This window comes from Glycine soja, chromosome 14 (assembly GCF_004193775.1).
Source record: "Glycine soja cultivar W05 chromosome 14, ASM419377v2, whole genome shotgun sequence".
In the NCBI taxonomy this organism is placed as follows: domain Eukaryota; kingdom Viridiplantae; phylum Streptophyta; class Magnoliopsida; order Fabales; family Fabaceae; genus Glycine; species Glycine soja.
In genome coordinates, this window is record NC_041015.1 from 2,274,973 (window position 1) to 2,545,964 (window position 270,992).

Here is a 270,992-nt window from a genome sequence, read left to right on the forward strand (position 1 = left end):
TTTTCCCTAAAAAATTATGTTAAATAGCATGAAACCGACCTATTATTACTAGTTATAATCATCATATACTCATTATCATTTTCATTTTTTTATTTCTTTTTATTTTCCATTATATTATTTATTACATCTGTCATTTTCTTTCTCTGTATCTTTTCCTTTCACTCATACACTCAAAAAAGTTCATCCTCTTCATATTATTATGCTGTTATCTGATATGATGTTGCAAAAAGTGGGATGCTGTGGAACAGGGAGATTCAAGATGAGTTACTCATGGAATCCCCCAAAGTGCACTTCACAAGCAGAGAGGCAGATAAAGTTGTACTTGGGGACGCCTCGTATCCGTCAGAGGAAACAAATCAAGTAATCTCTCAAAGTATTTAATAGAAAAATACTATCCATAAAAGTTTCTGTGATTTCATTTTCATACAAGGGAGGACACTATCATTGTAATTCTACTATGTATTATAGAGTATAAACACCCTATGCCACATTGATTCCTCATTAATCATTTCAACAAAGGAGTATTTGTGTTCTTCCAATGTGCTTACGCGGTTCTTTTAGCTTCCAAAGTCTTCTCATATTCTTCAATGGATTTGAAAAGCTCAGAAAAATTGCCTTTCCCAAAACCCCCACATGCACCCTTCTGGTACACCTTCCCTTCCTCATCCTCCACCATGCACCCGATCCTCTGAATTATCTCTATGAATATCGTTGGCCTGTCAATTCAACACAAAACACATTTAACTAATCACCACCCTCCAACACACAAACACTGTCAAATTGTTAATCTAACTTTTACCACTTTCAATCAGTTCAAAGCGGAAGATAAATAAATTGCACTTTTATCTATCAATTTTTTCAATGTCGTAAACTTTATGTCAGGAAAGGGACAAAAGTACAATTTGTAGAGGGAAACACTCTGATGAACTGCTACATCAAGTACATCCATTCTGACATAACACTATACTGTACATCATTTGTTAATTATTGAAAGTTATAATTGAAAAATTAAAATTTTATATAAAAAAAAACTAACAAAGTAGGAGAATAAAAAGCACAGTTTAACGTAAATTAATAGTCATCAAGGCTAGGCTAATAGAATGTGAGAGTTATAATAAAGTTGTTTAGCAGGGATTAAAAAAACAAAAAAAAAAAGAAGCAGAAAATGAAGAACCTGTCCCCAACAGGCTTAGTGAAAATCTGAAGCAGAGTGCCCTGATCATCTCTGTCAACAAGAATCCCAAGCTCCTCACACTGCTTAATCTGGTCAACGGTCAACACATCAGCGGCACGGTTGTGGAGGTTGGCGTAATAGGTGGGAGGAGGAGAAGGCATGAACTCAAATCCACCAAGGAAACTTCGCTTTCTCATCTCTCTCAGTGTGGTGAAGATGTCGTGAGTAACAAGCGCAAGGTGCTGCACACCAGCACCTTCGTTGTGTTCCAAATACGTCTCAATCTGGCTCTTCCTCTTCGTTCCGTAAACCGGCTCGTTCAGCGGCAGCAACACCGTCTCCGAGTTGTTCGCCAGAACCACCGAGTTCAACCCGCTCTCGCTCGTTCCCACGTCCTCCGCGGTGAACTCCGCGAACTCGTGGAATCCGCTGAAGCCTTTCAGGTACCTCACCGCCGGCGCCAGCTCCGGAACGTTCCCGACGGCGTGGTCCAGCCGCCGGATCCCGTAGTCCAGCTCCGGAAACGAAGACGACGACGCCGCGGCCTCGAATCCCGGCAGGAACCACCGCGACGAATCTGCGTGTGGCGCCTGCGGCGCGGCGTCCTTGTAGCTGACGTAGCGGAGCACCACGTCGCCGTAGAGGCGCACCTCCGCGAAGCCGGTGCGATCGTCGACGAGAACCGGCGGCGACGCCGGCTCGGCTCCTTTCGCGACGCTGGCGCTGAAAGCGGCTTCCGCGTCGGCGACTTCCAAGGCGATGGCGCGGACGCCGAAGCCGTGTTTGGCAGCGAAGGCAAGGCAGGTGGCGGCGTCGAAACTGGGAATGGAGGCGGAGGAGGCAGCGGAGGAGCCGGCGGAGAGAGAGGGAGAGTAAGGAGCGGAGAAGAGGAAGGAGAGGTCGCCGGAGCGGAGGAGGTAGGAGGCGTGGATTTGGTTTCCGGTGGAGAGATCAGATTTTGCCACAATAGGCATTCCAAGTCCCCAAGAGAATCGGCGGGAGGCGTTGGTGGCATCGGTGCACCAGAACTCGATGTGGTGGAAGCGGTTGACTTGAAAGCGGTCCGACTTAGGATTGGTTCGGACGAAGTTTTTGAAACCGACGAGCTTAAACCCAGGTTGGGCTTGGGCTTGGGCTTGGGCTTGAATTTCGTTGCACATGGGTATTGGCATTGGTGTGGTGTGATGCTGCTGCTTGAGATTGAGCTTGGTGGTTGTGATATATAAGGGGAGTGTGACACTTGGTTGAATGTGATTGGAGGAGGGTGCGGAGAGTGATGGAGTGTACATGGGCATTGCGTCTGGTTTTAGAATAGGTGGATGAGGATGAGGACGAGGAAGTGAAGATAGATGAGAAATGGAAATGGATTACGACGCTCTTTTAACGTCCATATATTGGATGATGTTGATGCGGCTTCTCTCTTTTTTTATTACCCACACCTACAGCCTCAGCGTTATTACTTATATTCAACATTCATTCAACGTACGTCAAATCCACCTAGATTCGTCTCTCTCTTGTTCACACGCTTCTCTTGCCTTTATCACATCCTTTTCTTCTATATTTATCTTCTTTTTTTTTTTAAAAAAAAAATTATTATATATTTGGTTCCTAAAGTTAAGAACTCAAATAAATCCCAACCATGTTTATTGGGATTCATTTGTGTGTAAAAAAGATAAGACAATTTAAGAGAACGGTTAAATGAAATAAGATAAGAAAATTTAAGAGGATTGTTGTGTAAAAAATATTATCAAAAATACGTTATTTATACACTAAAATTTCAAACATTGATGCACTATATAACGTTAAAATTGTGTCTTGAACTTTAAGCTACGCATCGTTATTCGTTAAAATATTTTGACATTGTAATTCCATATTTCCAAGGCAATACTGCAATCTAATTTTTTTTTTAAGAGATGCAATCTACTACTGTTAATGATGCATAATTAAAGGAATGTAAAAATGAAATGTACAAGAGAGTCAGTTGCTAGCTGAAATAATCTAATAAACAAATGAGTCCCACAGTTTTTCTCTAATGGTACAAATGTCTAATTTTAAATTTTCTGTCAAGAATTTTAAAGCACAGGAATAATTTAAGAAAAAATATTTAATCTTTTAAAATGATAAATAATTTAATTGTCGTTAGTATGTCCATTACATGAAGGTTGTCCTCTATGAAGGGAAGAGAGAACAAAATATCTCCAAGGTTTATGCCACCGTACATCTTGGCTACGGTTACAATTGGAAACAAAATGACTACAGCTATTGAATGATAATTACAGAAGATCAGGGGTCACTATTGCACATAAATTTAATTTAATAAGCTTATATAGATAAAATTAGGTATAAACTATAAAGAACAATCAAAACACACTAACAAGAGGATCATCCTCATCTTGAGGATTGCGGAGAGCCAAAATATGTTTCTGAAATGAAGCTGCAGCTTCTTCCCTTTCTTCTAATTGCCCCAGTTTGTCATATACCATGGCCATCAGATAGAAAGCTTCAGCTGCCAGTTCATGAAACTGCAAGAAAATCAAATCTTAAATAAAAAGCAATAGAAGGGGATTTGGGTGTATTAAGACTAGTGAGCTTTCACCATCACAACATAAATCTTGCAAGTATTAAGACCCCATAAAATCAATTTGATAAACATTTATCCAGTATCTATATGCCCGAATATAATGTATGCCTCTGCTTTTGGTTTGCACTGGTTTTTCATTGCGACAGTCATCCCTACTTCATTTTACGCTTTACACAACTCTAGCATCTATCACAAGCATGCAATCATGTATCCAAGTGAACTTTGGCGGGAAGCAGAGATGCAGCAAAAAGGCTTACAAATGAAAAAGGACCAATGAAAACTGTTCGGAAGCTTGTAATTATGTAATATATTGTGTAAAAGAAGTATTGTAAATTAGGGATATTATGAGTTGTATAATTATATGACAATTATCTACTGTATTTGCAGTTCTAATTATAAATAAGAGTCTCCACTGTGTAGTCAAGACACAGATTCGTTCACATGAACTCTCATTTTTCTTCCTCTCACAAGGGATTACACAAAAGATTAAAAGGCAGAAAGTTTGCTTACCTCCAAAAGTTGGAGTTCTTCAGATGCTTGTCTCAATGAATCTATCACAATCTCATAATTTTCAAAGACTGAAAAAGAAATTCAAATCAGTCAAGTAAGATTCAGTTAAAGCCCCAACAAGGGGAGAGAAAAAGGATCAACACCCTCAGAAAACTATTGATGAAAATGTGGGGAAACTATTTTCCCCCTATTTGATTATTATCTTTTACAGAATCAGAAATTTGGCTATTGTATTGAAATACTTGCAAAAACAGCATATGTTTAAATATATGTAGATAGACAACAAATTTGAAGAGCATAGTTTAACATCAACTATTTACAGTGACATACCATTGAAGTTTGAATCACACAGATAGCATTTTGCTTCAACAATAAAGGCACGGGAGCGGAGTTCCAAACCACCATGACCAAGAATCATTGGGAAAGCTCCATGGATAAGGTTTAGAGCCCTTGTTGCATGGCTTGATCCAAGAGAGAGCCACAACTCAGCTAGAGTAAGTGTGGCTGAAGCTTTTAGAAGGTCCAAGTTAAATGAGAGGCAAAATGAGAGGCTTGCTAAAGCATATGGAAGACCAAGAACTGCATTGCCTGATTTCTGATAAAAACAAATGAAAGAAGGCTTTAAAGTAAAAAAAAAAGTAGAGAACACAACAATGTGAAAGCTAGGGTTGGGACAATGTAGTAGATTGCCAGTAATTTAGGATGATACATAGATCAAGCATTAAAAAGAAAAGAAAAAAAAATGATCATACAGATAAAGCAAAATGAAATAAAAAAGAATTTCATTCAAGATGGCTTGATCCATATTTTTTATTATCAAAACAAAAAAGTGTTTGATAGTTGATCCACACCACATGAAACTAACAAGTATGTCAGACTATGATAATTTACCTTGTGAATCTCAGCAAGTAAAAGAAGAACTGAAGCATTCTCAACTTGAAGATTGTATTTGTAGCACATACAGAAGAGGGAGTGTGCCACAGCAGCTGCCTGAAAGAATCATCATATGAAAATTAAAAACAATCTATACAGATTTTAAACAGTAAATTTTTTAATTGTTCAACTGTTAGGTAACAGTGGTTGATTTCACCCTTTTGTCTCCTTATGGGGCAAGGAAGCTAAGTCACATACTGTACTTTAATACATAACAATAACAGCATTGCATACAGCATGCTTGAAATCTACAAATCCTATGCTTTTGCCAAATGATACAATACAAGGACACTTAACAGAATATACTCAAAGGGTATGATCCCTTGTTCAAACCCTAAGGCTTTTTTTTCAAATGATATAGTACAAGGACTCTTGGTAAAACAGAATATATTTAAAGAGTATGATCCCATGTTTCCAACAAAAGAACAATAGTAACATATGCAGTATAAATTCAAGAATCAAATTGTGAATAGTGTGTGAATGATTTTCTGTATATAGTTTAATATTTAGTACATAGAAGAAGACTAAAAAAAACCTCTCGGAATTGATTTGCTGCAAGCAATGTACGAGCATGGCGAAGGCTTGCTTCTGTCTTTAGTTCCATATCTACACCAGTTACTCGTGATGCCAAAACACCAAGTTCATCACACAGTTTCTGGGCTAGCTTTAATTGTCCACTACATGGTGCTCAATTAAGTGAGCTGAAATTGCAGATGCTAACACAATTCAAGATTCTTAATACAACAAATGAACTAGGCAACTTACCGATGTAAAGCATGCTCATGAAGCAGCTGCAACTTTAGCAGTAAGATTTGAGATTTTGAGACAGATAGAAACTTCTCTTCTGCTATTTTAAGGGCGAAAAAGGCCTCTAGAAACAGAGAAAAAGGAATAAGTCAGAACAATAAGAGGGATAAAAGGTAAGGAACTCGAATGGGTGATAGTGGACATTTCTATCCACTATCAACAATCTTAATGAAGAAAAAGATAACTCTGTATTAATGAAATGCAATTTGCACAGCAAATAATTGCCATTAAGTTGAATTTATCATATTATTTTTTTATAAAAAGTTACTCTGGCAACTTACAAACTATTAGCAAAAGTACAGAAACAAGATAAAACAAATGCAAATGTGAAAACAATCACATACAATATTCAATTTTATGCAACCAATCTGACCTTTGTATCCTTTAGATACTGCTAAATGTTGAATGAGCTTTACATATGCTAATGCTGCATCTGATGAGCTGGGGAAACCAAAAGATAATTCAACAGAAAAATTTAACAAAACGGTGGTGATACAGTTATTTTTCATAATAAACAAAGGTGATAATAGCAGCTTAGAATGTGATCTCTGTAATATATTCAGCTCAGAAACTACCTTGATGCATCAGCAAAGCGAGTTGCATGCACCAGCGCATTTATGCGAGACAGTGGTGAGCTAATAACAATTGGAAAAAAAAAATCAGATTGTGAAATACATACAGCAAACTTTCAAGATATTAAAAAAAACACAAAAATTAGAAACAAGAACTATATCTTTAATCACCCCAAATGATGAAAAATAATTAAAACAAAACGAATATGTAAAAACTGCAAAGACAAAGCATGCAATCTGCCTTTTTATTTATAACCATAACTTTCGCAAAAATAAAACAAAACCAGGGCTTAAGGAATTTTGTCAAGATGGTGTCTAGTCTACCCTTATGATTTATCTATCTGTGTTTGAAAACCATAGTTCACCTGATTAAACCCTAAAATAGAAAAAATTGGGTGAAAATTTGCTTCTGAATGTTTGGTAAGCAAGACCTTAATAGCAACTAAAATGTTTTACTTTTACTAATGAATTATAAATAGAAATAACTGCTAATTTATTTTAAGAATATAATATTACAGAGATGTGTGTAAGTATGTGTATGAATCTCTCTCTCTCTCTCTCTAATTTTGTCTTTAATTAAAGTGGATAATTTTCCTCTTTTGAACTTTGGTTCCATAAAAAGGAAAAATAGTCACTTCTCAGAAGCTTGACATGAAGAACTACACAGAATGGCACAATACTATTAAAATGTTTTTGATGGGTACTGAGAAAGAAAATCATCTGACTGAAAATCAATCCAAGATTAAGAAAATAGTTGCAATAGAAGAGAGACTGAAAGGATAATGTCTTTCCAAAAATTCATTCAGGCCATGAGTGTTCATCTTTTGCATTCATTACCACACTTGTACTCACCCATACATAAATGCTCCAATAAAACCAACTATCTCATCTCTTAGCAGAGGGTGTGCTTGTGTGTAACATCTTTCCAATTTATTAGTTCCTTTACTATATATTTATTCCAAGTTTTGGCCCTATTTTTACATCCCCACTTCCATTTTTTACATTCAAGCATTCTGACCCATGAATAATCTTTCCCACCTTTCCCAACAATTGATATGGCTAACACAGCCAATAAGTCTCGACCTATAATTATATTGCAAAGGGAAGGAGTAGTTGTTGGTGCCAAATAAATAACAGCTACATTCAAGATTTTAACATAATAGAACATTGATATATGGATTAAAATTCAGTAAAAGTTAGACTCTCATTTTAAAAACAGAAAAAAATAAAATACAAGAAAAGCAATGGCAGCTTGTTACAGCAATTTTTTTTTTCTTTTATTAATAGATTAGCCTTAAAGCAATGAAATTTTAATCAATTATACCATGTTAGTTGGCAATTTCCAAAAAAAAAGATAGAACAATAATTAGTGTAACCTTAATTCATAATTTCATATAAACATATATCAACACAAATAGCAACTTTACCTTCCATATAACTCCCATGCAGTTGCACGAAGTATATAAGACAAACCCAATACTTGCAACACAGATCCAGGAATTGAGGTTGGTTGTGCAATGAATTGGGAAGCATTAGAACTGTTGCCAGATCCATTCTCTTGACACAAAACAAGAGAACCCGTCGGCTTTTGTAAATTCCTAAGCCAAGCTGTACTAAAGGCACCATCAATTGTCATTGCAGAACTCTCATAGCTAAAATCACTAATAAGATGAGAACTCAACCGAATTTCCTGCCAGCCATATAAGAAGAAATAGATTAAGTACAGAATTTAATTCTTGTGTTCTGAAACTGTCACCATAGAATAATCACAAAGATTTCTACAACCTTGCAAACATTAACGGGGCAAGTACTGAGCTTCATGGAAGTTTTTGGACCAAATGATAGCAAGGGCCGCTGTACATGCTGCAATCAAGATATTACCATGATGTAAAATGGCATAAGACAAATTTCAAGTTTCAGTACTCACTAACAGGACTTAAAATCTAATTTAAGTTGGTAGGGCTTGAAATAACTTATATAAGAAAAATAATGATGATATGTAAGATACATGGGCTATGGATTCAACTTTAACAAATGAGGTACTAAAATTTATTAGAATTATGGTCATATTTCAAGACACCTAAACCGTGCGACATCGAGTATGATCTATCCGATCCCTAATTTTCATCGTCAAGAAATTGTTCACTCAAGTTGAGTCTCATTGAACTTGTATTTCACACATTGTGTCTCTCTCTGTCACTCCTACTTACCCAAAAATCTTTTCATTTCAAAGCTACTCTCCATGACTCAAGTTTAGAATTCATTCTTTCTCTCAACTCATCAACTACAACCATGTCTGTCATGTACTGCATAAAGCATACACTAAGGCACTAGCTATTCAATGTGCCCAATAACTACATCCAATACCAAGGTAAACTGATGGAATAATGGAAAGTGCAACCTATTATGCTTATATCCCTTTTATGTTTTATCCCACATTTGGGAATGTTCAATCTCAAAAAAGTGATTGTTTGTTTGCAACCCGAAATGCTCAAAGCAGCGCTCTGATTCAACATGGTAGCAATAGAAACAAGAACAGTAGCATGTGCTGAGACTTGAGAGAATAAAATACGGAGTTTGTACCTAAGATATAGATCAAATGACAGATTTAGGGACCCGATCCTTTCAGGGACAGCAACATTTTTCCCACCCCAAAAAATGATTTCTTGCTTGGTAGGGTACTAGGGTTCAAACTTAATGATAGATTGAAGTAAATGTATCATGATCAAATTTCAATCCTAAATAGCTAACCAATCAGATATCAAGGAAAGTCCAGTACCACATACAAAACTGTATTACAATCCATTTAACATTAATATGGATTCAAAGTCAATCCTCTGCTAAAGCCTTCCATGAGACTTCTAGTGCCATCCTAGCATATACTCTATCTATCTCAATGATGACTATGCAAGGATCTTTTTGTTTCCTTCAGTATAGATACATCACACCCTGCTGTAGACATAACCTCCCTGGCATAAACCCAAACACTCTCAAATGCAGGTCTCATCTTAATCAACTCACGATAACTCTTTCTCATGTTCCACAGTGTGACTCATGAACTTGATTATCTGGAATTTGCACAATTCCATGTCTCTCCTATATTCTTATATTAACAGGTCAATATATTTGAGGCTTGAATATTTTAAGAAGCTAAAGCCACAACAAAGATTTTACATTATTGCTTAGGATTCATAAAGTACTGGCAGTATAAAGAGAGTGTTTAGTTTAAAGTAGTCAGCAAATTTCATTACCGTTAGATCAAATTTGGCCATTGCCAGATGATTGGAAGCCACCAACCGTTTTAACTTTAAACTTTCTGCTCTCTTTAAAGAACCTCTCAAGAGAACAAACAATTGTTGCTGAACAGAGAGCGAAATACCTATACTTGTAAAAGGTGAGTATGACGATCCTAGTGTCGCAGCTGTACTTGAGATGCCATTTTCAAACAGCAAGTTTGAAATAGCTGCTAAAGTATATGCAAGACAGGTATCATTACTTTGCTGCACAAATGAAAATTGTCAGTTTTTACAGCACAACATCTGGAAATATTTGCCAACAACATTTATGTTGCCATGTACCCCTTGTAGCATAGCATGCACAGGCAACATTTGTCAGCTTAGGTTTTGCAAATAATTGGTGAATACATGTTCACAATTTTATTTAATAAATAAAGCTTATTTTTATATGATTACCTGCTGAGAAACACGAACTGCCTCCGACAAAACCTAAACATAACAAACCAATATAAGTGACACCAAAAAAGTGTATAGTATTATATTAGCTTAATGACTAGTGGAGTATAAAATAATACAAATTATAGAAGCCTTGAGGATTAGAAAAGGTAGAATGCTGAGCACGTATCAAAATCAAAATGCTAAATTTTTTTACCTCTAAAGCCAGCTTTGGATGCCCAAAGTGAAAATGCATCATCCCCAAACATAATAAACCAATTTCATATCTTCCAAAGCCATTACCACTAACTGAAGGAATATAATCAAATCCTTCAGTCCCTGCACTTTTGTCCAACAAATAACAGACCAGTTCAGTTGCAGAACATAATGTTCCTCTATCCTTTTTATTGGCTATTAAGTCACTCAACCCTTAAGGGTATGAGCACAGGACAAATATAGTTATGAGATCTATAATTCAAAGCAAAAGACAAAATCTATGGATGAAGGAAAAGGTTTACAATTGCATATGTAGGGAAACTTTAATGTCAAATTGAAGATGAAGAGAATAAGGTTATTAGAAAAAAGTAGAATGCAGGCAAGGTAATAGTTGCCTTCAGTAGCATGCAAACAGACTAGCAATGTTAACAATTTTGTTGGATGAGAGTCAACTGTGTTTATTGAGGTAGCAATGAATATCCATTGATAATGAACTGCCACAAATGAATGATGAATTATTTCTGCTTGCTTTATATGTAATTAGTCATCAAATGAACCCAAACATTGGCAATGCCGTCAAAGAGATTGAATAAAGAAATAACCGCTGAATTACCTGTAATCAAAATAGCAATGAAGATTCTCCAAAGCAGAAATATAATCATCATGAGAAAGACCATTCAAGTAGCTTAAAAAGTGAACCTGGATTGAGGTGAAAGTCAAACTCTCAGCAAAGAATTTAATGAAAAAATCTAATATATTGAAGGAATGGTATTAAAAAAATCTAATAAACTTACCCGATGCAGTTCAGGTGCCAACTTTTGTAGTTGCCGTAGAATGATTTCAAGCCCATTGAAAGATACAGCACTACCATTCCTGCAATATATGAATAAAACTTGAAATTTAATATAATTGCATGCACTGTTACAGTTAATTTTTATAAAAAAAATCAGCAAAGTTCTAAGTTTACAAGTTGTTACTTTTCAATGGTATGAGCTTGCTCCTGTAAGTACCCTTGTACCTGCCAGTTTGTCCGCAGAAATACCGGGCTGCTGTGATCAACATCTCGCAGCATGTTACTTGAAGGGTCCCCATATGGACTAGCTACTCTAACTTTCTCACTCTGTTTGGATACTGAATCAGCAGGCACATCAATATCTGTGCATGTGAGTTCCAACATTATCAGTGAAGTTTTGTCATTGTGTCAAACAGTGTTTCCAAATGCAAGGCATAAAAAGAGAAACCCAAAAGAGAAGTGCAGGATAAACTGTAGAAACAGAAAACAGGGATTTGGAAAATTGGTTAAATATCCTGGTCTAGATTTTTTGAGTGCTTTCAAAACTACAGAAAACACTAAAAGAGCAGCCCAATTAAATTAGATGCTTATACCATCAACTAAACTCAGAAGAGTGTTGTGTGTATGAAGATGGAATGGAACAATTTCACTAGCCTCCTTTCTTGCTTCAATTTCTTCTGAAACCTTTTCATAGACAAAGTTCTCCAGGTCCATATTCTCATATTCTGAATATGTCTCCAGATTACTACTAGAATCATCTAAACCGTGTTCCTCATAGGAAGGACAATTTGAGAATTCTTCTTTACAATAGATCCCGAGGTTTGTCAAGAGATGAGATACACCCTGGACACCCAAATTAGAGGTTATGAGGAGGATAAGATTTGATTCTAAAGAAGAAAAGTGAAAATTACACATATAAACTAAGCATATGAGAAAAGAGTAAGAAAAAAAAATTAACCAGAGACTCAAAATTGTATATTAAATTCCTACTAGCAACATGCTCATCATGAAAACAAAGGATAACAGGTGCTGAGCCCCACTCCACGAATTTTAGTAATATCAATGCAAACTCATTCAAAGGTATCATTTAGAGTTTACTTCAGACAACAATACTTTCTTAGAAGCACCTAGCAATATTATGGAGCTTCAAAGAAGACAACTTCACCTTCTTTCCCCCATTTTTTTTTGACATGGATAATGATCATATAAACATTCAAACAATGATCAATTTAAACCATCTTAAGAATGTGCAAAACATCATACCTCAAACGATAGCAAGTTAAAAGCAAGAACACAACGCCGAAGAAATATCCCCAGGTTACTGTTCATGTCCAAAATAACCTGGTCATCTTCCACAGCACCTGAATCAGGACCCCCAAGTATTCCTGAACCACATTTTACTATCAGTAAATATGAAAATTTGATCTATCGTTATAAGCAATAACCAAAAGCGATGCAACTTGCAAGTAAAATAAAAGGATAAAAGAGGGAATCAAACAAGACATAACATATAAAAAAAAGGTCAAAGGCTAGCAAATATTAAAGCTGTTAAACTCACCTCGTATATCGCTAAAAAAATTAAACAAATCATCAGGTGATGACAGAGATGATAGTCTGCTCATCAACTGATCAATAACCCAGGAAGCCTCCCAGTTTTGGCTCATCATTCTCAATTGATGGATGAGTTCATCCAATTTTGGCTCCATGATATCATCGCAGGACTGCATTATTAACAACATTTTCAACACAACAGCATGAAGAAAATGTGTGATCCAACACTGAATTAGAAAAAAATCCCAAAGAATATGGGAATGCTAAAAAATAATTAAAATAACATGCCCATTCCACTGGCACTACGCCCTAAGATAACTAAGATCCTGTTTGAATAGATTCTTCAATAAGAGAAAGTAAGAAGGTAAGATGAATTAAGCTTCTCCCATAAGTTAAGGTTAGCTTATGTGTAAGTTAAAATTATTAGCTTTTGGACTTTGGAGAAGCTAAATGAGAGAGCTTTTATAACTTAGCCAATGCATAATAATTTTAACTTATGCGAAAAGTTTAATTCATTCTACCTTCTTAATTTCTTCTGCTACAAGTATTTACTGAGAACCCAGTAAGAGAAAACAGACAAGGCGTGAAGCTAAGAAAAAAAAAACGAGCACTATTTAGCACAAGCTGCCTGCGATACAACTGAGCCAAAAATTCCTCCTTCCAGAGTGTGATAAGTTTAAATTCAAATTCAAATTCAAAATGGTAGAATTGATTGAAATGCAATTTCATTTGTCCAGAATGAAAGAAAAAAAAGTGGTGACCTTGGTGAGGGCTAATAAGAACAAGCCAAGGCGATTGTGCTGAGCAACGGAAGCGAAAGGGAAGGGGACCGATATCTGAGCGGGTGGAGCGTAGATCTTAAGAAGTATGCAGAGTGATACTTTGTGCGGTGTGATTGCAAACGCGCCGGGTTGCTTCAATATCCCACCCATCAGTTATCTTCGCCTGCTTTCTGTTTGACAAAATGCTGAGCTGATTGTGCAGCTTGAGTACAGTGATGTTCACTTCGATTCGATGCCTGATCAGTGAAGTGAAGGATGAAGGAGCAGGCCTTGGACCAGTATTGCTGTCAATGAATTTGAGACTGTAAGTGGGCGTTTGTCTAGGGTTTGGTTTTTGTTTTGCACAATGAAAAAGCGCCAACTGAAAAATGATATTCTGTATTTAAATTCAAAAGTACACATGATACCCAGACATCCACTCCCTATATTATGGCACAACAGAAAAAAAAATGAAAGACGGAGAAGAAATAGGAAAAAGAGAAAGGTGGGAAAAATAATTGATTTTGATAAAAAAAATACGTTTTTTGCTAAAATATATTTTTACTCATTCGTCATTTGCTGGAACAATAATATTGACTTAAATTTGAGAGATAAAAGATTTTTAAAAATAAACGACCAAAACAAATTTTAATAAAAAGATAAGAAATTAAAAATATATTTTAACCTAGATTTTTTTATAAATTTGATTTTATATATATATATATATATACACACTAATAATCTATTGTGAATTGTAACCTAAAAAGGTTGGTATAATGGTATAAACTACACTACATTCATATGACATGAGTAAGACAATCTATTTAACGGAATAATACATGTTTGATCTTTATAATATATAAAAAATATTTATTCCAAAAAATAACAATTATGCATTGCGAACAAGATTACTGTTTTTGAGAGACACTCCTGATTTTTGACTCAAGATCAAAGCAAATTTATTGTGAATTGTAAACAAAAGTAAAGCAATTATATCGAGAATAAGATATTTATATTGTTGAAAATCTCACTCATTAAATAAGAAAATTAGAAACAAAATAAACCATTAACTTTGTTTTTGAAGCATCATCCTCTCTCTTAAATAGTGTTTAAACTATTGAAATTATACAAGTACTTTTTTGTTTTTACAATAGCAAATTTAAGAACTTCCATTGATGATCAACTATTGAATACAAAAAGGTAACTGAGAGACTGGCAAAATCGGTTGCCACCCTTGCAATGGAATGAGTGACAAAGTTTGTTTGCCTCTTGATAAACTAGATCAAATAGTTTGGATTGAGGGAGAATATGTATGCACACTCTTGAATGATGACACTAAGCTCAAAAAAATCTTGGGTCATACTATAGACCTTATCTACAACTAGCTTACTATCCATTTCAAAAATCACTCTGCAAAAGTGATTCTCCAATAACCAATTGAGGGCTCTCAACGAGCCCAAGGCCTCCCTTTCGGCAATAGGAAAGAACTGACCTTCACTGTAAAAAATGGCAACTTTGAAATTGCCTTGGTTGGCTCTACAACAAATGCCCCAACTAGTGCTATTAATATCTACATGGAAGGTGGCATTAATGTTGTTGCATTTGACGAATCCTTGAGGGAGAGGAGAACATGAAATCCGAGTAGAAATCTCCTAATCAGTATTAGCATAATTATGGAAACCTTTTGCTTGAGTCCAATCACACAAATATTGTTTAGCATTAAAAAATAATCTGAAAAGCTGTTGGACGCTTGTTTTCCCAAATGAGCTTGTTCCTACCGTGTCATATACCAGATAAGAGTAGCATTGAAAATCATGCTATATAGTATTGAACATTTCTTCAAATTAGTTTCCTTAATGTTAGTAATATTTTTTTAACTAAAACTTTTTGTGTCTTGTACCAAAACATCATTTTCCTTCTCCTAAAATTTAATTTTACCAAAACAAAAATACACTTTGTTTGGTTGGTGGAAAGTGAAGGGGATGGGTGGGTGGAAGATCTATTCTTCAAATTTTTCGAAAGTGTTTATAGGAGTTTTTCTTCAATAAAAACGTTTTTTAAGAATTATTTTTAACATCTTATTTGTTTCAAAATATTTTTTTTGTCTTTATATCAATAATTCAAAATATTTCTATATCACAATATAAATTATTTATTATAAATTTAACATATACTCTATATGTTTAAAACTATTAATTAATTGTGAATTTTAACTATAACATATAACATAACATAATTTATACATTTAAAAGTTATTGTTTATTATAAACTAGTAATATGAAATAATATATTTTCAGCACATCTTAAAATACTGGTTTATTGATAACATAAATTTTTTTATATTTTTTTTATAAGCCAAGTGATGTATTATTAATAGAAAGCCAAACTGAGAATAAGAAGTGTCAAGTAAAATTATTGATATTATCACTGCAAACTCTTACTTTAATTGATAGTGTAAAAATATATACATTGGAAATGTTTAAAAAACTTAAAATCATGTTTTTAATATAAAATTAGTGTTTAATTTTGATACACTCTTAGTTAAAGGCTTTTTACATTATAAACTTTTTATTCATTTTTTTTTAGTTTTTACATTATAAACTGAATATAAATCATTTTAAGTAAAATTTTAAAATAATTACTATAAAAATGAATAATTAAATCCATAAAATAGATTTAAATATGCAATCTTAATTGTATTTCATTATTCAAAATTAATTTCATTAAAATTATTAATCCTGGCCAACACAGAAAAAAGTGAAGCTAACTGCACAACTGCAAGTCAGTATGCCAAATAACCTACCGGTCTTTCCCATTAAATAATTTAATTTCCTAAACTTTTTATTCTTCTTTCAATATTTTCTTCTAAAAAGTAAAAAACAAACACTCGAAAACGCAAATCTGGGGGAATATCATTATCACCAAAAACCCTTTGTGTTTGAGCTTCCGAGAAAGTCTTGATCTCCGCTCATGGCTTCTCCGGTAACTGATCAATCGACACCTTCTCTTTCTCACTCTCGTTGTGTGTTGTGTGTTTTTGAATCGCTGTTAATGACACTGAGCTGAATTTGCAATGACACAGCGAGCTGCAGAAAACACCGAGAATAGCTTGGAGAAGATCAAGCGCCAGCTCGCTTCCGCTTCCGGTAGAAACCTGTTGCAAGGACCACTTCTCAAGAGATCTGAAACCGTAATTCATTCACTCCCTTTATCTCAATACCTATTTTCTATTTCTCACTTCAATTTCACTTTATTTTCGCCTTTACTATTTTTCTTTTTCCGAATTCCAATTGTTAATTTCCTATTCGATGTTCTGATCGTCTTATAGTTCCAACGCGTTCTGTTTTGTTATGTGTTTTATAATCGTTTGAATAGCCAAATATTATTGATTGATGCTTTTAGAAAAAAAAAAAAAAAAAGCCAGTTCATGTAAGAATCGCTTTTGTGTTCACAGCTGAGAAAATGGAACGAGCGTTGGGTCATCTTGGACCCGACTACGGGGAGAATGGAATACAAGTATGTGTTTGCATATTGGTTTCTGTTTGTGTGGGGAAACGGAAAATCACTTTGATTACTGATCTTCTGTATTGTTTTGAATGTTTTCCTTTCCTTAGGATAAGACGAAATGAACCTTCTGTTAAAGGAACAATTATATTTGACGCCAATAGCACCATCACCATATCTCCCGTGAATTTCCAGTAAGAATGGTGTTTTTAACATAAGCCTATTTTTCCTAGTTTCCAGATATGTTTTTATGAAATTTTGTTGCATGAATTTTCTTATACTGACATGGTTTTTTATTTACTTCTGTGTATTACAGCGGGCTTCCAAAGTACGATGGGTGCTGCTTTTGTATCCTTTTTGTCGCATTTACTACTTATGAATCATCAGGTTGTAGCAAATTGATGGAAGTCACTCTGCTTGTTACCTTAATTGCCTTCTTTAGATATTGGGACACCACAGAAAAAGGATTACTTCCTCTGTGCAGAGACTCCTGGTGCAGCTAGAGCATGGGTGTCAACTTTACAGTAAGTTTTATAATCTTAGAATGCATGTTTAAGCCTAACTCAACCTAAAAAGTTAGCTCATGGTGTGAGGGTTGCCCCTCACTTATATGTTATATTTTGGCATTATCTTTGACCGATGTTATATGTTATATTTTGGCACTAACATGGTGGATAATCCTTTTAATGGATCTAGGACATCTTAGAATGTGGGTTTGAGCTTAACTCAACCCTAAAAGTTAGCTCATGGGATGAGGGTTGCCCCTCACTTATATATTATATTTTGGCACTATCTCTGACCGATGTAGGACTTGGATTTTTTTCAATATAATCCCACACTTTTATCTCCCATTTCCCTCTGGGCCAAGTTCCAAGGAATATAATCTTATCCTTTTTATTTTATGTTGTCGAATGTATTAGTATAAATGTTATAATCCCTTTGTATTTCAAAAGTGTATAAAGAGGTGTAGCTTACAAATGAAATACTGCATGCTTGAACCTAAATGTACTAGTGCATTTGTTTTGAGTTTTATCATTTATTTTCTAGTTCCTTACAAAACTTTGTTTACTTTGTCATGCTTCAAATTATTGAGGATTCACAAGTCATAACTGCAGTTCTTCACAATTTTCTAACTCTTTTGAACAGTGTGTTTTTATATTCATTGGAATAGGCATTTGCTTGGAAAGGGAGACCTGCAGAATACTAATGTCATGTCATAGTTCAGCCTTTATATTTATGTTCCTTTTATTATTATTTATTATAATTATTATTTGTCTGGTGTTCTTGCTTTCCTGTCTAATAGCTGTAATTATTTTGTTGTCTGATTTATTTTATCATCTGACATTAGTGCAACTCAGTTGGTTCTAAAAGCCCATAAAGAAGCTGTGAATTCCTTAAGTGGGAATGGTTCTACAAAATTAGGAACTGTTGCAACAGTTGTTGCTGCAGCCAATTCAACAGCCTTGGAATGTTCAAAAGAAATTGAAGCAGCAATGCAGATTTCTTTGCGAAATGCTCTGGGAATGATGAATAATAGGACTACTGATGGTCCTATGGATGATTTAACAATCATGAAGGTACAATCTAGTTCTGGTTTATTCTGTCTTTCTTGTGCTCAAATGTATAGTTCAGCATTTATGATGGTGCTGCAGAGAACTGCATAGTTATAGCTATTAATTTTTTTTTGGTAGCCTTTTATATACAAGGACTGATTTGGAAACCTTTTCTTTTTGTGCAAGGACTAGATTAAACATGTGTGTCATGTACAGTGATAAAAAGTTTAATTAAACTTTTTAATAATAAGCTAAAACTCTGAGGAAATTTTTTTTAGTACTATTCTTAGAAGGTAAAAAGAAAAGTGATATCATAAAAGTGTTTTTTTTGTCAAAGCTTAACCAAATGCACCCTTAACTAGATAGTTACTAGCTAGAACATTTTAATTTTTTTTTTTTTTATGAATTTTGATTGTGTGATGCTTGGAACTAATTGTTGTACTTTTGTATAAATAATGGTTGTGGCAAGATACACAATATGGTTGAAATTGAATTATGATAAGGCTTCTTTGTATGCCTTTGTCATGTATTAAACAAAGAAATGTGTCTTTCCTTGTCATGGTATTGTTTGAAAATGCATGAATTACTCCTTCGATTTTGGGGTTAAGGGAGGTCTACCCTTTTCATCACTGTTTACTTGGCTAACTGACGTTTGCAGACTTATGATTTATGTTCACTTGCTTAGAAAAAGAAATGTAAGCAAAAAAAAGGAAGAAAGTATATTGTGGAATATCACTTTTTCTCTTATAGTATCTATTAAAGGGGGAGGGGGCGTAGTGGCCAAGATTTTGAAGAGGAAATGAGGATGGTGGATATAAATAGAGAATGTATTTGTTTTTTAATGTTTTTATGTTGGTATTTATTGTCTTCTTGGGTCTTTCGGTTCTGAAGATGCTACTCCACTCTACAGGAAACACTTAGAGTGAAGGATGAGGAGCTACAGAATTTGTCTCGAGACCTTCGGGCACGTGATTCAACTATAAAAGATATAGCAGATAAACTCTCTGAGACTGCTGAAGCTGCTGAGGCTGCAGCATCTGCTGCATATACTATGGATGAGCATCGGAGAATTGCTTGTGCAGAAATTGAGCGTTTGAATAATGATTCTGAGAAGCAGCAAGAGCTGTTTACACAGAAGGTATGCCATTTGGCTGGTTCATTTGAAAATATTTTTTGGCTGATGATTCAAGTGATTCTTGTTAAACTGCTTTTACAATTGACCCTAAGCTATTACTATGTACGGGTATTACTTGCAATGATATTGTCTTGAATGTTCATCTTGTCTTAAATTGTTTTTTTTGGGTAGCTGAAAGAGTCTGCAGAAAAGATTGTGGGCTTAAGCAAAGAAAGAGAGCAATTAATCAGGCAGAGAGATGCTGCTATTCAGGAAGCAAATATGTGGCGTTCTGAACTGGCAAAAGCTAGAGAGCATGATGTGATCTTAGAAGCAGCTGTAGTAAGAGCAGAAGAAAAGGTTAGGGTTGCAGAAGCAAATGCTGAAACTAGGATAAGGGAGGCTGTTCAGAGAGAATCCGCAGCATTAAAAGAGAAGGAAGAGCTTCTTGCATATGTGAATGTACTAAAAGCCCAACTTCAAAGGTCTAACACCTTATTTTCTTTTGCCCCTGCTTTTTATTTTGTTAAATTAGATTTGTTGGCTACTTCTGTTTTCCCACCTAAACATAAAGATGGAAATAGTATATATCAATACTTAGTGAAACAGGGAAATGGAAGGAGACTTTTGATGGTTTATTTGCCTTTTCGTGAGTTCATTGAGTTTGAATATCAGTATGAAATGTGGAGCATCATAAAACCAAAGTTCACATAGCAGATATTTTTCTTTTCAACAGGCAACACATTGATACAACTCAAGTTTTTGAGAAGACAGAGTCATGCTCAGATACAAAGCATGTTGACCCCACAGAAGAGAATGTGGATAAAGCATGCCTGAGTGTTTCTAGAGCCATCCCCGTCCCTGCAGAGAATGTAGTCCACATGGCAACAGATCAGGTGAACATTCAACCAGTTGGAGATAATGAATGGAGTGATATTCAGGCTACAGAGGCGAGGATAGCTGATGTAAGGGAAGTAGCTCCTGAAACTGATGGAAGCAGCTTGGATATTCCTGTGGTTAGCCAGCCTGGAACCAATCACCACCATGAACAAGGAGCTAACTCTTTCCATCAACCCTGATATGTTATTCACAAGTATACAACATAGAGCAAATTTCAACTTTAGGCATTGTATACCATTTTGTTGGATGATCGTGTAAACCATATTGTTTTCATTTTATCATTGCCTAATCAAGCTGCGTTATGACCTACCCTGAAAGTGAATACCTTTTTTCTTATGTAAATGTAATGTAATACAACACGAGCTGACCGATAAATCATCTGTGATATGTAACATTTGATCAACGAATAGAGCCCTTTTTTTATCCACAATGAATTGAGGACCTTCAACAACAATTAAACTCAACTGAGCTTTTTCGAGTCCCATGGGATGGAGTATCATAAATATTGAAGAATTGACTAGTAAAAAGCCCACAAATGTTTTACGAATAACTTGAAGTAGGACTTTAGTGCGTGACTTTCTTTAGAATCGTTGCAACCTGACACTCCCTCTTTTCACCTCCTCCTAAGTTATGCCCTTTACTGGGATACCTATTGTATTAACAACTATTTTGTTTCCACCAAAAAAAAAAACAAAAACACAGACAGCATTGATGGGATTGCTAAGTGTTCACATCACTTCCCATTTCCAACCCGAATTTATCGGAGCGTTGTTAAAAGTGTTGACTTCGAAGTTATGTATGCGTCTAGATGAAAATGAAATATAAGGATACCGTTTGAATTGGCAAAATGTGGAAGAAATATTATGAAAGTGAGTGAATTTTATTACATATTTATTTATTTAATTAATTCGAGTGAAATGAAATATAATGAAAATTTTGTTTTGTTCTATCATAATATATCCAAAAAAGTTAAATTAGACCCAATGAATTTTGAGGACAAGTTTGTGTTATTTCAACCCAATTTTATGTGGTATATTCAATCCAGGAAGGGCGACTAATGGTGGTGTTTTTAGGAACTCCCTTGGTATGTTCATTGGTGCTTTTGTTGAGTCCTATGGGGTGTCCTCCTCCCATCATTCTGAGTTGCTGGCAGCCATGAGAGCCATTGAGCTTGCGCATGATAAAGGGTGGCATTTCCTTTGGTTAGAATGTGATTCGACTTTGGTAACTCTTGCTTGCAAGTCTCTTAACTTGGTCCTTTGGAACCTCCGTAATAAGATGAATTTTCGCATCTCCCATATTTTTAGAGAAGACAGCACTTAAGCAGATAAGTTAACGGCCTTAGAAGTGTATAGTTCTAATTTTTGTTGGTGGGACTTTTCCCCTTCTTTTATTTTAGATTATCTCTATAGAAACAACTCTTGTAAACCTTCCTATAGGTTTCATCGAGGGATTTAATTTTTGGTAATCTCTGTCATGGGTTGGTTTAGTCCCCCTTGTTTTTTGGTATAAGCTGTTTATTTTCCCCTGATTTAATTTTTGGTAATCTCTGTCATGGGTTGGTAATCTCTGTAAATGTAATGTCTACGGTCAGTTGTTATTATACACGACGGGTAAAGTTAATTAAATCAAATAATCAATACTTTGTTAATTATATTTAGACACACAAATAAAAAGGAACAAGAATTTTCCCCTAATGAGATTGATAAAAAAGAATAGAGGGTATCATATGTATGACAAATAATATCAAAACTATAACCCGTTCATACAATAATATATTTTGTCAAATGGGCCAAAGAAAAAATAACAAAATACTCCTATTTGGTCAAACTGAGAGATATTAAAAGTTTAAAACTATGTTACTGTTATTAGTGTAGTTTAAGCATCAAAATGCTCTTAAAATCTATTGAATTCTTTACTATGATCAGAAACCCTGGATGGATCAATAGCAAACTGAACCACAGATGTGAGATCATCCCAATTCTCATTAGCAAATTCCACATTATTATTCTGATGATGATTCCAAAAACTTGGAGCCTGAGCTACATTGCCTAATTGACCTAGAAATAAGTGGTTACGTTCAACGTCAACATGTCCATTAATAATTGGTTTCCTTTCATTTTGTAGAATGAGTTGTGGTGATGATGAGTTTGTGAAAGTCAAGTATGGCTTGCAGTTGTCAGATTCTAAGCTGCATGTTTTGGAACTTGAAGAGTTTGTGGGGTGATTTGGCTCAGTGATTGGTGCTGCCGAGTCTTTCAAATTTGGTGTGTACTTCTTGTAAGTTGGGACTCGTTTGAATATTCGGCATAGCGTCCACACTTCCTGCGAACCCCATAAATAAAAAGACATTCAAAAAAATTAAGACACATAAAAACTTGCAAACAAAAGAGACAGAATACTAGAGTTGACTAGGTCGATATCACATTAACTGAGTGCCACAAAATGAAATAAATGCAATTTATGTAACGCTAAGAAGAGAGCCACACAAAATTTTCGAGGTGTATACAATTAATTGCGAGATTTCTTTTTACGTAAACCATCGTTAAGTAAATTAATAGCACAATTTTTGGTACTACTACTTTTATTTTTTCGTATGGTTGAGTGGGAAACCAACAATGCAAATTACTAATTTGATATGTAGTACTTCTACAAATAACTAATTTGATATGTAGTTCACTAGTTCATAATAAAGGTTTTTACCCTGTCAAAAAATAAATAAAGGGTTTTACACGATCATTAATTTTTCTATAAAAAGTTTTTTTGATAATTACATTTTTTTATTAATTTAAGTTAATTATATGGTTTAATGATAGTGTACTACTAACTTCATTGTTTTCTCTTTTCTTTAATTACTATTAAATCCCATTCGTTCAATTCAAAAGAGCTTGACGAGCCAATGACCTAAGAAACGTGTCACAAACACAAATTAGACTAGACTGAACATATTGAAAGCAACCAATATAGAGAGAGAGAGAGAGAGGAACCAACATGTATGTTATGAATTTTAATATGTTAATTGTATTTATTTAATTCTATAAATTAAAGTTTAGGGATTTTAGTTTAATTAAAACTCCATTATAATATATTATAAAACAAGATATTCCAAGCATATATTTTAATTTTTTTTAGCTAATAGGCAAATAGTATAAACTTAACTTGTTGTGCAAGAAAGTGCAACACCCGTATCCTGACATATAGGCAGTGGAGCCAAAATTTATGGGTTTTTCATGCATTGTACATGCCAAGTGTGCTAGAAGTTTGAGACCCAAGATTATATATAAACATTTTTTAATAACAAAATATTAAGTGTATATAGTAACTACCTTAATTTTAAGTTTAGGTCTACAAATCATAAGGAAGGCTAATTAACTACTAGGAAGTATAGATACAATTCGGGATATGCATAAAATACATATGATAACACATACATAACAAAATTTGAAAATTACAGAAAACGTTGAAGCTATAATATAGTATGTAAATTAATATAAAGTTAATATAAAATAATGTTTAAATCACCAGAAAAAAATCATGTTTTAAAAATGAATACAAAGCATTATGAACATAATAAAATATAATAGAAAAAATCATCTAATTGTTGTGATGAGTATACACAAGTTTGAAAAAATTATAAAAAATACAATATTACAATTAAAAAATTTATACAATATTCGACATGGTTACGTATACAGCTACGGCACAACACAATTCTTATTTGAAAGTGTCATGTCCTTCTTTGCTAAATTATTTCAGCCTAGAAGAGTTTATGTGATTATTTAATAAATAAATTGGTTCATGTGTCTTTATCTATATACATTTCTCCCTTTTGGGGTCTAATAAACGTGCTTCTGACTTTAGAATATAATTTATAAGTACAATTGTTTGTTTGTGGTCTTCTTGAGTATGAACAAGATTCTAACCCCGAATCTCAGAAACTGTTGTGGTCGTTTGACTATGTTATCTCAGATTTGTCTTTACATGCGGTTCTAGATGGTTTATTTCCCATTATATATTTTATACTTCTTTTAAATACATGCAACATAAAAAAGAAATTTAAAACACTGTCTTCTTAGATTATAAAAAATATATAGTGTATGCACTTATGTACAGATTTTTTATACTGTATGATTCAATTATAAATTGTTATTAATTTTTATAATAACTATTTAGTATTGTAAAAGTTATTTATTAGTTATGATTTCTGATTCGTTAATTATGTAAAATTTTGTAGGCTAACATCCATAGATATTAAGGAAACAAAGAGTAACATTTGTATAATTGACTTACAGCTTCTTGAACATCATTGGCATCATTAGCTTGTGGATTATTGCTAGTTTTTCCATTGGGTGGGAGGCGAAACTCGTGCATCATCCAATCAGTTTTGGTACCTTTACCAGCACTTCCACGATAGTAGACCAATGATTTCTTTAGACCAATGCATTCTTGGGGTTCTCTAACACAGTATATAGGCTTGTCAATCCCTGTGGCTTTCCAAAATCCAGAACCTGTCACTCTATTAGGCCTTATGCTGTTCCTGTATTTTCTCCCTCTTATGCAAAAGAAGTACCATTCCTTCTCCCCAACTGAACTCACTTCTTCATGCATTAATTAATTAGTTATCAGCATACAAAAAAAAGGACTTGAGATTATAAATCATGAATTAATCCATACAATAAATGTATAAAATCAAAATGGGGTGGCTAGCTAGTTGCACACCTAACTAGCTAGCCTAGAATCGAAAGCCAGCTACATGTACATATCATGCCTATATACACCAAATCTGTCTTCTTTTTCAATTTATATTTTATCCAATAACATATTATTGAAGCCTGAGTTTCTACATCTTCACATGAAAACTTCGCAAATTAAGTTTATCCATATAATTAATAATTAAGATGTGCTAATTAAGTTTATATATATATATATATATGCTTTCTTTGGTTAAGCTTAATTAATTATCCTAGCTTGTTTCATTCAATTTATATATATCAAACACTCTAGTCCTTAATTATTGAATTATATATATCAAGAATCATAACCAAACTCATGAAATTTATCTGCTGCAGCAGAAACAAAAGGATTCACTTTCAGTAACTAATACTATATATTAAAGAGGAAGCTGATCTTACTTGGAAGATCCCATGGATCATATTTGTAGATGTCAATCTGTTTGATGAGTTCAATTCTCAGAGGCTTCTTCTCCACCTTTCGTCTCAGATAAAACCCCACAAGTTCTTCATCTGTTGGATGGAATCTAAACCCAGGAAGCACAACTTCTTCTTCTTTCTTGTCATCATCATCATCAGAGTTATGTAACTTGGCCACATCCATTATTAGTCTGTGTGCAACACTTGAAAACTTGGGAACCTTCATATAACGTGTAAATTATTATTTTCCTCCTTTCCACGTATTTATATTAATTTTTGTCACCTCATTGTGTAAATTGAAAGTTTTTGACCTGATGATACATATCAATTTATTTAGGTGCCTCCAAAAGACAAAGGTTAATTAATCGAGAAAGGTGAAATGCCAATGACAAGAATTTTGAATCGATGTTAGCTTTGAGGGCAACAACGGAGTAAAGTCTACAAGAGTGGGCGCAACTTTGACTATTACATACATATATGGATCGGAATGGAACAGATATTTGCAATTAAGAAGGGAAAAGTCGGAATGGAACAGATATTTGCAATTAAGAAGGGAAAAAGTCAAAAGAGATTTCAAAGGCATAATTTATTTTTAGAGAATTTTCCAAAAGCTAACTTTAACAAAAAAAATTAATCAGAATTACTTTGTAGTTCTAAATATTTTCAAAATTATTAACTTTTTTCAAATAGGTTTAAATATATTTTTCGTTCTTATAATTTAATTTTTTTATTTTTATCTTTATAATTTTTTTTCGTTTTAATTCTTATAAGATGTATTTGTTTTGTTTCTCATTTTTAAAGAGCTTTAAACAATACTAATAACAATGACAAAAAAAAATATTATGTAAAATACTTTAAGGACAATTTATTTTATAAGAACATTTTATATAAAAAAAATGTCATTGTTGCAAATGTATTTAAACCTTCCAAATATTGACTTCTACCTTTCTAAAAGACATTTTGCCATAGTTGCATATTTGTCCTGAACCAATTAATTCTAATATGAAGTATTCTGCTTTTTATACATACGATAACAAGAAATTAGAAATACAAGCATGAATTTTCTTCGTCCCTTCTCGCTTTAAGTATTTGCTTTGATCCTCAATAATTCATACGTGACAATATGAGGTGACTCAAAACTTTTATCTGGAGTGACTCCTGGGTGATGTCACTTTTAAGTTTAGGTCTTTATCATAAAGCAACAGGTTTTGTCTATTTTTAGATTCTCATTAATGATAAGGACTAGTGACAACAATAAGAAGCAAAAACCCAAATCACGAGCCTTCAGATTAACAATCTATCTTCAATTAAGTTTCTGCAATTCATTGAGACGAGACTTAAGAGCCACTCTTATCTAATTCTCCAACATTTGAATTGATTAACTGAGAATTGAGAACACATATTAGATCTGTTTGTTCTCCTTTTTATCTTCTTTGGTACAATAACAATAGAAAAGTTTTTAACCTATTCGCTAAACTCCTTTACCACTAGGCTTCAATTTAGTGGCTTATGCTCTTATTTTTTATGTTATGCATGTTAGGAAGGAAATTGTGGTGTTACATAGTAATCAAGAAATCTATACGGCAAGAATTGTTGTCTATTTTATGTAATAATGCATCATATCATACGCAGGCAAACATCTTTGTGCTACTTGAAGCAGAGTTTAAGTCATTACTACAAATCAAGGTCGTGATGCTTTCTTTGATATAAACTCATCAGATTGAGTGTTGAATTTCTCAATCAATTCCATCACATTGATTTTTCCAAGAGCTGGTTGTGTCACGTACACTATCTTTACCGGAGAAACATTTTCATTTTCATTTTCAAGTAGTATAAATTTGTAGCCCATAGCTTTGTCTTCCTCCTTGAACTTCCAGAAGAGTTTACTCTTGGCTTTGGACTCCAGTCTTTCTTGGTTCATCATCATGAATGAATGCTAGAAGAGCAGAAAGCGCACTTAATCTAAGAACAAAGAAAAAATGTTACACAAACATCACTTAAGTTTCTAATGTTGTACTTATTAATAGAGCCAAAGTGTACTAGAATAATGATTGCTTCCGTTCTTGTAATTGGCACATTCTAGGATCTAACAAGCTCAAGACACCTTGTGGAAGATGCATATTTCGAGAAAACACAATGATTAAAATCTTTGATTCTCCAATGGCATTGGATAGAGCAGTGGAAGAGGATCCCCTATCCTCAGGTCCCTATCATCAAGGAAAATGTTTCATCTATGACGTTTTCCTCAGTTTCAGACGCCAATTTTAAAATTTTGAAATTAATGTTACTAATTTGAAAATTCTTAAATGAAAAAGAAATAAGGAAGACCAAATAAAATTCTTTTATGACAAATGGATTGGTTTATTTAAATTATTATTATTTAACAAAACTCTAATGATATTTTTTTCTTAAATTGTTTCATATATGATTTTGTTAACACTATAGCAAAATAATAAAAATTATGTATTTATATATCAATGGTAAAAAAATTTACCAATTCAATATATGTCAGAGGTAGAAAAAAAAATACTAATTTAATATTTGTATAATTTAGTTTTCAAAAGTTCAAAGTTACTCCCCTATTAGTCCTAAGTTATTCACTTTTTTGTCATTTCATTAAATTTAGGATTAAATTAAAAAAAAATACATTTAGAAATTAAAAAGAGAGTGACTTTAGACTTTCGTGGACTAAATTGTAGAAAGACACATATCTAGTAACAAGTTAAATCAGAACACGTGAACTACAACAAATGAGCATGGAAGGAGGATATTTTTGGCTGTAATCTTGTTATGGATCAGGGAATATGGTCAAAATTGTTATTTTATAATTTAATGCATAGAGCATTTAAATAGGCCTTTGCCATTTAATGTTATGTGAAATCTTATATATTTGTACTGGGTGCCACAACTTATGATAACTCTCACGGATTTAATAAATATTTTGTTGTTAAAGAAAAAACAACTTCTCACTTTCACAAGCCAAATTACGAGTTTGATTTTAATGACAAATATTTATTTCATATAGTAAATTTATAATAAATATTTTTTTCCTAAAGATTAGGGGTGTTCATGAATAATTAATTTGAATTGAGTATGAGTGTATGACTAAATTCGTGACTTGAACTTGTCAAAATAGTTTAGATTGGATTAAATTTTAACCTTTTTTTTCCATCATTTAGATTGGATCGATGAAGAAGGGTTGAGGCTGGGAAAGATGAGAAAGAGACGTCAAGGGTGTTAGATGATGGTTCTTTTTTCTTTTTATCTTTTACTAGTGGCACCCTTACTTCTAATACTTGCATCTCTTTTTTGTTGTGGTTTAAATTTTTGAACTAAAATAAAGATTGGAGTAATTTTTAGTTGTCATTATATTAAATCATTTCAAAATTTAAAGGTTAATAAAATACTAGCATTTTTGGTAGAAATTAAAAGAAATGATTAAAATGAGACACTTTAGAAATTTAAAGGATCAAAGTGAATGTTTCAAAATTTAATGTATTAGAATGAAATAACTGTAAAATATATAATGGGTCAAAAATGATATTAAACTCATAATATATAATTCATTAAGTTTGTATGGGAAAAAACTTGTATTATAAAATTGTGTAAAATTAGTTGTATGTTTGATGTTATTATAATAATAATTAATGTTATTATCATTTAATAGTCAATTTTAATTTTTTGAGTAACAATAATCATTTAATACGTGTATGAATTAATCTACGTCCTATTACGTTGCAAGATTAATATATATTTATCCTATTAATAATTCTAATTTAATTTCCCTCGCTGGGACCACTTCAAAATTCAAATTCGACTCTCAGGGACGGAGGCACCTCACTGCGCCAGACACTTCTCTCTCTCTCTCTCTCTCGATTCTCAACTGAATTCCAAGTTAAGGTTTCTGAATTCCCTGATATGCTGAGGAGCGTGTTAGGGTTCATGATCCGTTTCTTCTTCCGATCCTTCACCAAAGCGATGGGCTGCTTCTTCGCGTGCTTCAGGATCAGAGACAATCGCCGCACAAACACATCGCAATTGATTACCTCCTCCACTCAATCCACCGTAACATTTCGCATTTCGCATTTGTCTTTGCTGTTTTCACGAATTACTTTATTTTTTTAATAGTAATTAGAATTTTCGCTGTGTGGAAAGCCAGGGTGTTGTGGTATCTCGAAATCGCTCGTCTTCTTTATTATCTGAAGGTACTTTTCTTTTTTTTTTCCTTCATTTTCTTTCTTTTCGCTTTTACGTTTTCTTTTTTATTTTTCCCGCTAATTTTGTGATATAACCTTTTTAGAAGAGAGAGATGATTCTGCGAGGATTGATGGTGTTGGGTTTGAGGGAGATTTCCAGGGGCTTAAGGATGAGGTATTTTCATATTGTTATTGATATTGGTATTGCACTATTACTGCAGCTGAAATGATTTTTTTAATGGTTTTTCTCAGGTGTTTGGTTGTTTTAATTTTTGTATTTTTTTGTTTGAACTAGTTAGGGCATCGAGTAAAATAATGTTCAATTTTTATCTTGTGAATTCGCATTAAGCTGGGCAAAATGGAATCTGCAAACTGACATAGTATAGGTTTCTTAGTTGTTCTTGGACAGTTGTGAATTTGTAAATTTTACGAACCTTCATGAATCTAGTATAAAGAAAAAATATGGAAAGCAATAGAGTGATTTCATAAACCTTTTCTGTTAAACATACTGGAAACAATTGAATAATGACAACAATTAAGACCATTAGTTAGCTTTTTTCAATTTTGGCTTGTGAAAAGTCAGTCATGTCATCTATCACTCTTTCTATGATCTGCTGTGTCCTCATGTTATACCTGTTTTGTATCCAATGCCTAGAGGATTATACGTGCACCATGGTATATATCAAATTTCAAATACTTTCAAGTTACTCTTAGAATTTGTTTATTTTTTTTTCTTCTTGCATTTTTTATGGGTTGTATTCATTTTGTTATTGTCAATTGAATTTTGATGATCTCACTATATAAACTCTTTCTACAGGCTAAGTTTCTTAAAGCTTGTGGGACCTTAGCAGGAACACCTGCTGAAATTCGTAAAGCATCTGAGAAGTTGAAATCACTTGCTCCTGATAAAGATTCAGACCCTTCAAGATTTCATTCTTGGCTTCCTAACACGTCTGTGGAGAAACTGCAGCTGGATGTCCAACCATTTGATCCACCAACTCCCATAAATCTTTGCCAAAAATTGGGAAATAGCATGGATTCATTTGAGCACACACCAAGCAGGTTATTCATGACTTTTTTTTTTTCTGTTAATGCTGATATTGAATGATGATGAATTTGAACAAGTTATATTTTAGTCAATTTGCATGGTAGGTGAATCTTCAATTATTACTCTCAATTTTTATAGTAAGCTTTAGATACATTCCTAATAGTTAGAGCTCCTGGTATAGCAACTGCATTTTAACTATAATATAGAATCAGACAATTCGTTTTGCTTTTAAAAAAAAGTGCATTCATTCTGCTTTTAAAAAAAAAGTGCCCTTCAAATGGTTCCTGCATCCTTTCTTTCATATTTTGGATTTTAGATAATTACTTAATTGTATGATTGTTGGTTGGAACTTAGAATTGTCCATTGATAATTATATTGGAGGGAGGACTAGAACCTGATCAGATGTTAATTTCATTTCTTTTGCAGCCGTATCTCCAAAGCACAAGATACTGAAGATGACTCTGTTGACTATATGGAAAAAAATTGGTCAGGGAACCTTCATACGGCGGATAGGTCTGAAAGGAATGCAGCTTTGGTTTCACCTTTGCTAGCCACATATACTCAGAGAAAGAACAAGTCTGTTCGTTTTGAAAGTGAAACTGACTTGGCAACCTATGGAAGCTCATCAGATGATTGGCATATGAAGGAAAACAAGTCACCAAATAGCCAAAGTGCATATAAACCATCTCCTTATCCTACCCCGTTGAAGTTATTTGACGAGATGCAAACACCAGGAACTGTGTACCCTGCATCATTAGAAGAGTTACGTACGGGTAAGGCTCAAGTTCGGTCCCAGTTTGTCTATCCAACTAACAAACCAGGTGATAATGTCTTCTGGTGCAAAATACTCGAGGAGAGAGATTTTAACCTTGAAGAAGATTCAAGTGACCTGAGTGATTTGGTTGAGAAAGCTCAAAATGAAACTCCTACCCCAGAAAAAGGGTCCAAGAAATTTTCAAAAGAAAATGACGATGAGGTCAAATCAAATTTGTCTGCTAGAATAAGTCCTGTGTCAACCATCAAGGAGCATTCGCCTATGCCATTTAAGTGGTGGTATGACAATGGCATCCCGAATTCAACAACTAAGTACAAGGAGGTATGGCTTGTAATCATTATCATTATTTGTTATAAGGTTTCTAAATCTATATACAGCATCTGATTAGTGCTCATTGTCCCTAGGACCAGAAAGTAAAATGGCATGCAACCCCATTTGAAGAGAGGCTGGATAAGGCACTGTCTGAGAATTTTATATCTCAAAGGTATCTCTAGTTAATAATTGATTGTAATCTGTTTACCTGATAAGAAGGATTAACGGAGCAAAAAGAAGAAAAAAATCTTTAACCTTGTAGAATTTCTGTTAACCATGACAAGTGACAATTTCAGTTGGTGCATGTTATGCTTGCCATATATATAATGTGCTGGATGTTAGTAATGGTTGATTTTTGTTGACACTAGAAATTTCACTTGAGTTTAGCACATTTGAAGGATAAAAAATCATTCCAAATGGTTGAAGAATACCCATTTGTTCGGCATGTCTAGTGTTAACTCATTGCCAAGTGTACCAATTTATCCAGGTAGTATTTTAAAATGGTAAGATCGAGTATCGTTTCCACAGGAATTTTGTTTGTGCTCAAGCTAGCGCGTATTCAATTTGTGTGCAATCAATGAATAAATTGGAGAAAGGCTAAGTAAATCATTTTTGTTTGCAAAGTAGACGATGAAGGGCTCAAATATACAAAAGGATGTAAAAGGTGAAGGGATAAGGAATGGATATGAATCCATGGATGAGAATGAGCTCCTAATGATTGCCTTCCTCCTCTAGCTCAAGCTTTTGGGTTCTCTATCTTTTGAACGAGCTCTCTTTCTTCTCTCCGTTTTTCACATAAAAACCCTTCCTGAGTTTGAGATTTTGCGACGACGCGTTGAGTGCGAGTAAGTGGTTGGGCGCTAAGCGCGCCATCTACCCTAAGCGCGCCATGTGCGCTAAGCGCCCCTTTGCCTGACTGCAGGTTCTCTATGCTGCTTCTTCGCGCTGAACGGAAACCTTACCGCTAAGCGACAATAGCTCGCTAAGCGAGCTTAGCGCGTTGAGCGTGAACCATCAGACTTCAACTTTTCTCTCTATCCCTTGCTAATATATCTGCAAAATAAAAACCATCAAAACATATAAATTAGCAGTTTAAGGCACCTACTGCACAAAAACTTAGAGGATGCCGAAATTCCAATGATTCACACAAAAAAGAAGCAATAGAAATGGAAGAATATTACTAATTCTTGTATGTTTTAATTAGATAATCTACTTATGCACATCAGTTATCATCTAGTTGCATCTAATCCATTGTTTTTATAAATTATTTGTTTTATTTTGTTGGAGAATTTGCTGTTTTTATTTTGAAATAGCTGTATTGTATTGTTTTATTTCTAAGTTGTTGATTCTTAATATATGAATGTATAAATGTCCTTATAATTTGATATTTGATTTACAGGAAGCTTGTTTGTGGGAAACCAGTGGAATTTGATGAGATTGAAGAAAGTGATACTACATTATCTCAGCTATAGTCGGAGACTCATTTGCTGCCTGTGGTGGCTTTTTGATATCTGTATATGTCCATCCCATCCCGTTGTAGTCACTTATATGGGAAGTAATTCAATATTCTGGAAACTAAGTACGAATAAACATCATTCAGCATGCTGGTTGCTTTGTATCAGCAGTTGATTATACAAATTTTGCAGTACCATAGAACTATATATATGCGTAAGAAGTGAGGAAAATTTTCATTCACAGGAGGAAAGTGATAGAACTGAATGGTTTTGGATAAGAACGGTAGGAAGCTTAGATCTGTACAGTCAGATTTCTTTCATGATTTCTTCTCATGAGAAGCTTCTGATCATTCTGTGAATAAATTGATATTTGTTAGTCGTGGATATAAAAAGGTGACATTATTTTTTTTTGTGAAAAAGTGTCTATTTTTTAAAAAAATTAAGTTGAAAGACTTAAAAGAACAATTGGCCAATCTTTTGAGGGGTCTTTCTATGATGTTTCCCATTTTAATAAAGAGAAGATCATTATTCTTTCCTAGTGCATTTACAATTACAAGATTTCTTTCACAAACAAATAGTGGTGCTGCAAGAGATCTTTACCTAATTTCAGATTACTTTATATTTTGATTTATATATATATATATATATATATATATATATATATATATATATATATGTGTGTGTGTGTGTGTGTGTTAAAAATTGATTCAAGAGACACATCTGATTTTCTTTAATCAAAGACTTGGTTGAAGTTCTTTATATTATATATAAAAAATGTTTCCCGTGAATGAGTTAATTCAGCGTACTAAACAATAGTGACCCAAATAATATGAATTATTTCTTGACATGTAAATTTATATAACCAAAAGAGATAGTGCTTGAGTTGGAGAGGATAAATTCAATTATTGTCCTAAAATAAGATCCAAGAACAAGAATTAAAAGCTGAAATGAAGACATTGCTATTATCAAACTGAATTTCTCTTCGTTCCCTATTTTGTCATCTGGGCACGTTCCACCTTTTCAATGGTTTTAAAAGTAGTAGCGCGTTTGTAAACAAAATGATAAAGTGTTTCGAATACATTTTGATCAATTTCCTGTCAATTTAGTAGTAGTCGATTACTACCACTTTTATTTAAGACCACATGTGAGTTATAAAGACTAACACGCAGGAAAACTTCCCAATAGATGAAAAGTATAGTTACGTGCGTATTCTGAATGCATGCATGCCCTATCAATTAAACATTGATCCCCCTCCTCTTTCTCATGTGGTGTCCCCACATCTCAACCATCAACCTCAGTTTTGTTTGTGTTGATGTAGACTTTGTTTGACTATTTCACATGTAGAGGCACTTTAACAAGTGTAACTAAGCACAATAAGTGGCTCTTCCAATTCACTCTTCTTGAAGGATTTTTCAAGAGAAACAAATTAACCATGGTAGTGAAGGTGTACGGACCTAGCTGTGCTTCCACAAAACGGGTGCTAGTTTGCTTGGAAGAGAAGGAAATCGAATTTGAGGTTATCCCTTTTAATATCTTTAAGGGGAAACAGAAGATGTTAGGGATAATTCAAAAAATAGTTACTAGTTTGTTAGTAGTTGATGGTGGTTAATTAGTTGAGTTAGTCTATATATAGACATATGGTTACGTGTAACAAATACACAATAGAATAACATAAATTTCCCTCCAATCTTTCTCTCTCACGAGTTCATGTGTTTAGATTGATTTCTATGTTTCTTGTTTCTCCTATTTTTGCTCCAACAAATTGGTATCAAGAGCATTGGTTTATGATCTAGGGATCATTCATTTCTTTCATCTGTTTTGTTTTGATTGTCGCTGTGTTCATGGGGCCAACTGGAGGAGCAAACTTTTCGGCGAACTTTCCAATGTTAGACGACAAGAACTGGGATCGATGGCGAGTTCAGATGAAGGCATTGTTGGGATCACAAGATGTAAACGACATTGTGGAACAAGGATTCCCTGATCTTGCTGAAAGGGCAACTGAAGAACAACGCGCCACGTTCAAGGACAACAAGAAGAAAGACTGTAGAGCTTTGGTTCTCTTACACCAGTGCATAGATGATGCACATTTTGAAAAGATCTCCAATGCAAAGAATGCGAAACACGCATGGACAATTCTTGAAACTTGTAACAAAGGAGGGGAGCAACTGAAAAAGGTCCGGCTACAAACTCTTCGCCGCCAATAAGAATTGATGCAAATGGAGTCAAATGAAAAGATAGCTCAGTTCTTTAATCGGATTATCTCTCATACCAATGCCATGAAGGCATGTGGTGAGATAGTTTCTGATCAATCTATTGTTGAAAAGATATTGAGAATGCTAACCCCAAATTTCGACCATATTGTTGTGGCGATCGAAGAATCCAGGAAGCTAGATGAGTTGAAGGTAGAAGACCTTCAAGACTCACTTGAAGCTCATGAGCAGCGACTCATGGAGAGATCCACAGGAAGGTCTGGTGATCAGGCTTTGTTTGCTCAAACTTCTAAGAAAAGGAGCAATGGTGGAAGAAATGGATCTCGAGGAAGAGGAAGGGGCAAAGGTTCCAGAGGTGAAAATTACAAGAACTCTCAATATCAAGATCAAGAAAGATCTGATCAAGATAAGTCAAGAAAATCAGAAAGAAAAAGTGGCAACAGTCAATGGAAAGGTGGAAGAAAGATAGTGGATAGAAAGAAATTGAAGTGCTTCAACTGTGGAAAGCTTGGGCATTTCTCTACTGAATGCAAAGCCCCTCCCACTCAGAATGAAAGCAAAGGCAAGCAACATGATGAAGCATATTTGGATAAAGAGGATACCGAGGTAAAGTCTGATGACCAACCTCTCTTGCTTATGATGACTACAAATTCTGATATGAGTAGCTGTGAGAATAATTGGTATATAGATTCAGGCTGCTCTAATCATATGACTGAAAATAGAAACTGGTTAATTAACTTTGATGAGAATAGAAAGAACACAGTCAGATTTGCTGATAATAGATCAATTCAAGCTGAAGGAGTAGGTGATGTGTTGTTAAAAAGAAGAGATGGTAAGGATGCTATGATAACTAATGTGCTGTTTGTACCAAAGATGAATACTAACTTGATCAGTCTAAGGCAACTCCTAGAGAAAGGCTTCACCATAGGATTTCCAAAAGGCTTTCTGGAAATCTATGATCAGAATGAAAGGCTGGTCATGAGGGCAGCTATGGCTTCAAACAGAACCTTTTAAGTTAGTCTAACAGCAATGGAAACTCAGTGCCTGAATGCTACTTCTTTAAATAAGGAATCTTGGTTGTGGCATCAAAGACTAGGGCATCTTAATTTCAGAGATTTAGGAACCCTGAAATCAAAGAATATAGTTATGGGATTACCATCAATTCAGACACCAAAAAAGATCTGTGACAATTGTTTGATCAGCAAGCAATCAAGAAATTCTTTCAGCTCATATACTGCTTCCAAGGCCAGTGATTTGTTGCATGTTGTATATTCCGACGTGTGTGGTCCTTTTGGTGCTGTTTCACTTGGAGGCAATAAATACTTTGTCTCTTTTATTGATGACCTGAGCAGGAAAGTTTGGATTTATCTCATTAAACTAAAAAGTGAAGTCTTTATTGTGTTTAAACAATTTAAAGCACTGGTAGAAAAGTAATCAGGGAGGAAACTGAAGATCCTCAAAACAGATGGAGGTGGAGAATTCAACTCAAGTGAGTTTGACATGTATTGTACCGATTAAGGTATAGTGCATGAAGTCACTGCACCTTATACACCCCAACATAATGGGGTTGCTGAGAGAAGAAACAGAACTATACTCAATATGGTGAGAAGTATGTTGAAAACAAAGAATCTACCACACAATTTTCTAGATTCAATGGTACCTGAAGAAGCCTGGTCTGGATTGAAACCTTCAGTCAAACACTTTAAGGTATTTGGCTCTTTATGCTATAAACATATTCCTGATCAGAAAAGGAAGAAGCTAGACAGCAAGAGTGAAGCAATGATCTTTATTGGCTACAACCCCACTGGTTCATACAAACTGTATAATCCAGTGACTAAACAAGTGGTGTATAGTAGAGATGTTCATCATATGGAAACAGAAGCTTGGAACTGGTCTAAGGACAGTATTACTCCTATGACTAGTTTGAACCTGGATTGGGAAAATGACATTTTTGATGATTTAGTGAGGGAAGAGGTTGCTGCTGAGGTAAATCCCAATGCCTTAATTTCTAATGATGATCATTCACCTCCACGTCACTTACATGTAGAAAGACCACAAAGACAAAGGAATCTGCCATCCAGACTTAAAGATTTTCAATTATATCAGGCAAGTTCAAGTATTGTGACTGCAGAAAATGACTTAGCACAACACTTGGTGCTGTTAGCTGATGCCGAACCCTTGAGTTTTAAGGAAGCAATATCAGATGGTAAATGGAGAGAAGCAATGAATGAAGAGATTAAGTCCATAGAGAGGAATGGTACTTAGGAATTGGTAAATTTACCAATTAACAAGACACCAATAGCTGTTAAATGGGTTTTTAAAGTCAAGCTGAAACCTGATGGCACAGTGGCAAAATACAAAGCTAGGTTAGTGGAAAAAGGCTTCATGCAGAGGGAAGGACTTGATTACTCAGAGGTCTTTGCACCAGTGGCTAGGTTGGAAACAGTAAGACTATTGGTAGCTATAGCTAGTTAGAAAAGTTGGAAATTATGGCAATTGGATGTAAAATCAGCTTTTCTAAATGGTCCTTTAGAAGAGGAAGTATATGTACACCAACCCCCCGGTTTCATCAGTAAAGGTAATGAGGAAAAGGTGTTGAGATTAAGAAAGGTACTCTATGGGTTGAAACAGGCACCTAGGGCCTGGAACAAGAGAATTGATAAATTTCTCTCTGATTCTGGTTTTGAGAAATGTTCAGTTGAGCATGGTGTGTATGTCAAGCTTATTGACCAGGATTAGGAGGCATTGTTCATTTGCCTATATATAGACGATCTACTCATAACTGACAGCAGCTCCAAGAGAATTGAAGAGTTGAATCAGAATCTGAAATGACTGATTTAGGAACCTTATCCTATTTTCTAGGCTTAGAATTTCAGCATTCTGAGAAAGGTCTATTCATGCATCAGAGAAAGTACTTACTTGAGGTACTGTAGAAGTTTAATATGATGGACTGTAATGTTTCACTTACACCAGCTGAGGTGAATTTGAAGTTGGATAAGTGTGAGAATGAGGCTGTGGTGGATGGAACTATATTCAGACAAATTGTGGGAAGTCTGAGGTATATTTGTCATACAAGACCTGAGTTAGCATTCAGTGTTGGGATGATTAGCAAATTCATGAGTGATCCTAGGCACTCTCACATGGTTGCAGCCAAAAGAATTTTGAGATATCTTAGAGGTACACTGAATATGGGCATTTTATTCCCACATCAAGATGAGAAGGTTAGACCACATCATGTGGCTTATTCAGACTCTGATTGGTGTGGAGATGTTTTGGATAGAAGAAGTACCATGGGATATATATTCATGATTGTTGGTGCACCTATGTCCTGGAGCTCAAAGAAGTAAAGTGTTGTAGCTCTATCAACCTGTGAAGCTGAGTATATTGCAGCATGTTCAACTGCTTGTCAAGCTTCATGGTTGTCTTCTCTGCTTCAAGAACTTGGAATCATTACTGGAATGGCTATTGAATTATTAGTAGACAGTAAATCTGCTATTGATCTAGCAAGGAATCCAGTCTCTCATGACCGAAGCAAGCACATTGAGACTAAATTTCATTTTCTGAGAGATCAAGTGGCTAAAGGAAAGGTTAAGCTAGTGCATTGCAGAACTGAGGTTCAGCTACCTGACATAATGACTAAGGCTTTGAAGGCTGACAGATTCAAGGAGCTAAGAAGGAAAGTAGGAGTTCAAAGTTTGGAGGATTAAGAAGTTTTGTTCAATAAATGTTGCTGTAATGTTCTTGTTGTTGATTCACTGTTTTTGAATCAAAGGGGAGAGTTAGGGATAATTCATGTTTTTGAATCAAAGGGGGATGTTAGGGATAATTCAAAAAAACAGTTACTAGTTTGTTAGTAGTTGATGGTGGTTAGTTAGTTGAGTTAGTCTATATATAAACATATGGTTACGTGTAACAGATACACAATAGAATAACAGAAATTTCCCTCCAATCTTTCTCTCTCACGAGTTCATGTGTTTAGATTGATTTATGTGTTTCTTGTTTCTCCTATTTTTGCTCCAACAGAAGAATCCTGAGTTCCTCAAATTACAGCTGGTTCAGCTCTTCCATCTATCTATTTTCCTTCCGTTCTTGTTGAATATGATAGAGCCTTCAAGATTATTATTTGATTAATTCTGTATTTTCTGATTATAATGTTCTTTATTCGTAATATCTGCAGCCCTCTGGATGCGTTCCTGTCATTAAAGATGGAGATTACACCTTATAAGGTTACACTTTGAACTCATATTTTCATGCTTCATGATTAATATTGTTTCTCCAATTTAACTAATTTTGTTTCTACTCTTACATGGTTCCTGCTAATTTGAGTGCTTTCGTGTGTTTCTGCAGAATCTCGTGCTATAATGAGGTTTTATGCAGAAAAATACAGGTCTCAAGGGGAAGAGTTGATGGGGAGGACAGTAGAAGAGAGGGGTGTTGTGGAACAGTGGCTAGAAGTTGAAGCACACAACTTTCACCCACCAGCCTATAACTTGGCTCTTCATGTTTTGTTTGCTACAATGCTTGGAGTGACTTCAGATCCCAACAAGGTGATTGAGGAAGAGTGAAGCAAAGCTGGGTCAGGTGTTGAACATTTATGATGAGAGGCAGTCAAATACTAAATATTTGGCTGGAGATTTCTTCAGCCTTGCTGACATTAGCCACCTTCCTTTTCTAGAGTATGTTGTGAACAAAATAGAGAAAGGGTATTTGATAAAGGAGAGGAAGCATGTGAGTGCATGGTGGGATGACATTAGCAATAGACCATCATGGAAGAAGGTTCTCCAGCTCTACAAGGCTCCAATCTAATGTTGAATGGACTTCATGGAAACTGAATTATTAGTGTCTGTTGTTATATCATCATTGAATATATATGTTAGTGAAGAATAAATGAACTTTTACCAAATTCCAAAGAAAGTTAGGAATTGAGGAAGAAAGTGGGTAATGTTTAACCTAATGGAATGGAATGTGTTGAATTTGTACTTGATCTTTTTTTTTTTTTATACGGTAAAGTTGTGCCTTGGTGATTTGTTGGTCATGGGTTCGAATCCGGAAACAACCTCTTTGCATATGCAAGGGTAAGGCTGCGTACAACATTTCTCCCCCATACCTTCGCATAGCGAAGAGCCTCTGGGCAATGGGGTACGAAGTTTTATTTTTTTTATATATATTTTCAGTTATGTACTTGTGTGGAATTTGGATATTCCTTGTGGTCATTCTCTTATCATTCGACCTGTTTACCCTCTATTTTTCTTACTCAATAAGAATATATATGATGAATGTTTTTCCAAATGGCTCACACATGTGAGACATTGATCACTTTGATTCTCTGCCGAGTAAAAAAAAAGTTTAATGTAGTATTATATAAATAAGCCATGAGACTCTCCCAATTAATTAATAAATGTAGTATTAGTTTTTTGGTTGGAGTCTCGTCTTATACTTTAGTTATAACAATGGCTATTTCCATTAGAGTTGAACTATGTATAAGAGGTTAACATGTTATGAGTCTCAAGTAAAATAAAAACCTAAAAAAAGAAGAGGCTGTTTATTTTAAACATGTTATCTTGTTTGATAACAAAATATAAATATTTAAATATAAACACTTAAGACAATAATTTTAAAAAATATAGCAAATAATAATAATAATAATAATAAACCACTGAAAAGCTCTATAATAGCAATTTTGTTAGGTATTACTTTTAAAGTAAAATTTAATTATATTTTTTATTTCTTAGATATTAGGATCGTGTAAGTTTAATACCTGAGGTTTTAATTATATTAATTGAGTCTCTAAATTATCTTCAATTTTACAATCAAATTCCTCCATCAATTTTACATGTTTGACAGACTTTTCTAACATGACATTGATATGCTAAGTTAGCATGATGTCACATTGATAGATGTTGACACACATATTGACATGCTACAATTTAATGGCGTGATAGTTCGAATCTCATCTCCATCACTAAATTTGTTTCTCACTTTTGCATGTAACATAAGCATTACGTCATCGTGTCAATGTAAAATCAATATAGTAAAAATATTATATTTAACAGATTAATGATAGAGAGACTTGATTGCGGAATTAAAAATAGTTGAGGGACTTAATTAGGGCAATTAGAACATTAAAAAAATTAAAATCATATAGTTGTGATACTTGAAAAATAAGAAATGAAACTAGGCTTGATAATAACCATTTGTTAGGTTCTTTACATAATTTTTCCTTTTTGTACGTCACGGGGTTTACACATAATTTTATTAAGTCTGTCCCGCCTCCAAATTTCTCATCCACTTCTCACACCTCCATGTGTTTGCCACGTGCTGATCTGCTGAACCTTTCACCGTTCAATTTTTTTTTTTTCCTTTTTACTTCTATCTTTCACTCTTTCTGCTTTTGATTTTAAAATAACCGTGCAATTGCACGGGTCCCAGCCTTAGTTTTCTTTGGGCGGCTAATGTTTTCTTTGTCACATTTTTATAAAGAGAATATCATCATTGTTTCTTAGTACATTTACAATGACAAGATTTCTACTAATTAATAATTTAGCATACAAATAAAACGATTGTGACTCATAAAATTAATGAATTATATATCATTGTACCACAATGGCGAATGGAGCTCTTGTAACATAATTTCGTGTGCATAGGAATCTGTTTCATCACAAGGACATAGTTATCAAAGTAAACCAAGTGTCACTACAAGGAGTAAGATCTTGCGTGTCATACCTTGGAAAAATCAAGGTGGCATATCCTTTTCGACCGTGTGTTAATTGGCTGGTGAAGAGGCAAAAGAATTAAGAAGAAAAAATTAACATCTAATATTGCTCGGAAGCAAATTAAATAGAGATTGTACAGGCCGGTAAATTTAATTAACGCCAAACTTTAATTTTTCCAACTGCATCATTCTCTGTTATGTTGCAAGAGAAACAGAAAAGAAGGGAGAAAGAAGATCGAGGGTGGAGCTGTTCGGTTTGACCATGGTTTTTATGTTTGTGGTGGTAAAATGTAAAAATCCACCAATAAAATATTGTTTTAAACAAACTTTGAATGCATGTTTTTGAGTTTTAAACGGTCAGCAAATGTATTTTAGATTCTCACAACATGAAAAATTTATGGATGCCTTATCCAAACGAGTTAAAAAAAACTACTACTAGTTTCTTTTTCTAGTGTATTTTAGATGACACAAAATGAAGAATTTGTAGATGTTGTATCCAATAAGTTAAAAAATTTAATATTAATTTTTCAAGACTTATTTTTTTTACAATTTTATATATATATATATATATATATATATATATAAGACTCTTTTTATTTGAACGCCAGTTATATATATATGTTCCATAATTTTTTTTAAGTGAATTTAATAAAAAAAAAAAATTCAAATTCGTGTTCAAAAGGATCAACTTAACTCCTTAGCGTGAACCGGTGGAAACCAGAGTTAGTTCCATTGTTATTTAAGACCACATATGTAAGTTAGCAAAGACTAACACGTAGGGCAACTTCCCAAATGAAAAAGACAATAGCATATATACTTATGACCAGACAACCAAATATTTTGAAAAAATAAGCGCACCTGAGTTATTGACCCAAGGGAGGAGATAAGGATCACCACGTATGACCTCACAATCTAATATCCCAAAAAAAATCAGAGTCTCCTCCAGAAGCATCCTATGAGTTTCTTTCTCCACTTAATAATTATTAACTAATGAAAAGTAATTCTCCCATGCTGCATTTCTGATATATATCATTTACTTACACAAAGGTCTTATTAACAAGTATTCTTAAAATATTAGTTAAGAAATTTTTAAAAATATTTATCATATAAATTATAAATTCTTTTATAAATAACATATTTTTTTAATAAAAATACAACTTATTATCATTTATCTTTAATTAATCTATTAACTAAAGTTAAAGTTGTCCACGCATAACATTAATTAATTGATTAAAATTATTCAATAAATATTAAATATCAATCTGCTGTCTCACGTGGTGTCCACATTAGATCTCACCCATCAACTTGATATTTGGTAATTTGCTTGCTGCTTTCAGTGACTAATTCACATGTAGAGGCAAGCACTATATATAAGTGTTGTGTTGCCACTAACTAAGCAATAATATAACTATATAAGCGGTTCTTCCATTTGACTCTTGTTCTGAACGACTTTTCAAGAGAATCAAACCATGGCAGTGAAAGTATACGGTCCCCACTGTGCTTCCACCAAGCGGGTGCTGGTTTGTCTGGTTGAGAAGGAAGTCGAATTTGAGGTTGTCCCTGTTGATGTCACTAAGGGGGAGCAGAAGGATCCTGAGTACCTCAAACTACAGGTTCAACTCTTGTATTTTCCTTTCTTTTTTGTTGAATATGTTTTGTCTTCGATTCTTTATCTTCTGATTCATGTTCTTTATTCATAATATCTGCAGCCATTTGGAGTTGTTCCTGTCATCAAAGATGGAGATTATACCTTATATGGTTACACTTTGTGCTTCTTTGTTCTGTTTTTCTACTTATAGTTTGTTTGTTGGTTAAACGTACTATTCACTTGCTTTTTATATCTCTTTAAGTCTTAGCGTCTTTGTAAGAAAACTATCCGTTTTAGCGTTAGAAATTCTTTTATGGTGTTAGCATGATTTTGAATTGCGATTGCGGTCGTGGCGGTGGTTGCGTTACGGTAAGTCAGAAAACCTTTATAGTTCAGGTAATCGCGGGAAAATGTGGATTGCAATTGCGGCATTACAGGAGTCAAAATACTTTGATATTGCGGTTGCAATTGTGGTTGCAAAACGCTATTTAAAACCATGGGTGTTAGCATTAGAATCAAAACTTAACTTGTATGTATGTGTAGGGACTAAAACTCAACAGTTTTCTGAACTAAAATTAAAAAAGATCAAATGATTAATAGCTTAACCTATTTTGTTGATCTATGATTGTTCCTTCAGTTTTTGTTACTGGTACCCTCTAATTTGAGTGTTTTCATGTTTTTCTGCAGAATCTCGTGCTATAATGAGGTATTATGCAGAAAAATACAGATCTCAAGGGGTTGAGTTGCTGGGAAAAACAATAGAAGAGAGGGGTCTAGTGGAGCAATGGCTAGAAGTTGAAGCACACAACTTTCATCCACAAGCCTACAACTTGTGTCTTCATGGTTTGTTTGGTTCACTATTTGGTGTGACTCCAGATCCCAAGGTGATTGAGGAGAGTGAAGCAAAGCTGGTACAAGTGTTGAACATCTATGAGGAGAGGCTCTCAAAGACTAAGTATTTGGCTGGGGATTTCTTCAGCATTGCTGATATTAGCCACCTTCCATTTCTTGATTATGTTGTGAACAATATGGGGAAAAAGTATTTGTTAGAGGAGAGGAAGCATGTGGGTGCCTGGTGGGATGACATTAGCAGTAGACCATCATGGAACAAGGTTCTCCAGCTCTACAGAGCTCCAATCTAGTTGCTAAATGAGTTTCAGGGAAACTGCTATTAGTGTATCATCTTTGAATATGTTAGTCAAGAATAAATGTACTTTTAGCAGATTCCAATGAAAGGAAGAAAGTGGGTAGTGTTCAACTTAATGGAATGTGTTGAATTTCTGCTTTCTTTCATTTTCAGTTGTTTGCTTGTGTTTAATTTGGATATTCCTTGTGGTCATGCTCTTAACTTTCCCGTTGTTTACCCTCTATTTTTCTTTTGCTACTGAATAAAAGTTATATATATATATATATATATATATATATATATATATATATATATATATATATATATTGTACTTCTATTTTTCTTAGTGAAAAATTAGAACTCACAATTTTTTCTCTTTCTTATTTCTTCACTACCTGTTTTGGTATTATACGTGAACAGAAAAATAAAATCTCAACGCAAAATATTTACAGGAACACGACACATGATCAAAATATATCATGTATGCAAATTCAACATTGCTTCCCATTTTTAGTAACTGATCCACAAAGAGATTGAAACTCTCTCTCTCACTCTGCCTTGGGTACACTGTATCTTACACCCTAACGCTACCAAACAAACGTTATCAACTCTTCAATAAAAGTTATATTAGATGAAAGTTATAAATAGTTAAGAAATGATTTTTTAAAACTATAAAAATTACTTGATTCATTAAAATTTTATATTAATCGTAATTTACATTAATATTATATAATTGAAAAAGTGGAACTAACTAAAAAGAAATGCTTTATAATACTCAAAAATAGCAAAAACCATCATGTCTTTGTTCTAAATGAAATTGAATTATTTAAGGGATGGTTTGGTAGGGCAGAGAAGAGTGGAAGGAGTGAGGAGAGGCGACAAATTGTGTTCATCTGAGTAAGTGTGAGTAATTTGGTAAGACAAAGGAAATATTCATAAAAAAGAATGGGTCTCACTACTAAAATTTTTCACTCTAATATGAGCATATTTGTGAGAAAATGAGGTGTAGATCCCTCTCTCGTACTATGTTACCAGAAATGTGTGTACATGTAGAGCCTATGTTATCATTATAATATTACATTAAAAAATAAGTAAATAAAATAATAATACTGGATAACTTTAATTTAAATATTTCTGACACTTTATCTCTTCTACCATACCACTCTTATTTCTCATCTTTTTTCTTCTCATCTACCTATTTCTCTTCCTTCTATTTCATCCAGTTTAATAATATGTAACATTTTTAAAGCTCCACCTTCTATATGTGGATGGAAGATTACTAGTTTCCTCATTCGCACAATATTAGATAATTTGAAGTTATATTCTAAATTCATGTTTCGACAGCAACTTAAGCCCAACTAAAATGTTTTTCTAATCAAAATTCACCGCTTTCGTGAGTGAGTTTTTATTGTATTCATCTCGTTTGATTATTTGTTTTTGTGCTCCTACTAGTTATTTCAGTGCTTTTGCTATAACGATATTGTTATCAAAGCAGGGCCGGTCCTAACAGTTACTGAGACCTAAATTTGTTTTTTTTTTTAAGAGGAACATTTTATTTTATATGAAATAATTATATAGTAATTTTTTTTTTGTCAAACATCAGATCCATCTCTTTTTACATTTTATTTTATATGAAATAATTACTTTTTTCTTATACCAGTCCTGTATCAAAGAAATAATGTGTTGTGCTCCTGCAGGTATGAAACCAAATTTATTGAAGAGATTGTCGAGAAGGTCTATAAAAAGATACCTCCTAAAGCATTATACACCAATCAAAACCCTGTTGAACTTGGCGCCCGCATAAAAGAAGTAATGTCACTTCTAGACATGAAATACTGGTGATAATGTACTCATGTTGGGCATATATGGACTTGGTGGTATCGGAAATACAGAACTTGCCAAAGCTTTGTAGGACAACATTGTGCAAGACTTTGATGCTGCAAGTTTTCTTGCCGATGTTAGAGAGAAATCACTACTAGAATAAGCCTTTTCTAAGTCGGTCGATTAGACCCTTCTAATCGATGTTAATCAAACAAAATCAATGGCCTGGAAGATCTACAGAAGACCCTTCTTTTAGAGATGCAAGAGGAGTTAGAAACTGAATTGGGGGGCAGTAAAAGTAAAAGAATGTATGAAATAAAACGCAAGCTTCGCCGAAAGAAAGTTCCTTTGGTTCTTGATGATGTTGATGACAAAGACAAGTTAGAAAAGCTGGCAGGAGGGTGTGATTGCTTTGGTTCAGGTAGTAAGATCATTATAACAACAAGAGACAGATGTACTAATTGCTTATCAAGTTGAAAAAATTTATCAAATGAAGAGCTTGATGAGGAGCATTTTCTTGAGCTCTTTTGTTGGAATGCCTTCAAACAAAGCCATCCTAAAACAGGCTTGCTGTAGATGTTTCCAAGCATCTTCCATTGGCTTTAAAAGTAATAGGCTCTGATTTGGCTACTCTTGATGAAGAAAGTTTAGATGATTGGGAATGTGCATTGGAAGAATACGAGAGGACTCCTCCCGAAAGGATTCAAGATGTGCTAAAAAAAAGCTATGATAGACTGGGAGACAATGTCAAACAAGTTTAATTTCCAAGACATATAGCTTGCTTCTTCAAAGGGGAGAGAATAGAATATGTGAAAAAGATACTTCAGGAATTTGGTTCAACATCCAACATTAATGTACTTGTTAATAAATCTCTTCTCACAATTGAGTATGGCTGCTTGAAGATGCATGATCTAATACAAGATATGGGTAGAGAGATTGTTAGGAAGGAGGCACCAAAAAATCCCGGCCAACTTAGCAGACTATGGTATTATGTTGATGTTATTGAAATACTAACTGATGATTTGGTAAGAATCATGTATCTTTTGTTTTATAATTTATACATTATAGTCTATTATAATAATGACAACATGCATTTGACTTACTTGTTTGTACTTGTTTTAAAGGGAAGTGACAAGATTGAGGGGATAATGCCTGATCCTCCCCAGCGAGCAGTAGTAGATTGGAGTGGTTTTGCTTTTGAGAAAATGGAATGGCTCAGAATTCTCATTGTTCGAAACACATCTTTTTCATATGAGCCTAAACATCTGCCAAATCATTTGAGGGTGCTTGACTGGGAAGAGTATGATGGAAATAAATTTGTATGTCCATGATTCAAATTATCATATAATCAATTCTAATTTTAATAATAAAGTATTATTTTATTTTTATTGTCATATTTCATTATTTGATCAAATAGTCTATTTGATAATGTCCTTGATTAAAATTAAAGACTTGTTATTATAATAGATATTATGATAATGAGAAACAAATTTATTCTAATTTTAATTTAAACCGTTCTTGATCATAAGATTATTGTAAATAGGATATCAATAATTCGGATAGATTAATATATATGTGATAGTATTTATTGGATAAATATTAATATATCTCATTTATTAATTTGCATATATAAATGAGTCACATGTTGATGTGATTATTGAATTGACTCAATTGAAATTTTTTAATGGTTAAAATTTACCATAAACTGTCAATAGAAAATTCTCAAGAAAAGGTATAATAACTTTCTTTGACCTGAGATTGTCATAGTAATTAACAGGTTATTTGTTGTATTTTGATTCCAGACACCTAATGCTTTAGAGTGTGATAACTGCTAAATAATTGTATTTTGATAGTAGAAAATTAGTCAAATATTGGCCTGAAATTAATTATTTAGCAGTTATTTGTGATTAAAAGTTAGAAAATTAATTAAATTGAATTTTTGGTTGCAGATACAAAAATTGGAGGTGTAACAAGCAAAAATGGCAGAAAAATTGAAGAAAAGAAAAAAATTTGAAGAAGGTCTAGCTCAATACGCGCGCTCAGAAAGGCCTAGCCCAATATATAATTAATTGTCATTTAAATTTTGTTATGTTATTGAAAGGCATGGTCAAAGAAGATCCATCAATAAAAATTTCTTTGATTCAAGAGAGGATTAACAGTGAATTTGCGTACAAGGTATCGTACAAAAAAGCGTGGTTGGCGAAACAGAAAGTCATTACAATTGAATATGACGATTGGGACAAGTCATATGCGAAACTTTCGTCGTGGCTAACACACATGCAAAATCATTCTCCTGGATCATATTTTCAAGTATTACATGACGATTTTATCGTTGGGAATACGGTTAGTCGCGAACACCATCAGTTTCATAGATTTTTTTGGACTTTTGGACAATGTAAAGAGGCTTTCAAGTATTGTAAGTCAATCATACAAGTTGACGGCACACATTTGTACGGCAAATATCGTGGGACCCTCTTAATGGCCACATCACAAGATGGAAATGGTGGTGTGCTTCCTCTAGCATTCGCAGTGGTTGAAGGTGAGACATTGACAACATGGTCATGGTTTTTGGCACACTTGCGTGAACACGTCACAGATAAAAATGGTATTTGTCTGATATCTGATCGACACGCGAGTATTAAGTCCGTTGTCGCTAACGAAGCACTTGGTTGGCAACCTCCCCACGGTTATCATGTCTATTGCGTGCGACACATAGCAAGCAACTTCAATCGGAAATTCAATAATACAAAACAAAAAGAAATGTTGAAGAAATTGGGTAAGATTTCATATTTGATGGTCACGTTAATTTAACTTTCATATATACTTAAAATTGTTATTCATAACTAATTTTATGCAGCCTACACTCCTTGCAAGCACATTTTTTTATCAAAATTTAGAAAAATTTCGTGAACTGAGTCCAGCCATAGCAACATGGATTGATCGCATTTCAAAGGAAAAATGGACGATGGATTATGATAGAGAAGGACGTCGATATGGCCACATGACAACCAACCTCTCAGAATGTATCAATAAGGTTGTAAAGGATTGTCGCACCATTCCCATAACAGCATTGGTCAAATCAACGTACAGTAGGTGTCGAAAGTACTTTGTTGAGTGTGGCCGCCAAGCCCAGAGACAATTAAATGAAGGGCAAGTATATTGTTCAAAGCTTGTTAAAGAACTTAGAAAAAATCAAGAACAAGCTTGTTCGCACATCGTTCGCGTGTATGACATCCACTCCACAAGGTTTGAAGTAGAGGAGACCTTCAATCCTATTACGCAACGTGACGGACAAAAGTGGGCAGTTAACTTGAATGGTCATTATTGTCAATGCAGAAGGTATTCTGCGCTTCACTATCCATGTTCACATATTATTGCAGCTTGTGGTTACGTGAACCTGAACTACTACCAATATATAGATGTTGTTTATACAAATGAGCACATCTTAAAAGCTTACTCCCCACAATGGTGGCCTCTTGGGAATGAAGCGGCTATTCCTCCTTCTAATGACGCATGGACACTTATCCCTAACCCAACTACAATTCGTGCGAAAGGTCAGCCAAAATCAACAAGGATAAGGAATGAGATGAATTGGGTAGAACCATCTGAGCACCGACAAAAATGCAGTAGATGTGGAGCCGAAGGGCATAACAGGCGTTGCTGTCCAATGCAATCTGAGCGTGAGAGTTGTTCAAATCATTGATTTATGTATGTTAGTCGAGTGAATTGTATTTGTTTAAGTTCTCTTGAATGTATTGAATTTCTGGGGTTGAATCAATTTGTTAGTTAAAAACATTACTTATTTTGGTTTGTGTACATTAACTATTTGTGGGGTTCCATGAATTCATTAGTTAAAAACATAACCATAAACCCTACTCATAACCCCTAATCCAAAACCCTAAGCCTTAAACTCCTAAGCCATAACCCTAACCCTAAACCCTAAGCCCTAATCCTAATCCTAACACTAACCCCTAATCCCTAAACCCCTAAGCTCTAACCCTAACCCTAACCCTAAAGCCTAATCCTAATCCTAACACTAACCCCTAATCTCAACCCCTAAGCTCTAACCCAAACCCTAATCCCTAATCCTAATCCCAATTTCAACCCCTAATCCCTAAACCCCTAAGCTCTAACCCTAACCCTAAACCCTAATCCTAATCCTAACACTAACCCCTAATCCCTACACCCCTAACCCTAATCCTAATCCTAACACTAACCCCTAATCTCAACCCCTAAGCTCTAACCCTAACCCTAACCCTCAAACCTAACCCTACTCCATAAAACCTAACCCTAATCCATAAACCTAACCTTATTCCCAAAAACCTAACCCTAATCCATAAAACCTAACCCCTAAATCTAACCCTATTCCATAAAACCTAACCCCTAAACCTAACCCTATTCCATAAAACCTAACCCTAATCCATAACACCTAACCCCTAAACCTAACCCTATTACATAAAACCTAACCTTAAACCATAAAACCTAACCCTAATCCATAAAACCTAACCCTTAAAACCTAACCCTAATCCATAAAACCTAACCCCTAAGCTCTAACCCTAACCCAAACACCTACACCCTAACCCCAAGCCCTAAGCCACATCCCTAATCCCTAAACTGTAACCCCTAAGCCTAATCCCTAATTCCTAAACCCCTAACCGTAAAGAGAACATATCACGTTGGTGTTCGGCTTTAGTTACTGAAACTACTTATTTTTCGTTTGTCAACTTTAGTTTTATTTGTCAACTTTAGTTTTATTTGTAAACTTAGTTTATTATTATAGTTTGATGTGCAACATAAACTCTATACATTAGTAAGGCATAATAAATGAGATGCGATAGATTAATTGTGAAAATCAAATGTCTTACAAACAACAACAAAATTACACAGATACATGAAAATCAGTCATTATGGTGTCCGTGATGTCGTGAGGATGTGCCACATGGTCGATCCCATCTTCGCGCTTGATGATCAGGATTTCTTCTGCCGCCGCGTTGTCTCCCCGCTTCTGCTTGCTCAGCCTCTGCAGAAAAATCCTGACGCAAATCAACACCTAATAAGTCGTCCATATCAGACATTGCTCCGGGTACATTCCATTGCGGAGCAAATGGGGCGTTAGGTGTTGCCATGGGGGCATCGTGCTGCTGTGAAGGAGTCATAGTGGGCCATGAAAAAATGAGGTTGTGTTTCCGCAACACCACCGAACGAATGTGAGGTCTCAAAAGTATCAGTATGATGACCTGCAAAAGGATACTGATACATCTGTGAAGGATATTCGGAAAATGTTGTTGGCGTGTAATACATTCCATGACCACGCTCCATCATTTGTTGGGAATATTGTTTCGCTTCAACAGGCTCCCTTCGTCTGCCTATGCCCCGAGTTTCAACACTTGATTGAAGAATGTGAAACTCTTGTGCTGGGAATTCACGCTCTGATGTTGGACCATGTGACACTGGCTCAGTGATTCTCTCTTGCTCTTCAGATATAATCGCTAACTTATCCACGTAAGGCACAAGATCATCAACTGTACATATGTTCCTCCCTTGTGGTGACACCATATATTATAAAGTCTCCACAACTTCACCCTAATGCTCATGCTTAAGAACCACGTACTCAATCGAAAAGACCTTTCGTGGATATATATAGAACCACGTACTCAATCGAAAAGTAAGTAGCATGCGGGTGGTCACCAACAACTACCATACTTAATTTGTTAGATGACATTTAATGTTATTCTTATGAGAAATACAGTAATATTTACACACAATAAACGTTATGATGTTGTTCGGGAAGTATGAGATACTACTTGGAAATAGTGTTTTTCAGTCAATTATTTGTATCAACGTGATTTGAATTAATGATACAAATTTTGTGTTATATGAGATCCAGCTTAAAATTGACATTAATATCAAACATTGGACATTCAATTCGCATGTCTCTCTAGGCCACTGCCAATAAATTCATGCGACCCTTTCAGCTTGTGCATCAATAAGCCAACCAAGTAGTACTCGTGAATTAACAAGCCTAGCTAGCTACGTACAGTTTTAATATTCCTGAAAAATGGATGGTAAGGTTGGAGAAGGAGAATTCATTGTGAGTGTGACCAAGGAGGAGATAGTGGTACCAGAGCTTCCAATGAAAGAGCAATGGCTGCCACTATCAAACCTTGATCTACTCATTCCCCCAGTGGACGTGAGTGTATTCTTCTGCTACAAAAAACCTTTGCCTGAAAAATATTATTGCTTTGGAACCATGGTGGGGTCACTGAAAAATGCACTGGCTCAGGCTCTGGTATACTATTACCCTTTTGCTGGTGAAATGGTGGCCAACACCATGGGTGAGCCTGAGCTGTTTTGCAGTAACCGTGGGGTAGATTTTGTTGAAGCTGTAGCTGATGTTGAACTACAGTGCCTCAACTTGTACAACCCTGATGACACTGTTGAAGGGAAGCTTGTACCAAGGAAGAAGCATGGCGTGCTTGCTGTTCAGGTCATACACTATAAAACAACTTCATAAACAAACCTATATTTTGAAAATGTTTACAAGCATATGTAAACTAGTATAATAGAAGACAGGTTAGAAAACTAAAAGAATTAGTTTTCTCTTTTTATTGAGATGTCAAAAATTATGTTAGTCATGATTTTTTTTTTTATATTCTCTAACAATTTTACATTAAAATCTTTTTTCTTTGAGTTTTTTAGTAAGTATTACAAGAGTACTGGTTAGTCAAATTTAATTTAATTTAATTTTTTTATAAGATTTAAATTTAAAATGATGGTTATTCCTCAATAAAAAAGAGAAAAAATATATTAAAAATAATTAAAAGAGAATGGAATATTAATGATAATAATAGTTTTATAAAATATTAAAAATTTAAGATAAAATTATTAATATTAATTAATCTTACTAAATTAAATAATTGAATCTATAATATATAGGATTAAAGGAAGGAAGTATTATAAACTTTTGTCTTGGTTCTTAAAGGCACGTCTCATAAGACATGTGAGTTTTGCAGGCAACTGGGCTTAAGTGTGGGGGTTTAGTAGTTGCATGTACTTTCGACCATCGCATAGCTGATGCCTACTCTGCGAACATGTTCCTCGTATCATGGGCCGAAGCAGCCCGGCCCAACAAGCCCATAATCTCAGCCCAGCCATGTTTCCGACGCTCCCTTCTCACCCCACGTCGCCCACCTTCCATCCACCCTTTACTCCACCACATGTACGTTCCCGTCTCGGCGCTACCTCCACCGTCAGATCCTAATAAGAAACTCGTGTTCGAATCTGAGCCACTCATCAGCCGCATATACTACGTCACAAGCGAATCCCTGAACCGCATGCAAGCACTAGCTAGCTCAAACGGTACCGTGAAGCGCACAAAGCTCGAGTCTTTCTCTGCATTCTTGTGGAAGATGGTTGCTGAAGCTACTGCTAGTGTTGATGGTAAGAAAAACGTTGCTGCGAAGATGGGTGTTGTGGTTGATGGAAGGAAGATGTTATGCAACGATGAAAAGAACATGGGTTCGTATTTTGGCAATGTTCTTTCGATTCCCTATGGTGGGAATGCGGTTGATGAGCTTGTGGAAAAGCCATTGAGTTGGGTGGCGGAGAAAGTTCATGAGTTTTTGAAGATGGGTGTGACAGAAGACCATTTTTTAGGGCTTGTTGATTGGGTTGAAGAACATCGACCTGTGCCTGGTTTGTCAAGGATTTATTGTGGGCATGGAAAAGAAAAAGGACCTAGTTTTGTGGTTTCTTCAGGGCAAAGGTTTCCGGAGTCAAAGGTTGACTTTGGGTGGGGGAAGCCCGTGTTTGCATCGTACCATTTTCCTTGGGGTGGAGATTCTGGCTATGTCATGCCAATGCCTTGTGCTAATGGGAATGGTGATTGGTTGGTTTACATGCACCTTCTCAAGGCTCATTTGAATTTCATGGAAGTTAGGGCTCCTCAAATTCTTAGGCCTTTCTCTTGGGATTACATCCTCAATTAATCTTCATTGACTTTGCTTGTTCTTCATCAATCACGCAACTTGTTGATTTGCAACAAGGGAAAATAATTTCTAGTGTGAATTTTATCCATACAAATAGTATCAAGTGGTGTGACGCAAGTATTTATTTTTACATGTTATTCTGGCCATTGCAGTATTTATTTTTACATGTTATTCGTTACCCAAAAGCGTATACTCGATCCGAAGCTGGTAGAGTTGTGTTAACTTTTCTCTCTGAAACTTGAAAGCAACCAATTACAATCATCTCTGCGGGTAGCTAGAATAAGGGATCGTTGAATGGCTTATTCGGATGGCAATCGCTGTTAATTAGCAACTCAGCCCACATTTCACGACCCAAGAGGACTATTAAGAAACCCAGCAAGCTGCAAGGATACGTGTGAAGATAATAATTAATAGCTCCTTTAGTCCATTACTTAATTAAATAGATGCTTCTAGATGGAAATTCTATTATAACCATCATAGTGCTTATTACAGTTTGGCAATATTTCTTTTCTGATTTTTGGTACTTGTAATCACTATATTTTCCACTGCTGAATGAGAAAAAGGGCAGCGAAGCATCATTATCCATTACTATAGCATATAGCATAGAGTTAGTTATTTTTCTCCTCTGCAATATATCAGACCCGTAACAATCGCGACATAACTAACCTAAATCAATGTTTGTCAATTAATGAGATATAAAAGAAATTCATAATTATAGGTGTGAAAATTGACTTGTATAACGACATAGAAAGCGATCGACTACGTATTCTTAAATTTGAGTGTCAACAAGTTGCAAAATTAACAAAACCACCAAGAACACATACAACTATTCAATATTGATTGATGAAAGTTCAAAAACATTTAAAAGTTTATTAACATTGGTTCGATTCATTAGAAAGGGAAGATAAATGATCTAAATATCTAGGTTAATATTTCATGCATGATCCTTCAAAGTGACAAGGTACAACGTACAACGAGAAAACTAATTACTAATCATATACATAATAAAATGGACGAAAAAATTTCAAATAAACCTAAGAAAAAATCATTGTGTAAATCTGAAAAATATAATCATAATAACTGTTCATATAAATAAGTTGACAGTTGATATTATTTTTACTCTTCAATTTTATGTTTGTGTTTAATTTTTATTATTCATTTTATATTAATGTATTATATTTTTTTAACAACTATTTCATTATTAAATTATTTTATGTTGTTAATATTAAAATATTTTTATCAAATAAAATTAATTAATAATGTTGTAAGAAATTATTAATTTACTTAATGATAAATGTAAAAACAAATCAAAAAATATTTTAAAAGAATTTTCTATTATTTGATAAATTTTAAATTAATATTATTTGTTAATATTCATGATTTAAAAATAAAAAATAGAATGAGTTTGAAGTTATAAAAGATTTTACGACTTCATATAAAAATTAAATAAAAAATTAAAATTGTTTCGTTTTTACAACTTCAATAAAATAAAACAAAATCATCAATTTTTACGGCTTCAAAATTTGAAGTGGTATAAAATTCTACGACTTACGGTGTTAATTCAAAATTTACTCTTATTTGATAAATTTCAAAGGAAATTATCTTTTTTTGGTCATTCGATCTACTTTTCTTTTTAATTGTCTCATCATTTGATGACTTGTTAATCTCGTAAACTTATTTATTTAAACTTTTTATGATAGTTTTTAACTCTCAAAAATGAACCGAATCGACACTTAGTACAGTAAAATAAATAATAAAATCAATATCATTCAACAACAAAAGTTCAAGAACTAAGATTGATTAAATTTTGTTCAAGAAATAAAAGTGAAAATTTAAAAAATATTAGGAAGTAAAAATATAATTAAAAAAAGTGTACAGAATTATAAAATTATTTTTGTTATTTCAAAAGAAAATTGTGATAACCATTTTGTGATTTAAAAAAGCAAAATACGTTCACCCTTGTCCGATCCTTTGCCGAAATTCATGTGGTCTACTTAGGGTTTTCTCAACCTATAGGGTATTATTGTTTGGACACCTCGAAACAATGCAAGTACGATTTCTCATTTTTTCTTGTTTTCTTTTTGTTACATACTACTACTATCGCATCTTTCTGTTCTATTGCTTTCTTTCTTTCTTCGGATGTAAAATAGCATTGGGTTCTCTATGAAACATTTAAAAAGAAAATTCTGACCAAGTTCCTTATTGTTTATTGCTTGACAATATTAACAGCTCACCATTAATTTGGTTCTGATTGGTTAGCGTGGCCTTTCCTTGATCACCCAGCTAGCTAGTTGTCCATACATTCACCATAAAAATGGAGAGAAAAAGACAAAAGTCCTTTCGGGATTCTAAAAGTTCATGAAAGCATATCCCTTTGTTTAATTTGTTGACAAGGTGACGCCAACGTTCAAAATCTTAAACTACGCTAAATTCCGTCCCTCATAAATGCTTAGAAAGAGTTATTTAACACTCAAAAATTTTTGAAGGAAACGTATGAAACCATCTCCAAGAATCTAGACGCTCCTAAGGACACCAAGTTAAAAACTTGAAAGTGCCCACTTGCGATTTGATTTCTTATCTACTACTGCAATTAGCTATAGCTAGCAGCATGGTTGAGTTATATATGCTGAATCTTATATTCTGTTGATTATTTATTATTATAGCATGCAGTTGCATTGCTTTGCTTGTTATATAAAGGGCATTTCAAGTCTTGGCATATTTGAATTTTGACTACAATCCTTACGTGAATTTGTTATTTATCTTTCACAAGGAACATATTTCAAGATGTATTATAAAATGACTTGGGTGATATTTGACAAAAAAAAAAAAAACTGAAGTGGAATTTTTTTATAGATGTAATTACAGAATAATTAATTATTCGTGTGATAGAGAAAAAGAAATGTTTAATGAAATGTTTTATACAAAATTAATTTTATTACGAGTTTCCGCGGGTTGTAATGAAATGTTTAATCTAATGTTTAATTAAGGTGCAATTAATATAGTCAGCATTTATGTTTGGTTTTACTTGAAGAGTTGATGTTATTAAAAGAAGAAACCAACCGTGTGAACTTCCAAACTTGTCGTATTCGTGGTAGAGTATTTGATGCGCATCTGAATTGGCATCAAGGTGAATTGTGGTAGGAAACAAATATTCGTCTTAATGCTCTAATTAATATTTTATAAAAACAAATATTAAATAAAAATGAATATATTTGATGTCTTTAAAATACAAAATATATATTTTTTTCTTTATTTAATAAGTAAGAAAATGTTTATATAAAAAATATATGGTATGAGAATTAAGAAATATTCTACATTTGATAGCCTGTTAGATAGTTTAAGGTTTGGTTCAATTTCTGCCACGATAGAGAATGGAAAACGTTCACACGTTATTTGGAGATCAGCTCCATCAAGTTGACACGAAGTGCACGTGGTGGTGTGCTTCAATTTGTTTTTGCATACACATGAGGCTGAGACCCCAAGGAAGAAACTTGAGGCTCGAAAGTCGAATATTCCTGTGGCATCTCGTGTTTCATGACAAAAAAGAATTTACAGCTTTTGGTTATTTTAGTTTATCATTATTTTCAGCAATTAATGAGGCAAATATTCAGATTATGTTTAGATAAATTTCTTCCTAAAATAAATTTCTTCCATATGTTAAAATTAACTTTTATAAAAGTTCAAATCAATTAAGATATATTCTTAACCATTTGACTTGCATAGTGCCTTTAGTCTAAATAGTTAACGGGGTGGACTATAAACGTAAAAGATCGAATAAAATAATCTACAAGTAGCGTTGCTTCTATCAAGTCAGATTTCCCTTTATCCCAAAATGAATCGATTTAGTAGAAAAAAAATTAATTAAATATCAAATAAAAAATCGTAGGACAAAAAAAAAGAGAGCTAGGTTTCAATTCTCGGAGGAATTGATAATGAACCATAACATTAATTACATGCATATGTTGCTGTCTCTTTACCCTGATAATAATATATATAGATCTAACATGGTATCTAGTTTGTGGATCAAATCTTCTTAGTGTTGGATGCATTGATTCCCTTTTCTACTTTCTAACTCGTACTTAAGTGAGTGTGCCAATTAATTAAAAAATAACGAGTAAAATTACTTAATGTAATATTGCAAAATACAATTATTTTTTTCCTTTCGTGAAAAATAATATATATCAAATAAAATTAATTCTGCCTACTAAGACATTATTTAAATGTGTGATGCAGCCTCAACAGAAAAATTATGATTCTAAATATTTTTTTATATCTATAAAAATAAAAAAACATCAAAATATTTATAATAACTCAAATACACTTTCAAAGGCATTTAAGCCATCCATTCTACAGCTACACAAGCAAAACAAAAGATAGGACCACATACACACGTAAAATGTAATGTAAGGTTGCCCCTTTTTTCTGGGGATACAATGAAATAAAAGAAAGAAAACAAAACAAAATTATGCCCAAAATAGAGAGGCTGAGAGTGAAGAGGGTCGTACACTAAAGACAAACAAGTTGATCCCAAGTTGATCACGTTAAGGATTACACGGCCACTGTCCATACATTTTGACATGTGTTAAGGCTATAGGATTACATTCACAATTTCCTCTATATCTTTGGGAAGGTTCTAATGTGACAGCCACACAAACAAAAACAAACCTCATCATAGTTTTGCTAACACAAGTATACACTCATTCTCAAAAGGTTTTCATCCAATTTCTTTCCCTCTCTTTTCATTGGTGTGCACTTTCACTTGTGGAGCTGCATCAACAGCAGTGGAAATTGTGCTTTGTTCTTGAGATGTCTGGTGTTCTTCTTTGGGTGAGTTGTGGACCCAAAGAGAACATCAACTCCTTGGTGAGTTTTTCATGCAGGAGTAGTAGTGGTGGTGAAAGAACACAAAAGAGATTTTCTGGAATCAGTTTTGCTAGTGGTACTTCTGCTTTTTCAAGTGCAGTGGCAGCTACTGAGACTTCAAGATCTTCAGAGGAGAGGGTCTATGAAGTGGTTCTGAAGCAAGCAGCTTTGGTAAAAGAACACAAAAGGGGTACAAAAATAGCTTTGGATTTGGACAAAGATGTTGAGGCTGATTTCAACAATGTGGATCTGTTGAATGCGGCTTATGATCGGTGTGGTGAAGTTTGTGCTGAGTATGCCAAGACATTTTACTTAGGTACTTGCTGCTCTTTTGTTTTGAGCCTTTTCTCATTCATTATTTCTAATTCAAATGAATTTCAGCCCTCTTATTTTTTTTCCCCATCATATCTAAATAATGTCTTTCTGTCTCCAGAAAATTATTTCATGGTTCAAAGTTATTATGTGTTCATGATCTCAGTTAATCTTTGCACGATGACACATAATGAAGTTTTTTAATTTACGACAAATATTTCATAAAATTCAATTATGTGTCATGTGGAGATTGTTGGAGACAAGAAACAATGATGATCTCGACCAAGTAGTAATTTCTCCTCTTCCACCACAACGTTAATATAATTGAAATGTTTGTTTTGTTCCTAAACCTTAAGTCTAATTACAAAGTTCAATTCATATGATATATGCCTTTTGTTTTGTTGTGCTACAGAAAAGTACTTGGCAGCTAGATTAAAATATTTTAACTATTTTTAAATTTTATTTGTTAATAATATATTTTGTTGTTGAATTGACTCATCTTGAAAACTGTACTCTAGGCACACAATTGATGACTGCAGAGCGCCGAAAAGCAATTTGGGCAATTTATGGTATGTGATTAGATTATATTACACACTCACTGCTACTTCAGCTTCTCCAGTGAGAGTTATTTTGGAATTGACAATTATTCGTTGTGCATTGCAGTGTGGTGCAGAAGAACTGATGAGCTAGTGGATGGCCCAAATGCTTCACACATCACCCCTGGGGCCTTGGACAGGTGGGAGCAACGATTGAGTGATGTTTTTGAAGGTCGACCCTATGATATGTATGATGCTGCCCTCTCACATACTGTCTCAAAGTACCCGGTTGATATTCAGGTACTTTACATGCCCAAATCTAAGCATTACCCCATTTTAGGACAAACCTTACATAAAAAGTTCTTTAGTTGATTTTGATGCTGTTCTCTGATCAAAATTGGAGTTTCACCTTTGATAATCCATGTTGACTTACTTGACATTTATGTAATCCTTTATTACGCATATTATCAAAGTGAAACTCCAATTTGGGATAAAGAATAATGCCAAAAGCACCTATGCAAATTGGTCATCTTATACAGAATAGATTTCACCTTCTTTTTTATGTGCTAAAACTGATCCAAATGACATTGCATTGTCTTTTTGAAACAGCCCTTCAAGGACATGATCGAAGGGATGAGGGTGGACCTGAGAAAGTCAAGATACAATAACTTTGATGAGCTCTACCTTTACTGCTACTATGTTGCTGGGACAGTAGGCCTTATGAGTGTCCCAGTAATGGGGATAGCACCAGAATCAAATGCTTCATCAGAGAGCATTTATAATGCTGCATTGGCTCTAGGCATTGCAAATCAACTTACCAACATACTTAGAGATGTTGGAGAAGAGTAAGGTTCTTTGAACACTTCAATGCATTGCAATTAAACCAAAAACAATAAACAAATGGCATTTAACATCTTGTCACTCAAGGGTATCTCACATCACACCATAAGATTCCAAGAAATGAATAAAAATAACAACATTAACAACAAAATAGTACTTGTTTCATACAATCAATTAAGTCAATGCCACTCAACATTTAATTTTAGAATTTAATTATATCGACTATCATATATGAAAAGATTGTTGATTTTATAAGAATTACTTTTCTAATATAAAAATCTTTAATGTACATACATGAAAGTTAAACTCTTAATTTTAATTGTCCACATCATTCAAATTATGTTTTGTCTAACTTGGTCTAGTTCTTGATCATTATAGTGCTAGAAGAGGAAGAGTATATCTCCCACAAGATGAATTGGCACAAGCTGGCCTTTCAGATGATGACATTTTCCGCGGAAGAGTTACAGACAAATGGCGGAAATTCATGAAGGGACAAATAAAGAGGGCGAGGATGTTTTTTGATGAGGCAGAGAGAGGGGTTGCAGAGCTCAACTCAGCTAGCAGGTGGCCTGTGTGGGCATCGTTGTTGTTGTATAGGCAAATATTAGATTCCATTGAAGCCAATGATTATAATAACTTCACAAAAAGGGCATATGTAGGAAAAGTAAAGAAACTCTTGTCACTACCTACTGCCTATGGTTTTTCACTTCTAGGCCCTCAGAAGTTTACCAAAATGGTTAGGAGGTAACTGTTATACAATGTGTGATACTATTGAGTTACAACTGTATACATCTCAAGTTACCAGCATGTGTTGAAGAGCAACCCATTCATTTAATGAGTTTGCAAGCATGGTAATCAGTTTTAAAATGTGTAAAAAAAGAAGGAAAAATGTGTTAATCCATTTGTATATTATAAATTTCAGAGGTCATTCTTCAAAGGGAAACAACATTTTACTTTTGAGTTACACTTCTTTTTTAATTTTCTGCTATATGACTTGGAGCTTTCTTATCAAATCAAAATTTAATCATCCTTAATTAATTAATTACTCAAAAAACAAGATATTAATTTCTTTAACTTTTTAATCAATCTTTAAATCAAATTAATTGCCATTAGATATTTACAAGTTACCTCGAAAACAATCTTCTACAATTTACTTTTGAGACTTTTCTAAACTAAAAGTTTTAAACAAAATGTTTTTTTTCTCAATAAGAAAAACTCTTCTATTATTGAATTAGTATTTTTCTCCTATTTATATTTTATTTTTATGTAAAAGGTCCCATGCAATGGGGGAAACAAAAAAGCTTGGTAATTTGATGAACATTGCAAACTTGCAAGGATTATTTGGTGATTAATTAATCAATGTTAAAAGTGGCAATTCTATTATCTAGTTAATGTGCGTGGCGTGCTTAAGAGGACACCCTTTTTCGGGCTTTCTACTACTCCTGCTTTGTTGGGCTTTCTACCAACAAGTTTCTTGATTCATCTCAGTAGCTGTCCATATCCTCTCTAATACCAATTGTTGGAATGTCCAGGATGTAAATGCCCGTCAAATTTTCATTAATGAGATATAAGCAATCATGATGAACTTCATATTATATTTTAACCCAAAATTTTAATACTTAAGTTTATGAATTTTTTCAATTATATAATATTTAATTTTTTCATTTATATGTGACTTGAGATTCTACTTCAAATTTATACTTTAACAAATACGAACAAAAGATTAAGAAAAGGAAGAAAAAAATGAAGTAATTTGGCTTTTCAAATTTAGATCCTCTGACTCCCAGGATTAAAATAAGGAAAAAAAATTAAAAATCTTGAGACACCCTCCATGAGTTGTGCTGGAATCCATTAATCCTTTAATATATAAATAGTTTATGGCTTGATGTCTGATAGTGACAACATAATCTCACGTGTTATTGTTGAAAACAAAATCTAATTTCACCTTTTAAGTTGGTTGGTTCGTGTAACATCACAATTATCATTTCATTACAACTAAAGACTTCAACAGTAAAGGTGATATTCATCCCACTAGTCCTTTTGGATGCCCGATTATATATTATTTTATTTTATATTAATATATCAATTCTAAAAAAAATAATTTTCTAAACAACACTCAACCAGCTTGACTATAGCAATAAGTCCACATTAAACCTTCCATTACTTTGTTGAAGACAAGGGTTACTCCTTGTTGCAACTGAAACAAGAGTTTAGTTTTTATATGTTTTCAATCTATATACAATTATTTTGGTGTACAATGGATATATATATATATATATATATATATATATATATATATATATAATTTAGCAAGGATAATCAATTAAAAATGACTTTTAAAGAGTGATGCATATGATCTTTAAAGTAATTATTACAGGAGGTAAAATTTTCAATTATATAACAATCTATAATCAGATAACAATGAAAAAAATACACACTTTTGGGTCTTCGAAAAGGAACAAAGATATTACTATAAGCCAATTCGTCTTCTTTTATTTTTCTTCTTCTCTTGGTCCAACAACTATAAGAAACTAAATCAGGCTAGTAAAAATCTCCCAAGTTCATTAGCAAAACCCCCTAATTTAACATTCCATCTTATTTTTTCTAAATATTCCACGGCTTCTACTTGCAAGTTGCAACACTCTACATAGAAGAACATGGACTTCATTTTCTCCTTACTCTATGGTTAAGACCTTCCCTACGAGTTGAGGAAGAAGAGGAAGACACCGTAGATGAAAAACCAGAATGGTTATTTTCAGCCATATCCTTGTGAAATGCCTTTTGCACATCATCTTTAAGCTCCATGAAGCGTGCTTTTTTGATTCTCTGCTCTTCTTCACTGCCCTTCTCTAGGAAGAAAACATCTGGCATTTCGTCGTCTTCCAGAAACTTATCAAGCACTTCAGAGCAATGGGGAAAGAAGCGCCTACCATTCTCAACTGTACATAATTCAAAAAGCATTCTCAGAGTTTTAGTAACAACATTAGACCACCATCATTCTTTTCCTCTACAATTGCAGGTTGCATTAAATTCATTTCGATTTCTGTTAAGCTGTAAAGTATTACAAATGTAGCTCTATCATAAGAAGGAAAATTTGAGTTCCATTTGGTACGCTATGATATGGTCTACTTAGATTATAAGAAACAATATTTTGTTTCAGGGTGTTCATTTTAACTTCACTAGCACGCTAGAAATCTAGAATTGATTAAGGTTAGATCATAGACATGCTTTAAGGAAAAAATAAGTAGTGTTCAATGCTCCTTTTCTGATTGGTGTATAATCCTATAACTTGTCTCTTATCCCTCTCATTTGGTCTTACAAGACTCTTTTACATGAGTTAGAGTATCGCTTGTACTGTGTTTTTAAATAAACTTTGCATATATAAAATAAAATAAGAGAGTACTACAAGTGATAAAAAGTTTCTTTATTAATTAGTAGTTACTACACTCCATCTGTTTAAGAGGAAACTTTTATTTTTACTTTTTTGTTGGCATCATGTAATTCTGATATTTTCACAATTGTGGCATGTTCCAACTAAGGCAACATACAAGCAAGCTAGATTTGGTGTTAATAGAATATATCATATCCACATTCCACAGATGCATAACCTCTATAAGGATGCTATTTCAAAATTGTCTTGGACATACCTGTTTTCATAAGGGCATGCAATCTTAACTGGAGTTTTCTGGTTCGAGCCGAGGGAGATTCATTTAGATCTACTTCTTTCGGGTTGCCATTTGTGACCTTCAAAGCCGATGAATTTGCATACAGTGATGATGAATCTGCTTCAGCATTCTCAATGGCTACCCTAGCCTCAGCAGGAAACAACAGTCGAGCAAATGCAACTGCAACATATGGAGCATGTTAATTTCATGTCCATAGGCCTCCAAATTTAAAAGCATCATGCAAATATAGTTTTGTTGTGATTATGATGCATGCATATTCCTAAAGTAAAATAACAGCTTACTGGCATTATCTATGCATTTGTAATTAATAAGTTACCATTACTACTGTAATTAGGAGGATTTGATTGTGCACAGATTTATTCTCGATTTGGAATAGTCTCATTAGAGTTTATATATTTGTATCAATCGATGTATTTTTCTGAACAATGGAAAATAATTTTCTGATTTTTACCTTTTCAACATTCCAACTCAGCTAAAAGGTCCGAAACCCAATATTCATAGAAACAAAGTGACCTAGACAAGAGAAAGCCCTACCTCTATCCTCAAGGTAATCCAGTCTCATGTGCAAATCATCAGCTGTTAACTGTGATGAAACAGACATATTCACAGTCATAGAATTTCTTCTCATCTCCCTCTCCAGGACATCAACACAAAGCCTGTCCTTGTTAGATTCCTTACACTGCACTGTTTTCTCATGATAATCCTTGCATCTTGTCAACCTCTGACAAATTGCAAGAGCGGTTTGTCCATCTGGAGTGGTATCTGATGCACGTGCCCCTTTATTCAGTAGTGCTACCAAAATGGATGGATCCTTTCGCCTTGCAGCCACATGGAGAACTGTGTATCCTCGGGAATTTCTACGAAGAATATCAGCCATGCCTAGACTAAGAACTTCTTGAATAACCTTAGAATCGCTATAGGCACAAGCATAGTGCAGGGCATATGCATCATCTAGAGTGACACTAGACTCATTTAGAAGAAGCTTCAGTAGCTCAACATCATCAGAGTCCAATGCCTTGTGGATTCTCCTGATACTCTTTTCATTCAAGGACTCCGCTTCCATTGCATTAGGTGTGGATTCTGGCTGAAATGGGAGTCGGAGTGATTTGATTTCAGTCAAAACTTCATGAGGGAGCTCTTTTTCCAAAGATGTGTTGTCAAAGTCAGACCTTGCTACTCTCTGAATGCACCGAGAGAGAAGCTGGTCTAGTTGGCAGTTGAAAGCAGCCATAAGAATAGGAATGACATCTTCCACAAGAGCCTTCTCAACAAAATTTAGGAGATGCCGCTGCATCAGTAAAGAGATATTTACAGTAGATTTGTTAAGCAAAAGATGTCTGTCTTTTTTTTTTTTTGTAATAATAGAGAAACATAGAAGTAGAGAGAATGTAATATAGGATCTAAATATCATCCTCAAGATATATGTTAGAAGCTAAAAGCAGCCGTCTAAAATCAGACCGAGCAGGCACATCACCCGCGAACTTGAGTTGACCCAAACCAATCCAAACAGTTTGAGTTGGATCATTTATGTATTTGGATCAAAATTGAACCAAACTCAACCGATCAAAACCATTCATATCTAGGTTAGATCATTGGTTTAGATTTATAGATCTGATTAAAACCAAACCGAACTGATCAAAACCGATCAAAATTTCTAGAGTTGTTTGATTTGACTTTAAATACGGCTAATATTGGAAACTCCAACTCCAAGTGTGTTGGAACTACAAGTATTGAGACTACTAATGTTGAAACTTCTTAAGATATTACTTTTAGGTACATTGTTATTTGTTTCACATCTTTTCATATTAATTTTTTCAGTCATATTTATATTATTAATGTATCATATTTTATTCATTTATTTTAACAAATCTAGTTACAAGAAACTAGTTTGTAGGAAACAACTATAATTTAGACTATTATAATAAACCTCGTTGAAAAATACTTTGTTTTAATTTGTATTAGTATATTTTAGAATATTATGTTGATGACATTAAATGAATCAATTTTACTACTTTCAGACCTTTGATAATATTGTGTTAATTATATTGGATATTTGAAAAAATCATGATATAAATTAGTAGTTCTAAGAAAGAAAGATTAAATTTAAATGAGTAATTTGTGGACTCAAATCGAACCAAACCGTTAATGAATAGGTTGGGTTGGATTTAAAAAAAATTATGAAAACCGAACCAAACCAATCAAATTTGATTGTGTTGATTCCTAAATTTGATCAAAATTAACCTAAACCGGCCCGCAAACACCCGTACATAATGTAGTCACAAGTGTGCATATGTGTGTGCAGGCTAGGTGTACATCTATTTCAAAATTTGTTAACTATGCACATAGAAAAGTGTTGAACACATTCCAAAAAACACACATGTAAGTCGGAAACAATTTCCAAAACTTCCCAAATGTACAATGTTTATATGTTTTTAGTCTTAGGTAAACATTAGGAATACTTTAACATGTAGTATGGAGATATAAGGTGGGTTGAATGATTAAGAGTATCTTTAGTGATAGATCCCAAATTGAGATTTTAGATAATTTTTTGGTAGAATTGAAGATTTCTCAAAATCTCTATCATTTTTTCCTTTAGTGGTAAATCTCATTTTGAGATCTTAGATAATTTTTAGTAGATCCCACATGGACCTCATTTTTAAATATTTAATAAATTAAATATAAGTTTTTTAGTATAATTTTTAGTAGTGTCTCCCAATGACTAATTTTTTATCCTTCGTTGACATTTCCGCAAATCAGTCTTTCTTTCTTCTTTTTTGGATTTTTTTTCTCCTCCCTCTTTCTTGCCATCCGCTTCTTCCTTCTTCTTTTCTTCTTCTTCTTCTCCCTTTCCCCTTTCCCTTTCGTGGTTCGAGGTATGTGTATTTTGTTTTGATTTTTATGATCTACCTGTTTTTTTTCTTGTTTTTGGTTTTTTTGGTTTTTTTCTTGTTGATCATTCTCCTCTTCTATTGGTGCTTCACGCATGTTGTAGTTGATCATTTCTAGTTTTTGAGTAAAAAAATTTATTTTTGAACCATGTGCTGAGATCTTCAGGGTTCTTGTACAATAACTCATTCTCCACTTTGTAGATCTCTACTAATCCTTTATTGGAAGATCAAGATCTTGAGCTCAAAATCCTTGCTCGAGATCTGATACTAAAGTTGCTCTGAGAGCATCTGTAGTGGTAGATCCTAAATTGAGATCTTAGATCACTTTTTGATATACCTTATAGTGACATGTGGGATTGAAGATCTCTCAAGATCTGTATCATTTTTTTTCTTTAGTGTAGATCTCATTTTGAGATCTTAGATAATTTTTAGTAGATCCTATATGGATCCCACTTTTAAATATTTAATAAATTAAATATAAGTATTTTTAGTATAACTTTTAGTAGTGTCTGCCAATGACTAATTTTTTTCCTTTGTTGTCATTTCCGCAAATCAATCTTTCTTTCTTCTTTTTTTGATCTTTTCTCCTCCCTCTCTCTTGTCATTCACCTCTTCCTTCTTCCTTTCTTCTTCTTCCTTCTTCCTTCTTCTCCCTCCCCCTTCCCTTTTGCGGTTCTAGGTATGTGTATTTTGTTTTGGTTTTTATGGTCTATTTGTTTTTTTTTTCTTCTCCTTTTTTTTGTTTTTTCTTTTTATTATTCTCCTCTTCTATTGGTGCTTCCCGCATGTTGTTGTTGATATTTTTGAGTAAAAATATTTATTTTTTAATCATGTGTAGGAATCTTCAGGGTTCTTATACCATAACTCATCCTCCACCTTCGAGATCTCTAATACTCCTTTATTGGAAGATCCAATAAAGATCAGATCTTGAGATCTGGCACCAAAGTTATTCTAAGGAAGAAAGAAAGTGGGAAAACTTTATGGGTTCGATCTCCTCTGACAACAAAACTAACATTCTAACAACTAACATTTGCCGAAAAATTTAACGGGTAGTATTTCTGTTATTCAGCACAGAATGATTTTGTAGAATTGCTCCAAATTTGTCACATTTCTTTTCTTTCACGCAAAAATTAGTAATAAGATAAAGGAAGAAGAATTAAAAATGACAACCAAAATACCTGAAAAAGTAAAACTAGCTCTTTCATCTGAAAAGTCACAGAAGCATACATCAGCTCTAGGGCATGATTGATAGCAGGGCGGCATGCTACATGGATACATGTTTCATCAACACATGTTGTCTCTTCTGTTGGTGAAGCCTTTAGCCTTCCAGTATACAGATAGTACAAGAACACTTGGAAAGCTTGATATCCAACTGTGCCATAAGGCATCAAATCTGACATGAGATACCTTGGCTTTCCTTCCTTCCCTGATCCATCAGTCCCTTTCTTAAAAAGCTCATGAAAAAACGGACTACGCGATGCCAATATACAGCGATGAATACCCACAGGGATGTCCTCAATAAGAATCTCAGCATCACTATAATCATACTCAACCTCAATCAATAGCTTCTCAAGGCTTCCACTGAGCTTATTCAGACTCAAAATTTCAATATTTTCCCCATGCTCATTGCTGGTGGTGGAAGACACGTTGTGATTACTAGAACCATGTGACAGGTGAGATGATACGAAACTCAAGGATGAGGATGAATCATATGAGTTATCCATGATTCCAAATATACGAGATTCCAATTGAGTCAAAGCACTGTTTGACTAAATTTAGAAGCAAAAGAAGAAATTAAACCCCTTTAAGTACCCATCTAAACTGAAAAGCTAGCTAACATAATCTATAACTAAACAAACTAAGCTCAAATTAAATAAGCAAAATTGAGAAAGGTCACTGTTTCCCCTACCACAAGACCAAAGTCACTTGCAAGTCAAGCAACAAAACTCAGATTCCCAGAAGCAAAAACTGAGATGATTTTTCATCTGGGGATGATCCATCAAATAAATTGAGGCGTGAGAACAAAAAATTTGAACTTTCAGAACTTAACTGACATGGGAAAGACGTTAAGAGCAAAAGAAGAATAAATATTACATACAGGGTGTTACCCGTTAAGACTTAAGAGGGAAGATGAACTCGACAGCAGATCTTAAGTAAGAGACTCTTGGAAGAGGCTTCAAAACGCTGCAGAAAAAGAAGAAGAAGAAACTGAAGAAGATGGCTAGTTTAACATCAAGAATGCTCAAGTCCTTTGAACCAAAGAAGCGAAGACTTGAAATGGAAAGAGAAAGAGAACCAATGAACAAAGGTTGACCAACGACGGGAAACAGAAGATATGGGAAAACAGAGAGAGAGAGATGATGCTCGGGAACCGAGACCTGTGTTCTTGAAAGGGAAAGAAAACGCAAACTACACGTTGATTGTTCTGTCTTTTTTCTCTTTCTATTATTCTCTCTCAAATTTCTCGTCTTGTGAGGATGACCCAAAGTTTAATATATAAATATTGTGACCATGTACTACTAGTTTTCATGTTTATCAGTACAATTATAAATGCATATACAAAACATGTGATTGGAGGAGGAAAAAGTGGTTAGGAAATTTAAGCATAAAAAGTTAGTACATCAGTGAATGACTTAATCTCTCGCACATCTTTGTTTGTTCATTTAATTCATATTCAAAACAACAAATTTATATGTCAAGTGTATTTTTGTGTTATTTTTTTATATTAGAATTGGAGTTTTATTTTAATCATTTATTTTTGGATGTGTTAATTTTTTTTTCAAATTGAAGTTTTATATCAATAATTTATAATCATATTTAATGAAATTTTTTATTTATAGTAAAATTCTAATTGAAAACAACACTTAAATATTTTATTTTACATAAAAATTTAAATAAGTTGGATTTCATCAAATGTTCACCGATAACATGTCTAACTATTTACTAACTATTTATTAAGCTGCATTAAAATTTTGTCATGTTCAAGGTGCTGTTCTTAATAAGATGAAAATTGTGTGATAGTTCTTTTTTTTTTACCAATTTCCTAATGCAGTGCACCTGTAACTTATACAAAACGCAAAGGACTAGGATGCACATTAAGGCAAATTTCCCCAAAGGGGGTGCTTTTACAAAATATTTCCCTAAAGGGGGTCCTTTCCAAAAATATTACATGAGGGGGCTCTTTTCTACGTACTTTGCATGGATAATATAGCAAACCGCCACTCCTAGTGGCGAGTTTGCTGGGAAAATGCCACGTGGCACGGAAAACGCCACTACGAGTGGCGAGTTACCCAGCTGCAGGCCTAAAGGGGAGTTGCAACTGCAACTTTCGATTTGAGTGCAAGTTGCAACTCCCATTGGCAACTCCCATTTGTTTTATAATTAAATTAGTTTTATATTTTATTTTGTAGTTTTCAGTAAAATAATTTGTATGATAATTTTTTTTAAGTAATTATTAATTAAAACTAAATGTCAGCTTTCAAGTAATTTTTTTAAATACATACATAAATTTAAATAAATTATCAATTTATTTTCCGATAAACAAAGTTCAAAGCTAAAACAAATGTCACAAATCTTATTGATTAATTTTAATATAAAAAATAAAACTCTATTCAAACTTCTGTTTTCTTCGTTGAGTTATATTTGAAAGGAGAAAAAGATTTTAAACTTTTCGTGCAAAATTAGAATAACTCTATGAAAAGTTTAAAATCCTTTTCTCCTTTCAAATATAACTCAACGAAGAAAACAGAAGTTTGAATAGAGTTTTATTTTTTATATTAAAATTAATCAAGAAGATTTGTGACATTTGTTTTAGCTTTGAACTTTGTTTATCGGAAAATAAATTGGTAATTTATTTAAATTTATGTATGTATTTAAAAAAATTACTTGAAAGCTGACATTTAGTTTTAATTAATAATTACTTAAAAAAAATTATCATACAAATTATTTTACTGGAAACTACAAATAAAATATAAAACTAATTTAATTATAAAACAAATGGGAGTTGCCAATGGGAGTTGCAACTTGCACTCAAATCGAAAGTTGCAGTTGCAACTCCCCTTTAGGCCTGCAGCTGGGTAACTCGCCACTCGTAGTGGCGTTTTTCGTGCCACGTGGCGTTTTCCCAGCAAACTCGCCACTAGGAGTGACGATTTGCTATATTATCCATGCAAAGTACGTAGAAAAGAGCCCCCTCATGTAATATTTTTGGAAAGGACCCCCTTTAGGGAAATATTTTGTAAAAGCACCCCCTTTGGGGAAATTTGCCGCACATTAACCGCATTTATCTTTTTCTGTTTTGGGCAAATGGTGATGTATTCCGAGTTCTGAGAGTGTGAAATTATAGAAACAAAGTTTGGAAAGAAAGATCCGATAGAATATTGAAATATTGTATTGGCCAAAATAGGAAATCGCTCTGCTAAAGTGATAGTAAAAATTTTAGTTACTGCTGCAGACTACATTCTTGTAGGTATCATCAGCTTTCTGAAAGCACGCAAGTGGGTCAAACGTAAATTTGTTTGTTTTGGATAAGGATTTCATCAGATTTTCAGTGCAGTTTTACGTTCCAGATCATCCTAAAATGAACGTGCTAAATTGCTGATAACAATTTCAAAAAGGAATATTGAAAATTGCAGATTCTCCAACACAAGGAACACATTTAATTCCGTGCAGATAGCATCGTTTGTTCGATTGGAATTTAGGAGTATCAAATTCTAGGAGGGGGTGGCTTCAGTTTTCACACATTAGCTTCTTTTTTTACAATATTTAATCATTATTGATCGTACAAAATCTAAACATATGTCAAACATATATATATACATATATATATACGTATGTTGGAGAATCCTTGAAGGCTTGAACTAAACTCGAATCTTGGTTCTTAAAATTGAGATGATTTCTAAATTTTGATTTTTATGTATATTGTTTTATTCTTTTTTTATACTTCTCCAACGTTTATAACCATTTATGTAATGCATAAAGTACTTATTATTTGTTTTTCATTAAATTTCCCTTTCGCTGCTGTCACATTTCATGCCACTAAGGTGGTTGGTATAGATTTTTCTGAAGAATAAAAAAGAAATGGCGCATCATCCTGAAGCTTTCTTAATTATCATTTGAAACAAATAAAAGCACATTTAATATTTTGATAACTTAAAAATCTTAGTACTTTATTCCTCGAATACGTGGTATATATATGAGTTCTTATAAATTCATCAAATATAAATAAACAGTTAAGTGTTAATGGTAGAAATTGGAATAGAGGCGGGTGAGGTTATCAGCAAGGGTAGGGTGCAGTCTTTGTCTAAAAGAGTGATTCGAAGAGATGAGGAAATGGACTTTGCCAACGTGCTTTTTCCGCTGCCTGGGTGTCCCTTCATCGCTATTATCACTGCTCACTCTAATTTTGCCATTTTCTTCCTTCAAAGAGACACACCACACACCAATTCCATATTTGGATGCTTATCCTTCTATTCTCATTAGTGCTGCTAATCTTCTAGAATTCCTGATTTTTCCGTGATTCAAAATTGACTAATCAAAATCACAAGTGATTCACTTGGTATGTCTACTTCTAAATTCTAATCATTATTGTCCATAAGAAATTCGTCAAAAGAACTAAAAAAAATAAAATATTTACCGTAAAGATGGTATGAAAGTGTTAAAAAAATTATGATCAATATAACTTTACGGATGTTAATAAATTTTTTTCTTTAACTATTATCTTGATAATGCTGATTAGCATTTCCCTTTAATATGACTATTATTTAACCTCCTAATTCCTAAACTGAACATCGATCTCTCTTAAATATTTATAAAATAAATCTAGTTTTTTCTTTTAAAATTAATTTATGCATTCCATCTTTGAAAGAAACTAAGTAAAATATTTGTTTTATAAAAAATAAATGTATAATTTGGTTTTATATTATGCAAAAAATTCAACTTATTTCACTTTCTTATTTTCTTACTGCTTCAGTCTTTATTATAAAGTTCAAATAACCAATTTATCAGATTAAGTAATTTGATTAAATTACCTAAGAGCGTTGAATTTGTCTTAAAATATTATTTTTTTCCCTCATAATATTATCCTTATGAACAAAACTAACCCACATTTATGAATTGTGTTTCTCTTCATGCCACGAACTTTAGTAGAAGATATTTTTGTAAAAAAATAATTAATTCACAGAAAATTTCAAATTGCACCTTATAAAAAAATTAATCTATATTTTTAATTTGAACCTTCTAATAACGACTAGATGAAGTATGTGATAGGTGTTTAAAACAGAATTTTATATTAAACTTAATAGTTTTTTCAAGCAAATGTAAATTTAATAGTTAAATTGCACGATATTATTTTGATGAAAATACATTAAATTTTAAAAAATGAAACACTTATATAAATATAATTTCATATGTAATATTTATTTTCAAAATATTATACAAGTAAAATTAATTATTAAAATGTTGACCAGTTTTTAATTTTCATGATTCTTATAAACTTCATATGTTTGAATAAAAATGATGGATTCAACGGTTTTGTTAGTAAAACTTTATGTTTATAAACACAATGATTACACAAAATAAGTTCATTAATGATAAATTGTAATTGGAATTTAATAAATGTTTATTTTATTGTTTGGTACACTTTTTGTGTGTAATATACTAGTCATTACTTTTATGAGTAATATTTACACACTCAACTAATCAATTAGTTGTAGCATGTCTGTTTCAAAAAAAAAGAAAAACAGTTCTAGTATGTAGGCTTGTAGCGACACATCGTTTTTGGTATATATGAAACTTATTCCTATAGCATTCTTCCTATTTTATTATTCATGTAGTGAGCCTTCGATTAAGTGTATGTTGGATATATTTGTGTTGAAGCTACATCGATTATTTTTTCACCGTTATAATTTGTTGCTTCTAATATTTCAATTATCCACCTCCACTTTTGCTTAGACATGGCAATGGGACGGAGCGGACACGGGTATTGTTTTCTCAATCCTCAATTCCAACTTCCCAACATGTCTCCTACTCAGCATCGGGTACGGGAATGGGATAATAATAAATTTTAATGCGTCGGGTATTGGGTATCTCCAACCCCATCTCGTACCCGATTCAAATTAGAAAAACATTTTTTTTGTAAAGAAAATATTAAAAATTTGATTTTAGAAAAAATAAATTAATTGTTAAACATTTATTTTTAACTACTTATATGTCAATAAATTTATTATAGCGCATGTGTCTACAAAAATCGTTAAGAAAAGAATATTAAATTATGTAAAAATTCTAAAATAAAATTAACAAATAATAAAAAATTTAGACCTTTTGATTAAATTATGCAAAAAGTCTAAAATTTTTAAGTGGTGGGACGGGCCTGAGTTCGGGGTCGGGACGGATGTAGTAATTACATACCCAACTTTTGGTTATCGGGAAAAACCCGACTCGAACTCATACTTGGTCAATCCGAGTATTACCCGTTAAAGTCGGGACAGATTCAGACAGATACCCATGAGTACAGATTTTTTTGTCATGTCTACTTTTGCTGTTGAGTGTCTTTCAAATGTTCATAGCAACAAACATGACATGTGTTAAAGCACGTGTACTATACTAGAGTAGGTTGATATAATACAGTTCATTTTTTGTGCTATAGCACAATGTTTTATCTGATGCCATAAATAAATCAGTTTTTTTTTGTTGGTATAAGGCAGCCAGCTAATAAAATGCAGAGTGATGAATACCTACTTGTGCTGTTTAGTCTGTTGTTGGGGGAAGTATTTGTATTCTAAAGTTTAAACTTCGAAATATGCCATTGTCTCTTACTTTGTTAAAGTCAAAATTGTTAATGTAATGTTATGGTAATGTTAAAGATAATTCGGTCCCTAACATTAATGTTTTGAGAGACTTTGGTGTGCCTCAAGCTTCCATCTGGGTTCCCATTTAAGAAACATTCAAAATTTGAGGAAAATGTCAAATTGGCTAAGGAGATGGGGCTTGATCATGTGAAAGCATCTTTTGTCTTTGTTATCCATGTGCTTATCAATTTGAAAAGGGAGCAAAGTGGGGAATCCAGATTAGATGGCTGCAAGAAGTGGGAGTGATCTCACGAAATCTCTTTTTCAGTGTTCGAAGTTGTTGTTTGCAAGCATACTCTGTTGCATGCTAAAGCATGAGGAGGGGACCAATAACTGGAATCAAATCAAATTTCATTGCATTGTGTTATCATTTAATTAAGCACTTCTGGTATGTAATTATGATGTTCAAGTTTACCTTCTTTGTTCTCTGTGTCTTGACTAATGAAGAATCATTGCATAAGTTATTGTTTCAATTTAGGTTTAGACGTTTTATTTCTAAGGACTATGTGCCTTGTGTCAGTTTTATCTTTATTATTATTAGTTATTAATTATTAATGGGAATGTTATCTATATTAGATTTGTTGTTATATAACAAATAAAAATATTTTATTGATACTCATTATAATATAAAACACTTGAATAAGACACATGAAGAGAGAAAAACAAATATAAATATTATAAGATTTATGACGTGACAGAAAGAGACAAATAAAAATAAAAATAAATGAATAATTTAACATAAATATCTTAGGCTATATGCTCCTCAAGCTTCAAATAGGAGAAAATTTTGATTAATTAATGTTGCTTATGTACACTAATGACTTGGATGCTAGTATCGCAGGCTCTTGTTTATAACACCAATTTTTTCCACTAAGTCTAAGTGCATATTTGAAACTTTCATTTATATCACATATATATAGAATGATGACTTTACAATTTGGACGTGGAATTAACTTGATTCATGAAAACATTGTGTACGTGACATGAGCGGTTTTTTTATTACGTGGTGTAGGCTTAATTACCATGAGCATCATTATTCATTGGTTCACATGATAAGGTAATCGATTTATATTGTATATAGCACATACCTTGCTTGAGCAAGACGTTTTGGGACCTAGGAAGCATGAAATTAACTCTTGTCCCCTCGTTTTCTTCCAACAACAGATTTCCCCATTTTCCGCAACTTTCAAGAGTTTTCTTCACTCAAACAATCAACACCCCGTTGCATCCGTTTTCATAACGTTAACCAATGCAGCATAACTCTCGTCTTTTAGTTTCAGTCACACATATCTCACTTTCAACAACAACTGTTACTGAATAGTGATATATCTTTGTGTGTAAATAAATGCTTCAAATTTTAAATGGATTTTATATTTATGAAAAGGAATAGATTTGAAATTTTACTTGCTAAGTCACTACAAGTAAAATAATAAATATTTTTTCAATAAAATGTTTTATGCTTTTGTTTATTTAATAACCAATTTTTTTTATTAACGTATGACATATGGTTAAGAATTTGATCTACATGTTTGGGTGTATAAAAGACATCTATCAAGCAATAAAAAAAATCTATTGAAAGAAGATATTTTAAATAAATTCAATTATCTTAAATTATTAGTTATTAACTTTTGGCTGGAACTGGAAATACCCTGAATTCACCCAACCAATGCTTTACTTGGGCATGTTAGCATTTGTTAGTTCATGATACAATGCCATATAAACAACGTTTTATAAATGCCAAAAAAAAATGTGCAAAATGAATTTTTTTAGGAGTACATTAACTGAAATTGAATTAAGTAGTTAGCCTTATTAAATTGAAATTTTTCGTCCATAAATAATTCTTATAGTGCCTGAAAACATATCAATAGTTGTCTGTTAATTCAATTAATCAAAGAACCTAACCTCGCAAAATTGAGAACTGACTTCTTAATTTAAGTTGATACTAAACTTGAAAAATCTTTAAAACCGAATCTGTCATTTTTAGTTTTAATTTTAAATTGAAAATATCTCCAAACCAACCCTATTATAAAATAAGACTTATGCTGGACACAATATCTTCTTGTTAATTATCTTTTTTTTCTATCTTTTTGTTAATTATCCCAACATTTCATTAAAAAATAAATGCACTTAACACCTCAAAAATATAAAAATATTTAACATTTTCTTCATTAAATAAATAATCAGTCAATGATCGAATTTTCAGAATTTCAAAAAACATTTTATTTATTAAAAACTACTAGAAGAAAAAATAAATTATACACTAACATAAAGTATATTCATCATCATTATTTTGATGAACTTTTATTCAAAAAACATACTAATAATGACTTATAATTTTTTTATAGATATGAATAATAAGTAATAATCAGAAATTTATAATATAACTCATACATCTTATTTTAGTAAGTTAATTAAATCCTGATAACTGACTTAGTTTTATACATCAGCCTTAAACACAAACTAAAAACATGGGATTGGAAGGCAAGTACCCAAGACAATAAATGATATAGATTTAATTAAAAAAATCTATTCCATTTGACACGTAATAATTGAAATGATTGATGAGAGCGATTGAATACTGAGTTAGCTACGAGTTGGAGTGGAACTATTTTTCTTTATCATTTTATATTTATTTAAAATATAAAAAAAGGAAGAAGAATTGAAAAAGTGTATAAAAGACGCGGGGTGCCAACCATATTTCTTCCTATCATCTTCCTCCTTAGCCTCACCTCTCCCATTCCCAATCCCAATCCCAATCCCAATCCAAACATGTTAGGGTTTTCAGTGTTCAAATTTCCCCTTCCCATTTCTTCAATTAACATAACTCATGCAGCATGATTCCGCCACCTTCAACTCCAAATTTCTTTACAAACGCACTCACCAACCAACCGATCGCATTTCTTCCCTTCGCCAAACTCTCGCCTATTCGCCCTTCCTCGGTACTTCATTTCGTTCCTTTTTGTCTCGAGTGCTGCTAAAGCTTAAACGATTCGTTTTTTTTTTTTTTTTAGTTCGTGAAGAGATTTTACTCTCTGAAGTTTGGTGTAATTTTTTTGTTTGTTTGTTTGTTTGTTGCTGTCGCTGAACTTACGCCAATGAGTTCTCTGTGTGGGAGAAGTACAAATAGTTGGTGCTTTGAAGATCCCGCAAGGATTTCAAATCCCACTTGATCAAGTCAAGTGGTTGCAATTATATGAACTTGGTTGGGTGCTGGTTTGGTGTGGAAATTAGAACCCTATTTGAATTGCATTTGGTGAACTTCAATTCTTAAATAATTTTAGATTTCCCCCCCTTTTTTTATTTTTGACTGTCTTTTGTCAGCTTCACATTAATTTTAGTAGTAACTAATTTGATTTTCTGCAGTTGTAACTGGTTAGGCTTGATATTAATGAATAAATTTTTTATTACTCATATTTATGTCTAAAGCGAATTGTTATATCATTTTTCTCTTACCCTCTCCGGATTGATAATTTATTTCCTGTAAGTATTAATAATTGAATTTAGCATATGTTGGTTTGGTTGGTGGATCTGCGGTAATGATGTTAGTTGTTATTATCATTGCTGGATAGCGACATTTGGAAATTGGAATCGACCTTTGGGTGAAACTTGGGTATGTATGTGCACAGGATATGAAGCATTTCTTGTCTTGTTGATTGATTTCAGAGGTTTTGGATGGAGTAAAGAGGAAGAGTGTTATGGCAATTCGATTTGTATGCAAACAAACTTTTTGGTGTCTTTGTTGGATGCTGAATGTTTGAATTTTCTGTTGGATGTTCTTACCTTTTTAGAGTTGATTTGGCATAAGATTGCTTTGAATGAGAGATATTAGCATAGTTTTATTTAATTTTGGATGTGGACTATCCTTTTCTGCAAGGAGGATACCCTATCCTTCAAATTCCTCATATTTCTTCTTTCCTTATATATGAACATTCTGGCTTCTCCATAAGAAAGTTTTGATTAATTATCTGATGTCCTTGTCTCTTTGGCACACAATAGACTTAATATGTTAAGTCTCTTTCCCTCAATTAATGTAACTTCTTTGATAATTATTGTTATCCTTAACTCATAAGTCATTCTCATAGAGAAACCAAATTAGGATTCATCTTTGGCTTTTAGTTTTTGAACATCTTGTCTTCAAACTTGTATTTATTCATATTACAGGAGACAAGTGTAAAGGCAGAAAGGTTGTAAAATCTTCAAAGGATTTCTCAATCAAGGGGTGGTGTTGCAATGTTAGCTTCTAAAGAAATGATGAAATTCAAATCTTACCAGAACCGGGCTAATTTGTTTGTGAAGGAATATTTGTTAGCAGACCCTCTGATTCCATATACTTCTATTATTGGTGGTATTTTTGCTTGCAAGATGGTATGTTGTATTAAATTTTATCCTCATTCTATTTTCTAAAGTATTTCACCTGACTTAAGAGCTTTTAAGATTACTGCTATTTATTATTTTTATTCTACATTTATCTCTAAATATTTACTGTTTTTCCAGGTCTATGATCTTACTCAGCTATTTAGCACTGTTCACTTTAAGAGCTATTCCAGCCTCACTAGAATCCAACGTGTTGAGTGGAATAATCGGTGAGTGGATGTTTTTATTTGGTGGAATGTTTCTTAATTTGTTTCTGACAAGATAATATGTTTACATTTTTTTCCTATTATTTGTGCAGTTCTATGTCAACAATTCATGCTATTTTCATAACAACTATGTCGTTGTACTTGGTGTTTTGCTCAAATCTATATTCTGACAACCAATCGTCCGAACTTATTACATTTCGAAGCTCTTCATCATCTACCTTTGCTCTGGGGGTAAGAATGAAGTGGACTCTTTTCAATTTGTTTCCCTTTTTTCTTCCTCTTTGTGATTTGTAGATTTTGGTGGGCTTTTCATGTTTTGACATTTTTATGATGGAGATATTGTAAGTTGAGTCTGAATCCCTAGATATACTGGAAGTTAAATTTGGAGAACACCCATGCCTTGTTATGAAGGCAAGACAGACCTAGATGAAATCATAGGCTGCTAGGGTTAAAGAAAAATAATATTTTAAGAAAATTGTTGATGAGTAAGTATATACGATAAGCAAGTAGGTAATGTTAACTTCCATGAAGTAGAGAATTGTCTTTTTGTAGTTCATGAAGTGATAATGGAATCCAGCATGGAGATTTAAGGTGTTAAGAATGTTTCTTAGAAGAAGCCACTACTAGGAAGGTTTTTTGTATAATGATCAATGCAAACACCCAAGACTTGATCAGTAGGATACTAGTGATGAAATGCTATTTTCCTTCAGCTGCATTTAACTTGCTGCTTGATTTTCGTAATTTGTTTTTTCTTCTGAAAGATTTGCTGAAGAAAGAAAAGCAAGATAAATAGATTCCCATATGTTTTACATTGTCCACCTTTTTTTAACTTTAAAGCATTCTGCAATTGCACTTCAGACCTGCATACTTCATAGAGTAATGTAATCTATTTGATAATTAAAATACATAAATGACAATTTTTTATTAGCATGAACCATATGTTGATCCAGAATGTGTAATTAATGCAATTGGCATAATGGTTGGATCCTAGATTGAATAAGTTAGACTGAAATGTTATCAATTTATCATCATTTCTTTATGTGTATGTAGCCATATCTGAGCATGTTAACAAATAATATTGACATAATATATTGACTAAATCACTCTTCTCATTTTTCTTAGTATCTACATCTTCTGCTAATTTCCTTTTCATAATTCTTCTATATGTTGCTAGTCATGATTTACATCAAATTTGGACTTGCTACTCCCTTGATTTTCCTGATACATCCAATGATAACAAAAAGTATATATCTTACGTTTATAGATCATCATATTATGAGCTGCAACACATTTTTGTTTTTATCTGGTCATGAAATTTGTATTATATTTTAGTTTTTAATGTGACAGGTGTCTGTCGGTTACTTCATTGCTGACCTTGGGATGATATTTTGGTTTTTTCCTTCTCTTGGTGGATATGAGTATGTAAGGATCATATCTTTTGACTTGCATAGTTTAAACCAATCTAACCTTGATCATCTGAACTCTCTTATTCAATTTTAAGATATTCCACTTGATTATGGCAAGAGTTTGGTTTCCTTCCTTTTTCACCCTATTTGGTTGTAAATATGAATTTAACATGACTTCATATTAACATTGATTCAGGTGATTCATCATTTGCTTTCTTTAGTAGCAGTAGCATTTTCAATGCTGAGCGGGGAGGGTCAGCTATACACATACATGGTCCTGATCTCTGAGACAACAACTCCTGGGATCAACTTGAGATGGTAATCTTGCACCTAAATATGCACTCTATATGTCATGTTATTTATTTACTAATGCACATACTGTGTTTGTGAAGGTATCTTGATGCAGCTGGAATGAAGAAGTCAAAAGCTTATCTCATCAATGGGGTTGTGATATTCATTGCTTGGCTGGTGGGTCAAGTCATTGCAGTTTGAAATATATTGTCACTCATTTATTGTGTTATTTGTGGAATCATTGTGAATTGCATATCATGTTTAAGTATATAGAAATCTCATCCGTGCCATCTTGGGCATGCTAACTGAAATGGTCTTTCTGCAGGTTGCCAGAATACTTTTGTTCGTTTACATGTTTTACCATGTCTACCTGCACTTTGACCAGGTAATAACTACTGACTGAATTTAAGAATTGTCTGGTATGTGGTGCTTTGCAGCAAGCAGATCTTAATATTGAATTTTTGGCCTTTTAAGATGGCTAATAATGTTTTGTTGCCCATCTGTTGGATGTATTTGTTGCCAACAAGATCACTTTTTGAACTTGCATGTATGTGTGTTTGGGTGCATGGATCAGCGATTCCCTTGGTTTGGTTGTGTTCAAATTGTGAAGAAATTTTTAAAATTGTGGGTCCCACACCTTTTCTATAATTTAAATATTTCTTCTCAATTCTCTTCCCTTTCCTTCCATTCCACACAACCAAACTCATCCTTAGTGTGGTATAGTCTGTGTCCATTTATGCTTGTATATACTTACATACCATTACCTCTACATAATAAGACTGAATTGGTAGAACTTTTTCCAATAAATTTACAATTTGACTCCTTGTTTGCTAAGCCAAATGTTGTCATAGTAGATCCATCATGTCAACTACTTAGTCATGAAATGTTCATCCCAGAAGATTGTTAAAAATACACCTATATGTGATAGGGATAGGGAGTGGTTTATTGTGAGGTATGAGAGTTGTGAATAATGACTGTTGCATTTTACGTGCATAATCAAGGGGAATGTGTAATGTCTTCATTTTTGTAATAAATGTTTTAGACTTTAGTCTTGTATGGGAATCTTAAAAATGGTTTATTTCTTTCTAATTTCTGGTCAAGCAAAGTCTACTTTATAAAGCTTAGGACCTCACGTCATTGTTCAATTATTCATTCAACAGATTGAGCAGATGCACGCGTTTGGACAAGTGTTAGTTATTGTTGTGCCACTGGCACTATCAGTTATGAACTTGATTTGGTTTTCAAAAATTATCAAAGGGTTGAGGAAGACGTTGGCGAAGAGGCAGTGAAAATTCTGCTTAGTGATGTTATTTTAGAAAACTGATATACAGGTCAATGATGTGTAGTGAAAGATGTAACAGAACAGAAACAATTGAAAGTGTTTGGATCCCCTGTGGATTCGAACTTGTACAAAGATGTTCATTCTGCCTTTTTTCTTCTATTAATGTACATTTATTAGTTTAATTTTAATATATTGTTCGATGCAAAGTATTTCGTTCCATTTGTTTGGCAGGAGAAATTATTATATGATTCGGGAATTTGTGGTCAATCTTCATGTGATAGATATATAACAAGATCATGGACACCACGGTATTTAATTTCTGGTTTGCCGAGGAAATCCAGTATTATATGTGGTAGCAACTAGCAAGTGTACCATGCAATGACGGATAATAAATATCCAAATAAGTACACTTGGCCTCTTTCTCCCTCTTAAGGAAAAAAATTTAATCCTAATCAATCGACTTTATCTTTATCGAGAAAGATTACTTTTTTTAGGTGAGTGAAATTTAGCCTATAGGGGACGAATGGATAACTATAATATCTAGCATAATTTGGATTTAGGAGCAGGAAGACGTTCGATTGTTTTTCTACGGAGCAATAATTTTATTTCTTTTTTTGTAAAATGAAGTTTACACCTTATTTTTTGAAATGTATCTTGATATATGAAATTTTATTTTAAGGAATGGCTTTCGGAGTTAATACACCTGATTTAAACAATTATTTTCAATTATGAATTACATACTTTATACGTTTTATTTTATATCTTCATGGATCAGTTATTTTTCACTAAAAAATTGCTTTTAATTTGAAAAGAAATTACTTATATAAATTTTTAGTATGTTTGTCAAAGTTTTTCTATTCAAAAAATTATAATCAATAAAATATATTTTATATTTTTTTTAAAAAAATGTTAGATAAGATTTTAAAAATAAACTACTTTATACAGAATTTTAAAATTACTATTTATTTTTTAAGTTTCAACATACGGGCCTTATTGTTTAGATAGTTATTATTATAACGTTGTGACTTGCATAGTTTACTTTTATATTATAAATTAAAATGCACAATTTAAAAAGTAAAATTCTTATTTTCTTCACTTTTCAATTTTTTTAAAATATTTGTTCCTTTCGATCCTTTTAATGTGTATTTCACTTATTATCTCTATAATTAGTCAAAAAAATTTCTCCATTATCTTAAACTTTCTTTCTTTTATTTTTATTTGCATACTTAATTTTTTAACTATTTATCATTTTCAATCTATTTTCTTTTATTTTCATTCCTAAACTTATTTTTTTTTAGAAATTATGAATAATGAAATATAATTTTATATTTTAAGTTCAATTTAAATCATTTATTGTAAATTTAAAATATAATTTATATATTAAAAAATATTTATTTAGTATGAATTTTGATTATTATCTTGTACCATTCACACACTGAAATTACTAGTTAAATGTGATGGGTTGAATCATGTTATAAATGTATGGTTAAACAATTTAACATTGATTCAATGGAGACAAAGGTCAAACAGTATGCAATTCAAAGGATCGTTATACCCTCTCTTTTTTTCCTGCACGTGTCCAACATATATACAAGCTAGAATATTTTTGAAATGTTAGACATAGAAATAACCACTTTGCCTTTCAACTGGTTTCATTAGTATGGGAGGTATCATCAAAGATCACTCTGATAATTAACCGAGTTTTTGGTTGCTATGTCTCTACAAAGATATAAGATCAAATTTGGGTTGAAAAGAGGCTACAAAGACCATGTGTAGGCTTTTAAAATTTCTGATATTTTATAAAATAAAAATAACATTATCATGTGTACGTGGGTTATTGTAGCTAGATCGATCGATGGAAGTTTATCTTGATTCTATTTAGGAAATTATTGAACAAGAGAATACAACGTTCCACTTTATCAACTAATCTAACCCCATAGCACAACAAAAAAGAAGATCCTTTGCCTGTGGAATTGGTTGTTCTATAGCTAGCCAATAATAAGCTCGGAGTTATAATTGATGGTACGTGATTATATTCATCACATGACCTTCAATGAAAGCATACAATTAATTTAGAGAGCTGGATAATTAGTTAAAAGAAATTATAATTAAAATTGCAAACGGAGACTTTATTGATAAGGTATAAAGGTAAAGGAGTTGCTACAATTGATACTTGGTCAAAGTATCATTAATTTCGAATGTACTGTGTTGTCTAGGATTGAAATTGACCACAATCTGCGTGTGATAACTCCTAGAAAAGAATTATGCTGTTTTCTTTAAGAATAAGACATGCGTGAATGGTGATTCATATGATCATGATGGTGCTGAGTTTTTTTTAGATGCATAATGTGATTGAATCTGAAAAGATGCATAATTAAATTGATATTTTCATTAAACATATATGCAAGTGATCAATCATAAGAAGAAAGTTTCTCCAACTCAACTTGATCAATCATCATCATTAGATTTTAATTTCCATTAATTAATAAGCATGGTTTAAATTCTTGTATCATTATTGTTACAGAAAAAGAAAGAGAACCTTTTATTACGCCTAACAAGCCTAACACTGTAATAAAGAATACAATAATTAACTAACTACTAATTGTAAGTCCTTGCCTAAAAAGCTAACATGTAATTAAAACTAGTGTTACGCACGTGTAAGTAAATAAAAAGAATTAATACACATATTCAGATTGTTAGGTCTAAGTTTATGTAATTGTTTGCAAAAGACGGCGTAGAACTAGAATCAACGGAATGATTAGCAGCTGCAGTGGATGACGAAAAACGCATTATCTCTTTGCTATTCTCACGTTGAATAATGGACATTAGAGGCGTGCTAAAGGAGAAAGATAGATCAGCAAAATTTTCTTCTTCATTTGACACATCATCACTAAGCAAGAGTGCACTTGACTGTGGTTCCTGCAAGGTTCCAGAATATATATTTTGAACAAAAAATATATCTGAGAATAATCATATGTAATGAACATTTATATTCTTCTGGATTTTTTTTGTTTTAATAAAAATGTTAAATTTAATACGCTGTATTCAAATTCGTTTATTTAATCAAGAATATAGAATGTAATTAGTTAGATCATGCAATATTTGTATACAAAACGTATTTTCCACTTTGATATGTTAAATTTAAAACGCTGTATTCAACATTTACTTTCTTATGTCTGAAATAAACTTACAAAAAAGCATTTTGTTGGGAAAAAAAACATATAAATTAAAGTTAGTCTTTATTTTCTACCTTAATTGGGACTAAAATTTTATGTGCCAAGCAAAAATCATTCCACCTGGCCTATCTAACAATTTGAAGTAAGCCAAGTTTTTAATTTGAAATTTTGTATGTGCAACGCATGGAATATAAACTACATGGACATTTTCTTCTTTCCGAGAGCACGTATGCTAAAAAAAGGTGTAGTTTAATTATAAAACCATTAATAATAGAAGTCTAATTAATACAGAAATAGACTTGTGAGGAAGTGTTTATGTGTGCGGGAATGTTTAATATTCAACTTTTAATACCGATAAAAAAAAGTTTAAAGTATGTATATTTTTGCAGAGATATTTCAACGACTAGAAGCATCTATTCAATTACTAAATCGTCATCAAGACAAGAACATAGTTTTTAATTTGAAACACTGCGTTTGATGCTTTTACAACATAAGATGATCAATGAAAAGTCGCAAAAAAATTGGGGAGACGCCAAGTGATATCAATATTAGTTTAAAATAGTACCTGGTTTAGATCATAATCAGTTTCTTCTCGCTTCAGAATCCTGTTTACATATTTTCATAGTCATAAAGCAGTTCTTATATATATATATATATATATATATATATATATATATATATATAATCTTAAAAGTTGTTCCCAGCTTCCTATCGATTTGATGAGCATATTTAAAGGGTATGCAAAAGGTAAGTTAAATAAAAATGTGATAAAATAACTGATTCATAAAGTGATAATAGTAAAATGTAGTACTCATGATGAGTTGATTCATATCGAAGCCATGTAACATATTCAAATGACATTTTTTTGTAATGGCTGAAGTTAAAAAAAAAAATAGTATATATAGAACACCATGCCATTTTTTTTCAAAGTCTAATCAATTTTACCTATGATATAATATATATATATATATATATCTTTAGAAATGAACCAAACCTAATTCATTTCCAAAAGCTAGTTAGGAAGGATCATTTGCTTAAGTTTTATGAGAACTATATTAACCACTTTTTTAGTTACTGTGAGATATCTAACTATAGTTCCCTCATGCCTAAAACAATTATTATAACGTAACCGGTATATATATAACAAAAGAAAAGGAATTAATAAAATTTGAATAGTACCAGACCATATACATAATCATTAACGAAGCTTGTTGAAATAGATAGTGATCCAACCATGAGACTTGAAAACCATATTAGACAAAAAATTTGAAAAGCTAGTTCAGAACAAGAAAATTGTCCAAATCCTACAAAAAATATTTTGACTATATCCATAGCTAATCAAAGACATCTTAACAGAAAATCCTTTGAAAAATCAGTAATGGGTTACCTTTCGGTTGGAGAAATGGAGCATATTTTGAAATCTTCCAGCAACTGACCCACTGGTGCAATAATGGCATGTCCTTTCCTGTTTCTGTACATCTAACAAAACCCAAAATTTCTCTTGGATCGATGTAGGAAAACTCAATCATGAATTATATATATTAATTCAAAAATTAATTAATAGAAGAAAGGAAATAAATAATATATATATATATATATAAACACATAAATAACATTAATTATAATTCTCCAACAGTAGTCTTGTGTTTGATCTCAATATTTGGGTACAAAAAAAATATTCTTAAAACAGATTTCTGCTTTAATTTCTGACTTTACTCAGGATCTAGCTAATTTCTCGCTTCTAAAATAATTAACAAGATACTGTATAGAAACCACAAAATATGAGTAGCCAGTCTAATGGCTCTGAGCTGATCTCTAGATAACAAAATTAATTTGAGAGCTGTATAGAGCTGCATATTTGGCTGCTTTGATATTGTTACCCAATGAAACAAAAGTCTTCTTTTACTATAATTTACAAGAGACATACGGGAATTAATGAGAAGAGAGGAATTCATTCTTTTTCTTTAAATCTTCCCTCTTCGTGGAGCATGTGTACCTAATTCTTGGTTAATTAAACGATGCACAAATTATTATAAATTTTTTACTGTTTTTAATTTATACGAATAAAAAAATATGTAACTAACCTAGATAGTTAATTGTATATAGATGTTTGTATTGTTATATACTACTATATAGTTCACTTTGCAGTGACTTATTATCATGTTCTCCATCAATTATGGTCTTTTTGAAAGAAGGCTCTATCTGCTTTGTTGTTTTGCTTTTCAGCAATAATTACTAATTACCAATGTATTAGCTAGGTCTACGTTATTTATTGTTCCATTTAATATAGAACAAGGAAGAGAGATGTGACCTTAGGACTAATTAAAAATGGAGAATTAATAAATCTATCGGACGTTCTATCCATATCAGAAATATTTTAAGACTTAAATATTTTTTAATCTTTATAATTGAGTATTTTTATTTTATTTTAAGTCTTTATAAAATTATTTTTAATTTTTACTGATTATGTTTGATTTATTTTTTACGCTTTAAATAACACTTTTTTAATTTAAGAATTAAAAACAAAACAAATATAATTTATAAGAATTAAAAATATAAAAATAATTTTACAAGAACAAAAAAAAAACCATTAAATTGGAAAGATCAAAAATATATTTAAATCATATTTTAATTACATAATAATCTCTGCAAGTTTTAGAACTATTTTACTACTACTGTTAAGTGATGAAGAAAGAAAATGGTGCTAAATTAGCTACTATACGTATATTAATTGGATCTTCCTCCTCAGATGATCATGCTGAGTTTCCATTCACAAAAAATAATAATAAGATTTGGACCTATGCATACATACATACCTGAAGATGGCTTTTGATGTGAGCGATTCTCAGTCCTTTCACACGCATCTGCTGCAAAATTCGCTTTGGAGTTGCCTCTGCAAAACCATTTTGCTGGATTTATATATTTGCAGCTTAATTAAGCATCGCAATTCTCAAACAGTTCCTTTCCTTCCCACCTTAATTTGATTTGATATTTCATACACACACACAAGCTAGAGAAGAAAGAGAGGAAACGAACGTATGCTTCATCTATGGATATATATTATGAACCAATAATTTTCTGCTATATACATATCATATATATGTGCTATTATAAATTATATTGCAAACACAAATTATCTTTTCTCTTCTCAGATATTGTGGTATGCAATAAGAATTAGAAGATAAACAAGAAAACTCAAAGAAATCTAGAAATGAAACTAGACATGCAAAAAATTGTAAGTCAACAAAGCATCAAGTTAAGGAATCAAGGACAATTCTAAGGTTGGATCAAAATACATCAAAATGAAAGAATTTGATCGAAATCATCAACATTACTGGCCTCCTTCGATCAAACGGACTTTTGTATCCAATAAAACATATGCTTTTATTAACTGATTTTGGGATATGCTTAATATACTATACATATAATTTGCTATAAACCCTAGCTAGAATTAGAAATATCATATATATTTGTTTACATGAAGGAAATTAAACTTACTGTGTTTTCCACCTAGACTTTCAATAGCTTCAACAAAGTGTTGATGAAGTTCAGGTGTCCACCGCAGGCGTGGAAGTTCAGATTTGTTGTACTTTCTTACACTGCTCTCAGAGTTTTTGATCATTTTTCTGTGCTTCAATTCACACTTTCACATATGTGATATATATCTATAGCTATAGTGAACCTCAACGCGAATAATAGGACTTGTCTCACCTATATACAATATGAATGCTGAAGCAACGTACCTCCAAAAGTCCAAGGCCAATGACTTTTCAAGAAATTGAATTAAATAATGGATTCTTAAATGCTGAAGCGTATATTGCACATAAATTCTTTTTGTCTATTTTTCAAAGAAGAAAAAAATTGCTTTTGTTCTCCAATTGATCATTACATTTAAAATTGACAGTACAAAAGATGGACCATGTGTTTTAAAAAGATGATATTTGTTAGATTCGACCAATGGCTCTTTCACACAGTTCCTATTTAATAGAGGAAAAGTACTAACTAAATATTCTCAAAGCATTGGTTAAAAAGTTAAAAGTAATTTTTTTATATAAAAAAATATAAATTTAAATATAATATATAACAATCTAATTATGAATTATCATATAATTAAAAATTATTAATTTTGTAACAATTAAATCAAAATTTATATAATATTTGAAATCATTTTTAAATAGTTGATTGTATAAAAAAAATGTACATGCATTAATAACAATGTGTTAAAATTAAACTAAAAACGTCTCAACTACATATCCTAGTGGTCATTTTTAATGTAACTCTATCATAATTTTGAATAAAATTTATTTATTTATAAATTTTAGTATCTTTTAAATATTCGTTAATATTTTTTGGTGGGTAAAAACTCGTTAATATGTTCCTTTGCATAGCATTATTGATTCGAAAATACTGGCATTCACCGACAGCAATTGTTCCTTTCGCGTTTCTTTATTGTAGTTTTCAAAACATGACTTGAAAAACAAAAATCAATTATGTAAAATAAGAAAGTTAAGCATATGTAGATCTTATTATCTGAATTAAGACACAGTTAATTATGATAAAATGAGATTTAAAAATAAGCCGCCCCTATATTATAAATCTAATTAAGTACTGTATTTATTTTTCAACACAAATTAATTATAGGATATTCATATTAATTTTCTTTTATGCTAAGATTTCTTTCTCAAATTTAAACCTTGATAAAATTCTTTTTAACTTTTATATATATAGTATCGACTCATCTATTTACATTCTTTTAATTTTCAGTTTTGAAAAAACTTAAAATCTATTTTAATTAATACAATATTATTTTAATAACAATTTGTAAATATGTTATTCTACTTAATGTTGTTTAAAAAAATTAAGTGACAATTATAAAATGATAAAAAAAGAACTTTTATTTGATTGAATAGTTAATTAAAAGCAAAAAACATTGATTTGATTTAATATAGATCAATTTTTTAAAACAAGTGCCACAGAATTTAAAAAAACACACATCATTGTATAATTTTTAATAAAGACACAAATTCATGTTATAAGAGTTTATTATTACCCTCCTTTGATTTTATTAAAAGCAATGAAAAGGCGAGAAGAGTTATATTATTTGAGCATCTAAAAATTGACATATATGTCATATATACCACGTACATTAATTATATTTATTTTTCTATTACCTTTTTATGTTTTTTGCATCCACTTATAATACACAAACAAATCTCAAATCAAAAGGTACATCATTTTATTCCCCAAATGGAAATATGTGATGCTGCTTGGTGTGGGAATTACGTACCATGCTTTCCTCAACTTGTCTCTCTATCAAAATAACCAAAAGGGGGTAATAACCTTTTGTATCTTCACAAGTTTTTCAATATATTACTTAAGTGCTGCCAAACATGGATGAATTTCGTCTTCCTTTTATTTTCTTTCTACTTTTATAACAAACATACCAAAAAAAGTATGCACAAGAAGAAAAACAATCACAATATTAATTCATGCATTAAGCATTAATTTATAGTGTTAAAACAAACACAAAGCTATGGCTGTTGTTCACGGCTTACGCTGTCACAATGTTGGGTGGTCTATATGATTAGCCAAGTCGTTTCAATGTCATGTTTCATTATCCACCGACATAACATATGGTTAATTAAGATATTTAATAATACAATATGTTCGTAAAAATAGTTTAATTTATACTTAATAGTGTTGATTACCATCCGCCCCAAAACAAATAAAAAAAACATTTACACTAATTATGTATTATGCTATAATGTACAGTACACATTGTCAATCAATTTTTAAATGATTTTGCCAAAAAAGAAGTTATAAATAACTTATAGTTGTTAATAGAGGGAGGAAAAGTGTCTTTAAATCTTCAATTCTCTGTGGCCAATCAATTTTATGTCAATAATAGACGGTGCCTACTTTTGGATCCATCAGTCTGTCTTCTTTATGCCGTGCTCAACACTACTCTTTCCTCAAAATTCAAACATCATGAAAAGAGGATCTATAACTACAATTAAGAATTTCCTTAAGGTTTGCGATATATATGGGACCACACGTTCCTCTGAATCTCCGTCCATGGCATAATATGGACCGTCATAGATCACCATCCACGTCGTTTTATTATATTCCCATGATGCTTTGAACAGCCCTTTTGATTAAACTCAGGTGGTCCCAGTTCAACAATTCCATGCACGTAAATCTTAGAAATAGTTCATGCAACAATACGCTTTCTTCATTCACACCACTTATGTTCCTCAGGTTCGCTCGATTCCAAAGAAAGAGAATGAAGAAGTGAAATAAATAATAAAATATGATGAAACCTATATTTATATACTATACTTTAATTCAAAAAATTTATCTTAATTATATTTTATTTATTTTTTTCCACTTACGGAACAGACTCTTAATGTTCTAGCTGGGAATATATATTATTATGGCTTTGATAAGTTCATATCCAAACGAAAATCAGCTAATTAAACAATCAACACGAACGGACCAATAGAATAATGATGTCGCTCCTTTCGTTTTCGGTTGATAAAGTAAGAAAGATAGTCTATGAATTTTGTTAAACGACAATGTTGATAATTGATATGTACTACCACGGACTTTTAATTCATTGCTGCTCAGTCAAATGGAATTTTAATTCTTAAATCTGATAGCCATTATTTGATTTTGCATGTGTTTCTTATGGCTCCATTTCCCCAAATGCATGATATCGATCGGTCCCTAGCTACCATTAGCTACCATTTTTCAACTTCCTCATCAAACTACTTCAGTTCCATGAATATTTCGTTTAATTTGTACTGTCATGAATAAATTGCAGAACCATTAATATTACAATTAATTGCTAGCTAGTCAAAATTTGAAAATCATGTTTGGACATAAAATAAAAGTTGTAAATCATGCTATATTTTCAAGTTCACATTCCTGAAAATAATTTTGCAAAACTTAAAATAAATATAAAAACTTTTTCTTATATTTTCAATTTCACTACAACTAATCACAATTTTACAAGAAAAATTATGCCGAGTATACTGGTATCGGTGATGCAGCATTTCTTCTTCTTTTTTTAACCAAACTATGCAATATTATATTCTTTCGAGTTTCTAATTAAATCTATAGTCATCTACATGAGGTTTCTACAGTTTCAATTTCAGGGATATCCACATTAAGTTTTGCAGAGGAATCATCCTCATCTAAAATTTTGTTTTCTTGTCCAAAAGATTAAGAGCCGCATCCAACTTCTCATTAATTGGACTTTAATATAATCAATTAATATGCTTAAATTGGTGATTAAGTAATCTTCTTATTTATTGAAAGGATTTCGGGGTAGAAATTTTATTCTCCTAATTATGAGAAAGATTTTATCTCAACTTCTGATTTATCAGAAAAATGACTTCATTGATTCGGAGTTTGATTGAAAAGTAAGTAAAACAATCAAAAATTATTTTCGTTAACAATCAAACTCAGGTATTATTTAAATAATTCGATCTTAATTTTAACAAATTAATAACTTATGTTAAATCATCAGACTAATATTTATATATATATATATATATATATAAAACACAATTACATCTTTTGGTATACATATTTCTTATTCCTAGCTAAATTACCATTTAATATATATAATTATTTTTATTTTCTTCATAAACCTTGAAGATGAAACCGTTGCAATTTCTCTACTTTCTTTAACTATTTTTTTCTTTTTTAAAAAAATAAAGATAGAAGAACGAAGTGTCTTTTTTTCAACTAGTAAACAATAAAAAAAAGCAACTTAAAAAGTGATTTACAATATTTTATAAACTAGTACTTTAATGAGTGTATTATGTACATGATATATATATATATATATATATATATATATATATATTGATATAATTAAAAATTATATAATGAAGAAATAATTTTAATATATAAATTATATTATAATTAAATTTAATAAACAAATATCTTTAAATATATAAATTATATTTTCATTTATAATATACCATTTAAATTCTCATATAAGATTATTTATAACTATTGACCATTTTTAAAATATTGAAATATTTAATTTAGAGAATAGAGATGATGATAAAAAGAGAATAAATTGAAAGTAAAGGACTACTAAGAAGATCAAGTATAGAGTAGTTTAATATGGGGCAGAGAATAATTTTTAACTAATCATCAGAGTAATATGAAATGTATGTCCAAATAAAAGAAAAATGAAGTTATTAAAAATATTTAATTAAAAGAATGAAAATGTTACTCTTTAAATTAAAGATTTAGTTTATAATGTAAGCATATATTTTAGATGAATATTTATGGTAAGATTGATTACATCCAGCGGATGATTTTTTTAGTGAAAACAAAAAAAAATAAACAATAATTTTTCAAAAAATATTATAATTTTTACAAAATACATAATTTCGTGACAAAAGAATTTAAAATGACTAAGTAAAATAATCACAACTATTTTTTACAGATACCAATGTATTTTTTTCTTTTATTTGTTATAACTTTTTACCTTCATTTTAAAAACAATTGCCTTATGTTTTTTTATGGGAGCAAGTTGTTTTTTAATTAAGGATGTTTAAGTAAAATAAAAGTTACTTGTGGGGGCAATTGTCCCCGTACAACCATGAGTGCATCCGTCACTAAATACATCAAGAAACTATAGTTTAATTAGTGCAGGATATATAAGTTATTGTAAATGTATAATATTTGTTTTTTACTCTTGCATACGAATCTAGGAAAAATATTGTAAAATTGAATAAATAATCACAGGGGAAAGTCATTTCATACCTATTCCCATCTTCTCTGACATATAGCGTGTGAATGTTGGAATGGAAACTAGGTAACATGTGGTTTGAGATCTAACACAGATGGGTCATCATAAACAATTAATGTTTTGACTAATACATGTACTTCGGCATTGCATAGATTTCTACCATCGCTTTCAATCCAGCAATGTTAACTTTTAATTCAAGGCCCTTAGTTTAGGGAACAGGGATAACTCCACAAGCCATGGTTCCATATATATTAGAGTAGTTTACCAAAACAATATAAAGAAGTCGTCATGCATGTGTAGTGATCCTAAATGATATTATTAAAATTGCACTCTTCACTCTTATCTTATCAAGTATTTTTCACAACAACTGATATGGTAAAGTTGAATCCAATATTCAATTAAAAATGTAGATTCAGGAATGATTAGGTGGAGTATTAGGTCCTTATGAATAGTTTCAAACTATCCGGGTCTTCTATTCTTGTTTGGGGTAAGAAGGTTTCATTTTATGTAAAGCTTCTTGTTGACTCGTGTTTTGATATTCATGGCAATAAACTATTTTTGTTTATATCTATTTAAAACCCTAAACTAGACAATAACATCTTGCACCGATATCAATCACGTCGTTGATTTGTGTTCTGGAACTTTCTTCAGCTCCAAGAACACTGCATGCCAATGGGGGAGTTGGTGTTGGTTTGATCCTTCATCTTTGTTTGTTCTATGTTGCTTGTTTGTCTTATGTTCTTTTAAATACGACTGCGCATGCATCTATTATTTTTCAATTAATTGGTTTTACTTTTACTAATCCTTGACCAATAATTAAAAAATAAAAGTTAATTCTTTTAATAGCTAGGCAGGTATCATGTAAAAGTTTTTATGTTATCAATCCAACAAAGGTTAATTTTAATTTAATTTTTAATATAGTAATTATAAAAGTTAATAAAATTATAATTTATAAAAGTTTATGATTTAAAAAACTAAACTATTAAATAATATAATTTATCATTCATTATAAAAAAATAACAATTGATATTGATAATTAATTATTCCAGATTTCAACTTAATTTGTTGTATTATTAGGATTATTGCATTGATATATTGCTTGGATACTTTATGAACCTTGTGGTCTTGTCTTCAAAAAGTGTTCCAATGAGAAAAGAAATAAAATATTTATAATTTTTTTTAATTAACATTTTTTTACACGGTGCTATAAAAATCATTTTTTTACAAGGGTAGAATAATGTGGGCAGAAAAGCTTGCCCCAATTCAGTGCAATTAAACTCATTGAATATGATATGTAATGTGAATGTTTGGTAGCAAGATTGAGATGCAGTTGCTGTTTGTGTCATTCATTTGTTTTAGTTGCTAGGATATTAAGCTTGTGATGCTTTTTGTTGAGCAGAAAAGTGGAACAGATAGCTGAAGAGGCTGAATCGTTGAGAAAGTTTGGATAAACATAACTTGAGGAATCAGAAGCTGATGATGGAAGCGAAAGAAAGAGCGGAACTTCTGGGAGAGCTGTGTGTAATTGCTGACTGTCACATTCTGGTTTAGTGATTCACTGTTTCTTTGGCTTTGCTGCATATCTGACTTTGCTAATTTGCATGTTGCTGAATGGGGATTCAAGTCATGTTTTGAGAATTTATGATGAAGAGGCACAAGCAATGTCCATCCGCGCGAGCTGGAAAATGCTAATGCAGTTGGGGAAGCCATCCTCTCTACAATACATGGACAAAGAGATCGCTTGAAGGTATATCTTAACTGCTGCCTTCACTCATCAACACTTTAGGTTTTGCTATGATTTCATCACCTTTCTGTTGTGAATGGTGGTAGGTCATATATTTTATGTTGGGGGTTGGGGGGTTAATGGTTTCTTTTTCCTGAAAATTTATATGGTAATTGCCTAAATAGTTAGGTTTCAGCATCTGGGCATTTATAAAATGACAATGTAATGGTGCTGGTGTGATATCTCTCAGCTTCCTGTCTCTCTGATGTTCTTTTTATTCTATTTTGGTCTGTTTCATTATAGACATCTTAACTCACTCCGGTTTTGTTTTAACTGAAATAATTCTTGCCACTATTCTGTCATAAAATTCTCAGTTCAGTGCATTCCACATATAACAGATAATTTTTTTAAATAATAATTCTAGTAATAATTAGCAGTGTACTGATATCACTTTCTGTGTAGTTGCTGATATAACCTTTTTGTTTGATTTATAATCTTGGTGCAGAGTGCTCATAGGAAAGCATTGGATGTCCTCAACACAGTTGGGATATCAAACTCTGTTTTGAGGCTAATTGAAAGACGTAACAGCGGTGATCAATGGATCAAATATGAAGGGATGCTATTGACATCATTTTCATATTTGCTTATGTTTTGTGGAGACATTAACACGATCAGTTGTTCAAAAACTGACATATTTCCAAAGTTCCACTGTGGAAAGTATATAAATTTAGATTTTAGGTCTATCAGGCTGACTAGCAGAGCAATTTTTCCAGAATAAAAATCTTGACTTGTGACATGAAGAAAGATGCTCATAAATCTCACGTTTACCGCTGACGCTCTAAATATTATATCATGATCAACTCAAAGCCCACAGCACATAGATTTCATTCCTTTTTTGATTTTATAATATAAAAGATTTCATTAACTATTCTACATTCTACTCTTCATATTAAACGTTCACACTAGAATTTACAAAGATTTTACTATGTGGTTGTACAAGCGAGGGAACTAGTGTCCAGAATCCATCATCTCATTTCACTGCGCACACACCTGAAAGTTGTGGCACAAACGCATCTGCCGACCAAGAACAAGAAGGCATTGTTTGCACAAGGAACAAAAAGGCAATCTTCTGACTGAATTTTTCACTGTCAGGATTTGTTCTCTATATAAGCTGAACGCAAGTTTAACTTTCACTGTTAGGATTTGTATTCAATATAAGCTTCTTTCAAAACTGAACATACAATCATCAACCTTCCGTTTGGACCATTATCGTGAGAAAGCAGGATCAGGTTTGGGGTGATCCAACTTGATGAACTTCCTATGCTTTAAAATAAGGCCCAGAGGTCTGGCGCCCATCGTAATTTAAAAGCTCTGCAAGGGATCCTTTTGGTCTCTTACCAAAACGCCTAGTACCTGTTGCTGGCTTGCCTAAAGTTGTTGCATTTACCATAGTGGTTAGTGTTTCCACACCTTCTAACATTGCTGGCACACCAATGCACCCATCACAAGACAGAATACAAGCTATAGCATGCACAGATGCCGCCATGATGGGAGGAAGTGTATTCCTTGGATTTGTTACCTAAAAATGTAAACCAATGTGTCAAGAATATCATAACAGGAATGACATGGATAAATCACAAAAGTGAAAAGTACAAGAAAAACTAAACAAGTAAAATTTGGTTATTTACTTTGTATAAAATTGCTGCTGATAATCTCTCTCTCAAGCAGTATAGCTGAGCAACATCAATTGCTGTTGAACAAAAATAAAGCCAACGGTCCATGATTACTTTAACCATATTATCAGGAGAAGACATCAACTTATCCTCACGGCCTCCACTGGACTCAGCATCAAACTCCATCACATCTTCACTTCCAGCTTCATCTTCACTGCCTCCTACATCATCCTCATCCCCTTCATCATTTTCTTCTGCTGGGGCAACAGCAATCTCTGTTGAAAGCAGCAAAAGTGGAAGTGGTCCAACAACTGTGCAGTTCCTTAGGTTCATACCCCCATCACCGCGAGTAATCTCATCATACACAATTAAAGTGTCATCTAATTTTTTCTTGAATGACAACTTAAAATTTATGGAATGATTGTGCAGGCGAACTTTATCTCCACTTGTTGTTTCAACAATAACCCTTTTTCCACTTTTATTTGTAAGAAACCTCCCAACCCTTGGATACAAACCTGCTACCAAAACTGCATTGAGCACACCAGGGTCATGTGTATTCACACTGTAACCTGAAACGTCTTCATGAATAAACCCAAGTCGAATTAGTTCTGCTTGGAGTTGCCTGCGCATGCCTGATAACATATTCATGGTGCTTGAAGACACAAAATACTGAGAACAAAACCGTGCTTCTAGACCCATTTTCTTTGCATTATTCCAGCATTCAAATGCAGCCAATATGGCAAACTGATCACTACAACCCCCATATAAAGAAGCAAGCTCATATTTGGCAGCTGAAGCTCTCTTCTTTTCTTCAGGTAACATTGGAAGTGTAAATGGATCTCTATAATCAGATGCACATGCAAGAGTTAAAGCTGGATCAAGGCAGTTCATCAATATAGCAAAAAAAAGCATCCTGCATATTAATGGGTGAACAGGAAGAGAACCAAGCTTCTCCCCTAGTTGGGTGAGTTTTTCATCATTTGACAATGCCCCGATATCTTGAAGAACTATAATTGCATTGCGTATGGACTCAAAAACTGGAGGATCTAATGTCTTGCATAGAAATTCTTCTACTTTGCAACTTGGATCAAGCAACTTTACCTGTCACAAGAGAGAGAGTAAGAACCAAATCTAACATGAGGGGAAAATTATTGTCTTGTTTCATTATCATATCGAATCAGTCCATTGAAACCCTGCTTGTAACCCCCCCCGCAAGGACCTTTGCTCTTCCCAAAACCTGACAAGAAAGGTGTTTCCTTTGCACAAACCAATAATCAACCACATTACACAGCATCGTGCAAATTAGATCATGAAAAAAATTTAAGTTTGAATATAGCATTGCAAAGTTACTAACTTTTGCCATTTTCTAACTTTTAATACACTCTAATGAGATACCAGAGAACTTTTTTACCATTGAGTATAAAAAAACAACCAAGATTCTGAGTCACCAATCAAGGAAGATTGAATACCTGCAGACAAAGCTCCTCAATAGGCATTCTCCTAATTTCCGGAATCTGAAAATCTGGCAAGGAAACTGCTCGAGTTCTTGAATATAGATGATAGCATATTCCAGGTTGACAACGGCCAGCACGTCCCTCTCGCTGCTTAGCACTTGCTTTTGAAATCCAAGATGACTGAAGAGTTGACACATTGTTATAAGCATCGTAGCTTTTTTCCTTCATTCGTCCAGTGTCTATGACATACACTATATCATCGATGGTGATGGCTGTTTCAGCAATATTGGTTGATAGTACAATTTTGCGACAACCATGAGGTGGGCGCCTAAAAACCTTCTTTTGTTCCATGCTTGGAACCATTGAATGCAGAGATATGAGCATAAACATTGAGGAATTCTTGAAAAAGGATGATGCAAGCAATCTCTCACGCGTTCTATTTATATCATCCCAGCCTGGAAGAAAAACAAGGATCCCTCCATCTGTTGAATCAATACATATTTTTCTTATCAGCTGCTCTATCAAAACATCATCAACAAGTTCTGGGTTGACTGTTGCCAGGTATTTATCAAGTAACTTCTTCTCTTCCATGGAGTTGGAAAAATCACTATCCATGTGCTTCTTCAATATTTCGGCTGCTTCTGGTTGGTTTTCCCTTTCAGCGATCTCCAATGCAGCCATTCCATCTTTGGCCCTTAAACAGAAATCTGCCCCACAAGATAACAGCATGCACATATCACCCACTCTACCTTTTCCAGCAAACACCATTAACGGAGTAAGACCAGTTAAAGAATGTTGGTAATTAAATAGTTCTGGGGTTCCTTCCGAAGAAACCAATTCTAACAGCAGGTCCCACTCATCATTAGACCAGGCCAAATTAATAGCTTCATCAATGGAAAGCTTCTCTTCTTCACTTAGCTCACAAGTGTTTTTTGGAATACTACATGTGGTACTATCAAGATGATTATCATGCCGGGATTTTACAATAGAAAGAACATCCTCCAAATAGAAAGTTTTGACCTGAAGAAAGGTTGGATAGACAATTGTAGTAAGAAACATTTGACAAAGTATTAGCTAATTTACAATCTACGACTATATAGGTACCGGATAAGTGAAGCCCGGAACATGGATGATTGGGCAGCCCCCAAAATATTGAGAAAATCTAGCAGCATCAATGGTAGCACTCATTAATATCTGTAATATTAGAGCACCAGAAGGTTAAAAACGGGAAATAACATAATTATAAATTAAATAAGCACTAGACAGGAGGCAGAGAATGAGAGGAGACAGAAATAGAGACAAAAAGATATAAATGTAATAAGTTTGAACTGACCAGACGTAGGTGAGGATATAAAGGGAGCATGTCTCTGCATATAAGTTACCAAGAATCAGAGATATTAGTCCAAAAACCAGACAAACCTCTTATGCAAGTAATTTTATGTATAATCTTTCTTCTTTGGGAGGGAGGATTAAATATAACAGGAAGTTATTGCCAGATACTTGTGGCTAAAAAAAAGGCATTTGCACTCATCAAGGAACGACTCAACTCTACCCAAAAAGCTTATGCTATTAGGTGCAAAACATTTTGAACAAGCTTATGCAAGAAGCATTTATACATTTGTATTTAACTATACCACACAAGAGAGTAAAGGCCAATAGGTTCCTTTCAATGGTATACCTGATGATTGCCAACATGAAGTCTGAGTATCGATCCCTTTCATGAATTTCATCCTGAACAAAAAATGAATGTCACCTTAGTTTGCAATGCATAGTTTCCAAGGAAAGGATGCACAAGATATGCTTTGCAGTGCCAAGGCATACTTTCCAAGGAAAGTATATGCAGGAAATGCCTCATATGCCAAGATTCATGAAGAGGGAATATATGAAGACATTTGAATTCACTTCTCACTCATCACAACGAAGTCTCTAAGATAATAACCTATAAGAAAGTTTCAAAGTACACTTCCCCTCAAAGTATTACAAATACCCATTGCAGGAGATACCCATCTGAAAACCAATTATTATTTTCTGTTTTCACAGCTTCCTATACAAACTTTTGAAAATAGGAAACAAAGTAAAACAAGTGCCATTTTTGTAATTAAAAGTAAAAACAAAAAATATTTTCTGAAACCAAACAGCTCCAAATTTTACAACAATTTCAAAAAATAATGTCTTGGATTTGAACACATTTTCCAAGTCAATTTGAATTTTCAATTAACCAATTTATCTGAGAACTTACCAGTCATACCTAATAACCAGTTTTTTAACCATCCAAATGACTCAAAAAAATAAGGTATAGAAGAAGTATTTACCAAAGATTAAGTACCATAGTTTATGCTCTAGCTAAAGATAAAAAATAATTTACAAGTACCATAATTATGTGAGTGATGCCAGAAATCTCATCCTTCACACGCCCTGTCTTTGACGAATGAGAACCTTTGGAAACCAGCACCCTTAATACCACTCCAGTAGTACATAGCACAATTGATGATTGCCTTCCACCTCTGCTTTCTAACCGTATCTGGATTTTTTGTTTAAAATGTAAGCCACACAATTATATGTTCATGAGATGTAAACCACTAGGAAAACTAGCAATGTGCTCCAATAAGAAGCAAGGAAATCAGTGCTTCGGAAGGGACTGGCATAATCAACATAGGATATTGAATGTTGAAGGGCAAAAAGTCATAATTCTATGTAAGAAAAAAAGTGATATGGGAAAATAGAAAAGATATTTGTAGATTGAAGCAATGACAGGAGAAAAATCAAGCTTCTTCGTTACTAATGACATCTTATAGATTTCCTCCTCAGTATCAATAAAAACATGGTGTGTTGTGAGAGTGTAACATACGAATGCAAAAAACTAGTCTGATTATGATGACAATGCTCAATGTTCAAATAAATATTTCTATACAAAATAAATCCAAATAAAGGATCAGAGTACCATTACTACACCAAAGATACATAAACAAAATTACCTTATATCCCACGTTTTCTCCAATAGTCTCTCCTCTCTCACTAGCGATTCTCTCGGAAACTAAACATAGAAACGGCAGAAGGAAACAAATTTTTCAATTAAAACTAACAAAGGAACATTGAAAGAAACACATTTCAATTAAGACTAAAAAAGGAACATTGAAATTTAAGTCCGAAAGAGTTACACACCTGAAGTTGCTGAGATCCGCCGAGGCTGAGTGCAAACTATTTTACATACCTCTCCCTTACCCCACATATGATCCAAAATAAATTGTGGGACCTGAATCATGTTTAATATAAAGTTAAGCAGGACAATAAAAAAAAGAGAAAGATAAATGTTTTGCATAGCATAGAAAGATTACTTAAAGACCTTGGTCCATATACAATGATGGAAGTACAGATGGGTGAAACCCAAAATCACAAAGCATCAAAAAATTATCAGCGTCCACAATTATCAAAGCTTGAGCCAATTATTTTATATTAAGGGTAAAAAGGGCAAGTGCATTAATACAAAAATTAAATACGGGTGCAGAGTCATATCACCAGCATACATACTAAATGGATCAATTATAAAAATATCAACATACAACCAAAAAATGATAATCTTGAAACAGTCACAAACAAATTATATGTAAATGTAGTTGTACCATAATAAAGACAAAACAAAGAATTAGTAACCTGCGTAGTCTTTCCACAACCAGTCTCACCAGATATGAGAACAACCTGCATTGAAACACGTGAAAGGAATATTAAGACAGACCAAAACACATGCAAAAATTTAATCTGCAAATTCAATTTAATTTTCATGTTGAAATGCAGTAAAACTAAAATCTTACTCAACTATGTTATTTGATATATTAAGCATGTCAATGTGAATCATATAAGTTTAATTATAGTGCAACCATCAGCACCCAAGCTACCAAGTAGATGCATATCCAAAGGCAATTTTAAATTAACCTGGTGAGATTCAACAGTGGATGTAATTGAATCCTTGAAAGACGCAATTGGAAGCTTAGATCTCCCTTCATTGATCTGCGAGAATGGAAATCAGACAAATAATTCAATAACAAGATTATTCTTTTGCAAATTCTATATATATGGCAGAAGAGGAATAATAAGAAAACATCATTCTGATGTGTAGCAGGATTAACAAATTGCTTTCATTCTTTGTACAGACAAATGATTTGCCATGCACACAGAAAACAAGCACTACATGTCGCTATCCAAGATTGATAACTATGGATCTTCATGAGAAACATTTATAGGCAATGAATGAAATTCTATAGTATTGAAAGAATAGTTCAGGAGTGGCCTATTAATCATACAAGTGGAAAAGTTGTCCATGGAGGTGTGCACAAATGCAGATTACGTAGGATCCACTATTAATAAAAAAAAAGGTCCACCTCATGGTATCGCATGTTCTTGGATGGTAATTTGGTCACATGAAGAAGCAAAAAAGCAAAATATAGTTGCAAGGTTGAGTGCAGGGGCAAAATTCTGAGCTATGGACAAAGGGTTTGTGAGTTATTATTGTTGAAATTGTACTTGATGAACTCCAAATAAAATATGAAACTCCAATGAAGTCATTTTGTGACAATAAGTCAGCCATTAGCATGGGACACAACCTAATTTGTTCGTCTATATATATATACTAGCCATTGCACCATTTTATTGCTAGTGAAATAATATTCAGTTCCCTTATTTTGAAGTAAATTCTAACCAACAAAATTCAAATATATAGGTTCACCAACAAAACTCATACATGTAGGTTTCTGAAGTTGAAAGGAGAGCGAAAGAAAGAGGACCTGTTTCAAGTTAGAGACATTGTTCATTCTAGAAGCAAGAGCTTCCAATCTCCTAGCAATTTCAGCTTTGGTCATAGAGGGCCGGCTGAAAATATCACCCGGCCTCTGTTTTGTTCCGTCAGTAGTAGTGTCTTCACTATTTTCTCCAACCATCTCCCACAAGTTTCCCTCACCGGGTGGATGATGAGCAAACAAATCACCCAACACCCACTTTGCCTCTCCAGAAAATGTGAAAGGAGGAAGACTTCCAAACCCGTTATCCGTGTCAACCTTCTTTTTCATTTTTTGAACACACACTCTCCTTTCCTTCCCTAGCCTACACAAAACACGCGTCGAATATCAACAATAACACAAATCTAAAGCATTCATTCCATCACCAACTATTTCATTTAAGAATTTTGACAGTAATAATTCTTACAGATTTAACTAAAAGTGGCAAATTTACATGTGCTGCCCTTAACACTCACCCATAACTTTTAGATCTAAACCCCATTTTGAGGGCCATTTGATGCACCAAAGCACGCTCTTGGTTGGACAAACCAGCATCAAACTTGTACACTGCAGAAAATAAATAAATAAATAATCAAAACCCAGATTTCACGAATGGATATAGTTATGCAAAAATCATAATCCTTCCGACGAGAAAGTTGTGTTTTCTGTGCATGAAACGGTGAAGAAAAAAGGAAAAAAAAAATACCTTCATCATTGGAAGCTCGGAATTGTTCTAGAATCTGGGAAATGCAAATCCTGGTGACTTCATCAACGTTGGGGTTTTGACGGAAAAGTGGCTCTCCTTTCTTCTTCCCTGTTTTGTTCGTCTTCGTCGTCGTTTCCATTGAATTGAACAAATCCCCAGTGGGTAACTTGATGCAACAAGCGCAGCTGCAGCTACTACTATTGTATTTTTGTCTTTGCTCCGTTAAATGTTAAATTTTTAAACCTTATAAGGCTTTGCATTGCATCCAGGTGAATGCATAAGATTATCGAAAATAAATTAACTCCTTAGATTAATATTAATGTTTAATTTACTAACCAATAATTCGTTAGTCGATTTCGAGTTATATGTATAGAAAAAATATAAAATGTAATTAAAATGAAAGAACTTTACTAGATATGATCAAATTAATTTTTTTATGAAAATTAATCATTAATAAAACAATAGATAATACGTGGCAATATGGTTAAAAAAAATTAACCAGAATCAACATTTAACTTTGGAAGAAAAAAACTAAAAACCATGCGTCATCCAAACAAAAAGTTATGCCCTACCTGGTACTTGTGCTTTCCTTCCATCATCGTGTATATCGTATCTTTCTCCGCTGCTCCATTTTATCTGTTTTTGTTTTCCGTTTTAGGTAAATGCCTTTTTTTTCTTTCTGAAAGCTAGGTAAATACCTTCTTGTTTATATGTATTTATATAAAAAAAAATATATGTATTTGTTCTTTTTGCAACTATTTTAATTTTTTTGTTGGAAGAAAACTAGTAAAGTGTTTGAAAGACACTACTAATTTACTAAATATCTGATATTACGAAAAATAAATAAATTTAGTTGTTAACTTTAATGCATGCGGTTATTTTTTTCATTTTTTTTTAAGAATTTTGCTCTTTTCGCCTTAATTTTAAATTTGTAGTAGTATCACTTTTATATTTTCACTTAAAATAAGAAAAATAAATTCCTATAATATCCGAGATGCTTGTTATTTTTACTTAAAATACACGGGCTATTATTAGCATATGCTTTGCTTCTTCCTTTCCCTAGAGTATAATTTTCTATTTGTTGTTTCTTTTCCTTCGTTTACCAAAACAAATTGTTATAACATGTTCATGGAAAACTATAACCATCCCTACTTCATTAAAATGCACAAAAATCTTTCAAAATTTCTCTTTTGAGGGGTCTGATGGTTTTTTTTTTATTAATCATTTGTTTATTAAAGAAAAAAAATTTGATTAATCCAAAGTTTGATCGAATGATAAATAAAATATAATTAATAATTATTTTTGTCAAAAATAAAACTTGAATATTATCTAAATTATTCAACTTTAACTTTAATATAGCCTAATAGTTTTAACCCTTGTGTGTTTGTATATATGCTTACATTTACATTTAAGTATCTAACATTCTAACTTTTCTAAAATAGACTCTTATGTAAAGTGTAAACGTAAGAGTATATCTACCTCCTTTTAAATTAAGGCAAATTGTTAATTAATATTTTAAGAATATTGATTAAAAAATTAAGAGTAGAAAATTTTTTTTGGACCACATAAAATTGCACTTTTCATAATTTTGTTGTCTTTCCCCATCATTTTCACATTAAAAACTTTTTTTCCTTAATTATTAATACACTGGTTAACAAGACTTTTAAATTAATTATATTTATAATTTATTTTATTTTAAATCAACAATAGACGTGTATTTTTAAATGTCATATGTATTTTTTATGAGAATCAATCATATTTAAATAATAAATGTTTTTACTTTTTCACTTCACATGCTTATATTTGAACAATAAAATTGCTTTTACCTTTTCCCTTCATATGCTCATTTTAAATTAGTTAAATATATTTTCGAGCATGACCTAATAGTTACATTAGATAAAAACATTTACGCTTAGTCATTACTTGAGAATGTTTAGTTTTTTTTTTTTTTAATAGAACTCCGCAAATCTAAAAATTATGTCAAGTTTCAAGTAATTGAAATTAATTTGAGTGGATTTGTTTAAGAAAATAAAATTCTTTCAATATTTCTTTTTCATTTATAATCAATCAAACTTAATCATTATAATAATTTGTATTTTCAATAATTACGAGAAATGAGAGTGAGAATAAAATCCTAACTCTAATATTAACAATGGCCAATTTGAGGCTAGGTATTTAGTATTTACAACCCCAAACGCAAACTTGAATCTCGGGAAACAGAGAACCCAAACTCAATCATATGGAGTTCTGTCTGTCAAAAACAATTGAGTTGAATTTATCCACCATCCAATGTCTAGAAATCCTCACCAAGGTATTCTAGCAAACCCTCGTATGGCAGCGACACTTGTTAAAACAAGACAAAGTCTCCCATCGCAGTTTGACATTAATGGAACACGGATTTATTATGAGATATATATATGAAAAGTCACATGCATGTTTGGCATGAATGGTCCACTTGAGATAATAGTAACGGTATTTACACAATTGCAATGATAAAAAAGAGAAATCAATTGGAATGAGTTTGTCATACTAAGTTCCCCCATTGCAGTAATGGATGCCATTGCTGTGAACATTTTGGTACTTGTTGTGCAGACAATTTAGGCCCCATACCCTAATTGTTCGGTCATCACTGGCTGAGGCTAACATGTGGGGGTTTGCTGGATTCCAGCTCACACAATTAACAGATCCTGAATGACCAGCCAATGCTTCTATTAGCTCCCCTGAGCTTCTGTGCCATATGTAAACCTACAAAGATACCGAATGCAAGTTTAATAATTCTCTAAATTTATCCAATAGAATTCACTATGATAAGAAGTTTGGTTAATAATGCCAATAACATTGCAGGAGTCCTACATGCTGTATTGTTTCATATCCAAAAGAAAGAAGCTTAAAGGCTGCAAAATTCTTATCAATCTAAGATACATCTTGTATCTATATTCCTCATGGAAAATCTACTAAACACCACAACTAGAAACTAGTAAATGTGGATTTCCTTTGGTGTTATAATCACAAACTGATGGCCGAGAAGAATACATAAGGGAACCCCAACAGATTTAAATACAGAGCATATCAAGCAGAATTCCAACTTTTATCAAGATAAATTAGAATAAATAATACAGAAGCCCGTCATTCTTGAACATTATAATAGTTGTAGTTGAATTCATTCAACTTATTTATAAAGATGTACAGTTTATCAATCAGAGAACAAAGCACCATTTCATGTGTCTTTTATGCCAATATTTTAATGACCCTCGATAGCCTGCATCAAGTGCATGTGGAACTTATTTTGAAGAAAAAGTAACTTATTTTAACAAATTATGGAGACAGCTTTTAAAAAATAAAAACATTTAACAGAGAGATACAAACATCAAGGCTTTCAATTTGTAAATTCTAAAAATTACACTTGATGAATATTTTCCCATTTTGATCAATGATGATCGAAGACTCATACCTGTGAATCCTCACTTCCACTAGCAATAAAAGCTTGCTTCAGGCCACCAAAGCAAGACCTGATAATAAACCGGGCGCGTTTATGACCTTTGTACTTGCCAACAAGCTTAGGATCACCTTCAATGTTCCATAGATGAATTTCTTGGTTCAAAAGATTAACCAACAAGAATTTGTTATCATTTGATAAAGAAAACGAGGTTATTGTTTCATACTCTTCAATAAATCTCTCATCCTTTGTTTCTCTATTGAATAACAGTACCACATTGGCTTTACAAATACTTAGAATCTCTTCCCCGTCATCTGTTATTTCCAAATCAGATATCTTAAGGGTTTTTTGTCCTTTCCAAGACTCCACTTCTTTCCCATCTAATTCCCACATGCAAATGCTCTTGTCACTTAAGCCACAAAGTATATATTTCCCACATGGAAACCATGAACAGGAGACTAGACCAGCACCGGCTTTTTCATAAATTTGGAGGCATTTGCCAGTAGAGACATCCCAACGCCTAATAGCCTCCTCCACTCCACATGTGAGGAGCTCCTGGTCATTAGGACTCCATGAAACAGAAGAAACAGGCTTCTGGTGACCAGATAATCTATGCTTTACAGACAGTCTTCCATTTATGCCAACCTATTTAAACAAAATTTAAAAAGTGAGACCTAATTTCATAGCATTAAGCCATATTTTATTAGTGCGTGAGTGTGTTAGAGAGCAATTCTTGTGTCTTGATCCATTGGGTGGGTGGGTGGGCATCAGAAGTAAAACATTACAACTAGGATTTGGATTGGCAGTATGATGACAGAATCAAAACACAAGCAATAAAAACACATTTATCAGTTCATATAAAAAATATGAAAGAGAACAGAAAAGAAAAAATGTAAATTCTCAGATCAGTATCAAATATTACCTCCCAAATTATTGCAGTTTGATCTTTTGATGCTGAAGCTAAATATTTCCCATTATGCGAAAATTGTACAAACCAGACTTCGTCATCATGTGCTTCTAATATCTGTTGCAATATTAATAAGAAAATAACATCAGAATATGCTATAGAAAGTAAAGGCAGGGTGATCGTTGTAAAGAAATAGCAAAAGAATGGATCAATGGAACTGAAGACAAGTTCTTTACCTTTTCTCGTTTCCCCTCCCTTGAATCCAACTAATGATACATAAATCTCATTTACAAGAAAGGAAGTGCATTTTAACAATAATCACATGATATTCACATCCATTTCCAAGATGCCACAGTTTAGCATTCGCAAATCTAGTAAACATAACTTTATAATCAAGAAAAAGTAAATGCAAAAGAAAAGCTAATGAACAGAGTTCTAGTCTGCAATAGGCAAACAGAAAGGAGGAAGCTGCTTCCACTACCACTACTAATTAACAAGTCAACAATATCTATTAGACACATCATTTCTAACCTGTAATGTACTGGAAGGTATCTGATCTTTTCCACAATGATGATCTGAATATAATGACATCTCCTTATCCAATGAATTATGAAATGGGCATGCCTCTCGTTGCAAGATTAGGGCTTGTTCAACTAGATGCTCCAACCTCTTTTCAGGTATCATTACTGTAGGGGGAAGCAGTTTCTGCAATTCCTCCAGAAGCTTTGATCGAGACCTCACCCTTAGAATGTCTAGCCTAGAAGATGCTGAAACTAAGCAGGAAGAAAGTTCTCGAATTCTACTACTATTAATGCAAAGTGGAGCAATCTCTGTCCTCAAGGTCTTCAACGCTTCCATGACCTTTTCACCATTTAGAAGCTCAAAAAATTTCTGCTCCAATATTAAGAATGAAGCTGACCTGACCATACTTTCATCTGCCAGACCAATTTTATACAATGTGGCTACGCTGTCATCCCAATTTCCATCAAGTATTTGCTGCATAAACAGATTTACCCCAGGAGAGTGTAAAGGTATTCCAGACTCCTCCTCTAGATGTGCCCCACTCTTTCCGTAACCAAGAGAGTATAATGCCTTTGCAATTATCCTGACAAATTCTTCTTTCTTTATAACCCCTTTGGAACCAACATGTTCGTCCCCTTTGGATGGTAGGGGCCGAGCCATCAAGTCACTGGACAAGCCTCCAACAGGCTCTTTAGAAGAACCGTTAGACAAGCCAACTAATCCTTTAGAGGATAATTTCATTCGTTTCATGGATGGTTCTTCATCTTCCACACCTCCCATGAAAAGTGCCCCCTTAGCCCATATATAATTTCAGCAGCGAGAAAACAACACAAACAACCATACAACTAAGAAAATGCCTCAGAAAAACCACAAGGGAAAAAAATGTCTGCATAGAAAAACACAAACAACAACAGTAAGTACAATAAAACCATGACCTGAAAAACAATCTAAAATAGAAAACAAATTCCTCAAATTGAATCAACAAATTAACATAAGCTTAGAAAATGGCAGTAGAGAAAACAAAACTGTCTGTATAGAAACTAACACAAACTTAATTAGCATAACAAATAACACAAGAAACAAATTGAAACAACAAATTAAAAAAAAAAATGTATGCATAGAGAACAGAAACAACAACAGTACGTACAATAAACTGAGTCCAGACAAAAAGAAGCTAAAACAGCAAACAGATTCCTCAAATTGAAACAACAGCAACAACAATAAAAATAATAACAATAATGCAAGATGCAAGAATCCAAGCTTAGTTACTTGAAAGCACAATGTTTCTACCAAATTTATAATCATCTATCGAAACAAGAGAGATTGCGTGACGCCTAGCAGATAAAATTGCAAAATAAATAAATAATAATAATAAACAAATTAAATATGCATTTTCCGAGGAAACAAACAGAGACAATTGCAAGAGTAACAGAAATAAGATAAGATAGAACAATCGGAATCAGAAGTGGCAGATCCAATAAGTTGAGAAGAAGATAAAGACGGTGATGATCCATCCACCGACTTACCGAACAAGCAAAGCAACGATCGTGACCAAACTTTGAGATGCGATCGTCAGTTGAACACCGCCGATTCCTTCTTCTTCCTCCACACACTCTTCAGTTACCAACCAAAACCACATACGCTCTAAAATCCCAAACCTTCTCCTTTTCTGCTTGTGCTGCAAAGAATGACAACATATATTCGTAAAATATAATATAATACTATTTTTTTAAAATTATAACTATGAATATTTCTATTCATTTAGGATTTTTTTTCCTATAGAGAATATATATATATATATATATATATATATATATATATATAATATAAAATGATTTTATATCGATATTCAATTATAATTTATTATGATAAATTTGTTTACTTGTATCATAATCATCACAAATATCATATAAACAATGATTTATTATTAAACAATAATATATAATTATTTTATATTGTGATACATGCCCATTCAACTCCTTTATTGTATTATATTACTAATTATTATATAATTTTATGTTGTTCCTAATGAATTTGACGGCCTTGAGTTCAAGTGAATGAAGAAAAAAAAATTGATTAGTGGAATATAATTAGCCAAATTTATCCTACAAAAATTAATAACTTATAAAATTGGCAAATAATTGGCACCAATACATTTTAGTTTTACACCCAGTTTCTACTGGATTTCTCTCCCTTTTTTTTTGTTTTTCTTTTTCTAGTCTTCTCTTTTATAACTTTCCCTTGTGTCTGGTGAAATGACAATCACTACCCTTAGCTAGATACAGTTTCTTTTGGTTTGGTAATTGGTATATGCCTTTCCTTCCTTGTTTCTTAAACCATCACGCGTTTGCCTTCTCGGTTCTCTTTTCTCACGCAACTAACTTCATTTCAGTATTATAGTAAGAGTAAAGTAAAGGATTATACCCTCTGCATTATTGTTTAATCACATTTTATTATATATGATATGTCTATCGTGGACATTTTATTATATATGGGTATCGTGGACATTTTAAATTATCGAGTCATGGTCGTGTCAGACATTTCCACTCACTCCAAATAACTAGTTATAATAAAAATGGATATTCTAAAGATTTATTAATTTACATTCACTTATTTTTGAAAAAAAAACTATCTTAATCTATAATATAGTGTATAACTCTATAATAACAATATTAATCAGCATAACCTCATTTGTTTTTTTTTTTTACACTTTTTTTACTCATTTTACCTCAATAGTTCATATAGACTCGGCTGCTGATAATTTACAAGAAAAATAACAAATGCGCAGATAGGTTAGATGCAATACAAACAGTATGGTGGGATTCATTAACCAATGAAATTGATTTCTTTAAAGCACACATTTCATGAAATTGATTTATATAACTTTTATAAGGGGGAAAAATGTCAGATTAAATAAGTCAGTAGTTCTCAAGCATACATTTGTCAAATTAGGCCGAATTGGCTCAATTCTCTTCGGACTAAATTTAAGAACCTGACCCAGTCTTATTTATAGGCTGATAGATTGGGCCCATTTTGTCACGTTTTAAATTTCACTCACTTGTATTAAATTTAAAATTTTCGATAATTTTCTCTACTCTGTTGTTCCTTTATTTAAATTCCTTACACTTAGTGTGATCATTAATAAGAATCAAGGGATCTAGATTTTTTTTGTCTAGATTTATTCCACTAACAATTGTTATATTTAGATATATTTAATATTTTTCGATAAACAAATTTTATTGAGGCTACTTGATATATATATATATATATATATATATATATTATCTAGGAATCAAAGATGATTAGAGGAGTTTACAATAACGTATGTACTTAACCAACTCAGTTGGACTCAATATATATTTACTTTAATTATAGAATATAAATATTTTTCGTTTTTTATGATAAATAAGTATAATCATAAAAACTTATGTATTAGATTTAAACTATCTTTCACCTCTCATCTCCGATTTTGTGGGGATAAATTATTTCCGATTTCTTGAGGATAATAATAATTTATCACTATTATTTCTTCTATTGTGAGGATAATAGACTATTGTTCCTCTATTTAAAATTTCCACACTTTATAGTTAACTGGAATGACAATAATTGAAATTAGTAACCCGAATTGTTATTGAATTTTAATTATTTTAATTTATTATATTTAGATATATTTAATATTCTTCTGTAAAACAAATTTATTAAATTTTATGGAGATCATTGATATGTTTACTTCTTTTTATTTTCAGGATAAGAGACTACAACTTTTATGGTTTGTAGTCTACGTTTAGCTATTGCCTTGTCTCGAAATTGGCTCAGTGGCTCCCAATAATCAAACCATTAGACCATACCGTAGACAGACTAATGATCAAACCTGGCTCCTATTAATCATGATATTGGAATGGTCAAATCACAATTTGACCCCACAGAATAATAACAGACAAAAACTTAAATGCAGTTCATTGGTATTTGAGTTTCACCATAGTAATCTACATTGATCTTTAATGCAGATTACTAAGTTTTGTCCTTATAAATTATCAATTTCTGTTTTGTCCTATGCAGTCCAGGGTTAGAAGACTCCATAGTTCTTTATGCTTATTTCTTTTCTTTGGTCTATTTCAATTAACTACGTTTCAAAATCAACATTTTACAGTTTTTAATTTCCTTGAGATAATTGTTTCTCTTGAATAAAAATTTAAGCCTTGTTACGAAAATGCATACTCCTTGTAGCAGCTTAACGAAGGAGACATTAAGTATTCAGATACTTAATCCAACCAAGTCCCTTAAATTATGAAACTCGTGAAACCATAGATAGCACTGAAAGGTTGATTTACACATAGCATATATATATATAACCCGCTGTTGAAGTTTTTTAAGCAACACTGAAAGAACTTGCTGCGCTCTCCACAAATCTTCTTGCTCCCTTAAACCACCTCTTGTCTCCAGCTTGAGCCTTGCAAATGAACAGTTTTCCATCTTTTACAGTTGCTCTAATTATGTGGTGCTTGCCACCTTCATCTCCATCAGCAGTTCTTGTCAACACAGACAAAAAATAGTATGGCTTCCCGTCAATCACAGGTGTTGCAGTCTCTAAGATGTTAGCCGTGGCCACTGCATTTGGATCAAAACCACCCTGTGCAATTCCAGTTCAGAATTCAGTTAGGACATGCAATGATGATATTTGCCACATTCATTCGTGTTTGATCATCAATCACTTACCTCAGCTTGTGTTTCGCCGAAGAAGGCCTGTTTTCCTAGTAAATAATCCACCTGTAACGAAGAAACGCCAAATCTTGAATTTCAGCCAGAAAGTAGAAACTGGTGTCACTGTCTTCAAAAATTCATATATTACCATTTTTCTTTTTGAATGTATACTAAAAAAGTTAAAATTAGTGAGGCAATAATCTATATGCAATTGAAAAAGAAAATTGTCACTAAAACTTAGTGGTTCCAGAATTAGTAAGATAAACAATTTTTCTTTACTAAATTTGGTCATTATTTCAGTGATTTGGTGGGTACTTGAAACATAAAAACTGTACATTAATGGGGCTATATATAAGTGTTCCTTATTGATTAGAAAACAAACAGAAGTACTAGTTTAAAACAGGTTTACCTTAGAGAGGAACTCTTCGGGTGAACCATAGTCAGTGATGGACTTCTTATCAGTTGGAGTGATGGTGACAACCACGTTGGTGGTTGAGTCAAAGTTATCCTCATATCTAACAACCTGACCCGTGTACTCAACTTCTTTGCTTGGGTTCCACTTTGAGGGAATAGATAGTTTGAATCCATCTCCATTGTATGGCAGGAAATCTGTGTCTGTCTTTGGCTTTCCAAACACATTGGCTGCAAGCAAAACAAGCAAGTTGCTCAAATAAATCATGTCATCCCCATTATTAGAGGGATCAACTCCCACCTAACAACTTAAACCTTTGAGATAAGTTGATCCTTGACACGTTCGAGACTTTATGACCAAATGGTTATTTTAGAGTCTAATAATCTTTGCCAACTCCATTCTTTCAATTATAATTTCTGCACAAGGTTTGAGCGACCTTATTCTTCAAAATAGTCTAAGCATCTGAATTGATTTAGTTATCGACTTCTACCATCAAGAACTATCTAAATTCCTACCCTTAGATTGTATCCTATAATCACTATATTCTTTAGCATAGACCACAGGTATCTACGGCAGTAAAGCTTTCCTTTAGCATATTCAACTCAACTGCACTGCACACCTAGACCTCGAACTTTAGATCACTAATTAAGCTGGAAAAACCCCTTACTAATTGATCCATGTGATTGGTGGTTTATGATCACTCACCGAGTAGTAAAGAGTGGACAATTCACAAAAATCACTAAATCAAAAGTAGATTATGGTAACACTTTAGTTATGTGCATGTTAGAATTCAGTTCAAAGCAAAGTAAAGCAATTTGCAGCTAGCCATTTGGGTGGTCAATGATTTTTCATGGCACCAAAAAATAACATATTTTTCCTGAAGCATGGCATGATCTTTGCAAGCAGTGGACAGTATAAAAAAATTATAATCATGCAAATGAGCATTTCATCTTCAAAAGCCAAAGACTAATGAGCTGTTATCATCATTAGAGTTTAATATTGCATGATCATAAAAAGAGAGATAGTGAAATACCAGCTTCACCATAGGCTGCATCAGCAGGTTGGACTTTGGAGCCAACAGCAGCAGCACCAATGAGCACAGTTAGAGCTAACCGGCGAGAGATTGGGCTGACATCAATATCCTCTTGTGGTGTTTGTTGTTTCTGTGCCTTGCAAACAAGCTGGTTAGGCTTGGTGCTAACCAAGATGCGTAGTGATGGGGATCTGGCACTGGCAGGGGTGGTAAGAGCATGGTGGTGCAAGAAACATTGGGTAGAAGCCATTCTGCTCTGTGTCTGCGATCTCTTTCTCTCACTCACTTTCCTCAGACTATGGTAGGAACTTGTTGGAGTTTAGTTTCAATGTGTGTTATGTGGCAACGAGGATATTGGAAGAGGATGATTGGGAAAATTGGATTAGATTGTCGATGTGGGATAAGGTAATTGAGGCTCTCATTGGTGCCACGTCGTATCACGTATTCTCATCTGCCTCATGCCATACCCATTTTGGGACAAGACACTGTCATATTCATTACTTTGTGTTATATATGGTCTTGTATCTGTTCAAGTACTTGTTTTTAATATTTTTGTTCAAAATTAAAGACTAACTTCCAAAACAAAATAGACCAACTTCCAATCGCTTTGTGCTTTAGATATTATTAGGTCGAAGAGCATAGCTACAGATTCTAATAGTATTTTTTTTTTCAATTCCACGTTCTATTATTTGTTTTAAAGTTATTAAAAACTATAAAGCAAATTATACGGATTCTCCTATTCTTGCTCTTATTACCCTCAATATCATTTCATTTTTTTTATATTACTTTGAGTTCCTCCAAAGAGGATCGACTTAACGATTTACGATATGGACAAGTCTCAAGAGGAATACGTGAAATTTATTTTCAATTATAAAATCCCTTATTAAATCAAAAGTAAAATTCATCAAAATTTATTATTTCTCTTAAATTTCAATTAATAATAAAGAAGGTCATAAAAAAGTGTATTAGAAAATATATTATTAATATTTCTTTAAGTTTAATTATCTTTTTAGTTCTAATTTTATAAATTGTCTTTCTTATTTTTTTTCTCATGGATTTGATCTAATTATGTCGGGTGAAATATTTAACAATTTTGTTGATTAATTTTTTTTTTTGGATTTTGATTAACTACTCTCCTTCCAACAATTACATTTTTTTCACTTATAATGATCAAATTTGATATATTATTTAAACAAATTAAATCTATTACCGCTTAAACTAATAATTTATTGATTGATTTAATTATTTTAATCGTGTAATATTAATTTCTTTGTTAGCTTAAAATATAAATATTTAATGGGCGTGTTGACGTAGGCATGCCATAGAATATCGTGCTAGTATGAATGTGCCGCTAGGACGTGTAATATAATGTCTCATTGATATTGTTGTTAAATATATTAGATATTAATAGATAAATAAAAATAAAACAATTGAAATAATAAAGGAATAATTTGTGGAAATAAAAATCAGAAATTCATAATACAAAATTAAAAAATAGATAAACTAAAAATATAATAAAACCTAAATTTTAACTAATATAAGCTCTAATACGGCTAAAGACTATAACCATATAGTGTGGAAATTGTTAATTAGCTCTTCTTCAGTTCTGTAATCAACTCGATCCTTAAAATATTTTTTGCTTTACTCAAGTAGTCAATTTGGTGCAATTCATTGCTGTTAATGTTTACAATCATAAATACTAGCTTATCTGGAACAATATTTCCAATATAAAGTTACAATCAAGGAATTAATGGGATAAAACTCTAGATCATGAATTCATTTAAGCCCAAAGTGGTAGGCGTCAAAGCTATCATTTGTAGAACCCACAAAAATAAATTTTTTTAAAAAAACTTAATGAATCAATTGATCAAACATTAGAGATGCTCATTGCTCTCAAGACTAGTAGTATACTGCATTGTGGCTCGAACTCCAAAAATCCCAAATGGGAAATGACGAAGAGCTTCAGAAGACTAGTGCAGACGAAGGGCTCAATTATGGCTAGTTCTTTATTCAGATACTACATTTTTATCTTTCTTGTTCGGATGGTATTGAGTGTGTCTAAACTATTGGTTAAAAAAATAATAAATAATTAATTATTATATGAATTATAAAAGAATATATAAAATAGTATAATTTTTTTATTTTCAATAAAAATAAAAATAACATCTTCTTTTTTATAACTCACATTTCTATCATTAAATCATCACTTTAAGAAATAAAAAATCATAAAATAATTAACAAAATCTATTTACAGTAATATAAAATTAATAATAAAAAATAGTAATATATATATATATATATAATAATGTTATTAATTAATTTTATTTCATTATTCAATCACAATTTATCATATATAATAATTTAAAAAAAATTATACGAATGATATTTTTTTAGCTGATTGACAATGTTAAAAAATTTGTATTGCCAATACATGGTTAATAAAATCAATTTAATTCATAACTATTATTTTATAGTTGTATAAGTCTATTTGGAAAAAAAATTCTATAAATATTTGTAGGAAAAAATAAAAAATGAAACAAGCTTGTGTCGCATGAAAAAAATAATTTTAACTTTATAAAAAAATTTATTTATTTTTATTTTTCTATAAATATCTATAGTCTGAAACTTATCCAACCAGCCCTGTTTGTTTAAAAAAATTTCAGCAAAAAAAAAGAACCTTTACTTTTATTAATCTATAACTATTAATAAAGCCAGTCATTTCATCTAGTGTACATATTTTTTATTCTTAATTTATCTTTTTTAACTACTTCTAAAAATCGCTCACAATCATAAGCAGTTGCGGTCTAATATTTCATTCGTCCCTAATTATAAAATACTTTTTAAAAATTTATTTTTCTCTTTTTATCAGATATTTTTTTTAATTTTTAGATATATTAGTTATTTTTTCTCTACATATTTTTAATTAATTATTCATTTTCCAAACATTAATAATAAATTATTAAATACATAGAGAGATAAAAATAATAATTTTAAAATGATAGTATAATTAGTAGAAAAATTTAATGTAATTAACTAAATTAATTCTTTTATTAAAAGCATGAATTAGTTAAAAAAATCATAATTAAAAACAAAAGGAATAACTTTTTAACATGACAATCATGACAATTATATTTAACTAAAAAAAAAGGACAGATAAAACGCATGACACAGAATGCACAAGACATGGAGTACCTAATTTTCAACTAGTTAAAATAAAAGAAACTAAACTCTTTTCAAATACAACTTTATTTACAGTAGTAACTTTTGCATTTTACTCTTTCTTTCTTTCTGCCATTTATTATACCAACGTATAAACATCTCTTTCTCTCTCTCTCTCTCTGGTGTGCCTTTGCAGTAGTACTTTGTTCGCTACTTCGCTTCTACACTCCACTCCATTCTCGGGTTTGTGCACCAAAATCATTCCTTTTTCTGTTTTAATTAATTAAATTCATGCTTCTGCTTCTTGCTTTGATGCTGCCTCTTTTGCGTTTCTAGTGGTTTTCGTTTCTCTACTCTGTCTTGTTGAATTCACTGAAAATTTCTCCAGTTAGGGATTTGCACTTGTGCTTAAACTTTGAATTTCTTCGTATATTCGTGATATCCCTCATTATATGTGAAATGCGCGTTTTTTATGCCCTTCTCAATTGGGTTGAAAAAAACTTGTGGTACCCCTTTTTCTTTACTGCTTTCCCAGTTTATGTTTTTTAATTAAGAAAAGAAAGTAAAAAAGAAACAAGAGAAAAAAAAAGTTAAATTCATTTTCTCTTTACTTCAATATTTCAAATAATTCTCTCTTTGGTCGCCTTTTTCTGCCCAATCAAATATAGTAAATTGAGGTGTTAGTCTGTGTTTTGTGTCACAATCACTCAGTCTCATTATAACATACTTTATGTTGTGCACTGATTCACCGTGCTCTCCATTTTCCTTTTCCATACAATCCTTTAAATTTCAACAAATACAATGTCAAAAAATGAATCAGGCCTTGGAATGACTATGACAGTAATGGAAAAAGGCATAAAAATAATAATTAAAATGATCGAGAATGCTAAATAGTTCACCGTAGACACTATGAAGTTAAGACCCAATTTTCAGCAATAACAATCTAAAACAACAGACACTAAATAGACTTAATGTGGTTGAAGTGATAAACTTGATGTAGCTTAAGCCTTAAATACAGACAGGCTAAGTTAATAATTAATTGCCAGAGATGTTTCTTTTTGTGACCATAGACCAGACTTATTTCATTTTAGACGAGATAAATTTTTGCCTTTGTGAATGTTATACGACTTGATGTAGGTGGTATGTTCTTCTCTTTTGTTAATGGCTCGGGAAAAAGAAAATCTTATAATCATTTCGTGTGTGCTGTTTTCTTATAAATGGTGATTGAGGCTGCAGTGGTGTTAGGCATGATGGCTATTTTCATGCAACATTTTGTAATGTTCTTTTTTGTTTTTATAGAAGTGCAGGAACAATGTCTGAGAAAATCACAGCTGAAAAACTTTTAAACACCCTTGTGGAAACACTTACTGAAAAGCAAAAATCTGGATTATTTTTTGAAGAAGACAAGTCAAGCTCAGTGAGCTCCCAATTCAATAGACTATTTGGACGCCAGAAACCTGTGCACCATATTTTAGGGGGTGGAAAATGTATGGTAGTTCTAGATAATTTCCTGTAAAATCTATCATATTGACCTTGACTTCTAAACCTTTTTTGGGGTTTCCATTGAATGATGCAGCTGCTGATGTCTTGTTATGGAGGAACAAGAAGATCTCTGCTAGCGTTTTATCCGCAGCAACAGCTATATGGGTGCTTTTTGAATGGCTTAATTATAATTTCCTAACTATTTTATTCTTTGTTGTGGCTCTTGGTATGCTTGGACAGTTTCTTTGGACAAATGCATCCGGCTTGTTTAGCAGGTTATCCAAGCATCTTCTCTTCTTTTGATGTCTTACTTTATGTAAATATATTATGCTACTTTACAACTTAAACATGCTTTGTTCTCTGTTGGCTGACAGGAAGCCATCTAAAGTTCCCCGTTTTGTCCTCCCAGATGGTATCTTCGTGAATATTGCAACTGCAGTTGGTGCTGAGGTTAACCGTGGTTTGAGGTTTCTCCAAGATGTTTCATGTGGAGGAAACCTAAAACAATTTCTTATTGTATGTTTACTCTTATGTTTGCTTCCACTGTAATTGTTATTTACGATCCACGTTCATGCTTATAAGTTAGAATGTAGTTTCCAGGTTAAACCATTCTTCAGTTTCTGACACCAGTATTTGTTATAGTACTTGTTATTCAATCAATTTCATTTATTTTTGTTTGCTACAACATCTTCTGTTTGTGACATGTTATTGACATATCTCATCAAAATTGTCAACTGCTTTTTCTCTTCGTCGAATTTCTATTTTGTGCTCATTTAGACAGGGATAAGTTTTTTGAGATCGTGGGAACTTGCCAAGCCAACTACACCTTATGTGACATTATCTTCTAAGAGTCATTTGATCTTAAGTTGTTTGTTATTGTGTGGTTTCCTGATTTTATTACTTTGTTGTTGCTAAAGATTTTAATTAGTGAGCAAAAAACACAAGGAGTTGGCACCCAGGAAGGGTGTGGGTAGGTTGGGGGTGGGGGAGACTGACATCCAGCATATAATTGAATTGGGGGAACAAGGATTTTAAATTATAAGTCTCAAGGGTCAATATAGGTTGTTTTACATGACTTGGAGTTGTATTATATGACAAATAGTCAATGTGGGTGGGTTGCATTTGGTATCTTTAAATGCACAACCATGATAATGCACTTTCTACTTTGCCATCGGTTATTTTATCTTATATATGATAAATTATATTTACTTTCATATTTTGTTGCAAAGGAAAAATATATGCTTTTTTTGTGGAATTTGTGATAATGGCTATAACATCCCCAGGTTATAGTAAGCTTATGGGCTGGTGCTGTGATTGGGAGTTGGTGCAATTTTTTGACTGTCATGTATATTGGTGAGAGACCTGCTTTCTTTTCATCTGTCGATATAGATTAGAATGTGTTGACCAGAGTGTCTGCTTACTTGAATTATTAAGTCAGACAAAGTTTGAAAAATATAATTCAAAATTTCAACTAATCCTACAAATATCCGCTCAGAGAAATGTGAATTATTGAAATTATGGAAATTGTATTATATTAGCATTTGGTAAAGCCAACCTTATGTTGTGCTTGTATGATGGATATGAAGGATGATTAAAACAACATATTAACTTTCAAAAGCTTGTTATTTGTCTGTCTATGCCATAACTGTGTAGCATAGGAAATGATTTGAAAGATGTTAAATTCCTGTTAAGATGCTGGAGTGAGGAGTTTGGATGGTGTAACACAATCCACGCACACAAATGTATGCCTTGTTAAGTGTTTTCTGATAATATGCCTCCTCAATTTTGAAATCAAATATTAGTGTATGTTGATCTATATTATTTTGTGGGATAGTGGATCTTTTTCTTCTTGAAGTTCAAATGGATGATATAGTACCGTTAGAAGTTCAACAATGATGTTTTTCCTTCTAGTTTGATTTTTCAGGTCATACCTGATTTGCTAAATTTCTATTATGTTATGTCTAAGGTTTTGTTGCTGCACATACACTCCCAGTTCTCTATGAAAGGTATGAGGATCAAGTTGACAACTTTGTGTACAAGGTCTTTGATCAGTTGCAAAATCAGTATCAGAAGCTGGACACTGGTTTGCTCAGCAAAATCCCCAAGGGAAAGCTCAAAGGAAAGAAGTATGAATAGATTCTTCCTTACGTAAATGGTTTGATTTTCAATATCCCTTTCTCTAACTTGTGATGGAATTGGGAAAGGCTGAAGGATGTAATGTAAATAGGGAACAATTCTATGTAGGGGTCTTTAGAATTTGTTGTGTCTCATTATTTGACTGGGATCAAGGCTTCATTGATGACTGTTGCAAACTTGTGAAGCCACTTACAAGGCGTTTGATACTACCCGTTTAAAACCCTAATACATAAAAAGAGTAATGTAGGGGATGCGAGGAGAGGAGAGAGATTTTAAGAAAGGGAAAGTATTTTATTTGATTCACAAGGGGTCGGGGAAATAAATAAAACGACTATTATTCGTTTAAAAAGATCAAATAAAGCTATTAAGGATAATTTAGTTTTTTTTTATTAATTCGTGGAAAAGTTTTTCTCCGCCAAATCCCGTTTAATTTTGGAGAGAACCCAAAACTGTCTTTTTATTTTAGTTTGTATACTTTTGATTATGATTTTAAAAAATTATTATTATTTTTAAGTTGTTTTTCTGATTTCAAGAATTTATAAAGGTAGTGAAACAAGTTTTTTTTATACCATTTTTTTTGTATATTTTGAAAATAAAAAGTAAAGTAAAATTAATGTTATTTTTGTAATCATTCATAAAATAATATAGATAATATGAATAGCAAACTAAAACCTACCTTAATAGTTTTTTTGTCAATCTGGTCATGCTATTTTTAATTTTCTCAATTGAATCCTTGATTAGTTATAATATGATGAAACTTGAACAGGATCATTGAGTTGATTATGAGACTAGGTTATAGCCCAATTGATCGAGCATACTTGTATATATGTCCACTTCATTTTAATGGTTCTGTTATTTTGAATTCGCCCACACAAGCTCATCATCCTCCGGATTGCTTAACTTGTAAATTAGCTTTATTTTTTGAAGAACTTATCTATACTTATATAAATTAAAACTATTAAAAAATTAATCATTTATTAATTTTTTTAATGTTTATTTCAAATGAAACAAATACAAATTAAATAGTTTTTTTTCAAATCTTTACATCCTAATATACCTGAACATAATATTTAATCATATATCTATATTTTTTATATTTATAATATTTATCATTTACTCCTATATCATAAAATAAACATATAACTTGGTCACATAATATAAAATTATAAATACATGAAAATAATGGAAATAATTATAGTTTTTCTGATTTTCATTTTTAAATAATTGCACACTCTTCTCACTTTCAATTTTAAATTATTTTAATATTAAATTTAATTTATGTTAAGTTAATTTAAAAATATAAAATATTATTTAATATTTATCATTTACATAAATTTGAAATATATAAAATTTTATGGTTTAATTATTATTATTCAAATTGTTTCAATTACAAGTCTTCTAAATATATATACTCGTTTAAATACAAATTTATACCAAATTTAAAAAAATTGTGCAAATTACTTGTATTGTTAACAAGGTTAGAAATGAATCCAGCTTATTCAAGAAGTTAGATTCAGGTCGTCTTGATAAAAAATGACTCAATTCAAAGTCAGATTCAAGTTTAATATAAACTTTTGGTTTCCTATGATACATTCCAAACTTAATAAGAGAAAGAGAAATATAAACCTGCTCTACTGTAAGTAAAAATAACTAATTTAACATTAATTAAGAATGTTAGTTGATATTATTTAATTTTATTAATCTGTAAAAAAATAAGATTATTTCCAAGATATCCTTAATTGAAACTTGTTATAAAAAATAATTATTAAAAATAAAATTAGAATTAAATGAAAAATATTTAAAATGATAGCATTAAATAATAAAAAATAGTTAGATTTATTTAAGTTCAACATATAAGATCACTTTTGAGATATGATGCATGTACAACAATTTATACAATATCATTTTATGTGTCTATCTTTCTCTATCATATCATTTATTATATTTTAAAATTTTATCTTTTCTCTCACTTTTCTTCCTTTCTATCTCTTTGTTTTAAAATTTGTTGTATATGTGAAAAAATAATAAATATTAACAATGTATTTAGAGGACAGAAATGTCCACTACTACTCATAAAAAATAAAATTAAAATATATGCACCTAATCCAATCACTTTAAGCCACAAATATGTGATGTATTTGAGTAGTCACGAGGGAGAAATGAATGATGAAGCACACGTGTTTGAAAAGTCCCTTTTCCTCTCAAATGAGCATGTTTGGCCAAAATCTATGTTGTAAAGGTTTTTACCCTTTGGCATTTACATTCACCTTTTCTTTCGGGGGCTGTTTTTGGCATCTCCATGTCATCCAAGTGCATGTGACAGTGAAGCTCAAGCGTGTGTGCAGCACTTAACTCCACATGTTGAATGCATTTTGCAACATGAAGCCATGAGCTTGCCTCAAGTTTTGTCCACCATGGAAATTTGTATGGTCAGAAGCTTCACCACCTCAGCCATTGCCTCCTTTGCACTCATAAAGAACGTTGAATTCTAACAAGAAAACAAAATCAAAAGTGCCTCGTTGGTAGTAGAGAAAGAACAAAGAAGGCAAACTTATCTTTCAGACAATCTCTAAGAGAAATGCTATTCTCACCCAATTTTTTCAGGAATTTTGGAGAGAAACAAAAAAAAAGATACAAAATTATAAAACAATACAAAAAACAATTAGCAGGCACCCTTCAGTTGAAAGAAAGAAAAATGAGAGAAACATAGATATAACCGGTAATATTACGTAATAGGAAGAGAGATAAATAAAATGAACAATGGAATGGAAAGAGATAAGAAAATAAATAAATTATAAAAAAGTGTTATTATGTGTTGTAAAGGGTAGAATTATCCAATTCGGATTTCGGAATATATTAAAAGCTAGCCACCCTATATTTTATCTTTTCTTTTCTTTTATTTTTAAAATACAAATTTCTAATGTATATATAAATGTGAAGACTCATGAGCTCATTGAGTCAACAACAACCTAGGTCACAACCGAGGCAGTCTTTTATTTTATAGTATAATTCATTCTGTCATATATCTGTGTAGCAATGGTGGTCTTTCTTTGCAAGGAAGAATATGGTGTGCTCTTGGGCAATGACTGGGCTGCAACTCATGAATTTGGCCACAACTTTTGTATCTCAAATGAAGGTGACGATGACGATGATGATAATGGCGTCATTGATGTGGCCCCAGCGGCATAGAAGAATTTCGCAAAACATGCATAAATGAGGAGGATGAGGAGGGATATAGTAGTAGTCAGTGTAAGCTTCATTCTGTGGTCTTGCTTAGTAATTACATTACATTTGTGTTTACTCTTGGAATAGGTTCTAGTGTTATGCTTAATTACGGTCACTATAAATTTGAGACATAATACATGTTTTATTAGTAATTATGGCTTAATTCCACTCTCTCTCTCTCTCTCTCTCTCTCTCTCTCTCTCTCTCTCTCTCGGACCCAGTAATTTTCTTGTCGATCGTCTTTGACTCTATTATCTGATCATAGTTTTTTATATATAATAATTTGATGGCAATTGGCAATGTACTTGTAATGGGGTGCAGGCAAATTTGATAAATTTGACATGACCCAATTGTAAAAGGTTTCCTTTAATAAACTTATTATGATGATCTATACAAGAGTTTGCTATGTGTACCTTCCAGTTCATTTTTTCCTTGGCAGAATCATGGTTCAGGGAACACATAAATCAAGCTTATATATATGCAAAGAAGAAATTAAATTAGTGAGTTGAGTTTATGACAATTTCTTAACCATCTTGTTTCCTAATGAGGGAAGCCAATGATCCCCATTCACCTTTTAATTTAATTAACTACAAAGGAAAATCCTATCAGAAAGAAGCTAGCTAGCTGAGCAATTTTTACACTTTGCATGGCAATTTTACATAAAATAATTCAAATGTGTTTGATCTATCTTGAGATTCAGAGTATTCTCATCATATATGCCTTTTCTTATCAGATAATTAATTCATTGTTTTCTGGATTTTCTCCTCATCAGCGCATTACACCAAGCTATATGTATTGCTTGAAAAAGTCAAAGAGACATTATAGATATTATTTGACGTTATAGAAAGCTTCCGTACGTTTCAGAAAAGGATATATATATATATATATATATCAGAAGCAAAAGTGTCCACCGTCCACCAAAACAACAAAGTAACCAAGTTGCGGTTGTAGTAACAGTAAATGTAACAATAGAGCATTCTATTATTACATTAGTACAAATGTACAACTATAGTATAAAAGAGGCAGTCTATAGTATTAATATACAACTATAGACAAAAAATAAAATCAGACGAAGTGGTATCATGGGAGAGCCTTTTCATGTTTGTTCGTTCCTTAAAAATACATAGCACTATTTCAATCTGTTTCTAAATTTATTAATATACTTATATATCATGATTTCCAACCTCTCTTATAAAAGCTATCTGCCTTAATTTCTTCATTCACTTTGGAATTGAGTCCACATAATTCTTCAACAAATATCTGCTCACAATAAATTGGATTAATATGAATAGTAATTGTACGTCTTTCCTGTTTTACCAGCTTCTTCTCTGACTGTGAAACCAAACCAAATTTGTCCATAACAACAACCTTTTCAGGAACATCATCTTCCATTTGCTTATCTATAAGCAATGGCCTAGGTCATGCTCATGGTAGATGGAAAGAAAATCTAAAGATATATATAAGTATAATTTTTAGCCTTTTATTTAGATGTGGTGTATCCGGATGATAAAATTAAGAAAATAGTGCTCAATTGTTTAGAAACCCTGTTCAATTTTTCACCTTTTAATTACAATCTTGTGCATTGCACAACTAAATTACTAGTTAATTTTACATAATTTTTTCAAAAAAATTTACTTAGTGTTGTTTATTTTATCAATATATTTTTTGTTGAGTGATGCAGTTAGTTTTAAATAAATCTAAACTTTTTTAAAAAAAATTTGTCAAACAGTTTTAACTTAAAAGAAATTTTAAAACAAAAAAGATAAAAAATTTCATACAACTTTTACTTTATTTTTAAACCTTAATATGAATTAAAAAAATGGATCAAACATAACGTCATAACCTTGATATTAGTTAAGATTTTGTTGATTTTAATTTAAAAGCTTTCACTTTTTTTTAATCTAACAGAGTCCAACCATTATTATTTTTTTATTAAATAATCCAACCATTATTTTAATGATAGCAAATAAACTATCAATAAATGATATAAGCTTCGTTATGCTAGTAGTAATGTAATTAAATATACACCACATGCATTTAAAATGGATTTCTAATATTCAGTGATAATTTGTAAAATCTTTGAATTGAAGTTAAAAGTATAAAAGAATATATCATATGTTAGAGTGAAATGCACCACTTCATAAAAGGAAAATATTAAGAATGAACGTGAAAGAATAAAGAAAGTGAAAGCCTAAAGAAATAGATAATTTTACATTTATATATAGAGAAGGATAGTCTTGTTTGTTATTGAGTGCTCTAAGGAGACTAATTAAGAAATGAATAAATAGAAACTTTTTATTAAAAACTACATTTGAAATTATGGTAAAAGATAATTTATAACACTTCTCAGAAAAAAAAATGTTTTTTTAACTATTGTTAAAATTTTCCAATTTAATTATCCATGTGAAAGGAAAATTTAGATTATGTGATAAGTGTCAAGGAATCTAGCTCAGTTAATTGAGCAAAGATGTGTAAATTGTTGTAAACTCCCTCACACTACTGTCTTCGATTTCTACAAACCAAAAAAAAAAATTGTGATAAGTTATGTTGGGAGTTATTTCTTTTACACTATGTGACACGGATTAGAAGAATAACCATGACAAATACGCATGTCATGACAAACATGACAAGCCATGTTAAGCAAGAAGTCTTAGAACTCTCCGAGTAGATTGCCGTTGCTCGCACATTGGCACGACCGGTGCTTGCCAAGCTATGTTCAATAGCCTTCTCTGTAGAATCAAGTATCTGCAAAGCAAGCCACCCACAACCAATTCATATAACCGTTTAGCAGTAAGAGAAACACGATTGAATGAAAATATGAGATTCGAGACCTTTTCAGTATTTTGCAGGGACTGGCTCATCGTGAGACTACTCTCTTTGAGTTGTTTTGCCAAAACCACCATTTCATCAGTCAAATCTTCTTGAAGCTTTCTAAATTAAAAATTGAATAAAACAGAAAAACTATGAAAACACAAGTGATGCACAATAAATGCAGAGTATCTAGAGAGCACAGTAAATGACTATATAAACTTTTGATCTAATACATTAGCACACATGATTTAATGGAAATTATTGGTATCATAATGATAATGATTCAGAAACATTCTCAGGACTAGTCAATGAAGACGATATAAACTCTCAAATATATATAATCCTAATCCTATTAAGCTAGTAACATATGGTAACTGGTAAGTTACTAACAATGTATCAGCGATTGACCTTAATATATCGGTGCTTGTCCTGAAGAAAAATATACTTTGTTGTTCTAGACAAATTGACATATGAACATAAGGTTTGTAGCTTGTAGGTTATGGACGCTCCACAAAAGCAGTACAGAGTCTATTGATCCACCATTACATAAACTTCAAATAACAACTCAAATAAACAGTACCTGTGCTTTTCAATGTGTGCATGTGCTGTAGCATCCAGTTTAATAGGTGATGTGTGGTCAGTCTCAGCAGGCTCATGCGCTCTATCTTCTGTACTTGAGGCAGGTCTGTCCAATGAATCAGATGAGCAACAGTAAAACAGCCTACAAAATACACATAGTAGTAAGAAAGGCTAACTTTAGCTTACACAGGCCTTCTTCTCAATCCAGAAGAAAGGAGTATCTGCTTTTTTTCCTCAATTTCAGAATGTTTTTCTTTAACAAAATTCCTTTCGAAGTCCTTCTCGGGTACTTGTGTGTCAATCTGGGTTAAAAAATTGTGGTTAAATGATTGTGCTTATTAGGCCAAAACTAAAAATACATAAAATAAAAAAACCAAAAAGGAGCTTACTTTCATGATGCATTCCATATTTCCAACAAAGTCAACAAAATAAAGCCATCAAATGTAACACTTTTCACATGCTACAGTGAACATATTATAAACCACTAGCTGAGAGTTTGGACAGTTTGCATGATGTCTTGGGTTAATATCTTACTGTCATTGTATAACAAAAATATAGTGAATGTAATATGATTTTCTCCATTGTGTAATAAATCCTAAAAGTTTGGTTAATTAGGTGGGAAAAAGAGGATGGAGTTAAAAAATTAAAATGATTTTTAACAAAAGTTAAGATCCAAAGTGAAAATGTGTTAAGAACCCACAAGCAGCAGAGCTGAGAAATAGAGGAAACGAGTAACAAATACACACCACATGATTAACCAATTTGGAAGCAATGGCTTCAATCTTCTCTGAATAATCATTCAACATAGCCTTTGAAATCCTGCATAACCAGAGCAGAGCATTTATACACACAAATGAATGCACTTATGTAGTTTCAACTATAATTCCATGACACCTATGTGTATCAGATGGTAATAGGTAAATAAAGAGACGCACAATACCTGGGTAAGCCTTCCAGTGTCCTTTCTTCAGCCAATTGTTCTAATTGTTCACGCAAAGTAGCAACATACTACAAAATCCAAAAATCAACAAATGATTAAGTGTGTGTTTTTCCAGAGTTAACAGATGACTAAATTAATAAAACATATTTCAATAAAATTAGAAAAGGTTCATCTTCAGACTTACATGCACAAGTTTTGCTTGATTTTGCTGTTGAGGAGCAGCTGCAAGCAACCTCCTCAAGTTTACTTCTGTTTTACTGATTCCCATACCTACACTGTTCAGTAATTATACAAATTATCTATAAATCAAACTTCATCAAGCAAAGAAATAGACGTATTTGTATATCAAACTGAAAAAATAATAATCAGAAAAGCTTATCCGATCAAACTACCCCAGATTATAAACACAATCAAACACCCTAAATATCAATCAAACTATTTCAACCAGTTTAAAGTTGAAAAAATTACCAGAATTCAGCAATTACAAAAAATACCATACCAGAATCATGGCCAATTTTAATCGAAAACTGAGGACCTACAACATACTTTTTTTACCGGCAATAATAATAACAATTAAGTTCCAATTCAGAACGTGAAAAACAGTTTAGATATTGTTCTCGACTAAATTTACCAGTGAATATCTTGGCATTCTATTTCCTATCCATGTAGATGTTTCCGAAGTGAAAAATTGCAAATTCCAACACTATACTATAGAGTAAATGCTAACATATATCAAACGGAGTTTCCAGAACCGTTTCTAAAACTTCAACCCCTTACAGTGGAGAAAGAAAAGTGTTTTAATTACCTGAAGAGAAGAAATCAGAGGTAGAAACAGATCGTGTCTCCGGCGTCGAACGGTGGTTTCCGCCGCCGTTGCTTCAATGCTATTATGATGCCTCGTACATAACGGAGTGTGCTTCAGTTCAGATCCAAAATGAGAACGCAACCCGAATCCGAAAAACTGAACTGCTTCTTTCTATGGGCCTGGATTGATAGTAGGTGAATAACGCATTCAAGGCCCAATGTCTAGCACCGTTTTCCTTTCTTTTTTTTTTTATCACTTTTTTAGTTTTTTCTTTGGAAGACGTTTGCTAGGAAATAATTTTTTTTTTCTCGTGCATAGGTTTAAAAAAATTAATTTTTCATCTTTGGTATCAATTTTTAAAAAATAATATTTCTAAAAAAATATATTTTCTGAATTTTTTTTTAATTAGTTTCTCACTAAAACTTTTTGATGGAAGAGAAAAAAAATCTTACTTTCTCAAATAATTTTTTTTACTATCACAAAAATATCATCTTACTTTTTATTAAATTATTTAATATGATAAAAATATTACATAATTCTTTGATTCTTAATAAACTTATCTTAAAATTATAACGATCAATTAAACAAATTTTATTAATTTTCAATAAATATGATTTTCAGAATTCATGAAAAAAACTTTTCTCCTACCCATGGTCTCCTTAATGACACCACTCATTGTTTTTGAGAATTTAATTTAATTTTAAAAGTGATATTTTTAAAAAGATCAAAAGCAATGATTTTATATTTTGAGAGATGAAAAAAAATACATGATCAAAATCAAACTTTGCTTATTTTAATGAAAGCTAAAAATATATTTAACTCAATTATGAATAAAATTCCTACTTCTTAGTAGATCTTATCTCACGTTTGTTTCATGAACTTGTCCTTCCGTTGAATTTGAGTTTTACTTTAATCGCAATCGGACAACATTATTTGTGGTGGTTTTTCTACCATGGTCTTTATTAATAATTTAATATGCGCGTACACACCTTAGCGTGAATGTGGTGAGTAACACGAGAGTTCATATGATAAGAATGCTTGAAGGTTACATTCATCTTATTTTTATATTATACCATTATTCTTTACATTTTTTTTCCTTTCAAATATAAACATTTTAACAGGGTTAAAAAAATTTACTTGAGGATTCTGCTACACTAAAGACTAAAGTAAAGTTGGGTGATTTTGATTTGAGGGTAAAATGACTTTCGAGTTGGAACTTGGCCTTGGGCTGATACATTGATAAAACTCAATGTGTATTTAATTAAACTTATTTTTAAAAATATAATTTACTTTATTGATTTTTGAAAAATAAATAAGTATTTATATAAAATTTAAATGTGAAGAACATCAAGTAGATTAACTAGTTTGGAGTTATTTCAACTTAATTAGAAGTATCGAGTTTTAATCCTAAAAATATTATGGCAAAATTGTAAATTTGGTCCCTTAGTTTATTTCTAGTTTCAGATTTGGTTCCCATCAATCTAATTCACGAATTTCGTCCTCCTATTTTATAAAATCGTGCAATGTTGGTCTCCCATGTCATAATTGGATGGTGGCCGTTAACAAATGATGTTGACTATCATGTGTCATGTTCTTATTGGATGATGACCGTCAGATGTCATTTTCTGATTGGATGTTAATTCCGTGAAAGATGAAATGCATTATTGTTTTCATTGACCAATCAAAACATGACACGTGACAGTTATCATCCAATAAGAACGTGACACGTGACCGTCATCATCACTTGTTAACGGTCAATGTCCAATTATGGTCTGGGGATCAACAATGCACGATTTTAGAAAATAGGGAGACCAAATTCATAAATTAAATTACTGGGAGACCAAATCCGAAACTGAAGATAAACTAGGGAACCAAAAATATAATTTTATCAAATATTATTGCATTAAATAGTTGGAAGAATAATTTTGTAGTTCATAATACTTGTAGTTAGTTCAAACATAATTATATGAGGTGAAAGATACATATGATTCAGAAAGGAAAAAAAAAATTAAGTGCTAAGGATGAAAGGAGTGATTTGCATGTATGTATCCAAAAAAGGCCAAATAACATTGAATGTCGGCATTAAATTGGTATCTGATTTCGAAACATAAGTTGGTAATAGCTGAACTGGAGTGTGAATAGAGATTAAAACAATTCCTATCCCATTTGGTGCGGTGAAGAAGTTGGCTGGTTGCTTTGCTATGAACTATCTTTGTCATTTGGACCTCAAGGTTTCACCCCCGCTTTCTGTCTCACCAATTTTAGGTTATGCAACTTTACTAAATCTCCATTATCTCAAGTCTGAACATAAAATATTTAACATTGTGTATACTTTTTAATGAAGAAAATTTTGATTGTATCTTAATTTTATCCTTATTCTCTGGATCACTAATTATATTGATAGTGATTTGGTGTGATCATTAGTTTTATTAGTAGAGTATCTACAAAAATTATTAATTACAACAAATTATAAAAACAAATCATTGGTATTACTTAATAATATCAAGAATAGAGGTATAATTAAAATACAATTAGAATTTTCTTCATTAGTTTTCAAAACATTTTCTCAAAATTAACAAAATAATAAAAGTTGGCGCAAATTAATGTAGAAAAAAATGTTTTTGCTTGTGTACTACTCTTTCAGTCCCATAATAATCATGTAAGAAGAAAAAATTTATCCCAATATACTAGTTATCATTTTAGTTTTTTAATATAACACTAATTATTTTTTTCGCTTATATCCATTATAATATTAATGATATGGTTACAATAACTAAAAATGAATTAATGGTGACGAGCTTAATTTTATAAAATTATTATTCTCTTTCATTCATTTATTAGTGTGTCTTAATGTGTAAATTAATACAAGATGACAATTATATTGGGACAGAGGGAGTAATAATGTGATGATGGTAAGTTTTCTATTGGAATTAGCATAAAAGAATAAAGAAAATTGAAACTTTAAAATGTGAAATATAATTAGATGTAAAAAAAATAACACAAAAATTCTTAAATGTGTGTATAAAAATAAGAAAACATTCAGCCTTTCCTAAGGCTACTTGTCAACAATGTAGCAATGATGAAGAAACTTCTCTTCATTAATAAAATATATTTTTAACCATTGATAATGTTTTTATTCCTTTAAATATTATATATTTCAAACAAATCGTAAGAAACTTTGAGTTAATTAATTAAGTGGTTAAAAAAATAAAAAGAAAGAAACTTAGAGACGTAATGATTTTGTCTCTAATATTTTAGTTATTTTTAACAAATAAGACTCAAAATGCATATTCAGAGACAAATTTAGAGACGGACATTATTGTCACAGACAAATTCTATCTCCGAAATTCATCCCTAAGACTAACTAGACAATATAGAAACAGAACTAGAGACAAACAAATCAAAGACGGATCATTCCATATCTGAATATCGTCTTTGAAATACCAATTTTTCCTTTTCCAGTTTTCGTTTTTGTCATAGATGGACTATTTTTTGTTGTTATTTTAGACTTTTTTTTAGTTATGCTAACGACCCGGTAAAACTAAATAATTACATCATTCACATGCAAGATATTATCCAAAGTTCAAAGTTAAAGTTATACACTTTGATCATGAGCTTAACTCAAGGCTCACCAAATTTCTGTAGAAATACTTGATTTTGGGTTCAAATTTTCTAAAGGCTAGTTGCTTTCAATGTTATCCTATTTTCTCTCATGAAAGGATACTTTCTAGTGCATAATGAATCATATATAAAAATCTTGTATTAAGTACAATCTTAAGTATTCAATTCTCATGTTCACATGTATAGAAAATCTCTTGAACGGATTCGGAGATTGATCTCTAACTTTTAGCCACAAAATATTCAAGTTCACACACACACACACAAATAAGTAACATAGTATATGGTCATGTTTAAAAAAATATACAATTTTATCAAATACTACTATAATTAATAGATTCATCAAGCAATTATGATATTTTTTAAAAAAAAATATATTTCTCTTGTTATGTCATACTAGTTAAGATCAAGAGAGAATTCAGATTCTGCATTATCCTTTTCCACTGGTTTGAACTAATAATGAAAATTTCTGAGTTGGCCGGTATTCTTCTTGGACCATTTTTGTAACCAAAAAGTAAGTTACAAAAATGAACTCATGAGACAGGTTGTATATTTGCTAGATAGTTGATGCCTTTGATTAGTAGATGTCTAGATGAGCATGAAACGAGTACCACATCTTTTTCCTTTCTTTTTCGGACAATGCCTCTCAGCCTTATCAATCTCCAATAATATACACCTTGTCCCGCCACGTGTCGACATCACAATGCACTCTCAGATAGCATCCACCGTGTGCATGGAGAATTGGATTTTCCTTGTTTGCGTTTCATATTGAACCGCAAAACCTTTGCAGACCCCGTTTTCAACTGGTCTTGTCGTGTTCCTTCATTTGACGCCACATGTGCTGCTAGCCCTGTTTTTCTCGCTGTTGACAAGCACAATACTATTTAGTACCATTTTTTTCATGCCATATTTGCTCTCTTCTCTCTTTGTACTAACTTGGACATGTCAGTGTCACTGCCCTTCTTCTTGTTAAAAACTGTGCCACAACCTCTGTCACCAAACTCCTCAAGCTGAAGCTAGCACATGTTCAGAGGCAGTTTTGTTTCATCAGTCTGTAGTTAGCATCTATTTTTATAGCTTCTATTCAACAAGTTGCAAAAAAACAGCCTTTGCCTTAACCAAAAGAAAAACTCTTTTTTACCTTAACTCAGGTGGGGTTCTTCTTTGTTTTTGAAGTGTATGTGTTTAAATCTTCTAGTGTTAATACTTAGTGCAGCTCTCCAACTGACTCTGTCAATTTTTTCCCACTTTGTTGGGATTAAAAGTTTGATATTTTTTTCAGTTCTAGTATTTCTTTATTGTTTTGTTCTTTTTCTGTTCTTGTTAATCAATTTTTGCATGTACTTTCAACTGTAACCATAGGAAAATAATTTTCCTTTCCGGGTCTCTTGGAGTTTAAACATTCCTTGCTTTATTTATTCACACAATTGATCACAATGGCAAAATCCACCATTTCATTGGTTTTCCCCCCCTTGGCAAGTCAAGTTGCATACACTTGACCCGAAGGCTTTCTTTCTTTATTATTTTTTTCTTTCACTTCAAAAATTCTATATGCTTATTTGATTACTCAATTAGCTGAACTATGCAGATTATTCTATTTTACTCTGCTTATAAAGTCTGCTCTAAGTCTAAAGTTCTCTCTCCTCTCTTGTTCAAACAGACAACTGGTTTGGTGAACCATGAAGAACAGTATTCCTGGTTTGGATTTTGAGAGTGATGCATGTCTCACCAACCAAAGAAAGCTCATAGGGTGTGTGTTATCTATCTCTGTCAAAGCAGGATATATAATGTCCCTATTAACTTTCCCTTGATTATAATTCTCTATGTGGTCAATTATACAGGCCGGACCAAGAACTTGTAGAGCTCCTATGGCAAAATGGGCAAGTAGTGAGGCACAACCAAACACATAGGAAGCCACTTGGGAATTCATCTAACTTGAGACAGGCGCAGAAAACTGATCATTCAACATTAAGGTCTAGTGGTCCCTATGGAAACTCAAGCAACTTGGATCAAGAAGAGGCCACCCCATGGATCCAATTCCCACTTGAGGACCCATTGGAACAAGACTTTTGTTCAAACCTTTTATCTGAACTACCACCAACTTGTGAATTTGAATCTTACAAGCCAATCAAGCAATTGGAAGAGGACAAGTTTACCAATTTTTTTGCTTCTAGTACCCCCCATCATCCTACTACTTCAAGTTCAAAACCACTACCACCTAACATGACATCCTCATGGGTTCAACGAATCCAAGGGAATCCTAATCCCATGCCTGCTCCAAGATTTCATGTTCCTGATTCATCCCAGAAAGACAATGACTTAGGTGCATCACGAAAGGTTCTAAATTTTCCTCACTTTTCAACACCCCGTAATAATGTTTCTTCAGCACCTGGTAGTACACAGTTTAGGGAAAAAACTACTGCTAACTTGTCACAAAGTGAGGCTAGAGAGGACTCAGTGATCACAGTTGGTTCAAGTCACTGTGGCAGCAGTCGTATCCCTCAGGAGCAAGATGTAAGCAGGGTTTCAAGCAGTGGTGTTTGGGCTACTAATAATAATAATAGTTTATCTGCTGAGCCTGAAGCTGTCAGAGATTGTGTCCAGAGACCAATTTGTCCTAGGAGTGACAAAGGAAAATCAGAGATGATTGAACCAACTGTGACTTCATCTTCTGGTGGCTCAGGCAGTACCGGTATTGGAAGAACTTGTTCCCTATCAACAAGAGATCATGGCCAAAAGAGAAAAGGGACAGAAGAAGAAGCATCTGAGGAACAAAGTGAGGTCATGCTCTTCCTCTTTCCATTTTACCTTCATGCATGCTTGCTTTTTTCTTTTTGCCTGATGGCCTCGGAAGATTTAGTCAAAAATTGAATTGAATGACAAGTGTGATCCATGTAACTCTTCTCATTTAGAAGATCAAGCTTTTGTTGTTGCACCAACATTACATTAGTCCGAGAGGAATTAGATTTGAATTTCTTTCTCATGTTCCAGTCTTGTAAATAAAAAAATGAATAGTTAAAACTAAAGATTCCACAAAAAATGATCAGTCAGATTTTCTGATAAAAACTAATCATAAGTAAAATTATCATAAAAGACATGATAACTCAAAAAAAGACTTCGTTGTTGGCATTATTGTAGGCTGATGAAATGTGTCTACATGTGTAATAGGCCACAGAACTTAAATCAGCTGATGGAAACAAGGCTTCTCAGCGGACGGGGTCTTCCAAAAGGAACCGTGCAGCTGAAGTGCATAATCAATCAGAAAGGGTGAGCGCATGGTATTTTTCTTGTAATTAATTTTGTGATTTGTGTTGTGTCAACTTAATTAACTCTTATTACCGGTGTTATTTTACTAATGCAGAGAAGAAGAGATAGGATCAACGAGAAGATGAGGACATTGCAGCAACTGATACCTAACAGTAACAAGGTTCGTTATCATATAATGCTTGTTGACTTGTCACTACGTTAACTTTTTCTGTAGAGATGCATGCATCTAGACCGAAAACGATGCGTGAACATTTATACGCTAATAGACAGCTAGAGATAGATAGAAATGGAAGAGAAAAAAGTATAAATATAATAAATAATGCGATTGATGAGAAAAAAAATACCAAAAAATAAAGAGCATAAATTAGATATACTGTGTAGGTGTTTATGTATTATTATTTTACTATGTATTTTTACTCTGTGTAGACTCGGATGATTGGTAAGGTTAAAAGTGGTATTACACTACACATTTTTTTGTGTTTTGAATGATTCTACTTTTTCATAAGATTCAATCATGGGTGGTGTAAAATAACTATGGGTTGTACGTGCAGACAGATAAAGCATCAATGTTAGAAGAGGCAATCGAATACTTGAAATCGCTTCAGTTTCAGCTTCAGGTACAACTTACACATACACATGCATGCATGTGATGATATATTCTAACACTATATAGTAATATGTGACAAATTTTTGTTGTTGGTGATAGGTAATGTGGATGGGGTCTGGCATGACACCAGTGATGTTCCCAGGAATTCAGCACTATATGTCACAAATGGGTATGGGAATGGGTGCACCTTCCTTGCCTTCCATTTACAACCCGATGCAATTGCCAAAAGTGCCACATGATCAAGCCATGTCTGTGCCTCAGATGCCAAACCAGAATTTAATGTGCCAAAATCAAGTTTTGGGTGCCTTTAATTACCAAAACCACATGCAAAACCCTTGCCTTCCAGAACAATATGCACCTTACATGGGTTACCATTTTATGCGAAGTGCCTCTCAGGTAATTTAATTGGGTTCTTTCAAGTGAAAAAATTTCATTCTTATTTGCTTTACTTAATCATTTGATATTTACGTGTGCACCGACTTTTTTGTTTTAATTTTTTAAGAAGAAAATTTATATTCTAACAATGAAAATGCAAAATAATTTTATATTATTATCTAATTATAAATTATTATTATCATATACAATAAATAAATTTGATAATTTTAGACATTTGTGATATGATGAGATGTTATACCGTCACTACGTACATGACTTAAAACTTTATATGAACGTTTTTATATTTTAATAATCACCTTTGGTAGTTAATTTTCTTTGTTTGGTTTTATTTTGCAGCCTATGAATGTGTTCAGATATGGTTCCCAAGCAGTGCAACATAGTCAAACAATGATTGCACCAGGCAATAATAGCAGCGGACCCATGAGTGGAACAGCTAATATTGATGATGCTGTTAGTGGCAAAGCAGGTAAGGGCACTAGATACATCCAACTTTTTTTGAATTTTTATTCCTTTTTAAAAAGAAATTTGCTTGGTTAATTACATTTTAAGAAATCTTAAAAAAACTAAGTAACTTAAGTATTATAAAATAACAAATAATAAAGAAAATTAAGTGAAAGCACTTTTCACAAAACAAAGGTTTATTTTTATTCTATTTTCATGTTCTCTCTCCTTTCTTTCTCTTGCTTTCTTTTTTTCTTTTTCTTTCTCTACTTTGTGTTTTATCCGATACGATACCTTCTCTCTTCTTTCTCTTTATAATCTCTTTTAAACTTAAAAAAGAAACTGAAAATTGTTAAATAGTTTATACTTTATTTTTAAATAATTTATAAAATATCTTTTAAAGAATTAATCAGACGCATCTTTCAAATTTATAGTTTCTATGCCTTACAACATTAAGAATAAAAGTAAAAAAAAATGTTTTTAACATGTTAAATTTAGCCGGTATTTGATAAGGGAGAAATTCTTTGGTATCCGAAAATCATGATTCATTGGAATCATATTTTCTGAAAATGAGTAAAATTTATTTGATTGATTATTAGAAACATTTAGATAAATTTCTTAAAAATTCAAGAGTTATATAATATTTATATCAGTTATTTTAATTATTTATTACATTAATAAGAATAATATGATATTTTTATCATAGTAAAAAAAAATAAACTTGAGAAAAACATGATTCTCACCTTCTTATATAAAAATTTTCTTTGAAAATTTGTTAAAAAACATTTCCAACAAATATCATTTTCTAAAAATCTTTTTTTTAAAACAGATATTAAACATGGGAAATTAAGATTTCTAACCCAAAATTTTCAAGAAATTCAAAACTTATGTCTCCTTATAATTTTTTTAATGTAAGTTTTAATCTTCAAAGATTTTAAATATTTTAACCCTAATCTGTTTCACTATTTACTAATTAATAACGTAATATACATTTAAATATTTCATGTTACATGTCATTTTATAGTCACTGACTTCACATAATTAAATCTATGTCCTGTCACTATTAAATAGTGACAAATAATTGCTAAAATTTAAAAATTTATGAGAGCTAAAATAAAAGAAAAATTGAAAAAGCTAATTGCCTCCACTGAGTTATCCTCCTTCTCCACTAATTATTTCCTTTTCACTTTCCAGGTTCTTCCACCTTTAACTGAATAGTGTGGATAGCAATACCTTAAAATTACCCAATTGAGGGAATTAGCTAATGGAGGACGTCAATCCCACAAGTTCCAATTTTATGTAGTTTGGAGTTCCTGCTATTTATATCCAATTTAAAGTTTGTTGTTTAACATATCAGGCAAGTCCTTGATTGTGGGTCAGGCATGTAATCAGCTCCTATATGGAACCCATCAGGTTCAGGCATTTCATGTATTGTTTATATGAGTTAATAACGTGCTAATTTGTACTTCTATCTGAACTTACGATAACAGTTATTATATTTTACTATCAATACCATAGACTAGGGAATTAAAGCTTCAAATTCCTACGCTCGTTGTCTTTTACCTTAGCTGGATGGTTCATATCCATATTAAAGTCCACACCTTTTTTTTTTTTTTTTATCAACTGATGACAAATTCCACACCTCATGAAATTGTGATAATAGTCCTCTTTTTTCTTATGAAGTCACTTTTTTTTATGCTGTGACGTGTGTTATGAGCTTTTTATATCAAATAAAAATAATTTATTTCTTAATTAATTATTTAAATGAGAGATTTTTCCTTTACATAATTTCATTCAAAATACTTCAATTTTTCAACCAACATTAAATATATTAGAATGCTTGCAATCACTATTGAAATAAAATTTTATTAATTAGAATATACTGTTTGAAATTTTGAAAGGTTTAAATATGTATATATTACTAAAGCTTTGATTTTTATTGGTGCTAAACAACATTATGTACTCCATGCAATCCACCTTACCTAGTGTAACGACCCTTTATTAATAATATCAATAGCGTCGTTAATATTTTTTTTTCTCTTGTAAGAAAAATTATACAGTAATACACAAAAAGTTAAAATGGATCACCACTGAATATGAAAATATCTAAAATTATATCGGTATGACACTGGTTATATATGGATCTAAAAAATAATTTCCGACAAATGAATATAAACAACCCAAAAGATACTTGAAAAAGAAACAGTATAAGATATTTTTTCAGAAAAAGAAAAAAAAACTATAGATTTTTTATTAACAATAATAAGTTTATGCAAATAGATAAATAATAAAAGTGAGGACATGACACGCATGATGCAAACTTTATACAATTTAATTTAATCAGATAACTAAGTAATGGTACCAATAACTTAAAATTACTTAAACTGAATATATCATAAATTTAATACTGATAATTATTTATTTACTCAGCATCAGATACTCGTACTAAAACCGCAAATAACTAAAACATTTTTCATTATTATTTTTAACATTTAAAATTGATTAATGAAAAAAAAAACTCGATACTCATCTTAATATCATCTTTTCGTTCTTCTTTTTTTCACTCATTATTTTTCATTCGTAGACAAAATATCCCAAGTCACTTTGCCTGTTTGGAATCTTTGAGTTCGTGATATGACATTTAATTTAAACCTTAATCCATATCCAATTAATAATCCATAGTTAAAGTAAACAGCGGTTTAAGTTTATTTTAAAACCGGAAATTCGTTCTACAATTTTTTTTAACAAGTCTCCCTGCTTATATTGTACTTGAAGTGCACAATATGCCATCAAATCCCACTGCCATATGTTTTTATTATATTCTCCATTTCAATCCTAATCACTTGATTGCATTATCACATCTGTCCCCGTCATCTTTCCCCACGAAAGGCGTAGACCCTCCAATTTTTTGTTCAAACAGTGTCAACTTTAGGATAAGTTCATGAATCATGATTTTTTTTTAAGCAAGCAAATCAATCATATTGTCTTAAACACATACAATGAAAACGACAATAATTGAAGGCATATATGAGACCCAGGGAAAATGTAATTTATTCTGATATATGAAGGAGATAAAATTTTGTGTGATTATTTTTTGTCTTCATATTTTTAGACAATTTTATCCTTATTCTTAATAACGAGTAAAAATACAAGCGTTGTTGTATGTTAGCATTTCTATTATAATAAAATTTATATATTGAAATAATATCTCTTATTATATGTAAATTGATGTGCATATTAGTTTTAGTTTAACATGTTTTGTAATGTATACATAATATCTTTTATTTTGATCTTTAATTATCTTTGTTTTTAAGGTATATACACTTCAATTCTAAAGATTTTTTTATATATATTTCAAAGTAAGATATGTGGTTGAGAGAAATAGATAAATATATAAAGTAAATATAAAAAAAGTGTAGAAAACAAAGGTTATCTAAATATTTTTGTAATTGTAATTGCAAAACAAAAAGAAATAATTTCCTTTGATAGTGTTTTTGAGTTTGTTATCATTTTTTGAACATTTATACTCAAAATTAACAAATTATAAAAATATAGAATAGTGTTTGTTTTTTGCTAGATGATAAAGTCATTATATAAACACAATAACTTAAAAATATTAAAATTCATGTTTTTTTATAATGGAACATTTATGTTTTAATAACTTATATAAATTCAAACAATTAATTAATATCCGAGTCTCTTTTTCTAAAAAAAAAGAGAAGAAGACGACTTTGAATGCTTTAGATGCAAGACAATAATGTAATATTATATAAATTATAATTACATTTTTTTTATGTTGTTTGTCATGTTCAATTTCATTCTTCAAAATGTTATCATAATCAATATGTAAGTATGTGAATCAAATTTATACTCGGCAGAACTATACAAGAAAGAGAAAATTAAAGAAGGAGAAGAAAAAAAAAAAAAAAAAAGGTTAGAGAAAATTATTGTATGGTTCATTAACTCATTATACTTTGTTATCGCAATTACCAATCCTTGATTTTGTTTGAAAGATAGATAGCTCAGAACTAACAATCCTTTTGGTAAGATTAATTAATAAATAATAATAAAAAAAGCAAAATGACACTTCAACAACAAAAGGAAGTAGAAAGCAACAAGAATGAAATTCAACAACACCAATGGAGGAAAAATTAAAATATATATATATATAATGTGATGAGATCATTGGTTAGAATGAGAACTTGAAATGTTGTAAGAATAGGAAACCTCCAAAGTGGTTGTTCTGCGGCGCATCATCGTTGACGAAACAAAAATCCAAAGGCTCTGCGGTTCCCGAGACACACCCAAATGACACCTGTTGGGTGGTCTTCTCCCAATCCTTTCGGGTTGAACCACCGCTGAAAGTTGTAACCTCTGCAACTTTAACATCCATTGTTCAAACCACACAGTTTTTTCCTCAATCGAATCCAGAAAGAACAAATCACTAAACTGAAGTAACAATAAAAAGGAAGTGAAGAAGAAGGTGTAAAGAGAAAAAAAGAATGGAGGCAGAATCTAATAGTAATTAGAATGGAGGGTGAGAGAGCCTAATTAATATTAATATATGAAGTATTGACACGAATACCGAACACGATATATATACGTGGACATTTATCAACTACATCAAATTTAATTTGAACACAGGTGTGGTGTTGGACACGAACATGAAAAAAAAAACTAGAATATTTATGCTTCATAGATATTAATGTTGTTACATGAATGAATAATAAAATGGTGTTAAAGTCAAAAATAGAAAGTGATTAATGGGTGATTTTTTTATTTTTGTTTTTAGTTAAAGGATAAAATGTTCTAAAAATAAAAAAATAAAAAAACAGTTACACAATATAATATCTCTTTTATCTATTAGTATAGATATTAAAATAATAATAATAATTAATTTTTTTAATTATATAAATTAAAATTGACTTATTAACTAAAATTAAGTAATTAATCATTAATCATTTTCCGATTTTACCTTTAAATTATTTCTTAACTTTTAAATTTTATTTTAACTTATATTAACTTTTCATTATTTTTTTTCTATCATATTTTTATTGACTGTATTTAACTTTTATTTTTTTTATTATTTAAAAAGGTACGGGCTTCCCCTGGTAACTATAATATTAATATTAATAGATAGGTGAATGATTAATTCGTGCCATCCAACTTCGTCGTATGTGGACTAGCTTCTTCCTCTATATACCTCTCTTCACTCTTCCCACACACCTATATCTTTCTTCAAGTTGCATGTTGAAAAAAGATTGATATGCATCAACTCTCAAACTTTATTTCTCCATTATTTGGTGAAAAGATTATTTTCATTATGGTGTTAATTTATACCCACAAATTGAACTTTGAAGTCATTATCTCAAAATAACGGCTGGAATATTCATATTGTCACATTACATATATAGCTAAATTAATCAACTAACTGCAACTAATAGCGATGTAAAAAATAAAAAATCGAAGGCTCTATTCATTGGCTTTCTTTCTCTTTATTTATAGTTTCGTTGTTGAAGCAATCGGGATGGATGACTTCTTAAATAGGTCAAAAAGTCAAAACATAATTATTACCAAAAATAAACAATTATAACTAACCTATTTGTATTGTGTAAGTTCCTTTGCATACTATTAAAGAAGAATTGTCCCTAATGTTCTGTTTGGAGATTGAAACAAAAATTAGAGAAAAAGAACATAAAATAAAGAGAAGAGAAAAAGATGAAGAAAAAATAATTTTGTTGCTTAATTAAAAAGAAAAATAATAGAAAGAAAATGTAAGTAGTAAAATAACTTTTATATCCTTAATTAATTTAAATATAATGGTGAATGTGTAAGTAAATAAATGGGTAACCATATTATTATTTTAAAAAAATTAAATATGTTTTTATTTTCTTAAATTTAGGCTACTTTTATTTTTTATCTCTCAAATTTAAATTTATTTTTTAGTTCCTCCATTTTTAAAAAAAGTATTATTTTATTCTCTTCTACAATAAAAATCATTACAAATTACGTATCTAAACGTCAAAAATTAATCAAGAGAAAAATAAAAATAAAGAACAAACTAAAAGTGACCCAAGTCTCTTATTCATAAATTTAGGAGAATTGTATAATATTTGAAAATAATAATGGAAGGTTGACAAAAGATAACCAATTAAAAAATTATTTATCTGAAATGAAAAAATGTATTTTCTTTTCTCATTTCTCTCTCAACTCTGTTCTAAACATATCATTAGTAGACTTTGGTATTCAGCTAGCTGCAAACAAAAAATGTGATGTCGGTAATTTTTGCTGTATTTGATATTTAATGGATTTGAGTGGTTGGCTTGGTTGCCGATTGGTCAAGGAACTGTGGGGTAACTCCTTGCTCACAATGTGACATCTCTAAATTTTGTTGATGAACCTTCATTCTTCTTCTTATAATCTTATTATTATATGTATATTAATTAATAAAAAGACACACACATATATATATATATATATATATATATAATTATTTTTTCTTAAATGTAAGAAAATTTTAATTATTTTTATCTTTTATTATTTTTAAAATATTCCTCATTTAATTAAAATATTAGTTTTCATGACTTTTTTTATTCTTGTTATTAAATTCCAAAGAAGAATAAATTAAAAAAACATTTTTAATTAAAATTTATGTAATTAAATATGGATAACTAACCTTTTGATATGTTATTTCTCAAAATAATTTTTTTAGTTTTTTACTAAATTACTTTTTTAAAAGGTGAAAATTTTATTGAAACATTCTTTTAGGAAGAATGTTGGCTCCCCGGTAAGATTTGAGATATCTTTATAACCATTCAAAAGATGAAAAATTTATTGAAAAAGTTTTTTACTAAATGACTTAAATCCACTTTTAATTTCCACATTTATGGGTTGTTTGGTTGGAAAGACAAGAAAAAAATAAAAGAAATTTGAAAAGAAATATTTAAATTAAAATAAAAAAAGATGTGTGAGATTCACACAAAATATTAAAAATAATTCTCTTTTTTTTTTTCTACTTTTTCACAATCAAACATACCATTAGTTTTTTGTTTTTGCGTTGTCTTCCATTGACGTTTCGAGAAGCAACTCCTTTATTACTTATACGGTGAACTGCATTGAAATTAATGTTATTGCAATTTGAATGATAAAAAAACGTAGCATTAATGTTAGTATTTTCAAAATTTAACAATTTTAATAAATCATTATTTTGCCGTTAATTTTTTAATAAAAATTATTAACGTCATATATTAATAATAAGGTGACACTAACATGTCAACATAATAATTAGTTGGACGCATAGCTGATATATCAAATTATGATGTCATTTATCACAGATTATTATGTGAATGTTACGTCAATAATTTTAGTTATAAAAAAATTGAAGACGTGAGCACCCAGATGTTGAATAAAATATTTAAAATGACAAAATTGTAGAATCATGAAAGATATTTTTGAAGCCTTAGGATGGAGTTCGGAACTGGCGTGTGGCTTTAAAGAAAGAGGGGATGTAAGACACGTGGCTTCAGCATCCTCGTCGGTTTGGGTGGCACAAGGCAATCACCATTCACGAATCCCATACAATAAAAACCAAACCTAACCTGCAATGCATCTTCTTTCCCAATTATATGAATGAATGAATTTTGTTTTCCTTGTCTGAGTTTTGTCGGAAACCAAACCCCGACCAACCTCTCTCCCCCACCTTCGCGTTCTGATTCAGCTGAGAGTGGTTGGGCTCTGCAAAAATTAGCTGCATGAGCTGGTTTGGGAAACTCCGTTTATTCTCCAATTTCAATCCCTTTCACTTCATTACTTCTTTGTTAATTTTTACCCTCCATTTTTCACCCCAATCGCGCTTTTCCCTCCAACCCCTGTTATTGATCCACGCTAAAACCAATCTCAATCGTAATTTCCGGTTTTCGTCACAATATGGGGTTCCGATTCAAGAGTAATCCGCAATTACGCAGAGGTTTTTTAATTGTTCTCCTCCGCGCTGGTTTTTTTTTTTTATGCCTTTTTTGTTCAACGTGTCTACAGTTTCAGTTTAAATTGATTTCGTTTTGTAGATACCAGTGCATGGAGTTTTGTTTTTCGATATAATAATGATGCATTATGACCAAGTTCGTTATGTAGTACGAATGAAAGAGTAATGTGAACACGTGCATGCGTTTTTGCGTAATTTGAACTTTGAAATAGATCTAGGGTTTGGCTGGTGGGGTCTAACAATCGAGCTTCTGAAAGTGATTGGAAAAATTAGATTGCAATCTCTTCGAATCTAGGTGTGATGATGATGACTTTGGGTATGTTTGGATTACCGTTGTTTCAAAAATGTGTTCAGAATGCAAGATACAAAGAGGATCATTCTCTAAAAGTACGTGCAACACTCAAAAGTGGGTTCAGAACAGAATGATGAGTGTCTGATTTGTAAAGGGAAATATTCTCTTGGGTCATCCTCCAAATTATAAAAACAGAAAGTTAGAAGTGAAATGTGCTTGTGCCAGCTCGTGTATCTAGAATTGTCTTTTTTTCAGAAGTTTTGATTCTACTTCTTTGTATCTGCTAAAGTTGACTTGGATTCCCCCCTCCTGCTTCCTTGTAGGCCTTTGCTGTGCAAATGATGACAAGCAGCAGGAGAGGTCCCCATCTGTTATTGTCATTGGAGGTGGCATGGCTGGGATTGCTGCTGCTCGTGCTCTTCAAGATGCCTCATTTCAGGTATTAAAGTTTTTTTGTTTTCCCCTCTTGAACATACATACTTTTGTACTTGTTAATTTATTTATTTGTATAAATTGTACTTTTATTTGTCAGGTTATTCTTCTAGAATCACGAGAAAGACTTGGTGGCCGAATTCACACTGACTACTCATTTGGCTTTCCTGTTGACCTGGGTGCATCGTGGTAAAGCTTACCCTCTTTGTTCTCCTTTTTTTTTCTTCATGTTGACAAGAATGTTGCATTTCTCCATTTTTTAGTATTAAAAATGGATGACTGTGATTCAGGTTGCATGGAGTTTGCAAGGAGAATCCACTGGCTCCATTGATTGGGAAGCTGGGACTACCTCTTTACCGTACTAGTGAGGATAATTCTGTCCTTTATGACCATGATTTGGAAAGGTAAAAGTATCTCTTTTTTATATTAAGTGATATTAGTTATCTATTTCTGCTGTACTTCCATAATTAATTGGTGACTGTAGTGCATGCTTCAATTTATCCTTTGCTTATACTGAATGGTATATATTATCAGATACAAGTTTTTTCTAATAGAAATTCAACAACTTCTTGCAGCTATGCACTTTTTGATATGGATGGGAATCAAGTTCCCCAAGAGTTAGTAACAAAAATTGGTAAAATATTTGGAGTAATTTTAGAAGAGGCGAGTAATTTAATATTTCTAGTTATTTGGTTTATCTGATTGATTACTCGCTTATTAATACATTGTTTTTTCTGATTGAGTAATTTAATGTTCAACTCCACTTATTATGAACATCACCTCTAAAGATTGACCCTGCTTTAATGCAGACAAATAATGTACGAGAGGAATTCAGTGAGGATATGTCCATACTCCGTGCACTTTCAATTGTTTTTGAAAGAAAACCGGAATTGAGGTGATTATTGGCATAAAATAATCCTTTGATCACCATTATTGATTTTCTTAGAGCTGAAGTAATGTATAATTTAACTTTCTCTGTTGGATGCAGGTTGGAAGGGCTTTCCCACAAGGTGCTACAGTGGTATTTATGCAGAATGGAAGGTTGGTTTGCTACAGATGCTGATACCATATCACTGAAATGTTGGGATCAGGTAATTTGACAAAACCAAGTTTGAGATGTTTGGGTTCTATTATCTATATATCCATTTCAAGTTTATGTCATTGAAACTTGAATTGCATGACAAATCATTGATAGGTAGTGGGCTGATGTGAATGGGCAACTTTTTCATTTTCAGCTATTTATCGTTGTTGCTTTTATTCTTGTATATACTTACAATTGAATACAATGTTGCTCGTAAAGTTGCAAACTCATAGTTATGCCCTATAGGTTTGGGTTTGAGATTAAATGGTAATGTGTGCCGCCATATTAGATTTAAAGGATGCTATATGAGATAGAGAAGTGGCTTCATATGGTGATCATAGTCACATTATGTTGCTACTTTATTAATTACTACATGCATCCATCAACATTTTTTATGTATAACATATTCTTCTCTGTTTATCTGCATACAGGAAGTATTGCTCCCTGGTGGTCACGGTCTTATGGTCAGGGGTTACCAGCCTGTTATAAATACCCTAGCCAAGGGTCTTGATATTCGCCAGGGACACAGGTATATATTAGTTTAAAGTTTGGTTTTGGAAATCTGCGTCCCCCGTTGTGTTGCTTAACTAAATTTAATGGCACTGATAATACCTCTTCTCAGGGTAACAAAAATAGTTAGGCAATATAATGAAGTAAAGGTGGCAGTGGAAAATGGGAAAACATTTGTTGCAGACGCTGCTATTGTTGCTGTACCTCTTGGGGTGCTGAAGGCAAAGAGCATAAAATTTGAGCCAAAGCTACCTGACTGGAAAGAAGCTGCCATTTCTGATATTGGGGTTGGGATTGAGAATAAAATAATTTTACACTTTAAAAATGTTTTCTGGCCTAATGTGGAATTCTTAGGAGTAGTTGCAGAGACATCTTATGGATGCAGCTACTTTCTTAATCTCCACAAGGCTACAGGTCGTCCTGTCCTTGTTTACATGCCTGCTGGGCAGCTGGCCAAAGACATTGAGAAAATGTCTGATGAAGCAGCTGCTAGCTTTGCTTTCATGCAGCTCAAAAAGATCCTTCCAGACACTTCTTCACCGGTAACCATGATAATTTTAATGGTTTATTTCACTTTTTTACTATGCAAGAAAAGTAAATGCTTCAATTCATATTTATATAGGTGGCAGACCCCTAAGTTTTACTCAGTTTAGTTCCGGTACATATATTCTTTGACAATTGCTATATGGTTGAATTGAATAAGTTGTTTTTCAGTGACTAGTATGTTGTTGGTGTTTTGAAGATGTAATTTGTTTCAATCATGCAGATTCAGTATCTTGTGTCTCGATGGGGTACAGATATTAATACACTAGGTTCCTATAGCTATGATGCAGTTGGGAAACCACATGACCTGTATGAGAGGCTACGGGTCCCTGTAGATAATTTATTCTTTGCAGGGGAAGCAACAAGTATGTTGTATACGGGGTCTGTGCATGGTGCATACTCTACTGGAATGATGGCTGCTGAGGACTGCAGGATGCGTGTCCTGGAGCGTTATGGGGAGCTAGATTTGGTCCTGCCGGTAATGGGAGAGGATGCTTCAGTGATACCACTCCAGATCTCTCGTTTGTAATCTCAGGAGGCTTTATGCAGCCCCCTTCCGGGTGGCATCCGTTGTCAAATGTTGTGTTGAACTTGAGTAGCTGGGAGGTGCTGTGACTCCTAGAGTATGAATAATCTCATTAGTAACGCAGAAATGCGTAATTTGGAATGACATGCACTCGCATTTAGTTATATAGTTGCCAATAATATGGTAACGCATTGGTGTTTTCGTTGTTGTGTTTAAGCTCTACCGTGTTTAGGACTTATTTTATCATTGAAGAACTTTGCACAATCATTGTAAGTAGACCGGTAGGACAGTAGGATATATACATGGATGTATGGTTCGTGCCTCAATTCATCCAGAACAGTATATTTATCATACGGAACTCATCGATGGTGTGAAGTTTGCTGCTCCCGATGATTGGAGTTCCATTGCAATCGAAAGTGATTCCAAAAAGGTAGGTAACATTAATAGAAATGTAACAGATTGGTCTGAACTAGGTGTTATTTATGAGGGCATAAGATTAGCAGTCATTGTTTGATGAATGTATTTCCAACTTTGTTCCTAGGAAAGGAACTAAATTTGCCCACAAGTTGACAATGGGCACAATTCTCGGTTGAAGGTTTGGCTTGGTGTTTAATTCTTGGTGATATACTCTGATTCTGTTGCTGTTTAATGAATTTGATGTATATTTGAAAAAGAAAGATAATTAGAGATAGTAAAACTAACATAAAATGGGTTTAAGGAATTTTAGTTTAATTGATGATCGGATTTAGCCAATAATAATGCCATTTTATCATCTAACTTATCTCCAATTTTTAATTACTTTTTTGGGCATTTCAATTTGAATGCATGGATTTGGTTGGTATGGTAGGCTAATTTAACTAACATTACAATTCATTTCACTCATTTTATACAGGGCATAAGCAGAAAGGAATTACTTGTACATTATTTTCTCAACCGTGCATTTTCATTTTATTCTGCATTATGCCTAATACAAGATTAATCGGCAGCTAGAATGCTTTTTAAACCATGCCTAAAAAATACAAGATAAAAGGAATACTAGTAAGTAATAACACTTTCTAATACATTTTTAACACATTTTTAATATATATTTTATAGGTTAAAATTTATTAAAAATTATAAAATCGTAAGACTTGTCAAATAAAGTTTGACATCGCAAAATTTTATAAATTTGAATAAATTTCAGTTAATGATAATAAATAGTTTGTTTAAAAGAGTACAAGAGTGTGTTCAAAAAATGTTGTTACAGTGTATTACTATTATTTCTCGATTCCTCTTGCGTTGACTGCCAGTTGATCTATCCGACGTCTCATTTTCTGCAGCTCTCTTGATGCGACCAATACTAAAAAAAAATAACTTCATAAATAAAAATAATTTTTTCTATTAAAAATCATAGTAAAATAGTGTTATGAGCAAATTATTTTTTCACAAAAATATTACTTTTAATTTCTTACTTTTTTTTTAATTAGATTAGTGTTAATAACACATTCTTTTAATTATTAACTAAAATTTATTTAAAAAATACAAATTTACGGTTGATACTCATTACATTAGAAATAAAATCCAAAATTTTGTAAATAATTACGACTAATGTGTGTTTGAATCCACATTTAACATGTCGTTTGAGGATAAAATGAATCAAATAGTTTTTTCATTGATCATGATGTTTGGTATTATATTAGAAACATGAATTATAAGTTTTAGAGTCAAGTCTCATTGAAGTTATGAAATGAAGCCTTTTTTGTCAAAACTAAGAGTTGTGTTATTTGTTCATGTACATCCTTGTCATGTTATTTGTTACATGTATATCCTTAGTCAGACTCAAGAAATTTTGGTAATTACGTTCCAAATCAATTTTGATTACAAATTTTCAAATAACATTGTGTGTCAAAATTAATTTTCTAATATCTATTATCAAAACAAAAATCATATTACTGCAAAGTCATGTTTAGATATAATAAATTGTATAAACACATATCCAACCACGCAATAATATATCAAATATTTATGCTGGCAGTGAAAGTTGGGTTTCATTATTAGATTCTCAAAATTGTGAACAAAACATAAAATTAAATAGGGTGAAGAAACCCATCAACAACATTCCTTTAGTCCAAAGCAAGATTCCTGTGCAGCTAAAATGCATTTCAACCAAGCCTGAAGAAAAAACACGAATGCCTCTAAGTGTCAGCAACCAGTTGATCTAAGGTGTCATTTTCAGCGGATTTATTGATGCGAACAACAGCTTTTTCAACCTACAAAGGCATTAAGAGTTGGTTCAGCACTTCACATGTGACAAAAAATTCATGTAATGTAACATGTATAAGAACTTCTAATGTAGAGTGTTGATACCTCTGCTTGCCAATTTGTTCTGGCAGTCAGAATTATTAGAGTTACTGTTTGTATAAGAACTCCAAGGATCATTCCCCACCAAATTCCCTAAAAAAAATACCACAAAATGCATTGCATGAAACTAATCAGTTACAAACTTAAAAATTAGTGACAGAAATGTTCCAAACTTACAGCAACTCCTAGAGAAGTTTTGAAGCCAAGAACACATCCAACAGTAAGACCAACAACGTAGTAAGAAGCCAAGTTTACATAAGCCACTAATGCTTGCCATCCACTTCCAATTGCCACCCCTGAAATTTTCCAAGAAAAATTAACAAAAGTGTGATAAACCAAAGTTGGTGCTTATTCTAGTGTACTTTTTATAGCTTTATTACCTGATAATATAGGTTGAATGCCATTAAAGAAAACAGAAATAGCAAGCAAGGGAGTCAAATTAGACACAGCATCAATGACGTCAGAGTCAGAAGTGAAAAGTTTGCTCAAAGAAACCCGGAATATCAAGATAATTGTGCAGAAAACCACACTAATGAGGATGCTGGTTCCATTCACTACGAAGACAGAAAATTTTGCTACTCTTGGATGTGATGCTCCTAATTCGTTGCTGACTCGGACACTGCAATCATGGAAACTACCATTAGCATGCTTTTGAGAAAGTTTTTTGAATGTAAAACACATTGTTTTGTTGCAAACCTGGCTGCTGTACTAAGGCCTAACATAAATTGCATGTCCCAGTTCAAGTAATTCATACTGAAAGCACATTAGGATAAAGATATTATGGTTAGGCAACACGTTGGCACATAACAAGAAAAATTATTCCAAGACAAAATTTTAACATACCAAATGGAAATAGAGTCCAGTGAGATTGTGGGATTGGAGAGCAGCCCTGATAAAAGCACCAGCCCCTGATTGTACCATACCTCCAAACTACATTAAGATACATGTTTAGATTAGTAGAACTAATTGATGTAAATAATAATGTGGTGTGATGTGTATACTTATGTAGGGTATGTTTGCATAAAAGTTGGAAAAGTAATTTTGAGATGCACATTTACGATTTCCAATGCACAAAATGAAGAATGAAGGTTTTAATGATTTGGGATCACAAGTACTTTTGAGCTCACTCAATTGAAATCCAAATAAATATGTACTAAATAGTCATGCACTTACTGGTTAAGACGTTTTTACATTCTCATTCAATTACAAATTATGTGTGAAAAGTTGTTTTTACATTGTCATTCAATTACAAATTATGTGTGAAAAGTTTGTTGACTTATATAATAATCATTACTTAAAAGTTATATCTTCCTTGATTTCTGATTTTTTAACTGTGTTTCACAAAGAAATTAAACTCATTTATGTATGCATGCATGTAGAGAAAATTATGGGGACATCGACATATAGTCATACCATAACATCACAGCAGAAGCTACTGTGAGCTTGAAATAAGGCCAAATTCCTTTGAAAGCCTTAACACTGAAGCCTGCCCAGGTTTCCTTGCATCTTGGACTAAATATGATGTAGAGACCATTAAACAAGACAAGAAGCCACCAAGAAAAGCTGAGAGTAAGGGCTGCCCCTTGAAGGCCATAACCCAAAACATATATAACTAGCCAACTGAGGAGAATGTGAACAAGGAACACCCCAACTGACATATATGCAAGAGGATTCACAATGTTCTGTGCTTGGAGGAACCTCTGCATTGGACAGCTTATTGCAAATGCATAGAGTTGAAGAATAATTCCGCGTGCAAACACTTGGCCTCGCTCGGCTATGCTATCTGACTGTCCTATGGCCTTAAGAAAATCCCCAGAGAACCAATAGAGAAATGAGAGAATCACTGCTGCTCCAATGTGTAAGATGATTGCTCTTTGCAATATGATGCTCATTGCTCCATGCTTTTTTGCCCCATATGCTTGTCCACACACAGTTTGCACCGCACTTGCCATCCCCAGCTATTTAAGCAAAATGAAATCGTCAGAAATATGCACATAATTGAAAATGAGACACTTCTTTTAATATATTCTATGTTATTTGATTGAAATTTATTGAAAACTACACAGTTATAAGTGAAACTCATTAAATAAGAAGAGTCAGTTAAATGGTAAGTGCGACTTGTCAAATTTTATAATTTCCATATAAGTTAACTATATGTAGAAAAAAAATGGATCTAGATCACCAATGCAGATTACTTAAGTGAAACTTTAATTCTATTAGAGAACAACACTTAAAGTACTTATGGAACTGCATTTAAATTTTATCTAATAGAAAAAGAACAACACTAAAAGCACTTACGGAACCGCATTTAAGTTTTATCTAATAGAAAATGTATTCAAAAGTGTGTGTTAAGTGGCGCAGATAAAGAGGCATACCATAATACCATAAGCTAGACCCTGAATACCAACACTGGCTACGGATGCTCCAGCAAGCTCTAGAGACCCCAAATGTCCAGTGAACATCAAGGTCACAAAACTTAGCATATAATTGAAAATGGACACAACAATAGAAGCCCCAGAGAGGAGCCAGAGAAGCCTTGACTCCCACACAATAAGCTTTGACCACCATCTCAATGCAATAGGCCTATGTTCCAAGAATTCTTCAATGGCATCTGATGACAAGTTTTGAATGTGTGAGTGTGAATCAAGCCTGGGTAGTAAAGGTTGGTGCTCCAAAGAGCTCATGGTTATTATGTGCACTGCAATACAAGTGTCGCAACTAGTTTCAGTGCATGGAATGAGGCATTGCAAATAACCAATTATATATGCATGCATGTGCACAAGTGGAATATTTGCTCCACCGAAGATTATGTAGCTAACCTTCCAACATGTTTTGTTGGCACCTTTCAGTTGTGTTCACGTGCTTCTTGACGTAGAGACAAGTAGATAAAACTACCTTCAGTTATTAACCTTTTTTTTTATCAGCCTTCAGTTATTAATTTATTATAGGCATGTCACATATGGTATCTATATATTTTGTACAAAAAAAAAACAAAAAAGTGGTTGCTGGATAGCAATAAAAATTCAATTTTTTACACCTTTGAATGATTAGTAGGCTGTCACTTGAAAAATATGGGTACTGCAAAAAATAATAAAAATGTGAATTGTTCAAAGTGGGGAAGGAATGGCCTTGGTAGTGTGAAGCAGCTAAACTAAAAGTCTTCAACCGACTGTTAAAAAATGAGAAACGTGAATAATAGCATCATACATTTAAAAAAAACATGTTTTTAGTAAAATATAAAAGTTTTTTACACCATTGTCTAATAAATCATTATTTATAATAAATTTGTTAAATTTTAAAATCATCATCTATAATAAACTGTATATTTTCAATTGATTGATAATGTATAAATAAGGTCAGAATTGTTGCACAAGAAGTGCAAGCAACAATGCTGCAAAAACTTTCAACTTAACAATATATATTTATTAAACTCTTTACAATTTATATAATGTTCAGTTAATAATAAATAATGTGTAAACATTTTATTGGTATTTCTCTTTTAGCAAGCATATATCATCATTGTTTTCACGAATTGTCACCTTTCGTAGGCAATCAACCATCATCATTTTCTCCATGTCGGTTGTGTTTAATTGGAGGGGCATACGGTACGTCTTGTCTTTTTCATTTAATAGGAAAAATTGGGTGTATTATAATAATGCTTGTGACGCCAACATGTTAATAGAATGTATGAATGTTACCTGAGCTGAGTCATTGCTTGTGCATGTGTAAGCATTGTTAGACATTGCAATGGAGAGTGGGATGGTTATGAGTATTGTCTCTCAATCTCTTATTCTAACTTCTCAATATATCTTCATATTCGTATTTGATATCGGGTTTAAGTTTATTGTCTCGTTCCTGTACCTATCCGGTATCCCCGACCCTGTCCCATACACGATTTAAATTAAAAAAATATTTTTTTTATAAAAAAAATATTAAAAGTTTGATTTTAGAAAAAGAAAGTTAATTGTTAAACATTTGTTTTAACTACTTATATATTAATAAATTTATTATAGCGCATGTGTCTACAAAAATAGTTAAGAAAATAATATTAAATTATGTAAAAATTCTAAAATAAAATTAACTAGTAATAAAAATTTTATGCCTTTTGATTAAATTATGCAAAAAAATTTAAAGATTTTAAGTGGCAGGGCGAGTTCGGGTTTGGGGTCGGGACGAGTCTAGTAACCTCATACCCATACCCGTATCTGACTTTTGATTATCGAGAAAAATCCAAACCCGAACCTATACCAGGTCAACTCAGGTATTACCCGTCAAAGTCGAAACGAATTCAGACGGATACCCACAAGTATGAGTTTTCTTGCCATATCTAAGCATTGTTATTACCAAAAACAAATTAATTGTGTTAATACTGGCTAACACATTACAGACAAAAAAAATATTGAATTATTTTAACAAGTTAATATTCTTTAAACTTCCAAGATATTAACTTATGACATAGTAGTAACAAAAATATTTTTAAATTTTTTTTCTCAAATAAGAGATATTTTCCCTCGTTTATTTCAGATAAAAAAGTATATTTATATTGTTCATGAGTTTAATTTTCGTGCATGGTGTTTTGTGAGAGTTAAAATTTTATACTATTAACCAATAAAAAAATCTATGTATAACTTTTAAAATAATTATTTTAAAAAATTTAACAAATAGAGCATATATAATAATTCATTCATCATGGATGATAATATAAAAAAAATTATAAAACAATATTTAAGTTATTTCGAAAAAGTTCAAAGAGATACAAAATTTTATATAATTTAAAAAATATTTAATATTTCATCAATCAACTTGAATTAATGTAAAATACAGTTTTCAAAATATAAGTAACTCTTCACCATAGGATTACTTGTATTCACTTTCTAAGATGTTACATGCTCGATCACCGTGATATTATCACACGATTCATGATTCGCATTTCATAAGAAATAGAGAAAACATAGAAATCTTACTCGTTTAGTAAATTGATCCCTAGTCAAATATATAATTATTTGTATAGAATATCTACATTCTATATCGGGAAGTTCTTCGTAAGGTAAAATAATTATTAAGCTGTGCATATTACAAAAAATTAAGCTTAATCTCAAATCAAGACTTGAACATAAACTACTTCTGCCGAAGAAATAATGTTTAAAATTGGAGATGAATTCAAATCACACTATTATAATTACCATCATCCATGTGTTTCAGTATTCCTTCCAATTGTCGTTGTTGAATTGACTATTTGATCTTGTATTCCAATTTTGAATACTTCATTATATTTTTTCAAGTTAGGATGATGGTAAATTCTAGGGTGGACCACTTGATAGGAGGTTGAGTATGGACCATGAATCTTGACCGTTAGATTAAACTTAGCATTGCAGATCATCTCACACCAAATCCCCCACCAACCACAATTCGCCACAGTCAAAAACGATTTCTGACGACTACATTTTTGTTTTCTTGCCACTACACTCACTCGCTGACCCCCTTCACCCACAAACAGTTTTCGCATGTTCATAATGTAGCCTTGGTGCCTTCAATCTTAAAAGGACCAAGCATTTTTAAGTGTCCCCAAAACGCACCGCACAATGCTTGTTCTTGTTATTATTATCATTTTCTAAAAGAAAAACAAAGTTTATCAAGCCTACTTGGGACCGATCTACAATCTAGTATCTCTCTTTGAAACAAACCAACAAAAAAAAAATGCTTTAAATTGGATCTAATTCATGGTGTCTCGTTGGTCAATCTACCTCCACAGCTTTTTTTAAAGGACAAATTCAGCGAGATGGGGTTTTCTGAAACGGTGGGTTCCTCCACCAAAAATTTCCTCTGGAGGCGATGCATGGTGGTGGATGTCGAGGGATGATTGGAAGTAATTCAAATCTGGAAAGGATACAACATGCTAACAAAAGGATGCCACTAATCAGATTGACCTGACCATTAAATTGACAATGGAGAAGTTGTTCTCTCACTCTCTCGTACTCTCTATCTCACGGTAGAAGAAGGAGGAGGTGGCAAAAAAAAAATCATGGGCGATGTTGGAGACAGCAAATAGCGGTTGCTGGGGTGGGGGATTTGGTTTGGGATGACTTACGATACTAAGATTAATCTAATGGTCAAGATTGATGGTTCAAACTAGACCCCACCTATGAAGGTGGCCCCCTGTAGTAATGGCCTACGATGAATGTCTAAAACCATGAAGGGGATATAACAATAACGCTTGCAAGGGGATAACAAGTTTCACTATAAAATATAATAAGAAATTTACAAGTTTACAGCCAAAAAAAGAGAGTATGTACAAATTTCAGAAGACAACAACAGCATACAAGATTACAAGTCATGTTGAAGGCTCTCGGAAAGATTGAATCAACGCCATCTAATTTAAAAAAAAATGCTCAATCTACAAAACTTCTCCAAGAGCGTTTGCCAATTAAATCAACTGGCTCGGGTATCCTATTTTAATTCATTTGAAAGTACAAAAAAATTACTTATTTAATAAATCAGATAGCAATTTCTGTTGATCTTTACCTAGCCCAGAGAACCACTTCCTCAAAGTTTCAGCATTGTCAGAAACAGACTTAGAATATGCTGAAAGATGGATTTTAGTATGAAAAAGGGTTTCAAAATCAAGAGGAAGAAGGTCAAACAGAGTAGTGGCCGCGGCAACTTGAAGAGAAAGACCTGCTTTCATGGAAGAGGTTCGGCAAAAATAAGTATACAAATAACATCTCAGGTTTCCAACTCCGTTATCTTCATATCCACCAACATCCACTCCAGTCCTGAAATTTATAACATCATTTATCACTTTGTTAGAACACAAGCAAAAATATGTAAAAGCATCTTTCTTTGTTAAATCAAATAATATTTAATAGTCTACATGTGTCCATGGCAGTATGGCTTTTTCACAGATATGTGATCAACAAAGAAACAGCTGTACAGTAAAAGTTAATGAGGAAAATGAAGCTATCACCATACAAAGATTCTGAGGGTAGGTGCTACCAAAAAAGCAGAATGAGTTGTGGCATAAATTGGATAGATATCCAGTAGTAGTTAGGTGTCCCTTAGTGAGAGAGTTAGTTATGTTAGTTGGGCAGGCTGAGACAGTAGAAGAAATAAGGCATATTGCCAATAAATAAAGAGGGGGGTTGAGAAAGAAATTATCTTATCATTTGAAAAAGGATAAGACTCTTAGAGAGTGAGGATAGTTCTATTCTCTCGATATCCAGGGAAATCACTCATTTTTGTATCTTTTAACCCTAGCCTAAGGCTTCTACCACACTAGCACAGCAATTGGGATTTAGAGTTCAATAAAAAATTAAAAATCATTATTTCCTTAAGATGACTCTAAATCTTAGTTGTAAGTGATTTTTAATCTAGATAAGCATACATATATCCTCTATTGATACAAAGTTACAAACATATGCATATATCATTATGCATGAATGATTGGTCATGATCTAGCAATATCAAAGAAGCAGCGATCAATTTACCTCCCAAGTTGACCTAGAAGAACAATTATACGAACAGCAAAGTTCTCCTCTACACATGAGTCGAGTAAATTCAGAAGCTGAGGAACAAGTTTCATATCAACCCAGTGCCAGCTCTGTATTAGGAAAAGGAAACATGCAATCAGGTTTGATAATGATGACATCAACAAAATAAAGTGACAAGTTATTCCACGAGTATGAGAAGTTGAGAACAGTATAACTCTCAACCATACAAAAACTTGGGCCTTGGCAACAAATCACTTATTTCAGTAAATGATGGAAAATACCACGAGTGAAATCACTTTCAAGAACTATACCATGGCCAATTTCATTTACAATTCTATTAATTTCAGTATGGCATCAATTCTAAAAAAAGATAATGTCACTTATTTTAGGAGAATTACTCTTTAATTTTAGAACTTGATAAAAAGAAATTATAGAACAGGGTCAATATTAACTTGAAATGATGAGAATAATACCATTTTGTTTGCAACCAGTTCCACCAATGACAGGACATCATTCAGGCGACAAAAGTTGACATTCATAAGGGCATCTGGTTGAGTAGCAGAAATCAAGCATTTTTTCAAACAGGGCACATCACAGTTCTTGCTAATGGCACATTGAACTGCACCCTGATTATACCATTGTCTGTCATTATAATTGTCTGACATTAATCCAGAATCTGACAAATTTATTCGCTTTATCTCTTCCAAGAGCAAACACACAACTGCATCAATGGATTCGGCACCTTCCGAGAATGGGCATTTAACATTCATACACAACTCAGCATGCAGCTGATTTATTGAAGGAAGACAAGCAGATGCAACAGATGGGCTCTCATCCTCAAGAAACATAATTAGAGATTTCAAAACAGTCACCATTAATCCAAAATTATCGATGTTAAAAAACTTCTCTCCACCCAGATAAGCAAAAATATGGAGAATAGTCAGCACCATCAGGGAATCCCACTTGCATGACTGAAGAATATGATATGAAGCATCACAAATAAATCCAACATAATCAGTCGCCGCACATACTGACGCTAATATAATACTTGCTGCCACCAATTGTTCACTTGAAGCTACATTGGATGATACTTCATTAACACAATCCAGAAAATCATTGGCTCTCAAATCACAAGACAAAGTTTCAGCATCTACTCCACTGTTTACTATTACTTTTCCCTCAATAAGAAAATCTTCAATGAGGCTAAGCAGCTCGTGCAAAGAATAATTCTCTACAAACAGGATTCTTGTCTCTGCAACAGACATAACTGGGGAAAAAGATGTGAAATTTTGTCAAATTAAAATCAAATTTAAATAACATGATATTAATATTATTATATAACTAAAAACATTATTTTAAATTTTAATGTTCAGAAATGGAAGTTGATTATGAAACAAATTAGCAAACCTGTACAAATATGTTCAGAATAAGATTGCAAGCAGTGGAATAAATTTCCATCCCAGAGTTTTCCAAATGTCTTTGATGCAGTCATGGCAAAGTTGAACAGCATAAGTGTTAACAGCACCGAAACCTTCTCCCTGAAAGAAATTAGAAGAAACAAATTAATAAAATTAATATCAACACCACCATTTGATCACAGTTAAATATTATCATGAACTGATTTGTTTGTTATTACAAGAAAAGCAAAATATTGAAACAAAAACTATAAAGGGTGTTCAACAGCATTGACCCTATACTATCACAAAATGTGAGACACTTACTTCTGTGAGAGCTTTTCTTCCATTTTAAGTACAGTCAGAATGTTACTAACCCCCCAGCCTGTTTGAGTAGCCAAATTGCACCGAGCTATACAATTTTTTGTAGCAACAAGTATTCTAGATATGATACTATTGTCCTCCATATTTGAAAAGACAACACAAAATCCAGGAAGTTGATTGTTTAAAGATCCAATTCCATCCTCCACTGAAAAAGCAGTCCTTGACTTTTCTGTAGTGTGCATATGTAAATTACAAGAAACTCCATAATCATCACATTTTTGTTCGTTAGAATTGATTTCAACATTAATTACATCGAAGTAAGGTGAAGTAAACAGGTCTGTTCTTGATCTCAACATGTCATCTTGGAGTGCTTCCTCTAGAGAGGTATTCGTCAAATTACCCTCTTCAAATGTTTCACGAAATTCAATTTCAGGAAGAGATGGAGAAATGGGAAAATCCATTGCTTTTCTATAGCATTCCTCACTGGTAGCATCTTCTAATTCTAATAATTTCATATAATTTCCATCAGGCACAGTATCAAAATTATTCACAGCATCGCATATCCTATCCCCATATGCTTGAGAGGTTTCTAAAGTATGTGGAGCAGGGCAGGAAGTGTGTCTACAGACATTTGCATCATCATAGACCTCAGTGCCGGCCTCTTCTGTGCCCTTTTGCTCGTCCCTGTTAACCAAAGGTATCATGTCCACTTTTTCCCTACGATATTTCTTTCTCTTTTTGTGGGCCCTTTTATTCTCTTCCTGTAAATTATTGAGATTATGAAGCACCTCTTTTCCTCCGTCTAAGCATTTGCCAACTTTTATATGCATCAAACCATGCAAATCAGAGAGTTTCTCAGAAGATAAATTTGCATCATGTTTAACTGTGTCCTGCGTTCTTTTCCTCTTCCTGTGGTGCACATCAACAGGTTTGTCAGATGGCTTGAAGTCCTGAGTCAATTTTGCTGATGCAGTAACTGGGAAAATGGTTGCATCCTGTGAGCCCATTAACTGTCCATCAGAAAAAGATTCTGTACTGGAATTTACTGCAGAACTCTGTATCTTTGTTCTGTCGGATCCTCTAACAAGAGGCTCTAATTTAGAACCAATACCTGTGATAGATTTTTCAGAGTAATTTCCACCTGGAGTGAGGAGTTGAGTGTTCTGCATGTTTTCCCTCAATGGATCACTTGCCTCAATTGTTGTGCAGCAGGGTTCCAGAAGCTCATTCTCAAATTGGCGACATGTCTCAGACAAATTTAGATTGCAAATTTGTCTCATGACATTTGAATTCTGCATATCTAGTATATTCTCAAACTGCAAACCAATCATTCAACAAAGATAAAAAAAAATAGTTAAGTTGTGCATACACAAGAAAAACATACAATAAAAAGAGAAACAAAAAAAAAGAAATTAAAAAATATATTTAATTATATGAACTCTGACCTAAAACCAAATCCTCTCTGCAAACAAAAAAATCTTTAATTCCTTCCTCTCCCACACCCCCAAAAAGATAAAACTATAACCAAGTACTATCTATAACTACTAAACAATTATTTAGTACTGATATATAATAAAAACCACCCAAATAATTATTTATTGCTTTCAGAGGATCCTGAAAGTTCCCATTTCCCAAGGTCAAATAAACTGTTAGTGCTACAGCTAATATGATGATAAACCCAAAGATTGCAATAATTTAGGGGACAACCAACCAACAAGTTCATAACCACTTGTCCATAACATAAGTAGTCTCACTTTAATCTGCATATGAGAGTAAGCCAGAATGAGATCATTGGCTTCAAAAGTGTGCATGATTTCAACAGGGAGAGGAGATAAAAAATGACAAAAATACTCAAACATTATATATAACTACAAACAATTTGTCAGTGAAACCAACCTTTGTTTGGCCATGCATACTTCCAACGACAGGTGAAAAGGATGCATCCAGTATATCAAGGCGTTGTAGAAATTGAATGAAATTCATCTTTAGATGACCTAAATCATGCCGTAAAATACCATAACGACTTGCTTCTAACTTATATTTTTGCCTGGTATGTTTTGCTCTTAGCTTTTCCAGCTTAAGTTTGTTTTTCAAAAGCTTCACTTCTGTACTTTCAGCATTGGCCTTGCTGTCAGCAGCCATTTCCACAGGTTTTGTCAAGGATGAGAGTTCATGGATCTTCCGTTTCAAATCCTCAATAGCCAGCTTATCCTCTTCTAACTGCTGAGACATCTGATCAGCAAGACATTTCTCTTTCATGAACTTGTTCCAGTTATCCTCAGCAAGTGCCTTCTGCTCCTTTAATTTAACCATCTCTGCATCTGCACGCCTTTTTTCCTCATCGACCTTTTGTTTTTCAACCTCTAACCTTTCATTTGCTTTTGCCATCCCTGACTCAGCATTTATTTTCTCAGCTAATAGTTTGCGCTTTTCAGCTTCAAACTTTTTGGTTGCCTCTCTAAATGTAGAAATCTCAAACGCCAACTTTGTTTTTGCTTCATTTACCTGTTTCTCCAATTGACCAATCTGAAAACTATACTTCACTGCCTTCTCCGCTTCAATTCTGGCCATCTCCCCCTTTACAGAAGCCTTTTTCTTCTCTTCTTCTAGTAACTTGCAAGCTTCAGCAGCTTTCTTGCTCTCAGAATCAACCCTTCTTTTCTTCTCCTCTATAAGCCCCTTCAATCTACCAATTTCCTTTTCCTTTTCAGCAACCTTTTTCTTCTCTTCTCCAAGTAACTTGCAAACATCAGTGTCTTCCTTCCTCTCAGAATCATCCTTTCTCTTCTCCACCTCTATAAGCTCCTTCAATCTACTCATTTCCTTCTCCTTTTCCGCAGCCTTATTCTTCTCATCCCCTACCATCTTGCAAGCTTCAGCAGCTTTCTTGCTCTCGGAATCAGCCCTTCTCTTCTCTGCCTCTATAAGCCTCTTCAATCCACTGATTTCCTTTTCCTTTTCAACAACCTTATTCTTCTCATTCTCTAGTAACTTGCAAGCTTCAGCAGCCTTCTTCCTCTCAGAATCAGCCCTTCCCTTCTCCACTTCTATAAGCCTCTTCAATCCACCGATTTCCTTTTCCTTTTCAACAACCTTATTCTTCTCATTCTCTAGTAACTTACAAGCTTCAGCAGCCTTCTTCCTCTCAGAATCAGCCCTTCCCTTCTCCACTTCTGTAAGCTCCTTCAGTCTACCAATTTCCTTTTCCCAATCAGCTTGTAAGGTCCCATTCTCATTTCCACCACCGCCATGTCCCAACTCTGTTATGGGAGTACCAATCTGAGACTCCAAGCTGCAATTTTCACTCTCTAAAGGTGCCCTAGAAGCAACAAATTCTCCTAATTTTTCCTCTCTTTCCACTTTGACCCCACATACTGCAGAGAATAACATCAAATCAATCACATTACTAGCATATTCATTATTCACTCAACTAAACCAATTGCATACGCATACTGTGAACATAACCAAATATTCATTATATAATACCCCAAAACTTAACAAAAAAAAATAAAGAGTTAGTTACCTTTGTTGTAGCGGGACTGGATTTCGTTAATTTTTTGTTCAAGAACCTTGACGGCTTGTCGCAGAGCATTCCGCGATTCTTGGGTCTTCAAGTATTTCTTCTTCCACTGCGTATGAGAAATAAGAGAAAGAGAACACATAAATGATTAAAATCAAAAAGTGAAGTGGAAAAGGAAAATGGAAGTGAGTGAAAGAGAGAGGTTTTTTACGAGTTCACAGCAGGGGTTTGTGGAGTCAGATTTGGGAGTCTGATCTCGATTCGTTGGCAATGCCATGTTGTTCGCAATGCAGTGAATGAGTAACAGATTCGCTTCACGAGACGGAAGAAGAGTCAGTGACGACGGTAACAGAGTAAACCCTAAACCCCATAGCAACAGAACAGAAGGCAGCGCCACTTCAGTGTTGAATTCGAAACGAAGGGTTGAATTCACCCACCATAGTGTGATTTTTGGTTTACAATTTTATTTATTTTTAGTTAGATAGTGTGTTTTTTTTTTTTATCACAATATTAGTTAATTAGCATGCTAGATGTGTCTTTTAGGATTTATTTAACTAAATTGTTGTGACTGAGTAAATAAAATCACTATAATTTATGATGATGAAATTATATTGACCGTTCGATGATTGTGTTTATTATATTAATTAAGCTTTGTAAGAGTTAATATAACAATAACAGTCAAAATAATACATTAAATTGAAAGAAATAAAAATAATAGAAATAAAAATATTCATTAATTTGAGTGGATTGAAAATGAACAAAAACTTATTTAATCCAGATTTTTTTATAAATTTTATGTAATAGGTTGTTTCCACATTAAATTTATTGTAAGTTAAACCAAATTTATAAAGTTTAATTTAGCATAGCATCTATGCTTCACATGTTGTCTCAATGAAATTTTTAGATGATGATTTGAAAATGTTGATAAAATAAATGTTTGAAATAATCATTGGTTGAAAGATAAGGACCATTTTTTAATTTCAAGTTCTTGAAGGTTTGAAACAATTGTTTGTTAGTTATCTCATTGTTGAGGCAGAGGTTAATGCACCTCTTCTTATTCTTAAGTGGATTGATTTTTTGAAGTCACAAAATATGGTTATTAAATTAGATTGAAAGCAATCGATTCATGTTCTATCTCATATAAGTCCTAAGTTCGGTTCATGTTCAAGTCTCTTTTGGGAGAGTGTCTAGATTTTATGCTAATCACCAAAATTTTGAGTATTTATCATCTTATATTGATTTTATAATTACGAGTGAAATAACATAAACCTCTTTTTTATAAAAAAAAAAAGTACAATTAATTTTTTTAGTATAAATTCATTATCACGTATTCATTAGTTAACAGATATATCTCCTAACATTTATTTAATTAAATTGTTGGGCATAAATAAAAAAATCATATTAAATTGAATATTTCATATTTGTATTGATTATATTAATTAAGATTTACAACAACCTTTTCTTCTCTGTCACTCCCAATTTCACAATGCTTACATTGAGCATGAACTCAACTTGCAACTCCTCCTTAGTTCTAATTTTTTTTTCCTGCTTTTTGTCTTCCTCAACCACATTCTTTCCCTTCCCTGAACTTCACGAGGACTCTACCATCGCTTATTTTGAATAACTCTTCTGAAGGTCAAAGAAAAAATAAATCAAAAGATTTTTTTTGTTTCTGTAGTACATATATATTATCAATTTGCCATAACCTAAACAATAAAATCTCTTGATTCATTTTTTCTTTGACCTTGGGAAGAGTTATAAAAAAAAAAAAAAAAACTAACGGCAGAGCCTTTGTCAAGTTCAGGAAAAGGATGGTTAAAGAGGACAACAAAGCAGGAAAAAAATAGAATTAAGGAGGAGCTGCAACTTGAGTTCATTCTCAGTGTAGGCATTGAGAAATTGAGAGTGGCAAAGAAGAAAGGAGAAAGGGTTGATGATTTGGGGAGGAAGCAATTTCTTTGGTGTGTGTGTGTGTGTGGGGGGGGGGTAACTGCACTGCAGAATCTGTTTATTTATCAAGCATTTTCTGACGATTTTTAACTGCTAGAAAATTAGGCACCACAAAATGTAATAAAATAACAATCAAATTAATGCCATATCATCATTAACAACTAAACAAATCATAACTGACTGAGTAAGGGTAAAAATTTCTTTGTTAAACATGACATACTTGTGTGTACAGATAAAAGCAATGAGTTTTTTTAAAGAGATACTGACAGACAGAAGAGATAAGGAGACACAGAGGAGCTCACAAAGTGGTCCTTCTACAGAGCCTTCCTTTTATGTCATGGTGCTAACCTTTATATCGGAGTAAAATCAAACTAATTACTGATATAGTGGTGTGGTATATTACAAGGAAGTCCATGTTCTGTATTGTGAAATGCTGTCTTTGACTCTGTTTTACTCAAATTTCCTATTTTCTAGTAACACCCTCTCTTCATCATTGGTTGCTGCCCCATTCTTCCACAAAAGCAAAATCTCCACATCCCAGATTTTCTGTAACAGATTATAAGATGTTTGAGCACTCTGACCAACACCAACCAGTCAGTTGGTTTCTTAAAAATGAAAGTCTAGTTGATAATTTTGTTTCTTCAAACAAAGTCCACATCAGAAGAACTTTACAAGACACAAACAACACACCTACCACAGTTTTCCTTGCAAATTCAAGCGCACCTACACCATTCATGAAACCTCCAGATACACCAACCATTATCACAGTTCCTTCCGCCAATTCTGTCACAATTTTCCCCACAAGTTCATCTGACAGTTCCTTCTATCACACCAGTTCCCTTGGCCGTTATAATTCAAGCCATTTCAGGGGAACAAACAATTACCAACCCTGTGATTTCTTATCCACCCCAACCAGGAATTGTTTCTACAACAAAAAACACCAAAGCTCAAACCAATTGCAACATAAGCACAAGCTACAAATACAGAAAACAAAAAACAAAAACAAAGCTAAAACCAAAGCCACCATTATGTCTAAAAGCTCAGTTTCACAATCATATCAATCCAACCAAGTAACCAGAGAAGGAGATAAATAAATTGAATAATAATAATCAAAGGACAAACAACAAACATGTCATAGTTTTTAAAAACAAAAAAAATCATATCAATCAATCTGAGGGGAGACAGTTCGACATGGCATGGCAATAGTTGGTTACCTCTTAACGAGCAGTGGAATCAGCCACACCTATCTTTCTCTCTACTGATATATACATAAAAAATGAATTTTTATGCTTGAACTACAGAAAACTTCGACCAGTTTGATGATATAACTCAAAATAGCCCTTCCCCATTCTGCACTTGTGCAAACTCAGAAGTCCAACCAGCAATAACAATCCACAAATCTTAAAATCAATTTACAATGTTGGAGTCCCAATTTCCCATGAGAATAGCAAATGGACCAAAATTCTTAGCCAACATTAGCTCATAATCAGAATGCCAACAGACAAATCAAATAAGATCAAGACAGGAAAGAATAAGTTGGCTTCAAGGAAAAGAAACTCCAAATTCCACCATAAAATCCTTAGAAATTCTTGCTCCCTGTGGTATTTTTTTCACAAGATAATTTATCAGTATCAACCAAGTGACTTCATTAGGAATGAACCCGTTATCTATGCCTTTATATAAAAGCAGGCACGCATCATCAAACATACCCTCATGACAGTGCCTACTGATCAGTGTGTTATATGAAATAGCATCAGGATGAATTCCTTCACTCTGTAACCTGTTAAAAAGGTTTGATGCCTCTTGAACATGACCCATCTTGCAAAGACCATTGATCAGGCTGTTACAAGTGACTATATCTGGAGTCAAACCACGATGAATCATATCCCGAAGAAATATTAGAGCGTCATTTACTTTCCCAATTCTACACAAGCCACTGATCAGTATATTGCAAGAGATAATAGTAGGAAAAACCCCTTTCCCAAGCATTTCTTCAAACAATCCCAATCCTTTTTCAACTGCCCCAGTTTTACAAAGAGCTTTGATAAGGCCATTATATGTAATATTGTCGAGAGGACACCCTCTAAATAGCATTTCATCAACAAGCTTAAATGCTTGTTGAACTGAATCTCTCATAAGAAATGCATGAACCAACGTGTTGTATGTTACAGTGTTGGCAATAACACCCTCCAAGAACATGTCATGATATAAACTCAAGGCCTCTTCCATCTTATCATTCTTGCAAAGTCCATTTATTAAAGAATTAAATGCATAAAGGTCAGGTTTACATCCTTTGCTTGACATTTCACCAAAAATCTGTAAAGCTTCTTCAATCTTCCCATCCTTGCACAGTGCACAAATCAAACAATTGTACCGTACTGTATTCAGACTCAGACCCTTGGCTGACATGCTATTCACAATTTCAGCAGCTTCCTCTAATCGCCCTTGCTTGCAGAAACCATTTATCAATATTGTGTATGTGATCACATTTGGCTCAAAGCCTTTTGCTACCATATCATAGAAGAATTCAAGAGCAGAGACCAAATGCCCTTTCTTGAGTAGTCCATCAATCATTATGTTAAACGTGTAAGCATCAGGCTCATAACCTGCAATTACCATGTTATTGTACAGAAGATCCTTGGCTTCTTCAAACCTTCCACTAGCAACATAACCACTAATTAATGTATTATAGAGCACAGTATTGGGGTTGGCAATTTTGTTCAGCAACGCCCTTGCTTCATCAACTTGCCCCATTCTGCACAACCCATGGATTAAATATCCATACGTTAAAGCATCAGTGCTGAAACCTCGAAGCAGCATTCGATCAAGCACATCAGGCTCTGCAGAGGCCATGGATGACATCATTGAAGGTCTAAACATCAGGCTCACAGCACATCAGAAACATGTCCTCCAAAAGCTGAATCGCTTCACTCACTCTGTTGTTTTCACAAAGAGCATGGATCAGGGTCTGGTAAATGACCGAATTCGGAACACACCCATGCTTTGCCATGTCCCTGAGAAGTGAGCAAGCCGAATTAACCTCATTAACAATACACAAGGCTTTCATGACCACCCCAAACGTGTACACGGTTGGAGAAACACCTCTACTCAACATGTCATAGTAAACATTAGGTGCCACCCTGGGGCAATCTCCATCAACTAGAATATCCAACACTACATTGTAGGACTTAAATGTGGGATCACAGGAATAAACACCACACATGTCCAACAAAAGCCGAGCTTGGTTCTATTGACATGGATTGAGGATTTGAATGTCTTCAACATGAAGGTGAGAGAAAAACTAACCCCAATGGAGCCACCGCGATGTGGGTCGCAATGGACGAAGAAACAGATGCTACAGTGCACCCTCCTTCTTGTCAATGAAAATTGAAACACACGCGTTTGTTTGTTACGATCAGAGGGAGGGAGGCGATGTTTGTTAGGTTCCACGTTTAAACGCAGACTATGAGCGTCAAAACTTGAAACTCCCGTTAATTTCTTTTTATAGTAACTCCAATTCCACATCAGGTTGAATTAAGTTAGATTCTCCACAGCCACAGGTTCTAGTTTTTTCTTATGCAATGAATAAATAGTTTTGAATATATGAATTATATTTTAACATCATCTAAAATAAATAAATTGTATTTTAAATTTAGATAAATAATTAATATTTTAATATAAAATTATTTGTAACTATTTGATATTTTAAAGAAAGAACTATTAAACTCAATTTAAAAATAAAGATGAAAAAAAGTAATTAAAAAAAAATCAAATATATTTCTACACAGATAAAGAGGGAGTGATTTGAAAGTGGTTAACAAAATCAATTACATAGATAAAAGATGATTTGAGATGGTTGAGAAAGAAATAAGTTGGGCTAATTATTAAATAAAATTAATTTTAAAACCAAAATTAACAAATAAATTTGAAAAAAAATAAAAATAATTAGAATTATAAACCATGGAATAAAAAAAACTATAAATGTTCCATTTTTAACATGGAAGATTTATAATTATGTTGTTCAGTTTGGCGAATCAAATATTTAACTTCAAAAAAAAAAAGTGAATGAATAGAGGGTGTAAAAATAATTTAGCAGTGTTTGAATAAACCTTTTTTTCGACTGGAAGAAAATTGAATAAACTATTTAAGCACTTATAAAAGAGGGGTAAAAAAAACTTCTTTTATACTAATAATTTCATAAGTTTTTTTGTTTTTTTAAACGAAAAACTGTACGCAAGTTAAATTAACTTTTTTGAGGTATTAACCTATGCTTGAAGCCCTGAACTGCAGAAACTTTATATTTGACAACTCCAAAAAAAACCCATTTGAAATGTTCTTTATTACAATATATATTTGCTTAAATGAAATTATTTTTTCATCAGAAACATTTTCTTTGTCGATTTTGAAACTCAACTTCACGAAAAGTTGTCAGTATCCCACTACCGTTTGACAAATATGATGGAAAATTGGTGCGTGCGTATATATAAGAAAATGGGGCAACAACGAAGTTCCCAAATTTTCGATTGCAAAACTAAATAAGAGATACAGTAATAATTAATAACTGCTATAAGCAACTAACCATTACAGAAAAAAGGCCACCTATTATAATTTACAGTCATTTGCTGTTGATCTATTTAGACCTTGCAAAATCACTACATGTCAACCATTAATGTGTACAAGAATGCTGGGCCAATCCATACATAAGAAAACTTGTAACATAAAATTCTGCCACCATAATTTCTCAACTAATATTTCCTTACATGGGAGAGTGTCCTAGTAGTGAAAAGATCCCATTGATGCCATGCCATTTCTCGAACTTCTCAACTCTTGTTGACTCACATAATTATCACAAGAGTTGGCAGGAGTAGAAAGTTTGTTACCTGGGGCAGAAGTAGAAGGACTAAGACCTTTGCCCATTTGTTGCACTTCTAGTGGAGATAGTATTTTTATGTACCACACATTGTTCACAAACTCCCTGCAAAATTATCAAACGTAAATATTTCTTTGCAGAATCAGGAAAGTCTAAAATGAAGTGCTTCTTGGCTATATATTCATTTTTTAGTCAAGCATCGTTCTTCTAGCCTTTTACTACTTGGGATGACATGCAAGTAATTAAATACTCTTCTGCATGGACTATGCTTTCAGGAGCTCAAAGCAATGAACCTATACTCAAAGTTAGTGAGCAAAAACTTAATAGAAGGAACAAGAAAAATGGTAGAAATAATTATTCAGATCCATAAAATAAAAAAATTGTGAAATGTAGACATGTTCAAATTATCAAATATGCAAGAAACATTACTGTTCCTATAGCACCAATGACATTAGCAACAATGAAGGATGTAGCAAATACCAAGATAATAATATATTATAACTTGGAACATAAATAACAGCTGGCATATGGCAACTTACTGCCAAGGATCATCACCAAGAAGAAGAACATCATTCTCCCGGTCAACAAATACAAGCTGCCAGCCTGATCTCTGAGTCTTAGGGTCCTCTAGTTGGCCTTCAAGGCCAAACATGCGAGCAAGCTCACTAATGAGCTCATCATAGCTGCTGAACTTGGAAATGTCCAGTGACCTGCCAAAGGACCCTGACTTGTGAACCTGTCAAAATTACACCACATCCATCACCGTATAAAATTAGAGTAATAGTAATAGTAATAGTCCTAGACAGTAGACAGCATCCACTTACTAATTGGAAAAAATAGTAGTCCTACAAAAAAGAGGAAACAAAAATAAAAAGTAGCTGCAATATGCTGTTTATATAAAAATAGGGTCCCAAATATCCCTGTACAAAATAGAACCAATTCAACATTGAAGATAAATATATTTAACTTGTGCCTTGAACCTATACTTTAACTAATAAACTGTTGCTTAATTTAGGTAAATGATACTCAAAAGTGGCTCCACATAAAATATATAAATAAAGGCATACCACCTATAAACAAAAGGCATTAGATATTACCTTAACAAAGGTTCCAGTTGGTGTATTTGCTTGGTCTACATTTTCAGAAGACTGCAAGAAACCTGATTCATCCACACAACTCGAAGTTGTCATGTTTGAACTTAAGGGGAAATCAGTGCCTGAAGCACCACCACAATTTGAAGCAGAAAATGGCAACGATAATGAATTGTTCACATTGCCTATATTTCTCAGGTTTGACATGCCATTTTGCAGCATAAGAGAAGAGGGGTCAATGTTAATCCCAAATAAAAGATTGCTCTGAGGATCAGCAGCAGCATGGTATGCAGAATGTTCTCTTCCAGCAAATGGAGGCAAAGCAGCAAGTTCAGACACATTTGATTGTGATGTTCCCAAGTTTTCCACCTGAGGCAATACACACTGAGGAGCAGCAGATGGAAGCTGAGGAGGTTCAGTGGTTATTTGCTTGGGTAGCATGGCTGCAGAAGACATAACGGAATTGGATCCACTCAAGTTAAGTAACTGGGATGTTCCATCCTGGGAGAATGAACCTAGTAGACTATGGATAGAGGAAACATCAGAACCAGAAATATGATTCCTCATAAGTTCAGGAAAGCTCTGCTGCTGGCAATGTGAAGCTAGGGCTTGTATGGGAGGAGATTGAGACTGGGTACCTGATGCAAAATTAGACAAAGGAGAGATGACATTTGGTAACTGCTGCTGAACAGGCAAGTTTTTAAGTTGCTGCTGCTGTTGCCGCGGATCACTATATGGGTGGTAACGATGCAACTGTTGTTGCAGAAGTTGTGACTGAGCAGGCACCTGGTTTTCTTGATAATTGTGTAGAAGGGTGTTTTGAGGCTGAGACTGTGGTAATACTTGCCTCTGTACCTCAGAAGCATGAGCACTGGGAACATTCGAAGTCTGCTGAAACTGCAACAGAGATTGCGAAGATTTTGAAGGATCCATTGTCCTTATTTCCTGGAATGCAGAAGAAGCCATTGCTTGGTATAACTCTGGTTGGAGACCTGGTATAGAAGCATCAAGTCTAGGTTGCATCCATGGTGTAACACCAAGCCCCTGGAAGTTTAAAGATTGCATTCCTTGATCCCCAAGCCCACCTTGGAGCCACATGAATGGAGAACCAATGCCCATGTCTCCATCCTTGAGACCTGACTTGCACAAAAGCAAGGAAGAAATAAATTAAGGTGAAGATGTCATGTACTTCACGACAAAAAATAAAACAAGCATATTGTCACAGATCCCATAGAATTCCATGACACTTAACAAAACCACCCATACCATATAAAGAAGGTAAGCCCGATGGCCAAGGGCGCCTCAACCTTAAGGGGAATGGAGATGGATACATTGGGAATGTTGTCAAAGGTTCAATCTCCCACAAGGAAACTCTTGGCTGCCTCTCCCCTGCAGTGGACTCATCCCAGCCAACCTACACCCGTAGACAAAAGTTAAAAAACCAAATTATACATCATCTCATTTATCTGTAAACACAATCTCTGATATTTCTATAATAGTGCTAAATTCTATCAAGACAATGTCATATAGTTGCTATATGAATCAAACAGTCATAACAAACCTTCACAGAACGCCAGTGTGAATTTGGCCAGCGGACTGGATCTAAATCACTAATACCAGTTATGGTACCCATGTATCTGGACAAGAACATGATACAGTGAGTATAGGTTCAAATGTTTAAAAAAAGAAAAAGAAAAAGGAAAACAAAAAAAAAACTTGGAAAAGACCACTGTTATGAAGGACAAACAAATATTGTTGTGGCTAAATCATTCAAAGCTTTTAAAATTTTGGCTTTTTATCTTTTGGAAGCACATAAGTTATGCATCAACAGTCATGAACAGGAGTGCACAGCAGAGAGTGGCATTAAATGGCATACAGAAAACTATTAATACAATAATAATGGTTAGAAACCAACAAATCAGTAACATAAAATGGCAGGAACCAAAATCGAGGAAAGCTAAAGGGAACTAAAATCGATTTGCTACAGACACAACTGTTGAAGTCACAGTCACATATAGATAAAGATTTAAAAGGGTCCAACTAATACTTTCACTGTTAAAGTTGGGATGGAATCATGCGCAGTTACCCGCATTGCAGATTGGGAATTGCAGTGTTCTGTGAATAGCAGCAAATTCGTTTCTTTATTGATACAGCACAGAATACTGCACACCCTACCCAAAGTTCCATGTGGTTATCACCACACATTCATTGATAAACCACATCAAAAAAGGAACATAAATAAATTTGGAATGTAAAATTAAAGGTTAAATTTGTAACCAAAAAAAAAGTTATATTCTTCATAGGTCTCTTATACTTTTTTGAGAGAGAGAATTCAGTTATCCCTATAGTTTGAATTGGCAACTGGGTTGGATTCCTATAGTTTCCAAACAAAAAATTAAGAGTCCTTGAATCCACCCTACCATTAGAGGGTTATAGGGGGCTATTTACAAAAAGGAAATTTAAAATTTCAAACCATCAAAGACCATTTTGAATTTTTTCAAAAAGTATGGGGACCTAAGAAGTAATTTAACCAAATCAACTGTCTCTCTAAGTCATCGGACGAAAGTATAAAGTCACTAAGATTCACATGGGAGAATAATTTTTTATCCCCCTTGAGTTTCTTCTTCGAGCAGGGCCCAAAATAGTAATAAGAGAAAGGAAAATTTAAGACAGGAAATACCTACCGGCGAACACTTGATTCTTCTGTCTCAAATAGCATCCTAAATCGCATGCCAACAGAAACTCGTGTATGATACACAGCTTTAACGTACTTGGCCAAAGGAATGACAAATTCAGATGGGCTTGCCCTATTAAATTAGGGGGGGGGGGGGGGGGGGGAAGCAAGTTCAGTGTGATTTGTAGGGTAATAATTCTCATCATTAGCATTAGCATTAAAGTTACAAACCTAGGATTATAGAATATAGTAAAGCGGCTGTTTGTGGCAGCTGCATGAGCTGCAGCAGCAAGAAGACCAATGTGCATGCTATCACTTGACAGAACCGATGATGGCATGATAGTCTGCGGACGATTCGCTCGCCGTATGCCCAAGAGTAACTGGTTTTTTTCATTCCTAATTAAAAGAACAGGAAGAATGGTTACAATAATATCTTATAGTTCATTTGAATAGATTTCAATCATGCACCCGTGGCCTATATAGATGCAATTACTGACGATATTTCTATACAGGCAAGGTAACAAGCTAAAACATATTTATCAGGTCAAAAAGCTCCCACAGACACATTATTTTGAAATAATGTGAATATAACATGACTTCTAGTCTAAGCCCTCTTGTAATTTTCTTTCTGCTTAAATATATCTATAACTAAAACCATGTTCACAGATAGAGGGAGGGAAAAGGAGTTGAATCTCCAATAGGTCAATTTAATGGAAATATCAAAAATTACATGTACCAGATGAAAAGGACTGAATCACCAGCAACAAGCCTCTTCGCACTGACAAAGACACTCCACCCTGTAGTAAGAAGATGCCTTTTGGGCTGACCTGAAAGTGAAAATATTAAGCAGTTAGAAGCGAAAATATAAAGCAGTTAGAAGTGAAAACATTTAAGTAACAATTTAAGCAGTTTTCATGACACCAAATATCACGACTGTTGCTTGCTAATCATTCCTTGGTTTCACTGTAGACAATTTATCAAACTTGATATGGAAAAGGAATTTCAGGAGGAAAGGAAGAGCCAAAGATAAGATGTATATGATTAAGGACTATACACTCAACAATATAATGATCCTTAACACAGCTCTCATACTGTTCATGCAAAACAAAAATTAGATTGGCCAAGGTTGACAAAAAAATTTAAATTACAACAGTAATGCTATTTTAAATGTAGTACGAGTAAAGAAAATGACCAAGGTTGACTAAAGTTTAACACAAGAAAAGAAAATGGCCAAACAAAGTAAGCCAAGCAGCCAATCAAATAAGGATGAAATGAGTTTGCAATAAGACAGAAGTACAATAGTACAGCTACTATAGTCATATCATATGCAATTAAATTACTCCTTAGAAAACTATGTCCTGCTTCAAATGCAACTCCAATTTTAGTGTTTTGAGTGATAAAAAGGAAGATCCCAGATTTAAGTTTATAGAATATCATCAGATGGGCTTTTCTATACAAGAAATTGAGTGCAACAGCATAAACTGGACATAAAGAAGCAGATGCAAGGACCACAAATAATTTTATACCAAAAACTTGAAGAAGAAAAAAACTAACCACGAAATATATGCCTGAATTTCCATTCATTATCATGAAGATCTCTGGCAATTAGCTCTTGAGCAGGAGGCTGCTGTGAGTAATCCTGAGAAACAAATAAAAGAAACATATCAGTCAGATCAAGAGCTGACAAACTAATTACTGTGAACCAAATATAGCAGATAAATGACTTACAAGAGGAGGGAAGACTTTTTCAGCTGCTCTTCGAGGAACAGAAAATCCTCCATGAGTGCTGGTATCACTTGCAGTTAATGTTTTGCAGAAGTAGTTGGTTGGTTGCTTGCCGGGAGTACCCAACTCTGCAGGCAGCAGATACACCTCCTTTTGCTCTTGCTACAAAATAAATAATGTCAAGACATGCTATAAAAAAATAAAAAAATAGAAAAAGGTAGCAAATAAGAGAAAAGTACTGGACTTAGAGGTTGCAGAGTCATTTGAGCATATACTTCATCCGTTTCAGCATCTGCCTGCAAGGTGCATGATTAAAAAAGGTTCAGAGTGCAAGCCGATAAAAATGTTTTCTGAAATTCTGAACAATTAATTTTATACTTACATGCATTGTCACATTGTGAAGCTGACAGATAAGTTGTGGTGGCAAGTTAGGGTAATTAGGAATATGTGCATCTACTTCCCTGTTGGTTGATGCAGCAACCTGAAACATAAACACCAACATTTATCAAATAACTGAAGAATCTAATATAAATTAAATATATGAAAAGCAATTGGTTATTTGGAAATTTCAAATGCAACAACAATAGATTAGAAAAGACAACCATTTGGCTTGAACCCCCTCCCCTGCCCCAGGGAAAAAAAATTGAAACTAAAAATAACCATAATGATGCAATAAAGAGTTCTCTATCTGTCAGTCACTCATTTTTTGCATAGTAATTATAGAAAAGATTTATACCAAGATAATCAGACTGACCAAAGTTCAGACTATTCTCTAGAACTGAAACCTTAATGTCACAATTTCTATTTGAAATTTAACAAAATGCTGCTCATTTCAATCATAAAGCAATGTCATATCTGTTACTAGGGACTTCACTTATGAGCTAGAGTGTTAGCAACAACAACAGAAAGCCTAAATCAAACATTTATTGGAGAATATTTTATTTTCTCTTCACTTAATTAGCCCATCCTCCCTCCCTCCAGGCACAACAACTTAAACACTAATCCATGAAATCTGCTAACATGTAACTTACAGCTTACATCTCCATACTTTCACAGTACTGCAGACAAATTGTGAATCCCAGTCCTATCAGGTCAAATACCAAATCAATCTTATCTTAAAACTATGAGCTAGCACTGGCCCAAGCATGACTGATTTCACCATACACATACAAGAAACAATAAGTTGAAGTCTACTCCACTAACTTCAGCAGACAGATCAAAATATTACAACTGTCCTGCTCACCGTGATCATATAGATATACTAAATGAGCTTCTAATTTTCTATACGACTTTATGTACCCTTCATGAGCATAGCAGCTTCACCAAATATCCATGAAATGCAAAAAATTCAAGTATAGTGCAATAAATCCAACTTATAGGATACAAGAAGCATTACTTACCTGCTCACTATGACCTTGGGGAAAGTATACTACACGACTTCCAACCAGAGGCAGAGAAACCAGAGGGCCAGCACAAGCATGCCAAAGTTCAGAATTCAAACATTTTTTCTCCCCTACACAATCACAAGCTAATATGAATACACATGAAGTAAATCATTTCATACAAGTCAAAAGGGCACCACGCCTTAGCCCAGTCTACAAGTGGCATATCAGTAATAAACTCATTAAATCCACTGCATATTTTACCAATCAAAAAAACATACCATAATCCGAACTCCAATCACACAAAAAAACAGGCAAACAGAATAACCACACATAAATAGTAACACACAATACAACCTTGTCACCTCAAACTGAAAATCATAAACTGCACACACCAGCAGACTCAGCACCACCGACATATAAGAAGTTGAAACAAATCAAATCGACATGACACTAAGAAGTTGACCCTGACATAAATACATATTACAAACAAAAACAAACTACGGCAACTTGTTCAACCTCACTCCATGCCATATAATAATGCCAAACCACTAGAGTATCCTTATCCCCTCCCTCCAAACCCATGCAAAGACAAAAAGAACTACCAACACAAAAAAACACAACTAGACCAACAAACCAAGGAAAAGACAAGAGATAAGAAACTTTCAAAAAGTGGGAGCAGGGCAAGCAGCATAATACAAAGCAATTTGCACAAAATGAAAGAATCAAAGAAGCTACTTCTACTGCTACCTTCTTCTTCAGCAGGAGGGTTAAATCCAGAAGAAGAGAGCTTCATGCTTGGAGCTATAACAATAGGTGAAGTTCCAAACTAGTAAAAACTGAAGCACCCCAAATCGAATAAAAGCATTATTATTGTTATAAAGGTCGCAAATTTTGCATGCCCCTTTGAATCAGCAATGATCCTATTTCATAACCCATCCCACCTCCCCACCCACCCCGAAAATTGAAGCTACCCACAGAAAACCATCATCCAAAGCCACTTCCAATGCAACACCCGAATCTCCTGGTTCTCATAACACGCTGGAATCCAACCCTAATTGGGAGCCTGAAGTTCAAACCCTAGCTTCCAGATCTCACCGTAGCGGAGCTGAACAGTAGAATTAGAGGGATTGGGGGAGAGAGGCGAGTGAAGTGAGAGTGACATTCATGTGGGATTTCAGTGGAAGAAGCGGAGAATGTGATGGGAGAGAGAGAGATGGCTAATGGCTATGTTACTCAACAACAATAATGCACAGTGACTGGTAATAATTGATCCATGGCATGGTATGTGTTGTGCTATTATACGAAACCATAACGACGAAGAAAAATACGGAACGTTTCTACGCTTCTTCGTAGATAAATACTCATTGGATACTACGGTTTTGGTTTTCTTTTTTTGTCTGCAACCCAAACACTAGTCAAGTTTGGTCTGTTCCAATGGGAAACAATCGTATTCGCATAATCATTATAGACAAAAAAAAAATCTCCCTATAAATGTTTAACATAGTTGTTGCATTTTAAGACACAAATTCGATATTAAGTGTTTATTGAGAGTAATTCAGTGTTTGGTGATTGTCAACACCTACTTCTAAAAACGAGCAAATATTAAAATAAAATAAAAATAATAGATAAAAAAATGTTTATATCAGACTTTTTATTTCTAATACACTAATTTCAATGAGTTTATTGAGAGTAATAAAATAAGGTCCAACCGTTGCAAGTTTAAGTTTTCACCCCGTAGGTTTTTCTTGCCTTCGATTATAACACTCCTCCACCTATATATTTTTCAAAAGAAATCCTTTCTAACACACTTTTCCAGACAAAACCAAGGAATGCATTATCATGACCCTTTACATATATATCCCTTTTAGCTGAAAAAAAAAATGATAAAGATAAGATAAGAGGACAAAACAAAAAAAAAAGTCTATAAAAGATAAAATATGCAAACATAAATTTGAACTTAAATAATGTTATTCACTTTTCTTAATTCCACTAGTTAATTACTATGTTATCCTTTTTTTAAGCAAGAAATTGGTTGCTCAAGAGTATCTCACATATTAATATTCACACACATACTTTGGCTACATGTTTACATTTTTTTATAAATTAAAAAAAATAATAGATATATACATTAAAAATTATATAATTTAAAAAATTATAAATCATAAATTTAATATTTGTGTATGACACAGGTTATTACACTAGTTTAATTAAAATGCAATGCATCAAAACTTTTTCAAACAAATTTTTGTTTGTCTTTATGGAAAAATCACAATCGAGGGAGATAGACAAAATCAATTGGGTGAAATCAAACAACCACGTCATGTCTCTCGCAGTATTAACCTAAGAATAAGGCTATTGAAGCTTAGTAAGCTTTAAGTTTACCAACCAAGATTATTCGCTATTAATTTTTATAATAAAATAAAAAAGGCCATATATGTTAACAAAAATAGCTAATATATAATCTAATTTAGAGTAATAAAGGGTCTCATTCAAAATTTATTTTAAGTCTTATTCATGGATAACACCGGTTAAACAAATCACATCAATAAAGAGGGACTTAATTGATACTTGAAATGTTGTTTTAAAAAAGTATCAAATGTGGGATTAAGTTTATTTTATATTGTGAAAGATATTTTAGATTAGATCATGTGATTTTTATTCTCTCACATCGAGGGAAGTTTTCAGCATTACATTTTGATGTCTTCTTATTTTACTTTTACATTTTTTTTATGGCTATCATTGTTGAAATTAACTTCGCTAGATTATTTTTTTTTAGTTAGGTTGCCATAAGAAAAGGAGAGTTTTTAAGATTTTAATATTTTGCTGCGTATTATTATAATCCCAACATACGTATCATGAGATGATAACTTATTTTTGCATGATTTCATTTTTAACTAATTTATTTAGGCTGGGGAATCCTTAATCTCAAGCATTGAATACAACTTATTCATCTTAGTTAATTAAACACAATTAATCTCAATGACGAAGATGTATGGATAAGAACAAATGGAAATAGTCATTAATCATTAAATGCTTGTTCCACATAAATTCAACAAACTCTTTTATTTTTTACACGAAAACTACTTACAAGCATCCCTCCTTTTTAATGTACTATTTCCTCCTCTGCCATTTGCTCAAGCAATGCTGTGGGAAAAAAATACCAATGAAAGTAAAATAATGATGGCTATTAACATGTATAGATTAATTTTTTAACAAAAAAAAGAAAATAAAGTTTACCTGCTACAGTTCTTCTTGGTGATGAGAAAACCCACATCAACACCACATTGTTTAGGAAGTGCAGTGGCTCTGTCTTCCTTTAAGTTAGGAATGTGAGTTGTTACTTCTTTAAGGCACTGACATGCAGCAATTTTTTCATCTTTGGTTGGTGCTGATGATTTCACTTCCTTGACACCATTGCAACATGCAGCTGAAGGGGTATCAACTTTACTAGTGAGGTATTTTATGCATGGTGTCACTGAGCTTTTTGCCTTTTCACAATTGTAGCCCTTCCCTGCTGGCTCTGCAGCTATAATTGTAAGGACTAATACAACTTGCAGTGTTAAGAATGCTACAAACACTTTCTTCATTTTGTGAAGATAGTTTCTATTTCTCAATGAACTTTTCTAGAATTCACTTGTGTTTTGATGTGGATGGATGAAAGGGTTGAGGGAGATGTTCATTATATGGTTACAAATGTGGTACATTTGTCAACCTTGATGATGTGAGCAGTGGTTATGAATTTTGATTTCTTATTTTTTTTAATACTTGCAGTGTGGTTTAGATAGACCATAGAAAATGGTAATGTATAGGTTGTATTTTGTTCATACTCCTGTTTTGCTTTAATGGTTTTGAATTGTGATAGCATTAGAATTTATGTTTGTTTTAGGAATTTAATTTTTCACATCCGTTGGTGCAAAACAAATGATAATTTATCTTTTTAAAAAATAAATATTTTATTTTTTATTTATGAAACTTAAATATAAAAATTATTTTATTCTCAAATTAAAAGTTCACTGAATATCTCAATTAAATATAGAACTACTTTTTGACTTTGGAGTAGTGCAAGCTGCGTAGTAATAAACATAAACTTGTTTTATTATAAAATTAAGAATTATTGAATATATTCATCACTAGTATTTTACTGTTTTATTTTCAAATTAAGAGTGATTGTGTGTAAAAAAAAGATTCATTAAATAAATTGAAGGTTATATTAATTTGCAGGTCCTTGAACTATTTCAAAATTTATAATTACGTTCTTTTTTTTTAGTTAGATCTTTGAACATGTATTTATTATTTAATGGTTTTAATTTTGTTTGCGTTATAATTTATTACGCATTTAATTTCTCACATCTTTTGGTGCAAAACATATGACGATTTATATTTAAAAAAACTTTAAATATTTTTTTCATTTATGAGACATAAATATGGCATTTATTTTATTCTCGAATTAAAGATCAATAAATATCTCAATTAAATGAATAAAAACTACTTTTTGACTTTGGAGTAGTGCAACATAATAAACATTAAATTGTTATAGGCTATTAAGGTGTTACTAAATATTTACGACATACGTCATGAAATTAAAATGAATAAATATTAATTGTATAAAATAACATAAAAAGATAACGGAAAACACATTTTTCCTCTCTCAATATAAATATTTTTATTTTAAATTCTTTAATCGACACCCTAAAGATACTAGTTAATATTTTATTCTAAAATTAAGAATCATTGAATATACTATTAATTATTTTACTTTCTCTTCTTATTATTATTATAAGGTCTCGTTAACAAATTGTCAGGATAAGACTTTTTTGTTAATTTAGTTGAAAACATCAAATTTATCTTAAATTTATATAATTTTTTAAAGATAAATGTTAGCCAACATTTTCAGGATATTGGTTAATGAAAAATAAATATTTTTATTAGGAGGCACAAAATTATGTTATTTATGATTTTTTTTTACTTTTTTCTATGATTTTTATAATAAATATTTTATTTTTTTAATTTTTTAATCACTATTATAAACAAAACTAACAAGCATTAATATGTTATATTAATATGTTATGTTTCTCTAGCCGTCACATTATTCTATAGCTAACTTTAATGAAAGGTATTTTTATAAAAGAATAATAAATATTAAAAATATTTTAGATTGAACTTTAAAAAAATACAAATTTATATTTTTAATTTAGACCTTATAACAAAAATAAAAGAATGATATTTTATTTTCAAATTAAGAGATATTGAATAAAATAAATGTAAATTAATTTGCAAGTAGCTAAAGTTGTGAACTATTTGATAATTTATTATTAGATCACTAGAGTATTTTTTAAATTGAGTCTCTAAACTTTGTTTTCTTTTAATTAGGTCTCAAAAAAAAATCATATCTAACCAAAAATAAATACTAATTCATCAAATCAATTGAAAAAAAAAAGAGTTAAGGACATATTTAAAATTGGGCTGGTCTGATGAGCCTATAATTGTTTATATCTATTAAATTAAAATATCCATTGATCCTTAATTTAATAATAGATTTTTTTACACAAATACAAAATGATTTTATGATAAGACTAAATTATAATTTTGGTTTAATTTATTTTTTATTCATGATTTTAGTTCTCACATTTCAAAAAATATGCAATTTTGATTCAATCAACAATTCTACGTATCCTTATTTTTTTTATTCTAGTATAATTAAATCCTAGATTTAATAAGTTCATTTAAGATACCATCAAAAAATAATTTAATTAATTACAATATAAAAAATAAATACAGGTAGAATTGTATATTTTCTTTGATTTAGGGACTAAAATCACATAAAAATAAGGAGACCAATATGGTGGATGAGGAAATAAAAATGAACTAAAATTACAATTTAATTTTATGTTTATAAAGTTAAATTATACGAAATTCAGAAAATAGTTTATATTAATGAAAAATATTAAAAATACACTCTTAAATATACTATTTTGAACATTCTTCATACTACTAGCCGAGAATTTTAGAAAATCATAATTTTTTGTGGGTTTTAATTCTTATTTAATGACAATTCATTAATAATATGAATTTCAAAGTAATTAGAGTCAATAAAGTTATCATATATAATGGTTTGTGATTGAAAGACAATGTAATATAAATTTTTTTTATACTGTAAATGTGTAACTTTTTTCTTAAAAAAAAGGACTAGTATATATAAGAGAGTAAAAAAGGTATTTAATTACTCTTAATTTAAGAGGACAAAATTTAATGCTTCTTAAAGTGCAATACTCCAAAGTTAAAAGGAAGTTTCTATTCATTCAATAGAGATATTTAATGATTTTTAATTTGTCAATAAAATGTATGAATACCCTTTATATATTACCAATATATTTTAAAAACTAAAATTCAAGTATAAAAGACAATATACTCTCAAATTTAAATGAACATTAAATTATATATTTTTCCGTTTAGACAGTGTACTATAATTTTTTAAAAATAATAGAGTACCTTTTAAATATTATCAATAAATGTTAGCCAATTAATCATAAAGTGTCTTAGTGTGTTACTGTCACTTTTCTTTTATTGTTCAATTAAGATATCCAATGACACTTATTTTTTTTATGTATTTAAATCAAAATCAAATACCAAAAAATTACATCAACTCATGCATATTGCTCAATGTCTCTTAATATAATAATAAAGTTTGTATTTTAACAATTTAGCACATATAATGTTTGAATACCTTTTATATATTATCATATTTTTAACAAAACTAAAAAAATATTAAAAGCAATGTGCTCTTTTATTTTATTAATTATTTAATCATTATGATCTAAAATAAGAAAAAAAAAACTCATGAGGATAGAACTATATAAAAATAATTTAAATTTTTTGTAGTATTGAGAAACTTTTCCCCTGATATTTTTAGTATAGTTTGATGAAATAAAAAAACATGGATAACATTATATAAAGATAAATTTAAATTTTATATCGGTAATAAATTTTATAATTTATTATATTTTTTACGTTTTATATTTTAGTATATATTTTGTACAAACAAATGCAATAAATTAAATGCATGCAACAAACACAAATTGTGACGCCATCACAATTTAAAGTTATTAAAGGAATACGAGGAAATGAATAAAAAACAATTAATACTTTACCATTTTTTGCAACTCCAATGAACACACTTCAAGTAAAATTAATAATAAGAAGACAATCTTTCATAATCACACCTTATCTCATTAAGGTGATCAATGTTCCACATTTGTAGCTATATAAATGATACATCTTTCAACCATCTATTCATTCCCATCAAAATACAAGTGTATCCTAGAGAGTTCATTGAGATAGAAATTTGTTTTACAAAATGAAGGGAGTGTTTGTAACAATTTTTTCTCTACTAGTTGTATTTGTTCTCACAGTTACAGCTTCAGAACCAGAGCCACCAGTTACACCTTCAGGACCACCAAAGGCAGGGCCGCCAAGGGCACTGATTACAACTTCGGGCCCACCAAAGGCAGGGCCACCAAAGGCACCAGTTACAGCTTCAGAACCAGAGCCACCAGTTACACCTTCAGGGCCACCAAGAGCACCAATTTCAACTTCAGGGCCACTAAAGGCAGGGCCACCAAGGGCACTGATTACAACTTCGGGCCCACCAAAGGCAGGGCCACCAAGGGCACCAGTTACAGCTTCAGAACCAGAACCACCAATTACAGCTTCAGAACCAGAGCCACCAGTTACACCTTTAGGACCACCAAAGGCAGGGCCGCCAAGGGCACCGATTACAACTTCGGGCCCACCAAAGGCAGGGCCACCAAGGGCACCAGTTACAGCTTCAGAACCAGAGTCACCAGTTACACCTTCAGGACCACCAAAGGCAGGGCCACCAAGGGCACCGATTACAACTTCGGGGCCACCAAAGGCAGGGCCACCAAGAGCACCGATTACAACTTCAGGGCCACCAAAGGCAGGACCACCAAGAGCACCAGTTATAACTTCAGGATGAAAATTTTATTGAGCTCGTGATTAAGGCAAAGGAGAAAGTAGTATAATAAAAGGGATGGGTACTTTGAAGTTGCTTTATTCCAAAAAAAAAAAAAAACTTGTCTAATATATGTGAAACAAACATTTGATGTTGCAAATAATAATTAATGAAACAAATTTAGGTGTTCTTGTCCAATCATTTTCATCATATAGATTAATCGTGTTCAATTAGGTTAGATCATTTTTGTTTAATGCTTGAGATTAAGGACAATGGTCTAAGAACCTAAACAACTTATATCAAAATTAAACTAAGTGAAATAAGTATCATCTCATTGGGGATGATAAAGGGTACCTATAACTTATATTTACCAACAAAAATATCTACAAATGGGTAGAATAAATCTATGCTTATTGGGGATGGATACGTGGCATATGTTTATCTATAATTTTAACAAACACGATTGTGGATACAAATACTCTAGTACTCCTCCTTTGCATATTGTATGCATTAATTTAATTAAAATATATTATATATGTGAATAATCATATATATATATATATATATATATATATATGTTATTAATTCTAATTTAATGACAAGCACATGAAACTTTAATTTTCTTCCACAAACATAATGTCAAACAATTTTACTGTCACATGCTTAAACAATTGTTACAGATAAAATGTGTTTGCCTTTTTACCGTCAAACATATAAACTTTTTGTCAACATATCCATGATGTCAATAGAAAACTGTTATGTTAAAATTATCCATAATGTTAATATTTTATAATAATATAAATTTCACACAAACAACCTTGTGTAGTGTTAGTTTAACTTTCATACCAATTTATACATTGAAATAACTACAAATACATTGGAAGGATAAAAATTTATTGTAGTAATTTCTTAACTAGTATTTTTTTAAAAATCTATTGACTTTATAATATAAATAAAGAACGAGTAGTGGGTGTGGATATGAATATATGGATATCCAACATGTATGAGGATGAAACCAAAAGTTGTTATCCACTTGGGTATGAGAGAATGTGCAAGTATTTTTTTTAAAAATGTGTATAGAGATTGATACTATAGTATTTGTTATGAAGGTAATATTTAAGATCCCTTGATATCTTAAGTTAAAGTTACTTATTTTTAGTAACATTGACTTAAAATTAAGTGTTATAGATCCCATTTGGGCTTGTCACATGGCCCAAGGTCCCTAACAATACATAACTACTTCACCTGTCAATCTAGTACTACTTAAGACATTTCATGCCTACATGTAAAAGGCTAAGTTTATTTTACTCATCTCTATATACTCTTTGACTTTAGCATCAAAGTATTTTGCGTAGGTAATTACAGGTCCCACACCTCGTTAGAGGTTATCATCACTTATTCTTTGTGCATCCACCATTGTTAATATTTGAACAACTCCTTAGATAGAGATCATATCATTATCCATCCAAACAAGGGGTGACAAATATTTGCACATACATACAAGTAGGGGTTGGTATATGAGCTGGTTCGGCTTGTGAAACCCCCATTTTAGATTGCCAAATAAGCTCGATTTATGAAGTAAATAAGCTTTTTTTCAAGGTCTGTGTCCAACCTGCAAAAGCCCATGAGTAAGCAGACCGATTTGCGCACCAAATTAGTAATTTGAAAAAAATATTTTAAAAAAGTGAAAAATGTATAAAAGAATTTAAAAAATATTTTTTAAGCTAAAATCTAGCATACTACAATATACTAATATTTTAAACATAAAAAATTAATAATAACCTAAATTAAAGATCATAATCTTAACATGACAAATTAAAAATACTTGAACATTAGATTTAGGCGTGTAAAATGAGTAATCCACTAATAAAATCCACCAATTCTATGAACTTAACGGGTCAGATTCAAAAACTCTTAAGATTTCGACTTTTAAAAAAATAGGCCCATTATTAATAACATTTGCGGGCTTAACAAACGGATCAACGAATCTATATTCGTACACGTAGACCCAAGTACGAGTAAATTTTATAGCAAATCGAATTAGATAGTCAAATTAAAACTCATGAGTAATTTAGACAACTTTTTTTCATCTACCTTGTTTATTAACACTCATGAATATCTGTTTACACAAATACAAATTACTTTTATGGTTAGACTAAATTATAATTTTGGTTTAATTTATTTTTTTATTTACGATTTTTAGTTCTCACATTTTAAAAAATATGTAATTTTGATTCCATCGACAATTCTGCATATACTTTATTTTTTATTTTGGTCTCTAATTAAATCTTAGACTCAATAAATTCATTTAAGGTACTATCAAAAATTCATTAAATTAATTACAACATAAAAAATAAAAATAAATTTATATAAAATTGTAGATTTTCTATTATGTAGGAACTAAAATCACATAAAAAATAAGGGAAGGATGAAGAAATAAAAATAAAGTAAAATTACAATTTAGTCTTATGTTCATAAGAGAGTAAAAAAGGTATTCAATTACTCTTGATTTAAGAGGAAAAAATTTAATGCTTATTAAAGTGCAATACTCCAAAGTTAAAAGGAAGTTTCTATTCATTCAATAGAGATATTTAATGACTTTTAAATTGTCAATAAAATGTATGAGTACCCATTATATATTACCAATATATTTTAAAAAACTAAAATTCAAGTATAAAAGATAATATATTCTAAAATTTAAATGAACATTAGATTATATATTTTTCCGTTTAGACAATGTACTATAATTTTTTTAAAAATAATAGAGTACCTTTCAATTTCATATATTATTAATAAATGCTAGTCAATTAATCATAAAATGTCTTAGAAAATATCACTTTTCTTTTATTGTTCAATTAAGATACCTAATGACACTTATCTTTTTTATGCGTTTAAATCAAATTCAAATACCAAAAAATTACAACAATTCATGCATATTGCTCAATGATTCTTAATGATAATAAATTTTGTATTTTAGCAATTTAGCACCTATAATGTTTGAATATATTTTATATATTATCAATATTTTTAACAAAACTAAAAAAATATAATATTAAAAGCAATGTGCTCTTTTAATTTATTAATTATTTAATTGTTATAATTTAAAATAAAAAACTCGTGTGAATGGAACTAGATAAAAATAATTTAAATTTTTTATAGTATTAAGAAACTTTTTCCCCAATATTTTCAATTTGAGGAAAAAACATGGATAACATTACATAAAGATAAATTTAAATTTTATATTGATAATAAATTTTATAATTTTTATAATTTTTTTACATTTTATATTTTAGTATATATTGTGTACAAACAAATGTGATAAATTAAATGCATGAAACAAACACAAATTGTGACGCCACCATAATTTAAAGTTATTAAAGGAATACGAGGAAATGAACAAAATATAATTAATACTTTACCCTTTTTTGTAGCTATGAGGAACACACTTTAAGTAAAATTAATAATAAGAAGACAATCTTTCATAATCACACCTTACGTCATTAAGGTGGCCAATGTTCCACATTTGTAGCTATATAAATGATACATCTTTCAACCATTTATTCATTGCCATCAAAATACAAGTGTATCCTAGGAAGTTTCTTGAGATAGAAATTCGCTTTACAAAATGAAGAAAGTGTTTGTAGCAATTTTTCCTCTACTAGTTGTATTTGTTCTCACATTTACAGCTTCAGAACCAGAGCCACCAGTTACACCTTCAGGACCACCAAAGGCAGGGCCACCAAGGGCACCAGTTACAGCTTCAGAACCAGAGCCACCAGTTACACCTTCAAGACCACCAAAGGCAGGGCCACCAAGGGCACCAGTTACAGCTTCGGGACCACCAAAGGCAGGACCACCAAGGGCACCGATTACAACTTCGGGACCACCAAAGGCAGGGCCGCCAAGAACACCGATTATAACTTCAGGGCCACCAAGAGCACCAATTACAACTTCAGGATGAAAACTTTATTAAGCTCATGATTAAGGCAAAGGAGAAAGTAGTATAATAAAAAGGATGGGTGCTTTGAAGTTGCTTTATTCCAAAAAAAAACTTGTCTAATATATGTGAAACAAACATTTGATGTTGCAAATAATAATTAATGAAACAAATTTAGGTGTTCTTGTGCAATCATTTTCATCACATAGATTAATTGTATTGAATTAGGTTAGATCATTTTTGTTTAGTGCTTGAGATTAAGGACAACGATCTAAGAACCTAACAACTATTATCAAAATAAAATTAAGTGAAATAAGTTATCATCTCATTAGGGACAATAAAGGGTACCTAGACCTTATATTTACCAACAAAAATACCTACAAATGAGTAGAATAAATCTATGCTTATTGAGGATGGATACCTGAGATATGTTTATCTATAATTTTTTAATAAACATGATTGTGGATACAAATACTTTAGTACTTCTTCCTTAAGTATTGTATGCATTATATATATATATATATATATATATATATATATATATATATATATATGTTATTGATTCTAATTCAATGACAAGCGCATGGAACCATGATTTCCTTCCACCGTAATGTCGAACAATTTTACCGTGACGTGCTTAAACAAATGTTACAGATAAATCGTGTTTTCCTTTTTACCGTCAAGCATGTAAACTTTTTGTGAAGATATCTGTAATGTCAATATAAAGCTATGTTAAGTTAAAACTATCCATAATGTTAATATTTTATAATAATAGAAATTTCACACAAATAGCCTTGTGTAGTGTTAGTTTAACTTTCATACCCATTTATACATTGAAATAACTACAAATACATTGGAAGGATAAAAATTTATTGTAGTAATTTCTTAACTAGTATTTTTCTAATAATTTGTTGACTTTATAGTATAAATAAAGAACGGGTAGTAAGTGTGGATATAATTATATGGATATCCAACGTGTATGAATGAGGATGAAGCCAAAAGTTGCTATTCAGTTGGGTATACGAGCATGTGTAAGTATTTTTTTAAAAATGTGTATGGAAACAGACAATATAATATTTGTTACGAAGGTAATATTTAAGATCGCTTTATATCTCAAGTCAACATTACTTATTGTTAACAACATTAACTTAAAGACAACTATTATGGATCTCATTCGGGTGTGTTACATGGTCCAGACCCCTAACAATACATAATTACTTCACCGTTAATCTTCTACTACATAAGACATTTCATGCCTACAAGTAAAACGCTAAGTTTATTTTCCACATCTCCATACGCTCTTTGACTCTAGCATTAGAATTCTTTGTGCATCCACCAATGTTGATATTTCACCAACTAGATTGAGATCACAATATCATAATTTTACCATGACAAATTAACAATACTTATATATTAGATTTAGGCAAGTTAAATGAGTAATCTGTGAATAAATTAAGTCCACCAAATCTATGAATTAATATGCCGGATTATTCAGAAACTCGTAAGATTTAGACTTTAAAAAAAAACAAGCCCATTATCCATAAAATTTGAGGCTCAATAGATTGATGAACCAAGTTTGAGTAAATTTGATAACAAATTGAATTGGATAGTCAAATTTATTACCAAGATGGAAATGGATATCAATGTACCCATGTACTGCTTATATAGATGAAATTGCTTAAATACCTTTACAAATATATATCCATGTGACCATGTCTATTTTATTAACTTTTCAATTTTAATTTGTCTCTATTAACTTTTTTTGAAAGACATCTGTAACTAGTACTAATTATCATTCATGTTCAATCTTCCACCTTCCCACAATTTCACATTAAGCAAGGCAAAACAAGAATAATTAAGAAAGGGAAGAGAAATATGCAAATACCTATTATATAATTTTATGTGGTCCTCCATCTGATTTCATTTATTATTATATACACAACTTTACAGCAGATTCTTTTTCTGAGTTGGAGGACACAGCACAACAGAACCATACCATTACTACCAGTTTAATGCTTTCACCAACTAAGTACTACAGAGTACTAGAAACAAAACAAAACAAATCAAGTGCTCTTATAACTTTAGAGTCCTTTTACCTTGGTTCTGATCCAGTCATATATCCCCCACGTTCGTTCGTTCATTCTTCGGTTTCTCCGAATCTGATTTCTGATTTGGGAAAATGCTCCTGGGATTCTCAACGTTAGCGTTGTTGGTGTGTTTCTCATGTTGTTGGTTATTAGTGTTGGGCGAGGGTGAAACGGCGTCGTGCTCGAACATAGTGGCGTTGGGGCACCGCACCGACAACATATCCATAACGGAGTTTGGGGGCGTGGGTGATGGACGCACCCTCAACACCAAGGCCTTCAGAGAGGCCATATATAGGGTTCAGCACTTGCCACGAGAAGGAGGCACGCTCCTTTATGTGCCTCCCGGGGTGTACTTAACGGAGCCCTTTAACCTCACCAGCCACATGACGCTGTATCTCGCTGCCGGTGCCGTTATCATGGCCACCCAGGTAAACAATCTCACCCCAAACCATTTTTTATCCTTTAGTGGATAAAGAAAAGAATTAAAAGAAATTATTATACCAATAAGATATAGTTTAGTTTGATTTAATAAAGTATGAGAGTTTCTCGTAAATCTTTCGTTATTTGTCTGATTCTTCTGAATTAAAAAAAAAAACAATGTTTATTAAATTGTTAGCATGAAAATTATTTAAATATTTTTTTTTGAGTAATTAGAATGAAGATTCTTTTACCAATGTCTTTTAATACTCGTTTGCGAAATCACTACTCAAAATACGAACTGTTGAATACTTTTTAATTCCTTGTACAACAAACATTATTATTTTTATTCAATGTAGCACTTTTTAGTTTTTATGCTATATATAATTAAATATTTTCTATTTTTTTTTATCTCTAACTTGTTACCAATCTCTAAATTTTAGTATTAAATTCTTAACTAAAATCAACTTATTATGTATTATAAAAGGAAATAATTTAATGAGATTTAACTCTTCTAGTGTGTGTTTTGTAAAAAAAAATAAAATCTCTTCTAGTGTGCGTGAAAGTAAAGTAAGTAATTTTAATTGTTATTAAGAAAAGTAATAGTTAATATTTTAATAAATATAAATATATGATTTATTATGTATTGTACTTCACATTAATCGTTAATTCTCTTGTTAACAGTTAAAATTACTCACTTTATGCTATAAAATAAATTTATTAGAGAAGTCAATGGAATTTTATGCAAAATGCAAGCAAAAGATTGTCATGTCGGAAAAGGTTATTACTAGCGTGCTTAATTATTTTTTGTTTGCACTTTCCCCCGTAAGTGGACAGTGTGCATATTTGAGCATTATGCAACAAAGCCAATCTTATCTTGTCTTCGTATTTTATCAATACGTATTTATTTTTTGTGTGAATTTTATCAATACGTATATAATAAAGTAGTATTTGCAATCTTGAGTTAAAAATGAAATAAAATCTTTTATGGTACTTTTCTAAGACAAACGAGTTTGTAATTGTTTAAAAAATAATGAAATTTTCTTTAAAAATTGTCATTTTATTAATACTTAATTTTTTCTATACTATTTTTTCCTAAAGCTACTTTCAAATTCATTTTTATGCTATTTTTTCTCCCCAAAACATAGAAATTCATAACATTAAATTAGATACACTATATTGCGGGTGATTTACTCTTTTAGTCTACTCTTAAAAAAAATGACATGACACTTGTCACTTTTCACCTTTTTTAATTCCAATTATTTTGAATTAATTATGAGCCTATTCTTTACAATTCTATTTTTTTTTTGTCTCTTTTAGTATTTTTTAGATTTTTTATGAATTAATTATATGTATCCTGTATTTGCTGATATATTTGTACGGAATGCTTGCTAATTATAAAATTATATTAATGACATGGATTAAGTTTGCTGCTGTACGTAACGTTTTGATTGGCTTAGTTAAGTTTGCATAAGGTTTTCCCCCTATAGAAACCTTGCTATGCAAAATAATGTTCGCAAACTCTTCACCGACTACCAAATATAACGAGGAGAATAGAGGAAAAAGAGAGAAAGGAACATTAAAGACTACATGTGAAATTGTACATCCGATGTTCCCGTGCATAAAAAAAGAAGATGTTACAATTAAAAGCTTATGGTTATACTAATGAATTGAGTCCATATATGTACGTGTTTATCCGTATGGTTGGTGGTATGGAGTATGCACTACAGATGATTGTAATGGATCGTGGGAAACATATAATCTCCATGATCTATGGTGGGTCCATGCTGAAAGGATAGAAAGTTTTTTGTGGGGGGTGGGGGGTCTAGTCTTCATCAATGCATGGCACTATGTGCATGACATTTATGGCTTTAGCCAATAATTTATATGGCAGCTTGGATTTCTGACAATTACTGTCTTTTTCTTTGATAATCAAGTGGAAGTGGGGTACTCACTTATTCTTCTGGCATTAAACCATGTTACTATAGTTCGTGTGGTTAAACAACACAAACTGAGATGATGATGATGATTGTATCTATGCTAAATTGATTTATTTTGAATATCATAGTGAAAAATGGTGCCATATGAATGCAGAACTCTTCATTCTTTATCCTTGTTATTCCCAAAAACAATGAATTCATCGCCAGGTAGTTATCTACATAAAAAATTACAATAAATTCATATCCGAATAACATTTTCATGGTATGCTCAATTAAAACTAAACACCTTTGTTTCTTCCTTCTTAAACAGTTTATTGTTTAAAGAGAAAAAAGGAAACAAAACATAAGTTTCAGATGAACAAGGACTCCACTTTCTAATTAATTCCCTTCATTGATTGATTCATTAGGATTCATTGAATTGGCCTTTGATTGCACCCTTGCCATCTTATGGAAGAGGAAGGGAACGGCCTGGAGGAAGGTATATGAGTTTTATCCATGGTGATGGAGTTCAGGATGTGGTAATCACAGGTGGGTATCTTATGTTTCCTATTTTTTAGGACATCTGAATCTGATTTTGTGGTTTGTACCAGACCTCATAGTATCTAAAATATGATGATACTATGATAATGTTTATACAACAACAACAACGCCTTATCCCACTAGGTGGGGTTGGCTACATGGATCAACTTCCGCCATAATGTTCTATCAAGTACCATACTTCTATCCAAATCATTAAGTTCGAGATCCTTTTTTATAACCTCTCTTATAGTCTTATACTATGATAATGTTTATAAACATATTTAATTAAAGGTGCGTTTGATGCACCTAAGGTTGCAGCACCTGACAAATACTTGAATTACAGGACAATTTTTTGTCTGTATATTGTTTGGTGGATGATGGACAAAGGATAAAAACTTTACAATATCTGTGCATGTTTTATTTATTCAAAGCTTTATACTGCATAGTGCATATTCATTATTGAGTGGAAATCTTTGGTCCTGCGAGTTTCTCTATTATGGCTACAGGATTTTGTGTCCAAACTATACCCTTTCTCTCTCACACAATTCATATTTTCATAGGTGAAAATGGGACAATAGATGGGCAAGGAGATGCGTGGTGGAATAAGTGGAGGCAGGGAACTCTTCAGTTTACCAGACCAAACCTAGTTGAATTTGTGAATTCTAGAGATATTATTATTTCAAATGTAATCTTTAAGAATTCTCCCTTTTGGAACATACACCCGGTTTACAGCAGGTATAGGTCAATTTAGGTCATGAGAAGTTTATAAAGTGTATTCATGGCGTTCCTTGTGTCCTTTTTTATTTATTGTTTGGTAACATTGTTTTACCATAATGTTTGTGGGAAAATATTTATAGTCAAATTTGTACCAATTCTTTATAAACTTGTTACTTTGTTTCTTGAAACTAACTAGATCTCATTCTGAAATCTGATTGCATATTGTCTTAACTTCTTTGCAGCAACGTTGTTGTTCGATATGTCACGATTTTGGCTCCTCGTGACTCTCCAAATACTGATGGCATTGATCCGGGTAAGTAGTAACTGCTTTCAAAATATAGAAATGCTAGCAACACATTTTTTTAAATTTATTGAAAATTAAAATTTTTGTGAGACTCACTTCTTATTTAATAAGTTTTACTTATAATTTTATAATTTCAATAAATTTCAACTGATAATAGAGTTTATAAGAATGTCTGTTAGAGAGTACACCTCTTCTAAATATGACATATCTTGTGCAAATAGTGAAATAGATACAACCAATTGAAATAGTCAAAACACTATGCTAAGTTTCTAACTGATCTCATTTTATTGTTGTAAGCAATGCATTTTGGTTATAGTAATTCTTCCCTTCTAAGACCAGTGTGTCTTGTTTCATTTCGGAGACAAACTGCACTCAAATATAGTCACTGACATGAGATTTGATAAGTACTCTCAAGATCTGTATTTATGTTTCTTTCCTTCCTAGTTAATAAACCAACACTTAAATACTGTAGTTTAAGGGCAAAACCCACAGGCATCTGATGGTTGAAATATTATGGCACCATTTTGTTGGTATGACAAGTAAAAGAACCCTAGTATATCCATTCATACAAATATCAATTCATTTATGCAGATTCAAGTTCAAATGTGTGCATAGAGGATTCATACATATCTACTGGAGATGATCTTGTGGCTGTGAAGAGTGGATGGGATGAATATGGGATTGCTTATGGCCGTCCTAGCTCTGACATCACGATCCGGCGCATAACTGGATCGTCTCCATTTGCTGGGATTGCTATAGGCAGTGAAACCTCTGGTGGGGTGGAGAATGTACTTGCTGAGCACATCAACCTTTACAACATGGGAATTGGTATCCACATTAAGACCAACACTGGCAGGGGTGGATTTATAAAGAATATAACCATGTCTCATGTGTATATGGAGGAAGCAAGGAAGGGAATAAGGATCTCAGGTGATGTTGGGGACCACCCTGATGACAAATTTGATGTCAATGCTCTCCCACTTGTGAAGGGTGTCACAATTAAGAATGTTTGGGGTATGAAGGTTTTGCAGGCTGGTTTGATACAAGGGTTGAGAAATTCACCTTTCACTGATATTTGCCTATATGATATCAACCTTCATGGAGTGACAGGACCTAGAACTCCACCTTGGAAGTGTTCTGATGTGTCTGGATTTGCTCATCAAGTTAGCCCTTGGCCATGTTCTGAGCTTAGCAGCAACCAGCAGGGATCATGTGCCAATTACTCCTGAGATTATGAGAATATATTTCCACTTTTCAAGCATTGACAGGGGCAACCAAGGGCTTCTTTAGTTGATTTATCATAATGTAAGGCAATGAATTACTATGAAATGCAAAATGAAGACTTGTTGGTTTTAAAACTGAGTAGAATTGGTTTTGACAGAAATAATTTTGAATTACTGAATGTAATTGAGATGTATGTCTAAATTAGTTTCAGTCATAGATTTTACATTAACACGTGTCACAATGAAAATAATGAATTTTGGGTTTAAATAAATATGCCCTAAATTTATTCATTTCGTTGAGCATTATGTTAAGTAATTTTTATACTGTTATTGTATATTTTTTTTTTCTTTAGAAAAACATAAGTGGATTTTTTTTTAAAATCCAGTTGATTAGAGACAAACAACTGATCAATTACGTGAATTCCAAAAGTTTACCCAGATGATTAAGGAGGTTATACTAATCAATTATGGTCATTCAAATATTAATTTAGATATGCTTAGCATTTAGCAAAAACAATATAAATGTAGATACAAGAGTAACATATACAAAGAAGTACTGCTATAGAAAAGCGGAGGAAATATAAGAGATGTGAAAGAGACTAAGACAAATCATTACAAGAACACGAGACTAAACTAGACAACGTGTCCAAAAACCAATCTAAGGAAATATAACATCAAATATTCAAATGGGGTAAGTTTTCTTTTCTCTTATAAAAAAACTCTAATAAAGTTTATTTATCTTTAAGCTTAGGGCATAGATTTTACTTTTTCTTCTTTTAGAATCCCAATCCTTGGAAGAACAACCAAAACAAAGGAAAATCCTAAACAGTTGAACTTGGAGTGAGAGATTAAAGGCATAAGAAACCAAACACTAGTGCTCAGTTTGGATTAAAAATAAAATAGGAAGAAAAAACAAGACAGATAAAAATAAGAATGATGCAAAAAAAGAAATGGATAAAAAAAATGAATTGTTTGGATTAGGGATGACATTAGAAAGAGATTGATACATGTAAACGTGTAGTAGTCCTCGTCACCAATTCTATTGAGTAAAAATCCATCTCATACTCTCTATACCCAAAATTTTTATCAATATTTGTGGGAGTGCATGGATACTTACAAAGACTTTTTTTTTTAAAAAAATTGACAAATGTGCTAATCGATAATTTATTTAAAATGATTAAAATCCATAAATACCCCAATCAAAATACTTCAATTTAGAAGCTAAAATATTTCAATCTAATAAGTCCTAACAAAAGATTGAGAAAAAAATACTTCAACCTAAAATACTTTAATTATTATTTTTTAATTTCTAATACCAACTTTCAATGAATAGGAAGTTGAGAAAAATTAAATTTTAAATCGAGATTGGTAATTAATTAACTTTCTTAGTTAATATGAATTATTTTTTTTTTATATTTAAGACCGGAGTACTATCTAATAATAAATTACCATGCATGATAAAATTTTTATTTTTCATAATAATTATTTAAAAAAATATATCTTTAGTGATGTCCAATTAATTAAGTTTTTTTTTTCCAAAAAAATATAGACTATGAAATGGAATAATGTATACTCATAATTTAAGAGTATGGATGATGCAACGAAATTGAAGTAAGGATAATTTTTTTAGAATAATATATATTTTCACAAAAATTAAAATGATTTTATATTTATAAAGTTGCATTATTTGAAAATCAAAAAATAATTTCAACTAATGAAAAATGTTAGCAATATACTTTCTTATTGATTAAAATTTATTAAAAATTATAATTTTTTGTGGCTCTTAATTCTCATTTAATGAAACTCTCTTCAAATTATATAATTTTAAATAAAATAAATGAGTTATAAAGAATATGTTAAAAAATATGTTATTGACATAAAAAAAATTGTGTTGATACTATTCTTCTATTCTTTTAATTAAGATAATATATTTAATGTATCTCTATAAAAAAATATTCATTTAATTACTCTTAATTTAAGAATAAAACAATTTAATGCTTATTAAGCTACACTACTCCAAAGTTAAATTCATTTAATTTAGATATTTAATGACTTTTAATGAGAGTGACTCCTTATCATTGAGTTTTGTGGTGAGGAAGAAAATGGAAAGAATGGAAGTGAATAGGTAGAAAAGAAAAGCAGAAAAATAAAAAAGAAATAAAGTGTGAATTGAGATATTTTTTTTATTAAAGTGAATTAATAACATATATATATATATATATATATGATTATTCACGTATATAATATATTTTAATTAAATTAATGCATACAATATGTAAGGGAGGAGTATTAGACTATTTGTATCCACAATCGTGTTTGTTAAAAAATTATAGATAAACATATGCCATGTACCCATCCCTAATAAGCATAGATTTGTTTTACCCATTTGTAGATATTTTTGTTGATACATATAAGGTCTAGGTACCCTTTATCATCCCTAATGAGATGATAACTTATTTCACTTAGTTTTATTTTGATATAAGTTGTTTAGGTTCTTAGATCGCTGTCCTTAATCTCAAGCATTAAACAAAAATGATCTAACCTAATTGAACATGATTAATCTATGTGATGAAAATGATTGGACAAGAACACCTAAATTTGTTTCATTAATTATTATTTGCAACATCAAATGTTTGTTTCACATATATTAGACAAGTTTTTTTTTTGGAATAAAGCAACTTCAAAGCACCCATCATTTTTATTATACTATTTCTTCCTTTGCCTTAATCATGAGCTTAATAAAGTTTTCATCCTGAAGTTGTAATTGGTGCTCTTGGTGGCCCTGAAATTGTAATCGGTGCCCTTGGCGACCCTGCCTTTGGTGGCCCCGAAGTTGTAATCGGTGCCCTTGGTGGCCCTGCCTTTGGTGGTCCCGAAGTTGTAATTGGTGCTCTTGGTTGCCCTGCCTTTGGTGGTCCTGAAGGTGTAACTGGTGGCTTTGGTTCTGAAGCTGTAACTGGTGCCCTTGGTGGCCCTGCCTTTGGTGGCCCTGAAGTTGTAATCGGTACCCTTGGGGGCCCTTCCTTTGGTGGTCCCGAAGTTGAAATTGGTGCTCTTGGTAGCCCTGCCTTTGGTGGTCCTGAAGTTGTAACTGGTGGCTCTGGTTCTGAAGCTGTAACTAGTGCCCTTGGTGACCCTGCCTTTGGTGGCCCCAAAGTTGTAATAAGTACCCTTGGGGGCCCTTCCTTTGGTGGCCCCGAAGTTGAAATTGGTGCTCTTGGTGGCCCTGCCTTTGGTGGTCCTGAAGGTGTAACTGGTGGCTCTGGTTCTGAAGCTGTAACTGTGAGAACAAATACAACTAGTAGATGAAAAATTGCAACAAACACTTTCTTCATTTTGTAAAACGAATTTCTATCTCAATAAACTTTTTAGGATACACTTGTATTTTGATGGGAATGAATAGATGGTTGAAAGATGTATCATTTATATAATTACAAATGTGAAACATTGACCACCTTAATGATGTAAGGTGTGATTATGAAAGATTGTCTTTATATTATTAATTTTACTTGGAGTGTGTTCCTTAGAGCCACAAAAAATGGTAAAATATTAATTGTATTTTGTTCATTTTCTTATATTCCTTTAATAACTTTAAATTATGATGGCGTCATAATTTGTGTTTCTTTCGTGCATTTAATCTATTATATTTGTTTGTACAAAATATATACTAAAATATAAAATGCAAAAAATATAATAAATTATAAAATTTATTACCAATGTAAAATTTAAATTTATCTTTATGTAATGTTATCCATGATTTTTTATTTCATCAAACTATACTAAAAATATCGGGGGGAAAGTTTCTTAATACTACAAAAAAAATTTAAATTATTTTTATATAGTTCTATTCACATGAGTTTATTTATTTATTTTTAGATCATGATGATTAATAAAATAAAAGAGCACATTGCTTTTAATATTTTTAGTCAATGTTGAAAAAAAATGATCAGTGCGTCATTTCTCTTAGAACTTGAATTCACATTAATTGCATTTTTTTTATCAGCACATTAAATGCAAATTTGATCAAGCGGTGCCTTTTGTTTGCTAGCTCATGCATTAATATGCTTTAATAAATTGTTGCAATTAGAGCACAACACATGGATTCCACTTGAACATGCTTGCGTCAACTTTTGTAGCTGTAAATAGCTAACACGTACATTTCTCAACCTTCAATTCATCCCCATCAAAAACACAAGCAAATTAATCCCATAAAGTTCATTGATATAGAAACTACTAGCTTCACAAAATGAAGAAATTGCTTGTCACATTTTTAACTCTTGTAGTTGTATTTATTCTCACAGCTACAACTTAACTTCAGAACCAGAGTCACCAGTGTTATACACCAAATGACTACAATTGTTCACAAGTGAATAACTTGTTAATTTCGTGCGTGGATTACCTCATTGGTGGAGATGGTATCCCTTCAGGTGTTTGTTGCCAAAGTGTTAATGCAGTGAAAGCATCAGCACCAACACAAATTCAACAAATGGCTGCATGTAAGTGCTTTTTCGACGTAGCAATTCGCCTTCCTTCCTTGCTAGAAAACAAGGCAGGTTCACTTCCTAAATTATGTGGTGTTAATTTGGGTTTTATCATGAGCAAGCAGAACACCAATTGTAACAAGTAAGCTTTCTTTTTTATCTTCTTAATTTATTTTTATCTTAGTAAAAATTAATCCATCACACTAATTAGCCATCATTAATTATTTTGTTTTCATTGACATTGTTTTTTTTTCCTTTCTTTTTACAGTGTTCATGTAAGCTCAGGGCAAAGGGGAGAATTGTACAATTAAAAGGATGGATGCTTGGAAGTTTCTTCTTGAAATAAGGAAATAAAACGGCTTGTTGAATTTATGTGGTGGAACAACCGTTTCATGTTGCAAATAATGATGAATGAATATTTTCTGTGTGTTCTTATCCATGCATCTTCATCACATAGATTAATTATGTTTAATTAAGTTGTGTTTAATGCTTGAGATTAAGGATAAGGATTCGCCAGCCTAAACAAATTGTATCAAAATAAAACTATGCAAACAGGTTATCATCTCATGACTCATGGCATGATACGCATGTTGGGATCAAAGTACACAACGAAATATTAAGAGCTAAACGAAATTTCTCCTTTTTGTTGCAAACTAACTAGAAAAGTATCTAAGCAAAGCCAATTTTAGCAGTAATACTGCAATAGTAATAAAAAAAAAACAAAAAAAAACATCAAAATATAACATGGAAAACTTCTCTCAATGTGAGTTAACTCGATCCAAAACCACGGAAACAAGTTTTCTCCATTAAAATTTAAGACGAGAGTGTAAGTTAAATTCTTTCCATCCATTTATAATTTTTAGACATAACTGACAAAAAATTAAATAATTTTAATGTCTAAAATCTTTCACATTGCTTTCAAAAGAATATCTTACACATTGGCATCAGTAATTTACTGGTGTATATAGGCAGAAGATGTTAATCCCAAAATCATATATACTAAAATTGATAATTAAATTACCTAATGCTTTTCACGGATAAATGGTATTGTATTCTTTTAAGATTTTTTTTTTGAAAAAAAAATTGTAGAGTCGATTTTCTTCAAAGTACTATTTTAAAATATTTTTAAAATGCAAATAAAATACTAGTACATAAGTGATTGTGTAACATTAGTTTTAATAATGAAAGAAGTTTAACTTAGTTAATTGGTTAACCATAGTATGTGTGTTATTGTATACTTTTTGATATATATTTTTAATCCTTATGGATAAAAAAAAACCAATCTTAATAATTAAAATTCGTTGATAAAATAAAAATTATCAAGAAATAGTTATGATATCATAAGTATTAAAATAGATTATTATTTTTTTATTTTAATTCTTAAAATCTACGTTAATAAAACTGAAAATAAAATTAATCACCTTTATCAAGAACACAATTTAATTTACTCCTAACAACATTGATTAATGAATGAAAGGGAGAAAATGAAGCACTAGGGTTTGCCATTGGTCCCTGCAACCCTTGGACAAGGCCTTCCTATCCCTCATACCTTCCCCACTCCCCCTCCCTCTTCCTGCGCCCCTGCTCTCTTCTCACCCCCAGAAAATCGCAAAAACATAAACACAATTATGTTATGTATTTTTTAAAAAAATTATTATTAAAATGATTGATTAATATTTTTTTAGCCAACAGTTAAATACTTTATTTTTATTCTAAAGATTTTTCAAATTTGTATTTTATATTTGTTGCTCTCAATTAGAATTCTATGATATTATTATATTTTTTTTCCAGATTTTTGACGGCTTGCAGGAAGAGGAGTATCATATGTTATTGCACGCGAACCCCATTGGAAGGGGTGATGTTGGTGAGCCCGCTGAGACAAACAGGCATCAATGTGTGTCGTGTGATTCAGTACGCCGTGATGCAGAGATACCACAAACGCTATTTCATTAAAACACTTAAAATTAAAAACTTATTTTTGTTGTGTTATATACAACATAATCATGTTTTCCTTACATAATACAATAAAAACATAAACATGTTTCCTTTTTTATAACACAATGTAAACATGTTTTTATTTATTTGTTTATTTGGGGTAAAAAAAATATAAACACCCAAAAATCATTATGTCAAATAACAAGATCATGATTGCATGAAAATGAGATTTTTGGAAGAAAAAAGAAAATCCTGTCCATATTGTAAGGGCCAATAGCAAAAGTATTGGAAGCAATAACAACCAATAGCAAGCCCATGAAGCACATGTGGCTCACCTTACAAGTTTTGGGAGTGATGAGTGAGGTAAGAAACAGGCAAAAGAGATCTTCTCTAGCAAATTTTATAGGGAGCCAAAATTTTGTTAAATCACAACCATTGATTAATTATTGCACATAATTAAACAAGAAATAGAAAATAATCAACGGTTCAGATTTGGGATGCAAGGAAGATCGTGCTGCAGCGGCAAGAGAGGATCGAAAAAGTTGGAGTGAGGTTTTTCATTTTTGTGTTCACTCGAGAAGCAGAAGCAGAAGCAGAAGTAGAAGCCCGTGTTGAGTTCCATTTTCCACTGCACAAACAAAGCACAACGCACAACGCACAACGCACACACGCGCCATAGTCATGGTTCTGCCAGAGTCGCTGTTCTTTAGCGCTCCGTCACTGTCACTATCACTGTAACTGACATATAAAAAGCACTTTTCCTCTCTTCTCAAATCTTCCATTTCATGGCTATTCTACCTCCTGCTTCTTCATTTCCCTCGTCTTCTGGTAAGTATCTTCTTTCTCTGCTATTCTATTTCCGAATTACTGTTACTCTTTCAACTAATTCGTTATTTCATTTCTCAATAAAACGAATGAGTTTTAAAGGAGAGTGCTGACTTATATTATTTATTCATTTGCTCTTACAATAATAGAACTGTCGAGTTCGGTGGAGCAAAATAAATAAATTAAAAGTGTTTTTTGTAATGTATTCGGTCTTCAGATTGTGAACAAGTCCAAAAGTTTTAGGGCTAAATGCAGATTTTAGGAATTTGATCATGAGAATGAGTGCAAAATTCTGATCGAGAGTAGATTTTTGTTTTCGATTGATATAGCTTAGATGATTGTTAATTATTTTATACATTTTGAGATTTTCTTTTGTTTTATGCGATTTGAGATACTTACCTACAGTACACGTGTTAAGAATTCAATCATGAGAACGAGTGCAAAATTCTGTTGGAGACTAGATTTTTGTTCTAAACTGATTGAACTTGGGTGATTGTTGATTATTTTATACATTTTGAGATTATCGTTTGTTTTATGTGTTTTGAGATACTTACCTACCTACACTACACGTGTTAACGTCTTTTACTTGAGATTTTAAATTGTGTTCGTGTGCTCTTTCTGTTGGATGGTGTTTTCATCTTTGTTCAACACTGTGTGTCTTGTAGAGGGGATATGTTGCTCTACTTATGGAATAACAAGCAATTCAATCAAACTTCCTATTGATGGCCGAAGGTGGCATGATCTTGCCAGCACAAGGTGCTTACATTACATGAAGGATGATTATTTATCCTTATTCAGCTTTCTCTTGCTTATAGACCTGTATTAGTTATAGTACATGTGGGATCATTCAGTTTGTTTTTTAATTAGAGACAAGGAAAATATGGGAAGATGTTTTAGACATATTTGCATCCATGATCCATATCAGTACGACAATCATCTATTGTGAGTGACTCCCCCCCATATTATCTATATAGCTTGGCAGGTTTAATCCATCATTTCGTTATACACACAATGTCAATCCACTTGAACTAGAACTCAAACTGTTAAGCGGAGTCCAAGAATTATTTATATAACCCTAACACATGAATCCTGGATGGATGCTAGGATTTTAGTTTTGTTGCATGATTTTACCACCGGTAACCAAATATTTATTTCAGATGAAGTACCTAGAACCCTCAAAACAAGAATGCTATTATTTTTAATCACAACACTATTTTAGTTTTGTTGCATGATTTTAGTTTTGTTCCATTTACTGTGTTGGTTGAAAATTCAAAAAACTGTGATCAATGCAATTATTTATATCGGTTTTTTCTTGTCACTTCTCAATTCTTGTCCAGGTAATTGTTCTTCGTGAAAGATTTCTAAAATGCTTTGTTTACTGAAAATAGTTTTGGTTATCTTTAGGTGCAAAAGTCCATTTTTTGGATCACCACACCTCCTTTGGCTATCCACAGGGCATGATCTGTGCCTTTCAAAGGTTAATGTTGCTGCAGACTATTCAGATTCTATACCCGATTCTTCGGATCAAATGGATGAACAAGGTTATCATCCTCTTGAAGAACTGAAAGGTTCCAACGATATTCAGCCAGCTAGACTCTCTCCTGCCGAAATAGCAAAAACAACTGTAGAGGTTTGTGCCTATATGCTTTTGTGCACATGAAACAAGTTAATTTGTGACATCTAGGGCTACAGACCTAGTACACATAATATGATGTTTCCATTTTGCTGGATGCATTTTGGCAGTATCTGTATACTTTTTATCATCATGCCCTGTTTGTTGGCATTAGGCTAATAAAAGCGCTTTGCTAGTATTTCCTGGAATGGTACACTGTGAACCACATGACCAGATTTCATGGGCTGAGTTTCAATATCATATTGATGATGTTGGAGGTTTGTTTTCTTTTTGTTATGCATATATTTTTGTTTACGAAATGAGAATTATCAGTTACGTTAATGAATTCCTTATTCAGTATTAAACATTTAGAATTATAACCTATTGCTTTTGTTTCCTTTTTTTTTCCCTGTAGATATATATTTTGAAATCTCTGATGATGCAAACCTTTTGGCGGATTGTGGAGCTAACAATCCTGTGGTAGGAATTTTGTATCCGTTTTCAAAGGGATTTCTTTGTTATACATGCTAAGAGATTGGCCAACTATACTTAGCTGTTCCGCTGTTGAGCTTTCTTTCTTTCTTTTTTTTTTTTCTGTCTAATGAATATTCTATATCCTTTGTTCTTTTACTTCTTTGTCTTCCCATCTGATAATAATTATTTTTATAAAAATATATTTAATCTCTTTTTAAAAAAATTGATGGAATTTGCAGGTAGTAAAAATTTTAAGAACCCCCAAATGCTTTGCTTCTGGGAATCATGTGATGGGTCTTTCTGTCAAACCTCTGTGCACAATATTTCTGGTTATAAGTCTTAGACTTCTAATCTCTTGCACCTACTTTTCCCTTGATGCTCTTCTTTTCTTTATTTTTGATGTAATTGGGACTCCCAGTTAGATTTCATGTCTTCTCTCAAAATAAAAAGCCAGTCATAGATGAAATACTTTATTTCAAATTATATGAAATTATTAATACAGATCCAGAGATTATGTAGTCATTTTAAAGTATTGTTTCTTTTAAGTGATTCAACTGTCTTTGTGCAACAACTATTAAAGAGCTAAATTTGTAGTTTGGATGATAAACTGAAGTAGTTTTGTCATGGTATTTTTGTGTTCCATCCCTATCTTTGACATAGAAGTTGTGAAATTGATATTCTAAGTCCGTGTTGCTTCAGAATGCTTTGATTGGAATGGACATCCCAATATATGATAATAATAGAAGGACTGCTAGTGAATATGACATTTTCAATAATGGCAGCGATGATGAATTCAAATTTGATGATGATGATATTGAGGTTTGCATTTTCAAATGCTTAAATTATGAAATTTAGTCGGTTGTTTTAGTTACTAATGGTTTCTTTTTATGCATCTGAGAAATTCAAATCACAAGTATATTCTTCTGCAAACAGGTTTCAGAAATGGAGGAGTTTAATATTCCAGTGAATTGGGGACAGTCTGATACTACAAAGTCTGTTCATCCAATTTATTTCTCGAAGTGCTTAGCAAAGGTTCTCCCCCCCCCCCCCACCCCACCCCACCCACCCACCCACACACAAAAGAAAAAAAAGAAGAAGAAAACTTATAACTAATTTTCAAGTTTCAACATGAGAATGATTTAACAGATTCATAGGCTCTGGAAGAAATAACATTGATCCTTTTGTGAATTTTCTTCTAGGCCATCAACAACATGGAATATGTTAAAAGAATGAACCATCCTTCAAATGGTGTTTCTATAATAGGGTTCCTTAGACCCGTTTATGGTGAAGAAAAGTCATATCTAAGATGGATGTATCACACTGAAGATGGCGATGTATACATCTCAGACTGGAGAGGTATCTGTTTTCTTCAAATTTAATATTTCTGATCTATGAATTTCCTTTTTATACGTTTAATATAAAATCATGGTGAGTTTTTTAAGAGCATGATAGGTTACCTATCAGAGCAACCCTATGGATAACTGTATAAATTCCTAAAATTAAATTTTGTAGAGCATAGATTTTTATTGAAGGGGAATGTTAAGTTTCTTGTGTTGGAAGTTAGAGTAAAGGATATAATTACACATTTACACCGATCCAGTTTTAACTTTTATATGTTACTTTAATGTTTTTATTTATCTATAAAGTAATTTTTTAATTTGTAGGCTACCTTTTATATGCATTCTATATCATACTTTCTTGCCATGTTGCATTTCTGAAGAAGAAGAAGCATGTTAAAGAGGACAGAGTGCTCTGAACTTCCTCACAGTTTCGTATTGCAGAAGGATCTTGTTTAGTTGACTAAAGTTGTGCTACTTTATTGAACACTCAAACTTTGGTGCTAGTTGTTTGGGTTCTGCTACTTTTACTCATTGGTTCTTGTCTAGGAAAGCCAATCTAATATTGCAATATCAATATAACAACAAAGCTTGAAGCTTGTCATTGTAGTTCTCTGAGCATAATGCATTTATGTAACTTGAAGAGGTAGAACCTCTTCTTCCTCAGTAACATGAAATCTTAGTTTTGACAAAAAAAATGTAGATTCATTGGTAAATTGCCTTTTAACTTTTTTTTCCTTTTCAATCTTTGGATGGTGAAGATTTTTACTCAAATAGTGATGATGATGATGAAAGAGACACTAATTTGACACTATATCGATTGGAGATCCTGTCAATCGAGCTCCACTCCATGTATGGATATCAGGCATGTATCACAAAACCGATTCCTCTCCCTACATCTATCTATTGTTAAATTATATCTGAATAGTCAAGATTTAAAAATAAAAAATAAAATAAAAATGAAAATGACTATTTTAAGTAGTCATGTGACCACTAAATTACCTTTAATCTTGACCGTGCATGTATGGTTATATGACCTAGACTTATAGCTCTGACATTCTTAAAATGAGAATTATTTATACACACACAACTTGCTAGCTTACAAGTGGGTGTATGTTAGCACCCATGTGGTTAAGACACCTACTTGTTTTTAAAAAGAATGTGTAAACATGTTATAATTTTATTTTTTAAAAATACACCAAAAGGTGTAGCTTACTAAAATACTCCTAGAAAGCAAGTTACCAAACCCCCAATATTTTTTCTGTAATTTGAAGCATTATTAAGTTTGTTGAGATTTATTCTAAATTACAAATTATGCATGTTCTACCTATCCACAAAAATTGCAGTCTGAAATTAGTGTGCTAGACTTTCAAGATGCTGAACCTGATATTCTTGCACATTCTTCTTCGGAAATTCTGGAACGCTTCAATCAATTCTGCGATGATGAAATTAAAGCACTTTGCAAGAAGAAAGGTCTTTATGGCGAGGTAATCCAATTTTTTCCCCACTCTAACCGCCATGCAAAAATCTGTCAAGTAAATCAATTTTATCATATAAAGGGTAATAAAATAATTTGACATTTATTTACATACATCTTCATTCTTTTCCTTTATGAAACCAAATAACTGAAGGAAAGCCTCCCTTATTTTCCATTGGATGATATCAGACAAGGAAAGTGATGATTCCTTTACTTCTCTCCTTTTCTTTTCTATCTTATTCATTTCCCTTCATGACACCAAACAACACACTCACACATAGGAAATGACAATTATTTGGTACGTTATATTTTTATACTTTGATTTTGTATGTCTACTGTTAATAGCCAAATTGTTTATTTCAATGTTGTTACATGGTTTCCAGGGAGCTTACCTGGTTGGGGTTGACAGCCTTGGTGTGGATGTTAGAGTTCTTTCAGGTGCAGAAGTAAAAACTCATCGGTTTCCATTCAAAGTCCAGGTAAGCGTTGTGGGTTTCAATTGAATGTACATTATTTCAGATTGATTCTGTCATGGACCCTCACCTGAACATCCTGGTGAGAACATGTCTAGTAGTTATTAAAATAATCTAGTTCCTATAAATCTCTTATGGGATAATTTGAGGCTTGATTGTGTAAGAAGCTTATGATTTTTATGCTATCCAGTGTTTGATGTGGCATCTTAATGATAATGTTAAAATAAATCCAATGTTATATAATAGCCCAAAAAATATTTTATTGGCATTATTTTGTAACTAGAGCAGTATTATTTGATGAATTTATTTTAATGTCCAAGGTTCTAAGTCAACTAATTTGTCACACACATATCACATGCTTATCTAGCACACAGGAAGAGAATTTGAACTGGATTCTCCAGAAATGTATTTTTTGTAATATTTAGGAAGCGGGCTTCTCAATTAACGGTTTAGTTAGGATGAAGATGAAAAAGAGAAGGGACAAGTACAAGTCTCCAGGGCCACCGCTGCATAAAATGCAACAAAGGTTTTGTATTGTCATTGGTTGGTTGTGGGCTGGGGTAAGGTGATGAACATGTGATCAGAAGAGGGAACACACTGTTGTGTTTGTGTAATTGACCACACTTGAAAGAAGCCTTTACAGCCCACAACTGTTCATTTAAGGCATTTTTATCTAATGGTTAGCAAGAGCCAATCACGTAGGCTATTTCACTCCATAGGCTTGGCCACATAAGCATTTCTATGGGGCGATAGGTATAAATTTGCTTAAAGAAGAAATGTCCAGTATGGCATATTTTCAAATTAATTTTTTTCTTCCCATCTGCAGGCCGCCAATGCAAATGCAGCTGAAAAACAGATTTGGCAACTCTTGTTTCCTCGCTCTCGGCGAAAGAAGAATATGAAGAAGTGGTGGAGTGCCAGCATGATTTGAGTATCCCTTGGTGATTGGTCCTTCTTTTTTGACTTTGTCCTTTTCAAACTGCTGGTAGAGTCTGATCTGGAGTAATTGATTTCTTCTTGTATAAATAGTTCTATAATCTGTACATTTTTTCCGGGCAAATCCTACACAGCATTTTTTTGGTAAATCATCAGAGTTAAGGAAAAGAGGAGGTAGGGGTGTTGTCACTCCAGAAAGGAGTATTGCTGGCTGCAAAAATTAAGCCTAACCCTTCACCAGGTTTACTTGGTTGATCCTTACCAGCTAAATCATTCCCCTGTTGGCCCTATAATTTTACTTAAATTTGAAAGGGGTCAATGGCGGTTATCTTCTTTTTCCTCCTCTGACTTTCTTATAGATCAGAAGTATTAAAATGTTAGCTTTGTCTTTGCTGAATAACAAGTGATGCTGAGTGATGGCATTTATGGATAAAACTGTTTCCTCAAGATATTTCTCAACATGATTTTTTTAATATGCAATTATTCTATATGATTAGCACATTGTTTTTTTTATATAGTTTTGAGTTTTACAATGGTTTATACAAAATATAAAAGATGTTGCCACAAATTAGTTTTTGTATTCAGTACATTGTTTATCTTCCAACCTTTTAGTACGAGACAGATTCCAGAGCTAGAGCAGATTATTTTGGTGACCGCATCACCAGTATAGTAGTATCCTTAAGAATTACTATTAACTATATATTTGTGTGTGTTTCGTCTAGTTTTTTTTTTTGGCTCAAGGTATTTTTAAGTTGAAAAATAACTTTAAAAGTTTTTTTCTTTGACGTTAACTTTAAAAGTTAAGCCAAAGCTTTTTGGTTTTTTTCTTCACTTTTTTTTTTCTTAAAGCTTTTTTTGGCGAATCTTAAAATAAAAAAAATTGGTCTCTAAGTTGCTTGGTTAGTATAATACTTTCAGAAAAGCCCTTACTTTTCTAAATTTATGGTCAAGAATACGTAACTGCAAACTTATATCGAAACAATGCTGTAATAATGTTAGAATTTCATAATAAATGCTCATAGCTAGTAATAAGTAGGCAACATTTTAACAAAACCAACACATAATTCGTATATTAGAAGCATACTTTAAAAATATGCTATTTCAATGAAAAGACGTTGAATTGAGTGCCTAAAGAAGAAGATCCGGTTTTGAACATCTTTGATGCATCGTAATATATTACAAACCATTGAAAAAAGACGTTCATTGATTATTTTAGCTCTAAACTACTGAACATATTCATCTTCCACTCTATGACTGCCACTGGAATTATGTATGCTCATCTTCTAATATCAACAGATATGACAAGTTATTATACGTGACATTTTCAATGTGCAATATTGCACTTATGCTGTTTTTAAAAATTCCTTCGCTTGCCAAGGATATCATCTATTACGTGAGCTGGAGCCATTCGTTTTTCACTATTGCCAAATGGCAACTCTTAGTAATCTTACACTGCCAAAAAACAAAAATTGCAACTCTTATTTTAACATTATCATGGGAGGTAGTCTTTTTTATTTTATCTTTTTAATCAAGAGATATGCATGACATTTATTATTTGACATCGAACTAATTTTTTTTATGGAATTCTCTTTGAGATAAAGTATTACCTCTAATTACCACTCTATGTTCAAGCTACCTTATTTTGTAGTCCTTTTTTCGCTCTTACTTTTTTATACGTATTTTGGCTGCCTTAATTACACTCTTTTTAGTCCTATGCTGTTACGCCTATTCATTTATGGCTATTTCTTGTTGACCAGCTTCTCCCTGTGATCAATTAACAATAACTTTCATTCTTAGTTTAACACTTCTTTATTTCCCAGAAACGGCTGAAACCTGTTATGTGTTTATATCATTTTCTGATCCTTGGTTCCATTAATTTTTCATGTATTGTTGAGTTCCTTGTGTAAGACTGCCAGACTGGTATAAGTACCTCGCATAAATACAACTATACAAGGTAATAACTTTGATGTTAATATACATCAAACATCATTTTAGATGGTAACGTTACAAAGTCCAACGTTTAAACATATATGCGATTCAAAACGTGAGTGATAAAGAAGAAAAAATTGTTGGGATGAAAAAATATATATAAATATGGTTTAAATTATATAAATAACATAAGTAAATAATTGCATGAACAACTTTAAATCAAAATAATAAAGATAATAAGGCTAAAAATGTGTTTGAAGTGAAAGAGGTAAAATAAAAATTAAAAAATTATTGCATTATGCCTACTTTTTTTCATATCAAAAGAAAGATAAATTTTTGCCTTTGTCAAATTACAAATTTTAATTCTAACTCATGTATCTGGGGAGATAAATGTAATTTTTTAAGTAGTTTTTAAAATTGATTAGAAAATTTCCTTAAACTGAAATAACATTTTCTCGTCCTAATTTTTTTAATATATAAAAAAACATTATGCTTTATTCTTCAATTAATAGCTGCAGATTATCCTATTAAAAAGTTAGAAAAAGGTTTTTAAAATATTCAATTTTAATATTATAAAAACTACAATATACTTCTATTATAAATTAGTATTTTAGCTTATGTAATCTACAAATCAAATGCTTATTTTTTATACAATTAAAATTTTATAATAAATAATATTTTTGAATGTATAAATTATATTATATTATTATGAATTAAATTTTGTAATAAATAAATATTTTTTTTAGATTAAGAAAGTTATGTCATTTTCATCATAAATACATCAGCAATAAGAAATATTTAGCACTAACCCGGATCAGAAACTGCAAAAAAACAATCTCAACTCTCTATTCTGTTTCTCTTTTCTAGTTATGTTTTGCAGCTGAAGATATCAAAATCCTACGAAAGGAGATAAAGAGAGAGTGAGAGTGGTTGTTGCAGTGTCCGTCCAAGTTTGAAACTTTAGCATATTTAAAACGAGACCCATCATTAAAAATTCAGACTTTGATAGTCCTTTTCTCTTTTGTTCTCATTCTCCCATCTTTGTCCGTTCTCTCCCGTCAACGTTGGGTTTCTCTCTCTCCTCAGATTTTGAAATAGAAAGATGACGCCGGAGAATGAGGAGGAGAAGGATCAGGAGGTCCTTGATGCAGCAGGGATGAAGAGGTACAGGAATGGTGAAATCTAGGAGTATGAGGATGACATGGGTGTCTCAGATGGTGGCACTGGTGTCTTGTTGGGCTTGGATGGTGGAACCACCTCCACTGTCTGCATTTGCATGCCCATGATACCCTTTTCTCACTCTCAGCTCTAATCTCTCCCTATCCTTGCAAGGGCTGTTGCTGGATGCTCCAATCACAATGGTGTTGGGTTTTAGTATGTTTAGTGGGTTTGGGCATTTTGAATGATTCTGTTTGCATTAACATCCTGGTTGGTTCAGTGTGTGTGTTTTTCAATTCCCTTTCTTTGTGGGTTGGGGACAACAGGGAGGATAAGAGAGACCCCTTGATTTGGATATACATTTGACTTTGCATACCTTAGGAAGATGTTGCTTATGGCTTTTAGACAATTTGGCGAACAAAACATATCTTGTACCGGAGGAAGTAGGTATTTTGTTATATTATGATGCCAAATCTTTTATTGATGTAAGGTAATCACGGAAGATTATGGCCTACAACTAAGCTGTTGGAGATTGATGGTTTAGGAAAAGCTGCAATCTTATGGTACTTTTTTTGGTTTGAGTTGTTAAATGTCTTTAAAAGGTACATACTTGTGATAGGATTTTCTATCTGGCATTCTAAAGAAGTTTTGGCAACAGTATTTTTGTCTTTAGATGTGCCTTTTTTGTTATCTCCACTCTTTGCTCTCTCCCTTATTTCACAATAATGAATTTCTTATTTTAACCATCCTCCTCTCCTCAAAAAAACTAAATTTGCTGATAACTTATGTTTGTTGTCTGGAACATCTGTAGCATCTCCATTGGCTCGTTTTTGTGTGTTAAATTTGTGCATAAACAACAAACAAATTTTGATGTCTTAAACAGTTTTAAAGAATTATACCTGTCATAATAGAGTGAAGATCTTATTTCAAGGATATTGTTCTTATTAGTTGTTACATTAATCACTTCTACAGAAATTGCTGCAAGGGAAACGATAGAGCAGGTTATGGCAGATGCCCTTTCAAAGTGTGGTTCAAAACGATCTTTTGTCCAAGCAGTTTGTTTGGCTGTATCTGGTGTTAACCATCCAACAGATCAACAAAGAATTCTCGGTTGGCTTAGGTTGCTAAGCTTTACTTAAGTGTATCTTCTATTATTTTTGGATAATAAGTATATCATGATATTTTTTCTCTTTTGCTGTTGGAAGAAACTAAACAAATTTATTTATTTTATTATCTGTTACTTTTTTTAAGTGATGAATGTACTGTGTTTTTTGTCTTTAATGAGAGATGATCTGATACTTTTTGTAATATGTTGAATTGCTGAGGGATAGGAAATACCTCTTCCAATAGTACCCTATTATATGGAGTCGGTGGATTCAATGTTGTTGATAATTCTGATTCATACAACTGGGTCTTAATTCTTAAGTTATTTGTCATAATATTAGGATAAAGAATTTTCTTCCTAAATACAAAAATACGGTCCATAAACTGAATTAATCCTATCATTACAGCACTCAACTTCTGTAAAGGAAAGTGATAATGTAACCTCTGCTGTTTTAAAGTCTACCTGTATAACAAGTTTTACTCCATTTTTTCAATTTTATATAAGATTGAATGATGCTGGATTTCTTCATTTTTTTAATTTGCTGAAGCAGTATGTGTAATATATTGAAGCAAGTACCACAATAAAATTAGGGAACTCTATACAGTATTTAAACTTAATTAAATTTTAGCTTATTTGTACACTTTTCTGGTTCAATTCTTTAAGTATGCTGTTTCATTTTATCTCCATTATAGTTTCTTGGTTATTTTAGAGATTGAAGTATGTTGTGACCTGATCTAAACAGGGATATATTCCCAAGCCATGTGAGATTATATGTTCGGAATGATGCTGTGGCTGCTCTAGCAAGTGGAACAATGGGTAAAGTTCATGGTTGTGTATTAATTGCTGGCACAGGGAGCATTGCATATGGGTTTACTGAGGATGGAAAAGAAGCAAGGGCTGCAGGTGCTGGACCTGTCTTAGGGGACTGGGGCAGGTAATCCGTTGCTACTATTTCTTTGGCTATGATGATCACTCCCCTCGGTTTCTCTACCTCGTTGCATTTCTTCTGTAACACACCCTCTATACTTTTTAGCCCCCAAAATGAGCTTATGGTGAAGGTGGAATATGGAGACCAAGAATTCCATTAGCTGGAAAAGGGCTTTGAGTTTGTAAATTTATCTGTCCTTAGTTTTCTTAAAGGCTCTTTCTTTCTGTATCTTATATATTGACATCACTCATAATATGATGAGGACATCTATCAAAAAGAGCCTTGGGGAAGGTCTTTATTTCAATGTTCAACTTGATTCCAACCATTGCTTGATTGAAAGTTTGCTTTTATTTGCAGTGGATATGGAATAGCTGCGCATGGACTAACTGCAGTAGTAAGAGCCCATGATGGTCGTGGCCCAAGTACAATGCTTACAAGTAGTATTTTACAAACGCTTGGTCTTTCTTCCACAGAAGCATTAATCGGGTATATATGCTAGTTGTATAGTTGTTCTTTTCATACATATTTGGTGAAGTAAATAACTAGTATATTGAAATCTTACTGTTTGAGATGTAACAAAAAACCATTGGTGTCTTCACCTTACAGCTTAATATTTTAGAATTGTTGGTTCCAACACAGTATCAAAGCCTCTATGACCAAGTAGTTTAGAGTTTGATCTGTTCCACCCTTATTCTTGTAATAACAACTTAAATTGAAAATAAATACCTATAAGTTCACATACAAGTCATAATAAATACTGAAAGTATTAAAACACAGAGAACAGAGAGATAGACCAGAATGAAGTCTCAGGTGACTGAAGTCAGAACACAAGGTAGATACTGCGAAGACCGAGGTCAGAATCCAAGGCAGAGACCAGAATGTAGTCGGGTAAGAACAGAGAAGGCCAAAGTCAGAACATGAAAACAGAAAGCAGAGAGTAGAGAGAAAGATCAATAAGTGAGGGAGCAAGAGAGATTCAAGAGTACAAAGAGGGAGAGACTGAGAGAGTAGCACATGAATGAGAGAAGCAAAAATTCCGGAGGGGGGTGGTCTGGCAATTTTGACAACATTGCTTGCAGGAGGAAGCATGCTAGAAATGATGTAATATAAATGTATTCATGTGTCTTCACCTAACTGCTTAAGCTTTGGGGATTGTTAATTCATTATACTTGCTCTTTAATCCCATTTTTGTGCACTTCATAGAGAAAAAATGACAGTCAGTTAGTCCCTTGTCTATTCACTCTAAAAATGCAAGTAAGTTGAGTTTATATATTTCAAAAATGAGAAATTTTAAGTTGGAAGTAATTTTCTCAATGTAATTTGATTTTATTCCATTACATGCTATGCTCAGGTGGACCTATGCAGATTTCCCTTGGGCCCGCATTGCTGCACTTGTTCCAGTTGTAGTGACCTGTGCAGAGGCTGGGGATGAGGTTGCAAACAAGATCTTGCTAGATTCTGTACAAGAGCTAGCTTCAAGTGTCAAAGCTGTTGTAGAGAGACTTGGATTGTGTGGTGAAGGTTAGGTGCTATTTTAATAAATCTCTTTTTAGTGCATAAATTATTTATACTCATAATAGGTAGATATCCATTAAAAATATATGTTGTAAGTCTTGTTGTGTAGTGTAGAATTTCATGTATTATGTACGTAACATGCTGAAAATAGTTATAAAACTTGTGATGTAACTGGTCTGAGATAACAATTTGGTTTTAGGTTGAATTGCTGGAAAGCTGAACTGACATTCATAATGTTTGGGATGGTCAGGGCTTCCCTGAATTTCTCAAACTGTAGATAATAGATATAGAGAAAAACATTTTCTTCTGCATTTTGTGTACCTGACAATAAAACATTATTATATGTTCTCTGGATGTTGCAATTGCATGTGGATCTTAACGTTGTTCTTAGTCAAATTTATTGATTTGCTGTTTGCACAATTAAGAGTATCTTGTATTGATAATGTGATCTAAATATGAACTAGTTGAGTTGGCCTCTAGAACATTCTTATAAAATATAAAAGATTCTTTGGCATAAACCCTTGGATCATTAACACGGGTTCTTGATCTTTTCTCCATCTGTTATGAATATTGTGCATTGACTGGTAGTCTGTAATTTTGGAAGATGGAAAGAGTGCCTTTCCCCTTGTTATGGTTGGCGGTGTTCTTGAAGCAAATAGGAGGAGGTGGGATATAGGAAAAGAAGTAATGAACTGCATTTCCATATGCTTTTCTGGGGTAATTCCCATTAGACCTAAGGTCAGCATTTTTTTTCTCATTTAATTTTGTAGGTAGCCTTTTATATTTCTAGTACAGCCTTTTTTTATGGTGCACTTCCCTTCCTTAGATGTTGGTAACCATTTTTTAAGACAATTGCATAAAAGATCAAATCTCATTTCCCTGTTATTCAGATTATATTTAATGCATTCTGGTTACTAGTTACAAAAGAGAAGGTCAACAATTATTGTTCCGTTTTTTTTGTTCCCTCATCACTAAGTGACAAAGGGAAAACTACAGAAGTAACAAAAAAAAAAACTGATTATGGAGGAATCTTGGGAATCATGCTTGGGAAAAAGTGAGTGGTAATAGAATTACTTTTTTTCTTCTTCTGTAAATTCTATTTGGTAACTATTTGACATTTTGAAATTAGAAGAGATATTGTTTGGAATTTAACAACTTTCTGTAGAACATCCACTAAAATTATGGCTCCAGACATTAATAATCAATTTTCAAATGTTCTTTAAATATGAATAATCAATTTTTAACATCTTTGGTTTATTGCACAACAGGTGGAGCCTGCTGTTGGTGCGGGATGGTTAGCTTGGAATTTTTTAATGAAAGAATGTGACAAAGGCTGACAATTGATGAAAGTGGAATATGAGAGGAAAAAATAAAAATAGAAAGAAAAAGAAAACGACAACTTGCAATTCTTGATGATTAAAAGTGTATATTACACAATGACGAAAGTGTGAATACCTATGATACGCCATGTAGTGTATGTACCATCCAAAATCTGTTTATTTTAGTTCATGGCACGTGCTAAGGCTTAGTTCCCCTTCACTGCCTTAAGGTCATATAATAATTTATAGTGGCATAAAACACAATAGAGAAGTGTCTTCATTGTCGTATAACTGCTATTTTTTTATTATCATTAATTGTTGTTAGAGAATCAAGATTAGCAATTTGGCAGTTAATGGAATCGTGTATAATGTGATTCCAGGGAACGTGGCTTTATCTTAATGTTTTTTTTTTATTAGAAAAAATTGAAGTCCTACATTGACTAGAAATAAGATGTAAGATAAAATATATAAATAAGAGATAATTTTTACCCTATATATAAGCTGACTTTTGGGGTTGACTTAAATTCAAAATCATATTCTAAGATCATATCAGAATTTATCCTAGATCTATTTAAAGATTATCTATTATGTTATTCATGCATCAAGTCTAAGGTTTGAGGGGTGATTAAGCTTTAATCCACGTTCTAAGATTTTTTATATGCCTATTATTTAAGGTGTGTAAAGACTATGTGGAGAGGTTTACCAATTCTCAAAATTGGTAATAATATGTAAAAATACATTAAAATTATAAATTGAGATAGTTTATAATCAATTTTAAGCTAAATTTACTTTAGTTAAAATTCTCAAAATTGGTAACTATATGTAAAAATACATTAAAAAATTATAAATTGAGATTGTTTATAATCAATTTTAAGCTAAATTTACTTTAGTTAAAATTCTCAAAATTGGTAATAATATGTAAAAATACATTAAAAAATTATAAATTGAGATTGTTTATAATCAATTTTAAGCTAAATTTACTTTAGTTAAAATTTGTTTGAAACTAGTTTCTATTTAATTTATTTGAAAAGGAATTACTTAAATTTAAAATGTTGGCATGTTTACTGAAGTGATTATTAGAATGTAGTTCGCGCACTTAAGTATTGTCTGACAATCATTAAATTTATGTGAAGGAGATCATACGGGATAACAAAAAAGAATGGGCTGCGAAAGAAATTGGAATAGAAAAAAATACTTTCATTATTTTTAATAAAGTTTATCTTCAGATTAATTTTAACATTTGGTTTTGAAAACTTTATTTTCAAAAACTATATTTTAAGAAAAGGCATCCTGAAATATTAGAATTCTAGAAATTTCTAAACGTCATATACAAGTTATTCAGAAAATAATAATATTTAACAACTTAAAATGTATTAAATATATGCTAGGATTATAAAACATTTACTTTTTTTATAAAAAAAAATCCGAAGAAGTAGGGGTTACTTTACGTTAAATCATCCCATTTAGCAATGAATGAAAATCTTTTTGTACTCTAACTAAACCCCATGAAATCAGTTACTTTAGGTTAAATCATCCCGTCATATAATATTATCATTCTAAAAAAGTATTAAAAATATAAAAATATGAATATTAATAATGCAAAAAATTCTAATCCAAAACATAAAAGATAAAATGAGTTTGAAATCTTTTAAATCCGATGGAATTGTATTTCTTTAGTGCTAGACTAAGTGTGTGTTTGATTCAACGTGTAAAAATTAATTCTGAATTTAAAATTAATTTTAAATACATTTTTATATATTTGATTTCATGGAGAAAATTTCAAAATTAATTTTAAGTTAAAAAAACTTTAAACAACATTTATATTAAATCTAAAATTTAATACTAAATTTTATTTCTAACTTATAATAAAAAATTCAGACATAAATCACGTCACTTCAAAATCAATTTTAATCAAAATTAATTTTACAAAATTAATTTAATTCAAAATTAATTAAGCAACACCAATCCAAGCATAAGGAATTACTCCCCTAACATTTACCCTTCGTTCAAATGACAGGAAAGAAAGAGAAAAATAAAATAAAATTTTAAACTGGAAAGAAAAATTGAAAAATAAATGGAATTTTTAAAAGTCAACATTTTCTACTTTCCCTTCAATCTTCAACCAAACAATGAAACTTGTAAAATTTCTACAATTCTTTCCTCCTTTTTTCTCACGTACAGGGTTAATGCTCATAATGCTCCTTCCGCTACCTGTTGCTGTTTTTTTTTTTTTTTAATTTTTATAGACATTTCATTACTTCCTAGTTGATCAACGAAATCTAGCAACTGTTGGGCAAAATACGAACAGCAGGAAAGGCAGGATTTAAACAACGTGATTCCCAAATTATTTAATCAAACCCCTTAAGTAACCAAGGGTGAAGGGGCGAAAAACAAATTGTTGATAACCAAAATTACATATTGGATGAGAATTTTCTTGCATAATAGATTTTTAGTATAAAGTAAAACAGCAAAGCACCCTACACTACAGGTTACCAAGACATTTGATCTTCCCTTAACTACTACTACTGTAAGGAACATAAATATAAATACAGCTGCCTCTTTAAAACTATCCGTGCTGATGTAATGCCCATAGAGACAAGTAATGTGCCATGGCAGATGATGGAAGCCGCAGAATACAGCCCTCCCTTTTTTCTTTTTTTATAAAAGTTTCAAAAAGAACAATACACAGCTGAGACTGGGCCAAAAGTCCCAGAAAAGAAAAGAAAAATCCAATGGCCGTAGAACTTTTGTCTTCTAAAATCCTTAGTAATACAAGGATTAGCCAAGAAACCTATAAGTTTTAGAGGAAATGACAGAAGCAAACTCTACAAGAACTAAGCCACCATAAATAAGGATGGTGCATTTTTTTATATATATGTTAATTAAGTTAAAAAGGTCTTCTATTGTTCTGATTACTACCACGAGAACCACCAAAGCCACTAGGCTCACCTGAGCCAAAATCTCCAAAACCACCTGAGCGATCTGAACCACCAAATCCCCCAAAATCATCCGAGCGACTAAACCTAGACCCACTGGATGATCCACCTGATCTACTTCCTGATTGACCTGAACCATAGCCACCAGATGATCCAAAACGACCAGAGCTTGGTCCACCATATCTATTCATTTCACCAGATGAATTACCAGAACCAAAACGATTATAATTCTGTCCACCAAACCTTTCACCAGAATTTCCAAAGCTAGAGCGGCCAGAACCAGGGTTACTGTAGCCCCCAGAACGGCCAGATCCAAAACCCGTATCACCATATCGACGATCCCTGGTACCTCCGAAAGAACCAAATCGCCCACCACCCATGCCACCAACCATGTCCACTGATGCACTATCAACAGCAATACGTGGTAGCTGATAAACATGAATATATGAATAAAAAGCAATCAATTAATCATTATATATAAATAAATAAATAATACTGTCCTATAATTTAATTAGCACGAGAGCAAACATCACAGTATAAAAAAAACAGTAGTAATAAGTAATAACTGTTGGATAGTAGTTCACTGGCAGCTTAGATATACAATAATACTAAAGAAAATTAAGATTTTCAGTAACTCAAGTTTTACCAGTATTAGTTGTAACCTGCCAACCTGACTCGCAAACTAATAATAAACTATTTGGGCAAGTCTCTATATGGGAACTCTAATTGTTCAACATCAACTGCTATAACTTGGGATTTCACAGGTTTAAATCTCAACAGGTAGGATGGGATTTAAGGCAGGAGGTTGTGCTATCCTTGTTAGTAATTAAAAATAGATTATCCTCAATTTCAATCACGAGAAAATTACTAATTAACAAGCTACAACTTCCAGTAATAAGGGCAGAAATTGATAGGATGCCAGGAGATCACCTCTGTAAATCTACTGCCCACATCACGCTCAATAAGCTTAACAGCCCTCGATTGATCTTCTGTATACACAAGAATAGCAGTTCCTTTCTTACCAGCACGACCTGTTCGTCCAGAACGATGAACAAATATCTCTGAATTGTTGGGAAGATCATAATGTATTACCTATAGAAGGAAACCAAGTTAAAACTTCACATATAAAAAATAGAATAACACGGTAACAATATTTTCTATATGAAAGTATTTGCATACGCACATGACATATTAAACAAAGTAAAGCATAGAACATTGATAAAGACCACAAAAGACAAAACAATAACACATCAAGCAACAAAATAAAATCTGAGGTCCTAAATTTATAGAACCACAAACAGAACAGTGGCAAGAATACACCTAAAGCATTGCTGCATTGCTAAAAAGTATGAACGAACATTTAAAGCTCTGAAAGCAGATAAGAATGAACAATCAGATGCTAAAATATGTTGTTCTATATGGAAACATACCTAATAATATCATCAATACACAGAAAGAGTAAAGCCCAGTTTTGAAAATGCATCATTTGTTTTGTAAAGCAAATTTGCTCAAAAAATTAGGAGGAAATGCAGCATCATAAATATCAGAAGCTATTCATTGATTTCAAAAACATACTAGCTATGGCCAGAACATCTAATGAAAATAAATGCAAGTCGGAAATGTAGAGAATCCCACTCTAATTAGAGAACATTCTAAAAAGTAATCAATCAGAGACAAGTGAGTTATCATATGCATACCTTGTCCTTACATAAGTAATTAATATCTCAGATATATTGAGAAGAAAACGGTAATAATAACTGATATGCAGCAGAAAAATCATGGAAAAATAAGAGTTTTCTTGCAATTCAATTAACAATAAGCACAATTCCAATGGATCAGCCGACTTAACTATTTCAAAGAAATAAAACAACTCACAAGATCAACATTTGGTATATCAAGCCCACGTGAGGCAACATCAGTTGCCACTAAAACATTGAAATGGCCATTTCTGAAGCCAGCAAGAGTTTTCTCCCTCTGAGCTTGTGATATGTCTCCATGCAAAGCCTCACATTTAACACTTCTTGCCATGGTATATGATAATCGATCAGCATCACGTTTTGTTTGAGTGAAAACAATGCACTTTCCTCCTTTTGCATGTTCCTAACAAAGGATATATCTTTAGGAGACAAAAAAAAATCCAGCAAGAAGTTTCCTTAACTAGTTTTTCTAAATAAAAATAGGGTTTACTATCTTTTTAGTCCCTAAACTTTTTAGGATTTTTGTTTAGTCCTGAACTTTTTTTTGACTGGTCAACGTCCATTGACTTTTTCCTGTCCTTACTTTTAGTCACTTAACATTTTTCCGTCCTTATTTTTACTAAAAGTCGGGACGGAAAAAAATTGAGGGACTAAAAGCAGTAAAAAATGTTCAGGGATTAAAAACAGAAATCCTATAAAGTTTAGGAACTAAAAAGATAGTAAACCCTTAAAAATATATAAAAGGGGTGACCCAGTGCACAAGGCTATACCTAGTTGGGTCTAAGGAGTGTAGATGTACACAGCCTTACTGCCTCAAGCGGAAAGGCTGTTTCTAGAATTTGTACCTGTGACCTTCGAGTCAGAAGGCACCAACCCTACTACCATTGGGCCAAGAAAAATAACATAATAATTTTTTTCAAAACCTACTTCTTATGAAACAGAAATGATAGTAACAATCATTAATCAGAAGAACTAGCAATCAAGAAATAATGGTTTCAGAAGGCATACCGTTATTAGAGGAGCAAGAATTCCCGCTTTAACATACAAATCAGTTGCAATGGAGTACAGTGAAATTCCATCTGCCAACTTCTGATCAGAATCTCCAACCTACAGCACCAATAAGTTTCCAATTAAAAAGTAACTACCATGTGCTCACTTGCGCACACATGCACAAACTATATGTACATTTAGATATAATAAACTTATTTCTCAATGAGGTTCATGTGCCCTACAACTTAATCTACTAGGATGCGTTTCTACATTATATTTTTTTAGAGGAGTCATATTCCAGTTAACTAAACGATATCTCGGAATTACAACAGCTTAAAGGCATTCTCCAATACCCTAAAATAGAACTTTATACTCACAAGATCAATGGTCAGGGGATTATTCAGGTAATTGCGCGAAATCTGCTTTATCCAAGATGGCATTGTTGCAGAGAACATAAGAGTCTGACGTTTTGGGGGCAACCTCTCCAAGATCTTCTCCACGTCTTCCTGAAAGCCCACCTGAAGCATCTGATCAGCTTCATCAAGAACAACAAACTGAACATCCTTCAAATTTAGAGCACCTCTGTTGAGAAGGTCAATAATCCGACCAGGTGTTCCCACAGCAATATCAACCCCATAATCAAGTTCCCTCATCTGCCGAGAGATGGGTGTACCCCCATAAACACAAATTGTATCCAAATTAGGTGCCGACTCACAGAACTCCGTTTCAACCTGTCGAGCAAGCTCTCTGGTCGGAGCCAAAACCAAAGCCAAAGGATCCCTCCCCCGCCTGCCACATCAACCACAAAAAAACTTGCACAGTTAAAAAACAAATCAATATTTTCCATGATTTCATTCACACCAATAGCAATTGCCTAGTCCACCTTTAACTCACGCAGAGAAACAAGTTACAAATTCAAGTGATAGCGAAACATAAGCATCACGATATCATTAAAAAAAAGAATAGAACTAACCCATGCTTAGCATTAAACTGAATGATCTTATCCATGATGGGTATCCCAAAAGCAAGAGTCTTCCCAGTTCCAGTTCTAGCTCGACCAATCATATCACGACCTTGCATAGCAGGTTCCAACACAGCCCTCTACAATTTAACAAAATAATTAATTAATTAAAAAATTAACAGAAGCTCAAAGTTACTAAACGTCTAAAGTCTAAACTACACAGAGTTAATTATCAACCATGGATCATATTATGCACCGACGAGAAAACTCTAGGAAGCAAAGCGGACCTGAATGGGGAAGAGCTTGGTGATGCCTTTCTTGGCCAAAGCGGAGACAATATCCTCAGAAATTCCGAGCTTCGCGATCTCGAGGCCTTCGTCGGCGGCGTTCCCTTTGGAGCCTTCTTCGTAAGGGAAATCGTCGACGGCGTATTCTGCGCGGTGACATGAAGAGGAGCGGAAATTCAAGGGGCCAGTGTTGGAGTGGAAGGTTCTGGAAATAAAGGCCGCGGAGGGTGGCCGGAAGTGGTTTCCGGCGGTGGAGGCGGAGATTAAGGCAGCGGGGAAACCGCGCCTTGAGAGAGTGGAACAGGTTCTTCTGAGGATTGCGGTTAACATGGTGTGGTGAGAATATGGAAACGGAAACCCTACACACTGCAATTCGGGGTTTAGGGTTTTATGAGAATAGAATATGGAAATGGAGGAGATATTAGGCGGGTGGAACAATCTTCTGTGTGCGAGTCTTCTTACTGCTCCCGTGCGCCTATTGCATTTTTTTTAGAGATGAATTTGTGTTTCTTGATTTATTTATTTTAAAATTAGTCCCTAAATTAAAATAATAATAGTAATAATTTCTATTATTTATTTAATTAACAACATGCTAGCCTTTCAACAAAATTTATCATTTTTCTAGCACTATTTTAACTTTTTTTTCAATTTATTCAAGAGATAAAACTTACTTTAGATTTATTTATATAAAAATAATGAGAACCAAAATCATGTGAAAGATGAATCGCATGAGGAATTAGAAACGAATATGATATTATACATAAAAATAATTACGTAATTTTCATTTTGTTTATATCTAACTTTGGTTTCAACATTAGTTAATTTTTATATTTATGTGTAGATAATTCTAATAAGACAAATTTCACATAAGAAAAAAAAGCTTCAATAAGATTTTTGATCCATCCATAATATAATTATCTTGATTTGATCCTTTATCCTTTAAATTTTTTATTTGTTTTAGGCTATGTAAAATTTAATACCTTTGATTTTAATCTTTATCCTCAAGTAATAATATTAATTAATGAAACAATAATAACGTTGCAGCCCAATAATTTGCCATGTGGTTTAGGAATCTGACATGCCAGTTTTCACAACAGTTGATGTTGCAATACAGAATATTGTGCTGAGTGACACACTCCTAAATACACAATGGAAACATGTTTTAAACAAAAGTATTTTCATAAAAAAAAAATCAACAATAATAGTGTGTGGACTTAGCGAGACAGGGTGCAAATAACAAAGGCCATCACTAGACCCAATAATCCGTATTCACGTCACATCCAGCCCACTAAACAGCAGTGAAAATGAAGTTATTATTATTATTATTATATATAAAAAAAAATCCTCAAATTTCAATGAATCAGATGGACTACGATCTCTTAAAAAAAAGTTAAAATATATTTTTTATCATCATAAATATTAAAATATTTATTATTTATTCATATAAAATTTTAATATATTTTTCATCCTTATAAAATTAAAATGTTTTTTTTAAATAAAAAAAGTCATATTTTATATCAGTTATATGCATAATTAATATAAAAAATAATGTAAAAATTTATTATCTTAAGTTTGGATTTACTCAAAATAAAAAATAATACATTTTAATTTTGTGAAAAAAATTAATACCAAAAATTTTGAGAAAATGAAAAATACATTTTAGAAAAAAAAAAATGGGTAGACATCGGTAGCCACGTTGGTAGAGGTTGCACGACCTTCGTTTGTAACATGCACGATAATAACTTATAAGTGTTTTTTATTAAAAATATTTGTCTCACTTAAAAAAAAAAAAAAACCACACACACATAATAAGAATATGTCCCATTTTAAATATGTGAAAATTATAAATTTAAAAATATACTATTACAGAAATACACTAATGACACGCTTTACATTAGATCGTATTAGATTAGGATTTTAAATTTAGCATAAACAGTTCTTGGGAAATTTGAAGGACTTGGAAAAATATAATAACTTATATAATTTTTTTAAAATATTTTTATGATTAAGATTTTATAGTTTGAATTTTAAAAGATTTATACCATTAAATTTTAAGATTTAAAAGAACCTTATAAGTTTATAAGATTTAAAATAATTTTATGAGTGTTTAAAAAACATTCAAACTTAAAATTAGTCTATAAAAAATAAATTAACAAGATTCAACACATTTGATAAATAATTAAGTTCTTTGAAGCATGGGATAGGATTTTATTTTAATATCATTACTTATGTCTTTCTTATTTAATTATTGTGGAGCATGTATACATATTTTTTCATATCATTATATATTACCAAAGAAAAATATGCTATTCAAAAGTTAAATGATTAAGCTTGTAACAATATTTTATTGAAAGTAAGAGTATTAATAGAAGATAAAAAGTTATCGATTATAAATTTATAGATAAAATTGAAAAACAACTATGTAGCTTCTAATTTATAAGTTATATGACATATTTTAAGTTAGTAGCATTAGCATGTGGTTGTAGTTTTTTAAAATATGTTAAAATTCCATTTTAGTCTCACAAATTTAAAATATCTTGTTCTGGTCTATTGTTTCTAGAAATAACATAGCTAACAAAAAAAATACTTTTAAATAATCATATTTTAGTTTTTAATTAATTTTGAACTCTTATAATTTTTTAAAAAATAAATTTTATTAAAATATAAATAAATTATGTAAATAATGGAATAATTAAAATGAACAGTATAATATTAAAATTATTTTTAAATAAAAATAGTATTATATTATAGGAGACAATATATTAGAGTTTTTAATAAGTACTTTAGTCATAAAATCTATCCAGGTTCAACTATTTTTTTATTTTTTTAAAAAAAAATCTTGTGGAATGGATGGAAAATTCATGGGCTAAAGTTACAATTAAGGTTTAAATATATTTTTTGTTATACTAAGTTAGCATTTATTTTTTGTTCTTCTAAGATTTTTTTTATAATTTTAGTTCCTGTAAGTTTGTGTATTTTAAATTTTGGTCTTTATAAGATATTTTGTTCATTTTCAATCCACGTTAAGTTCACATTTTTTCATTTTGGACTCTATAAGCATGAACTTATGAGGACTATAAATGAAAGCGTTAGAATCTTAAAGTTAAAAGGACTAAAATTGAAAAAAAAAACACAAACTTACAACGACTAAAATCGAACAAAAAAAAAACTTACCGAAATCAAGATTGAAAAGATGTCAACTGAGATTAAAATTAGAAAAATAAACTTATAAGGATCAAAAATGAAAAAATGTCAACTTACAAGTACCAAAAATATATTTAAGTCAATAATTAATAAAGCTTTACAAAGTTTAGTCATGAAACTACATGTTAAAAAGGTTTAAGAAATGAGTTTAATGCTTATGTAATGATAATATAAAATAGTTTTGGATTATCATTTAATTACCAATCATTATTTGAATTACTTTAAGACAACTATTTTAAAAGTTAACAAACTTACCATACACGATGGATTGTGATTGGATGACTGTATAAAACTCTTTACATTGTCCACACATAACATTTTTTTTCTCTTAAGAAATTGGGTTAAATAGTCTAGGGTTTAAGAAAAAAATGATTATGATCATATTCAACCCCCAAAACTATTTAACCAAACTAATTAAACTCCAATCCATAAATACATCATGAAAAATAAGTATTGGGTTCATTATGATATCCAAATTGTTGTTGTTAAGTTTGAATGAAACTATCTCTATGATAGATAAACCTGTTTACTTTAGTCAAATAAAATTATAATCTAGCCAAATAAGTTATAAATTACTAAACTAATTAAAATAGTTTATGAAACATGTAACATTTTTGTTAGTTTGTGAAACATGTAACATTTTGTGTAATTATATGTATTAGTGTTTCAAAGTACGTAAATGGATGATATTACGACTATTTGATAGAGAAAATTAGAGAGGACGGGAAGAGATTGAAATAAGTTAGCTTGTTTGGTAGATATGATTAGGGTGGAAACATTTATAAAAATTGTGGAACTCACTTGTACTATTTTTACTCATTTCTTTATTTATCTTTTAATTTATTTTTTATTATCTTCAATCAATACCTTTAATTTATACTTTATTTCTCACACATTTTTATTCATTCATTTTTTTCCATCTAGTATTTCATATTTTCTCTCTCTCTACCAAACAAGGCATAAAGATGTGTTATGATACATACCAAAGTATAGTATAAGGAGAATAATACAAGACAAACATTTAAGTTATATGACAAGTTTTTATCCTTTGCATTATTGGTGGTCATTGGATTACGCATCAAAATAATGTGAAATTTTCTATACTACCTTTTTTAACATTGATTATCTTAATACAATTCATATTAATCATCTTAATGCGGATCAAAAAAATATTAATTATTTTAATAGTGATTGCAGTAGTAATGGTAATTGGGGTAACAATGACGACAAATGATGTTGGCAATAACAACAATAGTGGTGTGATGCATTGAGTTTAATCTTTAATTATGAAACATTTTAGTTAGGATTATTTGCATTATTTGTTGTTTAGGTCTTTGTTTTTTGTTTATTGCATTGCATTTTATTCTTTTTGTTAAACTTGTTACGATGTGGGTGTTTTCATGTATACATGAGTTATGTTGACTTGACCTTTGGTGCTAAATGGACCTTTTCTAGTGCATGTTGGACTTTCAGGATCAAACTTGCTCAGCGGGGACCTATTTGGAAGGAAAATAGAGCTATTTGTTAATGGTTTCATCTTGCATGAGCATGTCAAGTCCCTTATTTCGCAATCAAGCCATTTAGTGGCAAGGGGCGTGTCAAACCCCTTATTTCTTAATCAGGCTATTGATGTATTAGGCACAGGTGTGCCATTTAGTTGATGACTTATTTTCTTATTTTGTGCATTTTTAGTGTATTTGGGCTTGAACAATTTGTAGTCTTTGTCTTTAAATAACTTAGAAAAACTTTGTAGAAGGGTTTTCACTTGGAGATTGATGGCTCGAACGAGCTTTTGATTTTCCTTGGCTTTTCTCTTCTTAATCGATACTTTGTAGCCCATGTTCCCGGTGGTCAAGTTTGATCTTGAAATCCAAATGCACTAGAAAAACTTCATTTAGCATTGAAGGTCAAGTCAACATGGCTCTTATACACATGAAAACACCCACAGCATAATAAGTTTGACAAAAAGAATAAAATGCAATGAACAAAAAATATAGACACAAACAACCAATAGTGCAAATAATCCTAACTAAAATGCTTTGCAATTAAAAAACTAAATGCAACACATCAAACAACCCCAAACTTAGAGATTTTTTTGTTTGCCCTCAAGCAATTACCATGAGCAAAAGCTTTTAATCAAAGATTCATGAAATCATAATTTAAGTATAAGTAAAAGCAACAGATAACCATTAACATTCAAATAATCAAATAAAGTTCAAATAGAGGCTCATCCTCCAGAACTAATGATTACACAGACATGTTCACTTAGGTGTTTAAAAGTTTCAAACAACTCACTTCACTCAAGTGTATTAGGATAAAATCCTTTTTACTCAACTTCTCAATGCAAAGTGTCCTACTATAGGTTGGGTAAGGAAACTCATCTCCATTAGTAACCAAATAAACACAAGCAAATCACAAGGTCTTTAAAGGGATGTAATTGGGTTAGAGGTTATGATGACAAGGTAGGGAAATCAAAGAAAAGAAAAAAATCAATAAAAGACTCTTATGTCATCTCAATATCCCATAAAGTTCGATCATTAGGCAATATCACAAGCAGAAGGGGAGTATCACAATTTCTTAATGCAATTTCATGCTTGCCAAATTCAATTCTTGTTCTCATTTTTTTTTCTATTTTCAAACTTGAGTTTTTAGAGCATTTAATATTTGTTTTTTAGTAAGCACAATTTATACCATTTGCTCATAACTTATCCTATTTCACCTATTTAGTCACCAAGTTGTCACATTTTAATTATGGTAACAATGATGACGTAATGATGACACCAATTATGGTGATCCCAATAAAGATAATGGTAATAATAATAACAACAATAAAAGAAATTGATAGTGACAATAATGATGACGATAACAATAATAGAAGTGATGACTACAACTATAATAATAGAGACAACAATTGAAAGTAATGTCAACAACAATGATAAATATGATAGTAATAATGATGTCGATGATAAAGGTGATGACAATAATTATGGTGAAAGAAAAAAAATATAATTATCAAATTATGAATAAAAATAATTATTTTTACTTGTTAAATATTTTGTATTTGGAACAACAAATTGTCCCATCACTTAGGAAATAACAAAAAAATAAACTTTTGTCCTTGTGTCCATCTTATGTAATTTGTGTTCTCTTGTGATTCTTTTAAAATCAATATATATTGTAGTTAATCAGACCCTACTTCAAAATTTAAAATCTTAAACGTGATACACGTAAATCTCCATCTATATAAAGAGGGCTCGTAAACTAGGAATCTTGCATCGGACAAATAAGATTTCTCTGCATATCTATATCGCTGCCATTATTTAGCTTCTGCTTCCGCAGTGGCCAGTGCCACGACCCCTTTGCTCAGTGGGTGATATCAGATAAACATGAGGTGCATGAAAGGAAAGTCTAAATGTGATTTTTCAATTTAGACCCGTATCCAGTGCTGTTTTTGCTCCTTATATATAAATAACAATAATACATATGTATTATTATCCCATTGCACAGCAGCACAGGTTAGACTAGACCACTTTGGAATTTATTATATATTATATGATGCCACGAACCTTACCCAGTTGGAACCAAGATTAGGACAACCATCTTCCAAATCTTCAACTGAAGCAGAAAGTGTACCTAAACTAAAGTACTTGTTTTTAGTGGCTTAATGCTAGAAATGGGTCCTAACTCCACTACCCCAAAACAAAACAAGGAATTCCCAGAAATGGGACCAGCATGTTTTCCAATCACTCTATGAGGCCCCAATTGTCATGCCTTCAATTTCAACCATAGCACCCTCCCAATATTAGCTTCCCCTGCGATCCAATTGGTCATCAAAATACAATTATGGTAAAAAGAAAGATTCAAACTGGTCCACATTTTGGAGCGAGAGATATACATTTTTGAAGAATCGATGGATCCCAACATGGTCTCTAAAGAAGAATCGATGGCTTTGCCTTTTCTTTTTTCACGTTACGGTGTAAAGTGAGAGGGTTAAAAAGAGGCTGTGAGGCTCCTTGTAGAACAATGTACCTTTTAAAATTATTAACATTATTATTGTTATCAGTTTAAAAAACATACATTGTAAAGTTTTTTTTTTTTTTTACTAATAATAATATTGATACAGTAATAGGACTTATGTTTCTTAATCCAGTAGTTTAAGATTCGAATTTTAACTTGCATAAGACACGTGTTAATATCATATCTGGTTAGCAAAAAAATATATGTATATATAATTTTTTTATATGGTTAATCAATAAAAAATTATTCATGAGTAAATGATAGTGTAAAAAATATTTATATTTTTCTTTGTTATTATTATAGTATATATAGCAATGTACTTTAAAGGGAAACTAAATACAAAGAAAGAAAGGGGTCCAGGGGACCAATGGTATCCACCTAAAAAGAAATTAAACTGTTGGAGTTTATGAGCTGACCTAGGTTGCTTTCTTGCATCCTCATGTCCTCATTATTAAATCATGAAGATTGTGTCGTTCATTACATCTATGCCTAGTCTGAGTTGGCTGCCACTCAATTCATATACAGCAAATATTTTTTTCCTATTTCATTTTCATTTTTTTAGGGACAGGCTGACTAGGATTGGGAAGTGGGAACTAAGATTTACTTTCTCAAAACCCCAGAAAGAGAAATTGAACATATGTTTCTAAGATCTAACATGTATTGATTGGTGTGTTGATGGCCTCATCCTGATGGTACCAAGTTCTTTAAAATTAGATTTTAATGTGGCAGGATCAACCCTATCATATACTTTAAATTTCATTCCCTTTTCCTTTTTCATCTATGTCTTTTTTTTTCTTCTTCCTTTTAAATCATTCGTGACGGAATTTGCGGAGAAGGACCTCGATCGATTTTAAAAGATGATTCCTAACTTCATCTTCTGATTGAGCATAACAAACTTGAAAACAACTTTTTTCTTTATGATTCCTTGATTTTAAATGAATGATGCGCTAAATAAACTTTTGGACATGCCAAAGTCAACACGTGCTTCTTTAATGTGTTCTGATTACTAACATGAATTGATACCCTGATAATTGTTTTCTCTTTTCATATAAGCATGAACCGTGTTATCACACATCAATGGTATTTCGAATTGGCTGAATAACATGAACGAGGTATAAAAAATAGACCTCTTTCATGTTGCTCAGAAATTTCTTTCTCCATCCATGCATAAAGCTAGCCATATCTAATATTCACCCATGCAATGTTATTTCTTTATCTATTTTCATCACATCAACTATTTTATCACGCCATTCTTGTACACAAAGAAATTATATAAATACAATTTCTGTTAGTCTCTTAGAGATATGCCTTTTTTCTACAAATCATTCAGGTGTCCTTATTCAATAATTTAAGCCTATGAAATGAAATAGATGATTTATGACATATAGTACGGTAGCTTCTATGACCATATATATAGAGAGAGAGGTTAATCGTTGTTATTTCTCATTTTTTAAAATAAAAATTCAGTTTCATTCATGACACCCCACCGCATTCTCTTTTTCAAAATCCAGAAATTAATAAAAAATAAAGGTACACTCAGCATGCACATTGTATCAATTTATTCTCCCCCATGATTGGTATCTGTAATATGGTCTAAGATTATATCCTATCATCCAAATCTTATTCATCAGCTGCTCTGGTGGAATTAGTTTATGAATAAACAAAAAAAAAAAACAAAGAAAGAAAAAGCTAAAGGAAGTGGTGCTACTAGGCTCAAAAACCGACAGAATACAAATAAAAGGAAAAATAAATAATAAAATTTAACTGGATTGTGAAACGGTCCCTGGTTAAGCATTTTCTATCCAAACACTGCTTTTGCTTTTTAAAAGCTAAAGATGACACCAAAGTAGTGTGTATGTATGTATGTTTGTGTAGGGAGAAAAGAAGAGAGGGAAAAGAGAAGAGGACATAGGATGCTGTAACACTGTTACCTCTGAGCTCATTAACATTACAACACATAACACTCCTCACACACACTCTCTCTCTCTCTTACCACCTGCTACTTCATATTCAGCATAACTCTATGGTATTGTTGTTATTATTCCAACTGCATATCCTTAACTTCTAAGCTAGTTATCCCAAAAATGGGAACTCTAACTCTTGGCCTTGTACTTGTACTCCTCCTTTTGTGCTTAACTTGGCCTGCTTCTGTTTCTTCTCTTCCCATGTCTTTGAGAAGGCAAGCGTCTATCTTGGTTTCTCTGAAACAAGACTTTGAGGCCAACACTGATTCTTTGAGAAGCTGGAACATGTCTAACTACATGTCCCTTTGCAGTACCTGGGAGGGTATTCAGTGTGACCAAAAGAATAGGTCAGTGGTGTCATTGGACATATCCAACTTCAACCTTTCCGGCACACTTTCACCTTCCATCACAGGACTAAGGAGCCTTGTGAGTGTTTCACTTGCTGGTAATGGCTTCTCAGGAGGGTTCCCTAGTGAAATTCACAAGCTAGAATTGCTGAGATTCCTCAACATATCCGGCAACACGTTCAGTGGAGACATGGGATGGGAATTTTCTCAGTTGAGAGAGCTTGAAGTGCTTGATGCTTATGACAATGAGTTCAATTGCTCCCTCCCTCTTGGTGTCACTCAGCTCCCCAAGCTCAATAGCTTGAATTTTGGCGGGAACTATTTCTTTGGTGAAATCCCTCCAAGCTATGGAGACATGGTTCAGCTCAACTTTCTGTCTCTTGCAGGAAATGATTTGAGGGGTCTCATACCACCTGAGCTTGGGAATCTCACTAACCTGACACAGCTTTTCTTGGGATACTACAATCAGTTTGATGGTGGAATCCCTCCTGAGTTTGGTAAGTTGGTTAGTTTAACTCAAGTTGACCTTGCAAACTGTGGCTTGACAGGTCCAATTCCAGCTGAGTTGGGAAACCTCATCAAACTAGACACTCTCTTCTTGCAAACTAACCAGCTCAGTGGCTCAATCCCTCCCCAATTAGGCAACATGAGTAGCCTGAAGTGTCTTGATTTGTCAAACAATGAGCTCACAGGAGACATCCCTAATGAGTTCTCAGGCCTTCATAAGCTCACCCTCTTGAACTTGTTCATCAACAGGTTGCATGGTGAAATTCCACCTTTCATTGCTGAGCTGCCTAACTTGGAAGTGCTGAAGCTTTGGCAGAACAACTTCACAGGTGCCATTCCATCAAGGCTTGGCCAGAATGGCAAATTGGATGAGCTTGACCTGTCAACAAACAAGCTCACTGGATTGGTGCCTAAATCTCTATGCCTTGGGAGGAGACTGAGGATTTTGATCCTGCTCAACAATTTTCTCTTTGGATCTTTGCCTGCTGATCTTGGCCAATGCTACACACTCCAAAGAGTTCGTTTGGGACAGAACTATTTGACAGGATCGATACCAAATGGTTTTCTTTACTTGCCTGAGTTGGCCCTTTTGGAATTGCAGAACAATTACCTCAGTGGTTGGCTTCCACAAGAAACAAGCACTGCACCCTCTAAACTTGGACAGTTGAATCTATCAAACAATCGCCTATCCGGCTCTCTACCAATTTCCATTGGAAACTTTCCCAACTTACAAATTCTGCTGCTTCATGGAAATAGACTCTCAGGAGAAATCCCTCCAGATATAGGGAGGCTGAAAAATATACTCAAGTTGGATATGAGTGTCAACAATTTTTCAGGTAGTATTCCTCCTGAGATAGGTAACTGTTTATTGCTCACCTATTTAGATTTGAGCCAAAACCAACTATCAGGCCCTATCCCAGTTCAGCTTTCTCAAATTCACATAATGAACTATCTCAATGTCTCATGGAACCACCTAAGCCAAAGTCTTCCCAAGGAACTTGGGGCCATGAAGGGCTTGACTTCAGCAGATTTTTCTCACAATGACTTCTCTGGTTCAATACCTGAGGAGGGGCAATTCTCAGTGCTTAACTCTACATCCTTTGTGGGAAATCCTCAGCTCTGTGGATATGATCTGAATCCATGTAAACACTCTTCAAATGCAGTATTGGAGTCACAAGACAGTGGCAGTGCAAGACCTGGAGTTCCTGGGAAGTATAAGCTTCTCTTTGCAGTGGCACTGTTGGCTTGTTCATTGGCATTTGCAACATTGGCCTTTATCAAGAGCAGAAAGCAAAGAAGGCACTCCAATTCATGGAAGCTCACAACATTTCAGAATCTGGAATTTGGAAGTGAAGACATCATAGGGTGCATAAAGGAAAGCAATGCCATAGGAAGGGGTGGAGCTGGGGTTGTATACCATGGAACAATGCCAAATGGAGAGCAAGTAGCTGTGAAGAAGCTCTTGGGAATCAACAAAGGATGTTCTCATGATAATGGCCTCTCAGCAGAAATAAGGACACTGGGAAGAATCAGGCACAGGTACATTGTGAGGTTGCTGGCATTTTGTTCAAATAGAGAGACCAATTTGCTTGTTTATGAGTACATGCCAAATGGAAGCTTAGGTGAAGTCTTGCATGGGAAGAGGGGAGAGTTTCTCAAGTGGGATACTAGGCTGAAAATAGCAACAGAAGCTGCAAAAGGGCTTTGCTATTTGCACCATGATTGTTCCCCTCTGATAATCCACAGAGATGTGAAGTCAAACAACATATTATTGAACTCTGAATTTGAGGCTCATGTTGCTGATTTTGGACTTGCCAAGTTCTTGCAAGATACTGGGACATCAGAGTGCATGTCTTCCATTGCTGGTTCCTATGGTTACATTGCTCCAGGTACTTAACTTTAATATTTAAATATATAAATCAGTTAGTCTACAAAATGATGACTACTTCTAGTAGATTTATATTGGTTACATAAACTCTAACTTCCAAGTTTAGGAGACATTGTTGCTTAGCTCCCCAAAAAAGGTTCACCGGATATCATTGTTTTGATCATTGATTTGACCAAGTGAAATGATTGAGGTCAAGGCCTCAAGGGGTTTTTTTTTTTTTTTTTATGCACAATGACAACAGTTAAGTTTGAACTTAGAATATTGTGCAAATTATCCAAAATTTTCACTACTAGGCCAACTGCAGTGGGTTGGATTAATAAGGTCAAGGGATATCAACAGAGATGATTATTTCAGTGGGTTGGATACTTTTCTGTTTTTTGTTAGCACAAAAATATTTTATCCCTGGATGTACGTGAATTTCTAGATTGGTCGAAGGCTCCACTAACACAAAGGAAAATTCTTTCAATCTTTCAATCTTTTGCTTTTCCTCACCTTAACTGGATTTGTGCTTTTGCATGCCTTGAAACCATAAACCCGTATTCAAACCAAAGCAAATCACAACCATCCTTTTTTGACTAACATATCTATAAGAGCCACCAAAAGCATATGCTTCTTTCATCAAGGCACCAGATTGAGATCTAATATTTACTTTCTCCAAACCCCAGAAAAGGAAAATTGAACAATTTACAGGCACAAGGCACCACTAACTTGTCTTCTTACAAATTTAATTGGTTTAACTTGAAAATTAAAAATAAAGCTTTTCCCTTGTTTGTTTATAAAACTATTAATTAGTCAGTCTTTTTCATCATCACCATCATTATCATCATCATTATTATATTATATACTCAAACTCTTTTTTCCTCAACAATGACATTTATTGTACTGTCATACGTAGGCATAGCTACTTTAACTTTTGAGCTTAAATGTGAAAGCCAACTATTATGGTGTAGTGATTTTGATTTATATATAACAGAATATGCATACACATTGAAAGTTGATGAGAAAAGTGATGTCTATAGCTTTGGAGTGGTGCTGCTAGAACTACTAACAGGGAGAAGGCCAGTGGGGAATTTTGGTGAAGAAGGTCTAGATATTGTTCAATGGACCAAGTTGCAAACAAATTGGAGCAAAGACAAAGTGGTGAAGATTCTAGATGAGAGGCTATGTCACATTCCCGTAGATGAAGCAAAGCAGATATACTTTGTGGCCATGCTATGTGTTCAGGAACAAAGTGTGGAGCGACCAACTATGAGGGAAGTGGTTGAAATGCTTGCACAAGCAAAGCAACCAAACACATTCCAAAAGCAGTGATCTACCACCAAAGAACCAAAGGAAAAGTTAAAGAACAAATAAAAGAAAAAGCCGACTCTATACATGTGCCTTGCATGTGTTAATGTTGTCGGTTGGTAAAGATGTCAATTTTCCTAACTAGTTTGTCATTTGAGTTTTAAAGGGGTTTTTTTTTTTCTCTTTATTAACACTTAGTTGTGGGAACAAGAGACTTGCATATGTTGTAGGCATACTGGAAAATTTACTATAGTTGGACAATGATGCTAAAGGGGAAAGGGAATTAATGTTGATAGTACCTCAGGAGTCTGTACAATATATGGGGGTTGGAGTTAGATTCCTTGGTTTCCGTTTACTACTTGTAATATTCTAGGAAATATTTATCACCTGCATAATGAAATCTAGGAGATGTCATATCAGAGTACATTTTTCTTTTTCCCTCTGCTTTATCATAATTCAAGTGATTTTGGTAGGGTATGCTAAAATTTTAGAAAATAGATTTTGCATATTGTGACATAATTTAACAGTAGCATGTAAAGGTTTTAAATTACAGTCATGATTGTGATTGTAATTTTGTCGAAATTTTTTAGACAAATACGACTAATGGAGCTACAATTACTGTTGCATTGCAATTGTGAAGACTTCATAAACCTTAACATTGTAGTAAAAATTGCAATTATGGACTATTTTTCAAAACCTTGAACAATCACACAATTTAACTAAAAAACAACAGTGTAAATAAAATTGTTTAATGTTGTAATTCATTGTAAGTTATTGTTTGTATGATTTTTAAAAATTTAATAAATTTATCATAAATAATGAGTTGTGATTTGATGATAATATAAATTAATGCATAATCTTTTTTCTCATTAAGAAATATCTTAAATTTTGTCTTATTTGAATCCATTTTATAATCATGATGCATCACCATAAAGAGAAAAAAAATGTGATGACTAGAAATAACTAGTCACTAACTAAGATTTCACATGATAAAATTTTATGATCGAATTAGATTGGAAGAGAACTATCCATTGATAGAGTTACTAATTTTAGCTAGACCAAATCATCATAGTCCAACATATTTTTGCATCAAGTCAAGCCAAGTTAATAATAGACCATAATTTTCTTAACTCAACCTAGCCTTGACATTTAAATTTTGAACTCACATATGTGTATTATGCACTTTCCATTTTGTTTGAAAATATCAAATTACCTTTTTTCAATCCTAACACCTTTCTCTTTGTGCGAATTACTCTCGTAACGACATCTCCTCCACCCGAAATTATAACTTCTTCTCCCATGACTTCACCTTCTTCATGGCAATTTCACAACCTCCTCCCCACGAGTCACAACGCTGTAGAATGTCCTCGCCCCTCCTCCTTCCTTTGGGCATCACCATTAAAGGTAAGAATATGATATGGAACATGATATTTTGTCTTTTGGAATAACAATTTTGTATTTTTTTTTATTTTTAACCATTATTCCAAAAGTTATATAGTAGCCTTAGAGAATGACCATTCCGAAACATAGATTGTTCTAGAATAGACTTTATGGAATACATAAAATGTTCTTTATTTTCAACAATTATTTTTTACTATTATGTAACCGATATCTTGAAAACTATTTTTTTTATTGTTATGAAACACCTATTTCAGAAGGCAAAATTATTTTTTACTGCTATGAAACATTTATTTGAAAGCTATTTTTTACTTTTATGAAACATTTATTTCGAAAATTATTTTAAACTTGTTATGAAATACCTATTTTTAAAAGGTATAATATAAAAATGGTAATTTGAGATTTTTAAAAATTTGAGAGGTGCAGGAATCAACCCCCTTGTCCTTAGCAGGTTGTGAGCCAAATGGGAAGTCCATGGGTCACTCATTTTTAAAATAAAAATAAATTTTATATAATAATATAATAAAATATTTTTTAATCACTTAAAAACTGAAATAAAAAAATATAGGTCGCCATTTATATTATAAAATAGCAAAATATAATGCATAATAATAATAATAAAAATAAAGTATAGCTCAAATTAAAAACAAAACTTAATATGCATATAAAGAGAATATTAGTCTTCAAATAAAATTAACAACACAATAAAATCGAAGAGGACCAAAATAAGCTAGGATCAGAATTTTCACAACTCAATCTAACTCGTCCATCGATCTTCTTAAGGGCCAACGTCCGGTGGGATCTATTTTGACACCCCGATTCATTAGTCAATAAGTAAACAATCTACCTCATCACAAATCATTCATATCAAAAGTCCAACAATAAATATTTATTATCATAATTAAAATAGTATGATATTAATTTTATCATCGATATTTTTTAATGATAAATAATAATATTTCACAACATAATTAAGAAAAATCCAATAAGATAAATTAGCTAGTGTGTTTTTTTTGGCCAACTGCTGTAGTTATGTTATTTTACGTGATGGAATTATTATTACTCCACAAAGATCATGGCGTTTGGTTGGAATGACTAACAAGTAAAAAGCAAAGGGGTTTTGGATTTTCGTGGAAACATCCAAAAGTATGTTTAAGAGAAAAATGTGTTTGGAATCATGTTTGATCACTTTTGAAAATATGTTTAAGAACAAAATTTTATCTGAAAAATTCAATTTTAAAGAAGTAATATTTGAAATACTTTTATAAACTTAGTTTGTAAACTTAAGTTTGACCCAAATTAAATTTTTAAATTTTAATCTGAATATATCCTAAAAATATATTTCACTGATTATTTTTGTTTCGTTATTCCTTTCATCCAAAATTCACGACTAATATTTTATTATCAAAATATCAAGAACTTGTAAATTGTGACACTGATTAGTGGTTAACACTTCCGATGCCAACTTAGGTGCATAGTGACATTATCCTTTTAAGTGAACAACAAGACACTTTGAAAAATAAAATAAGGACTTATAATTATGATATTAAAAAATTAATAATTAAGATTTAAATAATTCTTTAATTGAGTAAAAACATAATTACTCGTTACTTGTTAAATAAATAATTATACATGCTTGTCTATTTAATGATGATTTTAATAATTAATTTTAATATTTTTTTTTTATTTTCTCTTTAAAGTGAATTTTATAATTTAAAACAGTTAAATTCAATCCATGAGCTTTTAAAAGAAACAGTCCAAAAGAAAAAAATATTATTTTACTCGTTACTTGACGGCCTTGAAGCCCACAGTTGCATTAGGTAATTGCTTCCCGCACCTCCATTTTAGCTTCCTGCACCTCCCATAAAGACCTGATGCTTTTCTATTCCGGCCCATTTTTCTAAGTTAACATCCAACTTTTTTTTAACAAAAATACCGATGGAAATATGTTTTCATATTTATTTTTAAATTGTATTTCGATGGATTAAAATAATTATAAAAAGTAATAAAATTAAACTTGTGTTATAATATAATTGATTTATTATAAATTTAAAATATAATTTATATGTTCAAAATATTTATTTATTATGAATTCAAATTATAAGCTAATTTATAAATTAAAAATATTTATTTATCTTGTATACTGTACAAAATAAAATCCTAGATATCTAAAAGTAAACATTTGTTTGATATATTTCACATACTATAATATTAATATTATTTTAACATTAAATGAAAATATAAATATAATTAATGTGTAACTGATTAAACAATCTAATTAAAAATTGTTGAGTATGTTTTTATCATATATATATATATATTAATTTATCCATAATTGTAATTATAAAATATAAAGTAATTTTAAAAATATTCCAACCTCCTTTTAACTTATTGAGATAAACTAAAAACATATATAAGTTATAATAACTAATCAATTTTTTTGTGATGTTTCTGACTGCTTTGGACCCTTTCGAGGGTGATTTGCGTTGTAATGTTTTCTCCGGTGAAAGTTAATTGATTATTGGCCTGGGAGCTGTTTTTCCCCAGCCCATTCAGAAAAAAAAACTCATCTAAATATATCCTTGATAAATTGAAAATAAAATTCTTCAAGATTTTTTTATTTTATAAATAATAAAATGAAAAATTATTCAATTTAAAGGAATAATAAACCACAATTCTAAACTTAATTTTCATTTTTTATTCTTATATATGCTCTTATATTATACACCTGAATCACATTAGTTTTGTGAGTTATTCTTTAACGAAAATGTTTTTAGGTTATACTTTTAGGAATTCTCTTAAGCTGAAATATTTATCCACCCTTACAATCTAAATTTTTTATATATATTGAAATTAATTTAGGATGTATTTTTTCTTAAATAAAATTATTTTTAGAAGTTACGATTACTCTGGTTGAGTCACATGTTTCTTATTTTTAATCTAATAATATCTTAATTTTCTATCTCTTTCAATTTATAATTTTTATATTTATTTTTAAATTTAATTTATATATTTTTAAAGCAATTATCAGTAGTTAAAAATAAATTTGTATCAAAATAGAAATAATTTATCGTAAATTTGAAATCTAAAATATTTATTTATTACAAATTTTAATTATAGTTTATATATTTTTAAAATATTTATTTATTATAAATTTTAATTTTATTTATACAAAATATAAATATTTAACTTTACGTTCCACAAACTAGGTTGCTAATTAAAATTTAAACATTAATATTTTATAAATAAAATATAATTATATTTAATTTCTTTCAAATATTAAATACAATTAATATTTACTACAAAAAATTAAGTAAACTAATAATAAATAGTTATAAGAAAATTTAGAATTATTCAGAAATAAATATGGATTTACCTTAACCGTTGAATTCAATGAGCCCCCGACATGATCGCCACGTGGACTCGTATAGTTTGTTACACTCAATAGCCAATGCCACCATGACTCATGAGGCAGCAGAAATTAAAAGAATTAAAAAAAGATAAACCAGAGACTGAAAGAGTATAAATAAAAACGTTTCTCCAAATTAATAAAAAAAAAGTTTCTCCAAATATAAAAAAAGAAAAAACTTTTTTTCCTCAAATTATTAATATATCCTTTTCTCCGTGTGTCTCTCTCTAGAGGAAAAAAAAGGGCAAACAAAAAGACTCTCTTCCCCCTTTCATCTGAACATCATGGTCGTTTAATCCAAATCGCTTCGTCGTTTAACTCTCTAAATCGGAAGTTACCACCCGCCGCCACCGCCACCGCCGCGCTCGGCCAATCTCTCCGCCGCCGCCGCCTCTTCTTCTTTCGAATCTCGCTCTACCGCGATTCCTGAAACATCAACCGATTCCTCTCTCCTTTTTTTCTCTCTCTTTTCTATACTTTTGATATTCGCAGCCGGCGATTCCGTTTCCGGCGTGTACTTATCGGAGGAGGAGCGCGCACAATTATTAACCTGCGCACCGTCGCTCGGCGCGGTTCCTTCCGTTCGAACCAAATTGCCGGAACTCTGTTCCGCTCTCTGAACGTGGAAAGGTGAGAGTCGTTCGCTCGCTCGCTCTTGCTTGCATCATCGGCGCATGGATTCACTCATTGCGTAGTGATTCGGTTTCGGAATTAGGGTTCCGATTTCGGATTTAGGTCGGTTTTTTGTTCCGAAGGTCGTGCTCTCCAAGCCTTAAGGGTTTTAGTGACGAGCTTCGTTCAGTTTGCTGCTCGATCCGTTGCTTTATCCCTTTCGATTCGGTTTTGCCGTTGCTTTTCGGAGATTAACTTGTTTTTGATATGATGCTGATGGTTTTGTGCATTGCACGGTGTTGAAATTCGATTTTGGCGAAATACGAGTGTTAACGGAATTCAGTTTTGACCGTTAAACTAGACAGTCGTTTGAAGCGGTGCTTACACTCCTTGATCAATGTGGTTCATTCGTGAACTTAGGATATTGCATGTAGGACTGTTTTTTTTACCTAGAATTTGAAGTTGAAATCGAATTTGCCATACCTGGTACAAGTTCCGCTTGAATTGAACCTGGAGCATGGTTTTGTTATTTCATTTCAACTTGCACATTTGCTAGAGAATGTGTGGAAATAAATAGCATGGGAATTTTAACTCTCTTATTAACCAGTGGTCTGTAAAGGAATTGCAACTCTTTGGAGTCACTGATGATTGAACACTTGAACCTGCTAATTTGTCTAGTAAGAGTTAAGCATGTTTGGTGGTTTTGTAAGTATGTATTTGTATTTTGTAGAAGTATTGCAGAAGATGTAAATTGGTTTGATGCTTTTCCTCTACGTCTTTTCTAACTTGCTGGATGGTTGTAATACGGGATTCTTTTTTGTTATTTATATCATCAATGTGTGATCAATGGCTTGAGCTGAGCATCATTCAGGATTCTATTGACTGTATATCACTCTTTGTTTTTCAGGTCTTGGGGACTGGGGAGACAGAAGATAACTGAAGCACCACTGGATTTTTGTCACTTTTTTTTTTTATTATGATTAGTTGCATCCACAGTGTGGAGATTAAAGTAAAGATAATAGTAAGTTAGTCATATGTTACAGGATGGCTTTCTTTAGGAACTTTTCAAATGATACAGTCTCACATGGTGTCATGGAAGATAAAAGCCAAGGACAGAATGCTAATAGAGTTCATAGATCAGTAGGTAATGATTGTACTGATGCAACTTCTAGTGAGAAAGAATTTGATATGAACATGGAGGCACAGTATGAGAGTGATGGCGAACCAGATGGTTCCAGTAGACTGCAAACTGAGGCAACAGCCGATGATGGAGATGCTGTGAAAGAATCAAACTTGCAGACTACTGGTAGTAAAACAGCTATGGTCGGAAGGTGGGGTTCAACATTTTGGAAGGACTGTGGGCAAATGGACCCTCAAAATGGTTCTGAATCTGGGCAGGAATCAAAAAGTGGATCAGATTATAGAAATGCAGATGGGTCTGAAGATAATTCATTGGATGGAAGAGTGGTAAGAGTAGACTCAGATGATGATGATGGACAAAAGGAGGCAGGAAAAGGTCCAAGAGGTCACTCTGATGTTCCTGCTGAAGAGATGTTGTCTGATGAGTATTATGAGCAGGATGGGGAAGAGCAAAGTGACTCATTGCATTACGGTGGGATCAAAAAGCCCACTGAATCGAATTCATGGCCACAACGGATGTCAACCTCTGCAAATAGAACTTTGCATAGGAATTCAAGGTTTTCAGATGATGTTGAAGATAATGATGGTGAAGATGATGATGATGGTGATAATGATAATGATGGTGATGATGCTGATTATGAAGAAGAGGAGGAAGCTGATGGTATGTTGAACATTTTATTTTTATAAAGATTGTTTCTTAAGTATGGAGTACTGCTTTTAAATTAGCTAATTTTTAGCCCTTATTACCTTGTTCTTATTAGTGAAGAGCATCTGTGATTTTTTAATGTTAACATCGTGCAGAAGATGATCCTGATGATGCAGATTTTGAGCCCGCCACAAGTGGTCATGCTGGAAACAAGGTTGATTATTTGTGGTTATTGTTGTTGCTGAATTCTATTTCATTAATGGTCTTTTATCTAGTAAGGGCTTGTATATGTTCATTAGAGGAAATTTTTTGCCTTACTTCTAGTTTTGACTTTTGAAGTTAATATGTCTCGGTTTTTTGGTGGATGTTTCTGAATATCAAATGGTTTAACTGTTGTTATGTTACAGGATAAAGATTGGGAAGGTGAAGGCTCGGATGATGATGATGACAGTGACGGAAATATAGTTGTCTCAGATGATGATGAATCTTTCTATGCTAAAAGACCTAAAGGAAGGCAACGAGGTAAGATTGGACAAAACATAAAATCTACCAGAGATCGCAAAGTGTATGTTGCATCAGGTCGACAAAGAAGGGTTAAATCATCTTTTGAGGGCAACGAGTCAACAACGGAGGATTCCGACAGTGATAGTGATGAGGATTTCAAAAGCACTAAAAAGCGGAGTGTTCATGTCCGCAAGAACAATGGTCGCTCATCTGCAGCCACAGGTTTTTCTTCGCGCAACAGTGAGATTCGCACTTCTAGTAGGACAGTCAGGAAGGTATCATATGTTGAAAGTGAAGAGAGTGAAGAAGCTGATGAAGGGAAAAAGAAAAAGTCCCAAAAGGTACAACCTTCTTTATACACATCTGAGCATGGTTTCTACCTCCTATCTTTTGGGGTTTATTTATCTACTAAAATTAAATGTTAAATATTGATTCTCACATATGAGACTCAAATCATCGTGTCACTTCGGATAACATGGGTTCCAAAGGATGTTTTCACTTGCATAGCAAATGACTAATGGTTAGACATTTTTTTCTTGTTATTGATTAAAAAAAATTGGTAGTATATTATTAGGAAGTTGTGGTTATATTTAACAAGGATAAGTTTTACATATATTTGATGACAAAAAAAGATTTATTTATTACAAAGAAGAGAGGGAAGTCACAATTCCATTGAAACAACCATTGGATCCGAGTAGCCTATAGTGGATCCAAAAGCACAATGCTAAATGAAATTAAGCTGCAGAGTAGAGAGAAACCCCTAAAGTTGCAAGTGTACAGCTCCAACCAAGTACATGAATGGGCTGCATAAACTGTGTAGTGCCCAGAAGTTTTCACCTACTTTTTACCATCACCATTTTAAACCTAACCTGCTAAAACTGTTCCAAATTAGGATACATCAACAACAACAAATACTTATCTCACTAGGTGATGGTTGGCTCCAAATTAGGATACATCAATGACCACAAAAAAGTTGTCCCAATATTTTTTATAACTGTAACTAGTATCTTATGTCCACCTACTCAGCCCTTCTAAGATGTGTGTTTTATCTTTTTTGGGGGTGAGTGGATGTGAGATTGCATGATTTAAAGTTCAGATAACTACTTGTATTAGGCTACCACACTTCTGCATTTCTTGGTGCTGATGTGTATTTTGTACAGTACCTCTTGTACTGATGTTTATATCTAATATATTAGTATTTTTGCTGATAAAAAAAATGATTTAAAGTTCAGATTAATGTTTCGTAGGAAGTGGAAGGTATGATTGAATGCACTTGAAATCTGAAAATAATGTATTTTCTATTCCTCTATTTCAGTTTCAATGTGATGGGGAAAAAAATAGAAAATGGAATTATGTTGTGATGAACTGATGATTGTTGAGTTATCTATTATTTTGGTGTTTCTTTTAATTTTCATTATTTATAGCATGAACTATCGTGTGTAAGAGATCGGATTATTAAATTTATTGGGTGTTTTACTGAGGAGAATTGGAACAAATACACTCAAGTCTTGTTTTAAATCGGCATTTAGAAAATTGAGAATTTTTAAGGATATAGGAAAGGAGGTGATGTTTTTTATCCTTTGTATATTGTCTGAGTGAGAGAAAAGGGAATGATTACTGGCTTGGAGAAAGCTTATGACATTGGATATTTTGTTTTGAGTGGTATATGGCCACTTGGTGGAGACCGTTAGCTTATGTTTGTAATTTGTGCTAGCTGTTCTATTCTTTACTTTTGTTGTTGTGGTGGTGGTGGTGGAGAGATCTCAGTTATGAGGTTTGCTGATTGCTTGACAGAGTTTATGCTAAAGATGCAAGATGGTAATTTCAGCTGCATTGGTTTTGATGTTTGAGATTTCCCAATCTATCTCTCTGGAAGGATAATAGATTTGTTAGAGTATGGAGTGGATGTATGTATTTTTTTTTTGTAGGCGCCTTCTTTAATTCTAGTTTATTATATCTATCAAAAGGATCACCATACTTTAATCTAGCAATGATGATTTTATAAGGCTATTAAGATTTTTATATTGGAATGGCTTTCTGGTGGGAGTATGAGATGTTAGTTATGTTATTATGATACCTCCTATTTACTTAATACAATACTTCAAATTTATTTCTACTGATGTGATTCTTTTAAGTGTTCTTCAGGAAGAAATTGAAGAGGACGATGGTGACTCCATTGAAAAGGTGCTCTGGCATCAGCCAAAAGGCATGGCTGAAGATGCTCAAAGGAATAATAGATCAACAGAGCCTGTTTTACTGAGTCACTTGTTTGATTCGGAAATTGATTGGAATGAGATTGAATTTTTGATAAAATGGAAAGGACAGTCACATTTGCACTGTCTGTGGAAATCTTTTGCTGAGCTGCAAAACGTATGATATTTATTCTTATTGTTTATTATGCATTAATCATTGCTACACTTGTTATTGTCTTTCTGTCTGTCTGTTTTTTATTATAACAATCCTGCTTCTTATTGTTTGGTTGTTTTACACTTTCACATGTTGAGTTTTTTTTTCCTGGCCAAAATTTAATACATTCTGTCTATATGTGAGATTGCAGCTCAGTGGTTTTAAGAAGGTTTTGAATTATACAAAGAAAATAATGGAAGACATCAGGTACAGGAGGACAATCTCAAGAGAGGAGGTAATTGTTTGAGTTCAGCCAATCAATTTAGATGCTCTGGTTTATTTAATAGGTCTGGAGGCTATAAATATTGCAGAAGTTTTTGTGGAAATTTATTTGGTGGAAATAGTTTATTTGGAAAAGAACATTGATATTATTTTTGTTTTTTTAATCATTTCTTGTTTGGTTGTTCCTATATGCAGATTGAGGTAAATGATGTTAGTAAGGAGATGGATTTAGATATTATCAAACAGAACAGTCAGGTTTGGTTTCCTGCATTCCAATATTTTCATTACTTTGGTCTTGTTTTCTCTTATGTATTTCTATTTGCTAATTGGATTGTTTATTTGCATTTTCAGGTGGAAAGAGTAATTGCAGATAGGATCAGCAAAGATAATTCTGGCAATGTTATTCCAGAATACTTGGTCAAGTGGCAAGGACTATCTTATGCTGAAGCGACTTGGTACACTACTCTAAAAATTTAGTAATGATTTACATATTTTTTTTGTTTCATTTTCTGTGAATCGAGTGTCTTCATGTTAGAGAGGAGGATGGATTGATCTCTAAGCATTGTTGTACACCAAGTTTTAAAATTTTAGATCTTTATTTAGCAAGTATGATACTATGATGTTAGTTTTCTCTGTTATGAGACATCTATTCTGTTTTTTTTTATTCTATGTAATTTGTCACTCTTGATGTACTAGGGAAAAGGACATTGATATTGCTTTTGCTCAACATACTATTGATGAGTATAAGGTAGGTCTCTATTTCACTCTATTCTCATTATTGTATTGGTTTTGGAAAGTTTGTTATTTGGCTGTAGTCATTCTTCTTATGGAAGTTATAATCCATCTATTTGTCTTGTATTTGGGCTTTGTGCAAATTAAGATGGCATGGCTAAATGAGAGAGAGATTTGTTGTTGAACATAGGAAGCACAACACATTGACACAATTATGTTTCTGAATATGGGTACGACTGTATGCGTATGGATACAGAGTGGATATGAGGACATGATTGTTTTTAAAAAAATAGGATGCAGGGATACAACTAACTGAAGAATCAGATGCTCTTGGAGTCATCTCATACGACTGAAGAGAGAATTTCATGTAGTTTTTTATTCCTAGGATTTCTGATTTGGCTGTTTTCTTTTCTATGGTCTCTTAGAATGTGGGTTTTGGCCTAACTCAATCCCAAAAGCTTGCTCAAAGGGTGAGGGTTGCCCCCACTTATATACTCTATCTTGGCCTTATTTCTAGCTAATGTAGAACTTGGGTTTTTCCCAATATGGTCTAGACTTTATCTTTACTGAGCCGAGCTAAACTATCTTAGACTGGCAGTGTTCAAAATAATAAGCTTCAGAAATACTGGACGCATTCTTGATAACTGTACAACTAGATCCAACAGTTGTATGTGACAGATACCATCCATGTATGTGCTGATTTTGCTTCAGTGTCCATGCTTCTTTTTATGGAACACTTAATGGCACATCCTTTGAACTGATAAACAGGTAGTTCCCCTTGTGTCAAAAACTCCCATGCTCTGGGCCTTTATTAGTTGGGATTTGGATCAGTACAGATGTTCTCCTTGTTTCATTGTAACTTTCCTTTTTTCCTTCTTTGACTTTTCACTACAGGATCTTTATGTTCTCTTATGTTGGATTTTCCTTTTAATGTTCTTGGTCTGTGGGCATTTTTTTCTCCTGTATTTCTGCTTTCAATTGAATTAAACTTCTGGTGCTGTGCATGCTTGGGTGAGAGCAGTGCTAAGAATGGTTATCTCCTAGGGTAGTGTTGAGTGTCTCACATCTGAACCCACTAGGAATAGACTAGGCTTGCTTGTTGTATTGATTGCAATGCATACATGTTAATAAGATTTATATATGATAATTTGGATAATATCTATTTATCTTACAGTGAACTTTTTGTTCTGCCATATTTGAACAGGCTCGTGAGGCTGCTATGGCAGTTCAAGGAAAGATGGTAGATTCTCAGCGTAAGAAGAGCAAAGGTTGGTAGACTCCTCGGCTTTTTTATGGGCAGTGCTCTTTTTTCAATAAAACTCGGAACATTTCGACAGATTCTGTGTATGCACTTGACATGGTTGCTGGTGTGGTAAACTTGTGTTATTATTACTTTTATCTACAACAATATAGTTTCTAAGTTCTTGGAATTAAATTACAAAAAAAAAGACCAACAGTATTTGGTACACCTTTATAGCATGTCTTCTCTATTAAACATAGGAGCAGGCTGGGACATGATTGAACTTTTCTTTTTGGTATGAATTCGGTATTTCTTTGGAAAGCCATTAGACTCTTGGTGTGACTTTTTACTAGTTTTATATTGTGAAATCTTTTTGGAGAATTTTTTTCCATTCTCTCTTATTTTTTTTAAAAAATTGCTTTGTCGAGGAAAATGTATACTGTATTACTCCGTTTCTACTTAGTAGACTATTAAAATAATTTTTAATATGCAAAACTACAATTTATAATTTATTATGTTAAAGATAAACTTTGTAGTTGAGAAAACCTTATAGATACAGGTCTAAATTTTTTGGTCATTTATGTGTCACCATTTTATTCTACATGTTCTTAATATGTAATTTAACATTGTATTAGCTTTTGTTAGAGGATGCAACTTTTATTTTTCATTTTTTCTGTTTCTGGGCAAAGATGACATGTCTTATTTTTTTAAATATATCAGATTATTAACAATTAACTTTGATCTGCCCATTCTAAAATTGCATTTTATCATTACTTAAGCTTAAATTTGAGAAAGTTGATTGGAGGGGGGTGATTGAGAATTATTTGATAGTTTCCTTTTATTTGTAGTTCCTGCCTTCTGAAGCCTATTTCCTTTTACTGGTTGTTTTGTTATTTTTAATACCATATACAGAATATTTTGGTTCATTATTTCATGTACAGAATATCATGATATTATCTATGTAAGTTCTGATTTTAATCTTTGGTTGTGATGTTTAGCAAGTTTGCGGAAGCTTGAGGAACAACCTGAATGGTTGAAGGGTGGAAAGCTCCGTGATTATCAACTTGAGGGTCTGAATTTTCTTGTTAACAGGTATGCATGGTTGTATATTTGTCAAGGTATGTTTTAATTTTTTGGTGTTCTAAATCTGTGTATTGCATTTTGCAGCTGGAGAAATGATACAAATGTCATTTTAGCCGATGAAATGGGCCTTGGGAAAACTGTTCAGTCAGTATCAATGCTTGGTTTTCTGCAGGTATAGTATCAATTCCTATTTGATTACACTTGCCCTTGCAATGTAATAATGCATGCGTTTTTGTTCCTTGCACAGAATGCCCAGCAAATCCATGGTCCTTTTCTTGTAGTTGTTCCATTGTCCACTTTATCAAATTGGGCCAAAGAATTCAGGAAGTGGCTTCCTGATATGAATATTATCATATATGTTGGTACTCGTGCAAGTCGAGAGGTGAGACATTTCTGAGTTTGTCTTTAAGTTATGATTTATGAATTTTTTCAAGTCTTCCATGCTTCAAACTTTGTCTTTCTAGCGTTTAATCACCTTTTCCCTATATTGCTATGGATGTTTACTTCTCTTTGATTTGCTTGATTATTTCTTCCTACATGAAAAGAAATTTAAGCTATACTCAGCTGAGTAAGTGGATGTGGTTTGGATATTTTTCTTTGAATTTAAATTATGTTTTTAAAAATCCTAGACATAAATATGTTTTTAGTCCATCAAATTTTTGGGTCTATCTTTTTTAGTCCCCCAAATTAAAATTTGCATTTAGTCCTTCAAATTTGCAAAATGTTTTTTTCCGTCCCTTTTGCGAGAAAAAACCGCCACAAATTGTGTATCTAAACTGTCAAAAACCAAGCATTTTGCAAATTTGAGGGACTACATAATGCAAATTTTAATTTGGGGAACTAAAAAGACAGACCCCAACTTTGACTTTGAGGGACCAAAAAATATATTTAAGCCTAAATTCTGCAAGCTTTTTATTTTATTTATTTCTTTTACATATGATTTTTTGTTTTACATTTTGTGGCAGGTTTGTCAACAATATGAATTTTATAATGAGAAAAAACCTGGGAAGCCAATAAAATTCAATGCACTGTTGACTACATATGAAGTAGTTTTGAAGGATAAGGCTGTTCTCTCTAAGATAAAATGGAATTATCTGATGGTGGATGAGGCTCATAGGCTAAAAAATAGTGAGGCACAGTTGTACACGACACTTTCAGTATGTAACATTTGTCTTAATTTATTTCTCTGTGATTGTTTATGATAGAGTTTAATATTTTATGGTTTGTTTTTGTGCTAATCTTTTAGGAATTTAGCACCAAGAACAAGTTGCTTATCACCGGTACTCCTCTACAGAACAGTGTGGAAGAACTATGGTATCATTAACATTTTCCTTTCATATTTGACTTGTCGAAAAGGAAACTTACATCTTTTGTGGATTTGTTGTATGGATAAGTGTTAATAAATGTTATTACTGAATATAATAATATTATTAACTGCTTGATGTGTGGCCTAGTAAATGATGAGTTTTTTGTATATCATTTTACATTTACATTAACCATTTAAAGCAACTTACATCATGGCATTCCCTCCGGTCTTACTCCACAAGGGTGCTTCTATTCTTGTTTTTTGCCTTTTCGTTAGGGGTGTAAGTGGCCCAGATTGGGTTGAATTTTGTATGTTTTTCAACTTAATTGGATTGGGTTGAGTTGGGTTTACCTTCTTTTTTTTTACAATCCAATCCAATCCAACTTTAATTTGATTGGATTGTATTGGGTATCAGGTTGGGTCATTAAAAATAACCACATCTTTAAGTCTTATAAAAAAATTAAGAAAATCCTTAAACTCAAAAAAAGTAAGGGATAATTTTAAAAAACAGTGTTCGTAAAACATTGTACAACTCATGATAAATATAACATTGTTTTACAAAAGATAAGTCAACCAACTCCATTCCTTTGTTCATTTGCTTCATGCCACCTTCAATTATGGTTTTACAACTATGGCAATGACGGCAAGCAACTAAGACGATGCTAGGGAGAAACACTATTGCGGCTTACGAGACTGAGTGACTTTAACCTTTAGAGTTTTCTAATTTCTATATTAGTAATTTACTATTAAGTTTAATTATATAATATAGGCAAAATTGCATTTTTGGTCCCCCTAGTTGTCTCCAATTTCGATTTTGGTCCCCCTTTAAAATTATTGACGCATTTAGTCCTCCAATTATGTTCAATCCTGTGAATGTGGTTCCCAAGTCCAGATTTAAACGTTGACTGTTACAAAGGAATGTTGATTGCCACGTGTCACATTTTGATTGGACGATGATTGCCACGTGTCACATTTTGATTGGACGATGACTGTCATGTGTCATGTTCTGATTGGACGTTGACAACAACAATACATTTTCATTGTCCACAGAGTCAACATCCAATCAAAATGTTACACGTGACAGTCATTGTCTAATTAGAATGTGACACGTGTCAGTCAACATTCATTTGTAACAGTTAACGTCTAAATCTGGACTTGGGGGTCACATTTACGGGATTGAACATAATTGAAAGACTAAATGCATCAATAATTTTAAAGGGGGACAAAAATTGAAATTGGAGATAACTAGGGGGACCAAAAATGCAATTTTGCCTATAATATATAATTACTATTTTGTTATGTTTGTATGCAGGTTGGGTTGGGTTTTGATTGGGTCCAAAATTTAAAACCCGTCAGCCAGTCCAATTACAATTGGGTGCATAAAAATAAAACAAATCCAACTCAATGACCCAATCCAAACCACAAAATTCTAAATTGGTAGGGTCAGATTGGGCAAGTTCGTGGATTGGGTCTGTTTCGCTTGCACTCCTACTTTTCATTACTGTATAAATAGCATGTATATTTATGCAAGCTTACAAATACACAGTTTAGTAGTTTTTGGGAGACTCCCTCGATTGATTGTTTCTTATTATATGTCCACCAAATTGATTTCTATTATGTGTGTTGTCTGGTATTTTGTTTGCTTTGGTTTTCTTGTTTGTTTGACAATTCCCCTCCCCTCTCCCTCCCTGTTTTGTAGGGCTTTGCTTCATTTCCTTGATCCAGACAAGTTCAGGAGCAAGGATGAATTTGTTCAAAACTATAAAAATCTGAGCTCTTTTAATGAGAATGAGGTATAAGTTGTCATGGATACCTTTTACTTTTTTTCTCTGCTTCTTGATTTTCCTTGATCTTAAGATTCTCGACGTCTGCCTCACTGTAATTTGATGTGCATAAATTATTTTATTTTAGCTTGCAAATCTGCATATGGAATTGAGACCTCACATACTTCGAAGAGTTATCAAAGATGTGGAGAAATCATTACCCCCCAAAATTGAGCGTATCCTTAGGGTTGAAATGTCGCCTCTTCAGAAACAGTAAGTGCAATTTTAGTTCTGAAATTTTTTTCTTTTGGAAAAATACTATTATCGTAAGTTCATTTTCTAAATTCCTGTTGATGTATTCCTTTGTGTAGGTATTATAAGTGGATTTTGGAACGTAATTTTCACAATTTGAACAAAGGAGTTCGTGGGAATCAGGTTACATCCCTATCCTGTGTTTCTAACAATCATTTGTTCATAACGTACATGGATGATGTGCTTTCATCATGATGATGGCTAATTAAATAGGAAATGCCAATACTTGGCTTTGATGCGTGGTTTCTTTCCACCGTGCAAACTTCATTGATTGTCAAAAGTAGCAAGCTATAGAGAGTTAGTGCAGTTTATTATTTCTAAGATTTCTTTTTTTAATTGGGAAAATAACATTAAACTCCGTTACACTTTACTTCTTTTGCAAATAGACACCCTAAAATTTAATTTTGTCTCAATTAATCCTCAAACTTTACCTCTTTTGCAAATAGACACCATAAACTTAAATTTATTATGATTGATATTTAAACTTTTCTTTTTTGTAAATAGAGACCTTGAACTTTAATTGCATTTCAATTTATCTTTAAAATTGATCCGTTTTATGAATATTTTTTTTCAAGTTATTTATCTTAAATGTATTCTTTGATTTTTTTTGTTACAACTCATTTTTCATATTTAAAATATAATAAATAATATTAGTTAGAAGATATATAAATAAAAAGGGGTAATAATAAAATTAATTAAAAAAAATTCATTTTGTTTTTTAATTATAAATTTTATTATGTTTAATTGTTTGGAAAAATTTATAAATTTCTTTTTTGTTGGTAATTTAACTTCAATTTATTTTAACGTAAGAGATTATTTATGAAAGGAATAATTTTTTTAAGAATTAATTGAGATGAAATTGAAATTTAGGTATTTATGTGCTAAAGAGGTAAACTTTAAGGATTGATTGAAACAAAAATATAGTTCATGGTTCCTATTTGCAAAAGAGATAAAGTTTAAGGATTAATTGACTGAATTGAGACAAAATTAAAGCTTAGGGTGTCTGTTTGTAAGAGAAAAGTTTAAGGGGCATTTAAGCTTTTTCCCTTTTTTATGTAAGTGAAAAAAAATACAGTATAAGGTAAATTTATGTGCATGTCAAGGAGCTGAGGTATAGTTTTTTTAATTTTTTTTTTGGTAATATTCAATTAGAGGGAGAAAATATTATGAATAAAAAATACCCAAAATGAATTAAAAAAAGAGGGAGAAGATATTAAAATGAAATGTTGCATCTGTTTATTATCATCTGGACTGACAAAATTCGGAGAAGTTTTAATTCATAATGTATATTTCTATATTCTTTTCTCTTCAAAGATCATCACTAATCTTTTTCTGCTAAATTTCAGGTTTCTCTTTTAAATATTGTGGTGGAATTAAAGAAGTGCTGCAACCATCCCTTCTTGTTTGAAAGTGCTGACCATGGCTATGGTGGGGACTCAGGAAGTAGTGACAACAGTAAACTAGAGAGAATTGTTTTTAGCAGTGGCAAGCTTGTCATACTTGACAAGCTCCTTGTTAAATTGCATGAAACCAAGCATCGTGTTTTGATTTTCTCTCAGGTTTGTTGTTGAAAATTAAAACTGGTTTAGTGGATGTGCTTCTTGATATAATTGGAAGCTTTTAGCTCAACAATGTTTCATCATACTTTTTCTTTAGTTTAGCTCAACTATGAAGTCTACTTTTTGTTCAGTTGCAATAAATATAAAATGTTCTTTTAGTTGTTTTAAAGATGATCTACTGGAATGTTTGTGTGATCACATTTTTATGTGCCAATTATTCACTTAAACTTGGTGGTGTGGAATGTATTTCAATGACGTATATCATATTAAACTATAATATATTTCTGCCTTTTGTCTCTTGGTGTTATTAAGCATGCTCATTTAGCTGTCATTTTATCTACTCTACCAGTGGTAGTTGAAAGAATAAGTTGTTCTTGCACTTCTAATTGACCTAATAGAACTAGGGAAGGAAATTAGATTGAAATTTTTTGTCAGCTGTCAATGACAATAACTCTCCTGTTATTGATGTGTGAACCATTCCTTAAAATATGTTACAGTACAAGTGCTCTAGTGAATCAATTTTGGTGTCTAATTGTTTGAAGTCCCCCCACCCCCAATATGCTGAACATTGTGTATGTGCATGTGTTAAAGGGTGACAATTGAATAATTTTTTTATCTCTTACCTGACTGTTTATCTTTTTATGTGAACATTACTCTTCAAGTCCTAATGCTCAACATTTATGAACTGAAACCAAAAATTCATTTAATTGATTAGGATAAACCTACTGCTGATGAAAATACTGATTGATCTATTACAGATCCAAAAAAATAGGGAAATAATTTGATCAACATTGCTCTTCAAGACCTCAAATCCTTTGAATAATCTATGAACTGAAACCAAAAATTCATTTAATTGATTAGGTTAAACCTACTGCTGACAAAAATAGTGATTGATCTATTACTGATTGCTGGTGAACAAAGATGATTGCTGGTCTCTCTGAAGTCTTAAATCTTTCACTATTGACTTAGGACTTACTTCTTGTGTATAATTCATGAACAGGTGGATGTGAATATCATAAATAACTTCTAACTATTGATGTTGCTTGTCCAAGCATCCTAGTCTGCTTTAATTTTTGAAACAAAAGAAATATGCTTTAAGGATTAGTGTAGGATGATTCTAACTTAACAGAGGTGTAATGCAGATGGTTAGGATGTTAGATATACTGGGAGAGTATATGTCCCTTCGAGGGTTTCAATTTCAGAGGCTTGATGGCAGTACAAAAGCTGAGCTTCGACAACAAGCAATGGATCATTTCAATGCACCTGGTAGTGATGATTTTTGCTTCCTTCTTTCAACACGGGCAGGAGGTCTGGGTATCAACCTTGCTACAGCAGACACTGTTATAATATTTGATTCTGATTGGAATCCTCAAAATGACCTGCAGGTATTCAGCTGATATAATTTTATTATTAATCCATGAAATAGTTGGTGCTTACTGTTACTTTTATGTCTTTTAGGCAATGAGTAGAGCTCATAGAATTGGACAACAAGAAGTTGTTAACATATATAGATTTGTTACAAGCAAAAGTGTTGAGGAAGATATTCTGGAACGTGCTAAGAAGAAAATGGTATGTTAAAAATCATTAGATATCTGGTGGCTGTTTTTGTTTCATCTTTTTTTCTCCAACTTTGGCATCCTATATTTTTATGTTTAATGCATTTTTTTTCCCTAAAAGACATTCAATTGCTTATTGCCATGCCTTGAGGTCAACAATTTTATATCATTTTTCATGTGAACATGTTCCATAGGTTCTGGACCACTTGGTGATTCAAAAACTAAATGCAGAGGGTAGACTGGAGAAGAAAGAAGCCAAAAAAGGAGGAAGTTATTTTGACAAAGTAAGGACATTTGTGAAAACTGTAATTTCATGTGAATATTCATTACCTTGCTTTCATCATTTATGGACTGCATTGAATTGTTTTAGTTTATGCAGACTTGGTTTCTTTTTTTTATTTTTTATATTTAATTACACAATTACTGTACCAATCATTTGCTTCTGAAATGACAGAATGAGCTGTCTGCAATCTTACGATTTGGAGCAGAGGAGCTCTTTAAGGAAGAAAGAAATGATGAAGAAAGCAAGAAACAACTCTTAAGTATGAATATAGATGAGATTCTTGAAAGAGCAGAAAAAGTTGAAGAGAAGGAAGCTGACGGGGAACAAGGAAATGCGTTATTGGGTGCTTTTAAGGCAAGATATGTGGACAGTACTGTGAATTTTGTTGTTTCTGTTTTAAAATTGATTTTTTTGTTAATGTCATCTTTATTTCTCTGGTTTGGGAAGAGATAGATTTGTATTTGCTGAGGAATTGCTAAGTTGCTTCGCTTTACATTTTACAGGTTGCCAATTTTTGCAATGATGAAGATGATGGAAGTTTCTGGAGCCGTTGGATAAAGCCTGATGCTGTATTCCAAGCAGAGGTTTGATCCTGTTCTTTTATAGATAGATTATTAAAAAAGTTCTCAAATGCTGTTGAGTTTCTAATAATTTTGTGTAATGTTTGTTTCAGTTAATGCTTAAAATGATTTTCTTTTACTTGCCTCATCTTTCTTGGTTCTTTTAGGAAGCTCTTGTTCCTCGATCTGCTAGAAATATTAAAAGTTATGCAGAAGTTGATCCATCTGAAAAAAGTAATAAAAGAAAAAAGAAGGAACCTGAACCACTTGACCGAGTTTCGAAACGTCGGAAAGCAGAGTATTCCGCTCCTGCAGTACCAATGATTGAGGGAGCATCTGTCCAAGTGAGAAATTGGTCATATGGGAATTTATCTAAAAGAGACGCACTTCGTTTTTCTCGTTCAGTAAGATTCTATTACTTCTCACAATTTTCAGTGTTGTCTCGCTATAAACAAAATCTATTGCTTTTGTTATCTTCCTATATTGGAGACCTTCTAAGCATTTCCTAAATTAATATATTGTTGATGATCTTCATCCCACTAATTCTCATGCTATTTTCTCTCTTCCATTCTGAAAAAGTTAGCTAACTAGGTGCTGTAGGATCTGCATTTAAACTTTAGAACGTAGAAGTTTGTATTGTAAAGATTATAAGTCTGAGACGGCCATAAAATGGTAGTTGAGCAGAATAGAACTGAATAGTTATTTCTTCATATTTTACTTAGCCGTTTGGATAGGCTAAATTTTTGGCTTATGCATGGATTAATGAAGCTATGAGCTTGAGGTGGCACTGAATTTCTAACCTATCCGATTCTATAATTTGTTTTTTTACTAATATATTTAATATAAAACTATAATTTGTTTCCGTATACATTACTCAAGCAATTAATATGTATTCTTTTCTTCAAGAATTGTATATACTCATGGACTTGTGTGCATGCATGAGAGTCTTAGGCTAAGCTTGACTATGAATTAAAGCCAGCTCAAAATGGAGTTCATGGTGACTGGAAAGTGTTTGCTTTCTCAAATTTTGCTGTTTTTGTTACAGAAATGACATGCTTTTTATGGTCACATGTACTTGTTCTTTAATTTCTGTTTAAGTAGGGAGTGATCTACTCCTTGTCAGCATCTAAGATCTCTTCCTTGCTCCTTTTTTATGAGAGTTAATTGTGGTACTGCCCTGTGGGTCATAGCAAGTGGGTGTGTTGACGTTGCATTTATAGCTCCCTTGAGTTAATGAATAACCTTTTCTTTTTATTGTTCTTTGGGCTTTTCTTTTATTGTGCATTATCATCTTAAGTTTGCTGTTTGTGCATGTATGTCTTGTAAATGCTTCATTTTGTTATTTTCTTTAGCAGTAAATAATTTTTCCTGTTTTATGTTCATCCTCAATTAATTTGCCAGGTTATGAAATATGGCAATGAGAGCCAAGTTGACTTAATTGTTGCCGAGGTTGGTGGTGCTGTTGGGGCTGCTCCACCTGGAGTACAGATTGAACTTTTCAATGCTCTTATTGATGGCTGTACAGAAGCAGTAGAACTTGGAAATCTTGATGCAAAGGTTGGTTTAACGATAAGTTCCCTATAATAGATAGGGTTTGAAATGGTTATTCGTATTCTTAATTTTTTAGAAGCTTATAACATGTAATAATATTGCATCCAGGGGCCTTTGCTGGATTTTTTTGGTGTACCAGTGAAGGCAAATGATCTACTTACCCGTGTCCAACAACTTCAACTTTTGGCAAAGCGCATTGGTCGATATGAAGATCCTATTGCACAATTTCGTGTGCTGTCATATCTCAAACCATCAAACTGGTCCAAAGGTTGTGGATGGAATCAAAGTAGGTGTATCCTCTTGTATAATTTGTGTTATTATTCTGTTGACTTTATTGCTGCTTTGCTAATTGTATTTTGCCTGTTTTCAGTTGATGATGCTAGATTGCTTCTTGGAATACATTACCATGGGTTTGGTAATTGGGAAACTATTAGATTAGATGAAAGACTTGGCCTTACGAAAAAAATTGCACCTGTAGAACTTCAACACCATGAAACTTTCTTGCCACGAGCTCCAAATTTGAAAGACCGTGCTAATGCCCTTCTGGAGCAAGTATATTACCTAAATTCTAATTTCAGTATTATGTTTTTTTTGTTTCTTCTGCATTTACAATTTACGAATCTGCCAAGGGATCTTTAATTTCTTTTTTTGCTTCTTCTTTGCTCTTTCTTTGTTTCTAATGCTTTTACATGCTTCCTATTCTTTTAGAATTTGTTAATTACCCTTCATGTCATTGTTTGGTATTTAATGTTTCACATATATTATATCCCAATCACTAGGGTATTTACTAGAAAGAAGAGAATAAGAGGTGGAGAAGCTACACATGTTAGTACGGTGGTTATAAAGTGAATTTGAGGGTAATATGCATGCTATTACTCAGAATAGAGTTGACAAAAAGTTGTGGGAGAAGGGAATTTTGTTGAGTGAATGTATATGAGTGTTTAATCTCAGACTGATATCTGATTCAGAATCAAGATTATTTTAATACTTACGTAAATAGTAGATTTCTGGCCGTGTTTTCTATCATCTTGGCTATATGATTTACATGCATGCTTGTTTGTTTTCGTTTCATTCTTGTAAATTAGTGGACTTGTTTCCACGTTAATGATTGTCCTGCATAGCCCTGAATTTTTGTTTGACTTGCATTCATAGTATCCACTTCTGTGACATGTTCCAAGACGTATGCTTTACCAATTTGTTGATTTTTTAGTGTACCAAAAGAATGTGAATGCTGCCATTTTTTTATCACTCATTTTGTGTATTCCAGTGATTAAAGATGATTTGAAGCAATACCCCAATCTTTTCATGTGCATGTTAAAATCCCCCTCCCACCAATTTATGATCTACTTTCCTACTAAGCTTTTTTAATTCTTCCTGTGTACCTTCATTTGTTGATAGATGCTACGTTCTTTGTTGAAACTATCTTCATTGTTTGTCACTTACCATGATGTCTTGATTTTCTTGTTGTATAGGAACTTGCGGTTCTTGGTGTGAAAAATGCCAACAGCAGAGTTGGACGGAAGCCTTCCAAGAAAGAGAGAGAAAATATGATTAATATCTCACTGTTACGTGGGCAGGAGAAAAAGAAAAAATCGAGTTCTGTTAATGTCCAAATGAGAAAGGATAGATTTCAGAAACCCCAGAAGGTTGAATCTATAGTAAAGGAAGAGGGTGAAATGTCTGACAATGAGGAAGTATATGAGCAGTTTAAGGAGGTAAAATGGATGGAATGGTGTCAAGATGTGATGGTTGAAGAAATGAAAACTTTGAAACGTCTTCACAGGTTGCAGCAAACTAGTGCCAATCTTCCAAAGGAAAAGGTATGTCTTTTGGCTTATTTCCTTGTAGTGCGTCTTTTTTTTTTTTAATGTCTCACTGTTTACTGCCTCCCTACTTTAGGTGCTTTCAAAAATACGGAACTATTTACAACTTCTTGGGAGAAGGATAGATCAAATTGTGCTAGAACATGAACAGGAACCCTATAAGCAAGATAGTAAGTTTTCATTCCTCTTGGAAAGGTTTCTGTTTTGTTCTTGTATGAAATCCTTTTGTTTTTGTTGTTGGTTTCCTATTGCCTCTTAAGATTTTTTTTTTTTTTGCTTATTTACAGGAATGACTGTGCGACTGTGGAAATATGTGTCCACCTTTTCCCATCTTTCAGGGGAGAGGCTTCATCAAATATATTCCAAACTTAGACAGGAGCAAAATGAGGCAGGGGTTGGCCCCTCTCACGCCAATGGGTCAGTATCTGTTTCATTTAGCAGAAATGGAAATCCATTCCATCGCCATATGGAGAGGCAGAGAGGATTAAAAAATATGGCTCCCTATCAAATGCCAGAACCAGTTGATAATACTGGGAAATCTGAGGCATGGAAACGAAGAAGAAGAACTGAAAGTGACAATCATTTCCAGGGTCAGCCACCACCTCAAAGGACCTTAAGTAATGGAATCCGGATTACTGATCCTAACTCACTCGGGATCCTAGGTGCTGGGCCATCGGACAAACGCTTTGCTAGTGAGAAACCTTATAGGACACAACCTGGTGGGTTTCCTTCAAGACAAGGCTTCTCTTCAGGTATAAAGTAACCAGCTTGGTGGGGATTAGAGTGGCTGATTACAAGAGTGTTGGCTGTTGGCTTTCACTCTGCATTTATACAGCTTCAGCAATTGTACATTCTGTGGAATTTTTTTCTTCCACCCATGCGAATAAGACCTTGCGGATCCCTTTTTGGTGTGTTTTGGCGGATATGAGAAATATCCCTACACTGGGATTCACATCCTTGAAGATGGCTGAAGCCGAAAAGATCTAATGCAAGATGAAAAACTAGTCTTGCCAATTGTTTCTTTTTCCTTTTTGATTTCTACTCCTTCGAAGATATGACCAAGCAAAGTGACATGGCGAAAATCTTGAAAAGCGAAGAGTTTTACCCACTTGCTATAGACATACTTAGGAAACTGTACATTGTCAATTCTGCAATTTTATTCGATTTTACTGCTCACCCCATAAAGTATTATGTTAGCTGATGTAGACAAAAAATGTATTGGATTTTTGTGGTAATTATAGCTTTAATTTTCGAGATTTTGTAGCTCCTTCAAGTGAGTTTCATTAGTGAATAGTGAATGAAAAGTTTTTTTTTTTTTTTACTCAGCATAGTGAATGAAAAGTGATTTCTCGGCTTCTTGCCTAAGTTTCCTTCATTCGATTGAAGTTTGATGCGATTCCAGTAAGTCATAGAATGCATGTACCCAGACATTGTTCCAGCATCTTTTAAGATTTTTGAATTATTCCTTTCCTTTAAATTTAAATATCAATCTTTGACAAATCTAAAGAGTTGATATGTTAGTATGAGATTTTATTGCGTTTACATGAGTGAGAATAATTTATTTAACGGAAAAATCTGTATTTGATTCTAATCTTATGTAAAAAAATTTTGAATTAGTGATAGTCATGCATCGCTAACTAGTGGGAGTTGATATGTTAGTAGGTTGGAGGACATTTGTGGTCTCTAATTTAAGGCAAAAAGAATATTAATCTTTGACAATCATAACTAATAATATAGTTTATTCTTGGATCTTGTTTTATTCTTTTGCTATGACCAGCTCAAGAAATTAAGTGCAGGATTTCAATGATTCATGCATGGCTCCCGGATGAATCAATATCAGGATGAGAGAGATCTAGAGATTTTTCAATAACCTATCACTTGATAATTTTACAATTAAACGTGTTTGATCTAAAGTAATTATGAGATAAGTAATTTTTTGAGAAGTTTTTCAGAAAACGTGAGTGAAAACGAAACACTTCTCAAAAAAGTAATTATAACTCGTGGAAAGTTTTGATCAACAAAAATATTGAGTAAAGTATTATCATATGAAGTGTTGTAGTGTAAGAGTTGTTAGAAAAATTATACATTATAATTTGATTATTATAAGTACTAACTAGTGGGACATATCTTTTGTTCTTAAGTTCATTTATATTGGTAGATTAAATATACTTGAAAATACAAACATGAAATGTAAAGCTTCCACCGGTAGCTTCATTTTATTCTACGGCCAAACATCAACAATGAGGGGCATTGTGGAATACGGGCATATCAGAAAAGGAATTGATTCCTGCAAATCATCAACCAGGGAAAACATTTCATTAAATGGGTTCTTTAGTTTTTTCTTTCAATTTAAAAAATAACTGTTTTTTTTAATATTTAATAACTATTTTATATTATTTTAATATTTTAAATACAAAAATAACCAACCATTGTAATTCATTGAAATCAAGGATATAAATAGACTTTGTTAATTATATATTTAGCATTAAGTCAAGGGAAGAACCTATTAAAACAATGATAAAAGTTTAAGTATTGATTGAGATAAAATGAGAGTTAAAGGTATCTATTTGTAAGATGGTAAACGTTTTAAATACATATATATTATTTTTTCTTTTTTGATTGATCATCTAAAAAATATAACTGAAAATGAAAGAAACAAAATAGGAGGATAAAAATCAACCAGAACTAAAACAACACATCCATCGATCCATTTAGTTAATTAGCTTTCCTGTATGAAATGAAAAAAAAAAACACGAAGTTACAATAAGCGGAGACAATTGACGAGATTAAAACAACTATGTTTGGTAATGGTGGCATTAAGAAACAGGAACACGAACAAACAAGATGAAACGAACATTGTAAAATCAATTGATTAGTGAAACAAACAACAACCAAACAGCAAGAACACCATTATGGGCTGGTACAAACACGAAAATGAACAAACAAACCTTATAAAATCAACAAAATCAAAATGAAATTACATAGAATCGAAAACTAAACATGAGGCTCCAACGCGTCGTCGTCGTCAGGCTTTGGTGACGACGCAAGGAGACCAGTGAAACGGTGGTGGTCCATCTCCAAAAGGAGATAAAAAGAAGCCTCCTCCTATGAGAGCTCCTAGGTAGCTGAAGACTGATATGTGCTTAATGATGAAGAGTTCCATCAAGAACTGCACCAAGTTGGCCTCAAGGCCAAGGTGTCGTTGATGAGCTAACACTGTGGCAAGTAACATTAAGTCAGCCAAGTTTTCGTGTTCATGCATTTTGACATATTATTTATTATTTTTTTGAAAAAACTCGCAGTTTAGTATTAGTTTGTGCAACACGTGTCCAAAAGTTTTCATGCTGAAAAGAGTCGAGAAACATACAATTTTGATGCAATTAGGGCATTGACATGTGAACCACAATCGTGGTAAACTCAAGATGATTGCGCTATCAGCCACGACTAAGGTGAGCTAATCATTGATCACAAATCATCGCCAATTTCTGATCATGGCCATAATGGATTTTGTATGACCATCACAGATTTTGTAAGACCAAGGATCAACTTCAAGTCTTCAAGGTTTTATTATATATATTCTAATATATATATATATGATGTTGAACTTTTTTTATTTTTAACCACCTCATACTATTCCGACAATAGTTGATGTCAATGTAAACAATGATTGCTCCTATGAAAACCCATAAGTAGGTGTAAGCTGATACATGCTGAAGGATGAATGATGAAAAACTCCAGGAAGAAGCAAGCTAAGTTAGTCTCAAGGGCGACCCTCTGTTGATGAGGCAACACTACGGTGACAAAAATCTAACTTGAAACCAAAGACAGCGAAGAAGTCATGCGATGCAACAAGTTTGGTAATGTAAAGTTTCGCATAGAGAAAAGCTGCGCAATGACGTTCAACAATTGTCTTCGGCGACTGAACCATTGTTTGAAGGAACAATGCCACTACGAAAGCATCAGACCTCCTATAAGATAGAGCACAATAACATTCATCAATGAAATGGTCGTCCATTTCCAGGAGCATGTAGACAACGACTCTTCCTATGAGATAACAACACACTGGCATTCATCGGTGAAACGACCATCCATCTCCAGGAGCATGTACACAACAACTCCTCCTATGAGAACTCTAAGTAATTTTTTTTACATATTCATGCATGTATCTTACCTTTTTTTATTTAGTTTAAACTTTTAATTTCATCCTATCCAATTTAAATCCATTTGAATTTTCAATTTTAATCTTATTTATAACTTTTTTTTTTAGAAAATACTAAATAAAATATAAGATATATAATAAATAATAAAGAATAATTTAAAATATAAGATATTTTATTTATATGTAATTATGTAACTAATAATATAAAAATATCTTTAATTAAATATATTTTTCTTAAATAGATATAAGTTATATGATAATTTTATAAATATAAAAGAAATAAAAATAGTAATGAATATACATATCTATGAGTTTGCTTTGAATTGGTTTCTAAAATCAAATACAATCTAATAAAAAAATTTGGTTTTTCAATTTTTGATTCATTCATTTTTTTTTATTCAGTTTTCATTAATTTGGATCGAATCAATTTTATTAACACCCTCAATATTTACAACTTTAATTATATTGTTATTTTTAAGTTTCAGTTAATATAATGTTTCAAAATAAAATAAGAGTTTAATGCCTATATCGATAGTGTAAAATAATTTTACACTATCATCGTTTGAATTATTTTAAGATACTTATTTTAAAAGTCAAGGAACTTACCATACACGATAAATTGTGATTGGATGATGAAGTAAAACTTTTTATATTATCAATGCTTAACTTTTTTCTCATACAATAAAATATTATGTTTTCCCTTCAAAATAAGCCTCAATTGGGACATGGTCTAATTGAGCTTTAAAAGATCAAATTAAATTTGTGCTCACAATTTAAAGCTTTAATCCTACATTTTATTTAGTAGGTTTTGGTTAGGTCAATCATGATTCATGAACTCAATATGGATAGTGGTTTATAGCAAGTTGGGTTAAAATTTTCATTAATTTGAAATTTTAAAATGATGCCCAAGTTCATTAAAAAATTGGTTTGTAATTTTTTTTTTGTGTGTCAAAACACAATCTTATCAAGTTAAGAAAGTATCATAGATTGTTTCAGCAAGATCCATGTAGAGTTAATCAACTCAACTCATTTTATCACCTCTAATGAAAGTTGAATGAGAAAGGAAAAAAAATCGAGTGAGAAGTAAAGAGTGAAAGAATATATTAAAAGGAGATGAAACAACTTTTAAAAACATAAAACTAAAAAACCTATTTGCAAATGTGAGTTAAAATGATTTTACAATTCATTTAAAAACCCCTTCAACCCCATTTTATCCAAACAATTTTTTTAAAATTTAAGTTTGAAAACAGAAAACTAAAAACTCATAACCACATTAAACAAGAGTCTTAATTTTTCCTTCCTATATTGATATTTCTTATCTATCAAGTACCAAGTGTTAATAATATATTTTTGAATTTTATTAGTTCTTAAAATTCATTTCCCCTTGACATCAAGAAATCCTCACCCACCACCTAATACGAAACAAGTGTCCATAGGATGTAAAATTTAACCCCATGTTACATTTGGCTACCATGGAACGATCCCCATAAGATGCTTCTTCAACATTTTCTATTGGCCAGCTCAGGAATGCAACACGTGTACCCTCTGTTCAATCCCCTGCACCACTCCACACGGGAGCTTCATGTGCACATGCAC

General features: G+C 32.4%; 30 protein-coding genes, 2 long non-coding RNA genes and 4 pseudogenes across 41 annotated transcripts; 19 read left to right on the forward strand and 17 right to left on the reverse strand.

Moving 5' to 3' along the window:
- Positions 1-356: 356 nt before the first annotated feature.
- On the reverse strand, positions 357-2,665 carry LOC114384704 (4-hydroxyphenylpyruvate dioxygenase). The gene is made up of 2 exons (XM_028344441.1): positions 1,175-2,665; positions 357-716 (listed from the first exon to the last, which is right to left on the reverse strand). Exons 1-2 carry the CDS (start codon positions 2,467-2,469, stop codon positions 545-547), a joined length of 1,467 nt encoding a protein of 488 aa, XP_028200242.1. The 5' UTR covers positions 2,470-2,665; the 3' UTR covers positions 357-544.
- A 598-nt stretch (positions 2,666-3,263) lies between these two features.
- LOC114382945 (anaphase-promoting complex subunit 5) lies at positions 3,264-14,025 on the reverse strand. Its single transcript, XM_028342492.1, has 20 exons — positions 13,570-14,025; positions 12,816-12,978; positions 12,521-12,642; positions 11,851-12,100; positions 11,442-11,619; positions 11,259-11,337; positions 11,078-11,163; positions 10,466-10,592; positions 10,270-10,302; positions 9,829-10,077; positions 8,363-8,440; positions 8,005-8,267; positions 6,581-6,640; positions 6,379-6,446; positions 5,964-6,069; positions 5,734-5,875; positions 5,157-5,255; positions 4,596-4,860; positions 4,266-4,333; positions 3,264-3,696 (listed from the first exon to the last, which is right to left on the reverse strand). The coding sequence occupies exons 1-20, from the start codon at positions 13,738-13,740 to the stop codon at positions 3,535-3,537; spliced, it is 2,769 nt and encodes a 922-aa protein (XP_028198293.1). The 5' UTR covers positions 13,741-14,025; the 3' UTR covers positions 3,264-3,534.
- Positions 14,026-16,403: 2,378 nt separating this feature from the next.
- Positions 16,404-21,070, forward strand: LOC114385097 (switch-associated protein 70-like). The gene is made up of 10 exons (XM_028345072.1): positions 16,404-16,551; positions 16,652-16,759; positions 17,024-17,085; positions 17,184-17,267; positions 17,390-17,421; positions 17,516-17,597; positions 18,422-18,650; positions 19,537-19,764; positions 19,933-20,225; positions 20,477-21,070. Exons 1-10 carry the CDS (start codon positions 16,540-16,542, stop codon positions 20,817-20,819), a joined length of 1,473 nt encoding a protein of 490 aa, XP_028200873.1. The 5' UTR covers positions 16,404-16,539; the 3' UTR covers positions 20,820-21,070.
- A 1,300-nt stretch (positions 21,071-22,370) lies between these two features.
- LOC114384349 (transcription factor JUNGBRUNNEN 1-like) lies at positions 22,371-26,134 on the reverse strand. Of its 2 annotated transcripts, none has more exons than XM_028344011.1 (3): positions 25,773-26,134; positions 24,931-25,235; positions 22,371-22,965 (listed from the first exon to the last, which is right to left on the reverse strand). In XM_028344011.1, the coding sequence occupies exons 1-3, from the start codon at positions 26,014-26,016 to the stop codon at positions 22,537-22,539; spliced, it is 978 nt and encodes a 325-aa protein (XP_028199812.1). In that variant the 5' UTR covers positions 26,017-26,134; the 3' UTR covers positions 22,371-22,536. The 2 variants fall into 2 exon arrangements, with proteins under 2 accessions (XP_028199812.1, XP_028199811.1); XM_028344010.1 differs by having other exon boundaries at positions 24,931-25,238; positions 25,773-26,113.
- A 3,453-nt stretch (positions 26,135-29,587) lies between these two features.
- LOC114383453 (protein JASON-like) lies at positions 29,588-33,959 on the forward strand. The gene is made up of 7 exons (XM_028343135.1): positions 29,588-29,855; positions 29,950-29,995; positions 30,091-30,161; positions 30,804-31,048; positions 31,461-32,130; positions 32,214-32,293; positions 33,521-33,959. The coding sequence occupies exons 1-7, from the start codon at positions 29,709-29,711 to the stop codon at positions 33,591-33,593; spliced, it is 1,332 nt and encodes a 443-aa protein (XP_028198936.1). The 5' UTR covers positions 29,588-29,708; the 3' UTR covers positions 33,594-33,959.
- LOC114383454 lies at positions 32,704-33,678 on the reverse strand. The gene is made up of 2 exons (XR_003660510.1): positions 33,578-33,678; positions 32,704-33,174 (listed from the first exon to the last, which is right to left on the reverse strand). It is a non-coding gene; the product is annotated as an uncharacterized LOC114383454 (long non-coding RNA).
- Positions 33,960-35,005: 1,046 nt separating the features above from the next.
- On the forward strand, positions 35,006-40,764 carry LOC114383251 (annotated as a pseudogene).
- Positions 40,765-43,880: 3,116 nt separating this feature from the next.
- LOC114385130 (glutathione S-transferase F9-like) lies at positions 43,881-45,455 on the forward strand. The gene is made up of 3 exons (XM_028345114.1): positions 43,881-44,110; positions 44,207-44,255; positions 44,773-45,455. The coding sequence occupies exons 1-3, from the start codon at positions 43,967-43,969 to the stop codon at positions 45,225-45,227; spliced, it is 648 nt and encodes a 215-aa protein (XP_028200915.1). The 5' UTR covers positions 43,881-43,966; the 3' UTR covers positions 45,228-45,455.
- Positions 45,456-52,998: 7,543 nt separating this feature from the next.
- Positions 52,999-55,554, forward strand: LOC114383282 (shikimate O-hydroxycinnamoyltransferase-like). The gene is made up of 2 exons (XM_028342913.1): positions 52,999-53,519; positions 54,046-55,554. The coding sequence occupies exons 1-2, from the start codon at positions 53,091-53,093 to the stop codon at positions 55,018-55,020; spliced, it is 1,404 nt and encodes a 467-aa protein (XP_028198714.1). The 5' UTR covers positions 52,999-53,090; the 3' UTR covers positions 55,021-55,554.
- Positions 55,555-59,654: 4,100 nt separating this feature from the next.
- Positions 59,655-62,406, forward strand: LOC114383026 (phytoene synthase 2, chloroplastic-like). The gene is made up of 5 exons (XM_028342605.1): positions 59,655-60,199; positions 60,714-60,764; positions 60,859-61,031; positions 61,341-61,576; positions 61,950-62,406. Exons 1-5 carry the CDS (start codon positions 59,827-59,829, stop codon positions 62,317-62,319), a joined length of 1,203 nt encoding a protein of 400 aa, XP_028198406.1. The 5' UTR covers positions 59,655-59,826; the 3' UTR covers positions 62,320-62,406.
- A 1,546-nt stretch (positions 62,407-63,952) lies between these two features.
- On the reverse strand, positions 63,953-70,618 carry LOC114384993 (regulatory protein NPR3-like). The gene is made up of 4 exons (XM_028344890.1): positions 69,324-70,618; positions 65,792-66,545; positions 65,219-65,416; positions 63,953-64,510 (listed from the first exon to the last, which is right to left on the reverse strand). The coding sequence occupies exons 1-4, from the start codon at positions 69,867-69,869 to the stop codon at positions 64,236-64,238; spliced, it is 1,773 nt and encodes a 590-aa protein (XP_028200691.1). The 5' UTR covers positions 69,870-70,618; the 3' UTR covers positions 63,953-64,235.
- Positions 70,619-78,681: 8,063 nt separating this feature from the next.
- On the forward strand, positions 78,682-83,770 carry LOC114383241 (transmembrane protein 56-B-like). The gene is made up of 9 exons (XM_028342867.1): positions 78,682-78,931; positions 80,154-80,357; positions 80,487-80,575; positions 80,665-80,803; positions 81,920-81,994; positions 82,175-82,296; positions 82,371-82,446; positions 82,595-82,654; positions 83,430-83,770. Exons 2-9 carry the CDS (start codon positions 80,223-80,225, stop codon positions 83,556-83,558), a joined length of 825 nt encoding a protein of 274 aa, XP_028198668.1. The 5' UTR covers positions 78,682-78,931; positions 80,154-80,222; the 3' UTR covers positions 83,559-83,770.
- Positions 83,771-86,066: 2,296 nt separating this feature from the next.
- Positions 86,067-88,252, reverse strand: LOC114383567. The gene is made up of 3 exons (XM_028343262.1): positions 88,115-88,252; positions 87,293-87,332; positions 86,067-86,470 (listed from the first exon to the last, which is right to left on the reverse strand). Exons 1-3 carry the CDS (start codon positions 88,204-88,206, stop codon positions 86,240-86,242), a joined length of 363 nt encoding a protein of 120 aa, XP_028199063.1. The 5' UTR covers positions 88,207-88,252; the 3' UTR covers positions 86,067-86,239.
- An 8,485-nt stretch (positions 88,253-96,737) lies between these two features.
- Positions 96,738-97,889, forward strand: LOC114385222 (annotated as a pseudogene).
- A 190-nt stretch (positions 97,890-98,079) lies between these two features.
- On the reverse strand, positions 98,080-106,083 carry LOC114384808 (DExH-box ATP-dependent RNA helicase DExH6-like). The gene is made up of 14 exons (XM_028344608.1): positions 105,826-106,083; positions 105,596-105,686; positions 105,129-105,444; positions 104,281-104,355; positions 104,002-104,046; positions 103,513-103,603; positions 103,326-103,384; positions 102,722-102,871; positions 102,029-102,081; positions 101,684-101,717; positions 101,455-101,544; positions 100,366-101,370; positions 98,912-99,997; positions 98,080-98,802 (listed from the first exon to the last, which is right to left on the reverse strand). The coding sequence occupies exons 1-14, from the start codon at positions 105,962-105,964 to the stop codon at positions 98,542-98,544; spliced, it is 3,495 nt and encodes a 1,164-aa protein (XP_028200409.1). The 5' UTR covers positions 105,965-106,083; the 3' UTR covers positions 98,080-98,541.
- Positions 106,084-108,201: 2,118 nt separating this feature from the next.
- On the reverse strand, positions 108,202-112,410 carry LOC114384782 (WD repeat-containing protein 26 homolog). Its single transcript, XM_028344569.1, has 5 exons — positions 112,217-112,410; positions 110,700-111,576; positions 110,184-110,285; positions 109,277-109,906; positions 108,202-108,570 (listed from the first exon to the last, which is right to left on the reverse strand). The coding sequence occupies exons 2-5, from the start codon at positions 111,468-111,470 to the stop codon at positions 108,355-108,357; spliced, it is 1,719 nt and encodes a 572-aa protein (XP_028200370.1). The 5' UTR covers positions 111,471-111,576; positions 112,217-112,410; the 3' UTR covers positions 108,202-108,354.
- Positions 112,411-114,914: 2,504 nt separating this feature from the next.
- Positions 114,915-117,175, reverse strand: LOC114385127 (oxygen-evolving enhancer protein 2, chloroplastic-like). The gene is made up of 4 exons (XM_028345108.1): positions 116,837-117,175; positions 115,801-116,033; positions 115,407-115,457; positions 114,915-115,320 (listed from the first exon to the last, which is right to left on the reverse strand). The coding sequence occupies exons 1-4, from the start codon at positions 117,084-117,086 to the stop codon at positions 115,060-115,062; spliced, it is 795 nt and encodes a 264-aa protein (XP_028200909.1). The 5' UTR covers positions 117,087-117,175; the 3' UTR covers positions 114,915-115,059.
- Positions 117,176-120,124: 2,949 nt separating this feature from the next.
- LOC114383298 (reticulon-like protein B8) lies at positions 120,125-123,839 on the forward strand. Of its 2 annotated transcripts, XM_028342942.1 has the most exons (6): positions 120,125-120,238; positions 121,295-121,482; positions 121,572-121,752; positions 121,852-121,993; positions 122,761-122,830; positions 123,444-123,839. In XM_028342942.1, exons 2-6 carry the CDS (start codon positions 121,308-121,310, stop codon positions 123,611-123,613), a joined length of 738 nt encoding a protein of 245 aa, XP_028198743.1. In that variant the 5' UTR covers positions 120,125-120,238; positions 121,295-121,307; the 3' UTR covers positions 123,614-123,839. The 2 variants fall into 2 exon arrangements, with proteins under 2 accessions (XP_028198743.1, XP_028198744.1); XM_028342943.1 differs by lacking the exon at positions 122,761-122,830.
- Positions 123,840-129,228: 5,389 nt separating this feature from the next.
- On the reverse strand, positions 129,229-132,126 carry LOC114383662. Of its 2 annotated transcripts, none has more exons than XM_028343386.1 (8): positions 131,974-132,121; positions 131,353-131,438; positions 131,169-131,236; positions 130,975-131,047; positions 130,415-130,530; positions 130,230-130,334; positions 129,670-129,769; positions 129,229-129,583 (listed from the first exon to the last, which is right to left on the reverse strand). In XM_028343386.1, exons 2-8 carry the CDS (start codon positions 131,434-131,436, stop codon positions 129,407-129,409), a joined length of 723 nt encoding a protein of 240 aa, XP_028199187.1. In that variant the 5' UTR covers positions 131,437-131,438; positions 131,974-132,121; the 3' UTR covers positions 129,229-129,406. The 2 variants fall into 2 exon arrangements, with proteins under 2 accessions (XP_028199187.1, XP_028199186.1); XM_028343385.1 differs by having other exon boundaries at positions 129,234-129,583; positions 131,353-131,443; positions 131,974-132,126.
- Positions 132,127-136,418: 4,292 nt separating this feature from the next.
- On the forward strand, positions 136,419-141,842 carry LOC114383356 (transcription factor PIF5-like). Its single transcript, XM_028343015.1, has 9 exons — positions 136,419-136,742; positions 137,252-137,341; positions 137,433-138,372; positions 138,760-138,858; positions 138,953-139,018; positions 139,410-139,475; positions 139,565-139,861; positions 140,198-140,327; positions 141,497-141,842. The coding sequence occupies exons 2-9, from the start codon at positions 137,271-137,273 to the stop codon at positions 141,514-141,516; spliced, it is 1,689 nt and encodes a 562-aa protein (XP_028198816.1). The 5' UTR covers positions 136,419-136,742; positions 137,252-137,270; the 3' UTR covers positions 141,517-141,842.
- A 6,066-nt stretch (positions 141,843-147,908) lies between these two features.
- On the forward strand, positions 147,909-152,290 carry LOC114384726 (polyamine oxidase 2-like). 2 transcript variants are annotated; one of them, XM_028344482.1, is made up of 11 exons: positions 147,909-148,268; positions 148,899-149,014; positions 149,108-149,196; positions 149,298-149,411; positions 149,583-149,670; positions 149,817-149,902; positions 149,996-150,098; positions 150,520-150,617; positions 150,711-151,140; positions 151,221-151,256; positions 151,365-151,504. In XM_028344482.1, the coding sequence occupies exons 1-10, from the start codon at positions 148,229-148,231 to the stop codon at positions 151,233-151,235; spliced, it is 1,179 nt and encodes a 392-aa protein (XP_028200283.1). In that variant the 5' UTR covers positions 147,909-148,228; the 3' UTR covers positions 151,236-151,256; positions 151,365-151,504. The 2 variants fall into 2 exon arrangements, with proteins under 2 accessions (XP_028200283.1, XP_028200282.1); XM_028344481.1 differs by lacking the exon at positions 151,221-151,256 and having other exon boundaries at positions 151,365-152,290.
- Positions 152,291-153,641: 1,351 nt separating this feature from the next.
- LOC114384362 (protein DETOXIFICATION 41) lies at positions 153,642-156,750 on the reverse strand. The gene is made up of 8 exons (XM_028344030.1): positions 156,383-156,750; positions 155,421-155,965; positions 154,851-154,937; positions 154,704-154,760; positions 154,388-154,626; positions 154,185-154,303; positions 154,014-154,100; positions 153,642-153,916 (listed from the first exon to the last, which is right to left on the reverse strand). The coding sequence occupies exons 1-8, from the start codon at positions 156,689-156,691 to the stop codon at positions 153,842-153,844; spliced, it is 1,518 nt and encodes a 505-aa protein (XP_028199831.1). The 5' UTR covers positions 156,692-156,750; the 3' UTR covers positions 153,642-153,841.
- Positions 156,751-160,221: 3,471 nt separating this feature from the next.
- Positions 160,222-167,186, reverse strand: LOC114384756. The gene is made up of 8 exons (XM_028344531.1): positions 166,944-167,186; positions 166,736-166,841; positions 165,109-166,586; positions 163,216-164,528; positions 162,902-163,032; positions 161,968-162,761; positions 161,492-161,604; positions 160,222-160,780 (listed from the first exon to the last, which is right to left on the reverse strand). The coding sequence occupies exons 1-8, from the start codon at positions 167,007-167,009 to the stop codon at positions 160,486-160,488; spliced, it is 4,296 nt and encodes a 1,431-aa protein (XP_028200332.1). The 5' UTR covers positions 167,010-167,186; the 3' UTR covers positions 160,222-160,485.
- A 1,612-nt stretch (positions 167,187-168,798) lies between these two features.
- On the reverse strand, positions 168,799-173,301 carry LOC114385225 (annotated as a pseudogene).
- Positions 173,187-181,798, reverse strand: LOC114384463 (auxin response factor 6-like). The gene is made up of 14 exons (XM_028344131.1): positions 181,175-181,798; positions 180,443-180,555; positions 179,425-179,523; positions 179,282-179,338; positions 179,046-179,204; positions 178,872-178,956; positions 178,054-178,144; positions 177,549-177,713; positions 177,328-177,450; positions 176,205-176,280; positions 175,910-176,057; positions 174,650-175,779; positions 174,092-174,288; positions 173,187-173,657 (listed from the first exon to the last, which is right to left on the reverse strand). The coding sequence occupies exons 1-14, from the start codon at positions 181,218-181,220 to the stop codon at positions 173,456-173,458; spliced, it is 2,691 nt and encodes an 896-aa protein (XP_028199932.1). The 5' UTR covers positions 181,221-181,798; the 3' UTR covers positions 173,187-173,455.
- Positions 181,799-183,420: 1,622 nt separating this feature from the next.
- Positions 183,421-184,130, reverse strand: LOC114382964 (non-specific lipid-transfer protein A-like). The gene is made up of 2 exons (XM_028342517.1): positions 183,665-184,130; positions 183,421-183,571 (listed from the first exon to the last, which is right to left on the reverse strand). Exons 1-2 carry the CDS (start codon positions 184,012-184,014, stop codon positions 183,562-183,564), a joined length of 360 nt encoding a protein of 119 aa, XP_028198318.1. The 5' UTR covers positions 184,015-184,130; the 3' UTR covers positions 183,421-183,561.
- A 3,620-nt stretch (positions 184,131-187,750) lies between these two features.
- LOC114385226 (sericin-1-like) lies at positions 187,751-188,422 on the reverse strand (the record flags this gene model as incomplete). Its single annotated transcript, XM_028345251.1, has 1 exon — positions 187,751-188,422. A coding segment is annotated over one exon (648 nt), but the record flags the coding sequence as incomplete, so codon positions are not given.
- Positions 188,423-191,950: 3,528 nt separating this feature from the next.
- On the forward strand, positions 191,951-192,528 carry LOC114383703 (proline-rich receptor-like protein kinase PERK9). The gene has a single exon (XM_028343430.1). It carries the CDS (start codon positions 192,025-192,027, stop codon positions 192,358-192,360), a length of 336 nt encoding a protein of 111 aa, XP_028199231.1. The 5' UTR covers positions 191,951-192,024; the 3' UTR covers positions 192,361-192,528.
- Positions 192,529-194,252: 1,724 nt separating this feature from the next.
- LOC114385071 (probable polygalacturonase) lies at positions 194,253-199,834 on the forward strand. The gene is made up of 5 exons (XM_028345032.1): positions 194,253-194,851; positions 197,188-197,308; positions 197,860-198,034; positions 198,259-198,329; positions 198,912-199,834. Exons 1-5 carry the CDS (start codon positions 194,516-194,518, stop codon positions 199,547-199,549), a joined length of 1,341 nt encoding a protein of 446 aa, XP_028200833.1. The 5' UTR covers positions 194,253-194,515; the 3' UTR covers positions 199,550-199,834.
- A 395-nt stretch (positions 199,835-200,229) lies between these two features.
- Positions 200,230-202,912, forward strand: LOC114385227 (annotated as a pseudogene). The gene is made up of 2 exons (XR_003660855.1): positions 200,230-200,234; positions 202,288-202,912. The product of XR_003660855.1 is annotated as a myosin heavy chain IB-like (transcript).
- Positions 202,913-203,711: 799 nt separating this feature from the next.
- Positions 203,712-204,461, forward strand: LOC114383264. Its single transcript, XR_003660445.1, has 2 exons — positions 203,712-204,166; positions 204,293-204,461. It is a non-coding gene; the product is annotated as an uncharacterized LOC114383264 (long non-coding RNA).
- Positions 204,462-206,387: 1,926 nt separating this feature from the next.
- LOC114385418 (uncharacterized protein At3g49140) lies at positions 206,388-213,573 on the forward strand. Of its 2 annotated transcripts, XM_028345489.1 has the most exons (13): positions 206,388-206,787; positions 207,450-207,540; positions 208,189-208,414; positions 208,572-208,674; positions 208,812-208,876; positions 209,110-209,199; positions 209,570-209,689; positions 209,804-209,902; positions 210,070-210,226; positions 210,969-211,072; positions 211,554-211,694; positions 212,068-212,163; positions 212,984-213,573. In XM_028345489.1, exons 1-13 carry the CDS (start codon positions 206,745-206,747, stop codon positions 213,086-213,088), a joined length of 1,440 nt encoding a protein of 479 aa, XP_028201290.1. In that variant the 5' UTR covers positions 206,388-206,744; the 3' UTR covers positions 213,089-213,573. The 2 variants fall into 2 exon arrangements, with proteins under 2 accessions (XP_028201290.1, XP_028201291.1); XM_028345490.1 differs by lacking the exon at positions 209,110-209,199 and having other exon boundaries at positions 206,403-206,787.
- A 2,270-nt stretch (positions 213,574-215,843) lies between these two features.
- LOC114383461 (N-acetyl-D-glucosamine kinase-like) lies at positions 215,844-221,431 on the forward strand. 2 transcript variants are annotated; one of them, XM_028343141.1, is made up of 9 exons: positions 215,844-216,186; positions 216,671-216,743; positions 217,153-217,300; positions 218,028-218,219; positions 218,571-218,699; positions 219,565-219,734; positions 220,333-220,466; positions 220,619-220,782; positions 220,997-221,431. In XM_028343141.1, the coding sequence occupies exons 3-9, from the start codon at positions 217,185-217,187 to the stop codon at positions 221,025-221,027; spliced, it is 936 nt and encodes a 311-aa protein (XP_028198942.1). In that variant the 5' UTR covers positions 215,844-216,186; positions 216,671-216,743; positions 217,153-217,184; the 3' UTR covers positions 221,028-221,431. The 2 variants fall into 2 exon arrangements, with proteins under 2 accessions (XP_028198942.1, XP_028198943.1); XM_028343142.1 differs by lacking the exon at positions 220,619-220,782 and having other exon boundaries at positions 215,845-216,743.
- A 2,014-nt stretch (positions 221,432-223,445) lies between these two features.
- LOC114384957 (DEAD-box ATP-dependent RNA helicase 53, mitochondrial-like) lies at positions 223,446-228,327 on the reverse strand. Its single transcript, XM_028344814.1, has 7 exons — positions 227,919-228,327; positions 227,644-227,771; positions 227,048-227,459; positions 226,689-226,787; positions 225,859-226,083; positions 224,914-225,075; positions 223,446-224,411 (listed from the first exon to the last, which is right to left on the reverse strand). The coding sequence occupies exons 1-7, from the start codon at positions 228,246-228,248 to the stop codon at positions 223,935-223,937; spliced, it is 1,833 nt and encodes a 610-aa protein (XP_028200615.1). The 5' UTR covers positions 228,249-228,327; the 3' UTR covers positions 223,446-223,934.
- An 8,660-nt stretch (positions 228,328-236,987) lies between these two features.
- On the forward strand, positions 236,988-241,556 carry LOC114385339 (leucine-rich repeat receptor-like serine/threonine-protein kinase BAM3). Of its 2 annotated transcripts, none has more exons than XM_028345375.1 (2): positions 236,988-239,846; positions 240,865-241,020. In XM_028345375.1, exons 1-2 carry the CDS (start codon positions 237,224-237,226, stop codon positions 240,882-240,884), a joined length of 2,643 nt encoding a protein of 880 aa, XP_028201176.1. In that variant the 5' UTR covers positions 236,988-237,223; the 3' UTR covers positions 240,885-241,020. The 2 variants fall into 2 exon arrangements, with proteins under 2 accessions (XP_028201176.1, XP_028201175.1); XM_028345374.1 differs by having other exon boundaries at positions 236,989-239,846; positions 240,819-241,556.
- Positions 241,557-246,147: 4,591 nt separating this feature from the next.
- On the forward strand, positions 246,148-266,602 carry LOC114384885 (protein CHROMATIN REMODELING 5-like). Of its 2 annotated transcripts, none has more exons than XM_028344710.1 (31): positions 246,148-246,569; positions 247,459-248,352; positions 248,493-248,551; positions 248,745-249,182; positions 250,987-251,211; positions 251,399-251,482; positions 251,665-251,724; positions 251,821-251,924; positions 252,166-252,217; positions 253,406-253,469; positions 254,440-254,533; positions 254,609-254,696; positions 254,772-254,906; positions 255,490-255,681; positions 255,771-255,838; positions 257,530-257,623; positions 257,742-257,866; positions 257,965-258,028; positions 259,252-259,464; positions 260,607-260,849; positions 260,923-261,033; positions 261,215-261,304; positions 261,475-261,657; positions 261,807-261,887; positions 262,031-262,267; positions 263,265-263,420; positions 263,523-263,700; positions 263,785-263,966; positions 264,887-265,234; positions 265,314-265,407; positions 265,525-266,602. In XM_028344710.1, exons 2-31 carry the CDS (start codon positions 247,596-247,598, stop codon positions 265,998-266,000), a joined length of 5,295 nt encoding a protein of 1,764 aa, XP_028200511.1. In that variant the 5' UTR covers positions 246,148-246,569; positions 247,459-247,595; the 3' UTR covers positions 266,001-266,602. The 2 variants fall into 2 exon arrangements, with proteins under 2 accessions (XP_028200511.1, XP_028200512.1); XM_028344711.1 differs by lacking the exon at positions 246,148-246,569 and adding an exon at positions 246,580-246,674.
- Positions 266,603-270,992: the final 4,390 nt, after the last annotated feature.

Excerpts from the sequence above, each read along its gene's own strand:
- LOC114384704 (XM_028344441.1), bottom strand. The coding sequence starts at position 2,469 with ATGCCCATGTACACTCCATCACTCTCCGCACCCTCCTCCAATCACATT. Across the intron at positions 717-1,174 it reads ACTAAGCCTGTTGGGGACAG|GCCAACGATATTCATAGAGA; the intron begins GTTCTTCATTTT and ends TTGAATTGACAG.
- LOC114382945 (XM_028342492.1), bottom strand. The coding sequence starts at position 13,740 with ATGGGTGGGATATTGAAGCAACCCGGCGCGTTTGCAATCACACCGCAC. Across the intron at positions 12,979-13,569 it reads TCTTATTAGCCCTCACCAAG|TCCTGCGATGATATCATGGA; the intron begins GTCACCACTTTT and ends TTAATAATGCAG. Across the intron at positions 10,593-11,077 it reads CATTGCTATTTTGATTACAG|TGCAGGGACTGAAGGATTTG; the intron begins GTAATTCAGCGG and ends GTTGGACAAAAG.
- LOC114385097 (XM_028345072.1), top strand. Across the intron at positions 17,086-17,183 it reads ACGGGGAGAATGGAATACAA|GATAAGACGAAATGAACCTT; the intron begins GTATGTGTTTGC and ends TCCTTTCCTTAG. Across the intron at positions 17,268-17,389 it reads ATATCTCCCGTGAATTTCCA|CGGGCTTCCAAAGTACGATG; the intron begins GTAAGAATGGTG and ends TGTGTATTACAG.
- LOC114384349 (XM_028344010.1), bottom strand. The coding sequence starts at position 26,016 with ATGAAGGTTCCCAAGTTTTCAAGTGTTGCACACAGACTAATAATGGAT. Across the intron at positions 25,239-25,772 it reads TGATCCATGGGATCTTCCAA|AAGTGAGTTCAGTTGGGGAG; the intron begins GTAAGATCAGCT and ends TAATGCATGAAG. Across the intron at positions 22,966-24,930 it reads CCAATGATGTTCAAGAAGCT|GAAGTGTGGACGCTATGCCG; the intron begins GTAAGTCAATTA and ends TGGGGTTCGCAG.
- LOC114383453 (XM_028343135.1), top strand. The coding sequence starts at position 29,709 with ATGCTGAGGAGCGTGTTAGGGTTCATGATCCGTTTCTTCTTCCGATCC. Across the intron at positions 29,996-30,090 it reads GTCTTCTTTATTATCTGAAG|AAGAGAGAGATGATTCTGCG; the intron begins GTACTTTTCTTT and ends TAACCTTTTTAG. Across the intron at positions 32,294-33,520 it reads GAGAATTTTATATCTCAAAG|GAAGCTTGTTTGTGGGAAAC; the intron begins GTATCTCTAGTT and ends TTTGATTTACAG.
- LOC114385130 (XM_028345114.1), top strand. The coding sequence starts at position 43,967 with ATGGCAGTGAAAGTATACGGTCCCCACTGTGCTTCCACCAAGCGGGTG. Across the intron at positions 44,111-44,206 it reads CTGAGTACCTCAAACTACAG|CCATTTGGAGTTGTTCCTGT; the intron begins GTTCAACTCTTG and ends TAATATCTGCAG. Across the intron at positions 44,256-44,772 it reads TGGAGATTATACCTTATATG|AATCTCGTGCTATAATGAGG; the intron begins GTTACACTTTGT and ends GTTTTTCTGCAG.
- LOC114383282 (XM_028342913.1), top strand. The coding sequence starts at position 53,091 with ATGGATGGTAAGGTTGGAGAAGGAGAATTCATTGTGAGTGTGACCAAG. Across the intron at positions 53,520-54,045 it reads ATGGCGTGCTTGCTGTTCAG|GCAACTGGGCTTAAGTGTGG; the intron begins GTCATACACTAT and ends TGAGTTTTGCAG.
- LOC114383026 (XM_028342605.1), top strand. The coding sequence starts at position 59,827 with ATGTCTGGTGTTCTTCTTTGGGTGAGTTGTGGACCCAAAGAGAACATC. Across the intron at positions 60,200-60,713 it reads TGCCAAGACATTTTACTTAG|GCACACAATTGATGACTGCA; the intron begins GTACTTGCTGCT and ends ACTGTACTCTAG. Across the intron at positions 61,577-61,949 it reads CTTAGAGATGTTGGAGAAGA|TGCTAGAAGAGGAAGAGTAT; the intron begins GTAAGGTTCTTT and ends TGATCATTATAG.
- LOC114384993 (XM_028344890.1), bottom strand. The coding sequence starts at position 69,869 with ATGGATAACTCATATGATTCATCCTCATCCTTGAGTTTCGTATCATCT. Across the intron at positions 65,417-65,791 it reads GGATTACCTTGAGGATAGAG|TTGCATTTGCTCGACTGTTG; the intron begins GTAGGGCTTTCT and ends CATATGTTGCAG. Across the intron at positions 64,511-65,218 it reads GCATGCCCTTATGAAAACAG|TTGAGAATGGTAGGCGCTTC; the intron begins GTATGTCCAAGA and ends AATTATGTACAG.
- LOC114383241 (XM_028342867.1), top strand. The coding sequence starts at position 80,223 with ATGTTAGCTTCTAAAGAAATGATGAAATTCAAATCTTACCAGAACCGG. Across the intron at positions 80,576-80,664 it reads CGTGTTGAGTGGAATAATCG|TTCTATGTCAACAATTCATG; the intron begins GTGAGTGGATGT and ends TTATTTGTGCAG. Across the intron at positions 82,447-82,594 it reads TGATATTCATTGCTTGGCTG|GTTGCCAGAATACTTTTGTT; the intron begins GTGGGTCAAGTC and ends GTCTTTCTGCAG.
- LOC114383567 (XM_028343262.1), bottom strand. The coding sequence starts at position 88,206 with ATGTACAGAAACAGGAAAGGACATGCCATTATTGCACCAGTGGGTCAG. Across the intron at positions 87,333-88,114 it reads TCCATTTCTCCAACCGAAAG|GATTCTGAAGCGAGAAGAAA; the intron begins GTAACCCATTAC and ends ATATGTAAACAG. Across the intron at positions 86,471-87,292 it reads CTGATTATGATCTAAACCAG|GAACCACAGTCAAGTGCACT; the intron begins GTACTATTTTAA and ends GGAACCTTGCAG.
- LOC114384808 (XM_028344608.1), bottom strand. The coding sequence starts at position 105,964 with ATGGAAACGACGACGAAGACGAACAAAACAGGGAAGAAGAAAGGAGAG. Across the intron at positions 103,604-104,001 it reads GTTGTGGAAAGACTACGCAG|GTCCCACAATTTATTTTGGA; the intron begins GTTACTAATTCT and ends AACATGATTCAG. Across the intron at positions 98,803-98,911 it reads CAGCAGCAATTTTATACAAA|GTAACAAATCCAAGGAATAC; the intron begins GTAAATAACCAA and ends TTACATTTTTAG.
- LOC114384782 (XM_028344569.1), bottom strand. The coding sequence starts at position 111,470 with ATGGGAGGTGTGGAAGATGAAGAACCATCCATGAAACGAATGAAATTA. Across the intron at positions 109,907-110,183 it reads AAACTGCAATAATTTGGGAG|GTTGGCATAAATGGAAGACT; the intron begins GTAATATTTGAT and ends TTGTTTAAATAG. Across the intron at positions 108,571-109,276 it reads GTGGAAGTGAGGATTCACAG|GTTTACATATGGCACAGAAG; the intron begins GTATGAGTCTTC and ends GTATCTTTGTAG.
- LOC114385127 (XM_028345108.1), bottom strand. The coding sequence starts at position 117,086 with ATGGCTTCTACCCAATGTTTCTTGCACCACCATGCTCTTACCACCCCT. Across the intron at positions 116,034-116,836 it reads TGCAGCCTATGGTGAAGCTG|CCAATGTGTTTGGAAAGCCA; the intron begins GTATTTCACTAT and ends TTTTGCTTGCAG. Across the intron at positions 115,321-115,406 it reads TCGGCGAAACACAAGCTGAG|GGTGGTTTTGATCCAAATGC; the intron begins GTAAGTGATTGA and ends GGAATTGCACAG.
- LOC114383298 (XM_028342942.1), top strand. The coding sequence starts at position 121,308 with ATGTCTGAGAAAATCACAGCTGAAAAACTTTTAAACACCCTTGTGGAA. Across the intron at positions 121,994-122,760 it reads ACCTAAAACAATTTCTTATT|GTTATAGTAAGCTTATGGGC; the intron begins GTATGTTTACTC and ends TAACATCCCCAG. Across the intron at positions 122,831-123,443 it reads TTTGACTGTCATGTATATTG|GTTTTGTTGCTGCACATACA; the intron begins GTGAGAGACCTG and ends GTTATGTCTAAG.
- LOC114383662 (XM_028343386.1), bottom strand. The coding sequence starts at position 131,436 with ATGGGAATCAGTAAAACAGAAGTAAACTTGAGGAGGTTGCTTGCAGCT. Across the intron at positions 131,237-131,352 it reads ATCAAGCAAAACTTGTGCAT|TATGTTGCTACTTTGCGTGA; the intron begins GTAAGTCTGAAG and ends TGGATTTTGTAG. Across the intron at positions 130,335-130,414 it reads GGATTGAGAAGAAGGCCTGT|ACCTGCCTCAAGTACAGAAG; the intron begins GTAAGCTAAAGT and ends TTCATTGGACAG.
- LOC114383356 (XM_028343015.1), top strand. The coding sequence starts at position 137,271 with ATGAAGAACAGTATTCCTGGTTTGGATTTTGAGAGTGATGCATGTCTC. Across the intron at positions 139,476-139,564 it reads CGCTTCAGTTTCAGCTTCAG|GTAATGTGGATGGGGTCTGG; the intron begins GTACAACTTACA and ends TGTTGGTGATAG. Across the intron at positions 139,862-140,197 it reads TTATGCGAAGTGCCTCTCAG|CCTATGAATGTGTTCAGATA; the intron begins GTAATTTAATTG and ends TTTATTTTGCAG.
- LOC114384726 (XM_028344481.1), top strand. The coding sequence starts at position 148,229 with ATGGGGTTCCGATTCAAGAGTAATCCGCAATTACGCAGAG. Across the intron at positions 149,197-149,297 it reads GTTGACCTGGGTGCATCGTG|GTTGCATGGAGTTTGCAAGG; the intron begins GTAAAGCTTACC and ends ACTGTGATTCAG. Across the intron at positions 150,099-150,519 it reads CACTGAAATGTTGGGATCAG|GAAGTATTGCTCCCTGGTGG; the intron begins GTAATTTGACAA and ends ATCTGCATACAG.
- LOC114384362 (XM_028344030.1), bottom strand. The coding sequence starts at position 156,691 with ATGAGCTCTTTGGAGCACCAACCTTTACTACCCAGGCTTGATTCACAC. Across the intron at positions 155,966-156,382 it reads GTCTAGCTTATGGTATTATG|CTGGGGATGGCAAGTGCGGT; the intron begins GTATGCCTCTTT and ends TTGCTTAAATAG. Across the intron at positions 154,627-154,703 it reads GGCCTTAGTACAGCAGCCAG|TGTCCGAGTCAGCAACGAAT; the intron begins GTTTGCAACAAA and ends CCATGATTGCAG.
- LOC114384756 (XM_028344531.1), bottom strand. The coding sequence starts at position 167,009 with ATGGCATTGCCAACGAATCGAGATCAGACTCCCAAATCTGACTCCACA. Across the intron at positions 162,762-162,901 it reads TTCTGAACATATTTGTACAG|TTATGTCTGTTGCAGAGACA; the intron begins GTTTGCTAATTT and ends CTTTTTCCCCAG. Across the intron at positions 160,781-161,491 it reads CTTCTAGGTCAACTTGGGAG|GACTGGAGTGGATGTTGGTG; the intron begins GTAAATTGATCG and ends TATAAATTTCAG.
- LOC114384463 (XM_028344131.1), bottom strand. The coding sequence starts at position 181,220 with ATGAAGCTCTCTTCTTCTGGATTTAACCCTCCTGCTGAAGAAGAAG. Across the intron at positions 180,556-181,174 it reads CCCTCCTGCTGAAGAAGAAG|GGGAGAAAAAATGTTTGAAT; the intron begins GTAGCAGTAGAA and ends GTGATTGTGTAG. Across the intron at positions 179,339-179,424 it reads TTCACAATGTGACAATGCAT|GCAGATGCTGAAACGGATGA; the intron begins GTAAGTATAAAA and ends TGCACCTTGCAG.
- LOC114382964 (XM_028342517.1), bottom strand. The coding sequence starts at position 184,014 with ATGAAGAAAGTGTTTGTAGCATTCTTAACACTGCAAGTTGTATTAGTC.
- LOC114383703 (XM_028343430.1), top strand. The coding sequence starts at position 192,025 with ATGAAGAAAGTGTTTGTAGCAATTTTTCCTCTACTAGTTGTATTTGTT.
- LOC114385071 (XM_028345032.1), top strand. The coding sequence starts at position 194,516 with ATGCTCCTGGGATTCTCAACGTTAGCGTTGTTGGTGTGTTTCTCATGT. Across the intron at positions 198,035-198,258 it reads ATACACCCGGTTTACAGCAG|CAACGTTGTTGTTCGATATG; the intron begins GTATAGGTCAAT and ends ACTTCTTTGCAG. Across the intron at positions 198,330-198,911 it reads TACTGATGGCATTGATCCGG|ATTCAAGTTCAAATGTGTGC; the intron begins GTAAGTAGTAAC and ends TCATTTATGCAG.
- LOC114385418 (XM_028345489.1), top strand. The coding sequence starts at position 206,745 with ATGGCTATTCTACCTCCTGCTTCTTCATTTCCCTCGTCTTCTG. Across the intron at positions 207,541-208,188 it reads CATGATCTTGCCAGCACAAG|GTGCAAAAGTCCATTTTTTG; the intron begins GTGCTTACATTA and ends GGTTATCTTTAG. Across the intron at positions 211,073-211,553 it reads ACTCCATGTATGGATATCAG|TCTGAAATTAGTGTGCTAGA; the intron begins GCATGTATCACA and ends CAAAAATTGCAG.
- LOC114383461 (XM_028343141.1), top strand. The coding sequence starts at position 217,185 with ATGGCAGATGCCCTTTCAAAGTGTGGTTCAAAACGATCTTTTGTCCAA. Across the intron at positions 218,700-219,564 it reads TCCACAGAAGCATTAATCGG|GTGGACCTATGCAGATTTCC; the intron begins GTATATATGCTA and ends TGCTATGCTCAG. Across the intron at positions 220,783-220,996 it reads GGAATCATGCTTGGGAAAAA|GTGGAGCCTGCTGTTGGTGC; the intron begins GTGAGTGGTAAT and ends ATTGCACAACAG.
- LOC114384957 (XM_028344814.1), bottom strand. The coding sequence starts at position 228,248 with ATGTTAACCGCAATCCTCAGAAGAACCTGTTCCACTCTCTCAAGGCGC. Across the intron at positions 226,788-227,047 it reads ATCCCCTGACCATTGATCTT|GTTGGAGATTCTGATCAGAA; the intron begins GTGAGTATAAAG and ends TTGGTGCTGTAG. Across the intron at positions 226,084-226,688 it reads TTCTTGCTCCTCTAATAACG|GAACATGCAAAAGGAGGAAA; the intron begins GTATGCCTTCTG and ends ATCCTTTGTTAG.
- LOC114385339 (XM_028345374.1), top strand. The coding sequence starts at position 237,224 with ATGGGAACTCTAACTCTTGGCCTTGTACTTGTACTCCTCCTTTTGTGC. Across the intron at positions 239,847-240,818 it reads CTATGGTTACATTGCTCCAG|AATATGCATACACATTGAAA; the intron begins GTACTTAACTTT and ends TATATATAACAG.
- LOC114384885 (XM_028344710.1), top strand. The coding sequence starts at position 247,596 with ATGGCTTTCTTTAGGAACTTTTCAAATGATACAGTCTCACATGGTGTC. Across the intron at positions 251,212-251,398 it reads CTTTTGCTGAGCTGCAAAAC|CTCAGTGGTTTTAAGAAGGT; the intron begins GTATGATATTTA and ends GTGAGATTGCAG. Across the intron at positions 265,235-265,313 it reads CCAATCTTCCAAAGGAAAAG|GTGCTTTCAAAAATACGGAA; the intron begins GTATGTCTTTTG and ends TCCCTACTTTAG.